Consider the following 288,358-nt stretch of genomic DNA (forward strand, 5'->3'; position numbering starts at 1 on the left):
TTTGGAGTGAACGGTGGAATTGAGTGGCAGGGTGGTTGGTCATCTGTTTGAGACTGAAGTAGAGTAGTGTGGTGTACATCCATTGTACTTCATAAAGCTGCTTCTTATCGAAGGTTCACTCGTAGAGAGGGAGCTTGTTTGGGCCTGGTGTTAGTCTTTTTTATTGATTACGAGGTGGTAGACTTGTATGGCAAGAGCCTAGGTTTGACTAAGGGGGTTATGAACAGTGATACTCCTTTGGAGGACCTGCATGGCATAGCGACAAAGGGGTGGATTAACAAGGAATAGGGTACATACTGTACCGTCATGTCTGAACCCATACTATGCCTGAATAGGAGTGCCGGGGGAGGGATATTGGGAGGGGGGGTTGGGGGGTTGAGTTGGGAATAGTGTAACAGGTTGAAAATAGGAAAAGGCAACATGAGCGAGTACGGTACAACTGATGTATTTCAATGGGATGTAAGACAAGTGACTGCATGTACTGTAACGATTGTGCAATTTTACTATCCTGCAAATAAACAGTTTAAAAAAAAAATAAAAAAAAAAAATCCTTTGGAGGGGCAGTGGTAGTTGTTGGCGTTAGTGGGAGCCTTCCCAGTGGGATTCTGCACGAATTCTTGCACGATTGGTCAGGTTGTGGCCCAATTAAATTGTTGAGACCAGCCAGGCAACCATCCAAAGGTCTTGCTAAGACAGTTTAAAAAAAGCAAAGTAGATTTACATGATCAGAGATGCTAAAGAAGGCTGAGCAAAAGTATAGTAGTACTAGCAAGCAAGTCTTGCTGCCACCATCTGCTTCATAGGCAGCATCAGAGATTTTAATGAGGGCTATTTTCGGCTAAGCCATGGGTGGAAACCATACTGTAATGAGCCAAGAGGGCTGTAATTGACAAGGGATGCCGAAATTGCTGGACATCTACATTCATTAGAATCCTGGAGGAGGTTGGGAAGTCGGCTATGGGTTTCTGTTGGTTTGTAGTTGTTCCCCAAGCATGGCTTTCTTAAGCTAGTAAAATCTAACGACTTGTTTTAAGGTATCTGCTTCTTTTCCTTATTACATTTCTGATTTCTGTAATTAGATATATATATATGGGACTAAGATGCCTGCACAATCTATCAGCGTGCTTGCAGGTATTGTCCGATTAAAATATTGGCTTTACAAATGACCTCCGAGGCCATGCTTCATAGTGGTTTAGGGAATAGGTGCATTTTGACAAAAGGAACGATTTGTAGGTTACATAACTGAGGGGGTCTCCTTTGACTGTGTTCATTTGAATCCAATCTCTGCTAATTAGTCATATTTCTTAGAGACACATTTAACTGTTTCTGCAACCTTATGTTTCCCCCCAAAAAAAGACTATAAAGGTCCCACTCACACAGTCTCTCTCTTCTCTCTCTCTCTCTCTCTCTCTCTCTCTCTCTCTCTCTCTCTCTCTCTCTCTCTCTCTCTCTCTCTCTCTCTCTCTCTCTCTCTCTATCCTGCTCTCTTTCAGTCAGCCTTCTTCATTCATTGATCATGCTTTCGCCTTGCGCAGCTAAAGCGTGGGATAATGGGTCAGCTCACTTGATCTATTGGTTAGTGAGAGACAGCATTCTGTCTATTCACATGTGCACATCTACCTGAAAATGTATGATTTTCAGTGCTAGGACTGGGGCACCTAGGCTCCTGAGCCGTTTATTTATTTTGACATTTTCTATATTTTTTCCAAGTTTTTTTAAATATGTTTGCTCAATAGAAATAAATAAAAAATGCAAGTTTACCACTGCTGGACTTAGTAGCTTTGCAAATACTTGTTTATTTTCTGCACCAAGCTAAGAGTTGTGCGTCTGCGCTTCTGCGTGATGCGGCTGGGTATCTTAGATGTGAAACTGTCTGTCTTTATAAAGCCCTGTCAATTTCTGCTGACTTCTCACCGAATACTATAGAATTAGTTATTTGCAAGGTACTAGCTCTGTTGACCGCAAGGTTTAGCTCTGTTGACCGGACAATTTTATAGTTGCTGTTCGTGGCCATTAGAAAAATGACTGACCTGTGCAAGAATGACATTTGTGCTAACCATTTTGTGTAAATATCATTTACATTGGTCTGACTAAGGAAAAAGTAGTGAAACTGCCCATTTACCATTGTAATGCTTTCCTAGGCACCATTGCCATGCATTTAAACTGACGTCAGCAAAGTTGCCCTTCAGAAAAAGCTAAAAAGATTTGTTGGGCACCTGAATATGAAAGTTGCTTCAAGGATGTTCTCTTAAATATACCAGTAAAAATGCAAAGCAAACATTTAAGCATAGGCATTCAAACTAGCTTCATTCTGAAGCATGAACTTCCTAATACAAGGTGGACCAGCACAAGTAGCCACTTTCAAATCTTGTTTCAGACATTGTTTTGTATTGTATATTAATTGGATTTATATAGCACCTACTACCCCTGTCAAAGCATGAAAGTGTTATTGCAAGAAGCATGCTACTTCAGAACGTAGGGTTAATTGCTAATCGATTGGTTATTGATTGTTGTTGGTTATTGATTCATGTTAGTTTTTGAGGTTAGTCTGTGGTCCCAATGAAACCATCCCATGTATTTGCTTCAGTTTCTTTGTGGTAAATTGGATTAAAGGAGTTAGGCGTGATTGTTAGTGGAAGTGATACAAGTTCTTGCAGATGACTGGTGGAATGACTAGAAGGGCTAGTAAAGATTAGGCATTGTTAGATTACATGGATGTAGTTTCAAAGAAGGGAAGGTTGTTGTCTATGAAACGAGGTATAGACAATTTTCAGGAATACAATAAAGGACATAAAGGGAACAAACACACGACCATGAATAGGCTATACTTAGAGAGAGGAGGTATTCATGATGGTGGCAAGGAAGTGGGTATTCTAAAGAAATAAAAGGGAACAAATGAAAGTGTTACATGCAGGGATTTAGTACATAGTGGGACTAGGCTTTTTGAGAAGGCATGCAATGTGAGGTTATAAAACTGTAGAAAGGAACTATGGAGAGAATATAAAACTATTTGAATTTAAGATAGTGCTTTAAGTAATTAGATAGGAACTAGAATCAGTTAAACTGTCTGTCCACTGCCGAATTGATTTCTGTTTTGACTGTAATGTCAGTGGCGGTGCGTCCATTGGGGGCGTTGGGGCGTTGCCCCACTAGCCTGGACGACCGCCGACTGAACTAGTGCCAACATGTTATAATAAAAGAAATATAATTGAATCCAATTAAAAAAGTGAATCGCGGTGAGCGCACTAATGCCCCGGGAGAAGCCCGACAGGATCGGGCATTCATAAGGAAGTGGGTCGGGCCGGCCCGTGGGGGGCGGGGCTGGCGCTGCGACAGGCAGGCAGCGCACAGGCCAGTGGGTGACGTGACAGTCTGTGAGTGCGCAAGCAAAAGGCCGGAGTAGTCCTGATTTTGACTGGCCCACGCATGCGCACACTTTAGACTCCCCCCCCCCCCTCCCCTCTAGCACCATGGATATACTAGGCATGGACCCGGGCCCCGGGTCTCAAAAAGGACAGATTTCAGTCTGCTCGTAAGCCAATCCTGGCGCAGTGGCGCTGCTTACTCTGCGCCAGGATTGGCTGCTGCAGCAGGATGGTGCCGCGCCTGGGTGTTCGTCGGTGATTGGCCATTCATTGTCCCTCGTCACTACGCGGCGTGGTGGAATCATGATGCCAGGCAGATGCCCAGTCTGTGGACTCGACCGCCTGCTGCCAGTGCCACCCACCACGTAAGTTATAACTTTACTTTTACTATACTTAAGATGATCATGTCATGATGACCAATCTGCTGTTTTGTTTCGTTATTATTTATATGTCCGTCTGTCTCTCGACTCTCGCATGATAACTTTCTCGTGCTCCCCATGTTCCGCTCTCTCTTATTCTTTATTTTTGATCCTCGCTCAGTCGCTTCGTTTCTTCTTCTGCCTGGCTGCCACTCCTTATTTCTCTCTCACCCCAGTATCAGCCTCGGCTCCGGCTCTGCTCCTCCTGTGCTGCTCAATAATAGTATTATTTGCGCAAGGTCACTGGTTTGGGATTGGGACTAGGCCTAATTGGGACAGAGAAATAAAATGACCAGTGAGCAGGCAGAGCGCCTGCTGCTGTGCCTGTCTTTCCTTCCTCCCTCCCTCCCCACCTCCTGGGTCCGACTGGGACAGAATTAGAAAGCAAGCCCTTTGCACCAAAATAAAAGTACCCCCGGCCGTTAGCGGATAGGATAGCTAAACAGTGGCCCCATGGTGGGCCATGTGTGCAAATCGGGCAGTTGGGAACTTTTAAAGACTGCACGCCATATAACTGTTTAATTTGTCATGCAAATACAACCTACAAATATTGTTTACCAGTTTAAAAAGAGCTGACTAGCTCATCTCTGGCCAAAATACACGAAGAAATGTGCAAATCTCAGCTGACAAACACCCCAAATCACTGTGCTAAAATAAAGTTATTTACGGTGAGGAGAAAGGCGTCAGTGATAAGTACCATGTGGCAAATCAAGGGACGAAGAAGCATGGTTTGGGAGGGTGAAAAATTCAGTACCTCAAGGGCTGTGTATCTTTCATGCCCCCCGAGGCAGCACTTTTTACCAGCTTATACAACACAGACGTGGGCACAGTCAGTGTGAATGTTAAGTATAACATAGAACTACGACCCTTTGACCGACACAGCCTAGGCTGTCACCAAGCTCTACAGACAGGTACCGTCATTCAAGACGATTGGCCTGCCACATGCGATAAAAATACAGACATAATCAGGCAGGCGCGCTGTCTTCACCAAGTTGTTTGGAAACGTTTTTAAATTGATTAATTGCGATTATCATTCCCTTTCTATCCCGGAAGTGCAGAGAAAGAATCGGGAGCTCGGCCTTCCTGCAGGCTATCAAGTTGCTACTGTCCAAACGAATTTCCAACCACAATTGCCCTAGTATTTCCTTCACAGGTCTGATAAGATGACCGGCTGCTTCCAAACGCAGGACAGGCCATTTATTTTCATTTCGGAAATGCAGAGTTAGAAAATAAAAGTATAATCCCGAGACCATAAAACTAGCGCTAATGCAATACTTATGCTCGGTTTGAAAGAATCCAGACTGAGTCAAGGGGCATTTCGATTTAGTTCTCAGAGGAATGTACTCGAGGCCCCTTTTTTCGTATTCAAGATATATTGTCAGTCAGCCGTTTCCTCACACAGCACTGTTGTGTACCATCGTGCAACCTTAATTAGCCCCAGGCCTTCGCTCCACAAAGGGGATAAAGTTTAAAACACACTGGGTGCAGATTCTTGGACTATACTCTTGAACTAATGACTGGAGAAAACATCAAAGAATAAAGTAATTTGACCAGTCGTGATGCTGTGATTGCTCACTGTTATATAATCCTTACATGTTAATTTTAAATATAACTACATAACCATGTGAATTAAAATGTGATATGTATCCTTCCAAACCCTATTTGTCATTTCTCTGCCCTTTACATTAGACCATGGCGCAAACTCCTACTGGCAATGCATGAGATCCCTAGCTCCCTACTGCTACCTGGCCATCATATTTCCGGTTTGTTGGTGGCCTTGAGTTGAATTTGGGACATGGGAAAATGCTCCTCGTTCCTCTTCTAGAGGCTGAGCCCCAAAGATGTTTTTTTTGGTTTATCTTTCTTGACAATAATTGTTGATTTCAAGCATTACTTTTCACCAGCCTTCGCCAAACACGAGCGAAGCCCATATCACAAACATTTGGGGCTATCAAGCAAAGCACGTCCACTGAGTGACACTGGAAATTAAACAGAACATTTCAACTTACACATTCGTAAAAGAAAAGCAAAATCTTCAGTCCTATCCTTCAAGGTCTGCAGGTTCAATGCACTCGAAATGTAAGCCGAGGGTCGGATCCTGAAAATCCCTTTCAAATGTTCTCTCATCTTACATCATTTTGGAACTCATGATGAGCCTGACACTCAAATACGTAATATGAGGCTGCGAGTTTAAAATGACTGCACAAGGTTTACGAGCCTTCCAGTAGCGGGCATGGCTCTGCAGGCAGGTTAGACAGGATAAAGGAAATGAGTAATTTCACGTTACTCAGTGATAATAAGAAATAGGATCTCACAGCTTCCAAGCTGGTTGTTGGCCAACCTCTCGACATTATAGGGATTCATGGGTGCTAGTAAAGGATTCCTATTTCTCTCTCAAATATGATAGTGACTCAAGCGCTGAAGAATGCCTTTGTGGTATTTCTTTAAAAAAACTCACTTCCGCATATTTTACAGTGTTTCAAATTTCCGCCTAATATCCATTCTGCTGTATTCTCATGAAGCTACTGCTGCAGGAGAGACACTGAGCAGACATAACACATTATTTACCATACAACATCACGGGTAAAGCCAATAGCTTGGCAGTCGCTCTTTAAAGGCATCATTAGCTTTGCAATGTCACTCCTTCACCTATGTGCCCAGGTCCAAAACCAAGAATATAGGGCTGCCTTGATAGTTCGATTACTGTAAAGGTCTTGCATATTCAAACTATAATTGGCAGCCTCCATAGCATGTTCTCAGTACCAACGGACAATTCCCTGCTTGCACTGATCCGCAAGATCTCACAGCACAGTTAAAGCAGGCAGGGAAACAAAAAGATAAATAAAAGAGTGTGGGAGGAGCCCACTTCAAAAGAAAAAAAACAGGTGTGCGGAAGGGAGGGAGAATGGGGGCCGTAAGAAAAATAAGAAGACACAGTAGGCGTGTCTTGGAAGCAGATTAATTATTAATTTCCAGTTCTTGTCCACCACCATGAAAGTCAAATGAAAAGCATCCTTGTTGGAATCCCCCCCCCCCCAAAAAAAACAAATGTTGCAGGGAAGAGCGGTGCAAAGAAAAGCGTGCTTACTGCGTGCAAATCACCGACTCGAAGCACACATCAGGTCGTTTTTCGTGGATTACCACTTTTCACCATTTTTATTCGTTTCAGGCAAGTAGGTTGAGGACTGCCATCAACTCCAGAGTACCAATTGGTCTTCAGTAGTACATATACGAAAAGCAACTTCTTAGCACATGCAGCTACTACAAACCACCTGACCTAACCCAAGCCTCCCTCTCACAAAAGTACAAAATAACGAGAAAAAAGGCAAAACACCTTCTCTGTATCACCGTCCAGTGTACGAACTTAAGAATTCATTCCCCACCAAAATCTGATAAAGAAAGCAGACTGACTCTTTTGCTCCAAAAACGGATCTACCTAAATGGATCTATCACTGTACCTAGTACCTACTCATTTATGGTAGAAATCCCTTAAACAAAACCCGTGTCCTGGAGAGGACGAAACTTGTGTGTACGCATGCCTATAATGCTGCGTTGCCAAACTTGCCATGCCAATGCCATCTGTCCATAACCCTTCGGCAAACACCATCTGCCCATAAAGCACACTGTCCACTCCCCACTGCCGTCCCTACTTGTGTACACGTTTCTTGGTTAGGTTGGTTGGTTACTGTTTTTGCTGTACAGGACATATAATGTACCTTGCTTAAGCTATAAATGATTTAATATTAACTCCCAATAAAAACATAAGGATATTTATTAAGGGAAGTAAGGAAATCACGCAGGCTTTCTATAATATGCCGGAATGTAGCTAAAAGACAAATAGGTTTGCTGTAAGATGGCAAATCCGCAAATGAGATTTGAAATTGGTATTTTATTTTTAGAGAACGTCATGCAGCTGCATACATTACTTGATTTAAGACGGTCACTATGAAGGACTAGAACATTCAGGTTATTCCAGCAAATATGCCCGAAACTGACCTTCATACCTCACAAAATAGAAATGTATATAAAGCTCAGAGCGGGGCTGCACATGCTTCGTGCTCTCCCACACTCACAGCCACACGCCGCTGGCAGCCGCTCCGCCATGTGTGCCCTGCGCCCAAAACACTGCAAGGCAGTGCCTTGGGGTGACTTCACGGTCTACGCGCGGCAGACAGTGGGCTTGTGTGAAAGGCGCGAGTTGGACTCTCGCCCCATAACTAAGTGCGCAACTTTCCCTTCAGACTTTGTTTGTCCTCGCCCTCCGCCCATCGCCCCCGCTCGCGTTTGACGAAACGGCAGTACTTGATTTCATTGGTTATGTTTATTGGTTTTCCTGGCCCGGGATTCATTCAGTCTTGTTGAAACTCAACTCTATGTACAGACATTTAGCTGAGACCGGTGTCCGGATGATTGCTCTCTAAGGCTGGTGTGCTCGGACTTTCTCCACTGGCACAGGCACGTGAAAAGGGGTCACCTGGACACACCAACCCTGAAAACATCTGTTAACAGTCATTAGTTTATTTCTTTGCAGTTTGAAACCACTATTTTAGCCCTATCACTTCATAGACTTCAATTCACCCAAAAATCATGGGTTAATGCAATGGAAGTGACCTCACGTACCCCTAGAGCTCAGATGACATCACAGTGTGGAACCCTGTAACCTCAGGGGCAACAAGGACCGTGCAAGCAGCAGTGCTTTAGTTGGGCAGGTGTTAACAGGTACTCAGTACCTGCGCTCTTTTCATTCGGTAGGAGTGGTGCCTGCACAGCTCAGCCCTGCGCCAGTGCTTTTAATGGATGAGTATCTGCACTCAACCCCTGCAATGTGTCCGCCCTCATCAGCACTGCCTGCCTCTTGTGTGCAGCTGTCTCGTATTTGTACTTGGACTTGCAGCCTGAGCTCTTCCGGGCAATAACCAGAATTACTGGTTGTGATAAGGTTCTCATCCCATTAAACTTCAGCTGTTCAAACCTGCCCCAACGTAATAATTGAAAAATGCTTTCTAAGCACCGGAACATTTAGATTTAATGTGGTAAGCACCGCAATCCTCATGCTATGCCACATTTTCAGGACAAAATTCACGCAAGGCCAAACTTATCGCACCCAATAAACTGCTTCCAGCCGATCATATTTATTTTAATGCGATACATTATGCATACCTGTCTGGGTAACTCGTAATCAGGCCCAAATTAGTCGGGTCATGAGGGAGCAGCACTGACTCACATCAAAAGGCAAAATGTGGGTTTTTAATGGGGCAGCACAGTGCAAATTATCACTACTTTGCCTCCTCTTCTCCAACATTCAAATGCTTCCCTTTTTTACCTATTTTTAACATTTGCCGTCACTGGGTGAACATTTCTAGAAGTGTTAAAGTTCTCTGCCAATCTCTTTGCTGTTTATTAAATCTTTCTCAGTTGTTACAGACTAGTGCCTGAGGAATAAGGCCTGTGACTAAGCGGGTGGCCATATCATGGACTAAGTTCTGTTCCATTAACGATATTGACATGGCAAAGTTAAAATAATGGCTACTCTGGGACCCTTACCCCAATATTTCTAATCTTTCTTTCTCTGATTCTTGTTTATGTTTTATATTTTTTCATACATTGCAATAAAGCACTTCTGCTGAGGTATTTACAGGCCATTGAGTGCCTTTTCTTTATTGTTGTAGCCCCCCCCACTTGTGCTGCAGGCCTTTAATTAAGATAGAGATAATTTAACTGCAATAGTTCAATGCAGTGGGCTCTAAGAGGATTTCTGTAAAGGTTACAAGCTTTGTATGGTTGTAAACAATCACCATAAAAAGTTGCTGCCATTTTAGTTCAAACTCTGTCATATTTTGAATGCAACAGCTAGACTGTTTGTTTTATCATTCGTGAGTGCTTTGTAGGTTTAGCTAACTGTGTTGCATTCTGTCACTACTGACAGACACCTTCTTGTGTTTGATTGAACCATGTTTAGCTACTATAATATCAACTTTTTTGGGTTGTTGTTCGCTAAGTAGAGGTTTCATGAGAGTGGAATTCAGAAGAATGCAAGACCAGCTGTTGAAATCTTCATGAATCTTTTTGCATAGTGACAGCTCCTGAAATGTGTACTGTTTAGGGATAGCAGTTGTTGTAGCACCACTGGGCAGGTTTACTTTTTCTCACCTTGTCTACTAACACTACACTTCAGGTTTCATATACCTGGTTTTCCAATGGTTCTTGATTGTGCTGAGAGGAGTCAGATATAGGGGACCCAATGTAGTTATCCAGTGAGGACCAGGAATTGGAAAATTGACCTACAAACTAGTAATTAGATTCATATATATAATCCTCAACACTATGCAATACAGATACAGAATTATCACATCTAGACCAAATCTCTTTAAGAAATTCACTCGGTCTAAAATCATACAAACCAATAACTCACTTAGAGCTATGCAGAATATTTAACATTAGAATTTGCTATTCAGAGATCTCTCTATTCAGATTCCCGGCTCTCATTAATACTCAGTTGGAATGCACAATCAATAATTGAAGATGAGACATGGATAGGCAGAAACATGATTTGAGGATGGTTTAGTTTTATCAGTACATTTTAAAAGAGTAAATACATAAATATCAGGCCTTTATTTCTCCTCGGAGTGCAGAGTAATCAAATTTAGTCTTTTCCTGTTGTCCAAAGGGGAGCGTTATGTAGGAGAGTAGGGTCTGCTTTCCTATGGTCACCCCATTTTTTTGCTTTTTGCTTTACTGGTTTACAACTTAGAAAGGCTGTGGTCCTTCTAATCAGACCCACAGCCCAGCTGTTCTCTCTCTAAATTCACACAATGTACTTTAGGTGCATTGCCAATTGGGTATTGGGTCACTCTTGTGAGTCCCTGTATAGTGTACCATAGGTACCCAGGGCATAGGTGCACCCAAGGCCTACCAGGGGCTGCAGCATGTATTATGTGCCACCCCTGGCTGGCCATTCAAATGAGCTGTTGCAGCTATATTGCTGTCCTGCACAAGATATATGTATTTGTACTGAAATTTGATATTGGTGATAGTTTGTGACCTGTTTAGTTGGTTCTTTTGTTGTTTGCAGTTTAAATCAAAAAAGTTTTTTTATTGTTTGTTGTTGTTTGCAGTTTAAATAAAAACAATCTGTGAGGTTTTCAGCATTGTATCTTAAAGTCTGTGATGAAGCTCTGTTGTTATACTGAATAAGCAGCTACCTAGTATGTTATATGACAGCTCTTTAATAATGTAATCCCTGCACTTTCACAATTGCTTTATTAACCTTCTTGCTTTCTCAGATTTGCTTGGAAATGCACCATTTTTCCACTATTTTTTCAAAATTTTCTCGGAGGGAATTCCCCCCGAACCCTCCTTAGGGGTTCCGGGATCGCTCGCTACGCTCGCTCGCTACAGTGCAGTATGAATATCAGTTTCCGCCCCACCACTTTAAAATGTCACCAGCCGCCACTGTGTAATGTCCCTATACAGACATGTAACCCTGCTCTGAGTGCCTGACTGCATGCCTATCTGGTATCCTGACTTTATTTCGGCCCTGGTATCACACTAATCTACTGTGTGCACAGAGGCCTTAACCTTACCCTGACAATGTGTTTTGTGCGGCCTGGAGTTGCTCTCTAAGCGGTCCTTCAGAGTAGACAGAGGACCACTGTCCTTGTCTTAGGTTTAACACATAAAAGCGGAGATAGCGAATCATGTTTTGTCATCCCATATAACTGACCAGACCTTTTTTATCTCTATCAGTTAGTGTACAATCTACTCTTGTATAAAGGTATGATGTTATGAGAGTACCCAGACCCTTGAGTTAATAAAATATCCTGTGTCTGTGGAGTGTGTGTAGTATGCATGTACCCCATGTGTACTAGTAGAACTCTCTGGGCATTTTTTAGTCTATATACTGAAACCAGTGGGCCCCAGTTTGGATGCCAATAGTTGATCATTACAGAAGGTGAAAGATGAGGACAGCTTCCCAGTCAGTGGTAGTGTATTGTATGCAATCCTGTGACCGGAGAGTGGCGATCCAGAAAATGAAGCCACAAGGATGGAAGCAGTACGCTTGTTAGAAATTCCATAAAGACTTTATTAGCAAGGGGCTGCTGGTTATTTCTTCCTGGGCCCTGTCTGCCTGAAGATGGCAGGGGGGAAAGGTGGGGCGGCACTGTTTGTTGTGCAAGCTGAGGAAGATTAAAATGAGGCTTGCCCAATTGTCACTCCCTGATTAATACTTATGAGGGGGAAGAAACTTCACTCACCAGCTTCAAACACTTTATTTAAAGGCTGTGTCTATAATGCTAGATGAGAATGACACTCTTAAGAGAACCACCTCAAAATATACACAATCTAAACATTTTTGGCATTGTAGAAAGCCTTTTCTCTGAGAGAATTTTAAAATAGAAAGAAAATGATAGGGAGGCTCAGACTGATGGGGCTGAATTGATAAAAAATGAAAACTAAGAAACCACATTAGAGGAAACCAAATCCTGGAAACCCAATTTTGAGGAAAGACAATATTAAGAAATACAAAAATCGAAAATTTAAGGGAACATTTTGAAGGAAAGATAATTTTAAGGAAAATCCCAAATTACATTAAACTTGGGCGGAGTTCAGGACTACAGTGTAGTTTTTGGTTTCAGGGATGGGTAATGTTTAGGGTGATGAGGGATTGTTACAGGTCAGGAATAAGTAGAGTTCGGCCATGGAAAGGTGTTTGTAGGGTTCAGAGATGGGTGGAGGGTAGAGGTGGTGAGTGGTTTTTAGGATTCACGGATGAGTGGTTTTTAGCTGTGTGGTGTTCTAAGGTTTCAGGGATGGGTGGAATGTAAAGTTGTGGAAGTGTTTTAGGGTTCATAAATGGTCAGAGTTCACGGCTGATGAGTGTTTTTAAGGTTCAGTTATGGGTAGCGGCTGGCGTGCTGAAGAGTTTAGGGTTCAGGATAGGATGGAGTTTATTGTGGTGAGGGGTTTTAAGTATTCAGTGGTGGGTGGAGTTTAGATGTAGAAAGGGCTTCTTAGGTTTCGGGGAATAGTAGTTTAGAGTAAAGAGTAGTTCGTATGGATCATCGATGGCTGGTGTTTAAGGACAATGAGGGGTTTTTGAGTTCAAGGATAGGTGGAGTTTGGGTATGCTGAGGAGTTTCAAGGTGTATGGGATCATAGAGCTTTAGGCATAAAAAGAGGTTTTAGGATTCCGAAAAGGGTGGATTTAGGGGTAGTGAGTGATTTAACCCCTTGCATGCTGATGACGGAGCGGTTCCATCATCAGCTACGGGTGAGCTGTGCTGATGACGGAACCGTTCCGTCATGACTCCGCCCACGCAAGGCGGAGTCAGCATGGGCGGGGAATTCCCGCCGCACGCAAGGGGTTAATGGTTATGGGGTGGTGCATTTTTATGGTAGAAAGGGCATTTGGGCTTCAGGGTTGAGTATAGTTTAGATGTGGTGAGTGTTTTAGGGGTCGAGAATTGATGGTGTTTAGAGGTTGTGAGGCATCACCGATGGATGATGTTTGCGGGTGATGATGGATCACAGAGTTAAAAGGATCCAAAGTAATTGTTTGACAGTGTGAATGAAATAAATATGAAATAATGTCCCCTGCAGTAAAGTACTGAAATAAATATCCCTGACAAAACTATTTTTGAACGTTAGACCCTCAACCATTGCATTTACACTTTTAGCAAATAAGCATCCAAAAGACAGTTTTGACTACAATACATTCTCTGGATTGATTTCAATGAAAAGGTAAATGGTATTCATTTTGAAAATTTCCGTTAAACAGTTTAGATGAAAAGGTTTCTTATTAATGGTATTCCATTAAATTGTTTTTCTAAGAAATCACATACAACCAACCCATACAAAGGTTGCATCCACAAAACTCTATTTTCGTTATTCAGCATGAAAAGCAGACACACTTGTTCTGAAATATGCAGCTGCTGTGATTCTAGAAACACCTGGCTGCTTAGTTCAGACTGGCGTTCCCCTCCCCCCCCCCCCCCCCCCCCCCCCCCCCAGCCTCCTTCTTCTCTTTGTTGGCGTGTGTTTGTCCTTCTGTCCCTCTTTGCAGTTAGATTATATTGCAGAAGCTACATTTTCAGACTGATGTATCAAACAAAATCAAATCTCCGAAGAGAGTTGTAATGTGTATAAATGAAACAATGTATTTTTCTCATACTGCAGCATTCATAAAGTGCTACAAAAGGGACATCCAATTGTTTCATATTTCCCCAGACTGGAGTTTAATAAACTGACAACACAAAATCTCTGTATCTACCTCCCTGAAACACAAGTTCTCTTTTTTCTGATGTTAACTGAACCTTCTTCCGTGTTCTGGTGGTGTGATAATACAGATACTCCGGGAGACACAAGGTGGACGACGTACGACTACATAGTGTGTCACTGGGAAGAGGAATTGGCTGGCAGAAAGTCCCAAGCACCAAATTTCTATCAGTAAATGGGAAGAGGATGTGCATCCTCAACTCAGCTTGAATGCTGAGCTCTAAGTGGGAGCAATGGGCTTACCCCACCCACACACACAATCTCCTACCCACATACCGACCACTACTCATGTTTTTTTATTAGTACTTGAGATGAGGCAGTTGAATAACACAAACTAACTTAACCAGCCATCTACTAATTGCACATACCACGCATTCTCCTCCTTGTGTAGGGTCACTGGGACCCAGACTTAACCCAGAGCTGCAGAGGTCTGGAGTATACGGCTCACTCGGACATATGTAATCAGCAGTGGTTGTGGCCTGGTCATTGACCATCATTATGAGTGACCAGGTAATCGGGATGTGTCTTGCAACAGAAGCTACCTGCTACATCAGCATTACAAGATGTGCTGCAAATCCAAAGAAATACTACAGTTCCAGAGTTTTTAACCTGGGCATTGTTCAAAGCAGGCAAAATGGCCAGATTAAAATTCACCTGTCAGTGGGAATGACATGTGGGAATTAGTGTAGATGCACAAGTTCCTGCATATTCATCGCCTTTTCGATACCCACAGTATTGTAATACCGGGTGTAGTAGTACCACACCACAAAACTGGTCAATTCATAATGAGGTTCACTGTGCCTTAAACTACTTAAAGTTGCCACTTCTCCAGGTTTTCACTTCTAAACTCATAGCCTCTGATGTGTTGGAATACGGCAGCGACTCCTGGATACGGAAAAAGTGCGGCAACCACATTTCTTAGCGAATAAACAACTTTTTTATACAGATATCGATCCTATGTATATTAGTATATTTCTACTGTGTAAGCCACCTTTCCAAATAAACGCTCACTTTGTGGAGCGAGACTGACCTAAAGTTCTCTCTCTGTACTTCACGGCATTGCCACAGTCCATTTAGTGGTGACTCTAAAAGCCAGCTGACAAACTGTGGAATATCGTCTTGTGTAGGCCACATCTGGTCCTTTGGCAGATTTCTTTTACACTTCTCTGAATGGGCTTACGTTTGCCAGAGGTCTTTTATGTGTGGTTAGCATACACCTGGCTTGTAAGTAAAGGCTCTTGCTTTTTGTTTTCAATTTCCATTCCGCCTCAAATGTAGTCTGATGTTCTTCCAAGTTCCTTTCCATGGCACTTATTAAAAAAACGAAGCATGCGGTTTTAGAATTAGTTTATAATGTAAGTAGCCATGTGTACTACTACTTAGCAAATTCCTGATCCAATTATACCAGTTGAGGAAAAGTGGCACACACATTCGAATATTAAACGGACATTACGTAATTTATATTAATCGTTGACTTCACTTTTTGTTGGATTTGAGTCTGAACATTCACAGCTGTTGCCCATTATGTAAAAGAAAAATCAAACCCTATGCACACACATCTGATATCCAAGTAAACGTCAGTAGTTAGACATGCAACAAGAAATACAGGTAAAGCTGCAGAAAAACAGTTGCTTCCAAAATACAAAAGGTAGTCTTCCGTTCTTAAATTTTCATGTACTTAACAGCAGCCAGCCGACACGTGTTTCATCGCTTGCGCGAATCTTCAGGGCTCAAAAATGACTGCGTATATGCCGAAAGTCGCTCTGCCAGTGATACTTCCGACCCGGTGGGGCCCTTGACCAGTTCAAATAAGAATATGGAAGTAGAGACGGACACTGTCGTAGACGTGTAATCTGACAGAAATCCCAGGAGTTTTTCAAATGACCAGTAGTGGAGCGGATAACCCCAATCTACCATCCGAGTCGATGGTCCACAACTAGGAACACAGTGACCCGGGAGCTACACCATCGGCGCGCACATCGCGTTTTAGATCGCACGAAATATAAAAAGGTATTGAGAGCTATTTTCTCTCCACCCTTCCCTCCGCTTCATATTTACCGACTCGGATGGTAGATTGGGGTTATCCGCTCCACTGCTGGTCATTTGAAAAAGCTCCTGGGATTTCTGTCAGATTACACGTCTACGGCAGTGTCCGTCTCTACTTCCATATTCTCACTTGAACTGGTCAAGGGCCCCACCGGGTCGGAAGTATCACCAACAGAGCGACCTTCGGCATATACGCAGTCATTTTTTAGCCCTGAAGATTCGTGCAAGCGATGAAACACGTGTCGGCTGGCTGCTGTTAAGTACATGAAAATTAAAGAACGGAAGACTACCTTTTGTATTTTGGAAATGACTGTTTCCATTTGGTTCCATCTGTGTATTTGTATTTTATGATAGTTTTCTCTTGTATGTATGAATATATCTTTTTTATGTGCCCATCCCTCTTTGTACTATTAAAGCAGTGTTGTTATTAGCAACTTTCCGCCTTAGTGGGCAGGGTTAAGATGGGGCTGAGGTGTGTTATGTTTGATAAGATGCAGATGGAGAGGCTGCCCCTGATTTTGAAAACAGATAAGTAAATTTAGCATAACCTCTAGGTTCCTTTTTTCATTAGTATCATATGTATATAGTCTAAACATGCAAAAACAGCAGCTCTGAAGAACTAAGGATGACTGACACCAGTTCACTGAATGTACCATCCCCCAGTGCAGCAGCAGGTTCTTCCTGAATTAATCTGAGTTAACTAAATGATGCTTCCTTATTTCAGTTCTGGCACTTGGAGTCCTGGTTGCCTGAATGGCTTCATCTGGATAGAAGGGACACAAATTGTAGGCAGAATGGTTGTCTTAAAGATTCTTTGAGCATTGCTAAATGGGCAGTATTATGGAAAGAGCCACAGGGCCGCAATGGGCATGTGCACTCGTTTTGCGTTGCCTGGGCCTTTGTTATTACAGAAAGGGATGTAGATGCTTGATCATCCCTTTCTGTAATACAGATTGTGATCCAGCGCTATCACCAGAGGGTGTTTCCTCATTTGCATGGGGGGCGTGGCCCCATGCAACTAGGGGAATCCCTTTGCCTCTGTGCCCGTGCCTATTTTTAGACGCGGGTGCAGAGGCAAAGAAGATGTCAGGAGGTGTGCTGACAGTGCGCCACCAAGAGTATGATTTGACAAGATGAAATAGTTTGTTTTTCTGGGTTATGACAGTGCTGCTGTCAAGCAAACCTATTGTTTCTATTATAATTACACTTTGCTTTGGCTGGTCTCCTTCATCTATTACCTTTTTTTTATCATCCTCTTTTAGTGATTGGCTTGATACTTAATCAATCTAGCCTTAGCTCAGCCTTTAAAGTATTTCTCTCTGACTCGAATGTTGTACAACGTCTGAGCATTTATTTCCCCTCCTGCCTACCATTCAGCCCTCTTCCTCCTTTCTATTACTCCATCCAGCGACGGCTCGTGGAGGGAGTTACGGTGGGGCAGGAGGGTGGGGAGGGGCAGGGTGGAGGTTGCTAAAAACCGGCATATGGATAATTGCAGGTAAGTAAACAATTTAATTAATAAAACGAATTTCGTAGTGCGCCTTGCATCGCAAAATGCAATGCAGTGAGAGCTACGAAATTCGTTTTATTAATTAAATTGTTTACTTACCTGCAATTATCCATATGCCGGTTTTTAGCAACCTCCACCCTGCCCCTCCCCCTCCCCACCCTCCTGCCCCACCGTAACTCCCTCCACGAGCCGTCGCTGACTCCATCCTCCTGCCTTTACCACCTTGTGGCTTCTCAACTATAACATAGAGAAAAAGCAGTCCGTAATGAAGGCTATTTATTTATTTAGAAAGTTTTATATAGCGCGAACAAGATCTTTGCAGATATCAGAGCGCTTTACAATAACAAGGGGTAAGAACACAAGAGAGTGATTAACAGACTTTTGAGCAAAGAATAGTTGTAGGTAATAAATGAGTAGCAAAAAAAGGGTAGGTACATGAGGGAGCATAGTCAATCAGCTAAAACAATAATACAAATAGACAATCAGATAAACGAATAGTACAAATAGGTGCAGAGTATCTATCTAGCCTTCATTACAGACCGGTATAACTAACGTTAACTTAATGCTAACTTTCAAATGGAAATAAAAACAGGACTCCAATGAAGACTGTCTTGCCTTCATTGTAGTCTTGTTTATTTCTATTTGGAATGAAGGTCATTAGGCAAGTTAACCTTCATATGGTCCTTCTTTTCTTTCAGATCGGTTATAATCATGGATCTATTGTCGTTAAAACTTCAAATTTCATTTTACTTAGAAATAAAAATAGGACTGTAATGCAGGAAACGTTTTCTTCAAAATAGACAGTTTTTTGCTAGTTAGGTTTACTTTGTTTTACTCGCTTAATGAGCTGTCTGTGAGTTAGCACAATCACATATCTACTTGCTTTTCCAGTGCTTGCTTTTTGTATTTTTAGGTGGTAGTTTCCTTTAACTCCTGGGAGAATTTAGTTTTTAACGGTTAAGAATTGACAGATGTTCCCTACAAGTAGCTGGCTTTCATTCATAATCAGAATGGATAATGTTGAACTATTGAATCATTGATTATAAATTGCAATATGTTTGTGGATGTGCAGAGTTAGCTATAGAAATATTATGCCTCTGGCGTTGGCATACACATCTATGCTCGCTCTCACTAAATATGCCTTCCTGCATTCTTTTTCATTACATGTGCCAGAAAACTTTTGCTTATTCAAGAAACCACAAGTTTACAAAATGTTTTACTGTGCTTGCAGATGTAGTTGCCATTTGAAGGTCTGTGTTGAAGGGGAAATTGCAAAAGGGTGTTTCAAGTTGTGTTTATGTTTACATTCCTAACGACAAACCTCAAAACGTAGTTTTTGACTATAGAAGTTAAATAAGTTGCTAACATGGGTATTGTATCATTTATCCATGATTTTCATGCAGGTGTTAAAATAAATTCTCTAATTGCGCAATGAATGTAAAAACGCTTCCAGGAATTAAGCATGGAGGGTAGCCCTCAAATTTATTTCTACTCAAACAAACCTTTCTTAGCAACTTCAGGATAGAAAGATAGGAATAAACATTACTTTCTAACCTGTCCATGCAGGTTGTATACATCTCTTAGATGGCAGTTCATAGCGCACTGTGCTAAATTATGAATGTAACTTATGAACAGCACAGTAACAAAAGAATCTCTGTGACAAAAGCAGTAGCCCATTGAGCTATCCACATAAAATATTGTTCTTTGATATGCATGGCACACTTTCTTTGCAGCAGGCATATTAACCCTCTGCGCTACCTTTGATAAGTGAAAACTGCCACTAGACAAAACCCCCATCTCTCTCCAGCACATACATTAATAAACCACCAGAGTTAACTTGACACTTTTATTGTTGCATTAAAACTGCTAAATATATAGGAAACTTTGCAGTACTTTTAAATCTGCTGCAATGCTACATAACTGACCTGCACACACAACACCTGCCCCACCCTTCCATCCTCCCTGGGAAACATCGGCCCGTCGTCCATTTCGGCCATTCAGTCCTTGGTGGTGTTCGAAACAGTCTTGTTGGCCCCTTACACCAACACTCACTGACAGGCGTGCGCATGCTGTGGCTACACGGATGCATTGTTTGACATAAAACAATGGCAATTGATTGTTATTCACATTACCTAAATGATGACTAGGCAGCTAGAAGGGTTGACCCTGAAATGTGTGCTCTTTAACAATAATTTCTGAAGCTTTGCAGGGCATTTGAAAATCTTGTGTGTGTCAACTCCAAAAGCAGATAATCTTATTTCACTTTAACTGTTGCTTCTGTTAGCAGTTTGCCTATGGCCTACAGCTCACAAGAGTCACAAAGACTGGCACCACCACAAGGGAGTCGGAGAGTTGAGACTTCAATCGAGGCGATGTGACGACCCAGTCAGTCTCACTCTCACACAACCTCACATGCCCTGCGGCCCGCACGTGGTCTGAGCGTCCGAATTAAGAGAGTGACAATTAAATCAAGCAAGTGACTCATGGCCTGGATTCAAGCTTACATTGATTCTAGTCAGTCCCTCTGGAGTCTTGTCACCCATGCGACCGGCACATGCCCCACTCAACACCAACGCTGCAGCCGTGACAGCGTGGTCTTTACAGCGTGCAGGTGTTGGCCAATCATTTTTACACTAAAAAAAGTGGGGAGAAGGAGGTACACGGTTAGATTCACCCTCTGAGGTACATTAAGTACAAAAACAAACCCGTAGATATCAGGTCCAAAAAAACCTAACCAAGGGGATTCCGCTGAATTTGCGAAAAGAAAAACCCCTATCCTAAGAAAAGAAAGCTACTTTCTTGAGTCCCCACACTCACCCAGGGTTGCCCTTAGGAGACATGCTTCATCATTGGGGCCATCCCAAACAGCTGCTGTTTGGGGCGTGCTGCCACTTTGTGGAAAATGTATAGTGCAGTGTTAGTGAAGTGGTGGAAGTGATGCTAAAAATACCTAGCTAGTGAGCTAATCTTTTATTCTTGCTCCTAGTTGTTATGGATAAAAAGGGGTTGATAGCAGGAAAAATATATAACTGTTATGTGTATGTAGTCCCTAATATTTGGTCGACATGTTTCAAGGTATCCTATATACCTCTTCTTCAGGACCACATGGAGACCAGCCCCATGCGTGCCACTCCTTGTGAAAACCTGTGGTAAGGAGACATAATGCACACCTAATGTGTGAGCACTTAGTTAAAATACATACGGTTTGTTCTTCAACTCGTAGTATTCATGTTTTGGCAATACTATGCCTCATGGCCTGCCGGGGTAGAGGGGCTTGTAGTCACACCTTCGTCAAAGCCCACTTCCATACGGATGGCCCCAATGATGAAGCATGTCACCTAGGGGCAACCCTGGGTGAGTGAGGGGACTCAAGAAACGAACTTTCTTCTCCTAGGAGGTTTTTCTTTTCGCACATTCAGCGGAATCCCCATTGCCTTGGTGAGGCCAATAATTGTTGCCAGGATCGTGCTACCAGATTGAGGGCCATGGGCCGCTGTTAGCAGTCCCAAACATGGTGGTACACTTACCCCACCAGGCACTACGTCCTTAGTAGAGTAGGGTGTATCAGGTGCGCACTTGCACTTACACAAAGCATAGCTGTAGCAACCGTCCAGTCATGCCCAGCCATGCTGCATGTGCTTCATGTTCATTCGATTAGCTTTCTGGCACAAGCAAATGGCAGATGCATACAATCTATCACATGAAGGACTCTGCCAGCCAGCCCTGCCAAGGTTCACCATAGCGACGAGTGAGGCGAGTTCTTTTCCCCACCTTGGCCCAGCTTGCAGCCTTCTGTCTCTGCAGGCAGAGCTATTGCACCGTAGCGCAATCAAGGACTGCTAACACTGCAGCTGTTTTTATGCCACCAGAGCGCTTCCAAGGCTGACAAACAGCCAGGGGTTGCACGCAAGATGGCAGGGGTCGCAACGCTTGGCTTAGGAGTCTCCGTTGCGATACCTTGGCGACTTCTAATTGACTTTGGTATTGCTTCTCAAAGTGGAAGGAGGCTTCCTCTTCCGAGGTCCTTGCTCAGAGCTGCAAGCCAGATCTTAAATGGAGATAAAGTCAAAGTGGCCTAGAGGAGAAGTAGTGTAGTATGTTGTGGGGGCCCTTACAGGGAGTGAACCGAAAATAATTCTAAAAGAAAGGAGTGCAAGATTTGTAATGATTTCTCCATTTTCTTCTTTTGAATAGGTCTATGGAAATGCAGGACTTATCAAGTCCTCATACTCATGTAGTGGGTAGTGACACGCCTGGTGCTTCCAAACTAGATAAAGCAAATCTCAGCAGCACTTCAGCTACAACCAATGGCACAGGAGGTAAGCTTAAAGTCTACAACTCAAATTTTGCCTACATTTTCATATTGCGATTATACTTAGTTCTGGAAATTTAATGCTAAAATATGTATATATTCTTACCTACAAATGTCCTGTGTGCCTTATCAGGTGCAGTATGGCACTGTTACATAAAGAGTAATATCGACAGTACATACTGTATATTCAGCAACCTTTTGACTCTTCATAATTTATTTTTAAACTCGCTTGAAAGCATTTGCTTTCGCCTTATGTGCGTGCTGTCCCAAGCCATTGTTTGAAATCCAGTCTACCCTGTGTATAGCTCATATGATTGGAGAAAGCGCTTGTTCTAATGCTTGACCTGAACATCACTCCCCTTCTCAGGAGAGAACATGACGGTGTTAAACACTGCCGACTGGCTGCTGAGTTGCAGCACCCCATCTTCTGCAAGTATGCAAGGCGATGGTACCGTGCATGCGCGTGACTGCGTGCTTCTTGGATTGCTGTGCCTTGCGTCTCTGGTTTGCACTTCCTCCCATTTCTTCTCGTTTCAATCTTTTGCGTGTGTTCTTCTATCCTACCTAAGATTTCTAACAAGCAACCGAAACGTTGCGGGTACATTGCGGTGGAGGGCATATTTAAGGTGGCGGGTATATTGAGGCAGCGGGTATACCGAGGCAGCAGGTATATAGGCTAAAGATTATTGTTTATAGGCTTGATCATTTGCTTGGCCGCAAGGTAGATAGAACCTCGTCAAACGGTTTGATTGGTTGTTACTATCGTCTCGGAACGTCATCAGAGCAACTCAACTGGCATTTCCCTTTCCACTGATTTTGCAGCGAGGGTTGAATTCTAGAAGTTCATTATTCTTCTAAGATGTATTATGACATTGTGAACAACAAGCTGCAAGTTCATAACACCCTGCACTAGAAAGCTGAAAGGTGGTAGGTACCCTTTTCTGGAAAGGAGTGTCTGGCACTGCTCACACTGAAAGGCCTTCATTATGGGAAAAGCCAAGGCAAAATAAGCTTCAAAAATACCCTCTTCCAGTTTTTAGAAAGCGAACAGTTGTTCTGAAAGCGTCCAGTTGGGTTGTATACAAAGATGTGATAAGAGTTTCATGTTGAAATGCCCATTATGTGTCCACATTTTTGTGTATTGTGAATGGCCGATTTAGGCCCAGTATAGAACTTTTTAAGCGTCATAGGTTATTTCGCCTGTCAAAAATGAAAGAAGCAACTAAACTACAGCTGTGCTTTTTGAGTCTCTTCTTCCTAGTATTTGAACATTGTTTGTTGATTATAATGACAAATTCTATTTACTTTCTAATGCATTACAGTTTTTTGTCACTTTTAAGTGTACTTCATTTAATTTTAAGTATATGTTCAGAACGTTTTGTGGACCGAACAATCAGCCTTACAAAATCAAGGAAGAATGATTAGCAAAAACGTTATTTCAACCAGTCAGTAAAATATATTGAAGGTTAAATGGCATCGGCATTTAACATCAATTTATTGTGTGATTAACTGCCCTTTTTTTTACCCAAAATACATTACATTGGAAATGATCAAAGGTCAGAGTGTCATAATGTTCTTTTAAATCAGTTTTGGACCCCTGGCGAAATTAAATGTTGTTTTCATAACCTTCTGATTTTCTTTTCCAATGTGCTTAATTTCATTCGCATTTATGCATTCAGTGGTTAGGGATCATAATAGCGCTTAATTAGTTAAAAAATAGTGCCACCAACGATTTCTCAGAAACCACCTACTGCTACTGCCGAATGCCAAGCTGGCCGAACAGCAAGCCTGCCTAGTTTGGTTTCATATCATTCAGCTTTTTTTCCACTACACTGCACTATTGCATAGTGGAGGGTTAGTTCAGCCCATATGAATCTGTTTTAGTTGGGAAGAAGAATATTTCAGAATAGCTTCCCAACCAGCATGTCAGGGGAGGACTAACTAAAAAAGAAAAGGGCAGGATTCCTGGCATCTGGCATCGAAGACGGGCTTGCCTTAGGCGTGCCTGCAGCTGCTTAAATGCGGCTACCTATCAGAAGCCCAAAAAACTAGACTGCCGACCTGCCCAATGTTGGCACTAAAACATTTTTTTTAGCATTAGCGAGAAAGGCCCTAAGAGCATACTAGCGACTAAGACCTCATGTTGCTAACTCATCTTAGAGCGTGTGTGTGTGTGTGTGTGAGAGAGATATCAAGTTGTCACTTTCTGACATGCAATAAAGTCTTTATTCGAATTCCATGTTGCCGGTACCTGCTTTGGGAGAACAAGTGCAGGAATGTTATTGATATATATATAAAAATGCACAAAAATACAAAAGAGATCATGAAGGAAAAGTACATTTCCGCCTTGTGGGGAGTAGTCAGAAAAAACTTGCATTACCTCAAATAGCCAACACGTTTTGCAACTTTATTTTTTATTTTTTTTTAATGTTGTTTCTTCAGGGCTGACAATGATTTCTTGTTGAAGGGTCCACCCACAGACGATATATAAGGGCACACATATGAAAACATGAACATTTTAGTATCAAGACTGTGCAGATCTACTATTGTTTAAGCTGCTTTACTAGAAATCCCTTCTTTTTTAACCCCTTACCTGTCAAGCCGCACTGCTATTGGCCAAGCAGTCTTGACTGACCGCATTTAGAATCACTCTAAAAAGAATCCAATTTCCGTTTTTATCCACATTTAAAAATAAACATAGGCAAAAAATGGTTTTCTGTCTGCATATATATGTAAAAATCAGTAAAAACAGAAAACAGGGAACCTTACTCATAATCTGAGATCCCTTCCACATTTTTCATGAAATAGTGTTGCAGATCCTCTCCAGTTTTATTTGGGGTTCTTTGGGCAAGGTAAAATGTCGACTTTTGATTTCCATAACTTCACTTGTGGTGTTTTCTTAAATGAGTTTATTTTGAACATAACACTCGCATGATCAGAGATTTCGAATAGTTCACTTTTCATGTGATTGGTTTTCGGTAGGAGATCACAATTTAACAATAGATAATCGATGTTAAAATATTATTCATGAGTTAAGGAGGAAAAGCAGAAATGGAGAGAAGTACTCCTTGTACGCATACCTTGATATATTTAACTGTCTTTCTGTCTATCCAGTAGATCTGCAGTTAAAATAGTAAAACTATACTTGCCTACATATCCTTACCTTTACTATATTGTGAATGTCAATATCATGGAGTCGCATTTTGAATAGGCGATATTTATATCTCGATGCTGTGGTAGAACACTAAAGCAGTGAAATAGGGTTTACTCTTAATTGGATTTACCTTTGGATTTGTTGTCCTTTCAGTGTTCTCTATTCATACCATTGAACGGTTTCTTTATTAAACTTTAGTTAAGTTCTCTTCTTTTTCTTTGCCTATAACATTTGCTAGCAGGATGCAGACACAGTCTCTGATAACCGAATCGGCTCTATCAGTAGTTTTCCTGAATTGGTCTTCGGTGTGTGCAGAAGGTTAATTCTAAGTTTAATACAACATTGTGCTCCAAGCACTCTACGGAGTGGCTTCTTCATATTCCCATGTGTCCTCTCATTCTTGTCATATATTTAGGTCTGTATGTTTGCCTGAGTTGCCTTGAGTCGCTCCAGAGTTCAATAGTGTAGGAATTTTGGGCCACCAGGAAGGACCATAAGCCCCCTGAATGTATTCTAGTAGGTTACGCCAGTGTGAATTATGAGGTGTCTGACAGGAATCCCTGTTGGTATCCATGGGTGATCCAGTGGGAGGAGGAAGGGACCTGCATCTTGGATGGAGACTCAATGATGCCCATCCTGGAATGTCAGGGCTTCTGCACCTGCTTTTCCCATTACCTACTGGAAGTGTGAGATGCAAGGGCAACGAGCTGCGGGACCAAGGTTATTATTTCAGTCTCAAGTCTGTTGTGTAGATTGTTGTTCATTAACCCCTTCGCTGCGGGGGTTAATCCCCCGCTGTGCTGGGGGGGAGGGGGCGCGCACAGCGCCCCCATGCTCATGATGAGCTGAGCTCGTCATGAGCTACGGCGCTCCTGTGCTCATGACGAGCTCAGCTCGTCACAGGTGTATTGCCTCCCGTGGAACGCTCAGCACAGCGGGGGAATTCTCCCCGCACCTGAGCGTTCCACGGGCCATGACAAGCACCGGAGCGCCGTGGCTCATGTCGAGCTCAGCTTGTCATGAGCGTCCAAGGAGTTAAAACCAAATTGTTTTGCATTACCGAAAGAGTTGCATTGCCTAAAGGATGTGCTTCTCCGCTGAAATCTTCAAATAGTTGATTGGTTGTGTCTTTGGACTTAAAAGGACCGAGATGAGACAGGCGATGAGAAGAAAATGTTCTGTTTACTTACCAGTAGTCCAGTTGATCAGATTTTCTGCTGTGTTCCTTGCCTTTCTGAAGCTTTGTATTGAGAGCTTGGATACCTTGCTCTGAGGCAGTTGCTGCCTTTTATGAGTCTTGGCAAAGGGAGAAGTTTTAGCAAGTTTTTTTAAGGTATTTTCTTCAGTGGAGTAGCTAGGTGGTTGGACTCACTTCCGATTACCAGTTTAGACTCATAACATTATGTGCTTTGACTCTAGAGTACCATGTACTTGTATAATCATGTGCACTTTATTTTAGGACCGAACAATACAAACCTATCCATTTTCTTTTTGGCTTCCTGGTAATCAATGGTGTTTTCTTTCCTTGCTCTCCCTGTGCCAGTTGGAACAAGGTAGCATGTTTCACAAGAGTTCAGTGAAGCATGGTGAGCCTTTATCACATGCCCTTTGATAGTTCTCTATCGTTGCCTTTACACACTTATGTTTTTCAGCATTTTTCTGTACCCTAGCACTGATGGTCTGCGACCACAGTTTAACACTTTACAGAGTAAATTCAAGTGCGGCCAGTTTGTTCTGATAATGATATTTCACTGATGTGAGCGAAATTCAAACTGTGGATTATATGGTTCCCCAAAACCAAGCAAACGTTTGAATATACAAGTAAATGATTACACAAAATGTACATAAAATTAGCGGCTTACCTAACACGAGGCAGCTTTAGTTTGTTGACTGCAGATTGCTGTCTAAACCATGCCCACATTTGTGCACATGGTGTATTTTTAAGCGCCAAGCGTGTTGAATTGGGTATATCAATACATTGGCTAAAAGGGGATCTATAAAGTTATTGTTTTTTCTATTTTTGGTTGTCCGTCAGTAATGTTTGAAAGTATTTTATAAATGAACAATCCTCTTCCCGAAAATGTTCATGCAGACCACACTCCATTGCCAAGTGTCATCGAGCTGTCCAAGAGTAATGGCAGTTTAAACGGAATTAAGAAGTGCTCGTGGTGGGGGGGGGGGGCCCGTCTGTGTGGTCCTCGGCATGGTGGCCGGACTGTCTGGGCCCTACTCCTGCGCCGTGTCAACAGGCGAAAAACCTCGGGGTACTACTTGACTCCGATCTGTCATTTGCTCCCCAGGTTAATCGGGTAGTGGGAATGTGCTTCGGGATACTCAAGACCTTACGTAAGGTCCTTGACATGCTCCCTGTTGGTGACAGACATACCCTTGTGCATGCCTTGGTCACATCGAGACTCGATTATGCCAATCTCCTATACCTGGGCATTACGGCCAGAAGTCTCAACCGTCTCCAAGTATTGCAAAATGCTACAGCCCGGCTGGTGCTAAGGCTCCCTAGGCGAACGTCCTCAAAAGTTGCTCTAAAGTCCCTTCACTGGCTGCCGATCCGTGAAAGGATTAAATTCAAAGCTCTATGCATATGCCATCGCATCTTTGGAGGTAGAGCACCCGCCCCCCTCAACTGTCTCATCACCCCTTATAGATCAGAGCGGATGCTTAGATCCTATGGCACTGGTCTGGCCGCTGTCCCCAAAATCCGTAGAGCTCGTATGGGGGCAGATCCTTCAGACTCCTTGCAGCCAAGAATTGGAACCTGCTACCTACTGAACTACGCCTTGAACCCTCTGAGGCCAAATTCCGCAGAGCCCTCAAAACCCACCTATTTCGCCTAGCACTCCCTTAACTTGCCACCCTCCCACATGCTCACTCTCAGCGCAGGGACACGCCGGAGAGCGTAACTAAGCGCTTTATAAAATTCCAAATTAAATAAATAAATAAGAAAATCGGATGAACTGTAGTAAAGATAGAAACATTTTCAGATTTGGCGTTACATAAATAAATAAATAAATACAGTTGGTATAACTTAAGGGCTGCACCCAGAAGCCCCACTGGAGCACCATAATTAGGATATGACTGTGTGAGGTTTGAAAAGCAGTGCCGCTGTTCTCCCTCATTATATGTTAGAAAATCTGAATAGTACAGCCACAGTCCATGAGCAAATGTTACCTTTAGTCTATGATCTAACTTGACAATCTTGCATCCAAAAGAATTCCTAAGTTCAGCATTCTTTTTCTACCCCAGTGTTCTGTTGTCTATGTACCAGGTCTCTGTTAATACCAATGTAACAAAAAATGATGTTTATTTAACTTTTATGGGTGCAACATCTGATCACAGAATCCTGTTGTTAGAGCATCCCCTCTATGGTATAATCCCACAGGATGGTATTGATGTAGAGAGTAGTGCCCTCGCCCAAGAATAAGTGAAAATGTACTCTTAAGGTGTTAGTATCTGTTGTAAGTAGGACATATAAACAACAATGAAGTGGGCAAACTACTCTAATTTACTCAGAGGGCGCAATCTACATAATTATCTGAACTGTAGTGAATTTGCTTTTTTTTCATGGTCAGCCTGAATTTTTCACCTTTTTCTGGACCCTACACATTTGCTGGTATTCGGACTGTGTGCCCAGTGACCATGCTAATTAGTGACACTCTGTGTTTTATCTGGCCTAAAATTAGTATTGATAAAATAGTTAATCACCAATTGATTCATTTAAGTTTCCTGGAAAGCCGCACTAGATGGTACAAATAATGTACCAGTGGCATGAGCCAATAGTGTACCAGAGGCATGGGAGTTAAATGCCATATGTGGGCTCCATTGTGTATTTTCCCCACACCATATATTACAAATATATGTCTGTCAAGAGCACCACTGTGTGCTGGCTGGGCTGCAGTTTAAATTGACTGTGGTAACCCAGGGCAAGGACTAATATGTTTTGCCATGTAGGAAAACCTATTTTCATTTATTAATAAGTCATCCTTAAAGTGTACCTTATACGTGAAAAAGGCAGTGCGTCTAAGCGTACTCTCACAGTGACTGAAAGCCTCAAAGCTATTCCCTGTATAGGCCCAGCTATAATTTCCACAGTACTCACATAGGTGTGTGTAAAATATTTAATTTCATATCTCCACTTGCTAAATGCCAGCAAATCCCTTCAAAGTTGCTTCGTACCTAATGTTCAAATCAGATTTAAAGGAAAAGTAACTTTATAAAAATGTGCTTTAAGCGCGCTGAGCCAGAATTGGCTTTAAAATGTTTTGGCCTCTATTACACCTCTAGAGCTGGAATACTGTTTCTTGGCAGAGTATAGTTACCCACCCTGGCTCAGTAAAAAAATGGCCCGCCTCTGAGATCAGGTGTGACAGGGGGTTGGTTAACTGCTACAGTGTAGCATAAATTGGCTAATTAGCCAGGCTCTAGTCAAGGGGGAAGAGCCTGTTTATATCCTGTTAGTCAGAGATGAGCTCATTTAAATAGGAGAGTGATCAAAAAGCTAAAGACATTCCAACCTGGTGGCAGAAGAGTTTTGCTCTATTGAAAAAGGGCCTCTTGTTTAATTTTACAGTAAGGCAAAGAGGAAGTGCTGCAAGAGGATGTAAGACGACTGTATGGAGGATTGGGTGGTAGAATTTCTTCAGTCATGGGCTACTACCTAGGATAGATCTAGCATCTCAACCCCTTCTCAGAACACTCCTTGACTTTGGTAGACTCCATCAGAAGAAGAAGGACCTGCTGGAAGAAGAGATCTGTTGGAAGAAAATAACCCACAAGGGGATTTAAGAACTCATTGTCCTTCTGGCACCCAGAGACTGCAACTGCTCTTCAAGGGTCAAGTGGTTGATATTGTGTTTTCCTCCTTCAAGGTCACAAAAAGTAAATTAACTGCTGCCTCTAAGGGGGTCCAGCTTACCATAGAGGACTGGACTCCATGGACGTGCCTGGAGAGAGACCAGGGTCCTAGACGTCTGTCCTGAGGAGCTAGTAGCTACATCGCAAATTTGAAGGAACTTTCCCTGCAGTTCTAGAATAGTTCCCGCTGACATGGGCTACTAACTAAACTAATTTGATTATGTTGGAAATTGAGCTTTTTTGGTCTAACCAAGCAATCTTTAGGAACAGGTTGTTCTGTATTTCAGTTTCTTTTGAAAGTTATTAAGTTGTAAAGGTTGGAATCTTGGGCCTGGGCAAAACTGTGAATATGCCAGTGAAATGCATTGGAACACAACCACGCCAGTGATAGAATCTAAAAACAAAATCAAATATTTAGGGATAGAGTTTTAAAAAATATTGATGAAATTCCCCAGGTAAGGGGCTGATTAGGATGGAGGATTTTCCGCATCCTCTGGGCCGGCGGAAGCCACCGCCAGCCCGGAGGATATGGAAAATCCTCTGCCGACGCACCAAGACCCACCGCCACATTAGGATGGCTGGTGGGTCCTGGTTTCCGTCCGCAGCTTTTCCTCCGCGGTTGGCTTACAACCGCGGCGGAAAAGCACTAATATGGTGACGGTGTCTCTCAGACACCGTCAGCCAGATTAGGATGTGCTTGGAAACATGCTTTTCCGCTGCGGCTTTTCCGCCCTGGAAAAGCATGTGTAACTTCACTGCGGGGGCCCCTAGGTGAAGGGGGAGGGTGGGGGGGGGCACCTATGGTACCCCCCTGCATTTGTATGCAGAAAGCGGCAGGCACCGGGCGGTGCCTGCCACTTTCTACATACAAATGCAATGTGTGCATTTTTAACATTGCTGCGGGTGCAGCTTGAAGCTCCACCCGCCGCAATGTTAAAAATAGAGGATGTGACCGCCAGGGTGGCGGTCACATCCTAATCTGCACAGCCCATGCGGACGTTCCCTCCTACTCAGGGGTCGCGGACGGACTCAAGTCCGTCCGCTATCCTAATGACCCCCTTTGGATTTAAAAGCTAAAGAGATGAGGAAGCTATTGAAATCATAGAGCTGTTTATCCCTTACTTTCATGGGGAGAGCCAACATTATCAAAATGGCTATTCTACCAAAGTTTACTTTTCTATTCAACGCTATCCCTTTGGAGTTTAAATCACACTGGATAAAAAAGATTCAGAGCGAAATAAACACCTTTATTTGGGCCTCTAGAGAAGTAAAGATAGCCTGGAAAAAGCTCTGCCAAACGAAAAATCGAGGGGGATAGCCAGCCCAGACCTCATGATGTACTATATAGCCTTCCATTTTAAGAATTTCAGGAATCTTTTTCAACTGCATGAACTTTACTCCACCTATTGGAAAGCAGTAACCGAACATGATCACTGTCTCTATAAGTTTGGCCAACCTAAGTATTTAAAAAAAAATTAGACTAAAGGTACTGAGATCAGCTTAAAAGTTATGGTACGAGATAAGGAAAATATGGAAGTCCCCGTACTACAGTCCGCGAGCACCAATATGGAATTCTCCGGTAACACCTGAATGCTTGAAAGACTCCCTAGCAAGCTGTAGTAATGGACTCTAGACTGGACTCCAGTTGGCTAGCTGGTCTAAAGAACAAGTGACAATCTCAGATCACATTCAGAAGCTAGAGGAAGAAATACAAAAAGACGGAGATTGAAAAGAAATCTCAAAATGGTACTGGTACCTGACTCAGAGGAATGAGGTTGAATTTAACACACCAGACGTCATATGGAAGAATACCTTTCCGGCTCAAGACCTGCAACAACTTTGGCAAGTATCCTGCACTTTTCTATGGTATATTATAGTTTCTGCACCCCTTAGGAAAAATAATCTTTTGACTTTGCACAGATCCTACTGGACACCTGAAAGACTAACACTAATGTTCTGATTTGTTACCTTTGCCTCAAATTCTGATATCCTTCGGGATCAAGTTTGCGCTATATAAAACTTTATAAATAAAAAAATAAAAAATACACAATATTATATACCTTTTTTCAAGTTTCAGTACATTTTACAATTTATAGATGGCAACTTTTACAACAGAATTTGCTCAAGTACTAACTGTATTGGCATGCCTTCTACTACAACAGCGAGGCACTTCAACTTCTCAAATTCATCCCCACTTTTTCCTAAAACTTTTGGGATTAGCTTGTCTTTATAGTTAACTCATGCTGTCTCTGTTTTCCTTGCCTTTAGAACCTTGTAAAACGCTAACATCACTGGAGCCTCTTTTGTCTTTATGATGAAGCACCTCCTTGTACTTCAACATTCTTTCAATTCTTTCACAATCTGAATTGCTCTATCCACATATTGTTCCTACACACTAAACAGTTTTTCTTGAATCCTCATGTTATATGTTTTGTTCACTTGTTTATCCCTTATAATTTCTTCATGCAAGTTTCTAAATCTACAAGTCAACGCTAATAAACGTAAACTATTCCTCAACTGCTTCCCCTCACAGTTGTTCAAATGAGAAGAATCTGTGCCATTCAACAACTACTTACATTTTAGCCTCATACCGTTCCTCTAATGCTAGCATAACATTGGCAAATTCATCATATTCCTCTTGTAACTCCATGTCATGATTTCCCAGTGCCTCACTTTCCGGCACAAGTAGCTATTTGATAATCTTCCAAGGGCGGCTCCTTCGCTATGGTGGAGGAGCTCCCCCCCCCCCCGCAAGCAGCAGCTTCAAAACTTGAAATATAAAACGATAAAGCATGTTTATTATAGTTTTATTTTTCTCCTACTGTGGAGTCTTACGGCCGGGCCAGACGATGAAAGGCAGTGAGGGGAAGTGGTAGGAACTGTTATCGGTGCATATCATGGTTTTGGGCTGGCCGTCTTAGGCCGGCCAAACTTCCAAGCTCACTGAAGCTGTCTATAACCCGAGCTGCTTTGCCGGGTTGGAGACAGCAGACACATTTCCCAGTCTCTCTGGGAGCGCAAATCAAGGGTACTTGGGCCAATCCTGACGCAGCTCTCATGCTGTAAGAGCAGTGTCTGGATTGGCTGCAGGGCAGTCTGGTAGCCTGTGCCTGTAGTGGAGCCAGAAGAGCGGCGAAGCTATGGGATTCTGGTACGTTTATTGTTTATTGTTTATTTGTTTTGTTACCCCCTTCCTCCCCCCGCCACCGTGCCACAACACGAGCCACGATTGCTACCCTCTCTACACCAAGATTATGCATTAGAAAAGCTATTTTACATGTAGGCAAAACACCTCTTATTCAGTACATCCTAAATATGTTTCAAAGGTACCTCGACAATGATACTAGGACCTTGTCAGATTGGCAGGGCATAGGAGAAACGCAGTGGTGCCTACTTGTGATTCCTTTATAATTAGAATGCACTGTAACACTAACACTAACACTAACACTATACAAAATATAAAATAATATTCTACGTTGTCTGAGCATGATGCTATGATGATGGAAGCATCAGCAGCAGTCTTTAGCACCCAGCGTGAAATAATTATCAGTACTCACGAGGTCCTTCCAGTATGGCTTCCACTAACGTGCAGCATTGTTTGACCCTCTTACCAGCAACACTGCAGCACTGAAAGCATCTCTCAATGTACAATAGGGCGTTATCTTCAGGAAGGTAAAATGTAGGTCTTGGTGTTAAAATGTAGGCAGTGAACACATGTCTCTACTAATCAGTTTTCTCCACTCGTCCTCATAATTGTAAGGTTCATTAAGTCGAAGCCTGCGTTGCAGCGCATGCGCTGCTGCAGGCGAGAGTTCTTGTACACAAGAAGGGGCATGAAACCACGCCCCTTCTGCCATTGGCCGGCCTCGCGAAATGGAGGCCTGCCATTGGACAATGCCCCTGTTTTGATGATTTGTCCGCTATACTCCCTCCTTTTTAGGACTCCGTGACCTGACTTCTGGTGTCGCAAGCCGATTTCCAGAACCGTTGCTATGGCAACCAGGAAGCAGGTCACGGAGTCCTGGAGGGGAGGGATTCAGTAGCTGTTTCCGCCCCCTTTTTTTTTTTGTGCGTGTGCTTGTCCGTCATTGTTACCTCGTCTTTTCAGCAGCACACGCAGCAGTTTGCAGCTCAGGGCAGACAATCGCCCCTTTTATTTATCTTATGGCAAAACGTAACTATTTCCCAACACATCAAGGCTCACTGGTGGGGGGACAGACCCACATGCCAATTCAAATTGACCTCGGCAGGGAAAATGTTCTTCGGAGCAGGGAGAGCAATAACGCCGGGCCTGTGCACCAAATAGCTTTTAATTTAGGGATTAAGCAAATCGGGCTATTACGGAAGCGCGGTGGGGGGCGGAGGAGGCAGCGCTTCGGTGCAACGACGTGAGGTGGTGGGTTTAATTTGCTTGTCGTTGTCACCGAGGAAGTGAGGTTGGGAATTGGGCACTGTGCCCCCCTCCCTCCCGCCACCCCCCATCGCTTGCACCTAGGCTTTGTTTTCCCCAGGTCCGGCCCAACGCGGCCAATAAGCCGAGATATTGCTTGTTTTACTTTGTCAGCAGCAGCCTAGCAGCCATGCTGTGACCTGTACATTCTGCTGAAGTTGCAGGAGGCAGCCAGAAAGGATTACAGTTCAGCCAGGATTTGTGTTAATTAAATGGAAGGAAAGTATGGTTGTGTTGCAGGAGGCGCTAGGCACGACGGTCGACCTGCACAGGAGCTGGCGAGGAGCACACAGCGAGGTAGCCATGCATGGGAGCTGGCGAGGAGTGAAAGCGATCACGCACAGGAGCGGTCGAGGAGCACACGGCGAGGGTGACCATGCACAGGAGCTGTCGTGGAGCACACCGAAAGGAGGTGGCCCCGCTTGTTTTGTGATGTGACTGTGCCGGTGGCTGGGCTGTTATAAAACTTCACTAGCTGCATCGTAAAAAAGTAAACCTCTGATACCGACTCTGAGCTCTGCAAGAGCCTTCATCTGTGGGTAAGGGACGGGCAGGGAGCGCTGTGCTGAGGTCGGGTCAGACGGGTAGAGGGACAGGGGGCACCTCTCCTGGCATACAAATTTACCGGGCAGTCAGATACGCTCCAGTCTTCAGCTCTTGTGTACAACTACTGTCAAACAGTATGTTTAGATGATGGAGCTTCTATTGACAGTACTTGTACACAGGAGCAGACCCCCCTAGGTGGCTTATTTTCACGTTGCAACTAGTGACGTATTATAACGGCCAAGCCACTGGCGCAGTCACTAAACCACTTCATGGGGGAGCATTATTTGTATCGTACAAGTATAGCATAACATAAAAGGTGTGGGTTCAAGCCACCTTACAAGGAAATAAATCACTTGATAATGGAACATACCATGTTGCTTTCGGGTGAACGACTTAACGGGGGTCACATCATCAAAACCTAATAGGGGCATCAGACAAATTATTGCACCTTAATCGTTTGTCTTATTTTGTATTTGTTTATTGTGACAGCAACACATGTTGGCAATAAATGATGTGTACCACACATAGCATCCGGTGAGGGCGCAAAATATTTTACAAAGGCACTTTGTAATAACTGAATGTTTTACAGCGATGCGCATTGTAACATTTTAGAGGGGCGCAGAATGTCAGATGCACAAATATTTACTATCATGCATAGACTCAGAACGTCTTAATGGAGCGCAGATATGCCAATTTAAAAAGGAAAACAATAGAATATTGGCGTTGATAGCCTGCCGTTTTACCTGGATCTCTTACTGGTGCAACGATTAAATATGCAGCCCCTGGCACGCAAGTATACATTTAACTAGTCACCTGATACAAGCATGCAAGCTGCAGAAACTTTAACTACAGAACACACGTGGGAACTTCCTGGGACTCCGCGTATTTCAGAAGGGTGCAGGCGTATTATAGCATCTTGCAAGAGCACATCATTCCCTACAGAGACACATGCTTCGCATATTGCCGTGATACAGAACGTCTTAAGGACGCAGACCTTCTTCTGCATTACAAAAACAGAGACTGGCATGCACATTTCCCCAAAGTGTATACTTGCAGGGAAACAGATCCTCTTGTAGAGGCTCATTAATTGCCTTTCATAGAATTGAGTTTTCGCCAGGACGGAGGACATAGCATTTAGCCGACCATGGTATTTTAAAGGGGCACATACTTTGCTTGGGCAAATGTGTATTATCGGGAGCATACATATCACCGTACAGTAGATTAAAGCATGTTAAGAGTTCATGTACATGCTGCCCAACAAGGGGGCCAATTAGGATTGCGGTGATTTTGCATCCTCTGGGCCGGCGGAAGCCACCGCCGGCCCGGAGGATGCGGAATCGCCGCAGCAGTGCCTCCAAAGACCCCCCGCCAGATTAGGATGGCTGGGGGGTCATCGGCGGACGGGAAAACCGTCCACCGCTTTTCCGCCTCGGTCGCCTTCTGACCGTGGCGGAAAAGCTCTAATATGGTGGCGGTGTCTATCAGACACCGCCAGCCATATTAGGATGGGGCAAGAAACATGCTTTTCCACAGCGGCTTTTCCGCCGTGGAAAAGCATGTGGTCATTTCAGTTTTGGGGCCCGTTGCGGGCCCCCAGGGTGTCAAGGGGTAGGGGGTGCACATGGGGGGTACCTATGGTACCCCCCTGCATTTACATGAACAAAGCGGCAGACACCGCGCGGTCCCGGCTGCTTTGTGCATGTAAATGCAATACATGCATTTTTAACCTTGCGGCGGGTGCTGCTTCAAGCAGCACCCGCCGCAAGGTTAAAGATACGGGATGTGACCGCAAGGGTGGCGGTCACATCCTAATTTGCATGGAGGAACCGCCGCTGCCCATGCAGTTGGTCCCTCTACCTCGGGGGTGGCGGACGGACGCAGGTCCGTCCGCCATCCTAATGACCCCCATAGTTACAGACTCTCTTGAAGGGTCACATACAAAGCATTTTAATGGAGTCTGGAACGACTCGCGTGTAGCCTCCCATAGGAGCACTAAACAACGTATTTGCTCACAGAATTGCCCTTTGAGCTCAGTATGTAGACCTGTCATTTTAAAGGAACCAGTTTTTTTACAGAATAAACCTATTTGCAGTTACAGCCCTTTTCTCTTTTCCAGTGATCCTCTCGTGCAAACTGTGCAGCAGTGTCTTTTACTTGCGACTGTAACGGTGTGTATTCTTCCTGCTTAGCCGGTCTGCTATTGGGGTGCCGTTTTTGCCCTGGGGATCAAAGCCGATGTCATGCTTGTTTTGTTGCCACATTTTTCAGAAAGGGTCCTTATAACTTGCCTTAGCACATGCACCCCGGTGATATTTCTTTCTTCATCTGTTCATCTGATTGGTTACATTTCAAGTTTGATCACAGTTCACAATATTCCAAGAATCTGAAAGCCAACGAGTCCCGCTCAATGCATTTTCCATAGAGAAAGATAAGTTAAAGGCTAACCAAGAAGCTTTCCGCTGTGGTCTCAACTTATTGATTCAAGCAGCCGCGGCTCTTCCATTCACAGCACATCTTTTACTCTAGTCAAAGAAGATAAAAGGCTTCCTTTTCTGCCCTTACACCCAACGAGGCTCTCCTTGTTATAAAAATGAGCTCACCTGATTTGTCAGAATTTCCCACCCCCTTGTATGCACTGGTCTACTGACAGTATCTATGTTGTGAATCCCCGTCGACCCTCAGCATGGATTATTAGTCAAGGTACGTAGTAAAACCATTATCAAAAGTTGAAATCTGCTTCTCGAATTCAGAATGACTTCTAAAAACAAGCATTGCAATGCAATACGTCTCGCATTTCCGCGAGTTTGAGCTATTGACATTGCAAATAACAATGCCTTTTATTTTTGTTTTCGTTTTAAAAACATAAATAAAAGGCATTGTCATTTACAATGCCAATCGCATAAACTTGTGTAACTGCGAGACCTCTTGCATTGCAAATGCTTGTTTTTCTGCAGAGCCCAGCTAGTGCACATCAGTCAACAGCAGCTGCCGTCTGTCCCTCTGAACCCAACCCTCCTTCTTTTCAATTCCATTTTCAACCAGTGGATCCCGGGCAATAACCTGATCTCTAAGTCTTCTATACTTAATTTAATTTGTGGCTTTGTTCTATTTACCTCTGCAATGTGTTGGCAAGTGTCGTTGATCTTGACTAACTGTTAACTGCAATAAAGAAAAGCATTGTGTCCGTCCACCAAATGTCAAGTCCAGTTTATGCTGAGACATTTAATGGCCTCTTAACTTGTGGTGGAAAAGCTAACCCATTGTGAGGCAGTGCCAACCCAAAGATTTACTTTAACTCCAAAGCCAAAGCTAAACCAAACAAGTTTCAAAATACAGAGACGATACAAGGATCCAAGTAGCATATTGAGGGCACAGGACATTGTATAGATTTCTGCCACTGCCGTTGGTACACAGCTATTAGTTAAATAAATATATACCTACTTGGTTAGTTTGTTGTGGACCTATCCTATTAATCAAATGGAAAAATAAGACTTCACTGATAAATGGAAGTGGAAACTGATTTTGTAGTTACCAATACTGTTCATCTCACGAGACATCCATGTCCCTGTGTAGTTTTGCAACATGGTAAAGTAAGATCATCTGAATCAGGATAAGAGAATGTCATTAAAGAGGGGAGAAGAAGTAAGTAACCTAGAACAGTATTAGGCCAAGGTTTTTTATGAGCCTTAAACTTAATCGTAGAGAAGAAATATCATACTTTTAAAATCTGGATGAAATGAACAGTAAAGTAATTACTAGGCGAGTTATGTAGTCTGCAGTTTTCTCCAAAAGAGATCATTAACTTGCCACAACCATATTTGAAGAAGGAAAAATACAGAACTCTTTCCCTAAATATGTGTAATATGTAACATATGGGCAGCATGCCAAAGACCTGTCATTGCAAAAAACTTTACTCTAATGTATTTCTCAATGAAATAGCCAGAATGAATGAGCTCGACTGGAGAAATGTTTATTCATAAGCTGCTTTGACAGATTGAGGGGCTCATTGCTCCCGTCACATTAAAGTTAATATAGGATTGCTACTATGCCGCTACGCGCTAATGAAAACACTCAAGAATGTTGGCTAGCTCTAGTAAAAGTTCCACAAAATGGCCTGCAGGCACGTTGAGCAATTGGCAAGTAGCGTTAACCACCGTGTTTGCAACATAGCACTACATTTCTTTTCTTTTTTTTTTTTTTTAAGAAAAGTGGGCGGTTTTATATTGTAAATCCCATAAAAGGAAATCTGCCTACATAATTTTAATTTAGCAGTTAGAGGGCTTTTAACAAATTGTTTAAGACGCTTTAAAAAAAAAATACTTTTTATTGGTATTTTCACATTTACAACATATGACACTTAACATGTATAGTCTCTTCGCGTTTGTTCTCGTGGGGGCCATTGTCGTTGAGTTTTGGCTGTCAGTACCTAATTAAACTCTGATGCCCTGAAACCATGTCATATTGATGCAAAATAAATTTAAGAAAAGCAAAAAACTGAACGTATTCTGAACATATAGGGCCAGATGTAGGTAAATCCGATTTACCTACTTTTAAATACCGAGTCATACCGATTCGGTATTTAAAAGCCGGTAAATTGGAAGGAGGCAGATGTAGGTAAAAAATTACAGAATCTGTGAGAGTCGGTATTTACCGATTCTGTAAATACCGAATCTGTATTTCCCATTGATTCCTATGGGCCTTGAAGCCCATAGGAATCAATGTGAAATACAGATTCGGTATTTACAGAATCGGTAAATATCGAATCCTGCAAGGGTGCAGGGGGTGTCACTTTGACACCCTCTAGCACCCCAATTCCGGACTTGTGTGCCATGTGGCACACATACATGCCCTAAGGGCATGTCTGTGTGTCACATTGAACAGGTGTGCATGCACAGATGTACATGCACACCTGAATTCGGTATTTTACCACCCAATAGGATTGGGTGGTAAAATACCGATTTTTAAGGGCCTGTGGCACTCTTAGGAGTGCCACCTACATGTGGTTTTTCCGAATCGTTAAATATACCGATTCGGTATTTTACCGATTCTGTAAATTTACCGATTCGGTAACTTTACAGAATCGGTTAAATATAGGCCCCCTACATCTGGAACCCCTAATTCGGCCGTTACCGACCGGTATTAGGGCTCCTACATCTGGCCCATAGTGCCTCCACTCTTTTTCTAGCCTCTTAAGGGTCTAAGAATGTCACAAAACATTGCATGAAGTTACATATATTAAACACAATGGGCCAGATGTAGGTAAATTTTATTTTCCGACCTCTTAAATACCGAGTCGACCGTATTTCAGAGGTCGGAAAATAAAAGTACCGAGATGTAGGTAAATGCAGATGTGCAATTACCGAATCGGAAACAGTCGGTATTTTCCGATGCGGGAAATACCGACCAGTTAATGCCCATTCATTCCTATGGGCTTTGAAGCCCATAGGATTGATTGGGCATTTACCGGTCGGTATTTACCACATCGGAAAATACCGACTGTCACAAGGGTGCAGGGGGTGTCACTTTGACACCCTCTGGCACCCCCAAAAGAGGCTCGGGTGCCATGTGGCAGGCATACCTGCCCTAAGGGCAGGTCTGCCTGTCATGTGGCATAGGTGTGAATGCACACATGTGCATGCACACCAGAAACGGTATTTTACCATCAAGTAGTATTTGATGGTAAAATACCGATTTTGTACTGCTTGTGGGACTCAGAAGAGTCCCACCTACATACCAATTTACCGGAATCCGTAATGATACCGACTCGGTATTTTACATACTCGGTAAATTTACTTATCGGTAAATTTACTGAGTCTGTAAAATACAGGGACCTACATGTCAAATTGCTCTTACCGGTCTGTAACGGCCGAATTCGGCCGTTACCACCCGGTAAACGCCTACCTACATCTGGCCCAATATGTTATAGAAATTGCTTTCTGTCCCATTATTGAAAATCTTATATTCCAATAATTTTATTTGCATTTAGTGCGTGACTTTCAATTGCGTTTCATAATTGCTACACTTTGCTTGTCATTATACTTCCTCTAGCTAAGATGTCGCTGTCGTCTGATGTTTGTAATAAATAAGCTCACATTTCATATTAAAATTTCACAAGTAAAAATCCTTCGGACGACCACATAGGTTTTAACTCTGACCTAAGGCAGTGTCGGGTTAGCAGGAGGAGTGCAGCACCCTGTAACCCCTGCAACGTGATGACGTTGCAGGGGTTACGCGCATACTCCTTCAGCCCCGCAGAAGCTTCGTGGCATACAATTCCGAGAAGTAGGGATTGAGACCTCCATTTGGATGCATAGCCTGTAATCCACAGTTTTAAATATCGTTGCTGGTAACATTATGCTTTGTTGCAGCTTTGGTCGAGTTTTCATCATCTGCTGCAAGTTGTCCTTTATTGCAATATAAGAAATCTTTTTTTTAAACACGTAATCGGTCCACATTCCAATCAGAGATCAATAAATCTGCATACTTGGCAACATCCAGAGCAGGAGATAAAGGGGCATATTAGCAAGCAATAGCGATAATTAGCGCTATTGCTTGGTTAGAGACAAAAATTTACCGCTGAGCTGCGGCGATATTTATCGCAGATAAACCTTGGTATTACCAAGGATTATCGCAAATGCGATAAAAATCGGCCACAATGCATGAATATCTCTGAAAAGTCTGCGATATTCATGCATTACCGAGCTAATGCTCTTAGCCATGTTATCCACCTCTCATTGGATAACATGGCTAAGAACTGCTCAGGGCAGGTGTTAACTTTTGGAGATATTCGCGCTTAGCGCGAATATCTCCAAAAGTTGGTAATAGGAGATATCGATGTTATCGACTACTGTTTTCAGTCGCTAACATCTTGGCACGCCCACTTTGCATGTCATTAGTGATAAATATCACTGACATGCAAAGCGGGGCCCAAGGTGGTCGCTATCTCCTACTAGCTGTCGCTAACTGGTGTTAGCGACAGCTAGGTAATAGGGAGATAATTTTATCTCCGCTTTCTTGGCTTTTAAAGCCAAAAAAGCGCAGATAAACCCCCTTGATAATATGCCCCATAGTATTGCATACATTGGGGAAGGATCGCCGAAGTAGCACTAGTAGTGTCAATTAATTTTCTATCTCGCCCTCGCTTTTGTCCCCTCACCCAGCTAAATCCTATATTTCTCCCATGGGTTCCACATTTTCTCCCATATTTGGGGGGCAACCTCTGATTTGAAATACAGCGTTTGCTGCCAATCGGCACCAGTCCAGGTCCTGTGTCCAGCTGGAGAGCTTCGGTGGTTCCCGTGCCCCCCACAGCCTTGCTATATTTTGCTTTGCCACCCCTGAGGCTAACATGAGGCAGGTTTTCGTGTGTATGGGCCACCTGGTCTCTCCCGTGACACCCAGTAAGTGCCAGCGAGCTTTTATTGCATTATAAAACAATTCCTCATGTTTGGTGCTGGCCACGGTGTAATTACCAACAAAGTTGTTGCTGAGCACCCTCCCCCCTTCGCTCTCAAACATAAAACTCGAGTCTGTGCCAGATCTCCACCCCAAACATCTGCTTTCCCTGCTTACAAGCACTGCTCTCAATATATATAAAGAGATACACAAAACAAAGTCACTTCGGAGATCTCTGCTCTGATAAATCCATCAAATTAACAGCATCAGGGCCAGCGCATAGGCTTCACTCTTGCTGAAAGGTGTCAGTGACTGGTTTATGCTTCGGGTAGTTTTGTGGCTGCACCTCAATCAGAGAACCCTGCATTAATCTCCTATTCGATCGTCCGAGCAGCATTAGGAGTGTGTTTTTGTTTAGCCTGAAAAATGGATATTCTTAATGGGGGATCTCTCGCTTGGAAAATATGCCACAACTCTTGTAGAAATATTGGAAGTAAAAACTTTTTCTTAGAGAAAATGTACATGAACATTGCCGATATCAGGCCTATTTTGATTTGTGATCAGAATTCATTTTTAATATGGAGTGCAGAATCGTTCTATAACTTTCAAATGCAATTTTGGCATCCTATGAATTACTCTCCTCCTTACCAATCTACAATAAAGTTCCAAAAGAATTTCCTTTCTTTTCTCTGAATTTTTAGGGCCACGTGTATGACAGGTATAATCAGTCGCAACCGGTGAATCGGGCCATTTGTGACCGCTAAAAAGCCATTTGCTGTGTACTAACCCTATTTTACGGGTCTGTAACCTATTACTGACTCTCAAAATAGGGTTTGAGAGTCGGGAATAGGAAGGGGTGGGTCAAGAACATCCCTTCCTAATAGCGAGTTGCAGGTGAATGTAAGAATATTTTGCGACCAGAATGCGTTCGCAAGGATTCGCAGTTTACCACCTACTTCAAGTAGGCGGTAAGCCAGTCGCAAACAGGCAGGGGTCGCCTCGGGACCACTTCCCCTTTGTGAGTGGCAGCCATAAAGTTTTTTAAGAGCAGGCAGAGAGCCCAGGGACCACTGCCTACACTTAAAAAAATGTAACTGAAACTTTAAATTTTTCTTTATGAAACACATTCCATTTTCCTTTCAGGAAAATAGGCTGCATTTAAACATTTTTTTAAAAGGTGGTTTATTTAAAAGCAATCAAAGACATGGTGTACTGATGTACAAACACTATTGAAATTTTGAAAGCAAATCTCCAGTGCCTGTTCTTAGATTATTTGATGGCTTCTTAATGTACGCTAGACAATCTGGAAGTGTGTTCTGAAATGATTCGCTTTTGTGAACTGTGACTCTTGATTCCTTTGTGTGGATCGAGTACATGTTGTACTGGTTGCTTGTGTCTGCGTGGGGAAGCATACAGCACTTCTATTGGCTCTTTAACTGTTGTTCGTTACCGATCCTGCACAGCCAATGCTGTGCCTGCTTTCTATGTTTGTAAACCATGGTGTGCACTTTTCATTATCCAAACGCAATGATGATTGGCAAATCCAAAAGGAGAGGGCAGGATGCAAGGGGGTGCAGGCTTCTCTTGCAGATATGGAGCAGGACTAGCGTAGGCACCAGAAAGTAAACATACACTCACACATGCACTAGAAAGTTAACTTTTCTTGAGAGAGAACATTCAGTTGTTTGCATTTCTAGCATCCCCAGGTCGTGGCTCAAGCCTGAGGCAAAGCTGCTGTTAGACCAGTAGAGGGACCTTTCAGACAGGAGCCTCTGAGGGTAGCTGAAGGCCACTTGGTACTCTGCCATGGTGACACAAGGGGGACTTTGGACTTAGAGGACAGCCATAGTGTTCAGTGGTTGGAGCAGAGTCAACAAAGGACTCTCATGCCACAGAAGTTCGTATTTTAAGAACATTTCTCACCAGCACCAACGTACATCGGTCACCAGGGTCTGCAGCTGCTTCCGACATGGCGCCTGCCAACTGCGACAAAGTGGTAGATACAGTTACACAGTGAAGAGCTTGCACCTCTTGTGTTGTCTCTGAAGATGAATGGGGTGCTTTTGGATCTGGAGAAGGGTAATGGGGACCATGGAAAGTTGACAAATACAGGGAAGAGGGCAGGTTTTTAGTCATCACTTGAGTGGTGCTCTGTGGAGTGTCCTGTGCATTTGTTCCAGCAAAGAAATGTAAGTTCACCTAAAGCAAATCACTGCAGTGCACTGCACTGCGAACCAGGCCTACTTGGCAGAAGGACACGAGTTGTCGGGAATCAGATCCTTGCCTACAGCCCCTCTGGTCAATGCTGCTACTCATGCCAGCCCTATTACGTCTCCAATTATTGCAGTCTGAATGAAAGGGTATAATGGCTCATATTTTTTTTTTTGCCACAGTAATAATATGGAATTTGGTGGGCAAATAATCTTTTACCCCTTGCATGCTGATGACGGCCCCCAGCCATCATGCACTACGGTGCTCGTGTGCTGATGGCGGCTGGGGGCCGTCATAAACCCGCCCACTCGCGATTCTGCCGCACAGGCGCAGAATCGCGGTGTGTTCTAACTGATTTTAATTAGCGTCTGAAAGATAACCTTGTTGACAAACACAGCGTGAAATAATGATTCCTATAAGGGTGATTTTTCCCCACTCACATGTAATCTTATGAAGTCATTCTTTTATGACTCTACATTTTATGAGCCTAATAGTATACAAAGCTACTCAGACTGTTAGGAAAGTTATACTTTAATAATTATTTGTGTAATACCTTACCTGAGTGGATTGCTATTATATTAAGGGCTGCTGCTATTGTACCCTTTAATGCACAATCACTTTATGAATTATTTAGACAGAAGTGTACCTCTTCCATACACACACAATTTTTATGAACTTCTTCTTTTAATGATTGTATATTTATGAGCATAATGGTGCCCAAGGTGACTCAGGTGAATAGACAAGTTATGTTTTAATCCTGCTTTATTTGGTACCCGCGTAGTATGAGGAAATAATGGAGTGTTGCTTTTGTACCCATATGCACAGTTATCCCATGAATTCCCTGTATTCATTTCTGTAAAGTATTATTGATTTGTTTTAATAATTGTTGTGTTGTGTTCTTTTATGGTTTTAGCAACTCTAATAAAGATTATTGTTGCAGATGATGCTGCTTCCCTCTCACTAGACTGTTCTGAGCGACTTTTTAATCTCCATTAGGTAGTTCTCCCCCACCCTCCCAACCTCTTATTGATCATTTAGATTCTCACAAGGTGGTCTGTTGGGGACACTTTGCATTCTAGAGACACTACAGAGTTATGCTTTTCGCAAAAGGAATTATTCATCTGGTTTGAAACATAAATTCACATGTGCTTGGCTGAGAGATGTCTATTCCCCTCCTTCATTGCCATGAGCAGTTTATTGTTGGGACTGTGCCACATAATTTGTTCTTTCCACTTTTTGTTAGGGTTTGACTTCTGTCATTTTCGTTGTAAAAAGTCAAATAAAATCCCTACACCATTCACAGCAAGTTTTTCACTTTTGTGCAAGGAGCATCCGTTTGATCCACATAGTGATGCACTATTTGCCACTTCCTATATCTGTATTTTATATCAATATATTGATTTAAGGTGGCCTAGTGTTCTGTGTAGTTATAACTGTCAAACTTTCTACCTTGACTGTTCACTTCCAAAACAGCTTGTGATCATTTTTATTGGTACTTTAATCATTACAAAATTTGGGCCAATGTGGAACCGTTGTTGCCTGTTATGCTTAAGAGACCAGCAGCACATAGACCGATCCTGAAAGATAGAAAGAATGTTTTGAAAATTGTTTTTGAGATGTTGGCTTAACGCAATGATCATTCTAAATTAAGTATTATGTGAATTCTAATGAATTCTGCTGCATGTTAACCATCTTATAGCATTTGCTAGAAGTATATTTTTCAGTGTGATCAAAAGAAAATGTTCTCCTAAGTTCGATTGCGGTGCCCTCTAGTAAATGATGGTGTCATTTTGCCGATATCCTTCGAAAGGGAAAGTAGTAAGGCTGAGTTGTTTTTATAAGATCAGACGAGATTTTAAGTTATGTTATAAGATTGAATGAATATTGCCTGAGTTTGAACTGTCTAGTCACCATAATGTTACATTAGAAAGTGCAGAATCTGATGTGCTTGGTCTGATGGGTGTTTACAATGTCAGAACTTTTACAGCTGTGCAAGATTCCTGCCCAAAGCTTTTGGAAGAGTTGTAATACGTAAATGAGAAATCTGAAAGAGACTTCTAGGTGCAGATTTGTTACCATAGAATTATCCCCAGCGTCAAACTGGATCCGTAAATGTTTTGTGAGCAGTACCTCTGTGTGTCAGTAGGTGGCGTTGTTTGTCTCCGCTTGGAGTTGTTGCCATTGTCTGCACCAGAAGTGATGTTCGCAGTGCCTAATAATCGGTGCCACATAGGCGGGCTGACATAATTTCTTTTCTTTCTGCTCCAGCCAGCGCAGATCTAGTAAGAGCTACCCCTTAGTCATTTTTTGGACTTGCAGGATGCACACTTCCACAATCCCATCCTGTCTGCCCACAGGCATTACCTGTATTTCACAGCGAGCCACAAGCATTTTCAGCTCGCTGCTCTCCCTTTTAGCTTCACCAGCCCCCCTTGGGTTGTTAAACGGTAAAAAATTGTATCTTGTTAAATTAGCCTCTGCTCTCTGCCATTTTGTACACCAGCCCCCATTTTGTGTTTCTGCGGGGGCTTTGATGAAATTAGAAGTTATGTGTTCACTGAAAGCTGGTTGTATTGATAAGGCTCGCGTGTCAGAGTCAGCAGTGCTGCCCTGCCGAAGGGCCTACGTGCACAGATGTCTAATCATTTTGCCCACCAATGCCTGTAACCTCCCTTGCCTATCTACAAAAATGACGTGTGTGGGGGTTTATCAGGATTCTACAGTACAGCATGTAGGCGTTGTGTAAGGGGTTGTGTAAGCGTTATGTAAAAATATCATAAGATGGTTATGTAAAATGTGATGTAACCATGACTAAGAGGTTTTCTGGTGAACTCTTATGGTACATGTATAAAAGGGAGACCCTCAACCGTTCTAGTTTATTCCTTCTCAGGCACTTGTAGTGTCTGTATGACGGAGCCATCTCATGAGATATAATAAACTTGTGTTTTGTCCCACTCCAGTGTTGATCCTCATTTATTGAACCCGTAGACAAGAGGGTGTCCCTGCACCAGTGGGACTGTTAAGAATCTCGCTTCTACAGGGTGTTCACCAAGGTGATGGCGGTGGTTGCTGCTCTTCTGCGGAGATCAGGGATGCCAGTCTTCCCCTATCTCGACAACTCGCGGACAGCGGGCTCGCCCCAGACTGCTATCTCCTACCTCCAGACTCCGGAAAACCTTCTGCATTCGTTGGGGTTCACTATCAACTTGCTGAAGTCAGACCTGACTCCCTCTCAGACGCTCCCTTTCATCAGAGCTGTTTTGGACACAGTGCTATTTTTGGCCTATCCTCCCGAAAGGCGAGTCCAGGATATTCAGGCTATGATACCGATGTTTCAACCTCTGTCTTGGATTTCGGTGAGACTGAGGCTGCTAAGTCTCATGACCTCCTGAATCCTGCTTGTGACACAAATGCCTGTTGGCATATAAGGCTCTACAGAGTGACCTGATGTTCCAGTGGGCAAAGTATCAGGGGAATCTCTCTAACATGGTCCATATCTTGGAGGGAACTGCAAAGGACCTGCATTGGGGGCTTACGAACTGCGATTGGGTCAGTGGGAGACCCCTCTCTCTTCCCCAACCCGATCTGACCTTGGTGACAAATGTGTCATTCCTGGGATGGGACGGCCTTCTGAGAGAGGTGAAGATCAGAGGACTCTGGTTACCGGCAAAATTCAGACGCCACATCAATCTGTTTGAGCTCCGAGCAATCTGATTGGCATTGAAAGCCTTTCTGCCCTCTATCCGGGGACGGCTAGTGCAAGTGTTCACAGATAACCCCACTGCCATGTGGTACTGCAACAGACGTGGTAGGGTGTACTTGTGGACCTTTTGTGAACGCCCACCATATTCCTGGTGGTTCAGCACCTGGCTGGCTGTCTGAACGCCAAAGCGGTCAAACTCAGCCGAGGATGCTTTGTGGATCACAAATGGCATCTCCATCTGGAGAGGGTGCAAGGTTTCGTTCAGCAGTGGGGGGAGCTTTGGTTAGATCTGTTCACCATCGCCGAGAACTCGCAATGTCCCCATCTCTGCACATGGGAGTTTCCAAAGTGGCTCTCGCTCAGAGACGTTATTCATCTTGGGTGAAACGCCTTACCGCCTATACCCCTCCTACCCAGAGTTCTCAAGAAGATCAGGAATGACTGGACCCAAGTCATCCTTGTGGCTCTGGATTGGGCATGGAGAGTTTGGTATCCCAAGCTGCTGAGCATGGCCATTGGTTCTCCGATCAGGCTGTACCTTCTGGAGCATCTACTTTTGTAGCAGCAGTGGAAGGTTCTCCAACCGAACCTGTCAACAGTCATCTTTCATGTGTGGAGATTATGCGGCCACAGTTGACAGCTTTCGACTTTCAGCCCGAAGTCTGCAATGTTAGATTGGCAGCCAGTTGTTCCATCACCAAGACTGTATATTCCTGCGCTGGGACAAATTTGTTTCATATTGTACAGAAAGAATCATTGATCCCCTTTCTGGCCCCTTTTTTCAGGTGCTCCTGTTCGTTCTTTCCCTAACCAGGTAGGACTCTGCTCTGGACACCATTAAAGGATACCTATTTACAATCTCTGCTTTTCTTCAATTGCCTGACCAACCTTCACTTTTCCAATCCCTTCTTGTACATAGGTTTTTGAAAGGATTGCAACATATGTTCCCTCGCACTCCTTTCGTTATGCCTCTGTAGAATTTCAATCTTGCCCTTACCATGCTTGTGTGCACTCCCTTTGAGCCTCTGCACAATTGTCAACTCTGGCTCCTTACCATCAAGACAGCCTTTCTTGTGGCGATAAATTCCGCCCAGAGGTTCAATGAGCGTCAGGACTTGTCATCCAACCCTCCTCATCTAAACATCTACCCAGACAAACAGGTGCTTCGTACAAGGGCTTCCTTTCTTCCAAAAGTGGTCACTCCATTTCACGTTGGCCAAACCATGTCTGCATACTTTTTAATCTCCTCCACATCCCTCTAAAGAAGAGCAGCGACTCCACCATCTGGCTCCAAAAAGAGCGTTGTTCTTCCTGGACTGCAAGCAAGAGTTCCGGGTGGAGTACCAACTCTTCGTGGGGTATGTTGGAGCGAAGAAGGGACGGGCCATGCAAAAGTTCACCATCTCCAGATGGCTCGTGCTCTGTATTAAAAACTGTTACGCATTGGCTAAGAATAAACCCCCGATGGTTTGGTGCTCATTCCACTAGAGCCAAGGCTGCAGCCACTGCTTTCTCATGCAAAGGTCCCGTCCTAGATATCGGCCAGGCTGCAATGTGGCCCTCGTTGCGCACGTTTACTTAACATTTCTGCCTGGACAGTCAGCTCAGTAAAATTGGGCCTTTTGCCAAATCGGTCCTGCAGGACTTCCTCATGTGAAATTGGTCTGCAGACCCATCTCTGGGGAGGTTTTGCATGGGTATCCATTCAAAGGAAAGGCATCTGCAGCTAGAAGTCTTTATCAGATGAACACGTTTCTTGCCTTCGGTAACGCAGTATCTGGAAGAGACTCTGTCTAGCCGCAGATTCCTTATTCCTATACTCCCCGATCTGCAAAATAATTTCTTGGGACTGGGCTTTCCCCTGTCCGGGCCCTAGATCTCCACACCAGTGGTCAATGTACTGTGTGACTCTGCGCTTCTGGTGTGGATTGTCGCAAAGAGTAACTGACATCAGCGCACCTAGGTGGTGCCTGTATGGGGCACGTAGAACGTCACATCCAGCGCAGATTACGCCAACGATGCCACGTGAAGCCGAACAACTCCACCTACCGGCACTCAAGGGTACTGCTCACAAAAAAGTTCTGGATCCAGTTTGACACCAGGGGATAATTCTAAGGTAAGGGTTCTGCACCCAGATAGAGTCTCTAGCAGGCAAGGCATTACAGAAGGTAAGTAACTTGTTATTTAGGAAACTAGCAATATTTGAAGTTAAAGTATTTGAGCTACAAGAAGCAGTACGTGAAATCAGCAGTATTCTGCCTAAGAGTTTAATACCACACGGATTGTTACTAACGGTCCAAAATTCAAGGTTGCTTATTTATCAAAATATCTATGAGATTTAGATCTTAGGTTAGAATCTAAAGGTTATATACGACATACCAAATCTTCTTTACGTTTATTGGTAAGAGGAGACTAATGCTAGACATCTGAACATTTTGCAAGGATTTTCCTAAAATACATATTTTGTTAGACTTGACAGTCCTCATTATCATCGCAAACATTGTGAATTTTTCAAAACTATCCGCTGTTGCTGGTAGTGTGGGAGCTTAAGGTCGATGCTAGTAAAGTAACTATAGTGAGATCATACAGGACTTTATTGGAAAAAGTGAGCAGATGAAAAACCCTCTGTAGTATTTCTGACAGTCAGAGGAGTGATCTTGTTATCTCAAACTTATCATGAACAGCAGGGTAAAGCAACATGTCTTGTGTTACATTCTGTTCTCAGTACGTAATTCTGTGGATGCAACCCCTACCAGTAGGAGTGTATTCAATGCAGTTCCTAAATAGTTCATAGTGTATCTTCCCATTTAAGGCAGGAGCCCTTGTATATGTTACATTTCATTTAATGGGAACACTCGAGAAAGAAAATGTCGAGGGCTCTGTAAAATATGGCCTAAAAGAGTTACACGGTATGCTTCAAACAATATTTCTGACAAGATTCTGGCCCTCATTGTCAGGGAACATCCTGGATGTATTTGTAAAGACATTGAAGACATGGCTTGAAGAGACCTCAAGTCCTACCCATATATTGAGCTTCTACCAACGATACTACAGCTTTCTTTGTTGCCTAGCGACTAGCTTCAGCCAAGGATGCCACTGTTTCTCCTCAGGTTTCTTCACTGTTCATACATCCATGCCAATTAGGATAATCATAATATTAAAATCTATGTGGTATAGGTCCTTAACCCTGAAAGCACAGAACTGTATCCTAAGGACGATTCTATTTACCTTTCTTCTAGTCCTTAAGAATTGTCCAGGAGACAAATCTTCCTCTGTAAATATACAGGCTCCCAGCACAAAACGCAACCCTGAGGTTTAGTAGAAAAGTTGCTCCACTACTGTGGTAGCCATAGCATTCCTTACTAAACTATACGTTCCAAAAGGTAAATGATTATGAAATCTCATTTGATAACGGTGAGTGCTGCAAGTGGATAGGAGTGACTTTGCTACTTCTTACGCAGCCTCCCCAAATAAGGATGCTAAAGTTTGCATTGTCCAAGAGTAGGAAATCTACCAAAACAGCGGACTTCAAACAACCATTCAGATTCTTTTATGGTTCTATCCAGATATGGTATTTTCTTTGAATGTGAGAAGGAGAACCTCCCATCCCTTCCTGGAGAAGTACAGAAATGTTGGTATTTTCATCTCCACATTTTGAATGTAACACCTTTGTAAAGGACTGACGGACTCTGAAACTAGAAGTAAATAGGAATATGCACATTGTTAAATTTGATTTTTTTGTGGAATATTCTGAAATTACTGGATCTCCCACTACTATGTGATTTGATGTTAAAAAGTATATCCTTCTCTCTATACAACATTTCCTGCTCTCAATGTCCTAGGGCGGGAAAATAAGGAGCAGAAAATAACAATTGATAAGATGCATCCTTCCGCAAATATCAATATGTGTCGGGCATGGTATCAGCTGAGGCAGCTTGCTGTAGGAGCTAGGCCATAAAAGATGCTGACTTCTGGAAGGGGTGCAGGCTGTTGGGCCAAGTGGGACTCCTGTGTAAGATAGTATGGACTCTGGTCAGGAAACCGTGTGGACAGTTGCCGAGCAACACCGTTCCTTCCATTGCCCTAGGGCCCCTAACTGAGTTTCCAGCTACTTCAAAGGGCTACCAACACTGCCGCTCATTTATTGTTTTTTACATTACGGCACTAAGGACTGTATGCTCTTTGCATAGCTTACTGTAGTTTAAATAAAAATATGTGAGTTACGAGCAGTCAAGCATTGCATCTTCGTCCACCCATAGAGGTAAATTACTTAAATTGTGTTGACTATTGGTTAAATCAATCAAAAGGAATCCTAGTTGGTAAGTATGTTGTTGTCTTGTTCTTCTGTAAAGGAATACTCTATATCTTGTCTTAGCAGTGGCGGCTGGTGACTTTGGAAAGTGGTAGGGCGTAAAATGAGCCCCTCTACAAATAAAATGGAGTATGACAAGGTCAGGGCCAACAGTCTCCCAGCTTCAAAAGTGAGTGAAAAAGCTGAGAAGCTTCAAGTTTAAAAGCAGACCTAGAACTGAAGGACAGCCTGTCAGGCTTAAGAGTGCTGGCAGTGAAATTAGACGAGAGCTGTTCAACTAGCCTGTAAACTGCATCGCAGCTGTGGTGGGAGAGACTAAAACAGGTAAGAATGCATGTTTGTCATGCAAGGCTTGGAGACTCCCACACAGACAGCACCCAGGCTCGTAAAGCGGCCTCTTCAAAGCAGGTGCCTTGAGTGAAATGAGGCCTCAGCCTCGGGCATCCTTCGTCTTTAGCCTCGCAGTCTGCGAGGCTAAATTGTGCTTCATTCTCCTAGGTCTGTTTTATGATATGTTGGTTCAGGCTTATAGTAAATAAAAGAACATTTCTAATAGAACGAACAATGCCTCTAAGTGTTTTTACCAGTTTGCCACAAAAACATCTTCTCTCCGTGCCCTCCAAGACCTGTTAGAGATCGATGGAAGGTGATTCTTGACTGGCACACACTGGCTCATGGGATAAGTGTGGATCGGCCATTCCTTAAGCATAACATTACTGGTTGGGTCAGCAGTTTGAGTCCAGTCCCGCGAGGCCGGCTACGAATGTAGCAGCTTTTCAAGTCTGACTCGCAGCCAGAACAGACGTCTGTAAGGCGATAACACGCTATTGCATATGAGTGAGGGCCAGAGCGATAATCCCTTGCCTCATAATAATAAAAATAAAAGTAAAAAAACGTACCTTGGCTTGGCTTCCCGCTCTGGCTCGAGTCCTGTCCCATGGCCGAGACTGCAGACTCCCGCGCGCCATCCTGGAAATTTTTGAAATGCCTCGTCACCAGAGTCGTCAGACTCGTCACTGAAGGCTGCAGGCAGCCTCCCTCCCCTCCATGGCAGCCGGCGCTGATTGGTTCGGCCGGCTGCCCTAAATACGTCATCTCTCCTAGTCTGCATGCTGCAGAACGGAGAGTGGGAGGAGGCTTGGGGGAGCGGCTTGCCCACTGTTGCTAATACTGTCTGTTTGGACAGCCTCTCAGGCTGTCCAAACAGTCCGTATTCACAACAGTGGGCAAGCCACTCCCCCAAGCCACTCCCCCCTGCCCTGAGGCTCGAGTGAACAGGAAGTTTGTTGCTGACTGCTTTCTCGGCGTGCGAGAAGGGCAGGCAGAAACAAATGGTAGTTATAAATAAATAACTACCATTTGTTTCTGCCTTCTTCTCGCACGGCGAGAAAACAGGGGGGGCGGCGCCCAAACGCCCCCATGGTAAAACCGCCACTGTGTCTTAGGCATTTAAATTATCCAGCTGGATTCTTCTCTTAGGCAAGAAGTATTTTGGGACTGCTTCATAAAGCATTTTCACGCCTAGCAGAATCAAGACATGCAAAAAGTGGAATCTCCTAAATCCCCCGATTGATTTAAAGATTTATGATTCAAGGATTTTGTGAACCATCATTTTCACTTATGGCTAGGGGCTTGTGAACAGCTGAGATGCTGAAGGACTTCGGGTGATTTTTAGCATTTCTGTTGTTTTTGCATCTAATATTGAATGTTCTCAAACAGTGGCGGTTTCTCCGTGGGGGCGTTTGGGCGCCGCCCCCCCTGCTTTTTTGCCGTGCGAGAAGGCAGAACAAATGCTAGTTATTATATTATATAACTACCATTGTTTCTGTTTCTGCCTTCTCACAAGGCAGGAAAGGAGAACTTCCGTGTTTACAGTACTCGAGGGCAGGGGGAGTGGCTTGGGGGAGTGGCTTGCCCACTGTTGCTAATACTGACTGTTTGGGCAGCCGGAGGCCGCCCAAACAGACAGTATTTACAACAGTGGGAAAGCCACTCCCCCAAGCCACTCCCCCTGCCCTCGAGTAACTCTCCCTTTTCTCTCTGTATGCTGCAGCAGCAGCATACAGAGAGAAAATGACGTAGGTGGGGCAGCCGGCCGCACCAATTAAAAACGAGGCAGTGGAGAGGGAGGCTGCCTGCTGCGCCGCCTTCCTGATGACGTGCTTCAGGACAGGACTTGAAAGTGAGGACGGCGGGAATCGGGACGGCCGACGGAGTCTCTGGACAGTAAGTAAGTTTATACTATTCTGTTCCCAAATTAACTTTTTTTGCCACTTTGAATGTAATTGAATAGCGTTTTTTTCCCCATTTCCTGCCTTATTTTCTATCGCTTGGCGTTGCTGAAATGAAAAAAAAAGCGCGTGATACTGTGTTATTTATTTGCTGCCTTTCCTAATTGAAGTGGAACACTGCGGGCCTCTCGTCTCAGTCGCTTCTTGTTGGCCCGTGGGAAAACTAGTTGATGCCTCGTAAAAAAGTGTAGCCTGCTCCCTTTATTACACACATGTTGAACAGAGAATTTGAGACATTTCCCAAGGAACCATTGGAATTACCTATCCTGTCAAAGAGAGAGAACACTTACTGATCAGTTTTGGGGTGCTGGATCCCTAATTTTTGGCTGATTTTGAGTTCGTTATTAATCAGTCACAGTAGAAGCGAGTGCAGCATTTGACCCTTTCAAGACCTGTATTGTGTGACTTTGTCATTCATTCTACTGAATGCGTAGCATTAATGCTTTGATGCAGCATGGACGAAACGAAAGGGAAAGACGAAGAACAGGTGAGAGATGGAGTAGGAGGCAGGGTGAGGGAGAGAGAAAGAAAGCCGATGTGAGAGAAATAGGGGGCAAGAGAGCATGATAGGAGTAGATAGAAACATGGTGAGACTGTGCATGAACGAGATGGAAATAGTATAAGGCATTGCACCTGTGAATTATTAATGCTGAGCCGACCTAGCAGATGATGGAAGCAGTGACAGGAGACAGGCTGTTTTAAAAAGATAGTGACAGGCACACAAACTCTTGAAATGGAAAGCCTGTAAATGGCTAAAGAGCAAAACTATTATTACATTCAAAGAACGCATGTGTTAGTGTGGGCGTGCAAAACATTCTACTGACAGAAACTGGACATATTGAGTCTTTTCCTGGCACATAACTGGGCATACAGAGTATATGGTCTGTCAGTCAATCAGTATGCACGCAGTATGACCTGAAAAGTGATAGGACTGCAACATACATTTGCAGGCTTAAAGTTAAAATCACTAATATTTAAGGAAACACACTGTGACCAATCATTTGACACCTCTATGGTCATAATTACTCATAACTGCCACCTATTAAGTTGGGGAACTTTTTCCATCTTGGAAACATGCACTAAGGACTTCTACTAAAGAGAATATCCCTCATTCTAGTTTAGCGTTAATATGTGCTGGCCCCTAATCCATGTACTGTTGTAGAACCTATTGCGCCTTTTAGCTTTTTCGTGATAACTGTACAGGAAAATGCATGATTTTGCCTTATTTTTTCTAAAGAAGAAAATTTACTGAGGGATAACTGCCGTCACACCACCCTGGAGTATGTCAATGAAATTCGGTCCAGGTATTACGCCCCACCTTTTTCAAATATCACCAGCCGCCACTGTTCTCAAATGTTTTTAATGCGCTGGGATTTGTATTTGCTGTCTCACTTTTCTTTATCATGACTTTGTCACTTGCAAAATTGAAACATTTTATACATTTTGTTATGCTGAAAATATTTCCTCTCTTTCTGACTTGATTTTGCTTGGACTTCCTCCTTCACATGCATTAGCCTGTTGATTTGGACTACCAAAAACATATACATTACTCGCTGATTTCGCCTAAGAGGAGCCTATGAATTGAATTCTACCTGTGTTATCCTATATTTTAAGCAAATCGTGCTTGTATTTTTAAACATTAGTCTGTACATGCTCCTGTTTTACTTATAGTGCCCTGCATTGTAATGGTGGTGATCTCAGTTGAGATGTTTTCATAAATGAAAAGCAGAAACCATTGCATTTAATTGTTGCCTCGCTGATTCTAATGGAGTTACAAAAGTCACTAATTATGCTCACTCTCAGTGTGAGATGGGCCAATTAGAATGTGCTGCAAGTTTTAGATCTGTTAAATGCAGAACCTTGCATAATCTGTATTTGCTAGGCATCAAATTAAGCCCGGCATTGTGTCTGACCAGGAATGAGTGCCAAAATGCACAGTCTGTTAGATGTGGCTTTTGGCGAGCCATTGGCACACACTTACAGCTAGCTGGTTGGGTGGGGAGCCTCACCAAGGTGGTCTATACTTTATTAAATGGTATAATATGAGGTCTTGATCAGGACTGGAGGAGGTAAAAATGCATGTCTATTTTACTCTCTATCAACACTATTCTCTTTGAGTTTCTAAACTTTTCAGATGCATGCACATTAAATCAGGAATATCCTAAGTGAAACTGGCATGAGGTCTTATTTGGAAATTTAGATACAAAACAATCTCATGACTACTTATTCTTCTGTGTAGTGTCTCTTCTTGCAGTCAAAACAGAGCCACTGAACAGCAGCGAAACCGCAGCTACAACTGGAGATGGATCCCTTGACACTTTTACGGGGTCAGGTAAAGCCACACTCATTATTTCCACACAAAGACTTGGAATATTTTTTAGAAGCAAAGCTCTCCAGGCAGAGTTCTCCAGCTAGCTCCTAGAAACAGGTGTTAACTGATTCCAGTACGGTAGAGTTTAGGAGCTACCAGATTTTCAAATAGTATCCCAGATTGTGGCATACTGGCTGGGAGGCATATATAATGCCTCAAGTCACCTTGCACGTGCTTGGTGAATCCACTGAAGTTTACGACACATTTCTTGATATTGAAGCTCAAAATAAAATGCACACAACACTAAGGTGATGCAAACATTGAATTATTGAGATCACCGGCAAGTGTTTTGCTCTGAATATGTAGCCTGAAAACTATTTGCTTTAAAAAAGATAGTTGTTTTGTTGTTGCTGAGTGCAAGGTAACTTGAATTTTTTTTTCACTTATATGAAAACACCGGTGTAAACATAATAGTAATTAGAACATTGGAATGTTGGGAGCTCCACTGAAAACAATGGAGTGCTCTGGTCTTATAATGGCTGGTATAAGCCTGGAGCTCCAACATTCCAATGTTTCTTTGTTCACAGCTCTGGCTGTGAACAAATACTTCAGGGAACCTGAGATGATTCCAATCCCCTCACGCTCCCAAAAGGCTTTGTTTTTTTTGTTAGAACATTCTGTCCTCTAGTGACAGAATGTTCTAATAGCCTTATAGCCCTTCGTAGATGGGCTATACCGCTATTAAAGTCCCTCTCCCTTGTTAAAGGCCTTCGGCTCGGGGTCTTTAAAGCTAGAGAGGGCCTTTAATAGCCGGTATAGCCCTCTACGGCGGGCTATAAGGCTATAATAGTGCAAATTGACATTATATTGTAAATTTTGTTTGCATCTTCCAAGCACATACTTTTGTTGTTAGCTCAGGGGCTTATTTACAAGCCCTTGCGCTGCTGGTACGTCACCTTTAATATGGGAAAACGTGACGTACCGGCGGTGCAAGGGGCTTGTAAATAAGCCCCTCAGTATTTTATATTGACAGGCAAACACTTTATAAACATAGGGTCAGTATTCTTTCAAACCGAAGTTATTCTTTATTGTATGATGTTAACTCTGATGTTGGGTAAAAGCCCTATCGCTGAAAGAAAGTATGGTTCGATAGATCTTTAAACCTGAGTGCCACATTTAATTTCTTCATATAGGAAAAACAGTGGTTCCTGTGAAATGATACATTATGAGGTTATGATATATAAGCACAATCGAAATATAGAGGGTTAGATAATGGCAGAGCGCAATGGAACTACTTACACACAACGATTCCAGTGTAGTGTATTTTATGGATTTTTTTTAAACAATAAAGTTAGGAGTAAACATTATACATCAAAACAACATTTGTGCATAGTGTCCCAAGGTGGAACAGCGTTTACAACGCAACTTTTACCACGCAGTACCTTTACCACGCAACTTTTACAAAGCAAGTTGTTACAACGACTTGCGCTGGGGGGCGCTGTAGGATAGGGAATAGATTAATTTACTATCCAAAACCTTCCCTACTATCCACGGGGACTGGAGTTGGAATGGTAAATTAAACTATTCACTATCCAGCGCCCCCCAACGCAAGTCGTTATAACGACTTGAGTTGTAAAACCTGCGTGGTAAAGGCATGCGTTGTAAAAGCATGCGTAGTAACGACATACATCCGTCCCAAGTGACAAAGGGAACCTAAACCTAAGTGACAAACTTCTACTGAGAGACACTCCCAGTGCATTGTCACTGTTAATCCACAAAGGGATTCTACAACGCTACGGCTGTGGTGTCAAATTAATTGAGCCCCTCTACACTGGAATCGGTCTGTTAGTAGTTCCTTCGTTCTCTACCATTATCTAACCCTCTATATTACGATTGTGCTTATGTATCACAACCTCATAATAAATCATTCCACAGGAACCACTGTTTATCCTATACAACAATTACCCTGGTTCCTTAGTGTGTAGGGTTCCCCTGTTTCTCTCGAACATTTCATTTCTTCAGCACAAGTTCATTCAACAGCTTTGTGTGCTCACCAAAGTTTGTAGGACGTGAACAGCTAAACTTTTCAGCAGGTCTCTTCTGTAATGGAAGAGTTTGAATAAATACTCGTGTGTGATGGGTCCTCAAGCACAAACCCTTCATGAATAATTCATAATGCATGCTGTTGGCTTGGCCGTTGTTGAAACACGCCTACTTCATGCCACAGGATGATCGTTTATAAAGTTGTGAGTGAAGCACCAGGGATCTGTCTGTAAAGGGACATAAGGTTTTGTGTATATTCCGAATATTAAGGTTTTCTCTTGTAAATCTGATAGGGCTAGGATGGTTTTTTCCAAGTATTCCGTTTGAGCGAATCCCACATTCTGGTTAGCTCATCTTTTTTGCTGTTGATTTGGCACTGTTTATGTAGAATGTGTATTTGGCACAAATTAGTTTCTCTGGTCCTTCTATTCCAGCCTTCAGTGGTTGTTACGTATCCTGGGATTAGCAGGAGAATTATTAGCGATGGAGTAACCCTTTTACAAAAGAAAATGATTCTTTATGGCTTAAGGAGTATTTTTAAACAACAAATAAAGGAATATTTAATGGGAGCTCTAAAGAAAATCTTATTTACCCAAGGATTATGAAAAGAGGGCACTGTTATTATACATAGAATACATTCCTTGTATCGAAACAATCATTATGACACATAAAACAATAATATCTATGCTAAGTGGAAGAATGGCTCCTTGTTCAGTGCAACAACTTAAGAACTATGTACAAAAAGAATAATTTAAACAGAACAACTTAAGAACCACTTTGAAAGTGTGAGTTACCATGATGTAGAGGCGTACACGACCCAGAACAAGAATTTCAGTTAGACTACAAATAACTATAGCACTAGCAGTAATGTCAGCGTTTCAACCCAGTAAACAATTCATAGGGTCATTATCAGGATATAGATTGTTTTAAAAGCAACTGCTCAGCAAGGAATTCCTGGGCTGAGTTGATCCCAATCTTAAGTAAGAGACAAAACTGCATTAAGAGTAGAGAATACTTTCATTTATGATCCAAGTTATGTAGTTTAAACTGACAAAGCGTCAAAAAAGTCCATGGAATACTGACTCTAAGTAGGCAATTATATGCAAATCCTCGCCAGCCGGTCAAGAAGCATCTGTTAGATTAATCCAAGAAATAATAGTCCTTTCTCTCCCTAGTAACTGGGGGACCTTTGAGACTATGTCAAATAGATTGAACATATTCATAATTACAAAAATATATATTAATAAGAAAGTATTGTATGAATTCAATGTAGCTACATCAAGTACTCAAGAAAGTACATGCAACATGAATTCAGTTTATGAAACCTATCCTGTCTTGTACATCTCTTGTGTGTCCGGTCCTGTGCTAATGCTATCACTAAATGTCCTTAGTCGCATTTTTTGTATTATTGAGCAATCAGGGCAAATAAAGTTCGATAAGTTAAAAATACGAATGATGTAGCAATCACTGGTGCTTGATAGCTGTGTTTGGGATACAATTAGGTTATGTTATTTTCACACTGCACAACACAAGAACCAAGTGAATACACAGATATTAATTATCAAACATATCATTATAACTGGTAAGTAACTTGCCATGTTCTTCGAAAGTGTGTTGTACAATATAGAAGAAACCAACCACATAGTTCCAATTCCTAACTTTAAACTGTTTATAAACTGTTTTTATTCAATAATTTGATACATTTCTAGCTCATACAAATGGTTTTCTTACAAAGGCTTGTTCCTAAAAAGTTTACATTTAAGAATACCCAGGTTACTTTTTGCATACTGAAATAGTTCTTACTAATCACCAGATTATGTTTTACTGATTGTTAATAATGTTAGTGCACTCTCTGTGTTCATTGTGCTTATCATGAACCTCTGGGTAGTTATAACACATGTGCTTGCTAGCAGCCACCTCATAAAATGACACCTAAGTTATATCCGCTTTTACCTTTGGCTTTGTTTACCAAATCCATTAATCTATAGCATTACATTCCTATTAACTGTACTTATTTCGTTTCAATGAAGGGAACTGTTTTTTTAATTAAACTTGATCCACTCTGTCTCTCTCGTATAAAACTTTGTGTTTGAAAGAGGAGACTATGAATTGTATTCTACCTACGTTAAAGGACTAACCTGTCACTTTCAAAGTTATAGCTTTCATCTGTTAACCCCTTGCGTGCTCATGACGGAACCGTTCCGTCACAAGCCTCGGGTGGGCTGTGCTGGTGACGGAACGGTTCCATCACGGCCTGTTTGCCACGCCTGCGCGGCGCGAATTCCGCGCCTGCGCTGAGCGTTCTATTAGGCGGGCGGGGCCGTGATGGAACCGTTCCGTCACAAGCACAGCCCACCTGAGGCTCGTGACGGAGCGTTTCCGTCACGAGTACGGGAGCGCCGCGCGGCCCCCCCCCTCCCCCTTAGCACTGCGGCGGAATAGCCGCCGCAGCTAAGGGGTTAAAGGGCGGGGTTCTGATTTTTTGGGAGAGGGGTGGGGGTGGGGGTGGCGGATGGGGGTACCGCGTGAGATTATCCTTGCTTCCTAAAATTTCAGACACTGGGACAACAGTAACTCGGGGGTATAGAAAATTGTTGGAAATACTACAGATTATGGGTTTTTGAGGAACAGTATGCAGGAATGAGTCTTTCCTGCCGATTCCATCATGTTTTGCTCTTGTGTTTCACCCGGAGACTTTGAATTCTTTCAATAGCCGGTGTTCTCAGGTGAGAAACTCAAATACTTGTAATTGTAGTGGAGGCCAGTAATGTGAGTTATTAACACCATACAGAATCAGATATTTACACGGAGTCCTATTTTGATAAGTGATTAGACAAATATAGTGTAAATGCTCTTTCATATCTATGCAGTTTAACATTAGCTCTTAACAGTTACTGAAAGCTACATTTTTTTTTACATTTCTAGCTGTTGGCGCAGGTTTCTCACTTTATCATCTGGGAAAAATTAAATTGCTTTCACTTTGCATACATCCCACTCACAAAAGCACCCCCACGGATTTGTTTTCTATAAGTACATAAAGTAGTACTGTAAGAAACTGGGTTACTAGTTGAGAGGGGGAGAGCCCCACTTAAGTAATAAACACAATCCTTGTCAGGGAGGACCTCAAAAGTGTCTAAATAATTGTGTTTAACCCTTAGGTAGCTTGGCAGAAAATGCTTAATTTGGAAGCAGTAGTAATGTTAAAACACAACGCAAGAAACATCCCAAATCAATTTAGGAAAATAGAGAATATGTTAATAAATAAAATGACACCAACAAAACAATTATTCAACCAGTTGTAATGGATATATATGTATTTTTTTTAAGTGTATTCTAGGTAAAAACAGGGCCAAGAAGCACAAGGCACCGATCGTAGTTATCTGGTGTTAGACCTGGCATCTTTTGGCTTGTTTCCTCTGTCTTTTTGCGTCCTTTCCTCCTGTTTTTAACGGTACGTTGGACTTCCTTTTGCTGGTTTAGTGCCTCTGTGCACTTTATCACTGCTGTTCATTGTTAAAGTGCAAGTGCTCTTACTGTTAATTGTGTTTATGGATAGATTTTTTCATTTTTGGCTTATTTGATTTACTACTAAGTCCCTAATAAAGTGCACTGTGTGTGCCCAGGACCTGTAAATCAAATGCTGCTGATTGTGCCACCCACACACATTGTTGCAGACCTGCCTCTGCAGTGTTTTGTGCACAGTTTTTGCTGCCATGTCGACGAGGCAAGTATCCCCAATTGCCAGGCCCTAACTTTCCCTTTTCTTACATGTAAGGCATCCCTCAGGTAGGCCCAAGGTACCCCCAAGGGCTGGGTGCAGTGTATGGGAAAAGTAGGACATGTCCTGGTGTGTATGACATGTGTGATAGTACTGCTGATTTCGTCTTTCACTATTGACAGGCTATATGCCCCATAGGCTATCATGGGAGTTGCATTATAATGTCTTACATACCTAACTTTCCATTGGGACAAGATAGGGAAATAGAGTTTAGTATGCCTGAACTCAGGATTTAAAAATACATATTTTAGTAAAGATGATTCTTATATTATGTGTTTGAAAATACCACTTTTAGAAAGTGGGTATTTTCTTTACTACCCATTCTGTGTGCCTCTGTTGGTTTGTGTATTGACTGTCTGATTTTGAAGTGACAGAGGCTGGGGTGTACATTCACTTTAGACAACCCCAAGGAGGTCTGAGGTGTGTCCCGCCTTTCCTGGGTGACTCATAGTTGGGCTGAATAGGCCTGGTCTGCAGTTAGAGTGGTGGGGATAGTTTTCACTATCACCTGAATATGCAGTGTCTCCTCTGCACAATGCTGTCTCCACCTCCTGGAGTGAAGTTGGGCCAGAGAGGGCAGAACTCGTTTGGACTGGGCTCAAAGACCCTTGCCACAAAGAGAACAAAGAGTAAATGTGGTATAAATATTGGGGCCCTGACCCCAGGACTTTAGAAATCTTTTGGATCAAGGAACCTGCCAAGAAGAAGACCTGGACAAGCTGTGAGGAGGAACTACCACTTTGCTGTGTGTTTTGCTGTCTTGGCCTGCAGTGGCTGCTTCTATACTGGGCAAAGAAAGGACTGGACTAAACTTTCTGCACCTTGTTGGTTTGAGTTTCTCTAATGATTTGAGGTAGAGCGTGCCCCCTGTCCAAGAAGTCTCAAGAACAGCAAAGACTTGAAGTTCATTAGCTACCAGCACTGGGAACTGCGTGTTTTGTGCTGCAACAGAAGATTAAGCAACCCGACGCTGTCAATGACACCACTGCGGGCTCTGTGTCCTGAAGGCACTGCCGCACTTTGCACCGCAACCCTGGTCTAACTGGGGACGACGCCCGATGTCAGCACTGAGCCGCTGCTTGCAACGTGACCTGTGGGCTCTGCACTTGCACCACCCTGGTATCCCCGACGACACTGCTCCACGCCAACTATGACGTCGCTGCTTGCACTGTTGTTTTGAGGGCACCACTCGTTAGTTACACGACGCACCACCCCGCCCCACACCTCAGCCTTGGCCTGCTGGTGCTACTGACTCCGGTTCATCAGCTGACGACAGCCCTTCTGCAACGACGATGCCGCTGCCTGCACCGTGACCTGCTAGCACCGCAACGAGCACTGCCCCACTTTGCTTGCAGCCCTGGTCTCAAAGACCCTGCTGGATGGCATCACCGAGCCGCTGCCTGCACCATGACATGAGGTCATAGCAAGCCATACTGCTGCACTTCGCACCATAGCCCCGGTGCCCGCTGGTGCCAGCTCTCCTGACTTACACTGCACGGAGCTCGATCTGCAATGCGTGTGACTTCAAGGGCCCGACGACATGTGCAAAGGCTTTACACACTGCCTCTGAGATAAGCCTGACTGTTTGTGCCAAGCTACCATAGGGGTTAGCAGGGGTTATTTTATAAGTGTATCCCCGTATCCTGACTAGGAAGAAGGGTCCCTACTTGGACAGGTTAACATCCTGCCAACTAGAGACCCCCCATTTCTAACATCTGGTCACACTGGACTGGGTGAATGTCAAAGTTCTGACCAACCACAATGGAGCACAAGTCGGCTACAGGGACCAGGTCTGTCTTGGTGGAAAGGTTACCTACTAACTTAGGCCAATTTTCACGCCAGAAACATTTGTCGTGGTTGTCGGTGGTCATGCTGCTAGCTAGGTTTGGAGAGGGTCTCGTTGACGGTGAGTTGCTAAAGTTTCAGGCCTTGGTCAGAACTTCGCATTGGTAGTCTGGTTGTTAACAGCGTGAAGATCTAGTCAACAATCGGCACTTCGCGCTGTCTGAAAACACAGGGAAATTGTTGTAGATGTGAAGAGCTCTGAGCAGTGAAGTCTGCATTCTGTTTTCGGAAAGGTCGCATCAGCAGTTGGATGCAGGTCTCACATTAGTCTTAGTAAAGTCTGTTCGCTTTCACAATGAAACCAGGGATAGTTCTTTTCTATGTGAAGAGCCCAGAACTTCTGATTTTTCACCAGAGGTCCAGTTTGTGGCGTTTTGGGGTTGGAGGAGTACACTCTTAACACCAGCTAAGGGTCCAAGTTTAGAGTCACTCCAGAAGAGACCAGCAGCATGGTTTGAGCAGGTCCAGGTTGCTATAGTCAGCTGGGCAGTTGCAGGAAAGGTCTCTGGAAGCTTGCAGTGTCCATATAACTCAAACAGGCCAGGCAGCTGACCCTTGGAGTCATTTCTGGGGTCCCGGATTCAAGGAAAGCAGTTTCAGTCTTCCTTCAGGCTTTAGACAGCTGGTAAGTCCTTTGTCTGAGTCTCCACACGTCCATGAGTGTTCTGATGAGAGGTTCTGAGGGAGCCACTTTTATACCCAGTGGCAGTCTGTGTGTGTGTGTGTGTGTGTGTGTGGTGGTGGGGGGGGGGGGGGGGGGGGGGGTTACACATTTGTCTAACTTTAAACTGTCTCTGATCAGTTCTACCCTTTTGTCTGAGTTTAACTCCAGTCTGTCCAGGGTGACAAAAGGCTGGTAGTCCGAAGTGTGAGCTGCATTTTCCAGTGACCTTCGGGAAGTCAGGAAGGGACTGGGTACCCTTTGAGGCTCAGGAAGGGCTAAGTACACTGCTCAGGCCATCTTGCTCAGAAGAGGAAGACCCTTCCCCATACACCTGGCCTTTTTGTTTCCTGTCTGAAAGGAATATCCATCGCACCACAGGAGAGACATTAGCAGTTATGTGACCCTCAACCCTGGCAATTAAGGCACATTTGGTTTAGGCAGAAAAATTGCAACTTTCTAAAGGTGGCATTTTCAGGATAGTAATTTGAAATCCGACTTCACCGTACCATTAAAGAGGATTTTAAATTTCAGTGTCTGGGTGGGCGAGAGGGGAGCGCTACGGCCATGTTTCTGTGCACCTGAACATGGTATTGAAACACCCCTACACCATGAGAGGCTACCAGGGGGTTCTGAACTGCTCCTCTACCTGCCCAGCGGAATGTATTACACTGATTCCACACACCCTCCTGCTGCGCCTACTGCACACACGCTTACAGGATGCAGTGGCGGCTGGTGACATTTGAAAGTGGCAGGGCGTAAAAGTTGGGGATGAAAGTTGCACAGAAGAGCGCGCAAGGCTCGAAAAAAGCCCGACCATCATAAGGAGGGTTCGAGGGTTCTGCCCCTGAAGAATTTTGAAAAAATAGTTAGCAAATAGTGCATTTTAAAGCAAATTTGATAAAGCAAGGTTTATGAAGCACAGTGATAGTGACGACTCAAACTATTTAAACATGTTGCCCTTAACAATGCCACTAGTACATATATATTAATTTACATTGGCTTTATAAGAACCCGTCTGACATTTTCTTAATACAGTTTTGTTATGACATGTAATATGTTAATGATGGAGCTGCTCTGTAACAGCAGAGTATTTTGAATCATATATCTAAAACTAAACAGGTCTTTCCTTTTCCTAAAGACTGTATGAAAACCTAAAGTTTAAGTGAGTAAAAATGTCATGCAAAACCCTCACGGTGGCATTCAAACTACGCAATGCTGCGTCATAAATTTACCAGTGGGCTATCACATTTTTTTTTTGCAAAGTCAAGCGCAACGCTGAAAACTGCACAATAATTTGCAGGGCTTCCCAATTATATATTTAATTGCAGCGTGTTTAAACGAGCATGCCCATAAACCCGCTGCAGGCAAAAACATACCCCAATAGCTACGCTTATAGTAAATGATTGAAGACAAGGTTATTTTAAAATTAATTTAAACATAATTCACAACTGCACTATAACCACTGCTGGCATGTCCCACAGTACCCTCGCCATGTTAAGTGTAGTGCTCCCTGTGGCTTGGCTGCGGCCCGGCCTCCCTCACCTTGTCCCCTGCTCTCTCAGGTGCAGTTGGGTTGGTGCTTGCTTGGCGTGGAATACTCCATGAAAAACCACACAGTGCCCCACAGATTACAGAACTGCAGGGCACACTGTGTTAATGGTACACTTGAATGTTTCCAACAAAATACATATTTGTTCCTGATCCATAAATGCATTCCATTCTCGTGGGCTTAATGGAATTTAGGAAGGAAAACATTTGCATTTGGTGACAGAGGTAAGGCATTAGTCATGTTTAGTTTAAAGGTGCCTGGGTGAAAAATAACATGTCTGAATAATTATGCATCCTTCCCCGCGTTTGAATTGCCTGCGCGTTATTGTCCTGTGCCTGGAACCTGCGCCCCTACTGTTTGGGGAGCCGGCGGCAGAAGGTGTGGTAGTTGGGCAAATGGATTGCTGATGACACCTTACGACCCACTGTTCTCTCGTTGTGGCGTGCACGCGAGTTGAAAGGAATCCGGACATGCGGTTTGCTTTTCAATCGCCTTTAGTGACTTAAAACCTGCTGTTCAGCTCGCGACGCACGTGGCGTAACGGAAAATGTTGAGGCCCTGCTGCAGAATGTGCTGAGGGGCCCCCGAGACTCGCACAGTTTACAGAAATTCATTTAACATGAACTGAATGGGCATTGGGGGCCCCTTGAAGGATTGCTTACCTTGGCTTCCCGACTCTAGTCCCGAGACTGCTCCCGCCGTCCTGGACTTTGAATGCCGCCTCTTTCGTCACTGAAGGCTGCCTCCCTCCCCTCCATGGCAGCCGGCGCTGATTGGTTCGGCCGGCTGCCCTAACTTCGTCATTTCTCCGAGTCTGCATCCTGCAGAACGGAGAGTGGGAGGAGGCTTGGGGGAGCGGCTTGCCCACTGTTGCTAATACTGTCTGTTTGGACAGCCTCTCAGGCTGTCCAAACAGTCCGTATTCACAACAGTGGGCAAGCCACTCCCCCAAGCCACTCCCCCCTGCCCTGAGGCTCGACTCGAGTAACCAGGAAGCAGTTCTAATCTGTTGACTGCTTTCTCGCCGTGCGAGAAGGGCAGGCAGAAACAAATGGTAGTTATAAATAAATAACTACCATTTGTTTCTGCCTTCTTCTCGCACGGCGAGAAAGCAGGGGGGGCGGCGCCCAAACGCCCCCATGTAGAAACCGCCACTGATAAGATGCTACCTTTTCTTGCCAGGTTACGCGTTATGGTTTTACGTTTACTTGGGTTTATTGTTACAATCCACACAGGTTTGGACGGAGGCGCTGGCACCCATCATGGCTGGCGCTGAAATTATATTGCATGCTGTGACCCTGGGATGAGATATCTCTGCTCTTTGCCTGATTGCAGACCTGGGAGGGGGTGGTCGGGAATGCATGTACATTCTTGATCGTTGTATATGCATTATGGGCGTGCCAGCCCTGAGCCACCACTGTACTAAAAGAAATGTGTTTTACTTGATAGGAAAGAGATTGCTAGTTAGAGCAACAATGCCACTATCTGTGAATATCTATATTTACTGTTACATTAGAACTTGCTGTCAAAAATTCAATAAACAAATTTAAATAAAAATTAGATCTTAAATTACAGTTCAAATGAGCGGAAGAAGTATTTCTCTAGCAGGTCTAAAATCGTAGTTATCACTTATTAAATGCTATAAAGGTAATCCCATGTTAGGCCATAGTTTAGATAGCCTTGCTACAGTGAAAAACAATTTTGAGGATTTTTTCACTAACAGGACATGTAAAATTTATGTACACATGTCCTTCTTTTAAAATACGAAACACCCTGCCCTATGAGCCTTTTAGGTTCTACCACAGGGAAGGTGTATAAGCATTAAAAGGGAAGGGTTAGGCTCGGCAAAAGGTTTATTTTGCCACGTCAAAATGACGTTTACAACTGCACTGCAGACTGCATTTTTCGCATTCAACTTACAGGCCTTAGGTACGTGTAGTACATTCATTAAATGTGCTAATTAGATGTATACACCTCTTACCATGTTTGGAAGGTGGAGCATAAGCACTTTACTAATAGTAAGCAGGGGTAAAGTGTGCAGAGCCCTAATGCCAACTGTAAAGAGCTCAGCAAAAATAGGGACAGAAAGGCCAACATCATATCAGGGGGATACGAGGCAAAAGACGCTCCATTCCAACACTCTTCATGTACCATTTAGAAGTACATTTTTCTAGTTGATGTAATGAGGTATTAGATCAACTTCTGTGGAAAAAGCCTAAGCTGTCCTTTTACCTGAACCCCTACATTTACTATAAGCGCGAAGGATGGATTTAATAGAACTGGTTAAAGGAACACAGGAGTACATAGTTTGTGATGTATTGAGCTGTATAATTCTAAATATTTCTGACAAAAGTTGGCGATTTTAAGCTTGTCAACTTTGTTCACAACACAAGGCACTTGGTATCACGAAATGCCATTTTGTTTTTTGCTGAGTACCAGGTAAGCCAGATGTGATCTGGAAAGAAAGTTTTTTTTTGCCAGAGACGGGCAGTGACCTGCCATAGGGTGGCTGCAAAAGGGATCACTGCTGGAGGTAGTGAAGCGCTATGAATATTTGGCCCTATATTTAGCTCTATTTGTGTGAGGCTCACTCTCTATTCCGAAAGGGTAAATTCATTTGTACCATGAGAGGTTTGTTGACCTTGTATACATCAGTCGATAGCAGGGATGTTCAGTGCTTAATTTGTGCCGGTGCTTTCCGGTGCTTAGCACCGGCACTTATTTCTCAGGGCCGGGTCTACCCTCCACATGGGTCTTTCTGGTGAATGTCGTAAAATATTTGAAATTGGATGCCCCATGCCCTATGACTTATTAGCACATTCCGCATCTCTGGAGAGAGCAGTCCGCACACACAGAGCAGTGCCCAGCAGCAGCACAGTTAGTTAACAGTTAAAGATCTTCTTTCAGACTCAGTGCTGCTGCTGCTACAAATGTTACAATCTGCCCTGCAGTCGTTGCGTTCAGGCCGTGGCGCCGTGAGCGGGAAGATCCGATCGGATGTGACCTCACGTCGACAGTGGAACAAGAAGGAAGTGAGGTAGAAGCAGCGCGGTGCCGAGGACTTGACTGGATTTGTCGTCGATCCACGTGGCATCCTTCTCAGCATAGTCTGAGAGACTGAGTGCACTGCTGCCTACTTAATGCTACCGTACCGGCATTGGACCGGCGGGGGATGGCACAGCATCGATGACCGGCACGCAGCATCATCAAGGCATCGGGCGCTGCGGGGAGACTGCAGGCAATGATGCACAGCTGTGCACCCGTGGCCCCGTGCGGTGCTGTGGCTCATTGAGCCCGCCGCTGCTACTCGCACCTCTATCTGTTGTGCAAAAGTAATGCCGCTCGAGTCCGGACCAGGCCCAGCTGCTGACGAGAGCTTGGTGCCTGCAGAGACTCATGAGGCTGGCCCGTAGCATGGATCGCTCTCTCTGCTTCCGTTTCAGGTATTTTCATTTATTCTGAAATAGTTAATTATTTTAATGCATTATGATGTCACTGCAGCGCTGACTGACTCTGAGCCTGCTCCAACTCTGCTGACTGCTCAGGCGAGGCTGCGCTGGGGTCGGTGCCCTGACGGGTTTAGCTGGAGGGATGAGGAAGAGATCACTGCAATCTGCACTACAGTTTGTTTGATTTGAAAGGACAGACCACGCAATTGAGAGCTTTGACAGTGCACACATTTCCAAAGCTCATATGTTCCTTTAAAAAATGTTTGTAAGCGCTGACAGTGACTGTGCTTTATTTGACCTGTGCTGCCCTCTATCGTGCCCAGGGGTCGAAAAGGTCACTTGTTTATCTGGAAAAGAAGTGGCTGGAGTTTGTGCAGACATTAGACCATCATTTATTGTACTAAAAAATCGAGAAGAGGCTCTCTGACTTCCACCCGCCTCTCCTCTTCCTGCCCCTGACATCACTCTTAATAGTGGCAAAAGGATATTTTCTTTTCTAGATGGTCTGGAGCAGTATATACCGTAATACCATTTGGAAATTAATAATACAGTGGTTCCCGACCTGTTCCTCCCGAAACTTCTCTGCCACTTATTTCTAAAACGCAGACACGCTTTTGGACTCGGAAACCCTGGTATAGTCAGAGAAACTAGCCCTGTCTCTCTTTGGCTCCAGGGGTCTGTCTGTCTTTGAGACTGGCCTTCATGGTTTCTTTCACTTTCAACAAAACGTGAGTGCTGTTTTTGGACTAGAGGCCTGTTGTGTGTCTGAAGTGCAGTATGGGAATGCGGTCTAGTCGTGGGCATAGGGAATGTTCTCGAAGACAGGTGCAGGAGCAGTAATTGAAAATGTGGCCCTGAGAGCCTGTAAGTTTGTGATTGAATTCAATCTGTTTACGCGTTAATAGTTCTAGGCAGTCCTTCTTCGTGGTTATTGTGTGTGTGAGGCAGGAGAGTGTGAAAAACTGGGACTTTGAGAGACTTTGAATTCCAAAGGCGACATGAATTCAAAGTGACATCTATTCACAGAGGGGAAGTCACTTCAAAGCAGATTGGCTGACATATATAAATATTTGCTTGGGTTTAAATTGTTCTGAACCCCACATATATGGTGTCACCTTGTTGTCTGTTGCTTCACAGCGGAGTACGTTTAAAGCATAGTTACCTTGATGAACATCTCCTAGGAGGGCAGCATGAAAAAAAGAGTCCCCTTTGGAGGGGCAAGCCAATTGCGATGGGTTGTGTAGCCTGGCTCACTCACAGAATGTGACAAAGGGGCCCTGAGACTCCCATATTAGGGGCGTAGCTTCCGTTGGTGCAGCGGGCCCAGAGGCACGAGGGGACACCTCACTTTAATGAATTGATGTATTTAAAAATTCGAAGAGCAGCCAGAGGCCCATTTCCTTCTTTGCACTAGGGCCCACAACACACTGGCTACACTCCTCTTCCTATCTCACAAATATTCATTGGTCTTCGATTTCATGGGAGGCTTGCGTAGAGTTGCCTTATCTCAACTGCTCCCCCCCCCATGCCCTTGCATGTACGGGTGCAGACTGAATTTGGGATGGAACACGATGTTTTTCATTAGATTAATAAAGTGTAATGCTGCCATACTGGGTGGGTGATGTTGGTGTTGGTTTTGACGTCGTAGTTGTGTTTCTTTACCATTCTATTCTGCCCTGCATTAACTATGGGGGTTCTATGCTTTTGTTACCAGAGTAAAGCAAGTTTACTGTTGAGGTGCATTAGCAGAGGAGCTGGGTGTCGGTGCAATGTTTTGCTGCTGGACACGATTGAAGTGCATTGTGCTCAAGGCTTGTCTTGTAAACTATTAAGTACAGGGGTCTCAAGGATTTCTGGAACCTGTCGGCGCAGCCCAATAGCAAGGTTGCTTAATTTCCCTTACTCCTCTATCTGCACCTCGCTCCACTTCTGTTCATATTTCTCGCTCTTGCAGGTGCTCTATTCTTCATAGTCCTTTTTCCAATCATCTCTCCCCCATTATTTCTCCCTATTCTGACCGTCTCTTGCTATTTCCGAGGCCAGCAATGCCCCTTACTCAGTGAAATAAATATTCCTTTACTTGATCTGAATTTCTAATTCTGGAAGGTTAAATATGAACTTGTTTACAGTCCTCTCCCTGTCTCACCTTTTTAACAAGTCTGTTTTGTATTTATTGTGTTACTAATCATTTATGGATAGATGAGGCAGGTCTAAAACAGATTTGAATTGTATTATTCCTGTATATATATATATATATATATATATATATATATATTCTTTTTAAGTCTATGTTACAAAAGGGAAAACAACGGTTTTGGATGATTTCCTTTCTATTTTTATTTACCTCAAAATGAAAATCCCAACCATGCCTGTAAAAAATAAAAAATTGCCCACAAGAGCACCACAACTGTGTTTAATACGGCAGAATACATGAAAATAGTCTCAATTGTATAACTTTAATGAGTGAGATGGTATGTAGTTTTGCTGGAACTGTCATTGGCAGCACTAGCATGAGCAATGTGTGGTGCAACTGTTGTGATCTCCCGAAAGGGCCCGGGCACTTATTTTTTCTACAAATTAAGCACTGGCAGTGGAGCAACTAGAGTGAGTCGGTGGAACTATTGGTCGAAGTGGGTGGAGCCAAGGGAAGTGGGGGTGGCCTCCTAGAAATGTTTGAGCACCTGCACTTCATTTTTTACAAATTAAGCACTGGGGATGTTAAACCTTTGAGGATGGTATATGAAACCAAATTTTGCTCCATGGCATTGAATGGTGCAGGAGGCATTTTACGGCGATTTGCTATATCTGAACTCCTTACAAGGCCAGGCTTAAGAGATTCCCAGCCATACAGGAGACATTTGATTGCAGTGAGGTCGGCTTATATTACTTACATAGGTTTCTTCAACTATTGGTGCCTCCAGAGGGTTCTCTGCTCTATCTGATTTTTAGGAAACTAAAAAAATGTCAAGATGCAAATCTTGGCTATTACTTGCTTTGTGGGTTGCGCTCCGAGGAAGGTGGAGTTCAGTGTGCTGGAGGTATGTAATGGCATTCTGTTGATTTTTGTGAAAAGAATACTAAACGCAGCTATTGCAGAAGGAAGCGGTGAGGCTGAGCTCTTGCACTGTCATTAGAGTAAATGTTTTTCTCTAGGGGTCTGAGGAAAGGTAAGAAATATTTTCTTTGGATCTTGGCGATAACCTGGAGACAAAAGTTCACTACTTTTATTAGGCATGGCGTTAGGCAAGACCTTTTGATTTCATTGAGATTATATGAATACTCTATTTACACATCGGGGCTTTCAGTAATCCATGTTCACGTGTTGGTCTGTTTTTGTGTTGGTCACAATTTCCTTTCCCAAACAACATGGGGCAGTGAGTCAGCCCACTTCTGCCATTGCCTAACTTCCCTGTGACTGACAGTATCCTTTCTTTTCGGAAGGAGCACATCCACTCATAAAGTAGTGCCATTCAGTTTAAGGCCCTACAATGGCAATGTGTACTTTTTGAGACCAATTATTATTTGCTTTTAGCCATTTTTTTTTTATCGACAACGACCCCGCAGCTTCACCAATAGTAAAGTTTTGCTAAAATGCATGCCAAAACAAGCAGTGATAAACCTAAAAGACTGACAGAGTCAACACCAGACCCACTGGTTTAGCCACTGTCTGTATTAATATGAAATATGTCGACTTGCCTTTGGCTGATGATAGGGCACCGCTGACAAGAGATTATGCATAGAAAAGCCTGTGCTGCAATTATTGATCTCAAGATCTCTCTAATGTTGTATCTCTATGTTCATTTTTGTGCTTTCTAAAACATAAATATATCAAACCAATGTTTTTAGAAAAGCGAAATATAGCAGTGCAAGCTGCCCAGCCCATTCTTTATTTTCCACAAACAGTGAATGTAGGTTTTATAGTCATTGCAAGTATATTGATCATTTTGATCTGTGTTCTTCTTGTGGCCTAATGTCTTTGGAGGTTTATGTTCACTTTTTAATGGTATTTGTTTTGATTTAATTACATTTTTGAGTTTCAGTCTTTATAAAAATCAGAACACGACTGGCTGAGAAATATTAAAAATGATAAGAGAGAGACTACCTGCCGATTACCGTCATTTGGTCTCCGATATAGATCAGCATTTTGTGTGATTTCTCCCTGATTTTTTAGTCTAGGCTGAGGGTTTAACGTGCATAGAGCAATGCTGCTTTCTCATGTATTTTATTAGCCCCTTCACCATAAACATTCAGGAGTATATACTTTTTTCGTTGCTTTTTGTGTGGACAGTTATGCGAGTCTCGGATGTCATTTCGTGGGAATAGACTGCCCCCATGTGGCAGGAATAAGAAATTATCAGATTGAATAAAGTAGTGAGTGGCCTGCCAGCTCTAACATCTTATTATTTATTGTAAACTGCAAACTGTTAACCATTTATGGCATCTGCTCTTGTTTTTTTGGCCCTTGTCCTGTCCTTTAGCAAGCAATAATTTTATGTCCGTTATTTATTTCTTTAAATCTGTTTTATTCTCACTCCATATGCTCGTTGAAACGCTACAACTTCAAATTAGATGCCTTCTTAATCTATGTCTTTTTAATCGCCAGTAATTCGATCACGGAAAGAAAAGCGCCAAATACTGCGAACACATCGCATGTTGCGCCCAAGAGGTGACTTTTAAGGGTGCCGAGGTGAATGTGCATTTCTTTGGTGAGCAGTCTTTTCCATTTACGAAGGTTAACACTTCGGAGGCCTGTCTGTACATTGCGTGAATTACATTGTGCAGCGCCAGCTAAACAGGGTCTTATTGCCCAGCAATCCTCCTGTGCTATCACTGGGACAAAACCAATAGGTGTTTAGTGAGACTTATCATGTCATGACACCTGCGCACCCTATGGTGTGATGTCATTGACCCAATGCATTGACTTAGAGATGGCGTGCAATCGAACCAGAGTTATGATTTTTTTTTAATAAACTGAAATGTAGGGCTTCAATGCATAAAGCGCCAACTGGGGCTATCTTGTCATGCTAGACCACGTCAAGTCCAAAAAGTTCACGCCAACCGCAATGGAGCGTCAGTCAGAAACAGGGGACAGGCTTGGCCTGTTGCAAAGTACCTTGTTTGTGTCAACATCAAGGATCAAATGCGAGCAACAGAGAAAGTGAATCATTGACGAAGGCGAGATGCGAGGTGCAGAAGAGGCGATGCATTGTTGAAGGTCCACACAGGTAGGTGATGTGCGGTTTCCGAGTCACTGGATTGGCACCACTTACAGGGCAAACTCACAGATGGCGCAATCCAGGTGCTGTAGCTAGTGAGGTGGAAGTTTTTTTATGTCCCAAATACTTAAATTAGGAGGCAAGCCCTTGGAGTTACTCTGGTTCTGGGTTGAAGAGCAGATCCAGTCCTTTTACTCCTAGGCAAGAGAGCAGCATGGCAAAGCAGGGGACCAACAGAGGAGCAGTCCAGCAGACCTTGTAGCAGCACAGCAGTCCTTCCTAGCAGAGTATCCGCAGGTCCAGAAGTGTACTGAAGTGGTGGTGGAGGTGCCTGCAGTCCAGTACTTCTACCCAGTTGTGCCTTTGAAGTGGGGGAGACTTCAAATAGAGGCATCTGAAGTGCACAGAGTCCCTTCCCTTCCTTCCCTGGCTCCAGACTCACTACAGTATGCAGGGGTATGCAGCCCTTTACGTGGGGACAGGACACTCCCTATTCAGATATAAGTGTGATGCTGTGTCCAGGCCCTCCGTCCCATCCTGCCCACAATGGCCCGTCAGGATGTGGATGGCACATCAAGACACACTTAAGTCACACTTAAGCTCCTTTTGTGTGTGACTGTCTAGATGGAATGCAAAAACCCCAGCTGTCACCCTCCCCAGATGTGTATTCAGGGACAGGCAGCAGGCACCAAATGGCTAAAGTAAGGAAATGCCAACTTTCTAAAAGGAACATTTTTAGAATTAACATTTTTGATCAGACTTCACCTTTTTAAATTGTGATTCCACAGACACCAAATGTGGGTCCAATCTCTTACCAATTGTAAATTACACTTATAAAGTATAATAAGGTAATCTCAATGTTATCCTATGGGAGAGATAGGCCTTGCAGTAGTGAAAAAATTAATTTGAGTTTTTTACGACCAGGACATGTAAAACTTAAAAATATATTTCCTACTTTTTAAATACACTGCACCCTGCCCATGGCCTGTCAAGTCCTTACCTTAGGGGTGATATATATGTATTGACATGCATTTGCAATGCAATAGGTTTTGTATTTATGAAAGTTAGAGTTGGTGTTGAAATTAACAATTGTTTTTTATTTTTTATTTGCTGTGGAGTGCGCTATGCCATGACTATGACCTTGTGGGGCTGGAGAACCAGAAAATGGAAAATATGTTATAAGGGAGTGGAGACCAGAGTAATATGCTGGCTGGAAAAAAAAAAGTATCAACATCTTGGAACAAGCCCCTAGATTTGGTAGACCCTCTTTGGATTGATATGAACCCAGTATTTGAAGAGGCTGCATCCTGAGTGCGGAGACCAGGTAATGAGCAGTGGCCCCAATAATAAAGGTCCGGAAGTGGAACGTACTGCTCAATTTGGCTTCAAACACTCATAAATAATGCAAAGGGAAAGTGCTACAACGGAGCGCTTGTGTTACTTCAAATAGAGTATGTATTAAAGATTTGGGGGATGGAGAAGTGCTGCACAGGAATGGTAGTTAGGAATACTGCCATATAAAATAAAAGTAACATGTGCATACTTCGGGGCAGGAGGTGGTGTTGGGGGAAGGCACGTGGAGAGTAAGTGAAGTGGAAGCACTGCCGTGGCAAGGAAAGGGCAGAAAGAAAAACTAACATGCTTAAGAGCAATGCTTTTATTTAATAATTAATTAGCTTAGATGTAACTGGTTCCCTTTATACCCCGAATTGGACACGCCAGTGGACATTTCTCAATGACATGCACACTCTGGGGCGGGAGGTGGTGTAGGGGCAAGGGAGTGGAGATTATACGAAGTGGAAACGGGGCCGAAAGTTGTTTCACTCTTTTTTCTTTGCATCTGTAATGGACCGGTGTTTTCCCTTTTCAACTTGGTAATTCTTGCTCATGCTTTCAAAAAGTAAATGTTTTTATACTGAGTACTTTCCGCCTTAGAGTGTTTATTTTATTACTGGCTCTGACACTATAGAAACATGTCAAACGGGAAATATCATTTATGCCACCCCAAAGCACCCTGTGTGACAGCTCAGCTGAAGAGCAGTGCTCATATTTAATTTGTAATCTAATTAGCTGTAGCTGCCGCCCTTTAGAAAAAGAGCTGGAAACGGCTGCAGCTATTTTACAATGATATAAACAGTCCGGGGCGGGAAGTGTTGTTGGGGGAAGGTACACGGAGATTAACCCTTTAATTGCTGCCGTCGGCCAACGGTCATCACGAGCGCTACCTCCCCAGTGCTGCGCACGACCGTTGGCCGACGGGCCAGCATTCGTTCTCCGAATGTTCAGCACTGGGCGCTGAACGTTCGACGCTGGGAACGGGTTAAGTGAAGTGGATGCACTGCCGTATGCTGCAGCTAGGAAAGGGCAGAAAGGAAAACAAACATGCTGGAAAGCCGTGCTCCTATTTAATTGGTAACTCAGTTACTTGCTGCATGTAGCTGCCGCCCTTTACACAGACAGCTTGACGTGGCTGCTGCAATCTCAAATTGACATGCACTCTCCAGGGCGGGAAGTGTTGGTGGGAGAAGGCACAGAGAGATTAAATGAAGTTGAAACAACCCCACTGAAAGGTCCATGCTTTAAAATGAAGTGTGGCGTTGATCCTTTGACAAACCAAAAGAATGCAGAGTTCAAGATGATGGTAAAAAAGGAGCTGCCTGAGCAGTGCTCTTATTTAATAAGTAATTTAATTAGCAGTAGCTGCCGCCCTTTACAATTAGAGCGGGAAGCGCCTGCGGCTACTTCACAATGATGTGCAGAGTCGGGGTTGGGAAGTGTTGTTGGGAGAAGCCGGGGAGAATAAGTGAAGTGCAAGCACTGTGGTACGCTGGGGAGAATAAGTGAAGTGCAAGCACTGTGGTATGCTGGGGAGAATAAGTGAAGTGCAAGCAGTGTGGTACGCTGCGATGATGAGAGGGCAGAAAGGAAAACAAACATGCCGAAAAGCAGTACTTAAAGTCTGTAGCTGTCATGCCTGTAACAGCATCTACGAAAAAGTGATTAACGAAAGTATGCTCCCAAATTGTAAATAAAACAGGCAGAGCAACATCACATGTAACAGGGGCAGTCCTTAAGGGAGGTAACAACAATTGAAAAGGAGGGGCTAAGGTGTGACTAATGAACAAATTAACAAAAGAAACAAAAGCATTTCCAAAATACAGTCAAAGTAGGCAATTGAAAACGTTGGCAGGAAATGGATAACAAAATAATGCTCACAAATTGTAAATAAAACTATCAGAGCAGCATCATTTGTAACAGGGGCGGTCCTTATGGGAGGTAACAACAGTAGAAAAGGAGAGACTAAGGCGGAACTAATAAACAAATTAACAAAAAAAGAAAAAGCATTTCCAAAATACAGTCAAAGGTGCCAATTGAAAAAGTGGGCAGGAAATGGGCAGAGCTTAAAACCCGTATTTTGAACACAACAAGTCTAGAAGATGCAGTGTAAGCGCTGCCTAGGCCAGACCTAAAAAGGAAGGTTTGGGCCTTGCAAAAGGCTTAACTTGCCAGGTCGACATGGCAGGTACAAACTGGGCACACAGGCTCTGCAGTAGCAGGACTGAGAAATGTTATAAGGGCTACTTAAGTGGGTGGCACAATCAGTGCTACAGGCCCACTAGTAGCATTTAATTTACAGGTCATGTGCACATGTAGTGCACTATACTAGAGACTTATATGTAAATTAAATATAACAATTGTGGATAATTCAATGTTGCCATGTTTTAAATAGAGAGCACATGCACTGAGCACTGGTTAGCAGTGGTAAAGTGCCTGGAGTCCTAAAGCCAACAAAAACAAATTAAGCAAAGAGGGGAAGAGGAAGGCAAAAAGTGTGGGGTTCACCCTTCAGAAAGGGCCCGTTCCAAAAGTTAGTCTGTGGCTTAATCCGTCGTAAGAGTATCCAACTTATTACTTCAGAACAAGCATAGCAAACACAAAAGAAAGACGTCAGGTAGCCCAGAAGAATACCCTTCCTCATTGAAACAGAAACACGCCTCGGCTCGAGTGTGATACTCTCTAGACTCAAGAGCAATAAGTAACATAGCGAAGTGTAACCCCCGCTGCTTCTACCTCTCTGCTCTCTGATGATCATGCATTTTTTCAACATTGACTCGAACGGTTGAGTCTTTTCACGTATTTCCCTCACACTTTTAAATGGCTGCGTCAAGTACTTGTTGTTAAGTACCGAGCTCTCCTTCACTTGCTTCATCCCCTTACTCATAAAAAGGCCCACCCTTGTGATCGTTTAACAGGTTGCCTTTTGTGGTCACCTGTAACCTCTTTCAACATCCTTCTATACCACCCGTAAGTCTGTAAGTAAAACCATAACCAGGAAACTTAGCTACCGGTCTCTTTAGCAAATGCCTCTATTTCCTAATGGAAGCCACTAAACGCTAAATGCTTGCTGCCCTTCTCTTTTTTTTTTAAAGAAAGCCTATGGCAGAACTATGCACACCCTCTCCTGCATCACCCAACGCACCCATCTGGCTATGGTCGGGAATGAGACTCCCCTGTACTTCTCTCGTAACGCAATGAACAGTTGTCTTTCACCCGGAGGGTGAGTCTCTTCAGTCAATTCCTCATTGTAAAGCGCTCTGATATCCTTCGGGATCTTGTTTGCGCTATATAAAACTTTATAAATAAATAAATGATTGTACCTCAGTATCTTCCTTCACCTTGTGGATGAATACAATAGGTAGACACAGTGTACTTTGAAAGGGATACACAAGTTATACAGGAATGTGGACTTAATATAGTCTTTCAATAGCTGTTCAGATCTTCCTGCTCAGTTCAACCTCTTTTGATAATAGACGCTCCAAAACAACCGATATACCAGAATATTAGGCAGGTTTTCAAAAAGAGGGACCCACATCAAAGAAGTCTCTGGCTTGCACGTCCCACATCAGTCTCCTTGCTTAAACAAGTGCTCACAGAGAGGCTCCTGAGAATTGAAAAAAGAAAATAAGGGCAGATGCCAAATTGGAGAAGCTGGCAGAAGCAGGGTTTAATCTAGAGCAGAGAAAGAATAGATGAACCGGAAGGATCCTCCAGAAACTGAAATCTTTGCAAACCGATTCAGTAATTCCAGAAAGAAAGAGCTAGAGCCAGGCTTTATAAAGGAGAATAAACAATTAGCAGCAATTCAGTTGAGAACAGATTGTGATTACATTCAATTATTGGCACAGTGCTGGCTTGTAGATCACCTAGATCCTGCTCACTGAAGACTGAGCTAGGAGTGAGGAGCTGTCATCGCATGAAACTCAGAGAAGGGGGCTCATGAATGGGAGGTGGGAGAGAAGTGATCGTGATGTTGAAGACATTTTGGGGAACACCAATCAAGGCTAACTCTTACTAATTGTTCCTGGACTTTTGTTTAGAAATTTAGAAACAGCCACTTTCACCTCAAATCTAAACTGTATTGAGGAAAATATCAGTCACACACTTTTCTGTCTGACCTTTAGTGACCAAATTTTTCTGGCACAGCTTGGCCATGGCACTAAATACAAGCACTGAACAAGAAGCTGCTCTGATCTGGAATGAAAGGGACTTATTGGAGGATTAGCAGCACTAAGAAAACACAATAGAGGCATGCATTAAGACAAAAGTGAAGAGAAGCCAGGAGAATGTGTTTAACTGAGGTGAAATGAGTACCAATGAGGAGGGTAACATCAATTTTCTATTAGTTGCACCGATGTACCTCCTTGGGATACACAAGTAGACAGAGGAAAATAGATGGCTGTGGGGCCCGTCCTCATGGTGCTCGATGGATTTCAAGGTTGGAATAGACAGTAGCAACGATGCAAAGGATGGGAAGGAGATGCCAACCTACACAAAGTTCAGTGGTAATAGGAAACGAAAATCAAAAATTGGAGGCTAAGTTGGACTGAGATGGGAATAATGAACAAAAATTCTAAACACTGAAATTCATCAAAAAGAAACTGGAAATAATCCGCCATGATAAATGTACCGGAAGATAATGCCGTTGAGGAAAACAAATGGAATACTAATTAGACAGCGTTCCTAACGCGACTCAAAGCCAATCGCAAGCAAAGTTTTTAACTTTCACAATTTTGTCTTAATTAGAATGTGATGTGGATGACGTCAAATAGGATAATTCGCATTTTTGTTAAATCTGCATTGTGTATCTTCTCCTGTGTAAGGGGTAGAAAGCATAAACACTCCTGGAAAAAATATATATTTCATTTGTAGTTTATTTACATACTTCTTTTTTTATTGACCTATGTAACAGGCATTGAGATTTTGTACATTTTTAATTGTTAGATTACACGAGTGCCATGTTGATCTCCTAAAAAGGGAACTTTAACATTTTTCTAAAAGCATGCTTATTGCTTTGTAAATTCTCCTTGTAAACTACAAACCAGTTATACTTCATTTTCTTCATGAACATGTCTACTTTGCTCACATTTAATACATAGGGTAGAATGAACAAGAAGAGTGGAGTATTACCTAAAATGAATGTCTTACCTCTCAGCATCTTTTACTTGATTTGAGGAGTATCAATTAATCAATCAGCATTTGTAGAGCGCTGCACTGTCACCCCTGGGGGTATCTGGGTGCTGGGGTGCGGGTCTTCGTCGAAAAGCCAGATCTTGAGGCCATGGCAGGAGGAGGGAAGGCAACAGCAGAAAAATGAGAGAGCAGAAAAGGCAAAACAGGACAGGAAAACAAGCAAAAAATGAATGAATGAATGACTACACATTTGTATAGCGCATGGTTACCCGGCGGCATCCCAGCGCTTAAGTGATCCATTCATCTCCGATGTATTAGAGAAACAGAAATGTTTTCAACATCTTCCTAAACCTGAGGTGGTTCTCCTCCAGACGAATAGCATCAGGGAGGTTTTTCCAGAGTTTTGCAGCCTGTAAAGCAAAACGCCTACCGCACATACGGATTCTCCTTATCCTTGGGATTACCAGTAGATTCTTATTACTAGATCTTAGGGTCGTGCCAGTTTGATAGGCGCGGAACAAAGGTTGGATGAGGTCTGGTCCTGAATTGGTCAGGGCTTTATGAACAATAGTCATGGCCTTGAATTCAATCCTTTGCTGTACTGGCAGCCAGTGGAGTTGCCGAAGCGCTGGTTTGGCTGAGGCTCTTCGTGGAATGTCAAATAACATCCGGGCTGCACAGTTCTGGACAGTCTGTAGGATCTTAAGTGTCCCCTGTGGGGCCCCTAGGTAGACTGCGTTGGAGTAGTCCAGGCGTGATAAAATCAACACCTTTACTAGTATCCGCCTGGCCTCAAACGGAAGTAGCCCCATGATTTTCATAAGTGATCTGATCAGGGCATAGCAGGTCCCTGCTACCTTCCGAGCTTGTACAAGAAAATTGAGAGCTGGGTCCAGCCAGACTCCCAGACTCTTAATTTGCTCTTTTGGGAGCGGGGGCTGGCCCAGAATATCCGGCCACCATCCCTCTACAGGGGAAGGTGCATTATGCCCAAGCATCATGACCTCCGTTTTAGCTCCATTTAGTTTCAGGAAAGACTCATTCATCCACTCATGGACTCTGCTGAGACAGGAGGAAAGGTTGTTATAGGTCGACTCCTGCCAGACAGAGTGATGAGTATCATCAGCATAGTTCACCAGTTGCACCCCCCAGGGTAACACCACCTCAGCCAGTGGTTTCATATAAATGTTAAATAAAGTCGGGCTGAGGGATGAACTCTGGGGAACGCCGCATTGTAGATGCATTGGGAGAGGAAGGACTGAAGCCACCTCAGTGCGGTCCCAGTGATACCTAAATTACTCAATCTTTGAGTCAGGATGGTATGATTAACAGTATCAAAGGCTGCACTGAGGTCTAATAGCAGTATGGCAGCACAGCTCCCTCCATCTACAATCTTCCTTGTTTCCTCCACTACTGCGATAAGGGCAGTTTCCGTGCCCTGTTTGCACCTAAACCCAGTCTGGGTGGGATGTAGCAGGTTGTTACTTTCGATAAAGGTGGATAACAAGGAGTTAACATATTTTTCGGCAAGCTTACTAATAGTAGGCAACAAGGAGATAGGGCGGTAGTTGGCCCAATCATCAGGGTTAAGATTGGGTTTCTTTAGCAGCGCCCTTACTCTTGCCTGTTTCCACGCAGGTGGAACTAACCCAGCTGCCAAGGAGGTATTAATCACATCCTGAATCACCGGGGCCACCGTGTCTGAAACCAAATTAAGGACAGTTGGTGGTGCTACATCGACTGGTGAGCCTGATTTCAGATTCCCCAAGAGCGATTGAACCTTCGCACAGTCGAGGGGAATGAATTCCTCGAGCAGGATCAGGTCTTGGGCAGGAGGAAGGAGTGGACCTACGGGGGTCACCTGAAATGACGAATAAATGGTTGCTACCTTTGAAGCAAAGCATTTTGCTAACTCCCTGCAGCGAGTGTGGGCAAGAAGCGGGTCGTTGATGGGGTAGGGGGGGTGACTAGGGACTTAAAAATTTAAAAAATTTCCCTAGAGGAGCTAGTGGCGGAAGTAATTTTCTCTTGATAGTAGTTGGACTGGGTAACTTTAATAGCCCATTTATAGTTGCGTAATGCTAACCTATAGTTCTTTTTACTACCTTCGCAGTAGTCTTTCCTCCACATCCTCTCCTTCTGCTTACATAGCTGTTTAAGGGCTCTAAGCTCTGGGGTGTACCAAGCTTTTTTATTCACCCGCCTGCAATGAGAGAGTTCGACTTTAGGGAGGGCCAGATCTAATGATACCTCCAACCAATGATTACAGCGAGCATTCGCTTCTAGGGGATCATTGCTAGCTTCAGGCAGAGTTTTCCTAAGATTAGAAATCCATTTATCCGTTGGCAGTTTGGACCAAACTCGACTTATTTTTTTTTTAGAAAGGTTAGGCTGACCTAGCTGTTCCTGGAGAGTAAGGGAGAAGGACAAGAGGGTGTGGTCAGACCAAGGGACCAACGCAGAGTTTTCAAACTTCAGCGTGCTTAGGTTAGTATAACAGTGATTAAGGGGCTGATTAGGATGGAGGATTTTCCGCATCCTCCGGGCCGGCGGAGGCCACCGCTGGCCCGGAGGATGCAGAAAATCCTCTGCGGACTCACCAAAGACCAACCGCCACATTAGGATGGCTGGTGGGTCCTGGTTTCAGTGCGCCGCTTTTCCGCCGCGATTGTTCAACCGCGGCGGAAAAGCTGTAACGTGGCTGGCGGTGTCTATCAAACACCGCCAGCCATATTAGGATAGAGTAAAAGAGATGCTTTTCCACGGTGGCTTTTCCGCCGTGGAAAAGCATACAGAATTTGACTTCGGGGGCCCGTTGCGGGCCGCCGATGTGGGGGTGCACATGGGGGGTACCCATGGTACCACCCTGCATTTGTATGCAGAAATCGGCAGGCACCGCGCGGTGCCTGCCGCTTTCTGCATACAAATGCAATGTATGCATTTCTAACATTGCGGCGGGTGCAGCTTGAAGCTGCACCCGCCGCAATGTTAAAGATAGAGGATGTGACCGCCACCCTGGCGGTCACATCCTAATCTGCATGGAGGGAACGCCGCTGCCCATGCGGATGTTCCCTCCTACTCTGGGGTCGCGGACGGACTCAAGTCCGTCCGCGATCCTAATGAGCCCCATAGTGTGTGTCCCGCTTTATGTGTGGGGCCTTTATTGATTTGTTTGAATTGGACCACCTCTAGCGCTGTCGTCAGACTCTGACATGCCGGGGTGTCAGATTCATCTAAGTGTATATTAAAGTCTCCCAACATAGTAAAGTTGGGAGCAGTGCAGGAGAGATTAATAGCACAGCTCAACAGCTCTTCGCAAAATTGCCCAAGTGCCCCCGGAGGCCTATAGACCAAGAGCCCAGAGCACGTGCACGTTGGGGACAGTGTAATTGAAAATGTCATACTCTCCGAGCCTGCGATGGTGACCTTCTCACATCTACAAACCAAGGAGTTTTTGTATACTATGGCAATCCCCCGCCCATCTGTTGTGTCATAATTGCATAATTTGAAGGCAGGGCTCGTACAACATTGGGGTCTGAGCTGTCGTTGGTCCATGTTTCAGTAAGGAAGAGTACCTCTAGGTCTCTTTCCTCCAGGAGCAGGGAGATCTCCAGCGCGTGCTTATGTAGCGATCTACAGTGAGCAGTGCTAGTGAGTACGGGCGCGCATCAGGGACTCCCGTATCAGGGATGAATTCATAATCACACCCTGTGCATAGCTTATGGCCCTTCTGATGAGTTGATAGCAAATTACAGTTAGGGCCCATCCCATCTCTTAGTTTCAAGAGTTGATCCCTGTTGTACCATATCATGGGTCTATCTGATCCAGTAGGTGCAGGGGAACTGGCCCCTGGGCCCGTTCTGGCCCGGACGGGCCCAGATGGGCTTGCCTTCGGCGCGCCGCCGGCACGCCCGCTGCGCGGACGGAAACCAGCATCCATTTTATGGGGTGGAAGGGAGCGGGAGGCAGCCCAACAACTGGTGCGCTCACCTCGTTTCCCCCCCAAAATGTCTGCCAGCCCTGTCTCAGACCGCGTCAGAACCTTGATCGCTCTGAGCGGGGAGCAGGGTTCAAGGGGCAGACAGGTTCCTTATTAAAAATTTAACCAAACAAAATAGTAATCAGGCGCAACTAAATTCACAAAGGTATTTTAAATTTGCAAGCAGCCTAACCCCCGGCTTCCGCCTCAGGGGAGATGAAACACGACACACTAATCTGTGCCGGCGCGTCACAGCGCGCTTTAAGTACTGAGGGCGGGATGCAGCCCAACAACTGATGCGCTCACCTTGTTTCCCCCCCAAAATGTCTGCCAGCCCTGCCTCAGACCGCGTCAGAACCTTGATCGCTCTGAGCTGGGAGCAGGGTTCAAGTACTACAAGGGGCAGATAGGTTCCTTATTAAAAATTTAACAAAACAAAATAGTAATAAGGCGCAACTAAATTCACAAAGGTATTTTAAAATTTGCAAGCAGCCTAACCCCCGGCTTCCGCCTCAGGGGAGATGAAACACAACACACTAATCTGTGCCGGCGCGTCACAGCGCGCTTTAAGTACTGAGGGCAGGAGGCAGCCCAACAACTGGTGCGCTCACCTTGTTTCCCCCCCCAAAATGTTTGCCAGCCCTGTCTCAGACCACGTCAGAACCTTGATTGCTCTGAGCGGGGAGCAGGGTTCAAGTACTACAAGGGGCAGATAGGTTCCTTATTAAAAATTTAACAAAACAAAATAGTAATGAGGCGCAACTAAATTCACAAAGGTATTTTAAAATTTGCAAGTAGCCTAACCCCCGGCTTCCGCCTCAGGGGAGATGAAACACGACACACTAAAAAAGGCAAAAGATTGGGCAGGAAAACTAGCAGAAGAGACAAAACAAATGGCAGAAAAGGGCAAAACAGGACGGAAAACGAGCACAAAAAGGCAAAACAGTGCAGAATAACAAGCAGAAAAGGAAAACCAGGAAACAAGGAGAGGAGGCACACACAGAGGGCAGCAGGTAGACAGGCAGCAGAGGGTATCGGACTGCAGCAAGCTGAAAAAGAGAACTGCTAAGGGGGAGCTGCACGAGGACTTGCTAAATTGGGGTTGTGCTGTGGCCTCCACTATGTAGGTCCTGAGTGGAGGGCAGGGCAGTGGGTGGCGGGAGGAGGGAATAGGTAGGAGGAGAGAAGAAACAAGCAGATAAAGGCAAAACAGAGGGCAGAAAAACTGGCAGAAAAGACAAAACAGAGGGCAGAAAAATTAGCAAAAGGCAAAACAGAGCAGAAGAGGGAAAAACAGAAAGCAGAAAAACCAGCAGAAAAGGCAAAATAGTGAGCAGAAAAACAAGCAGAAAAAGGCAAAACAGAGGGCAGAAAAATGAGCAAGGAAGTCAAAACTGAGGGCTGAAAAATGAGAGAAAAATCAAAACATCATAAGAGGGCAATGCAGGGTAGAAAAATTAGCAGAAAAGTCAAAACGGAGGACAGAAAAACAAGCAAAAAAGGCAAAACAGAGCAAAAAACTAGCAGAGGAGGCACAAACAATGGACAGCAGAGGGTAGCGGACTGCGGGCAAGCTGGACAGGAGAATTGTCGCAGGGGGAGCTGTTAGGAATCGAACTGCAACACTGTTAGCCAAACATGGTATTTCAAATTGTAAAACTAGTCGGTAATTTGGTGGACCCACTCTTCGAACTGGACTTAAATTAATCGGATTCCCCATACCACATTTTTTCTCAGTGTAATCCAAAGTCTGAGCCTGGGATATACTTTCTACGAAACGAGCTACACCAGTGATGTGCAGCATGAAATTCAATAGTGTGCCTCCTTTGGGCAACTTTCCTGAGCTTTCTCTGTCTCTGCTCCCTGTATCTTCCCTTGTCACCATACCAAATCTCAAAGGAAGCCCTGTGCTGAAAACCTCCTGTTAGGCTTGGTGTTCTTCCCCTGCCCTACAACTTGAAGGGAAAGAAGGCTGCAGGACCTAGTCAGATGTAGAGTGCCCGACAACACCTGAGCTTGAGAAGAATATAGTTCTCATTCCCAAACTAGTTTGAAAGGCTTATATTGTATGTAAATTTTAATTTTACACATGACAGTTTAGAACATATAACCTGCATGCCCTGAATTTGCTGGAATCTGTTTTGCAGTACGGCGGCCCAAAACGTGCCGTTGCTCGACTCCTACGCTCCCATATCTGCACTCTGTGTATCTAATTTGCTGCAGTGAATATGACGAGTTAGAGGATTGTTCTTTTTAAAAGAGCACATGGCTTTCAGGTATTGCAGTGGTCAAGAACAGGTGATATCCAGAGTGAAAGCATGGAGGGAACATAGCAAACAGACAGATTTTCATTCAAGCAGAGTTACAGACAAGATGTGCCTTCCAGTTATTGTTGAAAACAAGAACTCCAGATACACAGAATGATCATTAAGACTGTAAAATTGGTTTGCCAGGTGTGCTTTTGTGTAGCAAAAGTGAATTTATTGAAGCTAGGTCTGTGGTGTAGGTTGGTTGTCTTCCAATTGTAGATTTATAGTAGCAGTTGTTAGTGGTCTTGGAGTTGTGTAAGGCATCTATTAGACCAAGCGGTACGTTGTGGATATTTTTGTGTGATGCTCAGGTCAATCCCATACGTGACCAATGAAGACGAGTGAGCGACTGGACTATCAACCTCCCGCCCGCCCCGCCCCGCCCTGCTTACCTGCGCCCGCTGCTGCTGCGTGTAATGTGGAGATGGGCTACATCTGTAGATTTTTTGTATCACTATGATACTCTGATTGCTGTGATCCAGTTCACTAGCGTTGTAGCAATCAATGAGATTTGCTGTTACAGTGTCCGCCATGGTAGTATATCGCTTATGTTGTTGACCATTGCTTTGCTTTCAGTATGTTTACCAGGGTGACAAAAGACACAACTGAAGCAAACACCAATTAACCCATGGATCCTGACTAGCTTTATGGAAGAGGGGTTGGTTTCAGTGCTTTTGGCCATTAAATCATTTTTGACAGGAGCTCATATTTGTTTTTAACTCGCGGATGCAACACTCCTTTTCTTTTATCCTACTTTCAGCTTGTTGGAGAGAGTGTAGTTTACTATTCTATGCAGTCTTTATTTCACAAGAGGACGCAGCAAGGTTATCTGTAGAGTAATTTCTGAACATTACTTAGATAGATACCTTGCTGTACTTCATTTTAAATGGTAAGAGACTTCTGGAAGTCATTTGTCTCTAAAAACTCAAGCGTTACACAGGTGAAGTGTCATTTAAAATGTGATCATTGTAAAGGAGTGTGTTTCACTCAGTGACATGTAATGTCTTCTCGTCCATTACATCTCTGTGTACGAGAAGGACCCTTACATTCACATGTCTTGTAATAAGGAATGCCATTGATCATAGTTAACCGTTGAGAGCTGTTCCACCAATTATTCATCTAGCTTGGACTGTGAGGGAAAACCACTGAATGACTATTGTGGCCCATGGCCCACACTCCCGGCCACACTTTTTACACCCTCTGCCAAGATGTATATATCTCAACCACACACTTACGAACCATCAGCCACATTCCATTAAGCCGTATCCACTTTCCACAAACTCAGCTGTGTTCTCCAATACCTCCATTGTATTCCCCACTCTTACTCTCTGCACACTCGCGTCTGTGACACCTTTACCCTTACATAGTATATATGAATCTCCATCATGCTCTGCACTTCCATATTCACCCTCAGCCACATTTTGTGGGCTATCAGCCAGATTCCAGATACCTTCACCCACAGTATAAAAATAATCTGTTAATTTCTGCAATCCATCAACCACAGCCCATACACCTTCATTTCTGCTCTCCACGCCATAGATTGTTCCCTCAATATTCTTATTGAAACCTAGAAATGTTATCAGTACCCTAAGGCATGCTCGCGCAAGGTCTCCACATCCTTATCTGTGGTGTCTGCACAAACTTGGGAGCAATATGTACACTCTCAAACACCACGCACACCTTTGTGTGTCATCAACCTCACATTTTCCATTTTTAATCTCTTCGCATAGTGTACGTTTACTCATGTGTAATGTGCCACTGAAGGGCAGTTGCGCTTTCTGTATTTTTTGTTTCTTTCCATGGGGAAAATGTTTCTCCTTTGGAGAAACCCTTCCCTGTATTCCCTTCAATTTTGGGAAAGGAGAGATCTTTTTTCAAGTTCCGACGTGAATACAGATTTTGTTCTACCCATTACAGGAGAAACTCTTCGATTATCGCCAAGGTGGGAATGTGCTTTGCAAAAGTTTACAAATTCACAAGTTTGTAGGTGTTTACCAGCTTTTCAAAGTATTCCTCCCTAAACCACCTACATCCAGCACTTAGAACAGAAGAAATCCCACATAATATTTCAGCACATTTGTGTAATGTTATGTTGGGGTAAAGCCATTTAATTGAGCAACTCATCTGCTTTGGGACTACATACAATAATATCTTCTGCAGCAGTGGTCCAGCAACTAGCCATGTCAAAGATTCAGGAGTGGGCATGAGAAGGAGCACGGCCCAGAGAAATGCATAATTGCTAATTAAATAAATAAGTGCAAGGATCCAAAGTTTTACTTCGGATACCACCACAAAGCCCCTCCAATTGTGGGCTTGAAGAATGCAAGGCTGCCATGTGTTGATTTAACTTCATGCCTCTTTCTTCCATCACTCTGGACTTTCTGTACCGTATTACAAATTATTTTTTACCCTTGTTTCACTGTTTGTCCCTTGATGTTTTTTTGTCTTCGTCCTCTTTTGTCCCTGTTCTGCCTTTCTCGTGCTCACAATAAAACTCTGAGTATGAAAAAACATAAGACCCCCTCAACCCCCCCTAAATATGAGACTGGCAACCTCAGTCTACTATCCCCTGCACAGATTAAGTACTACTCCTGTAAAGGTTTGAGGGCAATTACTGGGGTGAAAAATGCAGAATAAATGGAAACGAGTGTCAGTGTAGCCTCCTTGTACTGAATCAGCCACATCCCTCTTTGTTGTGATGACGAATGAACAGAAGTACAGTCAAGCTGTTTTTTTTAGCAGTTTTAGCAGTGTTATGCAGATATTTTGGTTGTAGGGGTTTGCAACATAATCTAACCCGATTATTTCAGTCTGATCCCTTTTTAGTTTAGTGTAAAATAAAAATGTTTTATTTGCCGAAAATGTTTTCTTGCTTCTCTTATCAGTGGCCTAAGGCCTGTTAAAGTAAAAGAGCTATAAATCATGCTGTATTCTGAAATAATACGGAAGACAAAAATTAGAATAAAGTTTGAGGGAGAACATCTTGTTTTAAAAATAGCTGTGAAAAATAAAAATGGCAGAAACCACCCACGCAGTAAATGTCACGACTTTACAAAAAAAGTAGAAAATAAAACTATGGTCCTCATTATTTTGTCTAGTATGGAGTATTGGTTGGAGAGACCTAGGCATCAGCAGGTTGTTATTATATTAAGTCCGGTTTTGTCGTGTTGAGCTAAACTATTCCTATCCCAAGACTAAAATCGATTTGTTTTGGTTTAATATGGACTGCTTTGCAGTATATGTACAACCTCTCCCACTGTACTTCAAGTTATGTCTGCAGCTTTTCTGGCATGGGGTGGGGTGGGAGGGGCAGATGGGGTGGTAGTTCCTCTGAAGATTAGTTCTGCAGACACTGAGAATGTAACTGTATCAGAATTGTATTTTTTTGGGATGCAGTTCTGAGGTAGGGTGGCAGAGTTTCATTTTTGTCTCTCTTCAGTACACTTTTTGGTAACTAATACCCTAAAAGTAAAAACAATAGGCACTATTTGAAGGACATAATTTCATTACATTTCGGGAAACCTGCACGTTAGTGTCACCGCATTACAGCTGAGCGCAGAAATTATGATTGATGACGCTGCAGACAAATCGGTGCAGTCGCGCGAAGGCTTTCATCTTTTCCAAACGGCTGTAAGCAGCAGATGGCTCAATAAAGACCCTGTACGCCTGCCCAGTATAGATCTGCTCCAAAGGGGTTGGCTCAGCTCTTTCAGAACATATATTTGGAATACATCTGCCTGAGCCCAGACAGATGGTAAAGTGTTATTGACATTTCCAAACTCTCTGGAAGTTGGCCACATAGTCACTGTCACTGCCGTCGGATCATCCCTTTAATTGGATTATCCCTTTAATTGGATTTTGCTTTTCTTCTGCATGCATGTTCCGCCAGAAAGACTCGGATTGCCACTAGTGTGGGGCTCGAGGCCTAGAGGGCGCTACTGCTTCTGACTAACCATGTATTGAATATACACAATCCCGAGCTCTTGAGTTGTGACGCACCACGCATTTATGGAATGTTGCAAGTGTTTGATTATTTAATTTTTCTAACACCAGTAACGCCCTTTGAAAGGCTGCTGTTGACCCCCTACTTGTCGCCTAACTTCCGGCATGTCTAACGGTCACTGAATGTGTTTGATTGCCACGTGATGAAAGAGGCGCCAAGCCTTTCCTCAAAGACAAGGACACGTGGGCGCGTGATGCATGACGTATTCTCTTTTGGAGGTCAGGAAGATGTGGGGTTCGTTTCTGAGCGGCAATGGTCATTATTTTTGCATTTGACGTCAGTCATTTGTTTATGATTGTAACGCACATACAGTTTTTCATGCTTGTGGGTTGAAACTGATAGTCGTGTGAACATATCTTTGTGGTACTAAGGTTTGTGAGCGTGTTTTGTGTTTTGCAGTAATTACAAGCAGCGGCTACAGTCCCAGATCGGCACATCAGTACTCGCCCCAGTTGTACCCTACCAAGTAAGTGAACGCCAACCTGCACCTCGCCTAAAGTCATGCAGAATGTGAGGATATAAACGTGTTTGATGTTTTATGCTGCAAAGGTTTCACTTCCTGTTTATGTGACCATTGCCATTTTACACTCATACGTGCACAGTCAATTAACTGTGTCAGGGTCTGTTTTATTGACTAGCAACTTGCCCTCCCAACATTAGCAAATAGGGAAGCAGAGGTGTAAGGAGATGAAGTGGTTTCACACAATTTGTTCTAATGATAAAACAGTAATAACTACGTGTGATTGTGATAACATATTTCCTGCCCCCCCCCCACACGTACAACCTGGACTCGTATACATCTATTGCACTGTCCTAGGGTGGCAGGTTATGCCCCAAGATCGTAAGGTATGGTGCCTGTGATTAGTACTTTGTTTATTAAGAATTAAGAACACAGATTCAACCCATATGTCTGGGATGTTATCTGACTACATTTCATCAGTGGCATCCTTTCACTAATAACCTAGTGGAACCAGTGGTACTATTTGACGCCTTGTGGCATAACAGGAAAGTCACAGAAACCTTAACCCCAGTTGTGTGGTTGGGGTTCACACTGATTTGTGATGGGCACAACTAGCCCGCTACTAAAACTAGCAAAAGCTAAAGGGTAACTTACCTTTACATCATCCATTACCTTTACACCACAGATCGTTCGGACACACTACATATAGAACTACTTACCTCTAATTACCTTAAACAGATGCCTCAGATTGGTTTCGGATCCTTAGCTAATATTTTATTAATTCCAACTTTGAGATGTCACCACACCGGCAGTCACTTGTTTCCGGATAACTCCATTAATCTCCCTGTTCATTAAATTGTACATATGCACAAACCGGCTGTACGTGCTACTGTCTATTACGCTCAGCTGTCTTTAAAACGCTTCACCTCCTGTTTCTAAACTGATTTAGGTGGGATCCAATTCCACATATAATACTGTTCTAGGTATAAACCAATGTGTTTGTGATTGCTCTGCTGCGGCAGCATTGGTAATGCCAATAGTTTTGACTTTTTATGGAGTGAAAATCAAAGAGCAGTGAACCCGCAGGGTCAAAAAGAGGAGATGGTGCTCAAAAAGCAACAGCGCTGTATTATTTGGCCAAATGTATCATGTAGAAAAAGAAGAGTGAATTAATGAGAATAATACCGCCTTGAAAAGATGGAGCGGTTGATGTGTAAGGAGAGGCGTATGAAGGAAGAGGAGCTTTGAAAATGAATAGAGAGGGAGAATTGTGTTTAAGGATTCCTAAAGAGGAGGAAGATGTCGTGAGGGAGAGGCTGGCAGAGGATTGGGCGCCTAGTAAGGAGTGACTAAGAGTTAAGAAAGCGGTGCCATGGGGGAAACTGTAGAAAACAGCCAGCTTCGTAAGTACTTATACTACCACACACCCCCACATTGACCAATAGCCAGGGAATGATTGTTTGGCTTGCAGACCAGGGGTTGGTAATCTGTTCTCATCATTGGTATCGTTAACAATTTACATGAAGGTCCCCAAGCATTTAAGGACTGCTAAAACGCTCAACATTAATGAGCATCTGTAGGCTAAAATCCTTAACATTTACAGACATTTCTGTACAATATCAAGTTGTGAACATATGTAACATTCGTCCAGACAGTCCTTTAAATGCAGATAAAACACCCCCCAACTTAAAAATAGTAAAGTAGTTTAATAGTCCCTTACACCCTAAAGATCTCCCCTGCCAACCCTCTTTTTCTTCAAACTGGACCTCACATCTCAACTGCTCAACAACTACTTCGACTCGTGCACAAGCCGATCTACGTTTCCCAAAGATCCAACCCACATTGACAGGCTCCATCAAGACAGAATAAAGAAGGAAAGAGCCAGGTGACCGACCTGACTCTTTCCTTCGTTATTCCGTCTCCAACTACATTACCTTAATACTGCATTGTTATATACTTTTTGGACTATTTTGACCACCGTAATGCTGTATTGTTCTATACTTTTTTTCTCTCACTCGTTTGACCCCATATAAATCCCCCAAATACTTCTAGTAAACATATTCACATAACCTGAAAATCACTCTGATACCTTCGGGAATGGCTTATATTAAACTCAAAAATAGTAATAATAAATAATACCTATTAGTGTCCCTCCCACAGTAATGCATGGTCATTCTTAACAGGACTAAAACATGACTCTAACTTTGCAGTCACCATATACAACCTATTCACACTAAAGCAAAAAGCAATACATGGTATATCCCCCAGTTACTTGTCTGATACCTCTCTGTTAAACGTAATCATAAAACTAAAATATGCTAGCCACGATAGACTTACTGAACGTGGCCACCCTGGGCCCCTTCAGGTTCAGTGTCCTCTAATATGTTAGGACCTCTATACTAACACTCTATGCAACCAGGAATGTTTGCAAGCCCCATCCTCCAGTAGTCCCCCAAAGCATTTAAATGATACATCTTCCTGCAACAAAGACACACATGATTACTGATACCCTAATCCCTATAAGTATGTATATATGCCTGTATCTCCCATTAGCCACAAATGTGTTGCTTCCACAAATGTTATCCACCCATTTGGTGCAAATAATGTGCACCGCAGCCAATCTGTATGGTTCAATGTCATCCACGTTGTGGTACCCCTATTTTTCTATGTACAAATCTTTTTTTAATGATGTTTTGTTTGAAATGTACAGCGCCTACATAAATATTCCAGTAAAGAATGTCAGTTTTCCCAGGCAATAATGGTGCCATGCAGCTGGGCATAACACTGGCCCCTAGCAGAAAAGAGCCTTAGCAGCCTCGTTTTGACCTACAGGTTTTCATGGCAGTAATGAACTTGAATGGAACCAAACAGTTATGAGCCTCTATGCTCTGATGCAGTTAAGTGCATCAGGGGCCCCAGACTGTGAGGAAATCCCACGCAAGAAAAAACCTCGGGAGCTCACACAGTAATGAGCATCCGTTGCACGAGCAGTAATAAGTCCCAATGCCCCAACAATAATGAGTATAAATAGTCCCAAGCTGAAAAGAACATCACAGACTCTAGGGTGAAAAGATCATCAATGCCCCCTGGTATTAATGTGTAATAGAGCCCCCTGGCAGTATTAATCCTGAATGAAGCTAAGTGGCTGTAAGCATTAATCAGTGTCAGTGGATCCAGAAGAGGGTAAGAAAACAGAGGCTGAAGATGTTCTGTTTGTATGTGTGGATAAGATTCCAGGGAAGCTCTTTGAAATGTGTGGAGGGTCTTGGAGGTTGTGACATTTGTGGGAGGTTGGTTGGGATCAGTGGACTCTTCCCGTATGGCTAGGTTGTGTATCCTCTTTGCAGAAAAACCAGCAGTCCAGTCAACCCACCTCTCATTTGGAGAGTCATTGTAAACCTGCAGCAGAATAGACAACGCTACACTTATTTGTTGTTCTGTGAGGTTTTTATTGTTTTGATGGCATGCTAGTGAAACTTAAACATGAATGCCAACTGTGAAGATGCTGAAGGTGAGCATAACTAAGATGGAAGGTGCTGGATAGTGAGAACAGAATCATGTTTATGTTTATGTGTTTGTATAGCGCTCGATTGCCGAGGCGTCTTGGCGCTGTGACGCATGGGCAGGAAGGACCGTTGTGATTCAAGCCTATGTGGCTGTAAACAGCCAAGTTTTGAGAGTCCTCCTGAAAAGCTGGAGGTTAGGTTGACGCTTCAAGGAGAGCGGCAGTATGTTCCAGAGCTTTGCCGTGCAGTGTGTGATTGCTCTGCCCCCCCATCTCACCCACCTGATTTTTGTGGTTTTAATAAGGCCTAGATTGGCCGATCTAGGATCGCGGGAGGAAACATATGGTGAGAAAAGATTTTGAAGATCCTCGGCACCACCCCCATATACTGCCTTGTGCACGAGAGTTAAGGTTTTAAATTCGATACGTTGTTTAATGGGTAGCCAATGAAGTGATTTAATGCCGGCCAAAGTTGACTGTCCTCTAGGAATGCCCAGTAGGAGCCTCGCTGCAGCATTTTGTAAAGATTGCAGTTTTTGCAGCTGTCGTTTGTCAATTCCCCAAAATAGAGTGTTACAATAATTCAGTTTGGATAAAAAAGGGCAACCAACATTGGCCAGAGGGGTGACATAGAGATTGAACAAGGTTGTGGAAAGAGCGTACCCCTGTGGAATGCCACATGGAAGGTGGAAACTGTCCGATTTAATATCGTCCCAAAACAACCTCTGCTCTCTTGCCTCTAGGAAGGAGGACAGGACGGCCAGAGCGGCCCTCCCTACCCCTATGTCCCCCAGCCGATGCACCAAAATAGTATGGTTCATGGTGTCAAACACGGCAGAGAGATCAAGGAGCAGAGGACCGCTCTCCCCCCCTCGTCCACCGCCCTGCGGATCTTTTCAGCGGCAAGGATTAAGGCAGATTTGGTGGAGTAGCGTGGGCGGAAGCCGTGTTGAGAAATATCTAACAAGTTGTTAACATCTAGATATTCAGTCAACCCTGTATTCAGATGTTTCTCTAGGACTTTGGCCCACGATTGGCAGACCGGCAATAGGTCGGTAGTTGTTAGGGTTATTTGGGTCCAGGCTGGGTTTCTTTAAAAGGGGAGTGATGGATGCTGTTTTCCACATTTTTGGATAGCAGCTATATGCCATAACTTGGTTCAGGACTGGTGTAAGGTGTTCACAAATCTTGTGGGCAGCCTGATGCATAATGAGAGGTGGTCAGGGATCAGTGGGTGCGCCTGATTTTATGGAAAGTAAGAGTTTTTGCGTTTATTCATTGTTTATAGGCTAAAAACAGGTCAGTCTGCAGGGGGGCCCGCCACCGATATTGTCATATCTTGAGAGGCTGGAGCCCTTGGGAAATCGTTATAGATTCCTTGCACCTTCTGTTGAAAATTTTCGGCTAGTCAGTTACAGAAGGCTTGGTCGGGCTTGAAAGCACTGTCTTGTTGAGGTTTAATTAGCATTTTAACAGACTTAAACAATTCCTTTGTGGAATTAATTTTAGTTGTAAAGAACTGTTTTTTTTGCAGCAGTGATTGCCTCCTTATATTGAGAGAAGGTACAATTGTATATACATTTCTTTTGGCTGTCCTAGTCATGCCTCCAGAGACGCTCAGCCCTTCTACAGTGTACCCTCCTGGTACGGCAGTGTTCCAGTCTGGCGTTGAGGTATTGTCTGTCCAGGTTTCAGTTATAAAGATAAGATCAGGGATAGAGAGTTGGATTAACTCCTCTAGCTCGTGTTTATGTTTATGTTTGGCTACCGAGCGGGCATTGAGCAACATGCATTTGATGTGCTCCAAAGATGTGGTCTTGGAGACCCTGTTTGTCCCTTGTAGAACCCTGCCTCTGCCTCCATTTTCATCACTTCCATTAGTGGCAGTCTCTATATCATCCCACCCTTCGCTCGGTATGTTTGTGGATCTAGGGGTCATCGCTGATTATTGCTTCATGCTTCAAACAGGTCACTCTCAAGAGCTGCTGTAGCACTGCCAGCTGGGAAGAAAGTCTGCTGATGTACTCTTGGCATTCCAAATCTAGCTTTTGTGCATTATCATGAAGTTTGGATCCTTGCTTTTTTTTTTACTTCTACAAGTGCTAGTGCATCCTTTTTCATGGAGATTTAATCTAATGTGAGATCCTTGTGTCATGGTGTGCCGAGCTGAATGAAACAGTGATGTGCACTTTCGGCATTGAAGAAACCAGTGTGTAACCAAATTGTCCATTGAATAACGCAGTTGTTTTGGTTTGTAAGTCCCAGTGTGTGACAGAGATGCGGATAGTACTGTTCTGCACAATAGAGCACCAAAGTGGGAAATGGATGTTTTGAAGATACTGTATTTCTGATGGCTGATTCAAGGCCACTAAAACCTAATTACTAGTCCTAGAACATGTCCTTAAAGGTGAAGAGTTGACAGCTAACCAAATATGATGTTTGCCCCAAATTATTTAACAGAAATCGCATAAATGCATTAATTTCTTCTATTAAGACCAAGGCTAGTCAACAATGTTAAACGCTTGGGAAGTGATAGTGAAATGTATGACCATGTGCTTAAAGGGGAGGCAGTTATCTAAATCCGATGCATGCCTTATTCATTCAAGGGAAATTGCATTCATTTGTCGATTAATTATCGAGATGAATGTGAGTTTCATGAACTGGTCAGCAATGGAAAAGGTGATTGTTGCAAAGAAGGGAACCAGTGTTTGGGCGGAGCAATCAAAAAGTGTTTTGAAGTAAGTCTGGACCTTGATCAAGGAACAAGGGCTGTTGTGCTTTATGGAGAAATTGAGTTAAGAGTCATTTCAAGATACCTCAAGTTATCTTTGCACTCTGGTGATAATTTGGGACACTTAAGAAAATACTCTAAAGATTTTTCCTAATGTTTGGTGCTTAAACGAGGCTAGCTGTGCTCATAGTTGCTATAGTGAAATTAAAATGTATGTCAAAGAAGATGCTTGGGGAAGGAATAAGAGAGAAGGTGTGTGGCTTTAACAGTTATGGAACAAGTATGTGTAGAGTACGTTAGTATTTCTGTTGCTGCCCACCCCTTTCTCAGAATCAACAAATTGGCAAGTAGGATGGAGGGGCCTGTGAAGTCCTCCAGTCTTTATGAAATCAAGTTAGCTCCAGAGATGAGACACCTAACCACCTTCTTTATCAGGCGTGATTGTATGTAGTTTAGAAGTGCATGTTTGTATGATGTCTGTTGGGCGGTGTAGTGTGTATTTTGAGCTGTGCTTTTTCATGTGGTAGGTGTCACTAGTGTGCCGGGGATGGGGTATTCTAGAGATCGTTGGATTGTTATGTGGTTTGTTTTTTTGGTAGTTTGTGTTTCTTGCAATGTATAGCCCAATAAGTTTTACTTGGTTGGAATCCTTATTGTCTTTGTGATAAAGAAGTGAGATCTCATACTTTTGCTACTGATGGGATCAGAGAGGAGTTGAATAAATTGCAGGATTACTGACACTTGGTTGAAAAATACCTAGGCAGCTAAACAGATGATGGATGTAAATACTCAAATCCATCTAAGCGGTTGGGAATTGCTGTAAACTCATTCAATACCATCGCTCATGTGCGCCCTCCCAGAAGGACATCAACCTCATTGAAATCAACACTGGTCCTGCTCCAGGAGGAACAATCCAGCCCAGGGTGAAAACTACTGCAGGTGTATCATTTTCATACCAGTGTAGATGAGCAAAATGTAGTCTTTTTCTCCACTGTCTAGTTTTGGTTTACGGGTTACATGAGAGCCAGTGAATTTTTTATAGCAATATTGAGAGGGTGTTTTTACGGTTTATACAGCTGCCTGAGGTGCAGAAAGTTTTGTGTTAGAAAGGGAAATACATGTTGTTGCATTGTTTCATTACAGAGAGTTTAAGATAGTACAGATTGCTTCACAAGCTTATTAGGACAGTAGATACGGCGGATATATAATTGAAGTAAAAATGTAACTGACTTTTCATAATAGACGGTGTAAAAATTTATGAAAAATGTGTTTTATGAATGTGGACTAGCGGACAGCAATACATTCTCTGGGAGCATCAGTGCATTTGATTTAATGAAAATATGTAAGCTGGGTGGTAAAATAAATCCTTAACAGATTAAAAGAAGGGTTCGAGTTACAAAGAATAGCTGATTGAGGTCAGGAATATGATAAGATTCTAGCAGGAAGGGAACATAGCTTGGAGCTTCCAGGAAGGCTACACCGCTTGGAGTGACCAGGAAGGGTACACCATTTGGAGTGACCAGGAAGTGTACACCACTTGGAAACTAAGGCCCTCTTAGAGTTGGTAGAGAACTTTACATTTTCCCATTTCTGGAGGTAACTCGAAAAACGGAGGATAATTTCCTCCATATCATCATCCCATTGGTAGAGGAAATTTAGCAGGAGGTTTTTAATCCCAAAATAGTTTTCGTATCTATAAATCGGATTAGAACATTGAAATTTTGGGAGCTCCATCGAAGACAATGAATTGGCTCAGGACTAATAATGGCTTATACAAGCCCTGCGCTCCAGTATTCCAATATTTGTCTTTCTATTTCTCTCTTTTTAGTTTTTCTGCTCTCAGTGTGTAGAATGGTCTAATAAGCCTTGTAGCCCTTTTGCCTTAGGCTGTATTTGTTTTTAAAGGCCCCTCTCCCTCGTTATAGGCCCTCTACTATAGCCGAGCCTATACGTTTTACAGCCTTTTAACAACTGGTATAGTCCTCAGCAGTGGGCTATAAGGCTATATTACATTCATCTTTGATTCTCCTTTCTTTATAGATTGTACAAGACTTCAGGATCAATTCAATTTACGCCTGTATTTCTGAACTCTATTAATGCCATTTACTTTCTCTATGCCTTGTATTCTGCTTAGCCTGATGACATTTTTGACATCTGTTTTAAATTTATAAATGTATTTACCTTCCCATCTGGTATAAACAGACATGTTTCTGTGTTGTTTTTTTTAGCAGTAATATAATCTCACTGCACCTTGTCATAGCCGTGCAATTTTCCAGTGCAATGTTTTTCTGTAAAATCTGAAGTGAGTGTGATGACACTGCAATACCGCAGCTCATACATTCTTTTCTCTCCTGATGGGGGCAGCTTTCAGTGTTCTGTCACAGCAGTAAGGGCATCTTCAGTGGGATTTGTGTGTGCAAGGAGAGATCTGACAGTGGTGTCACTGGCCATTTCATTTCAACGTTGTCTCCCACATTGAGGTTCTTGTGATCCTATTGCATTCATACCCTGGCTGTCATAAGTAATGCAGTGCGTACAGATCAACTTCACCTGTAGAGTGCCTAAAGCAGCCACTCACTCACACAATGCAGTATATGTAAAGGGAACTGCAAGCAGTGACAGCATGTGAAATGTAAAACTGGTGGGCCGTAATCGCTTATATCAAAGGCCACAGAGCAAGTGCACCGAGTTTTCCAAGCAGGGCTTCTAGGGTGGGGAACTTGAAAAAGGTAGAGAAAAATACAGCAATTAGACATCACAACTTAAAACCTGTAACTTTAAATAGATGCATCTTCATTGCATCAGCTTTTGTACCCCTCTATGACAAGGGAGAATGGTGTAAATTGGCCTTGTGAGTCCCCCAAGCCAGTAGACATTTGGAGAATAAACTCTAAAACTGTATTGCATTCACTTTCTAATCTCAGCTTCCCCATTGAATCAAGTGGCTGATCCCCAGAAAATCAGTTTATCACCCTGTGCTTTTGTTTTATTTTCTGATGCAATTAGGAATATTCGGATACAAATGAAACACATGTGTGCAAGGTTACCAGTGTGAGAATTGCAATTCCAACAAGTCGGGTTTTTGCTAAGTTTGAGTTTGTAAATTTCTTTCGGGTGGCCAGCATGTTCTATTTATTAGCATAAGTTTGGTTTGCGATAGTATTGGCGATATCGTATCCATCCAGTTAAAAAGGAGTGTTGTAACAACATCTTCGAGGGTGATCCTATATTGTATTGTATCATTTACTGCCTTCACGTCTGCATAAATATAATGGCATATCTGCTCATTGCATTTGTACTTTACACTGTATTGTGCAGGCCTGACCTCTCCATGGCGTCCTGTGCATGTTCATCTAACCATATGTCACTTTGATCTCACTGCCCCATATCTAGACACCTGAACAACTTATATTTTCTTATATTTTTTCTTTGTTTATTCATTTACTTACTTATTTATTTTTCTACTTATCTATTTAATTTGTACTTCTTAGATCTCTCACTTTGGTTGCCACCATTCTTACCATTTTTGTCATTTTGTATGACTATCTGCACCTACCATTGTCACTGATATGATTTTTCTATTTATTTGTATTTTGTTTGCTTCTTTAAACTTTATAACAACGACTTGAACAAAAAAACGAAAAAAACAAATGAAACACATGCAGAAAGTGCATTGTAAACACAAAACAAATAAGCATGTGTGATTTATTTCAAGGTGATGACTTACACTCCTTGGTTAATTTGAGCCAAGCAAGGCTGTGACTTAGCTTCTTTAAAAAGTTCCCAATATCCTGGCTTGTAAAAGTGTGGCATTGCTCTGTGCTATAGAAGTGGCTGAAGGAGTAGCAGCCTCCTGGTCCGGCTGCCCTCTACTGTCTAAACCGAAAGTGATTAAGTTTTTATGTACTCATCTTACTTCTGTCTGTTCTGGGGAGACTGTCATTTGTATGAAGATTGAGGGGATAATGTCAACTTGTTCTGAGTGATTTGTAATTAGTGTCCACTCGTCCTGCCACAAGAACCCTAATGTAGTTCTTTACTTACAGATACAGTACATATAACTCAAATGCAGATTATGGTTGCACATAATTGGGTTTGCCATTAGCTGTACCCGAGTTTCTCTATTTTGACAGTACACAGCGATGCCACAATCCTCTACACCTCTGTGGGTACACGAAAAGCGATACATGTGCTGGTGCTGCACTCCCGTTTCATGGCGAGTCAGTAGCTCCTGCGGATCAAACCCACCACACCACACCCCAACGCTACATCTACATTTAAAGAATCTCTTCAAATCGTCCAACTATAGCTCGGAAAGCATGTTTTACTGTTTAATTTTTCAGGATAAAGCGAATGCGGAGATACTCAACAGCCACAACGGGTCCTCTGAGCGCACAAGTCAACGAGATGCACTGAACTTCTGCTCCCCATGGCCCGAGGACTGGTGCATGTGTAGCGCCAAGGCCCGGCCCGCCAGAGGACCAGCCCAACTGGGGCTTGAGACTGGGCTTAGGACCTACTTTAATTGTCTTTTGCTTTAGTTCGAGCTGCATTCAGAGCTCCCATTTATGACTGAAAAACAGTGTCCACTACACTTTCGGTTTTACATGTTTTCCTAAGCATATTATGTGATAGGAAAAACAGTGATGCACGGTTTTTTGGTCATTAATAAGAAGTTTTGGCCCGCCGCACAGCTCAGTCTAATAAAAGGCAAAACAACGGAGAATGGCGCTTGTTCTGTAATTGCAAGCCGTGATCGCAACAACTTATACACTGTAATTAACATGCTGTGAAGGCTGCGGAGGTCGCCGGCGCTCGACATTCCTTGAACGAACTAAGCAGACTGAAGGCAAGTGTGGGGAATCCGCCCCTCAGGACTCAACAGTCACAAAAAGCCACCCGAGCAGTGGACAAGGCGGAAACTGCATTTCCATGATAGACGGCCCACTCCACAACCTCCCCCTGGGTCTGCCCCACCCTCCCCATTATATGAATGGAGCTCTTCTGACCCAGTCCCGGGTCAGAACAGAAAAAAGCCCAAAATAAAACGTACGGTATGCCTCTCTAATAACATAACACCTACTGCCAGGGCTTTAAGTGGGATGACAAAACTGGGGGGGGGGGGGGGGGGGGGGTCTATAAACGGGGCGTGGATAATGTAATTAAGGGCGTGGCTTAAAAACACGTAAGCTAAAAATGTGTGCTTAGCATAGTGTGCCACGCGACTTGTATTTTGCTGTTTCTGTCTTTGCATCCAGATATACAATACATCAAGGAACATCATACCTACAACAAGTCAGGACTATTGGCTTTCTCAATGGTTGTTAGTTGCATTAGACAAATAAGCAACAACTATGGCTTATATATATTATTGGAAAAGCTTCCTCGTAAAGCCCTGGTGACACCACAGCAATGTTGCTGCTCCTGAGTTTCTAAAAGAGAAGGGAAATCCAGAGAGAAAATGACTCTCTTTAAAGGATTTACCTTCCCCTACAACGCTCACCTGGCATGACGTTATGCCGTAACTTCTCCACTAGTGAGAAGGTAGCAGTGTGAGCAGCGGACATCGATATGCATGCGGTCACTGCTGTCCGGAACAAAATAGACCGCCTGTGCCAGGACACAAAACAGAGCCTGATAGAGACCCGTTTTGAGGGCCCTTTAAAAAAAACTGCTGGTGCTCAGCACTGGTGAAACCTGGCCCACTTAAAACCCTGCCTACTGCCCTGGTTTGTGCCTTCAGAGCGAGAACCACACTCACCTGGCACATGTGCAGGAACACGCCCCTTTCCAACAACCCAAAAAATAAATAAATCCTGGATCACAGAGTTGAGTTGATCTGCTATTTGGTCCCTTCCCCTATTATGGAATGGCGATGTCCCGCATGCACATTAAACCCCCCCCCCCCCTCCGTGGGTGCAAGCATGATGCTGTTAGAGTTGCAGCACTTCATGCACTGCAGTGCAGCCCACTCCCAGTGGCTCGGCTTCATCCGCTCACTCGCTCTCTGACCTCTGTCTGCACAATGGTTGTTCCTTGGAAATCCATTGCTGCTCTGGGTGGGGTGCATGAAGAATGCACACTGAGAACCCAAGCATGATGCCCAGGACAGGATTTTATACATACAACTGATCTACAATTGCATTTAAATTTGCAGAATGAACAGTGGGTATGTGAGTACATTAAAATATAACCTGAAACAATGTCTGACAGACGTGGATGTCGGTTAGCTGAAGTGCATGTCTGCTATGAGTCTAATTCAATAAAAACAATTGATGGACAGAATCTAGAACAATGCAGTACAGAGATCTAGGCCTAAATCCATTGTTTTTTTGCTCACCATGCCTTCTATAGCAAAGTTACATTGTAATGGCCCCTTTCAGGAAGAAATACAAATGACTCTTTCACTGTCCTTTTCCTTTCTTTGAATTTAATTTAGTTTGTGGTTGTGCAGGTTTTTTTTCACTGTTTATATTTTTATACTGGTGAGAGCTATTTCCCTTCCGACGGGGTTTTATCAGTTATTATAGGTTTAAACCTAAAACCAGATAGCCTAGGTGTATTTCGTTCCATAAATTGGACTTCAGTGTACCTGCTTCAGCCTTATTTGGACTGGCGAGACTAATTTGGTAATTTAAATATCATCCTGGCCACTCTTGGGACAGTACTGTCTAAAGTAACAGCGTCTCTTCCCTTCAGGCACTCACTCTCATAAGTGATTGATGGGAAGAGTTTTGCTTGTCAAACTTGTAGCAGTGGGATAAGACTGGGGCCAGCAGTTTTATGTTTGATCGATTTAATAGCTACCGCAATAGAGTTGCCTCTTCTTTTAATTGCCTCTTTTTGTGAGTTGAAAGTCCCTTTTATTATCCATCATCACACCTAAGTACTTTTATTGGTCGACTACTTCAATCGATGAGTCTGCCATATGCCCGCGGTATTTGGAGGTTCCCTTCTTTGGATGTATCCTCATAACCTTTGTTTTGTCTTTGGTGATGGTTAACCTGTTGGATGCTGAATATCGACTAGTTGTATCTAGTAAATGTTGGAGGCCGATAGGCTGACCAATACGAGGTTGTCTGCATACAGGAGGTTGGAGAGTGGTAACCCTCCCATCTTTGGCGCATGAGAATTGCAAATGTCCAATTCTGATGAAAGGTCAGACATAAACAGGTTGAAAAGCGTTGGCACCAAGACGCACCCCTGTTTGAGCCCCATGGTTGTTGGGATTTTCCTGGACAGGTACTTTCCATCTCGTAGCTTGACTTGGACCCATGTGTTTGTATGTAGCAATATTAACTGGTTTAGGAGAGCAGATGGTATTTTCTTTTCCATAAGTTTGTGCCAGAGCTTGATCCTGTTGATTTTATCAAAAGCTGACGAGTAGTCAATAAAACACATGAATAGGGGTTGTTTTGCTAGTTTCGCCCCGTCTATCAGCAGGGACAGTGCAAGTATATTTGTAGTTGTCACCATGCCCTTGCAGAAGCCCGTTTGTTTGATTGGTATAATTGAGTGATCTTCGGCCCAGGTAGTAAGGTCTTCCAGAAGGAGGCCAGCATAATATTTCGCCTTGATGTCAATTAAGGCCACAAGCCTGTAACTTTCTGCTGAGTTCTTATCCCCTTTCCTGTATATTGGGGATATGATTGACCCCCTCCTGGAGTCCAGGATGATAATGACTCCTGTGATTTGGCCATACAGTGGTAGTAGCACAGAAGACCAATACGCAGGGTCCATTTTAAATAGAATTGGTGGGATCCCGTTGGTGCCCGGGATGTCCTCCCTCTTGCCTTTGGCAATCCTGTTCTTAATCTGAAGAGTTGTAAATGAAACATGGCCGTTTCTGGATAGGACATTAAAATAGAGAGGGGTTGCCTCAGGTATATTTCGGGAGGTCTGCCTCCATGGTGCATTGAAGTGATGGCGCAGATGCTCTGTCAGGTGGGAATTTATTCTTTGAACATTCTGGTTGGCTAAGCTATTCATTGTGCACCAACATTTTGTGCTGTTGTTTGACTTTGAGTCCTACAATAGCCCCGCCCACAGGTTTACGTCCGATTCCCTATTTGACTACCAGATTTATTTTTTCTTTTTTTCTTTTAGTTGCAATAGCTCCCTTTGTAAAATAGGATCCTGCCCTGTGCACCGAAGATCACTTATTGTTTTATTTATTGCTTTCTTGAGCATTCAAAGGTTTGGAGCTTTGAAATTGGAGATGTGGTTCTCCTTGTGGACTAATGAACGGGTTGTCGTAGAAGCAGGGCAAGCATTTATCGTATTTACTGCTCCTAGTGATTTAGTTAGGAGTTCCCAGTGTGCTATCCCATTCACTCCAGTCTCTTCCTGTTGCTCCCATAATAACTTGGCTAAGGCTAGTAGTTCCTCTGGGTGATTAGTCTTAATTTTAATCTGCCTGAAGTTGTCCGTATGAATGGACTCAGGGTCCTCGACTGACTTATCTAGTTTTGGTCTAAATATTCTTGTAGAAATTTCTTGTGGCAGATGATCACTTTGATCTTGGGCCCCTATCTGGAAGCCTGTGATCCTGCTGAAGAATGATTAGGATACAAACGTGTAGTCAATCAGCTTACTTGAGGTTGCGCTGTGAAATGTTGCCGCAAATGGCTCGACTGGAAACAAGCATCCTAGGACCGGTGTTGGGCTTTCAGCCCTCATCAGCCAGGATAGCTTGACTCCAGTGGCATGGCGCACACAGGACCCACGCCTGGGCATACCAGTCCAACTCAGGGTGACAAATGCAAAAAGAACAATTGGTGGACAGAATGCGAGACAATGTCATACAATCACCCTAGTACAGACATCCTGGCCTAAATCCATTGTTTTTTTTGCTCACCATGCCATTCCAGTTTGGACCCAGCCAAATGCAAATCAGTCTTGACCCTGCGCCCAATGGGAACAGTCCAGCCCGAACTGCCAGGCCCTCCCAGGACTGGAAACAAGTATCCTAGGACCAGTTTCGGGCTTTCAGCCCTCATCAGCTAGGATAGCTTGACTCCAGTGGCATGGAGAGCACGGGACCCACGTCTGGGAATACCCGTCCCACTCTGGGTGACAAATGCAAAAAGAACAATCGATGTACAGAATGCAGAATAATGTCATACATTCACCCCATTACAGAGATCTGGGCCTAACTCCATCGTTTTTTTGCTCACCACGGCATTCCAGTTTGGACCCAGCCAGATGCAAATCAGTCTTCACCCTGCGGACAATGGGACCAGTCCATCATGAACTGCCAGGACAGGTCCTCCCTGGACTGTAAACAAGCATTCTAGGACCGGTTTCAAGCTAGCCTGGCTGATAAACGGGGTTACCCAGAAACCAGTCCCGGGATGCTTGTTTCCAGTTCAGAGAAGAACTGTCTCTGCAGTTCGGGTTGGACTGTTCCCATGAGGCATAGGGTCAAGACTGATTTGTATATAGCAGGGTCTGAACTGACGTGGGGAAGTGAGCTAAAGAATGATGATGGATTCAACCCAGATCTGTGGCTTGGGGTGAGTGTCTGAAAAGTTTCAGCGCTCCGTCCATCATCTCCTTGTGTTTGCTTTGTTCGTCCTAAATTGGCTAGGTATGTCCAGACATGGGTCCCGTGCTCACTTTGCCACTGGATTCAAGCTAGCCTGGCTGATGAAGTGTGTTACGAAGAAACCGGTCCTAGGATGCTTGTTTCCGGTTGAGGGAAGACCTTGCTTGGCAGTTTGGGCTGGACTGTTCCCACGAGGCACAGGGTCAAGACTGATTTGCATATAGCTGGGTCTGAACTGAGGTGGCAAAGTGAGCTAAAGAATCATGATGGATTAAACCCAGATCTGTGACTGGGGGTGTGTCTGAAAAGTTTCAGTACTCTTTCCATCATCTCCTTGTTTTTGCTTTGTTCGCCCTAAGTTGGCAGGGTATGTCCTGACGTGGGCTCCTTGCTCACTTTGCCACTGGATTCAAGCTAGCCTGGCTGATGATGGGTGCTTCCCAGAAACCAGTGCCAGGATGCTTTTTTCCGGTTCAGGGAAGACCTGGCTTGACAGTTTGGGCTGGACTGTTCCCATGAGGCACAGGGTCAAGACTGATTTGCATATAGCTGGCTCTGAACTGAGGTGGCAAAGTAAGCTAAAGAATGATGATGGATTCAATCCAGATCTATGACTAGGGTGAGTGTCTGAAAAGTTTCAATCAATCAAGCATTTGTTAAGCGCAACTACTCACCCTTAAGGGTCTCAAGGTGCTGGGGGTGGCGGGGGGTGCCGGTTCCAGTCCTTCATGGCGGGGGTCCACCAAAGAGCCAGGTCTTGAAATCTCTTCCGAAGATGTGAAGGGATGTTGTCTGTCTGAGGTGAGCGGAAGGGTGTTCCAGGCTTTGGCCGCGAGGGTAAGGAGCGGCCTCCCGATCTGTTTTTCTGGTGCGAGGGACTACTGTGTAGGGGAGCTGGGCTGATCGTAGGGTCCTTTGGGGTGCGTGGAATTTAAGTTGGCTAGTCCGGTGTCGTGGAGGGCCTTGTGTACGTGGGTGAGCATCTTGAAGGTGACTCTTGCCTCGATGGGGAGACAGTGGAGGGTGTGCAGGTGCAGGGAGATGTAGCAGTGTTTTCGCAGGTTGAAAGCCACTCTTGCGGCGGTGTTCTGGATGTTCTGTAGCTTGCGGTTGAGGTTTTTGTTTTTTCCGGCGTAGAGTGTATTGCCGTATTCGAGTCTGCTGGTGACCAGGGCATGAGTGATGGTCTTTCTGTGTTCCAGGGGATCCATTTGAAGGTTTTACGTAGGAGACGGAGGGTGTGGAAGCAGGAGAACGAGACTGAGTTGATCTGGTGGTTCATTTTGAGCTCTGAGTCCAGGATGATTCCCAGTTTGTGGGTGTTGTCCATGGGGGTGGGCGGGTTTCCGAGGGCGGGGGGCCGCCAGGTGTCATTCCAGACATCTGGGTTTGGGCCCATGATGAGTACTTTACCCTTGTTGGTGTTTAGTTGTAGCCAGCTATTTTTCATCCATTTGCGACGGCTTCCATGCCTTCTCAAAAGTTGTGTCTGGTGCTGTTGGGTTTGTTGGATAGGGAGAGGATGAGTTGGGCGTCATCTGCGTATGACACAATGTTGAGTCCGTAGGTTTTGACGATGGGGCGAGCGGAGCCATGTAGACGTTAAAGAGCGTCGGGCTGAGGGAGAACCCCTGAGGGACTCCACAGGTGGTTGGTGTAGGGTCCGAGAGGCAACGGAGGAGTCTGACCCGCTGCGTTCTGCCGGAGAGGAAGGAGCTTTTCCAGTTGAGGGCCTTGTCTTGGATCCCCGCTTCGTGAGGTCTGCGTGTTAGGGTGTGGTGGGAGTCTGTGTCGAATGCCGCTGAGAGGTCGAGGAGGAATGGGCTACTGTTTCTCCTTTGTCCAGTAGGGTGCAGATGTTGTATGTTGCGGCAAGGCGGGCGATTTCCGTACTCAGTTTTTCCTGAAGCCGGATTGGGAGGAGTGGAGGTTGTTGTGCTCTTCAATGAATGTGGCGATATGGTTGTTGATGGCTTTCTCGATAACTTTCGCAGCGAATGGGAGCAGGGAAATGGGTCTGTAGTTTTTGAGGTCGGTGGGGTCAGCCAAGGGTTTCTTCAAGAGGGGGTTTCCCTCGGCCTGTTTACATTCGTCAGGGAACGAGGAGGCCGTCAGGGAACGGTTGATGGTGTGGCGAAGCATGGGTGCGATGTTGTCGGCTGCTCTGTTGAAGATGTGGTGGGGGCAGAGTCTGTGGGGGCCCCGGACTGGATTGACCTCATTGTCTTCAGTGTGTCTTTCAGTGCTCCGTTCGTCATTTCCTTGTGTTTGCTATGAGTCCAAGTCTTGCAGCACACCCAAATTTGCTTAAGCAACGTCTGGCAGGGCCTACCCCCAAAAATAGATATGGAAAAGAAAGTCCCAGATTTAGAGAATTCAGAATAATCACAAGTATTACGTCAAAAAAATAAGTACTTAATATTTCTTCTTAGTATATCCCAGAAGTGACATTGATGGTTTTCCAGAGGAAGCTTCCTTCGTTACAAAAAACGGTATACAGTCAAAATATTGAGTTTTTAATATCGAGTTACATTAATATTGAGTTAAAAATATAGAATGGACACAATATCGAATGGACACAATATAGACTACAAAAATATCGAAAAGAATAGCATAAATATTGAATCAAAAATATAGAATGGACAAAATATTGAATGGACAGAATATAGACAACAAAAATATAGAATGACAGAATACAACAAAAATATAGAATGGACAGAATATAGACAACAAAAATATTGAATTTGAGGTAAGTAAGTTAATATTACATTTTTAAAGTATTTTTTATGTTAGTATATGTGTGAGAAGTGTATATTTATTTTATAATTTATTTTAATTAATTAATTTTACGGTATTTAATTTTTGCTTGATATAATTCTGTAGCGGGTTGTGGGTTTATAGGGGAATAGAGTGGGAAGTAATTTAATTATAATTAATTAAGTATGTGAATTTATTTATTGGTATTTATTTTGAATTAATTGTTAATTAATAAATAATTGGTAATTAATTAAAATATAATTGTTAATTATTTTAATTAATTGAGTAATTGATAATTATGTTAATTTTATTAATGTATTTTCTGTAGCGGGTTGTGGGTTTATAGGGGAATAGGGTGGGAAGTAATTTAAATATAATTATTTAAATGTTTAACTGTATTTATTGGTATTTATTTTGAATTAATTGATATTTAAATTTTTAATGGGTAATTAATTCAAATATAATTGGTAATTAATTTTAATTAATAGTTTAATTGTTAATTATGTTAATATTATTAATTTATTTTCTGTAGCGGGTTGTGAGTTTATAGGGAAATAGGGTGGGAAGTAATTTAATTGTAAATAAACAAATATTGTTATTTATTTAGCGGTTTTGTTTTGTTGTAATTTTGAATAATGTATGAATTGTTAAATAATTAATTGTTAATTGGTAAATAATTTGTATTAATAGGTAATATATGTAATATTATTTTTATTTTTTATTTTTTACTTGATTAATTAATATATTATATAAAATTGTTAATTACTTTTAATTAATTTGTATTCGCTATTAATATTTAATTTATTTTTATTCATATATGAAGTATTTACTTTCCGTACTGTTGCACTCTCTGGAGTGGGAATAGTAATTTTTACCCCTATGCTATTCAACGCTTTCCCTACTGTTGCACTCACTGGAGTGGGAATAGTAATTTTTCCCCTGCGCTATCAAATGCTTTCCCTACTGTTGCACTCTTTGGAGTGGGAATAGTAATTTTAACTCTCCCGCTATCCAACGCTTTCCCTACTGTTGCACTTTCTGGAGTGGGAATAGTAATTTTAACCCCTAGCGCTAACCAATGTTTTCTCTACTGTTGCACGCACTGGAGTGGGAATAGTAATTTTTATTTCTACTCTATCCAACGCTTTCCCTACTGTTGCAGTCTTTGGAGTGGGAATAGTAATTTTTACTCCTAAGCTATCCAACGCTTTCCCTACTGTTGCACTCACTGGAGTGGGAATATTAATTTTTACCCCTTCGCTATCCAACACTTTCCTTACTGTTGCACTCTCTGGAGTGGGAATAGTAATTTTAACCCTCCCGCTATCCAACGCTTTACTTACTGTTGCACTTTCTGGAGTGGGAATAGTAATTTTTACCCCTACGCTATCCAATGCTTTCCCTACTGTTGCACTCTCTGGAATGGGAATAGTAATTTTTACCCCTACGCTATCCAACGCTTTCCCTACTGTTGCACTCTCTGGAATGGGAATAGTAATTTTTACCCCTACGCTATCCAATGCTTTCTCTATTGTTGCACTCTCTAGAGTGGCAATAGTAATTTTTACCCCTACGCTATCCAACGCTTTCCCTACTGTTGCACTCTCTGGAGTGGGAATAGTAATTTTAACCCTCCCGCTATCCAACGCTTTCCCTACTGTTGCATTTTCTGGAGTTGGAATAGTAATTTTTACTCCTACGCTATCCAATGCTTTCCCTACTGTTGCACTTTTTGGAGTGGGAATAGTAATTTTTACCCCTACGCTATTCAACACTTTCCCTACTGTTGCACTCTGTGGAGTGGGAATAGTAATTTTTACCCCTACGTTATCCAACGTTTTCCCTACTGTTGCACTCTCTGGAGTGGGAATAGTAATTTTTACCCCTACGCTATTCAACGCTTTCTCTACTGTTGCACTCTTCGGAGTGGGAATAGTAATTTTTACCCCTACGCTATCCAACGCTTTCTCTACTGTTGCACTCTCAAGTGGGAATAGTAATTTTTACCCCTATGCTATCCGACGCTTTCCCTACTGTTGCACTCCCTGGAGTTGGAATAGTAATTTTTACCCGTACGCTATCCAACGCTTTCCCTACTGTTGCACTCTTCGGAGTGGGAATAGTAATTTTTACCCCTACGCTATCCAACGCTTTCTCTACTGTTGCACTCTCAAGTGGGAATAGTAATTTTTACCCCTATGCTATCCGACGCTTTCCCTACTGTTGCACTCCCTGGAGTTGGAATAGTAATTTTTACCCCTACGCTATCCAACGCTTTCCCTACTGTTGCACTCACTGGAGTGTTTATAGTAAATTTTGCACTTTCCGCTATTCTACGGTAAAAAATTTTGTAAATATTTTATGAATATTACGTTTATATATATGTATTAACAAATTACTTTGTTGTTTTTTTTAACTTACATTAATTATTTATTCATTTTAAGGTTATTTAAGTATTTTAAGTATGTTTAAGTTAATTATATTTATTATTTCATTCATTTCTAATTAATTTAAAGCATTTTAAAAAATTTGATATTTTGACTAACTATATTTTTTACATCGATATTTTTGATTCAATATTTTTGTACTTACCTGTCTGGAGATAGGAGGTCGATATTTTGGTATTCTATATTTTTACCTCGATATTTTTGTAACTCGATATTCTTGACCTCGATATTGTTTCAGTGATCCCCAAAAAACAGTTATTACACCGTTTGAAATACAAGTATACCTATACATCTATTTTGAAAATTGCGCTACCAATCAAATTTACAAAAGATCTTTAACATATGAGTGACAATTGGCATGAAGCGCTGCAAGTAGAGGATTGTTTTAGAAAGACAAAATATTAAGGGGCCGATTAGGATCGCGGACGGACTTGCGTCCGTCCGCGACCTCAGAGCAGGAGGGAACCTCCGCATGCGGAGTTCCCTCCTGTGCAATTAGGATGTGACCGCTACCCTGGCGGTCACATCCTCTATTTTTAACATTGCCGCGGGTGCAGCTTCAAGCTGCACCCGCGGCAATGTTAAAAATGCACGCATTGCATTTGCATGCAGAAAGAGGCAGGCACCGCGCGGTGCCTGCCGCTTTCTGCATGCAAATGCAGGGGGGTACCATAGGTACCCCCCATGTGCACCCCCCACCCCCCCTTCACCTAGGGGGCCTGCAACGGGCCCCCGCAGTGAAGTTCCGTATGCTTTTCCGCCGCGGAAAACCCGCCGCGGAAAACCATACTTTATTGGCCATCCTAATATGGTGGACGGTGTCTGGAAGACACCGTCACCATATTGGAGCTTTTCCGCCGCGGTTGTAATCCGACCGCGGCGGAAAAGCTGCGGACGGAAACCAGGACCCACCAGCCATCCTAATCTGGCGGTGGGTCTTTGGTCAGTCCGCTGCGGATTTTCCGCATCCACGGGGCCGGCGGTGGCTTCCGCCGGCCCCGAGGAGGCGGAAAATCCGCTATCATAATGACCCCCTAATTGTGGTGTCACTTTCTGAACACCCCCACTCTGCTGATAGCATTCCACTAGCACTAACCCAAAACTAAAAATGTTTCTGTAAAGAAGGTTGATTCTTCTTGGAGTTAGGTCCGAGCTAAGTCAAAAGACTTTATAACACGGGGTTGACTATAAAAAAATGTAAGTGGGAGAGCTGACCAGTCTCTGCACGGAGCTCTATAGTTGTTTATTTGTATATATTGACTGTCACTCTGGGTCAAAGGGTTTCTCTTTATGTGCTGTTTTCTTTTGAAGTGTAAGGGAGTTAAATTAACGGAGGTGTCTGTTACATCAGCTGACACCAGCTTCCTACTAAACCTTTTAACTTGACAACATGCATCTTTGGCATCACGAGTCAGCATTGTCCACGGAAGCTTTAGCTCATAGTCCAGTAGTGAATGCTTTTACATTGTATATTTAGAATTGAATCACTGCTGTCAAAAACAACGTGAATGTTAGTTTTTTTTTTAAATAGTTTTTATCCTGCACCAGAATAATTCAAAGTGAGTTAATATTGTCAATGAGAAGCTGATTCTCTTTACATTGGCTTCCTTCCTCCTTCTGTTTTTTATGGTTTGCTTCTTTCCATTTTTTTTTTGGTTTAAATGCCACTATAAACTGAAGTTCTCTTGCAGTGGGGGTTGTCAGTTCAGTTTTTTAAAAATTATTTTCTTATCCCTGGGTTGTTTTTTAGATTGAACCAAGTTTTCACACTCTTGTGATCTTGAAGAAAGCGCTGGTTACAAGCGAGCTGCGGCTTCTTGCAGAGGAAGTATTTGTTCTTGGAAGAAGCCACACCAAAGTATTCTAGTTATGTTAAATTATGTTATGTTAAGTGGGAATTTGTAAAGTTCCCTTGTTTAATCCCACCTCAAGCTTTCTCAAGCTAACAGTTATTTTGCCATTTGTTGCAAGCCATCAAGATGGGATTGAAAGATGGTTTCTGGGAAGCAAAAAAAAAAAGGTGACTGTACCTTCTTTGTGTATTTTATTTTTGGTAATGGTAGCGATGGAGAATGCAGCCTTCTTTCCCCTCCATTCCATAACAGTTTTACTGTCAACGATCTGCTCAGCCCCTGTTAACTAGATGAATAGAAGGAATTTGGCCTTGAACCAGAGGGTGACATGAAGGGGAATACCATATGCTTAATAGCGTGGTATATATATATATATATATATATATATATATATATATATATATATATATATATATATATATATATATATATATATATATATATATATATATATATATATATATATATATATATATATATATATATATATATATATATATATATATATATATATATATATATATATATATATATATATATATATATATATATATATATATATATATATATATATATATATATATATATATATATATATATATATATACACACTTGCTACAGAGGATGAGAGGGCTGAAGAAGTGTAATATGCCAAAGGCGAAATGTTTCATGGAGAACAAATGATGCACATTTAGATTACTTCAAAACACTTTCCTGAGTAAAATGGAGACTGGTTCAAAAATTTAAAGGGGATGTGGATGTTTTGTTAGGACATCTCTCTCAATCAAGGAGCAGGCGCTTATAGAAAACATTTGCTTGGTAGCACAACACGATTGCTACCCACTCCTTATGCAAATGACTACTTTGTGTGGGTTTCCACTTTGTTCTTGACCGAATCAAGTTACCAGCAGCCTGCTTACAATAATATATTGGTCCCAGTTTCAAAGTCAGGTGGATTGTTAATTTAACCTAACCATATCTTACCCATGGGCTCCGCGTGGGTGAGCAAGGAACCCTTCTCTTAAACGTGATCTGCGAGTTCGGTGCAGGAGGATACGCTGGAGATCTTCCTGCATGGAGAGAGCAAGGAAGAGTCGGAGTGTGTCACAAAGAAAATAAAGAGAAGCATTCTTAGTCCCGTTGTAAAACTAAATCAGGCACAAGCAATGTTGCATCCAATTTTAGATTCCAAGTTGAAGAGCTACTGCCCTTGTACCTCTTTTTTTCTGCATGCAAATTTCTCAAAGTATTACCTAGGGAAATTTGCCTGGGGAAACTAGTCTGAAAAGTGGGGAAAATGCAGGTTTCCTGTTCGATAAAACAAAAAAGCACTTTGTTTCCCTTTCTGACCTTGAAATTGACACATTTGTTCCTGACTATCTAAAACCTTGTATCTTGTTTGTTCACTGACCTCTGGCCTCTGGTTTATGGTAAGAACACAAGCGCGGAGATACCCCTTCGGGGGTCGAATTCCTGCGCTATATAAGAAACTAAATAAATAAATAAATAAATAAATCTCAGAAATGAGTGCAAAATCTGGTTTAAGTAAAATCGCAATCGGGCTGCAGTGGTCTTTCTGCCATGCGGTTTATACTGTGAAACTCCGAATGACTACTACGTCTCCTGAGATTTCTGCTGTGTTTCCTGTACGTTCTTTAAGCGGTGCGCCTCTCCTTTAATGCTACTAACCTTGAACATGGCTTAACTTGACCAACTTATATGAACAATTGGGTATATCGTCCTAACACTAGAAATAGTCTTAGGCTGTCTGAGGCAAAAGGGTTACATGGTCATCTATGTGGATAGGACGAATTAGCATTAAACATGGGTGTAACTTGCAGAGTTTCACCCCTTGGAGTTACAACCCCCCCACCCCTGAGATTTAGCAGAGTTCCTTGAGAAGCGGGGTTTGACACGTCATGCTGCTCATGCTGATTTTTAGCACTGGAGTTTGTTCCGTGTTGTAAAATCAGCAAGAACAGCAACACGCCAAAGGGTGCTGCTTTTTGTGCCACTCTAGTAGATTTTCTACTCGAGCGACAGCTTTCTCAACGCGAATGGTAGCAACCTGCCACGACCGCCCGCATTGAGAAATCTAGCCGGGAGGCATTCTAGCGCTCGATTTTCTCACTCGCTAACTTAATGTTGGCGAATCGCGCACAAGAAAAAACTCAGGCACGCAGTGGTTGATGGAGTTGTTCCAGAACTCAGCGCACCAAACAGAGTGTGGAGTGGGTTAAAACTCTGTGACCTCCGGCAGTGAAGCAGAGTATATAGCTCACCCAATTATCATGAAAACAGTAGTCACATGTAATATTGTTACTTTACTTTAGAGAAAAAAGGTATGAGCTATTTCCGTAGAAAGAGCTAAGCATTTGAAAAAAATAAAACTTCGGCTGGTGGAAAGGCAGCTCACATGTCATCTTTGTTGCAGTTATTAATTTAAGCACCACATTTGCAATATTCGTTTTAAAAATGTATCTTTTTAATATTATAAGCATTTGTTTTGTTTAAATATATTCGCCTAATTGAAAACAAGAACTGAAAAATGAATTCGGTACTTACCAAGTATTATTAGTGTCCCAAAAAAGTTCTCAAGCCAGTAGAACACCACAATCAAATATACATACATAATGCATATGAATATAAAATTCAGCTCTTTTCTGTTTTTGTGATTTGTTGTCTTAGGGTTCATTTGAAAATTACATTTATGCTGATTCAGTCGTGATTCTTTGATATGCAGAAGTTTTTTTTTCTTAAAGCGGGCGTGACGCTGTGCATGCCAATTAACTAAGGTGCTTGATGGTCAAGCTGAAGCATCTGCAAATGTTAAGACTGTTGTGCAGGTGGACCTAAGCCGGCATACACCAGTGAACACATACTGCTGTTTATGAAAATAAAAAATAAAGCACTTTGATATCAGCTTATAGTTAAACACAAGGTTGCTCCAACTTACTTGCTACATAGTTGTCAACAAAGTTATGAAGGCTGTACAATTAAAAACAATATAGGGTTGTGAAATTGAAAGCTTTTTGTTCAACTAATGGTATCTTTCCTAACATTTAGGCCATACCCACACATCCTTTCTACTCCAGCAGCGCAGACAATGTCGGCCTATGCTGGTCAAACGCAGTATTCCGGAATGCAGCAACCAGCAGTGTACACAGCCTATTCCCAGACCGGGCAACCATACAGCTTACCCACTTATGGTATTATGTTTATCTTTTTTTAACAATTCAGTCATTTTAAATGTAATAATGTGTACTGATTTATTTTTTTGATAGTGGTTCTCAAGTTTGTCTAAAAAAAGGGAGAACTATATTTGCTTGTTTCTTTCACAGATCTTGGCGTGATGTTACCAGGCATCAAGACAGAAAGTGGACTTTCCCAAACACAGTCTCCCTTACAGAGTGGGTGCCTCAGTTACAGTCCAGGTTTCTCAACACCCCAACCCGGCCAAACACCTTACTCATATCAAATGCCAGGTTTGTAGCCACTACTGTGATTTCAGTTTTATAGTTAATTTGTTTAAATACATTTGATGATCAAATGGCTCAGATTGGTGTACATCAGTCCTCTTTAAACAATGAGTTTAACACATTTTGGTGGTATGGCACTGTATCATAGGTGGCCCCAGGCCCATTGTGGTACACTAGTCCTGCAACAAAGAAACACAGAGCTCAGCAGCCTTTTTTATTCTCTAACATGGATCGGGAGCCAGTACAACTGCTAGTAAAGAAAAACTCTTTAAAGAAGCTAGTCCTATGTAATGAAAGTGATAACTTCATCACCCTTGTGTATTAAGATTGTTTCAGGCTTCTTTATAAGGTCATCTGTGCTTGTCCGGAGGAAATGATCTCCAGCAGACTGCTGAAATATGTCTTCCAGGTTTGGAGCTTGGGGAGGGGAGACACAGATAAGTTGCAGAAAAAGCTTAAATGATGTAAAATTAGGTTCAGTTGTGCAAAACAGGGAAACTCAGACCTCTGGAAGTCTGTAAGGCTGTGGAAGAGTTAGTCATATTCTGTACTACCAGAACTACCATCCTTTTAGCAGTACCCCTCTGCTGTGTAGTCATTAGAGAGGGTGCGTTAACAGCGAAGCAGGAGTTGCAGGAGATGTGGGAAAGGAACAAGAGTTGGTTATTCACAGGCGAAAAGGGCAGTGATGGTAAAGAATATGTTGACAGGAGACAACGGGAGGTATGCGTTACTTTCAGAGAATAAGTGAGGAAAGGTGACATGAATGGCACAGGACAGAGTTAGAAAGGGAGGGTCACATAGTAGAGGTTTGCCATGACAGGAGAATCTAGCAGGGACATTAGCAGTAGAGACTTGGAAGTAACAGAGGACAGGGGATATCACTGCTCACCCCCTCCCTGTTGGAGGGGGTCAGCAGTGATATTAAAGTTGGATGGGAGGTGGGCATTAAGAAAAGAGTAGTTCAGTGGCATAAGTTGTTAGTAGTCATGAAGAAGGTGAGGAGTGACATGAAAAGTGGACACTGAAAGGAGAGGTGAACACCCAGAATGGGGTGCAGCTGTGGGCAGTGATAAAAGTGACAGAAGTGGGTGGATCATGATGGGAGAAAGGGCAGTGTCAACAGAGGTGAATACTTCTGGGAAAATAGACCCTTACAAGAAAGGGGCCAGTAGTGGAACAGGTGGACAGTGATGAAAAAGGTGGGCACTGGTATGTGCAGTGCATACTTAAGGGAGACAATAACCATTATGGTAGTAGTGGACAGTGACAGATGAGAGGGGCTGTTTGGAATATCTGAGCTGTGATATAGGTAGTGACATAAATGTTTTGCTATGACTCTTAACGGGGCTGTGACAGAAGACAGGCATTGAGTATCATGAACAAGAAAGCGAGAGGATAATGAAAAGCAAATAAATAAAACATAAGAGTAGAGGGTAAGGGCTCAATCATGTATCGTTAGTGCCCAGCACCATCTCCACACGGCCAGTATTTTAACATGCTTTTGACACCGCTTCGTCTTCTGCCCTTATTATCGGCTAAAGTTTGAGAAGGGCCTCAATATAACATTATTTTGAGAGAATCACTCAGACTGACAAAGGCTGTAGAGCAATGATGTGCTCTAATTCTCTGTGCTCATGGGTTCATCGCATTGTTCTGAAATAGGTATTAAGCGTTTGTTAGTTTTGGAGACGTATGGAAGATCTTGGCTTTTATAGAACTTGGATCTCCGAAAGTCTTATTAAAAAAAAGGCTGAAAACTTATATTGGTACTGTGACTAATCACTTACTTGTGTTGCAGCATGAAGCAGAGCGTACAATTTAATTGTTTGCTTACTCAGCTTACTACCCTAACCTTACTGGGCCCTCTACGATTAGGCAGTGTGAGGCATTTCGATTACGACAGAGGCAATGATCCTCTAATGAATCTTTGTCCAATCTCCACTTTAGCTGTTGAATGAGGACTATTAATTTACAGCCAACTCGCAAGTTAGAAATCAAGTTCAGATACACCTCTCTCAGTACCATGATGTAGACATAAAGAATGGCAACTGGAAGACCCAACCTCCTGAAGAAGTTATGTTCAACCTGCTGAAGAAGTTAAGTCCAGTGAGAATTATGCAAACCAAAATCTCTGCAATTGCGACACAAAACCAGAGAAATAAAACCTGATGTTCTGATAGTGCTCGCCGATTCTCCTCAACAACAGATTTAAAACATTAGCCACAGTCTAAATGGAAGATCAACAGGACTCAATAAATACACTCAAATACGATTTAAATGAATTTGGTTATTGTATTAAAACATCTAAATTAATTAATATATGCACTTTCTTGAGGACTTCAGTCAAGAATATTACAGCTTGCTTTAAAGCACCAAACATGTAAGCAATCTTTAGAAAATGGTTATTAAAATGTTGTCCCACTACCCTTTAATGCAGAAGGATAGTTCAAAATTCTAAGAGCTCAGGTCCTATGAAAATGGGGAAAATTCAGACTAAAAGTCCATTAGGGGGATTCCATCAGCATAGTGCTACAGTTATAATGGAAAATTTGAAAAATTTAAATGGTTTAACAAAGAAGTTCTCAGTCCATCTGCTACCGATTGTAGCATGGACAAACAGTCCAAGGTAAAAGATTGATTAGCATAGCATCTGGATCCTAAGTAGGAAAATCCATTGCATTTGGTGCCCCTCCTTTGAGGTTTGTTCTTTATAGAATTTTAATTAAGTCCAGAGGCTTAGTATCACACCTCCATCGAAAGACTATTATATGTCCCTGTTCACATCATGTCAACTGAAATTATTGAAACATCTAGCTAATTTCCCATGCTGTTCATGAGAAATGAACGTTTGTGAATCCACACAAGCCTAACATTGGTAGAAAAGATATACAAAGGTGTGACTTAAAGCCATATCTGAAATTCTATTCCCACAGGAATATTTCACTGTGAACGTTGAAAAAAAATTGACGATTGTCAGGGTGTAGTCATGTCCAAGACAAAACAAGGAACATTTTCATTGCAAAGAACGAACCATTGTATTAAATCAAGGGAAAGGTCAGTATTAGAGAAAAGCATATCAGGAAAGCCTTTAAGTTAGCATCACATGTTTAAATGAAATGAGCTTAGACTCTAATTAAAATATGATCAGAATAAATCCCTTCAAGTAAAGAATGTATATAGATTTAAAGAACTTTCCCAAAATATTATTATACAGAGATGGCTAATGTTAGAAATACCCTACTACCACAAAATGTTATAACCTTCATATAAATGCACATTTTTCAAATTTCATTCCACTAAAATCGTTTCTAATCTATACTAATATTATAAAGAGAGAGCCCAAACCTTTGAGGCGGGTAATCTCAGGAACCACAGCACCAATCACAACACCCAATACAGCATTGGAAAGGACAGTTGCAGCAGATGGACATAGGCTATACAGGGGGGGCGTGGCTTGGATGCCGAGGAGGTAGGCAGCGTGAGCCCGGAGCTCCGCGCCCGATCCCGAATATCATCCTGATTATCCGTGCGGATTCCAGTAAAACTGGGATAATCCATAATCTGAAGTCATCGCGGAAGCTACGGCGTTCAGAGTGGACGACCTGGAGCTGTTCCTTGTCCTGAAATTTGACTTTGAAGACCAGCACCGGGTGTGATGCTGTCGATCTAAGATGGCGCCCTGAGGCCTGGACAAAGCAACGACGGGGGTACGAGGCCTGATTCTCCTGCTGATCTATTACTGGCAGTGTTTACTAAACTGGAGGGCCCCTCTTGACCTTCTCGGAGGGCACGGGTGTTCTTTCCTCACGCTGGTGCGAGCTGTTTGGAAACGCGACCACAATTACGTTCGCCGACGAGTCCTAAAATGGCGGCGGCTTTGTGACGACGGTCCCGATTATCCGAGCACAATCTGGCACCTTGAGGCTCAGCGGCAGCAGTGGACCCCCGGGAACTGAACCATCTAGTGCGATCGGAGCAGAGTCCAATGCCCTGAGGACATCCTAGGTCCCTGATCCTATTGCCCGGGGAGTTATCCAGTGGCGGAGCTCTGCAGCGCGGAGACAGTGAGGGGGACAAAGGGACCCTAGGGGCCGCTAACAGCTGCAGCCAAGATGGTGAAACCAAAAGGGAAGGGGGACGGGGCGACTGACACAGAGGGGGCGGATGGAGCGGATCGCGACCAGTCTGCTCTCCAGCGCATGCAGGATCGTATACTGGAGGCCATCGCGACCACGAAAGATGCCCTGCAGCAGGACATTGCCCAGGTGGCGACGGGCTTGGGTCTCCTGAAAGCGGATCATGATCAACTTAGGAACAGAGTCAAGTCTGTGGAGATCACTGTTCAGGAATTGGCCCCGGACCACGCAGCTGTGAAAGCGCAGATGGCGGATGCGCTAGATAGGCTGAAGGTGTTGGAGAGGAGGGCCGAGGATGCGGAAAACAGGAGTAGGCGCAATAATGTTCGCCTCGTGGGCCTACCGGAAAAAATTGAGGGCGACGATATGGTGGGCTACCTCGACAACTGGCTACGCACTGAGGTGGCCCCAGAAGGACTATCTCCTTTCTTCTCCCTGGAACGGGCCCACAGGGTTCCGGCTCGACCTCCGGCCCCGGGCCTGCCACCTCGCCCGGTGGTGTTCAAGTTGCTCCATTACAGGGACCGGGACTGGCTACTACAGAGGGCGAGGGAAGCGGGACCCTTTCAAGTTGACAACAACAGAGTCACCATGTTCCCGGACTACACTTTTGAGACCCAAAGACTCAGGGCCGACTTCTTGTCCCTCAAGCGTGAGCTCCGTGGAGAGGGCATAAAATACTCCCTGCTCTTCCCAGCGAAGCTGAGAGCTGTGGTGGACGAAAAGTCGCTTTTTTTCACGACCTCGGCGGATGCTTGGGCCTGGTGAGACACCTATAAAGCTGGAACGGACGGAGCTAAGGCCAGGGCGGAGGAGGCTAGAGAGACACAGCCGATCAGGAAGTCGCAACGGATTAGTAAAAATCGCCGGAGAACTGGAAAACCATCCGTGTCACAGACAGAGACAGAGAGGAAGGCGGCCCTACAGGCGGTTGTGGACCTATCTAGCCCGACTAGAAGCCAGTCCGGGAAGGGCACGGACTCTGATGAGCAGGGCACGGGGTCGGAGACGGGGCGCTCAGAATTTGGTGGAGCCAAAGGCCCTATAGTGACACCGCAGACATCTGGGGAGATAGTCGAGGCATGAACCGCTGGACTGGAGGAGCGGCCTACTGGTCAGACACTAGGGCGCTGTGCCCGTGAGCGCAGTTTACTGTTGTATGGGATATCGTGAGTGTATCATGGGGGGATCATGGGGCGGGAAATGCGGGATTGATTTGCTTCAACGAACTCTCTGGGCATCGGTCCGCGCCCTACTGGCCCTTACGGTCATCGCAGTGGAGACTGCAAATAATAGTGCCTTCCTTTGAGGGGATAGTTGGTTGTGATAGTTTGGATGGGTTTGCTTCCAATTGCGGGGGGGCCTGTCCTGGGGGGGTGGGAACCGAGAGTAGTTGGGGACGCTCAGGTTGTTTTTGGGGGGTTGGGGGGTTCACTTGTTTGGAGTGGGAGGGGGGGGCAGCTCGTTGTGGGCAAAAGCGCATGGTCGATGGCTTTTATTGTTCTGTCTGTATATGCAAGAGGACATGGCTAGTACGGGGGCTTTGAAATGTGTGACCTGGAATGTGCGGGGTCTCCATACTATGGTGCGTAGACACAATGTTCACGCGTATCTAAAGCGTAGGGGTGTGCATATAGCTTTCCTACAAGAGACGCATCTCACCAAGCAGGAGGGAATTGCGCTGCAAAGAAGGTGGAGGGGGCAGCTGTTCAACACGACATATTCGGCCTTTGCGAGGGGGACATTGATTTGGATACGGGCGGGGGTCCCTTTCCAGGTCACTAAGACGGTGGTGGACCCAGAGGGTAGGTTTGTGGCGGTGGAGGGGAGACTCAGGGGCCGGGTGGTATCTCTCTGCAGTGTGTATGCCGCAAATGTAGATTTGCCCGCTTTTCTAACGACACTCTCGGGCAAACTGGCGAGTTATTTGGCAGGGCCGATGCTCATGGGGGGGGATTTTAACTCGGTGGTGGATATTGATTTGGATAGATCTCATCCCCCGCTGCACACATCCCCAGTACACAGGGTAGCGAAGCGCAGACTGGAATGGCAGGAGAGTTGGGACCTGGGGGACGCCTGGAGAACACTACACCCCACCACGAGGGACTATTCCTTTCATTCACATTTACATGACCTGCATGTTAGACTGGATGCGTTTCTGTGCTCGTCACATATGCTCTCAACAGTGGGTAGCGCGGAGTATTTGGCTCGCACGATGTCGGACCACAACCCTTTATTGTTGTCCCTGAACTGGATGGTGGAAATCAACTGTGTACCAACATGGCGGCTGCAGCCTGATACCTTGGATGACTTGCTCTTTAGGGAGGCCTTGGGGGAGCGAATAGCGCGTTACTTTGAGGAGAATAGTGGCTCCGCCTATACTAGAGCTGTGGAGTGGGACACGTTTAAGGTGGTGGTCAGGGGTCACTGTATTGGGAACACTGCAGGGGCTCGTAAAACTTTGCTAGATGATCTCGAGAAGGCGGAGAGACGATTGAGGGAGAAGGAGAGGGAACGCCCGAATCACCCCGAGCTTCAGGAGGGGATTAGGGGTGCCAGGGAAGCGCTAGCGGTGGAGTTGGAGCGGCTGCGTAGCTTCGACCATAAGGCGTATATGACAAAGGCGCATGCGGAAGGTGAGAAGGCGGGGTCGATGCTGGCGTGGCTTGCCAACCCGATCAGGCGGGGCGCGCTGTTCATGGCGATTCAGGTGGAGGGGGGCGGGGGGGGCTTTGCCACACCCAAGCTGGGATTCTGGATAGGTTTAGGGCGTACTACGAGGGCTTGTATGAGAGCGGACAGACGGGCGGGGCGGACGAGCTGGGCACCTTTCTCGAAGGGTTGCAGCTGCCACGATTGGAGGACTCGGAAGCAGAGGAGCTGGGTCGGCCTATAACGATTGGGGAGATAGGGAGTGCAGTGAAGCAGATGGCTAGAAATAAGACTCCGGGGCTTGACGGTCTCCCAATAGAGTTCTATAGCAAATACTTGGAGTATCTGGCTCCGCAACTGCAATTGGTTTATAATGAAGCGCAATCACGAGGCAGGCTCCCGAGCTCCATGTGCGAGGCCCTAATGATCCCACTGTTAAAGCCTGGCAGAGAGGGCGCTGCCCTTTCATCCTACCGTCCATTGTCCATGCTCACGACGGATTACAAGATCCTGAGCAAAATCCTGGCAAATAGATTATTGACCCACATGACCGGTCTGATTCATAAGGATCAATGCGGCTTTATCCCGACACGTAACACTACCCACAATATCCGCAGGCTTACAAGGCTGATGGGGGCCCTGTGGTCGGAAGCCTCTACTCCATTCGTGCTCTCTATAGATATCGAGAAGGCCTTCGATAGTCTTGAATGGGACTATCTGTATGAGGTGATGAGGCGTTTCGGGCTGGGGGACGGGTATATCAACTGGACCAAAGTCCTATATACGGAAGCCACAGCCAGAGTCAGAGTGGGTTCATTGATCTCGAAGCAGTATCCGGTACGACGAGGCACTAGGCAGGGGTGCTCCCTTTCTCCCCTCTTGTTCGCTTTGGCAATGGAACCTTTTGCAGCGGAAGCCAGGTCTGGCCGCCATTATACGGGGCTGATATACAGGGACAGGCCGCATGTCATCTCCTTGTATGCGGACGACCTACTAATGTACTTGGCTGATGCGGAAGCAGAGTTACTGGGGGCGAGACGTTTGTTGGAGCTGTTCGGGCGGCTGTCGGGCTTGAGGGTCAATTGGCCCAAATCTTGTCTATACCCTCTGAGACAGGGAGAGCCGTGCCCTCTCACGGCGCAGGAACTCCGATAGGAACCGCATTGTCTGCACTATCTCGGCGTTTACATCTACCATACCCCAACGGATATGCTGGATGGCAATATTAATCGCTGTATTACTGCCCTGAGAGGGTGTATGGATTTCTGGGCCACTCTTCCACTCTCACTGGCTGGTCGGGTCTCCCTACTTAAGATGGTGGCTTTGCCCAGGCTGTTGTATTACTTTAGGACTCTTCTGGTATGGATTCCGGGCTCCGTCTTTCGACGCCTGAGGTCATTGACCATAGCGTTTCTCTGGGGCACGGGCAGGCGGCGAATCACGCTGGATACCCTCTTGCGACCCAAGGATGAGGGAGGCATGGCGGTGCCCGATTTCGAAGGCTATTATCTGGCGGCTCAGCTGCAGACTTTCACTCAGGAGGTCGCGGAGGGTTTATCGAGGCCCAAAGCATTCTAGAGATGAGGGCACCCCGCGGCATGTGCTGGCGTACATCACGCTGCATCAGAAGCTCTTGGTTAGAGATTTGACAGTGGAGGAACAGACGTTCCGACTTTGCTGGAACCGGGCGCGCAAACAAGCAGGTGTCCGCCATATGTATGCTCCGGAAATTCCGCTGGGAATGGTTACAGCCCTGCCTCATGGTGGGGACTGGTCGCGATTACTAGGCTGGGAAGAGGCTGGGGTTCAAATGCTGGGCGACTTGTATGAGGATGGTGCGTTGCTTCCGTTTCAGGAGTTGCAGGAGCGGTTCGACCTCCCGCGAGGAGATTACTTGTTACATGCGGCGGTAACAGGCGCCATGCAAGACCACTGGGGAGAGGGTTTGCAGGAACCTGCGACATCCATGGCGTGCCAATATACGGTGATGGCAGCCGGGACCTTTAAGGCGGTAACCTGCCTGTACTCCAGAATGTTGCGGGAGGCCTTGCAGCCGCTCGCAGCTTTGAAAGCTAAATGGGAGTTGGACCTCCAACTGGAGATCCCTGATGCAACTTGGGGTCAATTGCTGCGAAGGGCGCGGAAAAGCTCAAGGAACGCTAGGTTCCAGCTCATACACTTTTATATTATTCATCGGGCATACCTCACGCCTGGTAAAATACGGCAATACTTTGGGGTGGAACAGGCGGCCTGTCCCAGGTGTAACACAGTTGGAGCAGATCTGGGGCACATGCTGTGGGACTGCCCTGCCTTGGGGGAATACTGGCAGGAAGTTGGGAGGGCCCTGAATAGTGCCACAGATAGGGAAATACAGTGCAACAAAGCAGTGAGGGTCCTACATTGGTTTCCACACACGTCAAAAAATAAAAATACCAGCCGATTTATAGATTTGGGGCTGATCCTGGCAAAGAGGGAAATAACGAGGAATTGGAAGTCAAAAGTGGGACCCACGTATAAACGGTGGTATGGTGAATGTCTGCGGTGGGCAGCCTGTGAAAGCACTTTGAGGTACCAGATGGCTAGGAGGACTGATGATGAGAAAGCCATGGAGAGGGCAACAGCGTGGGAAATGATGGTGCAGGCGCTCCGGGATGATAATGATGAGGAGGAAGGAGAGGAGGAGGACTCGCTAGCAGCTGACCCCACCAACACACCTAGGAACACACCTTAGTGAATGTATAGGACCTCCTTGCACACACCAGACCTTAATCTGACTGGGATTATCACACAGCGCTGCCACGGGGGGGGGGAGTTCGGGACTGTAAGAAGTTGGGGAGAGGGTGGTTGATGGGGGTGGGGGAGGGGCGAAAATTACAAAAGCAGTCCACTTCTTCCTGTGAATGTGACCACGGACATTGAACCATGCAGCAGGGAATGGACTCAACACGATGGCCGCTTAGTCTTCTTTCTGGAGACGTGCCTGGTATGGTGGGGGGAGAGAATTGATAATGTGCCTTCCTGCTATGTTTAATGGATATGCCATAAAAAGATATTGTCTGTACAATTATTTTGGTGCTGCAATAAAAACGATGTTACAAAAAAAATGGACATAGGCTATACAGCTGGCCACCATATACATTCGAATGGTAAAAGAACCTTAGGGGCAAAGTAGTCCCTTGTGGGCGTGGGCGTTCTGCTAGGGGCGTGGGCGTTGTGCTGGGGGCGTGGCCATACAGCGATGGTCGCGGCATTCGCTACGTGTTAGTACTTCCTTGTGGCTGTGTGCGTTGTGCTGGGGGCGGAAATCAGGTAAAAAAAGCGTTTACAGAGCTGCGTTGTGGGCATGTGGGGGCGTGGCCAACGCTACGCGTTAGTACTTCCTTGTGGCCGTGTGCGTTGTGCTGGGAGCGGAAATCTAGGGGCAAAAATCAGGTAAAACAAGCGTGTGCGTTGTGCTGGGGGCTGAAATCTGGGGACGGAAATCAGGTAAAACAAGCCTTTACAGGACTCCGTTGTGGGCATGTGGGGGCGTGGTCATACAGCAATCGGCGCGGCATTCAACGGGCATACGGCAAAAAGGGGGCGCGGAAATCGTGCAAAACAAGCGTTCACAGGACTCCGTTGTGGGCGTGTGTATACCCGGACAACGTCAGGAAGGGCTGCTAGTATTTCATAAACTGTAAAGTCTACAGTATCAATTTGCTAAATCTCAAGCCTGTACTTCATTACTAAACCCTTTTGTACAACTTTTCCAACTGGTGCATTCTCATAAAAAAACATAAAAATCACTAGACCACTTCACATCACATCAACATTTTAATTATTATATGTCTATAAGCAACATATGCATAAAAAGTTCATTGGCGCAGGTTGTTTATGTGTATTGATGTTACCATATAAATGTATTTTTTTTAATCTCATGTTTAAAGCATGCTTTTACTATGCATCTACTAAACTTGTCTCTGGTTCATGCATCACTGTGTCTAACGTGTGCAACATGTACTTTCAGTTTTTCGTGACTTCGGTAAATAACATGTCGTGTGGAGTTGCATAAATGCACACTTCCTATTTTATTAGATTATTGCTGAATTGAGATAGCTTTCAATTCAATTGTACTCGAGAGAGTCATGTCAGGTGGATTTGGGTTATGAAAGGGACTGTGCTCTCATGATGTCTCAGTTCTGAAAGGGACTGTGCTCTCATGATGTCTCAGTTCTGCATTTAGAAGCTTGTAAGGGCCTGCGGCACTAGAGGTATTAAGGATTTTCTATGAATGTCACTATTCTAAAAATGCCATTCCTAGGTCAAATAGTGCACAAGTCCTCATATTCTACGGTGTAGGCACAGTTAGGAAACCTGGTGAAAGGGTAAAAAAAGTGCACAATATGCAAGGCATTCTTAGTAAGCATTTTCACTGAAGAATATTGGCACTCTTGGTATTGTGACAAAGCTTCCACTCACCTAAATGTACTATATTGTATCAGTGGCATGTTTTACAAGAGGCTCTACACAGGGTTGTATACAAATGTACACTGTGTGTCCCCGTTGAACATCAAGACATCCCTATCAACATTATTTGTGCTATGTAAACATAAATTCCCGGGTGACTGTCTCAGATGACCATTGTTTACATTGAGGGCATTATTTTTCAAAGTGAGGCTCTTCTTTTGTATCTGGCCTATTGTCATTTACCTTTATTTCTCAGTAGAAACATCTAAATATCAGACCTTGTGGCATTGTATTTGTTGTAAAGTTTGTTAGCCCCAAGATCCTTAAGCAACTTCGAAAATTCTTCAATCTTGTTGGTGCTACCAGTCATGATCCTCCACCTTGGGCTGTGTCATGGGGCACAGCTTTAAAGGAAGTGCCTAACTAGTACTCTTAAAGTGCTTTTCAAATGTAACCACAGCAAAATGAAATTAATAACCACAAACCAGAAAAGGTTTGCTATTCATTGTTTTGAGTTCTTTTTACTTAAAGTATAACAAAGCATGACAGAAAGATAGTTCCTACATTTTTTTCTATATTTTAGGAAGAATGGGTCCTTCCTTTGTAGCATATGCCTGCCACCACATATATTGGTGCCCAATCCACAAAGCTTATGATATGAATAGGTGTATCTTGCTTCAGGCTTAGTTGTGAGTAACACTTGAATACTTTGGCCTGTCCTACAAAGCATTTTTCAGTCACTGGGAGTGTCTTATCCTGGATTAGTTGTGACTTCCAGATTATTTTCCAGAAATAGGACTTGTTTACTTAAATGTCTGTGGTTAACTATGTCTTACTCATGGAAACTACTCACAGAAAAAACATGGTTAGAATATGCCTCTTATTTTCTTGTCATGTGCTTTGCACTGCAACCAGGTTCCATAAAAATGCGAGCAGAGCAGGAATATTCTCTATATGACTCGAAACAACCATAGTGGATATTTGCACATTTAGAAGATATACCCCCAGATGCATCAAAGTTATGTTTTGCGAGTCCATAATAGCGAATTTTAAGGAATCGCTATTAAAGACTCGCAAAGTGGGATGCATGTAGGAATCGCAATGTTATTTGCGATTCCTACTGATTCCTTATTTGCGATTCGCTAATTGCTAATCGCAAATAAGGAATGGCTTTCCCATTCATTCCTATGGGCCTAATAGCAATTAGCGAATCGCAAATGTGCCGCAATTTCAAGGGTGCCAGGGTGTCTGTTGCACCCCTGAAATGGTAATGTTCCCTGGTGTTGCGCACACACATGTCCCAAGGACATGTGTGTGTGTAATATACAACTTAGAAAAATGCACTAAAGTGCATATTTCTAAGTTTTTGCTATTTACCACATAGTTTGGATTCGCGGTAAATAGCGACCCCCAGATTGCGAATTCGCAATCTTGGAATGGTTCATGCATTGCATTTAAGGAATCGCAAATTACGATTCCTTAAATGCAATCGCAATTTGAGAACTCGCAATTATTTGCAAATTCTTAAATTGCGAGTGCATGAACCCTTGATGCATCTCAAATGCCATTTTTACAGGCGCAAACGGCCGAATTTTGCGATTTGCACAGTTTGCGCTTGCAAAAATGCTTGATGCATCTACCTGATAGATCCATCATGGCACTTGTTTTACTTACTCTATCTTCCCTCTGGAATGTCAAGATTACATTCAGAACATCATCCCCTAAATGATAGTGATAGGCCTAAAATATTATGTACATCTAACCGCAGATTCCTCACCTTTGCTCTAGACGCCTAGCTGGATCTGGCAGTGCTCGTGTGCATTGTAAACAATGTTGTGCAGCTCTGTACTGATTCTGTTTTTCCTCCGGAATTGCCAACGTAGAGCTGTCTACAAGCGCCACTGCTGTACACTGGCATTGGTTCCTTTCATTCTGCACAGTCTCACTGATTTGGTGCACCGCTCTCAACTATGTCGGTCTTCGGAAAATTTTGAAGCATATGCCAGGGACCTGTGTACTGGAAAAATGACAGACCTCAGCCAAAGCGGGGATTGCCACAAGCAAAGTTCCTTCAAGGCCGGTGTCTCTGTTGCGTGGCCTCTGATCACAACTCTCGAAGTTGAATGGCTACTGTATCCTAATGCATCTAAAGGAAATCTCCAACCAGAAGGCGAAGCTGTACATCTCCAAGCATAGGAAAAGTTGTAGACATTGCATTCCTGGTCCAAGTCACAGGACCTGTCGCAATCTGGATCGCAAAGCCATTCCGGCAAGCACTCCACCTATCACTCAAAATTATTTAAGTTGAAGTCAGAGTCCAAACATGAGCACAAGAAAGGAGAATAGGAATCAACCCCATCCTACCACTGTGGCTCTAAAGTGAAGGTGCAGGGGCATGAAGATCAAAGTCACACCCGAGGTCTTTGGCTAAGGAACAGATTTATCAATGGGCCCCAACATGCCCCAGTTTTCTGGGCTGTTACCAACCCTGCAGAAGATAGAGGCCTTCAAAGAAGCTATGCTGAAAATATTTAGTGTGCTTTCGACTCCTTCTGGTGCACCTTCAGGCACTACGTAGTCACAGGTGCCTGCAGTTGTATCACCATCAGTGTGTGTGTTTCCCAATGGCATTTGCCCCTATTGGACCTGTTACTGGGCCAGTACCGATGTCAGTAGAAGCTTCCACTCCAGGCCCATGGTCCACTCCGTTTCCAGCACACCAATGCGGTTGCATGCTCCACCGCCACCAGTCGATGATCCAGTGCTGGCGCCCATGTCAAACGCTGAACTGGCATTGCCTCAACTCACCCAATGTTGCACTACGAAATAACTAAGGTGTAACCAGTTGTCATGCTATCTAATTCTAATCCAATGCCTCTCCCACAACACCACTATCAGCAGAGACTCCTCTTTTCTTGGCTTTGAACGTGATCTCGTTCCAGCTCAGGGGGCATCTGATCATGATGGGGAGGGGAGGGTAGCTTGCTTACTCCTCATTATACTGGTGATGTGTTATACCTGGACTTACAAAATGCCAGGGGGCTCGAAGCCTCCCCCTCCCCAAAACAGACAATGGAGGAAAGTGCCTCATTTGAGGTCAACTGAGGCACCAAAATCGCAATTGCCCTCCATTGAGACAAAGGCAAAGTTTCTGACATAGACTCTCCAAGCTGGCCCTGTTACATTGAAGCCTTTACTACCATTCAATGATGCCCTAGAGCTTTGTAGTCAAAATCATCTTTTGGCCACTTGTTAATTTAATCCTTACTCATTTCCAACCGCTTTCTCACATAAAAAATCCATATGCATTTGTTTTTGGCAAACTGAAGTTTTCTTCTGCCAAATTGGCACTGCGATTCGTAAACCTCGCCTGCCTGTAGGACCGAAATAGGTATGCCTTGTGGAACATGGCCAGTGAGAACCTGCTGGTGGTCCTGGAAGACTTAGAAAATCCATGATGGTCAGGATGCAGTGAAATACGTTATCTGCTCAGGCCTGCTTCCTACCAATTTCCTGGACTAGGCTGTTGGCTATAGTGTTGCGCTTTGATACACAAATGGACACGGTTGATTGGATTTCCTGGAATTGTGCAGGCATACCCAATAGAAATGTCCTTTGACAGCACGCACATCTGGTTCCTGCTAGTGAAGCAGTTTATTCACCAATTCAAGAAACGTAGTTGCTATTCCAGGAGCCAATCCTCACAGACGTGGTACCGCAAGACAATGCAGCTTGGCAGCAGGGTCAACAGTCATCCAACTCGCCCTCCCCTGCTGCAGAAGCGACCAGGCTGCTTTTTTTGTCCTTAACAGCTCATGTCAAGCTGATGCGAGGCAGCGTTCGCCATTTCTTTCCCAGCTGGAGGTCCATTATGTCAGACAAGAAAAGTCTTACAGATTCTTCAGAGGGCCATGCCAGATACTTAATTTCTGCCCTGTCCTATCTCTCTCTTGGCAAACACAAGGAGATGATGGATGGAGCGCCAGAACGAATTTTGGAGGAACACTTGACAGTTCTAATGCAAAAGATACATATTTTTCTCCCAAAGGGTGCCATGGAATGGGTAATAGACCCAAAGAAAGAGAGGAGGAACGATATTCATGCTACTTCATTCTCCCGAAAAAGGATGGGCCTATTGTGGATCTCTGCTCGTTGAGCACCTTCTGCAGCAGTTCAAATGCAAAAAACAAAATAGTTGGCTCATATCCTCTCTGCTCAGGACCCAAGATACTGGATAGAGTCCTTGGTGCTACAGGACACTTACCTGTCCTTCAGTCCCACTGACATTACCTGCGGTTCAAGGTGGGCCAGGAACACCTTCAATTTGCGTTACTTCTTTGCACTCTTCCTTCGGCCTCTGAGGTGTTCACGAATATGATGGCTGTGGTCACAGTACATCTGCAGTTGTCTTATTGCTGTAATTAAATGACTAGCTGCTAAAGGCAGTTTCCTTGCAGTCATTTGTGGACCTCATCCGGGTGATGGACAAATACCTGGCATCATTGAGGTTCACCATCAGTGAATGAATTTCCACCTGCGCCACCACAAAGACTCCCATCCATTGGGGTGATTCTTGGCACCGTGGCAATTCAGGTTTTTCCTGTACGGCTACAAATCTGGGTCATCTAGGATATGATTCAGAAGTTTCAGGTTCAGTCCTGGATCTCAGTAAGGATGGTCTGTGTTTTCTTGGCCTTGTGCATCCTCCTAGTCAACAACTCCAGATTGACAAGGCCTGGCAGTGGAACCTGAAATTCCAGTTTTTAAGATGGAGACCGCTGTGGTGGGTGACCGATCCCAATTTGTCCTGCAGCACACCACTCTACCTTCCCCATACAGAGCTTACAGTGGTGATGAATGATGCAGCACTAGTGAGTTGGGGGAAGGTAATTTAGGAGAGGTGGAGATTAGAAGACTCTGATCTCTAGTAGACAGCTGGCTCCTGGACAGTCTCCTGGAGTAGAAGACCATTCATTTGCCCCGAAGGCTTTTCAGTTGATTTTCAATGGGAGACTGGTGCAGGTCTCATCAACAACACAGCTGTCATGTGATACTGCAACAAGCAGGATGGAATTTGGTCTTGGGTCCTGTGCCAAGGAGCTGGCCTGGCAGTTGAGCTTCCTTCTAGTAGCCAACAACCTGGTGAGGACCCAGAATGTCAGAGCTGACAAATTGAGCAGATGTCATTTGGCTGACTAAGAGCAATGTGTACACGAAGAAGGTGGCACAGAGCATATTCAAACAGTGGGGAGAGCCCTGGCCCGGTCTGGTTGCAAAACCCGAGAACATGAGTTAGCAGTTTGGAGGTTCCTTGTTAGGATTCGTTAAGAGATACATAATGTCTGGAATGGAACAAAAGATTCCTGAATTTATTCCCGCTGATAATGCTCCTGCCCCAAGTTCTGAAGAAGATGAAGAATGACTGAGCCAAAGTCATCCTAATCTCCTTGGACTGGGCCTGACGTGTGGGGTACCTGGAACCCCGGGGCATGAGCATAGTTCTTCCAACCAAGCCACCTCTTCAAGATGACCTCCTGACTCAGCAACAGTGAAGGGTCCTCCATTCGAAACTCCTCTACTTACACCTTCATGCATGGAGATTGAGCAGCAATAATTGACTACATTTGAATTGCTAACCGAAATAGTAATGTTGTCCTCGCTGCTAGATGCCCTTCCACAAAATCCATCAAAGCTGGGTGCTGGCCATCTATGGTGCCTGGTATAGTGTGTGAGACCCTGTCCCATTACAACTTAAGCTCTCAGATATTTTGTTGTTTGTTCTATCTTTAGCCCAACGTGACCTTGCAAGTTGCACTGTAGAAGGTTATTTGTCAGCCTGTTCAGCCTTTCTGCTTTGGCGGGACCTAGTCATCAATGTTTTAATCTCTAGTTGTGGTTCCCAGACGGTTTGTGATGCCCTGTGGGACCTTAATCTGGCCCTGAAATTTCCTATGTGTGAACGCTTTGAGCCTATGCATAGTAGCTTGCTATTTTCCTGATCCTGAACACTCTCTTTCTCATTGCGATGATGTCAGCTCGACACATGAATGTACTACAGGCATTTTCAGACTCCTGTGTGCTAACAGCGTTCTACTCTTCGCAGATTCTGCGCAAGCTTATCATGGCTACACCCTAACTTTCCCAGCAGATTAAACCTGTATTGCGGACTCTACCCATGATTCAGTCTTTTATGGGGATGACTTTATCTTGATTCTTTATCAACATGACTTCCAAAATGCTTGTACCTTCTTTTTTGATCTGAGCCTTGAGAAAGTCCAGGGGACGAAACATGTGTCCGCTGTTTTGGATTGGACAAACATTGTTGGCTGTTTTGGATTGGAATAACATTGTTGGCTGTGTCGGCGGGATGATCACTGGTAACATTTTGATCTTCGAAGAAAAACGGTGTGGAAGAACTTGACTCCTGCGGATTGGATCTGATCATTTCTTCTTTCAGAACTCTATTAAGAATGGAGTAAATGCTAGAGACTGGATTGTGTGTGCTGAAGTGCAATTTTACTTTCAGTACACCCATCCTACACCACCTACTTTCCAGACAAACTGTGTTAAGTACTTGGGCAGTCTTCTTAACACAGGTACGTTTTTGTATTAGCCCATTGAATGGGAATCCGTTTGTGGCTCTTTCCTTTCTTCTCTCCCTTCCTGGAGTAAAGAAAGGGGAAGGCAGCGCAGAAGAGGATCCTGTGAGTTGGGTAGTCATTTACACGAAAAGCAACTCTGAGACGCTGAGAGCCCATTCCACCACAGCCAAGGCAACTACACCAGCATTGGCACATGCAGTGCCTGGCCTAGATAGCTGTGAACATGCAAATTTAGAGGCATTGACTACTTTATGAAGTACTTACTGACTTGACAGCCAGATCCAGCAGAAGGTACGCCTCGCCCGCTCTGTTTTTGACTTTTTGATCTGGACTTGCTCTTTAGACCTTCCACCTTTGGCCGCTACTGCTTTGGTATCTGTTGTGAAGATGAGGACTTTGTGGTATAAGTATCCATCAGAAGAACAAGTTCCTCACTTACGGTATGTTCTATCTGGTGGGTACCTCACTGTGCTCCCACCTCCCCTTTCAGTGGAGTCGCCACTTCAACATCTAATTAAAAGGTCCCAAGTTAGAGATCAGCAGACTGTCACCAACAATTGTTGTATGCCCTATAATCTGATGGCATGGAAAAGCAGAAGCTAATAAATTGATGTTAGTTCGTATGGATAGTGGTTATATGCAGCTCCTCTCCATTATTGTCTGGGCCTTAGGGAGCCTGCACTAAGCAGCATGATGCCACCTACTAGAGCACAGGAGCACTGCTGAAAATTTCGATGGATCCAGTCAGGCGGCAGGTGGATAACCAAAAGGGAAGCAATTTTTTTCTACTGCACTGTGACCAGATAGTCATACATTATCTGACCTTGAAGTGTGACACATGTATGAAAAGCATTAACAGATGAATGCAGATTATACTTGATAATTCGGTGGATAAGGGATTGTGTACTACAAACATGGGGCGAACGGTTACCGGTAGCAATGAGGAGTGAGATAAAAAGTAATGAGCCAAAATCTCCTTGGGTATCTTGATAACAGCATAGCAGGTCCCATTGTGTGCGCGGCCTCCAGTTGAGGGCTGAGGGGGTACCTATGGTGCCCCCTGTTAATCCCTGCCATTGGGTGCAGGGTTTAGCACCTTCTCCCATTTCCCTATGGGAGCATGTTTTACGGCCACTTTACGGCTGTAAGACATGCTCCCTTAGGGAAATGTCTGAATGCAACAGAACAATGTTCGGTCTCATCCTAATGAGGCAGGTGTGACCGCCGACCGCAGACATGTCGAGACCGCAGACGAGATGGTGTCGGGCAGACGCAAGTCTGCCCAATATCATAACCGGCCCATTTGTGTTGTTTCAAACTGTAGCCTTATTGTTGACTTCATGCATTTTTTGTGGTGCAGGCAATCTAGTGTTTTTGATATTTAGAAACACGTTATTTATAATGCCCAAGTTTGTATGTGTTAAGATACTGTATCAAGAAATAATTTTTGCAAATAGATCTGTGCAGCAGCTGAATGCCTTCTCAAAGCATAGAATATAAGGCTTGATGTACAAAACTTTTTAACTCTCCGACTCGATACACCAGAGGATCTGGGGCTTTTAATCAGTTGTAAACCATTTTTGTACTTAGTAAAAACAGTAACTGATGGGAAAACTTGTTTCGGAATTGGTAAATGGGTTTAGAAATGGGTTACGAATAGCTATTTAGAAGCAGCATGTTGTCCGTATCCTTTCATACTGTGATTTCGCACTCTGATATATCAGTGGTTTGTGATCATAATTCTGATCGCAAACCAATGATTCCAAGTTGGATGGGTAAGTGATTCACAAAGGTGAAGGAGTTCCCTTTGGACCAATTTCCCTTTATAAATATTGGAAAAAGTTCCAGGGAGAGTAGGCAGTGGACCATGAAGCGTGTTTTTTAACCCAGATCTATTAGCTTTAAAGAAAACAAGATGCATTAAAAAAACATGTTTTCTTTATTTAAGCACAATGACACACATTGTGGTGGTCTGCTGGCCCCTGCATGTCACTATCCTTGCAATTGTGGCCAATCATATGGGGTCGCAAATTAGTACATGCCTAATAAATATTAATTAGGAAGGCTTTTATTCGAACCCCTGCGATTCTATATTTTGTGAACTAACCTAATTGTGTCCAGGTAGGTTCGCAAAATAAGATTCCTTCCACAGAAAGTCAGTAAACAAGTTGCAACCAGTTTTTGCTTATATAATCTTTGTACATAGTACTTGTCTATGCATATGCAACTTAATTAAAGTATAGCCTGGTTAGTTTGCTGAATAGTACCTTTATTGACAACGAGAATTTAAAAGTTAAGAAGCAACAGTAATGTTAAGAGGGCAGAAAGTAAAAATGTAATTTACTGAAAAGGCAAATTTCGCCAAAAATGACTTAGTAAATGTTATCTACACACGTTGCAAACTGGATTATTTCGAACAAAACAAATACATCCTTTATAATGTGTTTCTCGTGCGAAAACTGTGGGAATACACCCACAACTTCCATGTGTGTGCCGCTGGTTTGTCATTAAGTGTAAAATTATTATCATAGCAGCCTATGGGGGTGTGTCCTGATAGTTAGTGCGCAACATTATACTATTAAAGTAGGAATGTTCACCCAGGGTTCTCAAAAAGGTTTTTGGTCTTAGAAAATAGATATACGCCAGGAAATATGTGACAACATATGCCTGCAGTGAATACACACTTTCCACAAATACATAGTACAGCTCATTCATTAATTCCAGACACCTATAGCCTATATAAATTAATACTAAAAGCGGCAAAGGGTGCATATCAAAGAGAGCCACAATGGCAAATAAAAGCAATGCAAAATGGTTAAGTCATACAAAGTGGCACATTTTGGGCGGACAAATATTTACGAACATACATGCTGCACACATCCAAGAAACTTAATCTGGTCTCAACTGGGCCGTGTGTAGGTTGTGTACAAAGTGGAGCCTGGGAAAAGGGAAGTATGGCATGCATGACAAAATGTTTCATTTAAGAACAACATAGAAACGTTTATACCATTTGGACATTTCATATCATTCCTTACCTTAAGCACATGTAAAGTAAGAGAAACAAGTCCATTGCAGATTAATATAATTTCTATGTAAGTGTACATCTCATCCATGTATTTACTATATGCACAAGTCGCTTATATATGTAAATTGGCAGAAAATGGTAAGCTGTGCAAATGTACAAGCTTAATTTTAGCTTTGTGTAATTTTCACTTGTTTGGTCAACTCTGTGACTGGGCCTCTCAGAAATTACTGTAGGCCAATTAGTCTAACCAAAAATGATTCTGTCCTTTGTTGCTGGTGTTAGCAACCAACCCCCGAAATGTAATTGAATTACTGTAAGAATAATTTCCTGCTCCAGTGTATGACTGTACATTTTTACATGTGTGTACTGGTAGTTTTGGCACATAACCAGCATTTTTTTCCCAACAGGTTCTAGTTTTACACCAGCGTCTGGTATCTACGCAAACAACTCGAATTCAACAAACTTCACTGGTTCGCAACAGGTACATTTAGCAGAATGCAGCATCGGTAACAAAGATCTTTTTGTTTTAAGTTTATCTGTGTTTAATTATTAAATAGGGAGTATCAGGAAAAACCTTTCCTGAAATTAACACTGCCAGATGCGACCTTTATACAAGAACTTAGACGTAGTTTTTTGCACAATTGGGCACCGTAACATCCTATAATGATTGTTCCCGCCAATACTAGAAAAGTGAAGGATCCATCAGCAATTACTAAACTGGATCCGGTACCCGGCCCCAGTGAAATGTATCCCTGTACAGTTTGCTAACACTGGAACACATTCCGCAGCATCCGCACTTTTTTTTTTTACTCTAAAGCAGCCGCTTGCAGTGATGAAGAACTTTCTTAGTAGAAGTTCCAGGTGGGTTAACCAAAATGCCTTACTTACAGGGCCATCAGCACTTCTTTTAATCCTGTCCTGCTCTTCCTAGCTGGCAGCTAGCCAGAGGCTTACACCTTGGTGGCAATGCCCCAGCAATAAAGACACCCAGCTTGGGTCATTTCACAAGTGCTTAACAGATGAAACATGATTTTGAGGCAGGGTGTTGACTTTTCAAAGCCATATACACAAGAAGTATGCGTATGTTGTAAGAATATTCGATGCATTGGTTTATAGGAGTACTTACACATTTAACCATCTATGTAAAACATACTAATACATGTTTATTACCACCAAGAGCATCCATTTTTAGAACCTTAGAATGTGGAAAGATTGAGGAAAAAAACTGTTACATTTTAAACTTGTGCCTTGCAGTTTGCATGTAGTTCCTTGATGCCAGTTCAGTTCATACTAAGGTATATAATGACGAATTGTAACTGTTACCTTTAGGCAACACATGGATTGCTGTAACTAAAGTAGTAATACACTGAGTTCCCTACATCAAATGTGAATCTTTGACCCGCATTTAATGTATGTCATGCTTTGCAGCAGGCACATTAACACACTACACTAATTTATGATGACTCAAACCGGTAACTCGTCTGAAAACTGATCTCTCCAACAAGCTCCTAACCATTACAGCAATCTTACTGCTATGATACCCTGGAAACTGCTAGGTCCACAAAGACCTTACAGCAGGTGCCTTAATCTTGTGAGGTATTTTATAATGTAGAAATTGGCTGATAAAGTCCACTTCTCCTAACTCCTCTCCTTTTCTGCTGCCAGTTCTTTACCCCCAATTAATGGGATTCCAGATTCCATTTCCAGCACTAGTTATTAATTTATAAAGCTGCAGTTCTGTATTAAATGAAAACTGATTTCTAAATGCAGTCAGTATACTCTTTGAATTTTTTCTAGTATACATTTTTCAAAACTAATAAAGTAGTGACATCAAAAGCCCTTTAGTACATAAAGCGCTATTCAAGTGCTATTACAAACGTAAGGAAAAAACTGAAAAGGGCAAAACTGCACTAAAGAAGCAATGATGAAAAACATTTGTGGAATGGGCAATATGTAGTTAAGATGTTTGTTCTCACAGTTTTTTTTAACCACATTAATTTCAGTCTATTTTTGTTAAACAAAACTACCTCCCACAGTATAGCACAACAGGCAACATGTACACATGTTTTTTGCGGGCGCAGATGGGTGTTACTCATTTGAACCCTAAAAAATACCATGGCCCATGTACTAATCCTATTTTGCAACTCACAAATCAATTTGCGACTCGCAAAATAGGATTAGCAACTTGCTTTTAGGAATGGGCCTTCCAAGGGAGTCCCTTCCTAATAGTGACTCCTTAAGCTATGTAAGAATGTTTTGCAACCACAATTGCGTGTGCAAAACACGCGCAGTTTGCCCCCCATCCGCACTCTATGGTCTACTGCCACCATTTTTCAACATCCATAGATGGAAATTATTTTTAAAAAGCATTTCACTAAAAGAGATTCCTAATTTTTTATATCATTAAGGTCTCTATTATCCCAGCTGCAACTTCCTAGTTAATTTTATCGCATAGTTGCAACCACAATCTATTTTAGAATGCAATTGCAATGAAAGGTAATAGTACTGTTAGGCCACGCCATTAGATTAATTTGTTTTCATCAGTACGTGAATAATCAATCATTTCATGAATAATCTTGCTATTTTAATCGATTAATACGTGTTATAACTATTCAGAAATTTATTTTCTCCTTTTCTAACTATTTCAGCACACTCTTAAGTGCTCTTACTGCACTTGTTTCTATTGTATCTCTTTGTGTATTTTGAGCAATGTGCACATTCAGGTGTTTTGTGTCCAAATCAATAAAGTATTTTGTAATGTGGTTTTGAAATATTTAGTTTCATTATGTCATCAACAATGTTGGTGTCAGTGATGAGAGGTTTGGTAGAGAGATTAAAGTAGACAGGGAGGTATTTGGATTTAGAAATGCAAATGGACCAGATGATTTGAGAGGTGAGAGGAGAAATCCTAAAGGGCAGAATTTCCAAGGCTTAGCACAGTTAAAACTGGCTGCAAGGTCATATTCCTGAAAGTGCCAATGACTGCAGAAAGTATGAGATAGGACTGTGAATGTCCGATGGACATAGCTAATAAAATTAGAGAATTGGGGCTTAGCTACCTTTGTGAAGTGGAGTGTGTGAAAGTCAAATTGGAGATGGTTAAGAATGTTGGAGGAAAAATAGGATGTGAGCAGATGGAAATATGTTGGTGCTTGTTCATCTTTGAGAAGAATGGACTTGAGCTAAGAATTTAGTTTAATGGAGAGAAGCAGTGGGCTTCACCTTTCTTAATACAGTCATTACTTTGAAGCATTTGGGTTAGCTTTGAAGTGGTTTGGAAGGAATTATTAACCTAGATATACAAGCATGGACAACGGAGACGGGGGAGAGACAATGGAATTGAGTGTGTGAGACAGTCAACAAGTGTGATTTTGAGTGATATTTTAATTTTGTTACTGTTATATTGTCAGAGGCTCCAATTAAGTTATTTAGAGTTTTCGGGTTTCTACATTTGTATAAGTCTGGGCACATTGTCTTGAAGAAAGTAAACAGCAGCTGATATCCATGGTTAGGGGCAAGGATTTCCAGTGCTGAAAGTGCATAGGGGTTATTGAGAGTTGGTTGGGGGGAGGGGGTGGATTGGAGGTGTTTGGAAAGAGAGATATTGATAGTCCTGTTTATGAAGGTGGGGTTGTAATGGAAGGTATCGGAGAATGCAACCAGTACTGTTTAGTATGATTATTTAAGCAATACTCCTTCTTCACATTTGGCTATGAGAAGAATGGGTGAAAATTGCATGACTGTTGTGAAGGACAGCAGGCGTCATTTTGTCATTAAGGTTCAGCCCTTTCTCAGTGATTTCAGTAAAGGGACGAAGCATAGTGTGGGTGTTTTTAGGTGATCTATGAAAAAGGAACTTTATTAAAAATAGATCATGCCACGGGTTGATTTACATGGTGTGAAGGACTGGTCATTGACTGATGTAATTTAATGTCATTGCTGAAACGGTCAAATAAGGTTGTAACAAAGACATTCATTTGAGTGATGGTAGAGTGTTAAGAATGGTGCGAATATGGAAATATTGGTTAGTACGAACTGGTTAAAGCATGAATGTCCCTGTAGGAAAGTGACCATTGGCAGAGTGAAGAAAAAGTTGAGAATGAGGGTCTTGGTTCGGGGGGGGGGGGCATATTATCAGTAGGAAATAGAAGTGCAAGATGGGTCAAAGTGGATGCAGGATTTTCGTGTACAATAGTAGCTAATAGGGTAATGATCACTCGAAGTACAGTTCACAGTAGAAATCAGTGATACAGTAGACACTTGAAGCACCGACCACTTCATCAATAGTTCATAGCAGGTGCAGATAAATGGCATTGGCAAAACATGCAGAATAGGGTGGTGAGGAAGGGACCCTTAGGTGTTGGGGAATGGAGGAGGGGTCCAGGAAGATGTTTCAGGCTTTAGGACTGAAAAAGCCAAACAGCCCATAATGCGTGGTGGGCTAACCTGTAGAATGAATCTTCTTTGCTTTACTAGCGAGAGTTCATTTTTGTTAGTTAGTTCTTTTTTTAAATGTGGTATTACATTTCTAACAACATTGCTGGACTTGTAGAGCTGCTGCATATGCTTTTGAGAATTGTTCTTGTGAATTGTAGTGGTTTTCTGCCCATCACTCGTGATAAGCATGTAAGGTTAGGGAGAGGAACTCACACAAACAAGATGAAATATTGTGGATTCAGATGTCTGAATGGGATTTCATACAGTAAGATCAGCATGGAACTGAAGTCGCTTCACATTTAAGTGGGACTTGCCGTTTCTGTTTTTTATTAAATGGTGTCCAGACAAGCAATATGCACGATCCAGTTGCGTGCATAAGGTTTACAGTCAATTCTTGTTACATAAAACAGGGATGTGCAAAATATGCATAATTTCATTTGGCATAATTACACAAAAGTCTGGAAACATTAGGCAAAATTATGCATAATGCAAAAGTGTGGCATTCTGCTCTGTATAATTTTTAAAGTGAATCGCATAGTCCTGTACAAAACTGATGCAAGCACTCGCAGTGCCCTGAAGAAATGATGCAAAAAACAGAAGTGGAGTTAACAAAAGCCAACAGAATTTGTTTTACCCAAAAGAACTACATTGATGCCATGTGGTAATAGCATAATGTTGCATGAACACATAATGCAAAATGCCAGAAATTATGCAACTCATGCCAGCCCAGTTAAAATGATGCCTGTCCCCACAAATTGCTACAATTTTCAATTGCATATAAATATGCAGGCTGAAGCTTTTACAGCGTTTAAGGTAGGAAGTTCAAAATTAGGGGTGATCAAAATAATTAAAATCTTTTTGGTGCAAAAGAATTGCAATCCTTACGAACAGTGAAATTGATTTTGTTTGAGTTGTAGCTTTGTAAAGACTCATCAACAATTCTAGAACAGTGGTTCTTAACCTGTTGTCTGGGGATCTCTGGTGTCCGCGACTGGTTAGAAAATCAAATAATATTAACAGATTAATAAAGTGTATATAAATATAGGAGCAAAATGTAAAATTAAACATTTTCAAACATTCTATAAATGTGAGGAATTTGAAAATGGAGGCTATAAATTAAGTTAATATCCTCTGATTGATTCGTGGGAGCAGTGCAAGTGCATCTAACTGGATTTAGTATGGACAATGAGCAGCCTCAGCTGAATTTAAAAAACATCCAACACTCCCATTAAAATAAAAATAAAAAATTATGTTCGTTCTTGATTTAAATGAAATATTTCATAATTTGTGTATTTGTATGATGAATGATTGTTTCTGTATTTTTTGTGTAATGTTGTGAAGTTCATAACATCAAATATGAATATGCTTGGGCCCTGCGGTTTCAGTCATGATTACGTGGGGTTACACAGAAGTTAAAAGATTAAGAACCACTGCTCTAGAACAGTCTGAAATTGGTGTGGAAGATTTTTGTGGCGTGGCATAGGTGCTCTCACTTCAGAGCACGTGGGTATGCAAAGTGCATTCTTTGCTTCTTGCCTTTTAGAATGGACGCTGGAGTCCTTGGGCGGGGAGACTCAACTCATGCAGTTTTGCACCATGGAGAGAACAGCTCATGTTTATAAACAGTGGTCCTTCGTAAGTAGTTTAGTATTTTTTTATTGTTCAGTGGGGCATCATTTACATTCTCAATGTCAACGTAGAGCCCTCCTCTAGCATCCATTCTGTATTACCTCATGATGTATAGTTTCTCGTTTTTACAGATTACAGTTTTCTCATCTGTGTTTGTTATGCTAGCTTACGTATTGTTGTAAACTTGACCTCACCTCGTTCACTCATACTTTTTAGTCCATTTAGTTTTTTGTGCCACCCACACCCAACAGTTCCCCTCTCATATTTTCATCATTGTTTCTGACCTCTCACCAGCATTTACCGATTCATATTTTGGTCTGATAAAAAACAAGAATTACGCTCTGTACCTCACATAACAAGTTTCCTTTACTATTTTAGGATTATCCTTCTTACACAACGTTTGGCCAAAATCAGTACGCACAGTATTACTCCGCATCAACGTATGGAACATATATGACCTCAAATAGCACAACAGATGGAACCTCATCCTCCTCCTCAACGTATCAGCTACAGGAGTCTCTCACAGGGCTGAATAGTCAATCAACACCAGACCTTCATCCAGGTAAAGAGTTTATGTTGTTATTTGTAGCATTATCATACTTTCTTAATGACTAGAAACATATTTGGAAGGTATATATAAGTATTATGCATTTAACAAAAAGTGAAACTTCCGCACATATTATTGATAACTTGTTGTCAGCAGAACAAAATGATGTTTGATTGGCACAGGCGTGTTTGAAATATGTCAAATTTTAAAAATCTACTTTTTTTATTACTCCTCTCTTTGAGTCCACTTTTATTTATTTATTTATTTATAACATTTATAAAGCGCCTGAATCACCCCTCAGTCAGGACGTATCTATCAGTTTTGTCTAATGTGAATGTCTTTCCATCATTTCTTGTATACTGTGCCTCTGCGATGGTTTGACATTGCTTAGAAAGTTTAACACAGAACACCAAAATGAACAAAGATAGATAACACATTGCTTTGTTGCATGAAATGTTATTTAAAATATATTTATTGTCTTATATTTTATTTAATAATATTAATAATAAAACTGCAGCCGATCTAATAACAGTTGAAATACATCAAACCTGGAGAATGCTGAAACAATGTTCGAGACCAGCCAAGGGACATAGTAAGATGTGTCTTTTTGGTGGAAAGGAAGCAGCAAGGAATAAGGGTACTAAGAGACAAATATAAAAAGCACTGTCAATATATATGAGATCAATATATAGGGCCGATTTATAGCTTGGCGTCCGGGTTACTCCATCACGTTTGTGACTGAGTAACCCTCTCTGCCAAACTCTAAATCAGGCCCAGAGTCAAAACAACAAGTATAATTATGCCAGATGGTATACAATCTTGTATAATATACCTTAACGATAATGAAAAGCATTTTTATAATTCTAGCTAATCTTGTTAAATCTTTCAGCTAAGTTTCTACTGACTGACTGTTCCTAGGTTTCCCCAAAAATATATATATATATTTGTTTTGTGCAATAACTAATGAACAAAAGCAAATGTGCATTCATGTGATCGCAGCGAAGTAAAAGCGTTTCAACAATGTAACTGAGCTATTAAGAGAGATCCTTTAGTGTCTCAGTCAATCAAATAGCTCAGACAAATACATCCTCCAGCAGTCCCAAGTCTGACCACACAACCAAGGTATATGATAAAGAGAACTAAATGCACAGCTGCTGCCCGCACATATAATCCTTTCTAGAACACCCCATTTGTACAGAACAATGGAGTGTAACTTTTATGGAGTCTGACTTTTGCTTAGTTTTTAAAAAAAAAGGCATAATATCACAGGAATCAATGACATTAGCACTAATCTGTCCTTTAAAATCCTAGGTCTCCAGACCGGGCCACACAGATTTGTACAAAATGTTTGTTACGCCAAAGTAATCTTGTGTTATTCCAGAGTTTTATGCTATGTGAAAAGTGCAACATTTGCACCCTTCTGTGCCATGTTCCATGCTTTCTACAAGCAGAGAATGGTTGGAGTAGAAATTGCCTCAATATGAGACGTGTTCCCCTCAAACAAGTCCAGTGCCAGTCTCTATTGTGCTTTTTTGTGAGATGTATGCTTTCATGGGGAAAAAGTTACTTGAGATACTGGCGGAATATATTTCACATAAATGCATGCAAAAGTAGGTGTATTTATACAAAAAGTTTTAAAATGTGGCACACCCCTATCCATAATACTTGGAAAATGTAATCATAGTTTATTGGTTATTGGAAAGCAGTGGCTTTTACCTATAGATGGTTATTTTATCACTGCCTAATAATTGTTGAGCAGAACTCTATAATTGTGGCCAGTGTCCTTTTTTACATTAATTTAAATGTATGCTGTAGCTCCCGTTGTAGGAGAGTAGTGCTGTTTTTGATGTACCATGGATGTTCATGCTGCTCTAAAAGAAAGTCAGGCACCGAAGTACTACAGTTGTAGCACAAGTCAATGCTGACTTGTGCACTTCTAAAATAGACTTGTGCACTTAAAATAGAAGGCATGCTTTGCATTCCCTTTGACAGCTGCTGATTCAGAATTCAAGATTAGCTTAATGAATTAAATATGGATTCAGTTCTCCAGCATATGGAAGATAAAGCACTGGGCTATTAGAGAAGGGCTTTTGTACTGATGGGTTAATACAATTACTACATGTTCAGCTGTTTTATACTAAATTATCTGAGTTTTCCCTAATTCGACCAGCATGTCTTTCCAGGGGTTTCTAAGTAATCTAATTATTCATAAAATACCCGTTAGAGTATGTGGTTGACATGTATACATTAATTGTATATCATTGCCCAATTCCATTGAACCATGGACACCCTGATAAATTCATAAGATTCTGCTTCTTTTTTTTAATGTAAATCTCCAAGCATAGGGACAAGGGGAAAACAGCATCTGTAATTCAAAGAACCTCCTAATGGTCAGACTGTGATGATATCAAAAGAGGTAGTCTTTTTGAATGATGGTTTGCTGTCACCACTTTAAATTCTCAGCATTTTCAAACTTCAGGGCTCATTTATAGTTTGATGTTTGTCAAATTTGAAGTTGGATGCTATTGTTGTAGAGTTTGTTAACTCAAAATGGATCCTCACTGTATAGCATGATTCGCATAGTGGGAGGAAAAACTGCATCAACAGGTTGGCCATGCTATCGTCGTTTTGGTGAGACCTAGACATAAATCTCTAGCATGGAAGATTGTTTTGAACACCCACATAAATATCCCTCCCATTGCAGGGCAGACATTTACACGTTTGTGCATAATTTTGATCGCAGACAGACGGCATCCAACCTTACATGGCATCCAAAGGGCTACAATAAATTGAGTTGTCTGACCAATGCCTTTTCTGACTGCGTTGGGTTAAATAATCTGTGTCTCAGCGCATCACTTCTTTTACTAATGCTTAAAGATTGTACCTTACACACAGTTGAAAATATACAATCTTAAACAAAATGTATTAAAATATAATATGATTTAAAACCATTTAAAACACATGAAATTCATAATACCTATGCACTTGGCTCAAAGTGAGCCTGTTGTTGAAGTGTTCTTATTCTCTCCTCACTGTTGATTACGTACTCTTGCCTTTCATTGAATATCCAGTAACATAAAAATGTTTGGACTTCATCTTCATTCGTGGTTTTTTTGTGTGTATGCTTTTACTTTTCTCCTTCTGTGGATATACTCAGGCCTCAAATTCATTGTGGCAGCTACTTTATTGAGAGTCATGGATTCCATTTGTCCCTCAGGAGGAAGATAAATCTTGCCGTAATGTTATACTGATTAAAGACTAATAACGGCATTATCTCCTCTCTTTTCGCAATGCCTGAATCTTTCATGGGCTCAAGTAGTTTCCTTTTTCATATTTAACTATGTAGGAGACTCTTGACAATTATATATTCTAGTAATTCCCTTATTTTTAAATAACAGGAGCATGTGTCAGTTGCATTGATACTGCTCTTTTTTAGGTTTCGCCTGCACAGCGCTTGTGCTGTGCTTGTGAAATCTATTGTATTTACTAGAAATCTTAAAAGGGGCTTACTTTTTGTTTGGTTGTATGCCTGCCACTAAGTTTTCTTCTATTTCTATTGGTTGTAGCATACTATTTCTTGTTGCTCTTCGTGTGCTGTTTCTAATCAATATTCATTGTCCAAGTACTCATTTCCATCCGCTTTTGTGGAACTTTTTTTTAAAGTTTTGCCTGCGCAGCAATTGCACTGTGCTTCTTCTGTTTGTCCTCCACCCTTTACCTAATCTCATTTTGGCTGCACGCCTTTCAAGTGTGTTTGTTGAGTTCAGTTGTTGCAAAGGGTATTAATCGGGTACCGTCGCGTCCCTCCTGCATCTTGTTTATTAGCGTCACATATGGCTGCCCACAACTGTGTTAAAGCGGCCTGTAAGCTTCTCTCAAAAGCCCTTTCTCATATCCGGACACACCAAGTAGAATTGCGGCTGGAAAGGTGAGTTGCCTGAAAGCAGCAGCTGGAGCAGCGCCTCTCCTTCCCTCTCCTCACGCGGGCTTTACAAGCTCCCAGTGATGCTTGTCACAAACCCAGCTTCTTTCTCTTTCTTGCTTCTTGCCACATCCTCCTTCATCCCCTGCAGACCCCCTCCTCACTTGTTTCTATCATATCCACAGACAGTGAAAGTAAGTCCAATTTGTTCACCCAGCCTTTATTGGCCTTAAAACCTAGCTCCTTAAATGGTTGTAAGGCACTTTTTAGGCCTATAATAATAAATTAATGTAACCAGTTTGAATTTTTTTCACACTCCATTAGAGTGCATGTGTTTGCAGGCCCTCGCTGCCGCTCCCTGTATCTCCCACACCTTTCTTGTTTTCTTTTTACACTGTTTTTAGTGATTGTCAGTGCAGCCTCAGCATCGCACTGTAGAACGAGAGTGGCCTTCTACAATCACTTCTGCTTTCAGATAATGTTTTTTTGATGGCTTAAAAGCCTATAATCTTCCATTAAACAAGGCGAGGTTTTATGTATCTAAAAGCCCCTCACGACTTCTTGTTGACTCTGCCTTTGTGCACTACTACTACATTTAGGGAATCAAGAATTGCATTTCCCAACTGGACAGCAGCAGCCTTATCCCACCCATCTGGCGTGTTTTTTGTTGCACTTTGTTGTTCTAGCAATATTCATACAAAATCTATGATGCATTCAGTAGATATGTTTTCTGCTGTGTCTTGATAGAATCACGCAAAGATGTGAACATGTGTTTTATTACATACTGCGTATTACTTTACAGGGCATTGTACTTTGTGAAATTGCACAACTGCACTTTCATATGCCTCACCGGGGAATGCTGCTTTTTTAAATCGTTTTCTTGATGAAAACTGAGTAGCCTGTTACTTGCCGTGATCTTTCTTGCTGGGAGATGGTGTCTCATGTGCGTCTGCTTGTGGAATTTACAGTGTTCTGTCAAATGTGCCATGGGGCTCCTCAGCCTTCACTTATATGCTGCATGCACATTCATTCTAAGGAGCCGCTCTGAAAGATACTGGACTGGGCAATTTGAATAGCAGTGCTGTAAATAGATTAGGCTTTAGGTAGCCGTGATATGATGTCTGATGTGGTACACAAAACATGGGCTAGAACATAGTGTCTCTTACATAAGGAGCCTGAATGAGAGAAAGGATGTGGTGTTACTGGAAGATCTGCCCGACTGTGGTGCTGGGGAACCATGTTTATGTCAAGGCGTTGGCTCAACATCTGGGAAAATCACTCAATCTCCACCGTGCTTATTAATTAATTAATTAATTGTGGGTTTCTAACGCGCTAGAATCGACTCCCGAAGGAGTATCTCTGCGCAATAGACCGCTGGGGAACCTGTCCTGGCTTTCCCTGTGAGATGGTCCCTCCTGGGTATCTCCAAGGTGAAACCAGGCATCCCCGGCGTCTGTGGGGGGCCGTTGTAGAGATGAGGCAAGCTAATGCCCAGAGTGGCCGAGTGTGATCCCTGGTTAGAGTAGGCACCGAGGTGAGAATTATCGAGTCCGCTGACCCTGGTCCACGTCCCTGCCGCGTCGGGAATTGAACCCTGGTCCCAGGCCGTCCTCTGCTCCCGGGTCTGCCGCCTCTAACCAGTGAGCCACACCACTCCAAATTAATATGTCCTTGTGTAATGTAACTGCTGCTCATGTAAAGTACTCAATTACCTTCAAGTCGAGTTTGCACTATATAAAACTTGCAAAAAATGTGAAATCTATATATCCTTGAAATGTATGAAGGTGGTGCTGATTTCCAAAACACTGGAGTTCTCTCATGGAGAGATACGTTCAGATTCTGCTTCTTAATTCTAGAACTTCTTTCATTTCTGAGCGCTGTAAATGTGCTATTGTCCCTCACTTTAATGGTACCCATAATCCCAGCATACTTTTATGCAAATAAATATCCATTTCAAATGTACATCGCCTTTTATGAGTGAAGGTTCTATTTTAGGGAACAGAAACTCTATTCTTGTGTTTATGGTTTATGCTTCATCACATCTGTTCTGTTGCATGCATGTCATGAATGCGCCACATGTAGCCACTCTTACTGTGTGGCTGTCAGCTGTAATGGGCGGATTCATCCTCTGATATGTTTCATGCTGAGGGTCACCTGAAAAATATTTAAAGTGCACAAGGAACTTAAATAACGTAGGGCTAAATTTGATAGCCTTCATTTTCGCGCCCTCTAACCCCTGCGCACTTCCTGTCAGGCATGTTTAGGTCTCACTGGAGACAGCGCATGCACTGTCGCTTCAAGATCTTTTGTTCATTTAACAGAAAAAAAGGCCTAAGAGCCGACCATTAGTTACGCATTTAAATATTTCTCTGATATTTTTACACATTCCAACATATATTCTGTGCGTTTTGTGTGTTTGGCAGAAGACACAGATATGTCCCATACCATACAGATATATCCCACGCCACACACACTCACCAAACATTGCCACACAGCCATGGACACACGGACACAAATGCGCACAGATAGACACAGACACAGATGCCTACCACATAGAAAGATCTAAGCATACACATCCGCAGATACTTACAGGAACACAGCACATGCTCACAATATAACATAAGACACACACACACACACACACACACGTTACGAACCATACAGAAAAACCATGCAGGAACATCCCACATAAAACACTCTCCAAACATGTCTAAAAATATTGACAAACTCAAAAGGTCTCACCTAGGAGAAAACTTATGGTCACTACGGGGTGCATGCCAATTCGGCGAATGGACACGTGAGGTGATGGTGGTCCCGGACGGGTTTAAATACCTCAGCCTGCTTCATGGGAAAATAATCTAGCCCCACTATGGATACAGATTAAGGAGCAGGTGCGCTCCTGATCGCACCTACCGCTTTTCCTATTTGGCAGATCTGCCATTTTTAAGACGGGCTCCCTGCCCCGCCTTCTTTATTAACTTCATAACCACCCCAATCCAATATCGCCCGTCTGGTTTTGACACCTGAATGCAGGTGCCATGGCGAGAGCCGCCATCGAAAGGGGTAGCGCTTGGGTTCTAGTCGTAGTCTCAGCGACACGGGGGAGTGGTCGGAGAGGCCCTTAGGTAAGATTTCTGCTGTCTCCAGTCTATGAATGTGGGGTGCAGATATTAAAATGTAGTCAAGGCAGGAAAATGACTCATGGACGCCGGAGAAATATGTGAATTCTTGGTCAGTTGGGTCAAGTCTCCTCCAAGTGTCCAACCACCCCTTCCTTTGTATCAGCGACTGCAACCTAGACTCCTGCGTGCCTGCCGGCCTCCCTATACTGCACCATCTATCACTATGGTAGCACAAAACACCAATCCAGTCCCCTCCAACGATCGTTAGACCCGAAGGGATCTCTGTCCACAGTGTTTTTAAGTGTTCCGCCAGGCTCCAGGATAAAGGTGGGGGCTTGGTGCAAACACTACCCAGAATGAGTTGCTCACCGTATAGTGTATCTGATGCTATAATGTAACTACCCTGGGGATCATACCACATCTTGTCATGCATGTTGAGGACTCTGCAGTGGATCAAAATCGACATAGCCTGGGAACCTCTAGTAAACCCTTAATGAAAAATGTGGGTGTAGCCAAATCGAGCCAAGCACAGTGTCTTATTACCCAGCAGATGGGTTTCTTGTAAAAGCGGGATATCCGCTTTGTATCGTTTAACCTGGCGCAGTGTGGCCCTTGGTTGATCCCATCTAAAAGACCATAGATATTCCAACTAACAATGTGGAATCCCCTCCCAGAAGCATCTCTCATGACAGGTGGCATGTTTGGCGGTGCTGTATATGGATGTGAGATGACATATGGATTGCATTGTCCGATGGGGCATTGAATGTGTAATATGGGAACATGGCACTGGAAACAAACAATAACTTCCCCTCAATCCCCCACCCCTCCCGACCACCATAATACCTCATGAGCATTGAAGCATCTGCCGCGACACAGTAAGATTCCCAACCCCAACAGGGGGCATAGAAAAACATCCCTTGTGCATACAAGTGGCTATCAAGTCAGGGGAAAATGAATATAGAATTAGCCCAAATATTATTGCTGTTGGGCGTTATAGACTACATATATCACTGCAGAGGTTAATTAGGATGTTGTTGACTCTAGCTGGTCTCCTGCCAATCGCATACGGGGCTTACCACGAGTCTTGGAGCGCCTCTTGGAGCGCCTCTTGGAGCACGATTTACGGCGCTGCTTGTCGGTGACTTAGGAATGACTGTGGCTGGGGCCCCCGGAAAAAGAATCAGAGTCCATCCTTGGTGGAGTATGGGGTTTGAGTTTTACAGTTACATCTGTCCAGTTGAACACCTCCTCTGGTGTTTTGAAGAAGTGTGTCCGCGATTGATAGGACAGTCTCAGATGGGCCGGGTACAACAGGGAATACTGGATTTTAAGATTCCGCAAGTGGACTTTGGCTTCCACAAAGGATTGCCGGCGTTGTTGAACCAGCCTAGGGTAATCTGGAAAGATCATTATATGATGCGAGGTGTAAGTAAGGGCATCCCTAAGTCTGGCTTGGTGTAGGATAACATCTCTATCCTTGTAGTTTAGAAATCAAGCAATAATTGGCCTGGGACGGACTCCATGGTGGTTTCTGTAAGAGAGCCCGATGTGCACGCTCGATTATGAAGCAGGAGGACATTGTATTGGGTGGAATCCAGTCCATCAGCCATTTGATAAGGAAGTCCTCCATGTTGCCGCCCTCGCATCCCTAAGGGAATCCCATGAAGCATAGGATATTGCTGCAGCCTGTCCCTCTCCATCCTGCACTCGTGTTGCCAGACCCTTTGAAAGTGTCTCTGAGGTGGATGCTTTCTTTTGAAGAGTGTTCACTGTATATTCCCTCGTCAAGATTCTGATCTCTGATTCAGTAATACCTTGCACTGCATTATGGAGATCTTGTTTGAGCAGCATGAAATCAGAGCCAGCTGCTCCAATTTTGGCCTCCAGCATATCCCTAGATTGCGTGTTAGCTGCTAATTTAGCGGCATTATCTGGCATATTTGCTACTGGGGCTCCCAGATTAGTTGCCTGAGCTGCAGCACCAGTGTATTTGTCCATAGTGCTTTGTTTTGTGTTGGCACTGGGCAGTTAACCCTTAGTCATTTTATGTAGACTGGTAGGGGGGGGGCTGCCGCTAGGCGCACGCCTGGTCGTAGATCAATACACAAGGCCGCGATGGAGCAGATAAATCCAGCTGGACTAGATAAGTGGGGTGACAAAAAGTGGTATTAGAGTGGAGGGGGCACCACACCCACAAGCTGCACCAAGGCCTAGCCTTGCTGCTTCCGGAAGTAGGCACACCCGGCCCCTCAGCAGGTATCCTGACGTCCCTGGCGCCTCAGCATGATGATGAATGTATCTGGGACGCGGAGACCACAATTCCCAGTCTCTGTCGGTTGGGGAGCACCCAGCTGGCCGCCCCAGTAGATTAGGCAATGTACAGTCAGGGCGCATGGTTGTTTAAACCATTAGTTGGTTTCCATGGCAAGCGGTCTTTGCTACCTTCTGGTGCTGGTCCGACCTGTTGTACGACCATGGAGAGCCTATATAATGCAGTGGTGGCCTCGTTAAATTAGACTGTGGAGGGCTGTACAGCGCATACAGTCAACTTGCTGCTATGGCCTGGGGCAGGCTGTGTCAGTCACTCTTCAATTATCAATCACTTCTCCCAAGTCCGTGAAATTAAAGCACCATATTGCAGGGGAGGCAAAGTATCTCCAAGTCTGCCACAGCCGCCAGCAGGCATCCCTCAAATCAACTGGGTTCCGCGCTGCGAAGACCGGAGCCACCCCACTTCCCTGAATGTATCCTAGGCACGGCCTGGTCCGAGCAAGAGAGGAACAAAAGTGAAAGAGGGAAGGGGGCACTTACCAGTATAGTTTTCGGCCCAATCTGGCCATATCTATCAGCTTGTGCCAATCCACAAATCTTGCACGTTGGGGATCACACCACGGGTGAGTCCTCATCAGGATAACCACGGCCAGGTAACAACCCTGGCCGCACGCAGTGATGCAAGCCACGCAGTAACTGCGCCACAGCCTGATATGGCTGCTGAGTTTCAGGTGCTGGGCGTCGCTCAAACTAATTACAGATCCTGCCTCAGGCCCAATCGCCTGCAGTCTATGACAGGCACAGGATCTTGCTCATCGGGGACCGCGAGGCGATAAGCCCCCAGCCGGAGGCTAGAAATTGAAGCACCACCACAGCTCTCCCAGCAACGGGAGCCCGAGTCAGCCACTCCGTGGCTCGATAAGGCCACCGAGGTCTGAGAGCAAGACACCAGGCAAGGCACTGGCTGCCCACTTCCCCAGTCCAACCAGCTGCACGTTACCTCTGCAGGACGTCGCTCTTCGCCGGCGAAACCCAGCAGCATCGCTGCTGGGTGTCGCCGGCATATGCTGCAGCCCCTTCTTAGCCGCTCTCTGCCCACTCCAGCACACCCTCTCCTTGGGGATCAGGTATCTCCAGACCCCGGTGTTGCCTAAGCTGCGGGCCGCTTCACTCACCCCCACAGGCGACCTCAGGGGGACCCCAGGTGGCAACTGGACAGGGCCAATAACTGCAGGGTCGGAAGAGCAAATTTAGAAGTTGATGCAACAGTATAAACAATGAATTTCTATAGGGCTGTGGGAGCCTTGATAATATTTCTAGACACCTGACTGGATTCATAAAGATTTCTCCATAGGAATACTCCCATGCACCAACAAGTAGTGCTGTGCAACTTTGCTGACGACACACTACCTTTGGAATGACGGAACAAAGCCACATATAAGAGCCACCCCTGCATGCTGATGTCAGTCCCTTTCTTTCCACGCCTACTGATGTGGATCCCAAGCTCAGAGCTGTAACTGGGCCGGGTCTCACTGGTGCTTAGCATCAGCAGTTTTTAAAGGAGGCCTCGAAATTGGTCTCTATTGGGCTCTGTTTTGTGCCCTGGCACAGGCGGTGCGCTATTTTTCCGGACAGCAGGGACATGATGGCGCTTGCTCACACTGCTCACTTCTCATTAGTGGATAAGTTACGGCATGACGTCATGCCAAGTGAGCATTGTAGAGGAAGGGAAATCCTTTAAAGAGAGTCATTTTCTCTCTAGATTTCCATTCTCTTGTTGAAACTCAGGAGCAGCAACCTTGTCGTAATATCACCAGGGCTGTAAGTGGAGGCTATTTCAATATTATATACAAGCCATAGTTGCTGCTTATTTATCTTAGGCAACTAACAACCATTGACAAAGCCAATAGTCCTGAATTTTTGTTGGTATGATGTTACTTGTATCATATATCTGGATGCAATGACAGAAACAGCACGATACAAGTTGGGCGGTACACTATGCTAAGCACAGATTTTTCGCTTAGGTGTTTTAAGCCACACCCTTAATTACATTGTCCACCCCCCTTTGAGAGCCCCCCCCCCCCGTTTTTTTTCATCCCACTTAAAGCCCTGCCCAAGCTCCACTCCAAACTTTGTCAGTTTTTCAGACTGCTTCTCAAACTATTTAACCAGTGTGCTAGGGAAATATGTCCCAACCAAAACAACCTGTATCAATCCATGACACAACTACAGGAAGCAGATGTCAGTCACTGACCTGCAAAAGATATGTTGTTGATGTCTATGGTCTGACCATGATTGTAAGTCATGTGATGTGTGACGTCATGTACCCGAAGGCAAACCAAGATGAGAGGCGAAGGTGAATGTCGCTGACACAAGAAGTTGCTGCCTTCATGGGAGTCCTATTCCGAATCCAAGTTGTGGGTGCAGACTCAGTCCTAAGGAAGTTCCTTTAAACACTCAACTTCAGCTTGAGATCCTACGGTGAGTCCAAGCTTAAGAAAATGAAGCATCACTTAACCCAATGCTCCCTATAGCACGCTACTCACCCGCTAGGGTCCCAACGCGCTGGGGGGAGGGGTCTGTTACTGCTCGAAAAGCCAGGTCTTGAGTTGCTTCCTGAAGGAGAGATGGTCCTGGTTCAGCGGTAGTTGGATGGGGAGGGAGTTCCATGTCCTGGCCGCCAGGTAGGAGAAGGATCTTCCTCCGGCGGTGGCTCTGCGAATGCATGGTACGGTGGCGAGGGCGAGGCTGGTCGATCGCAGCTGGCGAGTGGGCGTTGTTGAGGTATTTGGGGCCCATGTCATGGAGAGCCTTGTGTTGAGTGGGTGAGGAGCCTGAGCGTGATCCTCTTGCTTACGGGGAGCCAGTGCAGGTCTCTCAGATGTGCGGAGATGTGGTTGTGGCAGGGGATGTCCAGGACGAGTCGTGAGGAGGCGTTCTGTATGCGCTGGAGTCTTTTCTGTAGTTTGGCTGTGGTTCCAGCATAGAGGGTGTTCCCGTAGTCCAGTCGGCTGGTGAGGAGGGCCTGGGTGACCGTCTTCCTGGTTTCAGTGGGGATCCATCGAAAGATCTTTCGGAGCATGCGCAGGGTGTTGAAACAGGATGACGAGACGGCGTTGACTTGTTTGGTCATCGAGAGGGAGGAGTCCAGGATGAAGCCCAGGTTTCGTGCGTGGTCCGTTGGCTTGGGGGTGGTGCTCAGGGCAGGGGGACACCAGGAGTCGTCCCAGGCGGAGGGGGATGATCCCAGGAGGAGGACTTCCGTCTTGTCTGAGTTCAGTTTCAGGTGGCTGTTCTTCATCCACTAAGCGACGTCTTTCATTCCTTCATGTAGGCTGGCTCTGGCGGTGGCGGGGTCGTTGGTGAGGGAGAGGATCAGCTGGGTGTCGTCGGCGTAGGAAATGAAGTTAAGGTTGTGTTGTCGTGCGATGGCTGCGAGGGGGCTCATGTAGACGTTGAAGAGGGTGGGGCTAAGCGAGGATCCTTGAGGTACGCCGCAGATGACTTCGTGTTGCTGAGGCGCTGTATAAGTGTGCAGTGGCAAACTGTGTCGAACGCTGCTGAGAGGTCCAGGAGGATGAGGGCAGCTGTTTCCCCGTTGTCGAGCAGGGATCTGATGTCGTCGGTGGCTGCGATGAGGGCGGTCTCTGTGCTGTGGTTGGCTCGGAAACGGGACTGTGAGAGGTCGAGGGATTCGTTCGTCTCGAGGAAGGCGGCGAGCTGTTTGTTGACGGTCTTCTCGATGACTTTGGCAGGAAAAGGGAGGAGCGAGATAGGGCGGAAGTTCTTGAGGTCGGTGGGGTCAGCTGTCGGTTTCTTCAGGAGGGCGCTGAGCTCGGCATGCTTCCAGCTCTCCGGGAAGGTGGCGGTGGTGAAGGAGATGTTGATGATATCCCGGAGTTGTGGTGCGATGAAGGGGTCGGCCTTGTTGAAGACGTGGTGGGAGCAGGGGTCGTTTGGGGATCCGGAGTGGATGGTGTTCATCGTGCGGTTGGTGTCTTCGGTGCTGACCGGGGTCCAGTTGCAGAGGGTGGTGGGGGAGGGGCGTTGGTTTGGTGGTTGGGTGCGTGGTCTGTGCGCTGAAGCTGTTGTGTATGTCGGCGATCTTGCGGTGGAAGAATGAGGCAAGCGAGTCGCAGAGGTCTTGCGAGGGTGTGATGTCGTTGTTTCTGGCGCTGGGGTTGGAGAGCTCTTTGATGATGCTGAAGAGTTCCTTGCTGTTGTGGGTGTTGTTGTCCAGTCGTTCTTTGAATGTGCGGATCAGCTGGTGGTGTGTGCGGGTGGCGTTCTTGAGGGCTGTCATGTTTCCTGTGGTCTGGTCGTGGCACCAGACTTTTTCGATGGTGCAGCAGTTTTTCTTGGAGGTTTTGAGTTTGTTGGTGAACCACGAGGCTTTCTTGCTGCTGGGTGGGTTCTTCAGAGGTGCGAGGTTATCAGCGCAGTTGGTGAGGCACTGTGTGAAGTTGCGGGCTGCTTCGTTGGGGTCCATTGTGTTGGCGGGAGGGTTCTGGCTGAGGGAGGTGGTGAGCTGGTCGGTGGTGATCTTGCTCCAGCTCCTGCGGGGAACCTGTTGCGAGTGGTGGTGGGTCGTGGTTCTCCTGAAGTTGAAGTGGACGCAGCTGTGATCAGTCCAATGAAGTCCGGTGGAGTGGCTGAAGGAGATGTGCTTGCTGGAGGAGAAGACGGGGTCAAGCGTGTGGCCGGCGTAGTGGGTGGGGGTGTTCACCAGTTGCTTGAGTCCGAGGTTGGCGAGGTTGTCCAGCAGGGCGGTGGTGTTGCTGTCATTGTTGTTCTCCAGGTGGAAGTTGAGGTCCCCTAGGAGGATGTAGTCTGAGGAGGTGAGGGCGTGCGGGCTGATGAAGCCTGCGATGGCTTCGCTAAATTGTGTGCGTGGTCCCGGGGGTCTGTAGATGAGAGTGCCTCTAAGGGTGGTCTTGGGGTCGGTGTGTATCTGGAATTGAAGGTGCTCTGCGGCGGTGAGGGTGTCGTCGGAGTTGGTCGTGATGCGGATGGTGTTTCTGTGGATGATGGCGATGCCTCCTCCGGTCTGGTTGACGCGGTCCCTCTGGGTGATCTTGTATCCGTCCGGGATGGCTATTGCGATGTCGGGCGCTGAGGAGGCGTTCATCCAGGTTTCCGTGAGGAAGGCGACGTCTGGTGAGGTTGTGTCGAGCAGGTTCCAGAGTTCGACGGCGTGTCTGTGGACGGTGCGGGTTTTGAGCAGGATGCACTTGAGGTGGTTGTTGCTGGAGCCTGGCCTTTCGGGTGCGGTGCAGGTCCGGAGGCAGGTGAAATTGCAGGCTTGGCAGGTGAAGGGTCCATGGGTGCGTTTGGGGGTGGCTCAGTAGCAGGAGGGGTTCTGACCGGGTTTGAGTGCGTTGAGGGTGGCGGCGTTGTAGGTCCGTCGTGTAGGCTGGCAGCGTCGGGGGCCAGGGGTCCTGGCGCTGGGCGCGGTCCAGGCGCGGACTGGCGCAGACAGGCTTGCCGTTGGTGCGCCTTCGGCGCACCCGCTGCACGTACGCGCGGTTCCCGCCATATATGGCGAAGTGGGAGGGAGGAGCAGCTGGGAGGCGGGAGTGGGGTGGCGAATGGGGACCGGGGAGAAGGAAGGGGGCGGGGCTGCAGAGGAGCGGCAGCGGTGAGCGGGGGGGACAAGGGCAGGAAAGAAGCAGTCACGGAGGGATTGGCGGGAAAAACAGACACAGGAAGTGGCGAGGGGGCAAGCCTGAGGGCGGGAGCCCAGGCAGCAGGAGGCAGCGGCGAGAAGGCAGCAGCGGTGACCAGGGCACACGGGGGCCATGCGGTGAGTGGGGTGACCGGGTTAAGGGTCACAGCTCACTGTCGCGCGGTCCCTGTCATATATGGCCAAGTGGGAGGGAGGAGCAGCTGGGAGGTGGGAGCGGGGTGGCGAATGGGGACCGGTGAGAAGGAAGCGGGCGGGGCCGCAGAGGAGCGGCGGCGGTGAGCAGGGGGGGACAAGGGCGGGAAAAAAGCAGTCACAGAGAGATCGGCGGGAAAAACAGGCACAGGAAGCGGGGAGGGGGCAAGCCTGAGGGTGGGAGCCCAGGCAGCAGGAGGCAGCGGCGAGAAGGCAGCAGCGGTGACCAGGGCACACGGGGCCGTGTGGTGAGTGGGGTGACCGGGTTAAGGGTCACAGTTCACTGCCGCGCGGTCCCCGCCATATATGGCCAAGTGGAAGAGAGGAGCAGCTGGGAGGCGGGAGCGAGGTGGCGAATGGGGACCGGGGAGAAGGAAGCGGGCGGGCCGCAGAGGGGCGGTGAGTGGGGGGGGACAAGGGCGGGGAAAAAGCAGTCACTGAGGGATCGCCGGGAAAAACAGGCACAGGAAGCGGCGAGGGGGCAAGCCTGAGGGCGGGAGCCCAGGCAGCAGGAGGCAGCGGCGAGAAGGCAGCAGCGGTGACCAGGGCACACGGGGGCTGTGCGGTGAGTGGGGTGGCCGGGTTAAGGGTCACAGCTCACTGCAGCGCGGTCCCCGCCATATATGGCCAAGTGGGAGGGAGGAGCAGCTGGGAGGCGGGAGCGGGGTGGCGAATGGGGACAAGGAAGAAAGAAGGGGGCTGGGCCGCAGAGGAGCGACAGAGGTGAGCGGGGGGGACAAGGGCGGGAAAAAAGCAGTCATTGAGGGATCGGCGGGGAAACCAGGCACAGGAAGCGGCGAGGGGGCAAGCCTGAGGGCGGGAACCCAGGCAGCAGGAGGCAGCGGCAAGAAGGAAGCAGCGGTGACCAGGGCACACGGGGGCTGTGCGGTGAGTGGGGTAACCGGGTTAAGGATAAAGTTGTCACAATGTCAGTTGCACCCTTTTGAAGTCTTCGTCCACAGACCTAATTCTTCAGCTGGCCTCTACCCGTCCCGAATTTCCTGGGCCTGACCCCCCTGCAAATCGAGGCCTTCAAGAAGGCCAAGGTGCATGTTTATGATGCGATTCTGCTTCCCTCTGATGAAACTACGGGCTCCTAGAAGCTCCAGAGCCTCAGTCGGTGGGTCCATTCCCAGTGCCATCTACCCCTTTAATCCCATGAAAGATTTGGGGACACCTAAAAATGTAGATGATGGTAGGGCGTACCTCCATCACTATGATGGGGATACCTTATCCACGGATTAACACAATGTCATTAGGCTTCACACTCTGCCTGAGACAGAGCTTCACTTGCCACCTGGGCCACCAATGGAAGAGAGGACCTCATTTGTGGTGTTGATCTGGAGAGCAGTTGAAGCACTCTAGTACTGCTACACTCCATTGAAACCAACATAAATGTTCTAAAGATTTACAGGAGATTTTATAGCCTAGGCCATCTGCTTTTGAGCCCATCCACATCAGTCTGCTGGCTCTGAAGGCCTACTTGCCACCTATCAAAGGTATGCTGATGCAGGTTCTCGCAGACAACACCGCTGCTATATGGTACTGCAATAAGCAGGGTGGAGTGAGGTTGTCTGTTAGAAGTACTTCCGTCTCTGGAAGTGGTTACCCCTGCAGGGCATTTTCCCTGATTGTAAACCACCTGGCAGGGTCCCTGAACGCCATAGAGAATGAACTAAACAGGAGGCATCTGGCAGATCCCCAGTGGCGTCTGTACTTTGAGGTGGTGCATCATCTCTTTCATCTGCATTCATGTTTATAAATCTGTTTTAGTTTTTTTCTAAATGTCCCTGTTATAAGTTCAGAAATTCAAGCTCCATTTTTCCTGAAATTCCAGCTGAAGCTGCTGCTGCTGCTCTAATACTATCTCTGTGGCCGCCTGGCTACAATTTTGGTGTAAGGGTTGTGTACAGAGAGGACATTTTGCAGAGCATTCCTTTTGGTCACCCCCAAACTTTCGGACCCTATCCTCTCCTTTTTGCTGAATTCGTTTTTGCTGGCCTTAGGACTTTACCACTGCTAACCAGTACTAAAGTGCTTTTGCTTGCTCCTTAAAACATGATAGTATTGGCTTATCTCCAACTGGCAAATTTACTTTTAAGTCCCTAATGAAGTGTCATTACAGGTGCACAGGGCCTGTAAATAAAATGCTACTGATTCTGCCACTCACTTACATAGCCCTTGTAAACATCTCTCGGGTCCACCAGTGCAGCTTGTTTGTGCAGTTTTAAACTGCCATTTCGCCCTGGCAAATTAACCTTTTTCCAGATCCAAACTTTCCTTTTTCATACATAATAAGTTACCTCTAGGGTAGGCCCTGGACATCCCAGAGGCAGGATGCATAGTATTTAAAAAGTGGACATGTACTTTAAAGTTTGGCTTTGTTAATGAAAAACTCTTGCCAGAGCCAGTCTGCCAGCTATATAGAGTGGGACTTTGCTCCAGACATCTACTCGCTCCTCCAGCAAAATTCGTTTTTGACTTCTGCAAGGCTTATATCTCCCATAGGATAACATCTCCATTTTGGTGTTTCTGAAATGGGAATTTAAAATCCTAACTTATGGTTAAGTCAGATTTTAAATAACAATTTTGAAAGTGTTTTAGGAAGTTGACCTCTTCCTGCCGTAGCCATTTAGTGCCTCTAGCCTGTACCTGGGTCATGACTGGGTGTAGCTGACAGTTGAGTTGTGTGTATTCCTCATTGACAGCCACACACAATAAGGAGTTGAGGTGGGCCTCAATGAGCCATCACTGGCAGGATGGGAGGGAAGAGCTGGGCACAGCCCTACTTACACTTTAATAGGCTGTGTCCTGCCTCCACACATGGGGCTGCCTACCCCCTATAGTTAGTCTGGAGCCAGGTAAGGGGAGGCAGGATACCTTTGCCTGGGGACTTTAAAGGGAAACCTCCAGAAGCTTCTCCCCCACTTGAAGACACAACTGTAAATAAATACTGGAACTCTGACACCAACTCTTCAGTACACTTCTGGACCAGTCTGTGGGTGCTCTGTTCGGAAGAAGGACTACCAAGTTGCTACAAGGAATGGTGGATTGCTGCTCTGAAGGAACTGCTGCCCTACTGTGCTGACCTACATCCCTCTTGTCTAGGGAAGAACTGGACCTGCAACTTCATCTTGAACCCAGGACCTTGGAGTCACTCCAAGGGCTAGACTTCTGATATCCTGATCTGAGCCCTAGGGACATAAAAGGCTCATAAACCAGCCCCTGACCTAGCTGCTGCGAGTACTTGACCCGCAGGTGGTCCTTCTCAGGTCCTGGACCCTTGGTGTGGCTCACAGGCATTGATTTCAAGCTTTTGGGCTCTTTGCGACCGCAAATGGGCCTGTTCGCACCAAGAATTCACCGCTCACACTGAAAATCAACTCTGAACGCCACCATTCTGTCTCTTTGCACTGCATCATCGACAGCTCATTGGGGACTGTCAACGCGAAGTTCCTGTCCATGTGCGGCGCTAGGCCTGCTCTTCATGCCACGCCGACGACCTCCTGCGAAGCTCTCCTTGCTCCTCGAACCCCCTTAAAATGCGAACAAGGCTCTTGGTACAAAACTTGAGAGGGTAAAAAAAACATCAGCGTGACTAATCTAGGACTGTGACCTACCTGCTTTCCATCGCAGTTGGCCTGATCTTTTAATTTGGTGTGAGATCATTTTGTGTGGTGATTTCCCTGATTTACTGTTTGGAGTTTTATACAAATACTTTACGCATTGCCTCCAAGCTAAGCCTGACTCCTCTGTGTTTGGCTATCAAGGGGTAGAGCACAGTTTAATTTGGGGTTTGCTTGTGTCTTCCCCTGACAAGGATTGCGGTTGCTGTGTGACCAGGACTCACACCCCAGTGAAGCAGTAACCCATTCGCTCACAGCGCCCAAATCAACATGGCAGCATAGTCTGTGAATTATCTTGGTTTGCATGAATGCTTCATGATCTAGTGTATTGTTTCTAGGACCCCATACTATAGATATGTCATAGGCATTCATTTTATTGGAATTGCTGTGGTGAGTACTTTATATCAGTGGGATTTCTAATGTTATATAGTCTGAGATGGAATCATGATGTACCCATTTAAGCCGCTTTCTATTAGTTGATAATTCAGATCTGAGCTCTTTGAGCCACTTTTAAAAATGCGTTAATTTTACAGGAGAGTTTGATACAGTTCAAAGTCCATCAACACCAATCAAAGATCTTGATGATAGGACGTGTAGGACGCCTGCATCAAAATCTCGAGGGAGGGGCAGAAAAAATAATCCATCACCCCCGCCGGATAGCGACTTAGAGGTAATTCTCATTTTGAATAATGATTAGGTTGTATATTGCTTTATTTACAATTACTAGAAGAATTCATAACATTGTCTGTGTGTGTCGGGTATTATAATTATGCATAAGGGAATGAAGATCCCTTATCACATTCATTTTGAATTTCTGTTAATATGTATTTTTTTTCTCATTAATTTTTAGAAAGCCCAGAATTAATTTTCACTTTAAATTGTCGTGCAAACATGCATTTCGTCTCTTCACTCTATGGATGTAAACATGTTGTGTAAGATTAGCATTGGATGTCATGCTGTACAGTATGAGTTTGAGAGATGCCCTAGCAATTGTGCTCATAGTTGTTATGTTATTTTATATTTATAAAACACATCACATGCCATTTGCCACTTCCTTAATCTATACAGCCAATAATTATATTGTGAGCATCTTTGCAGCAGAAGGTATTAAATACAAAAAGTAAAACATCAAGAGCTCTTCTGAAGCCAAAGTGGACTTTATTCGGTCTTACATAAACAGGGAGCTTGTTTCAATGTGTCCCTGAAACATAGGTACTACATTTAGTCATTAACTGAAATAGAGCTGGCCACAGGTTCTCAGTATTCCCTCTCTGTACAGAAGAAGTCATAATGGAAACAGAATTGTCCTTTCCCCTCACCCGATAGTTTCTGTTGGTAAAAGTATGTTCTTCCATCTGAAGATTCTCACTGACATTTTCCAGTTGCTGAGACTTCAGGGTCTTGTATTGCCATTCCTTGCATTGGCATGTTCCAAACTGCTTATGGCATCAGTGTGATCCTCAGGGTACCAGAGTGCCTTATCCGCTGTTTTCTGCGTCGGCATAGTCCAGACGTTCGAGTGCTTTTTCATCTTCAGCATTGGAGCCATATCTCCCATACTTCACTATCCCTCGCAGCAAGCAGAGTAGAATGCAAGACACTGTGCACAATGCATAAAACATTATATCAGTGAGTACCATAATCCTTTTGGCATCCCACTAATCAGCAATCACCCTGATTCTTCCATCTTTATGTAGAACCACTCGTATCAAAAGCCTTATTTAAAAAAGCATTCATTACATACTACCATTTTAAGACCTGACGGTACTTCACCATGTTAACTCAGGACTGAGTGTGCTCGTTTGCAACTCCTCATAGGCACTTGTGCTACCACTGCTGCATTTGCCCCCGTTTTAGACAGGTTTTCACTAAAGAGAACCATCTATATATTAATGATCCATTCATATATCTTAAGGTGTCTTTTGTTATCTGTTCTGTGGCAAACCACAGAGAGTAGGATCTACTTAATAATGAAATGCATTGAGACTGTTAATCTCAATATAACTCACTGAATTTAATAGCAGAATCCACTGCTAAAAGTGTGAAAGATGGTTGTCTGACACTTGAAATCTTGAACGTTGACCGTGCTGTAGAGTTAAGACTTAAAGACTATGGTATGAAACCCAGCGTGGTGTGTAAAATCATCGTGATGCAGACAGAAATGCACTGCAGTGAATGATAATATCTCTATCAAGTCTGCCCAGTTCCCTGGCTGATCGACCCTCAAGAAGTCTTGTCTTGATTATCCTGTATCAACTGATTCCTATTACAGATAGAATTCTAACATGAAGTAAACAATGTGCATTTGTGCCTAAGAACTCTAAATTCTGAGACCAGTCTTGTGTGATAAATGTCTGCCGGCCTCAAGTACTTCATCCCACCAGGGCAAAGCCCAGTGGAATAAAAGATCTGTCCGGCTCTGGGGGTGGGTCAATAGTCAGCAGAGTTGAATGGAGGAATCACAATTTGTGTCTATATCTTATTTGTTATGTTGTGTTTTGTAATTGAGGTTTGTAAAAGCGCAAAGCTACTCAAAGAGTGTCCCGGCGCGAGCCCAAGAGAGGAAGAGTAGGGAAAAGGCTCAGCAAGAAAGGAGAGAGAGTCAGTTAAAGAGAAAAGTTTTGAGTCCCTTGCATCGCACAAACCCAGCCAAAAGGCTCCGGAACACAGCACAGGGTCAAAGGGAAGAATATAGGGAGGAGAGGTAGTTTGTTTCTGGAAGCAGATCCATTCATGTATATTAAGTTGTTTTTGTTATGTTTTTTGTGGCAAATCAAAGAGAATAGCATCTACTTATCAATGAAATGTGTATACATGATCATTCCTCTCTCTAGACAGGCAGACAGGCAGAAAGACAGACAGACAGACGGATAGACAGACAGACAGAGAGACAGACAGATAGATAGACAGATAGACAGATAGATAGATAGATAGATAGATAGATAGATAGATAGATAGATAGATAGATAGATAGATAGATAGATAGATAGATAGATAGATAGATAGATAGATAGATAGATAGATAGATAGATAGATAGAAAGATAGATAGATAGATAGATAGATAGATAGATAGATAGATAGATAGATAGATAGATAGATAGATAGATAGATAGATAGATAGATAGATAGATAGATAGATAGATAGATAGATAGATAGATAGATAGATAGATAGCAATCCTCGCTGCTTTCTCTACTCGGGTGTTGGGCTTAAGTTATAAGAGCCTTGAAAAACAAAGAAGGTTCAATTCGACCTTACTGTTGTTGGTGTAATGGCTGGGAAGAAAGGTGCGTGCCTTCCTGTTCTCAATATAATTCATCTTCGTGCATTTTTACTCCATGCATAATATAATGTTGTAGTCAAACTGAACAATTAACATTAACATATTTGGTATTTTATGTTTGATTTAGAGTTTTGCTTTCTAACTTGCTAATTCCTTCAATTTTAGCGAGTGTTTGTGTGGGATTTAGACGAAACAATCATCATTTTCCATTCGTTGCTCACGGGATCTTATGCACAGAAGTATGGCAAGGTAGGCAAGTTGCATTTAAAATATTTTGCCTATGTGTAAATATTGGATGTTCAATAGAAGTACTTTTATTAAATGAAAATGTAATTTAGATATATGTAAATGTAAGGTATGGATAATTTGAAATAGCAACCCCCAATTATAAATATTCATCAAACTTTGGAGATGTTGAAAACTACAGCAACTATTTTTAAATGATTTCACGCATATCAGTGCAACCATTTGGTATGTGGAAATGATACATGATAGCAGCATAAGTTGTAAGTAAGACATGCCCTCCTCCATCTCGGGTGCCAACACTCATTCACTTTTAACTGATTATGTGGTACTTTTGCAACAGGTTGAGGGGTTTTGTTATTCACGTTTTTCTTTATCCATAAAAATGTTGTCAACAATCAATCCTTTGTTACTGTCTAAGCTGCCCAAACAGAGTATTTTTACTTTTCTAAAGTTCTCAGGTAACTGGAGAGTAGTGTGCGAAGCATTATGGCCCACATGCATCATCCCGGGATTTTGCGAGTTCTAAAGTGCGAAAAATAGCGATTCGCATTTTAGAATTCGCAAAACGGGATGCATGAATATTTTCGCAAATTATTTGCGATTCGGTAGAAATCGCAATTTCTACCAAATCGCAAATATTATGCGATTTTCAAAGTGCGAATTCGCAATTCACATTCATCCTATGGGCCAAAAGGCCCATAGGGATCAATGGGAATTGCGAATTCGCACTTTGAAAATCGCAAATCCTGATTGCATTTCAAGGGTGGTGAGGGGGGTTCAAATGCACTCCCCTGCACCCATGAAAAGTTGTTTTCGCATCATGTTGCACACACACATGTCCTAAGGACATGTGTGTCCGTAACATGAATGTTTAAAAAATGCATTTGCTGCGTTTTTAACACTTTTTGCAAATTTACCCAGTGGTTCAGCCACTCGGTAAATTTGACACCCTAATTGCGAATTCGCAATTTTAAAACTAATCATGCATTGCTTTTAAGAAATCGCAAATTTGCGATTTCTTGAAAGCAATCACATTTTTAGAAATCACAAAAATGTTGCGATTCCTGAAAATGTATGATGCATTCAAAAAAGATTTTGGAATCGCAAACGGCCGATTTTAAGGAATCGCACCGTTTGCGACTCCAAAAACCCTTGATGCATGTGGGCCTATATGTAATATTTGATAACAAAATGGTAAACCTACTTTTAATTTTCATGAATAAATTATCGCTTACAATTTAAAGTTCAATAACACGTACACTGTGTTGCACTATGGAACAGAATGGTAAAGCCTTTTAAGGCAGATAACAACTATGCCTCTAGGCTTGGCACAAAAAGCTCATGTGCATGTATTTTGTTCTAGTTGTCTCTTTAGTCACTTCTAATAGGTGACTACCAAAAACACCTTAATGTTTGAAAACCTAGAAATCTGAAGATCTATTGAAACATTATTAGTATTCCTAAGACCCTTTTACTCCTGGAAATGCCCCATCTTTTTTAGCTATTTGCTTTGTCAATGCCTTTTGCAGACGCTCCTCAGCATCAGCAAAAAAATAACAAGGATGAAAGGAGTTCACATGTGTTATGTGCTATAACAGCTCAGCGTGATGGTGTATATGCACGGACAGCATGACGCGGTGGGATTTTATGTTTTATCTTTTTATTTACCATTACAAGATGGCATATGCCACTTAAAGAGATAAATTTAAACGTGTGTGAGCTCATTAAGAAAATGGTGCTGCCTTAGAGAAAATGCCATTAAAAAGACCTCAGAAAAAAATGGACAATATGTTTTTTTAAACCACGATAGGAAGAGTAGAGATAAAGTTAGTACGGGAGTAGCAACAGCAAGTGTGCAAAGGTGTAACGGAGGAGCTTGAGGCAGACAGGAATTTAAAAAAACATAAAAATGCAGAGTTTGAAGAAGCAGTAAACTAGTTGGAGGTGGGGGCAGGGAAAGCAACACAGAGTAAGTGGGGACGGTTATTTGAGTGGGATAGCAACGCACAAACGAGAGATCAAGAAAACATGTGTAATCTTGTCCATTGCTGACGGGAAAAAAGTAGTTACATTAATATGATCACGTGATACTAGTCATCCAGTCAAAAAAGTGGTAAAGAAGCTCTGCTCCAGGGGAGGGACCAACACAAGAAGAGGAAGGAAATTCATAGAATAAGAAGCAAGCAAGAGAAAGAAGAAAGTTAACTAATGGTGAGCGATGGGCTGGCACAAAGTCCACTGTAAGTTTTGGTATGGTGCACGGTAGTGTTTTTCAACAAGAGATAGTATAAAAGCGGTGTGTAGATGAGACCTACATATTAAGTAGGAATTATATGTTTTAAAAGTAGGAATGAAGTGAACTGTTGTCTCATAGTAAACAGTCTATATAACTATAATATTTAATAGAAAGCAAATACATTACATTTTAATATTTTCTCTTTAACAAAAGAACATCTAGCTCAAGTAGGTATGTACCATGAGGAATCTTACTCATCCATGCACCTTTGTGTGATTTTTCTTTAAACTGAATTATAAATGTATTTGTGCTTTAAATAGTGCTTCTCCGCCTTGAATGTTTTCAGTGCACTTTACACAAAAGAGAACATCTGGTTTCCGAGACACATCAATTACAAGTAAAGAATTCTCAAAAAAGGAAGGAGGGAAAATTGTGGGAAGGGCATGTCAGTGGCAGAAGAGAGAGGCTCAAAAGGAGATATTTGGAATTGAAGAAACCAATCATCACAGAGGGAAAAGTTTTTGGGAAGGATGTAAGAAAATTACACTGTCTACTTGTAAGAAGCTGAGGAAGGGGATTCTTTTTATTATTTCTTGCAGAAAGAAACATGACTCAAACTGTAGCACCTGTTACTTCTAGCTATTAAATATCTGAACTAGTATAGTTCAAGAGATGACAAAAGTGGGCCCCCATTGCCGCCCTTAGAAGAGGCTCAATGTTCGTGAGTGCTTACTTCTTTGTTACTGGAGTTATTGGTAAGGTCATCCGGTGGCCCTGTATTTTCTTTTCAAACCTTAGTTCTACAAATCTTAGGATGCCTATATTAATATTCAGAATTGAATATTGTGCATTTAGACCTAACTATATTTTACACAACTGTTGATGAAAATGGTTAATGTCTGTTTTTAAATTGTTAGCTCATATATATTTTACTGTATTTTGCATTAATGCGAATAAAATATACCTGTCGTGAACGTAGACTGAATACGTAAGATTTTTTTTAATGGCAAATGGTTCTCTGCATTTCAGTTGTTGCAAATTACTGAAAACGTTTTAATTGTAGATAAAGAGTAAATTAAAAAAATGACGTCGTACAAGCTGATTTTATTTTATTGAATTATATGTATTGGAGAGGGTGTATTAAATGTTTAGATCAGACTGTAGTTGACTGAAACATATTTGTAAGATTTCCGAAACGTAAACATTGCCCATTACATCTTTTATTTATCCACAGTCCAGCAAATATTAGTCACTGTGCCCACATTTCGCTTTTAGAAAAACTTTTGCCCAGAATACAGTCTTGTAACAAAGACTATTGGGTTAATTTGAGAAGCATGTTCACACTTTGAGAGTGCAGCCACTTTGGACTTTATTTCGAGTTTTACGAAATGGATATTCCGTCATAATGCAATGGCTATCCTGTCCATTGGTTTATAAATGTTTTAGACTATTACACGCGTAATACAGTGGACGGGACATCCACCGCATTTGTGACAGAGTATCCCATCTACCAAACTCTAAATGAGACCCTTTGTACTGTGTGTATCTTTGAGACTACACCATCCGCCTACTCAACATGAGTGAGGCATGATACACCTGATGTAATGATATGGGTATCGTGTTTGGATAAAGGTATGAGTTTTCGCCATCATGTGCAGCTGTAGGCAGGACTTCATACAGTGGAGCAATGATATAAGATTGATTAGCAAAGATAATGTCATATATTTGTTTTGATACTTATCGTCAATAAGACCTTTAAACTTGAGGGTGGGAGAAGTCCTTCTGCATTTAAAATCCTAAACAGATGTCAGTTCTACCATGTATCGCAAACATGAGGGCTGGAAAACATTTGTGACCTTAAATGGCTGCTGATGCTACCAGTGCTTAATTTGTGTTTTAAAAATCGAGCACAGAAGTCAACGGTTATTCCTTGGAAGACTCCACCACGCCAGCATTATCAGAATTGCGAAGACCAACATTGCCTAATTTTAATTCCTCTTTAATGTGCCATCTTACAGTTCCAGTCTCTTTATCTCTCTCCTACAAGGTCATCACTGCTATCCCCATGTATAACTTTCTATCTTTATCTTCTTTCTTCCTTTTCTCTTGTTCTGGTTTAAATTCTGATCAAGAGCAATTAGCATGACCCCTGAAAATGAAAGCAGATGCTCACCACCAGCACTAATTAAGTGATTGATGATACCAGCACATATCTTAGACTGCATGATGAGATACTGTTGAAGTACCAAACAACCAAATGTTACCAGTCATACGATGAGCCATATTTATTTTATCAATGAAAGCCGGCAATCACAAAACAGTTTTCCTAATGGATCATTGCAATGTATTTCTTTTTGTATGTCCATCACTCCTCTATCATCCAGTGCGGTAAATCAACACCCAGGATTGAGACCAGAGTTAGTGCAGGTTGTTTCTGAGTGTCTAACAGCATTTGTTATTGTTGGTGCTGTTGGTTGCACAGATAATTTGTTATTGTCGTTAAGTTTCCTTTTAGAACACTGCTGACATAAAGTAATCACTCTCCAAGAAATCAAAATATTCACAAGTTCTAGTTGCTAAGTTGTGAATTTGTGAGCCCCCCCTTGAATTGGATTTGAAAAGTATTTGTTTGCATCACAAAATACATGCTCATACTACCGAAAGGGTTGTCAAACACTGTTGAATGTGTTAAGAAAAAATATCTACAGGGACCCAAGTGTTTATTTAGGAGATATTGGCACTAACAAACGCCGGGATTGCAAGCCAAAGTTAGTGGTTTTGATTCAACCTCCTGTCTCCTTTTTCTACAACCATACTTTTACTGTCTCTTTGTAGGTTTGTTTTACTCCTTGCTTTCTTTACTGGCCACTGCTTTCATACCTTTCTCTTCTTTTTTTTTCCTCTCTTTTCCATCCATAATTCTCTTGCTCCCTGATGATGATAAATCATTCTGAGTCCCTAAAAAAAATGAGTGCTGATGCCCTCCCCAACAGCCACGACACAAATTAACCCCTTCAGCGCGGCGCAAATTTTCGCGCTGTGCAGAAGGTTCTAATGAGCCTATCGGCTCATGACGGAACGGTTCCGTCATGAGCACAGCTCAACCGACGCTCATGACGGAACCGTTCCGTCATGAGCATGGAAGGGGTTAAGCACTGGTTTCCAGGACAACCTACGGGGTATTTCCGTCATAAACAAAAATATATATAATTTAAATATTTTCCATTGTCAATTATGAAAAGACTACAGTGGGACAACCCTAGGCATACAGGGTTAAATTGTAGCACTTTGTCCTGAAAACAATTTGAACTCCTTGTATACATTCTAGCAGGATATTGTTATTGAAGTCGGGATGCAGCTGTAGAATAATTGTTGAATGATTCAGCCTATTTTGTGTAAATCATTTATCGATTCATGACAAGTTTTTACAACTTATTTTTAAGGACCCACCAATGGCAGTGACTCTTGGACTTCGGATGGAAGAAATGATTTTCAACCTTGCAGATACGCACTTATTTTTTAACGATTTAGAGGTAAGCAAACTCATCTAGCCTATTACATTTTCAATAGACAGCCTGATGGGCGAAGGTGACTGGCGACAACATGTTCTTCAGATGCAAAGTGAAGTACCAGCACTTTAGCCAATTTTACTTTGATTCACAGAATATTGTTCCTCACAGTGTGTTAATCCACTTTTAGTTTGCTCAGTGACCATTTGATTCTCATAGCAGTCCAGTGAAGCGTAAATCCCCCCTACACTCACAGAATTTTTTTTCTAGCATAAAAATTAGGCCTCCCATTAAATTAAATCATAAATCGAGAAGCCTAAAGAAACTCTATTCCCTAGCTGGATAGAATAATGTTGTATGTTTTCAGGTAGCTCAGGCCAATTTCCCGCAAGTGTCCTTTGATGTCCAGTGGTTTGGGTCCTAGGGGAAGCATACAGCCAGCCTGATTCAGAGTTCGGTGTAACAACAAACCTTTTTTTTTCCGGAGGAGATGGTAAATACAGAGAAGCCATTAGCTGGATTTCCTCTGTCATAAGGCTAGTAGGGTGTAGGAAATTAAGCCGGTGGAATTTAGTATAGATTTCCTCAAGAAATTGGAGGCTTTTCAGTTACCACCAAACTCTGAATCAGGCACTGAGGGTCTGATGTACGAAGCTCTTTTGCGGTTGCAGCCACTGCAATTCGCAAACCTACAGGACCTGCAACTGCAAAGGAGCTTTTCTTAATGTGCAAAAATCATTTTACAAGTATAAAACCGCCTTTAAAGTCGTAAAGGGGCTTAGGCGATACTTTTCAAATCACAAGTAGAACGCATTATAGGTGACTCACCCTCCTATTTGAGGTTAAGAGAGGAATATATCAATTGTTTGTTACCGCAGTTGCAAACCATGTGTTACCTACCCATAATCTGGAGCAGTAACTTATTTACAATTTGGAAGGAACATGGGCTGGTTAAAAAAAAAAATCCCATTTGGGACTGACAGCCAGGGAACGTGGTCTGCTGTTCTTGCAGGCCACCATCCTAGTGTTAGCAGCCAGTCACAGGGGGTCTCAAATATCAACATGCCTAAGGATTAATTTGCTAGGTTGTCCAGTGACTAGAGGTTTTGTGATGCAACCTGTTAGTACTTATATCGTATTGCAAAATTAAAGACGGGTCTCATAAATTCAATGCACAATTTGCAATCTTTGTTCATCCTGAATTTTAAGTCCCAGAGATCACGGGGGAGTTCATTCCAGAATTTAAAAGCTAGTTAGGTAAAGGAGCGTCCACCTACCTGCAAGCAAGCAAACTGATATCTTCATCAGTTTCGCTCCAGAAGATCTCAAGGGATCAGAATCTACGTATCCTTGAAATTGCCTTTGAAGATGGAAAGGGCCCTTTTGCTTGATAGCTATGTAAGTGATGCCTTGAACTTGATTCTTTTGTTGATTAGTAGCCAGTGTAATATTTTAAAATGGGTAGAAAAGGGTTTCCTATGAGCAAGCTTGAGAATACGTTTTGCTTCAGAGTTTTTGATATTTTAGTGTCTCTTTGTTAGATTCTTGTGAAGCCCTGGGTATAACGAGTAACAGTATTCTAGTGTTACTGTTGTTGAGGCATTGATCACAGTTTTTCTTGTGGAAGTTGGAAGAACCTCCAGTGTTTTGCCGAGTGCTCTCACTAAAGTAAGTGATTTTAACTTCTATGAGGGATTTGAGAGATAAATTCTGAAAATAATACAGACATTTAAAGCTGATTTAGTAGGAGTATGGGGCAATTTAAATTCAGATGGCTGCCACAGTGCATGACACATAGAGATGGGCAGTCCAAAAATGTGGATTTGTGTTTTCTCTGCTTTCATTTTAAGGCACTTGTCCTTTATCCCCTTCCGACTGCATTCAAGCAGTTTTTGAATCTATCTAGGGTCATGGTGGTGTTCTTCGAAATGAAGACTACTAACTGGGTGTTGTGAGCATAAGAGGTTATGCAGAAGCTGAAAGGGTTTAATAAGGTCATCATCAGGGCCGTGTAGTTATTAAAAATATAGGGCGCAAAGATGATCCATGGGAAACTCTATATTTGTGCTGTGTGGGGGAAGATTTATGAGGAGGCACAAATATTTTATCAAGAACGGTTAGACAAAAAAGAGGGGAATTATTTTAGGACTGAACCATTGATGCGTATTGTAGGAAATCTGAGTTTTCTGTGTGATCTCCCTGGATGTTTTTTTACCTTGGGCTGGACCCTACTTTTTGTTTGCTTTAGAATTCTGTTCGCTTACCCCACTATCCAGTAGTAAAATGTTGTGCTCGCCTTTTTAATATGGTTGAATTGGCGTATTCCTAATTGGTATATTTAACTCACCAATGAGTCTCTAGTTTATGGAACAATGTGTATCCAGGGTCTGGTTATTAAATGCCACTGAAGGACTGCAGCACCTATTGTGCCATCCAGTAGAGTGGAAATCAGATGTGGCTTCAGGCCTACCACTCTAGCCTTACTGTAACAGTGCAAAGCGTGCACTGCATGCTGTCAAAGTAAACCTTTTTGACAGGTAAAAACGTCCTTTTAAGAATCAATAAGTCACCCATATGGTAGGCCTTATAGTCCACAAGACAGGGTGCAAGGTATTCAAAGGTAGGACATGAAAAAAATGTAAAGTTAGTCCTTACAATGACAAGCACACAAAAGATTTTTGACTGTAGGAAGCCTGGCTGTCCCATGGAGAAACATTGAGAAGCAATGTTAAATACTAATACAGTATGTCAGGAAATTGACCAGATGGAAAAAAAATGAAACCACAAATTGTAATAGTTATTAAAAATCCCATTCAATATTAAAGTAAAAATGTTAATAAAGATTAAGGAAAGGTAAGGTAACTTTTAGAAAGTTTCCTTTTCCCTGCCCCAGGTTTCTGGTGGCTAATGTGGCTCTTTCAACCAATAATTTGCCTTCAATAATTGTGAAATGCCTCACAGAATTAGGCAATAGGAAGGCCAAATTGTGCAGACGTGACACCTCTGAACTCAACCGAATATGTGGGGGCCAGTGGACATCCTCTTTGACACTACAGTGACAAATCCTGCTTGACTGGTCTGCTAAACTCACATATAACACTTGGGTTACACTTGAAAAGGGAGCAACCATGATGCTACAACAGGTCTTGTGGATCCGCTGTGTGGTTGCTGGCACTTCCAAGCACACACTTCAGAACATTCCTGGACCTGCGGAAGATCAGAAGAGGTCTGGACCTGCTGTTTAGGACCCAAGAAGAGCCCTGAAGGACTGGACCTGTGCCCTCTTGTACCCAGGAAAAGAAGTGAACTCTAGTAGTTATAAGGTTGGCCTCCTGTTCAGGCTGTAGGAATACACCAAGCTACAAGAGGCGTTTTTCTGGAAGTACCCAGCTTAACAATGGTAACTTGACCTGGACTGAACCCTCGTGTTTGCCTCTGCCTGACACTCTGTGAGTCTCTAATTGCCTCCCCTTAAGTCCTGCGGGCTATAGAAACTTTAGAAACATACTTCTGTCATGTATTTGGACTTTAAGGACTAAGTCAGAAGATCTGGACATACCTGGTTGGTGTATCTGACCTGCACTCCATCATGGTCAGCCTCAAATTGTGTCTATGTCCCTGTCTACAGAGTCTAGTGACTGTCACTGGGGAATTGTACTTTTTGGTACCATTTCTACTCAAAACTTTGAAAATTCATTTCTCTGGTTTACCTTTTTGAATGTTTTGTCATTTTGGTCTCATTTTCTTTATTACATTTTACTCTATTTTGGGGCCCACCGGGGAGGCAGCACCGACCACAGACTCGTTTTATGGTGTGTCAAAGGCCGCTTTATTGGAAGCAGGTGCTCCTTACACGTACAAAAAACCCTTGGCCTGTGCCGTACAAAACTAAACCTCACTAAATATATAATTTTCCTAACAACCCCCCACCCCCTCCCCTAAGACGGTTCCCCCCGAAGAACAAACATGAATTCAATTTGCAAACTTCAACTTGCCTCTCTACCTAGCTAAATAACTTGTTGTACTTAACCCCCCCCCCCGATAACCAACCCAGACTTCCTAAAAATCCCCCAGAACTTAGAAAGAACCACCCCAAACGACTCAACAACACACCAGCACCTGTTCCAGCGACAAAAACAAACACAGGGAAGGAGGGAAAATGAATTGCACCCCACCGAAAATCTCCCGCCCGGCTGCTGTGTCACTGCCACCGAAATGGTGGCTTGTGACCTAAAATGACCGGTTTGAAATCTGACCAGCCCAAAAGACACCCAACCACAGCCCAATACCAGCCCAAAACTACTACAAGCCCACAAACCAGCCCTCTTACTGGCGCTGGCCAATCCCCCCCTCCTCCCCTGCCCCCCCCCTCCCCCGCCGTTCGACCCCCCCTCCCCCCCCCCCCAGCCCTATTCTCCTTCAATACACGATTTTTATTGTTTTGCATTTTAACTTTATTACTGTTTGATTGTGCATAAATACTTTACACATTGCTCTAAGGTAAGCCTGTCTCCTCTGTACCATAGCTATTAGGGGACTAAAGTCAGGATAATTGAGTGACTTTAAGAGTTCACCCTGACAAGGTTTATGATTTGTTCCTTTATGTGGTTAGCCACCCACCCTCAAATAATAATCAGATTTCTTGCACCTATGTTAAAAAGTCAGGCAATCATAATTGGGTGAGAAATCATTATGAAAACTGCAGATAAGTCCCAGATCGTCAATTCAGCAGAGTCACCTTTATCTAGGATATTACTCGTGTGTTCTGAGACTGCTAAAAGAGCATGCTGGGTATTTTGTTGTGGTGTAAAGCCAGATTGAGTTATATTCAACAAGTAGTTTGTTTTCCTAGTAATCATACATTTGTGCATTAATAGCTTTTCTAGTATGTTTTGAAACTATGGGAAGCAAAGCGATTGATCTACAGTTGGCTAGCACAGAAAGATCCACTGTTTTTTTTTTTTGTTTTTGTTTTTTTTTAGTAAGGGAACTCCCCTGAGCTGGTTTCCAAATAACAGTTACAATGGTAGTGGAAAGAAAGCATTGAACAATTTGCATGAATACTGGTCCAATTAGATCTAGGTCGGTGACACAATGTAAGTGGCACATGAATCTGAAGTAGAACTTGTAGTCGGGTCTCGCGCCAAAAATAGCATACAAGTTAAACAGATCTACAGATAGAAGTAGGAGACCGTGACTCAAGGGAGGGAATGGTATTCATGGAAGGTTGTTTGTGGTGGTAGTTCCTATTCAAAGAGATTTTGACACAAAAGAAAGTAGAAATAACCCTCACAAAGAGCTTTAGGGAAGAGGATTTTCTGGGCTTCAGCTAGAGGCAGTAGAAAGGTTTAACGATGGAGAACATTTTTCTTGGGTCATTATTAGCAGAATTGATTTTGCTCGCGGAGTATGTGGCAGCCGATTCCCAAAGGAGGCATTGCTGTGTGGCAGTCTTCAGAAGTTCTGAGATCCAGGGGACAGTAAGTGACAGTTGATATGTGCCTACAAAGAGTTATTGGTAATGGGCTCAGATCTTCAGCAAGCTTGGAATTGGTGATTTTATACCAGTCCATCAAGAGTGTATCTCTTGGGCCTTTGGGAAAATGGACCTTACTTAAAATAAGCTGGAATGGAACCACAGAATGGCCCGAGCAGAGTAGTGGTAAAGGGGAGGAAACAGAGAGATTGGGTATGTTAGAGAAAATAAGGCCCAGAGCATGACCAGGTGGAGTTGCTAGTAGTTGGGAGAGGTTAGGAGACCTAAAGGTATCTGTTAACATCTGCAGCACTGTTCTCCTGAATAGTAAAATCACCTAGGCTGAGGAAAATAGTGTTATGTAAGACAAAAGGAGCCAGAGTGTCTGCACTAGTATTGATAAGGTACCAGGTTGAGGTTATTGATTACTAAACTGGTAAAGTTGGATCAGGAAATGATAGCCAAACCACCACCCGAGTAAAGAGGGTGGTCCTGATGATTAAGAGTGTAAGCAATGGGGATAATGCATACAACATCTTGAGTAGATGTTTCTTTAAGCTAGGTTTCCATAAGAAACAAAGCATCTAGGTTATATGAAGCAAAATATGTACGGCTCAAAATCTACAGAAAAAACTATTTAATATTGTGCATAGCCTCTCTAAAACGTGTATAATTAATCAGCCTCTGATGCACTCACAAGAAAATTGTATTGAAATAAATGTATTTTATATTTAAAAAACCTAAGACCATCAAAGATGCTATACTTAATAGTCCTTATGGGGACTGGGACTGGTTGGAACGGGAGGAGAATAGTCTTAAGTTAGATAAGTTTGACACACTGCCGATGACTTTAGGTGATAATGTTCAACGCCTCCTAATTAAAGTAAATTTAGAGCTCCATGTGATTTTTGCCCTCCTAGAGTGCTGTGTTGCCTGCCTCACTCCATCATAAATCCTCTCACTAACTTATTACATGCATCTATGAGGAAAGGTAGTTACTGCTTACTTAAAAAAAGCCACTGAATTCCCTATCATAGAAACGTCTGGTGATAATCCAAAAATCCTAAATAACTTGTGACCAATTTCTTTATTGCCCTATTGCATTAAACTTTTGGAAGTTCATATAGTGCAGGAATTGAGTCACTCACTGCACCCGCCTGCAAGGGGATCTCAAATCCCCCTTAGAAGTGCAGGTGGTCTGCTGCCAACACAGTGAAACACTTAGCGGCTTTGAAGCAGCTGCTCTGTATTTCACTTGAATGCACTGCCCCCGAGTTTGCGGCAGCCCTGGGGGCAGCTCATTCAATGTAAAACAACGCACTCTCCTCGTTAGCGCTGAGAGCACCTTTTGCGTTAACCAGGGAAATGCATTGCATTACAGCAAATTACATTTTAAATTTGTTGCCGTTTTCAAAACCCTAAAGGGAGTGGCCCCAGATTTTTTAAGAGCTCGACTTCTTAAATATGCCTGTGGGAGAACTCTTCGATTGCTTTTGCCAATTATTTGGTGGTACCCAGCTTCTAGAAAACAAGGGCGTAGATTCTCTACATTGACTCCAACGTGGATACGCGCATGGACAGAACTGGCCCCATTCAGGAAAGCTAAAGACTAGGGGCCAGATGTAGGTGAAATAGATTTACCGATTTTAAATTACCGAATTTTACCGATTCGGTAATTGAAAATCGGTAAATCTATGGTGTCGACATGTAGGTATTCCAGATGTGCTGGAATACCGAATCGGTAATGCCCATTCATTCCTATGGGCTTTGAAGCCCATAGGAATGAATGGGCATTACCGATTCGGTATTTACCGAATCGGTAAATACCGATTTTCACAAGGGTGCAGGGGGTGTCACTTTGACACCCTCTGGCACCCCCTAAACAGGCTCAGGTGCCATGTGGCAGGCATACATGCCCTAAGGGCAGGTCTGCCTGTCGCATGGCATAGGTGTGCATGCACACATGTGCATGCACACCGGAATCGGTATTTTACCATCAAATTGGATTTGGGGCCATATGTAGGTGGGAAAATACCGGTCGGTAACGGCCGATTTCGGCCGTTACCGACTGGTATTCGTAATTCCAGATGTAGGGGGCCTGAAAATTACCGATTCTGTATATTTACTGAATCGGTAATTTTACCGAATCGGTAAAGTACCGATTCGGTAAATGTACAGAATCGGAATTTTGGGATGTAGGTGGCACTGGAAACAGTGCCACAGGCCCTTAGAAATTCGTTATTTACCATGAAATACAATGGCATGGTAAATAACGAATTTCTGTGTACATGCACATCTGTGCATGTACACCTGTGCCATGTGGCACACATACATGCCCTAAGGGCATGCATGTGTGTCACATTGCACACAAGCCAAAATCAGGGGTGCTACAGGGTGTCAAAGTGACACCCTGTCCCCCTTGACAAATCGGTAAAATTACCGAATCGGTATTTACCGATTCGGTAATTGCCATTGATTCCTATGGGCCTCAAGGCCCATAGGAATCAATGGCAATTACCGAATCGGTAAATACCGATTCGGTAATTACCGCATATTACCGATTCGGTAATATTTACAGAATAATTACCTACATGGCATTTACCGAATTGTAAATACCGAATCGGTAAAATTCGGTATTTACGATTCGGTAAATGCCATTTACCTACATATGGCCCTCGATGGTAAAATACCGATTCGGTAAGGCTCCTGGGACTCTGAAGAGTCCCACCTACATATGGGTGGCTGAGAATCGGTAAATTTACCGATTTTTTATTTTACCGATTCGGTAAAATAATGCCCCCTACATGCCTATCACCTATTTACCGATCGGTAACGGCCGAAAATACCGATTTTCGGCCGTTAACGACCGACCTACATCGGGCCCTAGGTTTTTTAAACAGGCTTTTGCTAATTAGACTAATTTTTTCAACTTCACTGCTACCTCCATCATTTGATAGCCCAAAGATACTCTCAGATGAATGTTGCACTTTATAAATGCTCCATAACATAACATGATTCAATAAACTTGAATATCTCAAAGTTATATTTAGGTAACAAATGTGCATAAATGACGAAAATATGAGGCAGTTTCTGCAGGTTGATGTCCTCCAATGCGTGAAAATGAGAGACACTTTACATAGGTGACAGTTAGTCGGACCTCTTAGACATAGGGTAACCAACTGTCCGTAAATGCCACTGTCCCTCCGTTAGTTTAGCATGTTGTCCCTAATCATTCCTTTTACGGACACTATTTGTCCGTAATTTTGGGGATTCCTGCAATCTGTGCTGTTTCCCTGGAGAAGCCCTAATAAAAGTTTAAATGCTATTGCTCTTGGGCCAGCTCACACTTCTCAAACTGTAGAGGCGGCTGCCAGCCCCTCCCCGACTACACACAGACTGAAGAATAGCCATTATCATTCTGACTTCGGCTGATTGTCACATACAGAATGACAATGGGCTCTTGGTTAGTTACAGCAGGGGGTATGCCTTCTCCCACATCTGCCTAGGGCACAGCATTGTGCTTTTGTCGAGCAGCCATGCTGGAAGCATCAGCAAAAATTCGAATGAATGTAGACCAAGTTGGTCATGAACTCCTGAGAGTCATAAGGTGAAGGTATTTGATTAATCTCGATGTTTACGTTGCATAATTTTCCACCTAGTACCATTTAATTTTTTTTTCATGTTATTAGTCATCCAATAGAAAAACCTGACTAACACTTTGTTCATTATAATAAATCCCTTCCAGATGTGCGCTATACAGTGGACCCTTCCTCTCTATCTGAATTTTGTCCTTCTGTCCTGAATTTTGACCCTTTGTCCTGAATTTTTACACTCACTGTCCTGAATTAACACCCATGCCAGTGGGTCAGCCTACTAAGGCAGTGAGCTGGAAAAGTACACTGGCATTTACCTGAGGGACGGCTGTGCACGTGATCTGGCCCTGCAGACCTGAGACCATGGTGCTTGGAGCCCTGCATTGGGCACCCCTGCTGCGCGGCACCCTGCTGCGTCTTTCTTAAAGTCTGCCATGTTGTGTGGGCCAGGCCTCTTCATCTAGAGCGCATGGCTCTCTGGCACAGGGTTGCTGATCGTAAAGTAAAAATTGGGTGGGGGGCCGGGGCGGTGGCGGTAAAACTAAAATCAAAACTACGGTAGAGCAGCTCCTATGCCTTAAGGCAATCTCCCTTGCCTGTGACAGTGCTAAGGAAATATAACAATATTAAAAGAAGCATGGGAAAATAAAACCACCGATGTAAAAGAAAGATTATCTCAGCCAGTCCAGCAGCGGTGGAAGCCAGACACCTGTCAGAAGATACAAGGGGAGAAGCCCATGTGGTCCCCAGGTCAGGAGCCTAGTGGTTGCTCTCAGCTGTAAAATTGCTTAATTTGTTCAATTTATTTAAAGAGACACACAGCCATGTCTTTCTTAAATGGTGACGTGTTGAGGGGGCGTGGCCTGCTTAACAACTAGAGCCCGTCGCCCTCTGGCACAGTTGAGCCTATGATAAACTAACAACTGGGGCAGCTACTGTTCGGCAACTACTGGTTAGTCTGGAGCCTGATTTCCATCATCTTCAGGTACCTACAATGATTAATATTTTACTGTAATGTTTTTATTGTTTGGTGGTAAGAACTGTGTACCTGCTTTCATTTTCTGTGTTCTCAAGAAACACTTTTCTTCTAACTAACAAAAAATCAATAGCTGTATGATAACTGTTGTTTCCCAGTGTCTCCAACTTTCTCATCCAGGGTCGAACATGCACCTGGGCTTTAGGAAGGTTACAGTAGGAGTTTAATAAAAACATTATTAACCTTGGTCTACACAAAAGCATTCAGTGTTGCAAGGCTTGGCTATTATCCACACAAATGGGTGACATGTTTCCCATTTATGCAAGAAAAAACGCAACTGGCTGATGGCAGATTTTTGGACTAGATTGAGCCCTCCTCACAGGTGACTAAGGGGTTTTTCGAGTCACTCGTGTGCAGGGCTTTAAGTGGGCCGGGTCCTGCTGTTGGTCAGAGCACCAGCAGTTCTTAAGAACAGGTGCTGAAACGGGTCCCTTTCATTGCTGTTATTTTCGCCCTCGCTTTCGGTGGGAAAAAAAACTTACCTCTGCAGCAGTACCACCCTTCACTGCCTGCGATGATTTTATGATGACTGTCTCATGATTTTAGAGCCGAAACGTTTCTTTTTTTAATCTGATGCAACTAACAACCATTGACAAAGCCATTAGTCCTGGTTTGTTGCAGGTGTAATGTCACTTGTAATATATATCTGGATGCAATGACGGGCACAAAAAAGAGGAACGGAGTTTCTCCGCATCCCATGACTTAGCAGACACAGAAAAATAACAGTCAGTATGCTAAGCACAGATTTTCAGCTTCAGCGTTTTTAAGACACGCCCTTAAGTGCATCGACCACGCCCCTTTCAGAGATCCTCTCCCCTCTTAGTTTTTTCATCCCACTTGAGCCCTGCTCTTGTGTCTTGCTAGAGGTTCTGCCTGGGAGGAATGGGGAACATAACCTTGACTGGCTAGCATCTCCAGCTTGCTGCAGATCCTGAGTCTGCTATCACTGTGCCCACCAAGTTTCAGAGTTTCACTTTAAGATAATTCTGGTCGTTAATGTACCCACTGGAGAGATCTGCATCTTGTCTAGTTACAGTATTGGCTCATCACAAAGTAGCATACAGGGTGTAAGTTACAATCCTTCTGATATAGCACAGTGAGCCATGAACCAGCATCCAGGAGCTACATGCACAATTGTAATGCCTACTAGTATGGATGAAATGTAACTCCACCTTTTAACCCTCAAAGTCTTATGTAACATTCCATGTAAATTTATTTACACACTTCATGGTCTCTGTATAATGTGTGTGTGATATAAAGTGCTCCGACTCCCTACCCTCATCCTGGGGTGATAAACCACTCAACAAAAATAAAAGGAAATAGTGAATTAGAAAATAGTGTGCACAATTTAATTTACTAACAATTACTCATACAAAGAGATACATCTGACATTCCTACAGTTCATGCCCTTACATGTGGGTGCTGAAGTCATAAACACACCTCCAAATTATGTTTTCTCTTAAGCACTTGTGCAATAACACGCTGAGTGCCTTTGTTTCCCTCCATTGCATATGTCTGAGTCAGGGTGCGAGCCGAAAAACAGGAGAGCTGGTGGCCCTTTGAGTGAGGCCTACGTGTTGGACTCCGCTGGAAGTGAAACTAAAAAAAACCTGTATCTTTTGTAGGTTGCTGCTCTAAAATTAAAGCTGAATGTGTCTCAGTGACAACAAATTACACCACGACTAATTCAGTGCATTTCACCAATGCTGGCCCAGATCAACCTCATATCATGCACTGTTGAAAGGGAATACATAACAACCATTTACAATGCAATCGGTCTCGCCTTTGGGACCTTAGATGTATTTGCTGTGCAGCGCATTAGCCTGGGTGCTGAAACATCTACTGTTCTTTAACATGGAGGGAAAGTAAGCACCAAACTGTGTGACACGCTAGGTATGGGAACACATGGAGAGAAATATTGTCTTTCAGTTGGAAATGGTAAAGTCCAAAGCTCTGTGTTTAATATAAAATCAGGGCCTGTGGTGGTCATATCACTGAAAATGCAAGATTTGGAGAAAAAAAATTCTACAGGTGCTCGTGGAAGACAATTTCTATGAACTTGCATCTAGAGAATGAAAAAGTGATTCTGGTATTTTACTGTCCTCGGCTGGTCGTTTTCTATCAAGAAAGTTAAATAGAGGCAGTTGCCAGAAAAATAAAAAATAAGTCCCTCAGCAGAAAGCAATTCTGGAATTTTACTGACCTCTTGTGGTCGTTTTCTATCAAGATAGTTAAATAGAGGCAGTTGAACAGAGCCCACAAAGTATATACTAAAGTATATATACTAAAATGTATATACTAAACTATATACTAGAGGTTTCGAATGCTTGACCTAAAAAGGATAGCTTGAAATGCTTATCATGAAGAAGAAAAGTATGCAAGATACACAAATAGAAGATTTCAGAAAGATGTGGGGAAGAAAAGGGTCCCATAGCTCTAGCCTGTCCTTACTTGTATCAGCATGGGAAAATAGCTGGTTACAAGGACAGAACTTTATTTTACAATTGGCAAGTATGTTGGCATCAGTCTGTGTACTCTGCAGAGAGAGCAAGGATTAATTGTGCATATGGTGTGCACACCTTAATGACCCACTAGCAGGCACTCAGAGAAACACGTACTGCTTTCAGCCTCTGGTGCTCTCAATCATGACCTGTCATAAACACCCACCACATGAGCTCACCCAGATAACTAGGGGTGACTCAGTTCACTATATGCACTATACAAGGGTCACATGTTGCATGAAAATAAAATTACAGAAACGCATCTTGAAAAAGCAGGCTCTCTTAGATAACCAAGGATGAAGAAAAATATATGAAATACAGAGAGGGACGGCTTACCTGACAGGGTGGATTTGCAGTAGTTATTGAGAAATCAATGACTGGTTTTGCCTTCAAGGTAAAGGCCAGAAATATAGGCCCATAGGGACCAAATTCATAGTCTCTTTTAAGACCTGCCCCACTAAAAGCCCTGGATGAGTGATGGGTGTAAAGGGGCTGCATGACCCAGTAAGATTGCAGTGGTGAGCGGTGGTATTAGAGTGGGACAGTGCTAATGATGTAGTGGACCAGAGTAGGACGGAACTAGAGGGGTGATTTCATTGTCGGCATATTTGAGGGACCGCTAATGTTTAGATGCCTGGGGCGGGGTATCTCCTAAACTGTAGGGGGAAAAAATGCTCTTTTTCCTTTCTGCTCCAATAGCCTTGCTTGCATTTAGACCTCTATTGAACCCATCTGCTCCTTGCCAATACTGGTAACTTTAGTCTTTGCTGCAACACAAAGATAATGATGTATGTCCTGTATACCTTCTAGTGTGAAAGTTGGCAGTCATAGTGAAGGACTATGAAAGGCAAAGTGACTATCTCCTTTCTGAACTTTGTACATTTTAACTGAAGGTTGTGGGCCTCACGTCTTACTGTGACAATTCTCGCAATTTGCCTAACAAGTCTAGGTGAAAGTGGTTTAAACCCAGGAATGGATTCTTCTTAAGTGTATAATTGTGATTTAATCCTGTAAGAGCAGTTAAATTTACTTGTTAGGAAAGTAAATTCTTCTACATAGTAAGAAACATGTGCCCCTGCCCGAGTGCCCAATTGTACTGTTGTCTGGATCCCTAATGCTGATTTTGTTTTTGTCATAGGCAAACATGGATCTTGCGTTTGTTACATAGCCTAACTCACGGATTGTGGTCTTGTTGAACTGGGTGGGGCACCCAAAGCGCTCCCCTCATAGTGGGAGAAGGCTACTGCCTTCACATAGAGTTAAGCAGGACGAGCTCAGTGGTGGGAGCATGCCGTGGAATGAGGTTTACAGCTCACTCACCTTTTTAAAGTTCCACTGCTCTGTGCTTAACTCACCCTTGACCAACATCAGGTAGATTTGGAGTGCTGCACAGCACAGGAGTAGTGACTCTGTTCTACTTGTATGTGTGGCTGAGAAGGGTACAGTGCAAGATTGGAGCAGTACTGTGCCAAGTATGTGTGGTTAGTACATGTGCTGTGTGTATGTATGCCTGGGAGGAATACCTTACATGAGAGATGTAGTGCTGTGCAGTGTGTGTGCAGGGTCCACATGTGCTGAGGATTTGTGTGCCTGTGTGAAGTACAATACATGAAGGGTGGAGTGTTGTGCAGCGCACGAGCCTGTGTGCTGGCAGTGCATCTGTTTTAACATAACTCACACTGGTTAAAGATGGGAACGCTTCAGTCCTGAACAATGCGCACAGATTGAGTGAATGTGCTGGAAGCATACAATGCATAGAGGTATTCGTGCTGAACACTGAGTGAGTGTGTCTGCAATGATATGTTGTATTGAGGACACTGAGTTCCATTCTGGGAAGCCCAGGCCTGCAAACTAAAGACATGAGGAGGAAAGAAATACCCACAGAACTATTTCTGGATAGCTAAATTCCTGTGAGCTAGGTGGGGACCCACTGGAGGAAAGAGTCTCTCATTACATTTCAAAGATTGCTCTTCGATTCAGTGATAGATCACAAGCAAGGGGCCTGGACACATCTCAGGAAGAGAGATGGAATCTTTTTTTGCAAAATCGTTTTTATTGGCATTTCTTATTTTCACACCGTACATACTTTGAGTTTATTTCAGGACAAAACATTTTGCAAATCGTACTTCGGGCAAGTGTTAGATGGATACTCTACATCTCCATGCGTCACTGTCAATCTAAGGAAGTATACATGTTTGAAGCATGCGTCTGTTAATGATCGTCTATCGTGTAGGAAGGGAGATGGGACTTATAAGAGAATAATAAAGAGTAGGACTGGAGTTCTGAGATTAACACTTTTGACAGCACATATCACTGTGGCTGACATACAGGTGTAAACTTTGGTCACTCTCATGAATTATGTTGGGAACGATCAGGTTAGGAACCGTGCCTGTTGTGACAGACCGCTTTCATGAAGGAAAATGGAAAGGGAAAGTGCCCACTTTAAAAGAAATAAGCAGAACCCCAACATTAAACTTCAATGACCCAGACCTTAAATCACATTTGGGGTCTGCAAAAGGATTATAAGAAGGGGATGTTGAGTGTCTAAAAATGTGTCATCTGCCAAGCAGCCAGACTGGCTGTGTGAGGAGGGAAAGCTATGTAAGACTTACACATGACCACGACTATGGGCCGAGGCCCGCTAATGTCCCTGCAGGGTGAGCAGGCATCACCCAGGGAAACCAAGACCTGGATCGTGGAACACAATCACCTGCCTGCCTTGTGAATAAGAGGAGAGTTAAAGGGAACGAGGTCCAATGGGGAGCTCTGTGAGGAGGAATGCCAGAGCAAGGTTTGAGGAGAGTGGCTGCCCAACAATCGGGTTGTTGTCCTTGTGTTAAAACATTCCGGCAACCCCTGTATGCTAGAAGGGGGACCAGCGTCATCTCAGCCATGTGAAGTGCGCAAGGCCGTATGCCAGAAGGGGCCACGTGAACTTACCTGGGCCAGAGCATGAGACTTGTCTAGGGCAACCATCCTGAAGAGTGTGCACCTGATAGCGAGCCATGTGCAACCCCGTATGCCAGAAGGGCCTGCCAGTACCTCTGTGGTCAACTGTTCAGGTAATGTCCAAGATGAGAGGATTACTGCAGTGACCAGCGGATATACCCTACTAACTGCACCTGACTGTTTCTCAGAGGATCCTGTGATGTCATTGAGGATGTGGCACCCTTGGTGGAGCTCCAGTTGGGAGCTCGAGACTCTTCTTCAAATGAGTATTTATTAATATTAAAAAATGATTTCGGAACTGTATAGGTGCCCATTAAACCTTCTTCCACTATACACACAGTAATGCAAATTAGAAACATGCTTAAAATGTTTCATGAAGGCTATTTTTTCATAATATGAGAGGTGCACATTTGGGCTGGATTAGGGCTGATATTGGTGGCCTTTGGGCTGAAGTTGGGCTTGCACTTGGACAGCTTTGTGCTTGGGACGGGTATTAAATCTGGCAATACTGAAAGCATTTCTATGTATATAAAATTCGATGGCACCAATATATTTTATTGCTTCCTTTAAGAGTCCCACCACATATATGTGCATCTTATGAGACTGTCAGTAATATCCATAGTTTTTCACTCCTCTGCTCGAGTTCAGAGTATAATGCAGATTTCTTTGCAAATTCGTGTTGCAAGCATGGGTGAACATTTTGCGCTGCATTAAAACTTTGCAAACACTGTACTCTACTGTTGTTTGAATTTTATTTAAAAAAAATCTATGATGTCCCTTCAGTCCAAAGCAAACTGCACTTATTAGCTGTCATTTCGGTGAGTTGACCATTTACTCGCAAACTAGTGTTCATTATTTTCTCATTACTTTGCTTGACCACACCATCCAGCTAATATTCTGTAATGCACATAATGTGTTTTTGCATCCAGGTGTTATCGTTTGTTGTGCTAATAAGAGAGAATGTTCTGTTAGTCCTTCTCGCCTAATGATTTCCAATTCATGAGCTCTTGGTTACTCTTACTAATGAGTGGCCACTATCCTTTTGATATGAAACCAGAGAACAGAAGTCTGGATCACAACTAGCATCACTCTAAGATTACCAAAATGCCACTACCTAAACTCCTCAATTTTCATTTTTTTGTAACTAGACCTATCCAGGGCATGCCATAAAATGCTGAGAATTTTTTTTTCATGTTTGCTGTCTTTTTCCACACAATATAATTGTAGTTTTTGCAAAAGCAAATTTCCATCTTATTTTCTTCTCTTAGGAATGCGATCAAGTGCACATAGATGACGTATCCTCTGATGATAATGGGCAGGATTTAAGGTAAGTGTGATCTGCTGACATTCAGGAACAGGTTAACTGTCATTCACATTTCAAAATCAGTAGCAATGGTGAAGTGAATTCTCCAACGCATGCTCTGGCCTTTCTCTTAGTACCTACAGTTTTGCAACAGATGGATTCCATGCAGCAGCGAGCAGTGCAAATCTGTGTTTGCCAACGGGTGTACGAGGTGGCGTTGACTGGATGCGGAAATTGGCATTCCGGTATCGACGAGTAAAAGAGTTATACAATACGTACAAGAACAATGTCGGAGGTACGCTTCAAAATAAGGATGTTTGCTTTGAAGCTTCACCACTTTAAAAATATTGCATGCTATATTTATTTGGTGAATTATTGCATGCATTCTTAAAAGAGTGTAGTTCAAAAATTTCTAGTTGTAAATATGCTACAAACATTAGTAGAGAGAAATTGAATACATAAATATTGTGATGGAAAATTTATTTAAGTACTGTACTTTATTCAACCAGTATACCTTGGTGATATATACATACGGTACATATATATCTCTCATTAAAGCATGTAGATATTGAGTTAAGAATAGTAAATCTAAACTTACCTAGATATCCTTATCTTCATAATATTTTTGTAGCATGATATTTTTGTGCTCGTTACTCTGACATACAAACAGACTATGTCACAAGATCTCAGCAACCTCATTGCTTAGGCCCGTCAGCCTTACCGGTCTGTTACAGTTAGAATGGAAATCCAGAAACTTAAATCAGATGGTTGTGTATTTGCTGTTTTGCTACATGAATCCTTTTCTGGATTCTCATGCTGTGAGTTATTCCGCCGTCTAGTGGTTGGGCCTGGAATTATCTTCTTTTTTTTTCCGGGTGTTATTGACCACCATTTGGTGATATGTCCATCCCTGTGGCACTCTGGATGTTCCTGTGGGTAGTGGCCATGTTCATATTCTTTTTTCCGCAACAGAGGAGCTCCTAAAGATTTTACAAAAAATGTATTTGTTTGAGGAAAATCTATTGAATCGCCGATGACAGTAAGAGCGATGACAAAGAGAGAGATGGGGGCCTTGTCTTTTTCTCCAGAGGCTAGACCTCACTGGTACCAGCCATGTGGTAGAAGAATGAAGGCAGGTAGTGGTCATGGAAAAGACCCATTCAAATTCTTTCTCAACTGAAACCACAGGTCCACACAGAGAGACTACACAAGGTCTGTATTCTTTGTCTCCCGAAGGTTCATTGAGACGAGGTCTGTGAGGCCTGCACAGGATTCTTACTCAAGACACTAAAGATACGTCGATGACAGAGGCTGGAACTCTACACCACTATTTTCAGTACTCAGAAGATGCAGGTATCACTGAAAGATTCCAGCATATCCAACGATAACAGCAACAAGGTCAAGGAAGCCGAAACAGTTCATGTCGAAATGCTGGACTTCGAGATCTATGTGGCCGATGCAGAGAAGAAACAAGCTGTGAAGGAAGCCGAAAAGAAGAAATGCAAGATAATCAAGTCACCAAAAAGCCATGAGCCAAAAGCACCGGGTGCTAAGTCCCAAAAAGCAGCACCGACACAGAAGCACTCGTCGACTGAAGGCCAGCCGAAATCAAAAGAACCGCACAGGTCTTGACCGAGGGATACCGATGCAAGCACAAGGCTGAATTGGCCTCACTCTTGCAAAGGAAGAAGGAGTTTGACAACTCCTTGAAGGATTTTCGAATTCTAACACCTGCCTGAAAGGGGCAACTAAGCAGCCTAGGCACTGGGGGCTCTACAATTCATAGGGTTCTTTAGAATAGGAGAAAACACATCCCTGAGGTCCACTGGCTGAGCTTCACTCACTTTGAGGCAGCAAAAGCAGTCGCCACAGGGCAGATCACACTATCAGCAATGGAAACTTCTTGCTAGGCAGCCCTTTTGTGGGAGAGGCCAAGCTCCCTGAGGGGGAAGAGCCACAGGTGTGGAAAAAATCACCTCAGTCAGTTGGATTTTGAATGATACGTCAATGATACTTCCTACCCAAGATAGTGACTCATTTTTATGTCCATCAAAGCATTAAGTTACTAGCCTCCTTCAAATAAGCAAAAATACAAACAGAAAGAGCACTAAACATTGAATGTAAAGAGGACTTTAACGTACTATTTTGAAAAGGAAACCAGTTGTTGATTTCCTTTGCCAAAGCAACCAAGGGTTTACCAGTAATTAAAGTAACAATCTCAAGATGTATTGTGGAAACAATACAGACTTACTATTCTAGGGTGGGGATAACACTGCCCACACGCCCAAGAGCCCACTCACCAAGGAAGAAGGGTGCAACACTAGTGTTGTTAGCAAACGTACACATGGACGCAGTTTGTGCAGCAGAAACATGGGCATCACCCCACACCTTTGTAAAACATTATTGTGTGGACATTCAAATGAACAAGGAGGCACAGGTGAAACAAATGGTACCACAACACCTGTTTGCTAACACTCCCTCTTTTCATCCCACCCACCCCACCGGAAGGGACACTGCTGCATAATCTAATGCACATCAGGTGAACCCAGAAAAGGATTCATGCTGCAAAACGAAGTGGTTACTTGCCAGTATGAGTAGTTTTGCGGCTTGAAGAATTTTCTGGATTCACATGCAACCTACCTGCCTCCCAGGAATGGATGATGCTGCAACCAGATGGGGAAGAAAATAACAAGAAGAAAGTATAGTACCTGAAAAGAAAGAAAAAAAATCCCAAGATGGCAACTATGTACAGGGACAATCGGGAGCCATCTGACATCACACAGGGGAAGAACATACAAACAAAAGGTGGTCGATGACGCCCAAAAAGAAAAAACAAAAAGACAGTTCCAGACCCAAACACTAGATGGTGGTGTAATGCACATCATCTATATCCAGAAAACTCTTCAAGCTGTAAAACTACTCCTACTGTTACGCAACCGTTTAGTTTTTCTCAGTCGTTTAATAATGCATTCTCATTTCCCCTTGTAGAACTTAATTGACTCCAGTGGGATGTTTGTAATGCATAACATCTAGTTAATGTCTGTGTATGTGTAGCTTGGGTTACAGATGTGGATCAGACTGCAAATTAAACTGCAATTTTTTACTTTTACTCTAAAATCTTACTTATTATTATAAAACTAGGTTGGGATTTATACAGCGGCAGCCTAGTATACTTGTTTGGTTACTTTTTGGTGGTGGGCAACAGCTTTGATTTTTTTAAATTCCCCCCGATTGTTTTTACTACCTTGTTTTACGCATTGCACTTTTTGTTTTAACATCTCACGCCAAAACTATGGAATATTGGTTACTATGATTTACTTGGAATGAGTTTGAAGAAATAGCTGTATGTTCCTAGAACCACCCCATAAAAGTACACTTAGCTGCAAAGAAGCCCAGAATTCACAATGCCTGACATATAGACCTTAGACCGCCATCACGGCGGACCGGTGACCGCCTGACAGGTTGGCAGCGGTCCAACCTCCCAATTACGATTTGACTGCTGTGTAGGCAGTCAGAAAAAAGTGCTCTCAAACACTGTGGCTTGTGTTGCGGGCCAGGAAAAGGGTTGCAGCACAAGACACGATGTTGGAGAGTGCTTTGTGCATGGACGTTTTGGGGGGCACTACATGTGCCCCCTGGGTCACTTTGTAGTGGCCCATGAGGGACGGGACCCTATTTGGGACCCCCAAAGTCCCTTTCTGACAGCTTTTTTGTGGCTGTGAGACCTCCTAGAAAAAGCTGTGGGAAATGGACATCGTAATCTCAACAACAGTGACTGCCTCAGCACTGCCGCCATTCTAGGGATACAAGTCCAACCAATGCCCGACTGGAACATAGATCGTGTCAGAGGCGGCGGTCATCCCCCGAGATGATTTCAGTCTGGCCGGCCGCATCATAATGCGCTGGTCAGACTGAAAGGCTGTGTGTCTGTGGGACCGCCACCGACAGCCTGTCAGTGGCAGTCTCACCAACATCATAATTAGCTCCAAAGTTTTTCTGGTTCATTTCGATCGGACTTGTGCCATTAAACAGGAGTGGAAGGAAAAGAGTATCCTTTTCAAAAGCAAAAAAGTCTCTGGATGGTAACTTGCATGTCTTTAGTATCTCCAATATGGCATCCTCTTTCATGACTTAGGTAACTGTCATGGGGGCACAGGGTGCCCTCATAGAACCAGTGCTACTACTACTAACAATGCACACTGGAATGAATGTGAATAAGGGGCACAGGCAGAACATCTTCGCTGATGACTATAGCAAGTAGTCATGAATCCAAGCTTAGACTGGTTCCTTTGAAAATAAATGTTGCTTAAGCTTTTGCACTGCAGCCTCCATACCTTTTCTCAGACATGCGCACACATGCACTTGCACACAAACACCATTGTTCCGGATGCTTTCCTGTAACTAGCCTATGCAGATTCCAACTTCATATTTACAAATGGACTGGAGACAACTAAGGAAATGTGCCTATTTCACAGTATGCTGAAGAACACTTGGACACCTCTCACTGGTACCAACGGAGGAACAAATTCACTTCTGAAATCACTTTATTGTCTAAAACATTGGGAGAGATCCTGCCTCTGGCAGAGATGGCTTTGTTGTGGAGTTTTGTAAAGAATATTCGGAGGAAGTAGTACCGATTCTAAAAGCGATCTTTAGCAAGGCCTCTGAATGTGCTGACCCCCCTAATACTTAGGAAAGCAGTTGTGATTAACCTCCTTAAATCTTGAAAACCACCACATGTATGTATCTTTTTGTCCTCTGTCACTAATGAATGTAGATAACAGAATACTGTCTGCAATCATTGCTAACAGGTGCCTCCCCCTACTTCCCTGTCTAGTCTGCCAGGATCAGTCAGGCTTTATTCCAGGTAGAGCTACTGGTGATAATCTCTGCACGTTATTCACTGTTGCCCATCAAATTGATCACGACCTCACTGTGACCATGGACTTTTTAGACACGACCTAAGCACTCTGTTACATTAAATGGCCTTTTATTCAAAAAGTGCTACAATGGATTTCCCTTCTCAATGCTAAAGTGCAGGACAGAATTAAAGTTTACTTGCTTTCCCTCCCAATTCCAATTGGTAGACAAACTAGCATTGACGCCCCTCTCACCTATTTGTTTTGCCCTGGCAATAGAACCGTTGACCTGTATCCTTAGGGAGTTACATTATCTTATGGGTGTTCAATTTGGAACATGTAGAATAATCTTATCAATGCATACAGATGTTATCTTGATAGTTAAAGACCCGTAACAATGTCTTACTCCACTTATAAATGAAATAGTAACATTTGGTAAATGGTCGAGCCTGCTGATTAATTGGAAAAAAATCCATCTGGATGCCTCTAACCAGCTGAACGAAAGAACCTTCACTGAAGTTTCTGCTTAAATGACAGATGCAAATTATTTAATATTGAAGACTTAAATACCACTGGGATCTAACCACTATGATCAGAGATAACTATGGGGTCTGCATAACTAATTTCATGAAGCAAATAGATGGTTCAATTAAACCACTGTAATGTTACTGTCAGAATGTCCCTTATGACAATAGTGGTCCTACACAAGCTTCTGTAACTGTTCCAGAATATTCGGATACCACCTACCACAGCATTTTTAACAGATCTGATCCCTAATAATATGATTTGAATAGGAAGGCCGGCAGCCTACGCTAGCGTGTTCCCAAATGCAGTAGCCATATAAACAGGGAGGCTTTGCAGCACCTCGGTTTGAGATATATTACCTGATGGCCAAAGGTCAGTTTGCAAACTACTGGCTCCTTGATACTAGACAATCCCCACACTACAATCTAGAAGCATGATTGGTTGCCCCACTCTGTTACCCAACACCATGGTATTAAACTTATCATACTGCCATGCTGAGATACCTTTGATCAAGTCTACAAGGAGGGCTTGGGCTAGATTCTCCACACTCAATCTAACTGGGAAATTAGTCTTTGCATCTCCCTTTCATCCAAAACCCACACCTAAAGATGACGGGGTGATTCGATAACTACATTCCAGAGAACTACAGTCTGTTGGAGACCTCTTTGTTAATGGGCGCTTCCAATACTTTGCAGATTATTTGGGCAACGCGCCTGCAAATCCTATTAACTCACTAACATACCAATGTCGCCACAATTCCCTGGAGGAACTGTTTCCCACACTACCGTACGAACCTCCTGAAGGGTAACTCTTAACCATGTTGCTTCCGACCTTAACTCATCTAAATTAATCACACACTTGTACAATTGCACTGTCAATGATTTGCGAGTAAAAGACCTAAATATGAAGATTGGGTGGGAGCGTGACCTGGGCAATGAGATAGCCGATGAACAGTGAATGTATTATTGCAAGCAGATAAAAGCATCCCCTCCAGAGGTAGATTTGAACTCATACAGCTAAAATGTATCCACAGGCAATATTATACTTTTTTTTCTATGTCCCAATACGGTCTCAACACAGAACAGACCAGCTGGAGATGTGACTCCCTCAATGTAGATTCCCATCATATGGCTTGGTCTTGTCCCCACGTATATTAGTTTTGGAAGAGAAAGTGGAGAAAGCTGCAGTTGATGCTTGCCTCTGATTTGGTTGCTAAGCCAGTGATAGCATTACTGGGATATGTTAAAGGAACTGCAAAACCTTATTGTAAATTTGTTGCATTGGCCCTCCGGTTAGGCAAAAGAGTAGTTTCTGTGCACTAGAAGGGGAAAGTTACTTCTAAATATGCATAGTGGTTTAGAAATCCGACCACTGGCTCCGAGCATGAAACTTACTGTAACCTGTTACCTCACACTGTTCGTCCCCGACAAATATAAGAGTCACTTTGTGCATATCTTGTCAACCTTAATCACTATTTATGTCTCCCTATGCTACATTCTAATCTAGATTACAATATACCTGCAGTACATTGCTGCTACAACCTCTACGTTGCTCTGGTGGGTCAAGCCAGTCAGAACTGCATATTTATAGTTCCTATCTGATGTACCACCTATGTAGTGTTTGTATGTGATAATGAGATGCTGCTGTTCTACTTTACAACTGCTGCCACTGCTGTATACTGTTAAAATAGAAATTTTTAGAAAAATGTGAGCGGTCATCAGAAATCTTTACAAATAAGGATGTCAATGTTGTTCTGGTCATAGTACGCACCCACCAGAAAGATCTCAAATAAAAAATGCCTTCATGGATCCAAATGCAAAACAGCGGCTTACATTGTTATTTAATGGCGGTTTTGCAGCTTTAGGAATCACAAGAGTATGTTTTGAGTGCTTTATATTACTGCTGGAAAAGACATCATGTAAAACCAACTTTGGCAAAGCCAATAGGTCTTCGTTTTACGATGAGACTGCTATGTTATTGGATTTGCCATTGCTTGTTTGTCAAACATTGTTAAAAAAAATTAATTAGTGGAGCAAATGTAAACGCATCATAATGTATCTTAAAACTGAACAGTGACTTCATAATGGCATAGTGTTTCTCTTCCAAATGCAGTTCACTCGGGAAACTAAACCTTATTTAAAAATTGCAATTTAAAGCTAAACGCTAGGACTCGAACTAAAAGATGCTCCAGCTATTTGTGTCTTTGCAGTATATAAAGGTTCATTGGGGGTGTGAGTGGGTGTGTTAGAGGTTCTGTGGATGATGTCATCAGTGATGTCTCTGACATTGTCATGAGTGATGTAATATGTGAGGTCATAAGCAGTGCATTGTAGGGGCATGAGGTATGGTTAGCTCAGGTAACTATAACTGCTGAATTTCACTGGTTTTGTATAAGTGAAATCTGAGCCTAACTATAACATCTCTGTAACTTTTGGTTTGTCAGTGAATTTCTAAGCTTTGTTTAATTCTATTTCCTAACTATAACGTCACCGGAACCTTTGTTTTTTGCAGTGAATTTCTATGTTTTTACAAATTCCATTTCTTAACTATAATGTCCTTGTAACCTTTGGTTTTTTAAGAGAATTTCTAAGGTTTAAAAAAAAAAAATTCTAAGTGAAACCTGTAACCTATGAGACTGAGGGCCAAATGTAGGTCGCCTAATACCGGTCGGTAACGGACGAAATCACCGAATATTGGGAATTTTGTGATGTAGGAGGCCAAAAAATACAGATTCGGTAAATACGAATCAGTAAATACCGAATCGGATGTTACCGATTCGGTTTTTACTGATTCGGTATTAGATGATATGTAGCAAGCACAATTAAGAGTGCTTATGTGCACTAAGGATTCGGTATTTACCACCAACTAATAGTTGGTGGTAAATGTCGAAAACCTTAAAAAAAGCTATTTTGTGCTTTTTTCAACTGTGCCATGTGGCAGACATACATGCATGTATGTCTGCCACATGTGCACCTATGCACTATACAGGGGTGCAACAGAGTGTCAATGTGACACCCTGCCACCCTTGTAGGTCTACCCCCTATTACCAATTCGGTATTTACCGAATCGGTAATTCTCATTCATTACTAGGGGCCTCCAGGCCCATAGGAATGAATGGGGAATATTGAATCATGTAAATACCGAATCGGTATTTACCAAATTTTACCGATTCGGTATAATTTACTGAATCATTAGCTACATTTCATTTACCGATTCTAAAATACCCAATCGGTAAAATTCTGTATTTTAGAATCGGTAAATAATATTTACCTACATCTGGCCCTGAGTGTTTGAGTGAGTGTGTGGGTGTGTGAATGTCTTAGTGGACCTAAGAGTGGCTCCATAAGTGTCTCATTGGGTGCATGAGTGGGTACATGAGTCTCTGAGTAGGTATGAGAGTATTTGAGTGGGTTTGCAAGTGCCTCCATGAGTGTATGTCAATCTGTAAGAGAGTGCATGAGTGTCTGAGTGGGTATGTTAGTGTCTGAGTGGGTGTCTGACTGGGTGCGTATGTGTCTGAGCGGGCCTGTCAGTGAGTGCACAAGTGTCTGAATAGATCTGTAAGTATATGTGCTAGTGTTTTAGTGGGTCTATGAGTGTGTGTGTGAGTGTACGAGTGGGTTTGTGAGTGGATGCATGAATCTCTGAGTAGGTCTGTGAGTGGGTTTATGAGTGTCTCATTGAGTCTGTAAGTGGGTTTATGAGTGTCTGAATGCTCTGTTTTGCCCTTTTCTACTCCGTTTTGCCTTTCCTGCTTGTTTTTCTCCCCTCTGTTTTACCTCCTACTGCTCTGTTTTGCCTTTCCTGCTTGTTTTTCTCCCCTTTGTTTTGTCTTTCCTGTTCGTTCTGCTGCTGCCTTCTCTTTGGTCTTTCCTGCTCGTTATTCTGCACTCATTTTGCCCACTAAAAAGCCCCGGAGGCCACCACCTCCCCAGAGCTTTCCTGATATTAAGGAGGGGGACTGCGGAGACCCGCAACATTTAGCTCCAAAACCCCTGGAGCCGCCACCTCCCCTGGGGCTTTCATATGGGGCTTCCATATGCCCCAGGGACCACCACCTCCCCGGGACTAACATAAAGAATTATGCGGGCCACACGAACTCCCCCTTCCGCCTCCTGGCCCAAATAATTTCTTTAAAGTTGGAAAGGGGCCGCCCCCACCTGGCCAATTTGAGCCCAGTCCCCCATTCCTGAGGACTGGCCACAAACAAAAGGGGGAGGGGGACAACTCGCCCCCTTGTCAATTTCAGCCCCAGAGACCCCATCCTGCGGGCCCTGCCTCTTCATCGTGGGTGTCCAGGAGCCCACTCAGTCACCACGGTTGGGGACTGCCGGGGAGCCTAAGGGCACCCAGAGTCCCTGCCGGCTCCCCGTCTTCTGTGGGAGTTGGCATTGCTCTGATAGACAGCGGGCTGCTAAACATGCATGTCTGTGAGAGCAATCCTTTTGTCTGCTACCCTGCCATCCTGACAGCCACAGGGAAAAAGATGGAAACACAGCTCTCAGCAAGCAAGAGCGGTTTCACAGCTTTCACTTTCTGAGAGCACCGTTAGTGTTTGCTCTGACTCGACGGGAGCTGTCAAAGCTTCCTCCAAGTCAGAGCAAACAGCTATGCCCCGGAGGTGGGCACCCCGGGACATAGCAGGAGCCGGCCCTGTGGGGGATGGAGGTTCCCAGAGCCATGTATGGCTCCAGGAGGGGGCCGTGCAGACCCCTCCTTCTCAGATCAAGGCCTGACCCCAGGGAGGTGGCAGTCCTTGGGGCCATATATAGCCGAGAAGAGAGGCCGCCGGCCCCCCTCCCGGTATTATTTAGGCCCAGAGGAGGTAGTAGTCCCCGAGATCCGGGGGCGGTCTGTGTGGCTCCCTCTAATTCATTTTATTGCCCAGGCAGGTAGTGGTCTGGGGAAGAGGTGGTCCCCAGGGCTTTAAGAGCATTAGAAGGGGATCCCCGTGTGTCCCCTTGTTTTTAAAACAAATATGCCCACAGGACCTGGCCAGCGCTTTTTTTTTGCCACAAATTTGTGGATTTATTGCAATTTTACTTTTTTAAAATGTTTTTTTGCCTTGCCGGGGCTGCTTCAGACCACGACTTGGGGATCAGGGTATTCCTCCCCTTCCCCCTGCCCACTTTTCTTTATTTCTTTTTTTTTTTTACGTCTATTTTGGGGGGGTTGGGGAGAGCACTTGGCTGAAACCGTGTCCTATTAGGACTGTTAGCAATTCCTGGTTGAAATTTTAGCAGTCAATCAGAGCTCTACAGATCTCTGCACAAGCTCATTATTATTCACTAATTAGCCCGATTGCTGATATCTTAATTTGGATTTCCTTTAATTTCTCACAAACTACTGAACGGATTTACACCAAATAACTGGAAGTGTGATCTCCGTATCAAAATCTACCTTTCTGCTAAATTCAGTGTGATTCTATCCAGTGGTTTGGGCTGTAGTGTTTTCAAAGCTCCTATGGGAAATAACATGGAAAACGCACCTTTCTTTGACCCCCACTTCCCACTGCTTGACGAATCACCCCCAAACGATCCATGCACAACAGGACCTAACTTTACAGTTTTCGGGGAGAGTTTTGTGAAGATTCATCAAATGCCGCCAAAGATATAGCCAAGTCAAAAAAACGCTTTTCCCCCGGAAACATGGTCCTAACTATAACTGCCTACTGGGTCCCACAGAAACATGGTCCTAACTATAACTGTCTATTGGCGAATGCCAGTAGGTTTTATATATGTGTGTGTGTGTGTGTGTGTGTGTGTATATATATATATATATATATATATATATATATATATATATATATATATATATATATATATATATATATATATATATATATATATATATACATATACATATATATATATATACATATACATATATATATATATATACATACATACTTAAATACATAAACACAGAGTTATAAGATTGAATAATAAATAACGCCTGGTACTTATTTTGTATGCTACATGTTTATTTGAGATAATTAGTTCACAAAGCTGTTTTCTTCAAAATGCAACAAAAATGTGCTACTGGAATTAGAATGTTTGGGATTGGTTTACCTTCAAACAGTGGGTAATGATGGCAGTCAGTAGATTTGGATGATTCTGTGACTGCAGCATTTACCACATTTTTATGGATTTACTGCTTTTGCCGCATAATGTCCAAAATTTTAAATTGCACCACAAATGTTGCTTCTATCTTAGGTGTATAAAAGTATTATTGACAGATAATGTTCCACATTGTTTTTTTGTGCATTATTTAGATAACCTTTCCTCCTGATTTGGTCCTGTGCCGTATAATCCTTGTAGTCCTAACAATGTTAAAGCTCTGTAAAGTGATTGGGGGCTGTCATTATGATGATGAAATCATATTTCATAGACAGCCATGAATTATTTAATATATTTCATAGTTCCCACTTTATCTTTTGCAATAAAAGCACCAAAACATGCTACTTATGTGCATTTGTGTAGATTGAGCTATGTGTTCTTGTCCTATTAATCAACCTGACAGTGTTTCATCCTGCATTTTTCCCATGGACTATTTTTCCATTCTTATTCGTTTTTTCTTTGAAGGGCTCCTTGGTCCAGCTAAAAGGGATGCCTGGCTGCAGCTACGAGCTGAGATTGAAGCCCTGACGGACTCGTGGCTATCGAATGCACTAAAATCATTATCAATTATTAGTACAAGGTAGGTTTGTGGTGCATGAGCTGAGGTCTATCAAAGTAGTTACAAGCCATGTTGATTTCAATGTATGCCTGGTGCTGGATAATAAACGCCATGAAGTGCCTACTGTTATATTTTGGGGTTGGGTTTGCTCACCATTTCATTGCCTCATTTACGACCATTGGTATCCTTTACCTATTCTGACAAATACTTTTTTCATTAATTGTATGCTTTAATTCTTCAATCTATTGTTTGCTACCAACCCAATTTCATTTGGCAAAAAATATCTTCCTCGAAGCATATATTTTAAAACTGTATATGTAACTAAACAATTCATTTGATCTAGAATAAACTACTACCTTTAGAAACTCTTTACTGGATGGGCACAGGCTCCATCCTTTGGGGTTGCCAGGAAGAGAATAACAATTCTTGTTAAATACTTGTGATATTTGATATACACAGCTTTGCTCACTTTTGTTTGTCCCAGCTGACCCACTATACAAGGGATCGATAAGGAGTGAATAGGGGTTTGATGCTACTTCCTCCCAGCATGGGTCTGTGTATTAGCTGTACTGCCAGATAACATTTTCCCAGCTCTGCTACGATACAGTGGAATTTTAGCAATGTGTGAGAGTAATGCATTCAATGCACATTTAGGGGCAGCTGTTGCGGCGCCTGTTTTTCTATATTAGACATCAGTGTATTATGTCAGAGATATTCATAGAGTACCAGTTCTCTTGTCTTTATTTGCAGGTTCTGGAGGTGAGTCCAGGCTAAATCTGCTCCCATAGCACTCCCAGTGTGAGGAAAGGATTAGCCTGCATCCTTCATGCCTTGTGTATATCTCCATTGTAGAGGGGATGTATGAAGATTGACAGATCTAAGTGTATTGTTGCAGTGCTAGAGTAACCTTTTGTAAAGGTCTGTGGTTGATTTACTCTTGAACAAGGGAATTGCAATATACAGGAACACAGTCCTCAAGAAACAATTGTAAGTTTCTTTACACTCCTCACACACACCTATCACATGCAATACCTTCTTTTGAGATTTTTCCTTCAATACATAACTGATCTTTTTACATTCTTACAGCATCTGATGAAGGAAGGTTTGGGTCTCTTGACAAACTAAATAAGGTAAAAATGATGGGTGTTAGACATGGCATCCTTGGTGTGGTTTCCCCAAATTTCTTGCCTTCAGACCTCCTTTTTTTGCCGACTTCGTTTTTGCTGGCCTCAGGACCCAGTGCACCTTACCACTGCTAACCAGTGCTAAAGTGCTTGTGCTCTTTACCTAAAAAATTGTAACATTGGTTCATACCCAATTGGCATATTTAATTTACTTATAAGTCCCCAGTAAAGTACACTACCTGGGTTCAGGGCTAGTAAAATAAATGCTATTAGTGGACCTGGAGCCCCGATTGTGCCACCCACTTAAGTAGCACAAAGTAAAAATGTCTCAGGCTTGCGATTGCAGAGCCTGTGTGTGCCATGTCAACCAGGCAAAGTAAACCTTTTGCGAGGCCCAACCCATCTTTTTTAAAATATGTAAGTCACCCCTAGTGTAGACCTTGGACAGCCCAGAGGACAGGGTGCAAGGTAGTTAAAAAGCAGGACATGTACTTTAAAGTTTTACATGTCCTGGTAGTGAAAAACTCTTAAATTCAGATTTCACCACTGTAAGGCCTGTATCTCCCATTAGATAACTATAAAATTGCCTTATTCATGTTATAAGCATAATTTCCAAATGGAAAGATAGGACTTCAAGTGTGGTGTCTCTCAAATCCTAATTTAAAATCCTAACTTATGGTGAAGTCAGATTTTAAATTGCAATTCTGAAAATGCCACTTTTAGAACAGTGACATTTTCTTGCCTGAGTCATTTGGCGCCTGCAGACTGTCTCTGGTCTGATGGCTTGTTGTAGTTGGCAGTTGGGCTTTTTATATTCCTCCTAGACAGCCACACACTGAGTGGGCCATCCATTACTGGCAGGATGTGAGGGAGGAGCTGGTCTCTGCCTCACTTACATCTGAATAGGCTGTGTCCTGTCCCCACAAAAAGGGCTGCAATACCCCCTGTAGTTAGTCTGGAGCCAGGGTAGGGTAGGCAAGGCATCTGTGCACTTGAAAAGCATGCCTCTAGAAGCATTTCCACACTTCAGACGCACAAATGTGTATAAAAGAAGGATCTCATACACCACCACTTCAGTACACTTCTGGACCTGTGGATACTCTGCCAGGTAGAAGTACTGCTGTGCTGCTGGAGGAAGGGGTGAGATCGACTAAACCTGCATCTCTTGAACCCAGAAATCAGGGTAACTCCAAGAGCTAGTTGTCTGACCTCCTAATCGGAAGCCTCAGGGATATAACATACTTCCAACCTCCTGCACCTGGACTCAGCCATCTGTGAGTCTACCCTGCCAGTCCTGTCCCTTGGAAGTGGACCTAAGGTGCTTGCCAGCAGAACCAGCGCATCCCCAGCAGAGCTGATGCATCTCCTTGGCTGAGACGGTGCTTCCCCGGGCAGAATCGCTGCTGCGTTGTTTGGACCCATCACCAAGAACCATATCCTAGCCCCGCAAGTCTTCGGAACCCACACATCACCCGACGGCGCGACGCATTCACAGTCCAGGTCCTTACATCTCTTGTCGACGGCAGTCTCGAGGACGGACTATGCATTGCAGCCTCGCAGCTCTTCAGAACCAAAACATTACCACCTGCGAAATGCATCCCGATGCCGGACTTTGTTTCACAAGCCTCATCAGCGGGACCCTGGACGGTGATGCAGCTGGACCTCACACCGCAGCCTCGCCACATCTTGGAACAATTCATTGCTTTAGCTGCACAGGGCATCTTTGACACAGATCCACACAATTCTGCCCAAGCAGGATTTAAGGTGCTTTGTTCAGCGGGCATAGCTGGGTCCCTGTAGCCGGCCCGCACTCCATCGCAGTCAGCCTGAACTTGTGATGGTGCCCTGGTCTGGCGTGACCAGATTTCCCCAATAGTGCTTTGTGCTTCTTGCCTCTATTTTCACTATAAACTTTGAAATTTAGTGTCTCCCGTTATACTAATTGGATTTTTGTCATTTTGGTCTTGTTTTATCAATTAAAATAAGCTCTATTTTTCTAACCCGATGTGGTGTGTCCATTTTGTGTGGTGTTTTTACTGTTTTACTGTTTGAAGTGTTGCACAAAAACTTTACACATTGCCTCTAAGGGAAGCCTGACTGCTCTGCGCCAAGCTACCAGGGGGCGAGCAGAGCATAATTTGGGGTTTGCTTGTGCTGTACCCTGACTAGGATTGCTGTTGCTGCTTGGCAAGGGCTCACACCCCAGTCAATCACTGACCTTATTTCTAACAACGGGGTTTTAGACCTGATATCCATGGTTTGGTATTCCCCCCAAACCTTTTGCCTTCACCCCTCTTGTTACCTAGATGGGGCACTAGGACTCAGTGCACTTTACCATTGTTAACCAGTGATAAAGCGCTGGTGCTCTCTCCCTAAAACATGGTAAAATGTCCTTCATCTGATTGACACATTTAATTTACTTGTAAATCCCTAGTGTATGGTATTACCTGTACCCAGTGTCTGTAAATTAAATGCTACTAGTCAGCCTGCAGCACTTATTGTGTCACCGACTAAAGTAGCACTTTTAAACATGTTTCAGGCCTGCCAATGCAGCTTGTAAAACTGCGATTTCGACCTCGCAGCCATTTCTCAGGACAAAATGTTTCTTTTTAATACATATGTCACTCCTATGGTAGGCCATAGAAGCAGGGTGCCTTGTATTTAAAAAGTAATACATACGGGTTTAAGTTTTACATGTCCTGGCATTAAATAACTCCTAACGTCTATTTTCACCACTATAAGGCCTCTCTCTCCCACTGACTAACACTGGGTTACCTTATCACATTTAATACATACTAACGTTGGATTGGGCGCAGGTAGGGTTGTCCTGTTTAGACTCATATAATGTAGTTTAAAATCCTCTTTAATGATAGTCATATTTTAAGTCACTATTCTAAAAATACCACTTTTACCAAGCTGGCATTTTCCTGTCCTAACTGTTTTTCTCTTCTGCCAGTGTTATTAATCACATGACTATGAATGGCTGTGCTGTTGGGGTTTGTGTATTCCTTCCAGTCTGTGACCCAAAGGGGACTAGGTGTGGACAGGATAGGCTATCCTCACAGGATGGCTGGGGGTTGAGCTGTTTCGTGCCCAACAAACACTTCAAAGGACTTGGCTCCAGCATACCCAATGGAACCTGATGCTAGCTTTATGTCACTCTAGACTTCTTGGAGTCTTTACAAGGGAATGGAACAACTTTCCAGAACTAGATGTGGTGGTTTGACAGTGTGATCGCCCACACAAAAGGCTGGCACCCGGTATACATTTGGACCTTCAGAACTAGTCTTCAGTACACACCCAGACCTGTGGAAGACTTCAGAATGACTACCCGGACACGAAAGCAATGCCTTGCTGCTTGAAGGACTGCCTTGTTGCTTAAAGGAGACCTGGAACATATCCTTGAACCGAGGGCCACAAGAAGGGACTCCAATGTCTAGTTGGTAGGCCCCCTGTGTGCGCTACAGGGACATAACAAGCCGCTGAGACCTTGAATAGGTCGGCTGGCCTCTGCTGGAGTGGGTCCTAACCCACCACCCTGGTGCCCTCTAGGTCATGGAGGAAGCGGTGTTGGTGGTCCGACTGCTGCCAAACCCTAAAACTTGGGATTTAGAAACTTTTTTGCCACAAACCTCCAAAGGGAACTGAGAGAAGACTGGGACCTGCCTGCCAGCGGATCTGCCCATGGTGCATCTCTGGTTAGCCTCACTTCCCTGTAGCTCCCGCTACGTCCTTCTCTGCAGTAGTAGATCCTATTCAGAGGGACCTCTCAGCACCGGTATCTGGCCTTGTGGAGCCCTGTATGGCTACAGCTAGTAGCCTTGTCTCACTGGAGATGTTCAACTTCCAAAAAGTTGTCCAAGTCCGCAGATAAAAATCTTCCCCGGGCTCCCCATCCACAACGACCACTTTGGGGTAGAAATCCAGCTTTTCCCGACAACGACAAATCCTCCTTAAGCACAGCCTGCTGCCTTGCCCCGCTGAACTCTACCTTCTCATGAACTTTTCTTCAAGCCTGTGTCTGACCTGCGCTCCATCCCAGTGGGCCTTAACTTTTGACTTTGACCCGTTCTCATGCAACCAGATACCCATGGTTGGGACTTTGATCTTGTAAGTGCTAGTTTTCACCAAAATGTTAAAAATTCATAGTTTCGGTTCTACCGATTAGATTTATTTTGCTTTGGTGTCATTGTATTTATTAATGTCTACTGTATTGTTCTAAATTGATTTGGGATGTTTCTTTTGTCACGTTTTCACTTTTTTACGCTGTGTGGTGCATAAATACTTTACATATTGACTCTAAGTTAGGCCTCTCTGCTTATGTGCCAAGATACCAGAGGGTGAAGCACAGGTTAATTTGTGGTTCACTCTCGCAAGTATTGTAGTTGTTGCTTGAGTAGGGCTTCCACCCCTCAACCAATAACCCAATTTCTTGCTTGGGGTTTCTTGACAAACAATCACTGCAGTAAAACTGAAAAAGAAAACAAAAATTCCTAATTAGGTCATGTTTCAAGGGAGGAATATCAAATCAAGATGAGAAAACAATATTTCCCTAGGTCTCACCGTTTCAAATGTCTCCCTGTGCTGTGTGTTTTTTTTTGTTGTTTTTTTTTGTCCACTTCTTTCCCACCGTGCGTTCTTGCTGGACGCCTCCTTGGATTACCACACTTCTTTTGCGTCTCTGTTTGCGTTGTCTCATTGGCGAGAGTATCTATCTCGGTCGGCCCAGAGTGTATATGCATACTGTCAGTATTTCTTCTGGGAGTACCAACTCTAATTGCTTCTGTAGGTCACTGATATTGAACAAGGATGCATGTGCCTTAATCAAGGGCTTCAGTATGTCTCTGTCGCAGGTAAAATAATGAAACGGGAGTATAGGATGTATTGGTAGAAAAATCTCAGTTTACCGTCTCAAAATCCACAGGAATTACTGATTCTGCTTTCCTTGGATATTTTACTGAAATATGTAGAACCAACGCATGTTTTTCTCCTAAAAAACGGTCTGTTTTTAATGTTGTGAAGAGATTGTCATCAGGTGCCTGGACTAAAAAAAATTAGACCAACTGAGTCTCGTTACACAAGTTAATCGTTGTCCAGTTGCAAGAGTGTAGCCAGGAGAAAATTAAATGATGGATCAAAGGGAGCAATCTCAAATTTTGCTAAAAAGCCAGTGAATGTTGTTCGCTCCAGGAACATTTATAAAATATTGCATTTTACAAACATGATTTCAAAGGAATTCGGAGAAAAAAAACATTTAAACTGCATTGATTTCTTTCTTTCTTTCATTCATTCTTTCGTTTTATTCTTTTTTCATCCTGTCCCCCTTTTTTGTCCATCTTTATTTTAATGCTTTCTATTATCATGTCTTTACTTTTTTTGCATTCTTCTTTCGTTCTGTCCATCCTTCTTTCGTTCCATCACTCATTGTTTTTACGGTATCTTTCTGTCCATCTTTATATAACTTTTTTATTTATTTTCCTTCTTTCCATCCTTCTAAATCATTCATTATTTTCTTGTTCTCTCCGTTCTTATCATCCTCTTATCCTTCCTTCACTCTTTGTTCTATCCTTTATTGTATTCCTTTGATTTGTTAATACTTTCTCCTTTTTCTTCCTTCCCTTGCCCTTCTGTCTCCCATTTCTTCTTTCCGTTATTTCATTCTATTTGCCAGTTCTCTTTATTTATTTCCCTCCTTCTATTTTTCGGTTTATTTGTTCCTACCATCATCTTCCTTCCCTCTTTTTTTATTTCCTTCCAATTTTTGAGCCTATTTCCATTCTGCTTCCTTTTTATTTTCCATCTTTCACTCCTGATTTCCATTCTATTCTCCTTCCTTAATTCGCACCCTCTCACTCTATTTAGTCTCACTTACTTTTTCTTTACCTTTTAAATAATTTCTCTTTCTGTCTATCACTACTTTTTTTCGCTACTCTTGCAACCCTTGGCCCCTATCACACACCTGTATCATGGTAATTATTGCTGCAGTACCTCGAGACACAGATCAAAGATAGGATGGGCAATAAAACAATGTATTCTGCCCTACTGGCAACCCCGCTTCAGCTGATATAGCAGGTGCTTCACTACGCCCTTGTAAATTGTGTTTATGGACTAATAATATACCGTTCATCTATTGGTCTTAAGGCTGGAAATTTCTGTCTTCACGCCCATGTCAGTAATTAGTATTTCAGTGTTTTAGGAAAGGGGTAGATTTTGGGCAGGCGAAACTGGCAGACATTATAAAGATGTGTACGTTTTATAAATATCTTTCTCATTCCACCGCACTTTGAAGGACACACAAGGTATTGAGAAGGTTGTCTCTTCTCAAAGCTTGCGTTTAGAGTGAGCACAAACCTGGGAGCATAGCTGCGAATTGACCACTAATTTCAGCTGCACCTGCCCTGATGAATGTAGTCCATGTTTGCCGCATACTCATGACACTTTATTTTTGCTGTGGCTGGTGCTAGAATTTGATAGCCCGAGAACAAGTAATGAATAGCATCCTGGTAGAAAGACATGCTTGGGATAGCAGGACTACTCGGAAAGCACAGATGATTCAAGTGTTGGCCCTGAATAGCAGCGTCTTCTTTGGGGCCCGGCTCCGGAAGCATGGTGTCTGCTTTCTAAGATATGACCAGTTGGCCCTTAGGGTATTAATATAAAGTGTGGTGATTCGGAAGGGACCTAGGCTAATGATTACATTTCTTATTTATTTATTTTATTTTAAGAGTTTTATATAGCGCTGGCTAGACCCGGAGGTATCAGAGCGCTTCACATGAGGTTCCACAAAATTACAAGATTACATCAGTTTCAATTTACATCAGTTGCTAGATAAACAATTACAAGAGCATAGAGAACGAGATAAGTGAAGTGTAGAGGGGAAGGGGGTAAGGGTAAAGGGGTGGGAGGGATATACGGCAGAAAGACGAAGGAAAGTCTGCCCAAATCCGGCCGGGTAGGTGACGGTCGAGGGGAAAGTCCCAAAACCCATCTCCTCTATAGCTATCAGTTAGCTCCACCGGGCTTTGGCCAAATAGCTAGGTCTCAATGGGAAACATTTAAAGAACATGGAGTGCAAAATAATGGAGCGTAGAGGGGAGGGGACATGGAAGGTGAGAAAGGGAGGATAGGGGAAGAGACGACCTAGTGTTCGAATACTCTGCATCATTGGAATAGGACATTCTGTAATCTGTCAGTGTGCCAGGAAACGACCACTTGTTTTATGATGTTAAGTTAAAACAGTCTAGAGCTGGCAAAAAAAAAAAATTCTCATATTATATTTTTTTGCTCACAATAATCCGCAAGCTGAGATGAGGCTATAATTCTAAATGTTTTCTGAACTGTTTATTGCATTCACTTATTGATTTGTTGTTTTCTTATAGACTCAACTCGGAACCGGAATGTGTGTAAAATCCTAAAAATGAATTATAGAGTATAGAAAAAGAAAAGTACTTGATAATCGGAAAAATAAATGCAAGTGCAGCAGCAGATGATTTATTTCTATTTTCTCTTCAGGAGTAACTGTGTAAATGTCCTGGTAACCACAACACAACTCATCCCAGCGCTTGCTAAAGTGTTGCTGTACAGCTTAGGTGGGGCGTTTCCAATTGAAAATATTTACAGCGCAACTAAAATAGGTATGCAAATATAAAATGAAAACCTTGCCTGCCATTCAATGTACACTTGACAAGTGTAAGCACGCATTTGTCTTTTTGTTTTATATAACCTCCTTGATTCTTTTTTTCCAAGTTGTGCAGCAAGAGATGGTGACTTTGAAGGCTTGCTTTATTAGTAGCGGTGTTAAGAATAATGATGATGTTATAGGGATACGTGATTTTATCCAAACATTTTATCCTAAGTACGATCACACTGCACATAGAGCCTTCGGAACTTGATCCATTTTTTCCATATGCTTTGCAAAGAATGTGCCTTTTTTTCAGGAAGAAATTCTATGGGTGGCTACTTCATACCCTTTATCAGTGCCCCACTTACCCAAAGTTCACTACACATGAGTGGTCAGAGTCTGTCAGCCTTTAATACTATGATCATCAAGAGCCTTGTGTCAGCTCTTCTACAGGACATACGTTCACATATTTGTATTTATTGCTAGAGCATTCACACTGTAGCGTCCTCTGTTCTACTGCTTCGCCTTGTAAGCCTTATCACAGTCCTGCCCACTGCACATGCTGGCCAGGGCTCAGTTCTGGTTCCTCTTACTTGCGACCCTTGTGCTAAAATGAACACTAAATCACCTCTTTCCTCTCTTCTAGAAATATGTTTAAGGATATTCTCATAGCACTGTCTTGCTTATTTAGAATTTGGTGGTTATTACCCCTGCCCCTAAGCAGATAGCGGTCCCCCACCAAACTCTAAATGAGTCCCTAAGTCTTGCCTGCCATAACAATTGTATAAATATTGTAATTTCTTTTGTGTGCCCTCATCATCATCAATTCAATAAATCTTCCATTGTGTGTATGTATGCACATATTGTCGTTCAAAGTTGTGTTCAGATCATTTTCAGGAAACTATCTAGCTGTATAGTGCTTCTAGCTGTATTTCATTACCTCACAAAAATACAAAACATATTTGCAACACTCATAATAGTTGCTAAGTTCATAAACTACAAAATGTCACCCATATAAATTTGCAGAATGCTTAATACACAATGAGTTTCTTGTTGCCACATTTCCAATCGCTTCCTTTTCTGGTGGAGACTAAACACTGCAAATTTCTGTATGTTGGTATTTTCTTACAAATGTTCAGCCTATCAGTTAACTTATTCTTTTACTTGAATGACTTCTTGGAAAGATGGAGACTTTTTCAGTGCTAAGCGAATGTATGACGGAATGCCACATGCATTTTTCACACATGCCTTAGAAACAACATAATTTGATCGAATGCGTCTTTAGCACGCAAGTTGTTTTAACGACTTGCCTTAAGGGGACGCTGAATATTGGAATAGCTGATTTACCATTCCAACTCCAGTCTGCGTAACAGTAGAAAAGATGTTAGACTTTAATTCAAACACCACTCCACCATTGCGCCCCACGCCAAAGCAAGTTGTTGTAACGACTTGCTTTGGTAATTTGTTCTGTTACTGGCGCTGTGAAGTCACAACGTGATTCTGGCTACGTCCTACGGGACATTTCCCCTTAGAAAGCTTATTCTCCAATTGAACCTGAGATTGATTTTGAACTTCAAGGGGTGTTTCTTCATTTCATCTCATTAGATTAAATGTGCACGTGATATTTATGATGAGTTGGAATGTTATTTCTCTCTGTTGGCAAAAATGGTTTCAAACGTGTCAGCTCTATTAGAGTCCATCATCAATTGGATATTTGTGCATCTGAAGATTCTCATAGCATTCACTCAGGTTTTGTTCCCCCAGAGCTCCTTTAGATTAAGTTACTACATTTGAACCTAAGAAGACAGTGGTTTTAACATTTGGGATGCTTACTGGGTTTCCTGATATTGTCACACTTCCCTGGTTAAAGACAGAAGTCAGCTCTTTTGTAGAGAGATACTTAATTTTCCTCTTACAGTAGGCAATTGCCGTTGCTAAGGCTGGGCACCTTGATCAGCAGCTTCCGTTTGGCCACAATTCAGTGGACCTCCCAGCGAAATAGAAAGTTTACCCAAAGTCAGGGTTCTTAACCTGTGATCCGTGGACCACTGGTGGTCCTTGATGCCCGCTCGAGGGGTCTGCAAAGTTCAGTAAATTAAACACTATGTCCATATTTATAAAGCATGCATACACAAAAAATCAAAACAGAAACCGATAATATGCACAGAATCCAGCATGGATGATTTATGGCCTGGTATGCTCTGGAAAAAAACGTACCCATTAGCAGAAAAAAGGCAGGATTATGCTATAGTCTAACATGTCACGTTATCATTTAGAAATAAAACCACATTTTGGAAAGTTGCAACCTTTCCATTAAAATTTCGATTTATTATGTTGGTTTTTTTTTTTAGATTCAAATAATAGAAATTGCTTAGGCAGGGGACCCCGACTTTCAGTAATGATTCAGTCCGCATAACTCAAAAGGTTAAGAACCACTGCCCTAAGCCACTGCCCTAAGCGATATGCTCAAACAAAGAGGGCATTAAAGTTTCCTCATTTCTGTATCGGTTGCCTCACTATTTTTTGTATGCTAAGTGAAGTATATAGAACTTTCCGGGCAAAGAAGATTCTGAAAATCCCTTTGAACAAAATTAACTTATTTGCAAACACTATCAGCAAAGGTAATGCAAATTAAACTTCTCCAATACTGTGTAGACAATGGACACAATAGACTTATTGATTCACTTCACAGTTTACATGCAGCCACTGTGTCATCTCCTACCACAGGACAACTATTTCAAAGTTCTGGGGAACTCAACAACGTACTCTCAAGACGCATAGGGAACAGTTCGACACCTAACAGAGTGGCTGTACACAGGCATAAGGGCGCACATGTCCTCACCCCTAAACATGTTGCGGGTGAAGTGAGATGCAGATATAGGGGAACCCCTCACAGATAAAGACTGGGCGTCTATCCTTGCCTACTCAAAGGTAGTCTCCTGCAATTCACGTTTTAAATGTATACAATTACCCAGAGAGCGTACCTTACGCCGCACCGACTGCATGAAATGTTCCCTGCAGCAGTGGCAAACTGCCCCAGATGCGTGGAACAAGATGCCAACTTCATCCATATGATGTGGTCTTGCCCCGCATTATCATCATGCTGGGAACAAATAGCATCCTCACTACAGGAGGTGATGGGATACGGCAGGGAGCTCTCTGTTACGTCTTTACCCACAACCTAAGGGGTACAAAGTGCAGGCGAGGCTCTAGCCGTTTTTATCAATTGTAGAACTGATGCCCGTAATATGCTCACAAATGCACATTACCAAAACATAATGTTCTGAATACCACTGTATGCTATACTGTGCTTAAGAAACCGAACATAAATGTACTATGCCTGCTCGTATACACTCAATACTGTATTCATAATAACACTCAATAAAATCTGTTTTAATAAAAATACTGTAGTAACAAAAATAGCATAATAAATCATATGCCAGCATCAGTTCAAACTCTGGATAGTATCAACATCCAAAAATTAAAAGTACAGTTAGTTCAATTCCAAGTTGACCAAGGTAAGCAAATATGCTACGCCATCCTAATCGGCTATTACTGTGAGAACCTGGGAAGATAAATTAATGTGAAACAAAGAAGAAGCATGACAGTGAGAGAAGTTGTTATAGTGCAGAAGTGTTGCATATCTCGCACTGCACAAAAAACGTATCGCCTGATTACTGAAAACACATAGATGGATGTTATAGATTGTACTGGGGCAAATTAAGGGAGACTATCCGAATTCTCAAAAACAACCGGACGAAACCTCTGCACAAACGAGGATAACTAATGTCAAACTGGCCCTTTCCTGCTACCAAAAAGGTTCAATTCAGAGAATGAAAACATAAACTGGTATTGGTCGACAACTCCTGGATCAATTGGGGTCTTTACCACAACCTTTTTATTTAAAATATAATAAAGAGTGTGATAACGTATTGTGTGCTTGGTTTGTGTGTGACTTTTGTAAGGGTGTGGAATGCATATAATGCATATAATGGAGTTGTTGTGAGTATTACAACCCTGGTAGAGTTCCTTCAGTATCAGAGTGAGTATTGCAGTAGTTAGTGCTGAGCTTATAAGAACTGGAGCTCCAGGTTGGAATCTTTCTTCTTTATCCCAGTAGCCTGACCATGAAGGTGACCTCTGCATTGACACCTCCACCTGGACTTTCGTGATTATGAAATGTATTTGATTTGGTGATTGAAGAATAAGAGGTCCATTGTGTTTTTTCAGGCAAAGAAAGCTGTTTTGAACGTATAGTGTCCCGGTTTGGCACCAACATAACATATGTTGTGATTGGAGATGCCCGCGATGAGGAGCATGCTGCTAACCAGGTAACTGAGCGCTGAACTCTTATCTTATTTTATTTTCCAGGAAAAGAAAGTTGCTTTGAGCGAATAATGCAAAGGTTTGGCAGAAAAGTAGTATATGTTGTAATTGGGGATGGTGTAGAAGAAGAACAGGCAGCAAAGAAGGTAAAGCAAACGCACAAAACGTTGGTGTGACATTTAGCTACTAGTGCAAGCCTGTTTTTTTGTCTGCATTACCATAGCTTTGCACAGTGCCTCTTCTGGCAAATGTGTTAACCAGACTGAAGCAAAGCAGCAAGAGCATGCCTGTAGCTATGTTTTGAATTGAAAATCCCAACCATTTGGATTCCAGCATTTGTTTCTGCACTATATTTGCCAAATATCCAGAGTGGAAATGACAGTGGGTTCTAAAAATGAGTTCAGCAAACTTCAGTCAGACAGACCATTGTCTAAGAGGCGCCAGTAAAACACAAAGGTGCCAGTAACCCACAAAGATATGTGGATTCATGCAAGGAGAGTGACGTTGTGATAGATAAAAAACAAAGTATTATATCAGGAGTGGACACTGCAAACAGACCATTATGAATGCTTCTAAATGACTTCCACACGGCAATCGTCATCTTTATTGATGTTTTTTGTCACAGTGGTCCAAATTGCTGATGGCTACATTACAGCACACTGCCAATCCCTTTTATTTAGTTCTGTTTATAAGTATTTATATATAATATTTATATCATGCATAAATATGTATTTCACTGTAAATATGTATGTATTTATGTACATAAACCCACATATACTGTTTCAATATTGTGCTAAATATATTTCCTCCAAAAATAATTTATACATATATAAACTATATTTATATACACTGGAAACCGCAAAATGTAATGCAAATTTGGAATTATTACATCAACGTATTTTAAATGAAAAGTCTGTTTTCAGTGTTCATAATTTTTTTTACTTAATACCAAAATTAATCCACTTGCTTGCAAAAGTGAAGTAGATGTGGGTGTAAGTGCTTTTTCACATAAGGAATGTAAAATGCTGCTGCCAAATGGTTCCCTAATTTTTATTTACATTGTTCTTATTGAGTAAAAAATAATCTGTGGAAATGAGACAGAAATTTATGCACACTGTGCAGTAGCCACATGTTTGCTTCTCAGCCTAATAAATAAGAAGCCACAATTGGGTGTTTCATGATGCAAGAATGGCCTGCTGGGCGTTGCATTTAACCACCTAACAGAGCAGAGTATTTTTTATTTATTAGTGTGATGTTTGACCCGTTTGTACAGTTGCATGTTTCCACAGTTTGTGTGAGAATAAAACAAATATGGAGTGTATGCCATTCTCCAGGTCCTACCAAAGCTGCTACACTCCTGCTGTTTGTGCTCTACATGGTTAAGATACATCTACTTTATTGCAAACATTTGCCATTTTTATAATGTTTCAGTTGTATCATTTCTACTGGTAAATGAAATTCTCTTTTGCGAAACTGATCACTGTGGAAGTCTATCAATGATCTTTTATCAATAGTTGTCGGGTAGTTTGGTGTAGTCTCAGATTCTCATTTCCACAACATGTCTTTTACCGCTGTATAGATTATTTGTTACTGGTGATGGTAAGGAGCTCTAGTAGTTTTTTAGAAGAAGTGCTTGGGTGATGTAGTTCTTGGTTTGCATGATTTGTGTTGTGGGTTTTGTTTGCAGGCACCATGTAAAAAAATATTTGGTTTGCAAACAGATCTGAATTGAAAATATACAAATTCTCTCAATACATTTACAAAAATCTGGTTTTATTCAATGCTTGGGCCTAAGCTTCCCAATAAAAGTCGAGCTTACACCTCAGTGCCTTGATATTAATGTTTTAAAGTTCCCAAATTATGTTTTTCAGCCCTGTCTTCTAATGTAGTGGATTAGAATATGCATCCGACTCCTAAATTTAAGGTTATATCTCAGATCTGTTTCGCAAAGCTGTATCTGTATCCAAATCTTATTGTTTGACTCATTATTGGGATTTCTGCTGACTTATAATGCAGTCATTTTATTGATGTGCCACTTGCTATTTTTCCCTTCTCACAATCTCCACGATGACCACAGCACAACATGCCATTCTGGAGGATATCAAGTCATTCAGACCTCTTGGCTCTACATCAAGCACTGGAACTAGAGTATTTGTAACTGTGTTCTGTAGTTGGAGATCCTTTTTATAATTCAAGTACACTGAATTTTTATGTGTGATTCAACGCCTCTGGCTTTTTACACATATGGATTGTCTTAAAAAGGGAAGAACTCCTGTTGAATGAAGAAGAATTCAATTTGCTGAAAGAAGTAAGCATTTTAATGCTACGTAAGGAAACTCTATGGTCTTACATATGCAACATTTTACTGAACAAAAAACCATGGAGGTTGCTGGCACACACCGAACGATCCCTAGGCAGAATGACAGAATGAGAACGGCCTTTGGTACATGACTCCTGCCAGCATATCAACATTCATTTTCTGACCGACAAGGTGGTGTTCAACATTCCTCATCATGGGATTTTCTCAACACTGAGGTTTGAATCAGACTTTATCCTACCTAACCCAGAAAATATGAATTGGAATGCACTCGGACTGTGTAACGACAATCATGTCTAGACCTGTAATATGTGTAAATTATTGATGGAATAATTTACTGTGATCTTATTAGCAGCTGACTTTGGAAATGGATGCAATTTTTCCTTTTTGGGGGGGATGGGGCGGATGGGTATACATTATTGTCTTTTATAAAAGTTTGGCAATCAGAATGTGTATAATGATGTGTTGTGCCTTAAGAGAAAGAGACAGTGTTTGTGTGTTGAAATGTAATTTTGGTTAAAATATGTAGATACAAAAATCTTTCGTGATCATTTTTTGACATGACCAAATTTCATGTTCACCTATTGGTGGGAAAAGCTGCATCATTAATAATTAAGTATTTGTTGCAGTTAAGAAAATAAATAAAGGAAAATTTGTGTTTTTATTTGGAAGCTGAATAATTATTCTAGAATCAGATAGCGAACTTCAAGGTAAGCAGATGATACAAATAGATTTGCTATTGTTTGTATTAGTACCACTTGTTTTAAAAACAACAAAGCTAGGCATTTAATGTAAGACGTTTTCCATGTGTTTCTTACTATCCAGTGAACGTCTTTTTCTTTCATGTGACCATCTGTTAAGTTTGCCATTGATGATATTTTGTCAAGTCTGTGATATGTATTTAGTTGGGTTGGCCACTGGAAACGTTTTTGGTGCAGCAGGGAAGTATATAATCTTGACCCAGCATAAAATTTACGTAGCCAACTTTTTCTTCAAAAAAGAAAAGAAAATGGTAGCTTCTTGTCAAGCTTTAGAGAGCGGTTGTAAGCCTCAAAAGTGTGCGCAAATAGGGGGAAACATGTTGCAACCATTATGAAGAAACGTATTGCCATTCTATCGGAAAACAGTGAGCAGCTATAGCCTTGCAATGGATGTTGCCGTTTGGAGTAAACCACTGAAAATCCAAAGTCATGAATTTGAATATGGGACACCATTAAAGAAGACTGTATGAAAGGTTTATGTTCAGTCGTTCACAACGCACAGACTCTAATTGCCCACTGGTGAGATTGAAAGTTATGGATACTTCATGCCTCTCTTTCTATGGAATGTATTCTCTTTTCCTGACCCAGCCTCAGTGAATAGAATACTTAGCCTAGTTGTTTGTGGGTTTTGTACTTTTGATCTCAGTAGAATATTACGTATTATTCTAAATGTATAAATATGGCTCACCGCGCACAGAAACAATGATACCTTCATTATTTAACTGTATCTGCCCTTCAGATTTGCAACAAATTGGAAAGCTTTGATAGATGGAAACAGTTTAGAAGACAGATTGCTCAAATTCATGTCCACCTGGTTCATGCCTCTGAAACAATTTCAGCAAGCACATTTACATATGTATGTTATTTATAGGTTTTTAGGAAGCGTCATCATCAGTATGTCGTGCCTAAGAGATATTAAACACTGTGGGTTATCCAGCCTAAAGTAAGATTTCCTTGGTGCAGCATCTTTATAGAAATCTGTTATTGAAGGTGTTGAAAACCATATAGCTCCTTTGCTGTATTCAAATGCTTTTCCAATGCAGTCATACCTCTTCCGCATGGCAATTTCACGCCTGCTTCAGCTTCCTGTCTGTTGTTTTACTTAGTACTCAGAAGTGTTCCTTTTTCAGGGATTTCCATAATTAGCAATTGGATCCTCTGTACATTGATTTGCTACCACTTGTTATCCTATTGTGACCTCTTAGTTCGCAGGAGCCATGCCCACAATAGAATGTATATAAAGCTCATTAAAAGCAATGTTTACCGTCTGTAGCTTCTGCCAATTTCCTCTTTAAGGAGGCTCATCTTTACTGCTGAATGTGGGGAGAGTAGCAAAAAATCTTCATCCATTCTCACCATGTCACTAATAAGTGCTACTCATGGTGTAGGTTAGAAAGGTTCCAATGTGGCAGAGGGAGGTACACATGTTGAGGCAGTACTGGGCTGTATTTAGTTTTAAAGTCAGATCGTAGCCGAAAAGTCCACCAAGATACCAGTACCTGGGCCTGTGAGGATAGCCTCACCCGGAACTTGTGGTCATATTTGGCTCATGACAGCTTACCCATGATCTTTAGTTCCTATGCCCCAGCATTTCATGTATACCTTCTTTGCATATGATGTCAATTCCCTAGTTAGTTCTGAGAGCTTTAGTATGATTTGTTTTTATTTTTGTGGCTCTTAACTGTTTTGTTTCATTAATATGTGATGTCAGTTCATATTATGTCACTGGCTGCTGATGCTATTTCTGGTTATATGAGGGCCACATTATGTCACTTCCACCACTCTTGTAATGTCAGTGAATCAACATCCTTGTGCGCAAGAGATATCAATTGTCTAAGCAATATATAATGTTCTGCTTTTCTTATTGTTAGCTCTCACGCTTTGTTGTGGCAACACGTTTTCTATGGTAAACAGTTTTTCAGAAAGGTTTTGACAGGTAGGTGCATCTACAGTAAAGTGAACTTCGACCCTTCCTGCATTGAGGTTACACTGAGTTTCTTACAAGATTATCTCCTGCAGATACAAGTTCCATACTGCGGGAAATCATCTCCTTTATGCTGAAGCTCTGAACATTCATGTAAGTGGTACTGTGATTGAGAGGAGCTCTTGTTATTGAGACACATTTTCTATACATGAGCCTACTCTTTGTGATATGTTCAATAAGTGTGCAGATAACTCCCACTGGTTCCACCTCACTGAGTTATGTTACCACTCAATCCAAGTTTACTTTGTGCATAAGTCTTCATGGGTCACCTGTAAAGGTTCAATCTTGATCACGGTGTTGGTGATATTTTACTAAATCTCACATCTAGGCAGAACATAAATGCATCCTCACACACTCACCAGAGAACCAGTTTCACCAAGATGATTATTGATCGTAAGTACAACTCCACTTTTCACTCTGTTCAAATGACTCTTAAGTACCATTTCTCGAGATTGATTTAGTTAGATTTCCATCTACTTCTCATACTCGCACATGAGTGTTTTTTACAATCTCAATCCCATTTTCAGTTTCAGTCATATCCAGAAGCGGCCAGTGGTGGGAGTGCTGCGGGCGGTGAGACGGGGCGGGGGTGGAGCTGGGTGGGGGGTGGTAAACTATGGAAAACGGCCGTACAGAGGTAAGTCAACAAATAAATAAATAGAACGAATTTCATTGCGCACTGCATTGCCAAATGCGATGCAACGTACACAACGAAATTCGATTTATTTATTTATTTTTTTACTTACCTCTGTGCGGCCGTATTCCATAGTTTACTTCCCCCTACCCTGCTCCATCCCACCCCACCACCCCGCAGCACTCCCACCACCAACTGTAAAAGAGTAAAATGACAATCAGGCCTTGCTGATGTTCTCCATATTTCCTCAGTTCCCAGGTAAGTAAGTGGACCCAGATTTATTTCACCTATATTTCAGTATAACATAGACAATGGACTAAAACTTTCTTTTTTAGATGAGATTTCTCCTTTTTAGGTTGAGCAGCACCCAACGTGAACTTGCGTATGAATTTCCAAGTTCAGGAGGGTATTAGGGTGCTGCACATTTTTTTAAGATAGGGTATAAGTACCTTCAAGGGATTTTGTTAATATATATTTCTAACAGAATTACAAACAATACTTGACGGCCCTATACACATGAGACCGATAGTGAAAAGCACCAGTCAGCAAATGTTCAATATACATAAGTCACTTCAAGTGATTCAATATAGAAGAGAGGAGAAGGTGTGTATGAAAAAATATAGTATTTAATACTCAAAGATCGATTTGAGACGAGGGTACAGAATAAATAACAATGTTATAGGAAAAATATTTCAGATGTAGCAATCAAACAAAGCCTCCCTATAACAATTGTATGCGCTTATCTGCCTGTTCACAGTTGATTTGTTGATTAAGCAGACAAAGCGTATATGTCGACGTTTCGGTCTCTAATCTTGAGTTGATGAAACCATCCTCAGGACTTGTAAGTCATATCTTGAAAACCCTAAAAATTAGAGTTATAAATAAAAAACAATCTCATTCCCCTACACTGGGACAGAAAGTAACATATACATATCACACCAAACCTCTCTATAGCATAACACAGTAATTACTTGTCTAACTCAATTCAAATGTACATTTAAGACTTCAAAAATCACTTAAATCAAATTTACATTAAGGCTTCAATTGACCACTGTACAATCTGACATGATTTCAAAGACAGGCACCCATCCTGCCTGTATACACCCACCTCTGTATATAGACTAGTACATGGTATAGGCTCATTTGTGTTACCTTGCCTTTTGCAAAAATTGTCAGGATGACGGTCATTGATTATACATGTAGTGTGTAGTTCAAAATTACATTAAATGGAAGATCAATAACTGTGCCCTTGAGATGCACGCTATCCTAATTAACATCAGCTAAATGAATTCCAGTGGGTCATCAATTTATTAAGAGAAAACTGATTATGCTGTAGTATACAATTTACTAGTGTCCACAAGATGAATAGACACTCCTTTTGAAAACAATGTTCAGATATGTGAGTATTAAAATAGGGCCTTCTATAAATGATGGCCAGGATGTATATACCTAGTATGTGATGTAAATATGTGATTGTATGTACAGGTCTTTGAAATCATGTCAGATTGTACAGTGGTCAATTGAAGCCTTAATATAAATTTGATTTGAAGTCTTAAATGTACATTTGTATTGAGTTAGACATGTAATTACTGTGTTATGCTATAGAGAGGTTTGGTGTGTTATGTATATATTACTTTCTGTCCCATAGTAGGGGAATGAGATTGTTTTTTAATTATAACTCTGTGTTTTAGGGTTTTCAAGATATGACTTCATCAACTCAAGATTAGAGACCGAAACGTCGACATATACGCTTTGTCTGCTGAATCAACAAATCAACTGTGAACAGGCAGATAAGCGCATACAATTGTTATAGAGAGGCTTTGTTTGATTGCTACATCTGAAATATTCTTCCTATAACATTGTTATTTATTCTGTACCCTTGTCTCAAATCGATCTTTGAGTATTAAATACTATATTTTTTCATTCACACCTTCTCATCTCTTCTATATTGGATCACTTGAAGTGACTTATGTATATTGATTGAGCATTTGCTGACTGTTGCTTTGCACTATCGGTCTCATGTGTATAGGGCCGTCAAGTATTGTTTGTAATTCTGTTAGAAATATATAATAACAAAATCCCTTGAAGGTACTTATACCCTATCATATCTTTTTCTCAAACCCTCAAGTGTATATTGGGTTGCTCACTCTTTGGTTACTACCACATTTTTTTAAGGCCTTTCATGTCAAAATTTTGGACAACAAATGCTGTACCCATAAAGATAAGTCTATTTTCTTTGGATGTGGGGTAAAGTGATGACTGGGCTCCACACAAAAAAGGAGCTTCCTTCTTACCTCAATATTTTAAGGTTTTTTTAAACATGAAAGATCAGAATGAGTAGGTCTGTTGTGTGGGAGATGCCCCCTGATAGATACATGCAAATTCTGCCAAGGTGCAACCTATCCTCCTCACAAAGGGTCCAGAACAACACCTATTCATGTAAAGATGAGGAGGCAAAGTATAAAACAAAGGAATCAAAATATCTGGTGTAACTCGAGAAGAGGTGCCCATCCAACAAAACATTAATCATTGGCTTAAACTCTGGATAAGAGGTGCTTCATAAGGTAGTAGACCTTCCATTTTATTGTAAAAATAATCTTGTCTTTTCTGCAAATTATTTTTTAGGGCAGTGTACAGCATGGGCGCAGTCATTCTGATTCATATCTATACCTGTACTTTGTCCCAAATGGTTATTTAAAATAAATATTAAAAACTATACTACACAGATTCACTATATATCTGGCAGTTATGCAGTTTGTACTGTGATTTCCAGGTGGCTACTAGCTTCTCCTTTCTTTCTGTATGCATCCCGTCCTGACTGTCACATGGTACACAAGGAGGAGAAAATCATACAGTGCTATAAGTACCAACCTGTATCATCCGTCTGCCTCAGTAAAACAAGAAATTAATTTCCCTGGATGGGATATTTAATCCCTAAACTACAAATCGGTAATTACAGAATAAGTAATCGCACAATCAGCATTATCAGACAGAGTGATCAGATTGATCATTTCCTGTCCCACATATTGACTGAGGCTTAAGGGAAGCTTGACAGGGAGAGCCTGCCCGAAAGGCTACTTAAAGAAATGAGTGTTTCACCCAGCCACACCTCTTAAATGCTGTTATAATAACATTAATTTGATCCCAGAAAGTTGAAGGTGTCAACCAGCCCTATTCATTTTGGTGCTGAGAACTCTTGAAGACAACAACAAACTGTGACTGCCACATTGTTGCATTGTAATCCCTCATTTAGATAATAGTGCTGTGTTTTAGGTCTCCCCTGAGCCAGCGCATGCACTGCTCCTGGAGATATTTAGTAGTGGGCTTTGAAAAGTATTACCACATGCTTTTTGCTGGCATGGAGTGTGCGGTTACATGCACATCACGAGCGGAGGCGATATCGCGCATGCACCACTCGCGTCCTGTTTTTTCTGTTAGCGCACGCGCACACACAATTCCCGCTTCTCCCCCTCCCCACCACATATCGCATCACGCGGCCAATGCTTGTTGAATTTGTGAACCTTCCGTGTATTTACATCATCTTGTCTTCTTGTTGTCTCCACTGAAGGCTGTCCACCTACTTCACAGAAACGGTAACAGACTTATTCTAAATTTTCTTGCGGCCGCTCGCGCGTCCAATGCTTGTTTTTCTAACTATGCGTAAAATTTATGATCTGTGCTTTTGAATTCCCATAACGTTGGTTGTAAGGTTCTTTTCAGGTGAAATATGTTGTATTTCCATGAAGAATTGCACTGAGTGGTTAGCTATCTTGTTATGGTCAAGTTGTATTTTCATCTTGAAACTATTTTCGTGCATCCCTTGTTCTCTCAATTCTAAACCGGAGCGTACTGTCTCACAGTCAGTGAATGCCTGCTTCAGACATTGAAAGCAGTGCCGCATTATATACCATGAGATGGCTTAGAAAAGGGCTAAGCACTGACAGGTGTAAGGGTATCTTTGGGCTGCTAAAAAACACACATTTCAGAAAGACCATGGAAAAAAATGAGTGCTGGGTTCAGTCCATCTATTCCCACATTCGGACAACTCAGCTAAAGGCATTTCATTCCCAAAGGTCGGCCGTTGCAGTGTGTGGGGGCTCCCAACGCAGCCGGAGGCCACAAGTGAGTGCCGTTCCTATCTCTTTTTTCCCCCTCCATCTTTTCTTCCATCTCTCGCCCCATTTCTCCTGCTCTTTGCTGATCAGCCATCTCTCTTCCCCTTTACTGCCCTCTACTCTCTTTACATGCCTCCCGCTTCCCTGTCTTTCTCCCTCCATCACTTTCTCCTTCTCTTCACCCCTCTCTCCCAGCTCCTGCTCTCTCTCTAGCTCTTTTTCTCTGTTTATGTCTCCTCTATCACTCTCCCTTCCTACCACCCCCTTTCTCCAGCATCCTCTATGTCAGGCTCAGTCTCCTATGCTATATATTCATGGCAAACATCTGGATCCACTCACTTGAAAACTGCAGTCACCACCGGTCAGAATAAACTGGCCTCTCAAAGTTTCTACATATCAGTTGCCTTGAGTGATGTCAACTGCCCCCATAATGCATTGCGTTTCTGAGTAAAAGCCCAGTTATCGAGCACAGCGTGCTACCAACTGGCCTAGCGAGGTTAAACCATGTCAGTTTTACAGAAGAAGTTAATTATCGAACGAAAGTTACTACTATGGCTGCCCCATCACTTTCTTTTTACTGTTGTTAGGGCTGGGTTAGGGATTTTTGTTCTAGCTGCATGTCTTCACCACTCACCGGCCTGTGTTTATTAGGGCGCCATCCTTTAAGGTGACATCATATACCATCCAGATAAAAGGCAACGCATCTCACTCAATCTGCATTACTCTGCACACGGCTGTCTACGATCCCGCTGCCGACATACATCTTTAGTATATGTGCACATTCCTGTTATGATTGCATGCACACCCAGCCCGGTAAAGATATTAATGCTAATGAATGCATGCAGACCTATGCACATAACGTAGTAATGATACAAGCGTGGCAAGAATTGCTATTGAAATATGTGCACATGTTCTGCTATGTGCAGTTGCGTAGCGCCGACTTCTCATGTATAAAGCCTCGAAGGGCATTTGGATTTTTAGCCGTCCTTTGCGTTCTGATAATCGTTATTGTGAAACATAAGTAACAAGCATTAGCATAGCAAATAGGTCTCGCCTTTGGGACCTTATAAGTGTTTAGCCATGCAACAGGTGATGTTGTTGCACCAAGGATATTGTGCTGCATAACTAAATACTTATAAGGTCCCAAAAGTGAGACCTGTTGGCTATGCCAATGCTTGTTTAACATATGTGAGTAATCGGAAGGGAGAGACACGCAGTCATGGAGCTCAGTTTCTTATGGCTGTGTCATATAGTACATGGACAAATTAATTCAGAATATAAGGAAGCTTCGGCAGTGCAGACATCTCAAGTATAGTTGAACATTTGATGCCCAATATTGGAGCCCTGAAGCCCAACATCGTCAAATTGTAGGCATTCAAATGCTGTCCTTGATCACCATCTCTAAATAACTAATACATTTACCAACTGATTTTTCATAGGCCCCACTCACCCCCCCCCCAGCACCAAGGTGTAACATTGCAATACGTCACCCCAGACAAATTCAACAACTCCTATTTTATGGTGTTGCATAATATGCTACCAGGGCCAGGCAATATAATGGATCAAACTCTCAAGAACCCCAAGTATGACATGCTTGAAAGAACCAAAGCTAAACTGCTGAGTCCATCCTCGCCATACAAAGAGAAACCAAATTCCACTTTCGGTGCAAACATTTCCATGATGGAATTTGCAGTGATAAGGGAGCTGGAACAGGTAACCAAAACTAATACATACTTGATCTACTCAAACATAGGATGCATACAGAAGGACTTTAGGGAGCTATTCCATTCCCACACTAAAATGACTGTGAATGAGTAATCCGAATGACCTCTGCTCCAAACAAAGGGGCTCATTACGATGGCGTAACGATCGCCGGGCCAGCGGTAGCGATCATGACACCATCGAAATGAGAATTACCTACTGCCATCCTTGGCGGTGGGTATCGCAGCAGACACAAAGTCTGTCCGCAGCTTTTCCGCCGGTGGCAATCGTTACAATTACCTGCCAGGCTGAGCTGGGCCCCTAATATGCTAGCAGGCACTGTCTGCCATATTAGGATGAGGGTGAATGATATGCCTTTCCATGGTAGCGATGCCGACATGGAAAGGGTGGCGGGGATTGGCTTTGGGGGCCTGTTGCGGGGGGGGGGGTCGTGGGGAGAGGTGCATGGGGGGCACCCTCTGCAGTTCCCTGCATCAAATGGCAGGCACCATTTGGTGCTGGGAAATGCTGTTCATGCCCTTTTACCACTGCGGTGCGGACGGTGCTGCAGCCAGCAGCACTGTCTGCAATGGTAAAAGGCTAGCATCCTAATTGGGCTGGTTGGACCGCCGCGCGTCTGGTGGGCCTTCCCATCACCATTATGATGGAGGGCGGACATCACATAAGGAGCACCAAAGCACCCACAATACAAATACTTCAAAAAGCTGTACAATCTTAAAATGTATCTGATCAGTTTGGAGTTCTGGAACCACAGAGGTAACCTTCATGTTTTGGTCTGACAGTGTGCATAATCTATAACATGTAGTTCTGGAATACATGGATACCTATTTCCTTGTTTGGTATATGTCAAAGAGTGATAAAGGTAGAGCTCCTAGAGAGCCCTCGTACAAAATGAAAGCATCAAGTTTGCTTTTATCTTTCTACTCTGGGCTAATATTAAGCACATGAAGATTACATTGACTGATGCCTTTCAAACAAATTTGAGGCTTTTTTTAAGAGTAGCTAGTAATTTATTTCATATGTATCTTCATTGGTTTTGTGACAAAGATACCTATATACATTTTTGGATTTGCATGATTGGGTTTTACATTATTCTAAGTAAAATTTGTAATGTCAAATTTTAACAAAAAAATTATTTGTCTTGATCCCTCCTTAGTCGTAAATTTCTATAAATCCATGCATTATATTTTTCTTATCAGCATTAACCCCTTAACTGCGCCGAACGTTCCGCGCTAGTGCGGAACATTCTATTGAGAGGGCGGGCCGCGACGGCCAACGGACGTGCGCGGCACTACAAAGGTAGTGCACGATACGGCTGTTGGCCGTCAGCAGCAGCCATGAGGTTAACAAATAATACAGTGTCCTCATCGTACAGTTTCAATTTCGCTTTGTATATGTTGTAGGGAGTTCAGCCATATCGTAAAACTGGATGGAGGCAGCAACAAACTCAGTGGGTGAAATAGGGAAACTGGGATGGGTACTGCTGGAAATTGTTTTTGGCACCCACCCATATTGTTGCTGAGGCATTTGGGTATAATGGTACCAGAAGTCTCTTGAGTTAGAAAACGCCAAATTCCTGAAAAAAAGAAAAAATTCCATCTTAAAAGATTGAACACTTTATTCAAGTCGAGCATTATGACAGTGGTCAAAGTTTGTTTGGTTAGAAAAACATCTGTTGCTTCAATAACAGTTTACATTAGTTGCAAGTTAACTTTCAACAGTGAAACCTTTCTGATCAGAGTGAATAACGGAAATAGATCGGAAACCCTATTGCTAGGGCTTTTGTTAAAATCTAATAGTCTGAATAAAGCTTTGAAAGGTAGAAGGGGGCATCATTCTTGGATTTAGCTGGTTTTAAAGTAACGGACTACAACTCTTTATTGAAATTAAGCCAATGACTCCCCATCCTCTATAATAGAATTCAGAGGTCTGGCTGCCCAAATCCAATGGCTTGCACAATGGCTACTGGGGTTACACTTACCAGACACTGCTACAACTATGAAGGAATTGTACTCATTAGAAATAGCACATATTGTGCACCACTGCACTAAGTTAAGCCCTCCTGACACGCTCCTACTTGGAGTAGCACACGTCATCACAGATGCTTACAAATTACCAAACAGGTTCTCCTATACGCACCAGGACTAGCACTACTGGGCAATCCTAGGCCAATCGGATTGACGATGGCAGCGGAACTGAAGTCATGGCACGCTGCGGGAATAAGTACCTTATGCGGCTTCTACACCGAGGCCATGTTCGTTCCATATGACGTTCTAATGGAGGAGGATGGTTTGCCTCTCAGTTTCTACTCCACCAAGCACCATTGGGTACACTATGACAGCAGTGGGGGACATGGCCATTGAATCTCCAACACATCTCACAGTACAGTACTTGCAGGTGATGGACGGGGCAGACACCTGACACGCTGATTAGCTGACTCCCTGCGCCATCACCTACCCCATAATTTCTCATCCTGCGTCATCGATGGGAGACAGACCTGACCTGCCCCTGTACTGATCGGGAATGGAATGCAATATTAGAGGGTCTGCAGTGTAGTTCCTATATTCCTAATAGGCTCTGCGCATTGGAATAGTATATCCTATAGTTTAGATGTAGGACTGAGTTCGACTAGGTCTCTATCGAATATACTAAACTTAATAGTGAGTGCCAGCTAGCTCAGAGGTCACTTGAAACGTTCTCAAATACACAAGAAGGGATTAGTTTCTGACAACCTCATAAACATGACAACTTTGTTTCCCCAAGAATAAACGTATCTTCAGGGTCGTGGAAACAATGTTGTTCGTTTCAACAGAGGGGCAGAGAAATAGAGAGACGGGCGTTTTCAATAGAAAGATTTATTGAACAGTCTTCTTCCTCATGCAAGTAAAGTGAACTGCTACAATCGTAATGCAGGCTGCAAAGTATAAAGCGTACAGCGAAAATAGAATTATAAAATAATACTGCAAAAGCATTGTATGGTTTCTAAACCATATAAAGGTACATACATAAATACACAGAATAAAATACTTAACTAGTGCTGTCTAAAATACGCCTACCCCAAGGTGCCTAACCTAAGTCTACTACGCGGGAGTGAGTAAGTATTTGTGTAGCATATGTTTGATTTTCTTTGCCAAGAATCTATCCAAGATTTCTCTTAGGGTCTAATCAGCTCCATACCTTAGTTTAGAATGAAGGAGGTCTGGTATCTCTGTCTCGGTTCTCGGTTTCCCAACACCCCACGAGGGGAGCTTGGAAACACTGGAGCTGGATTCTCGCAAAGAGAAATGCAGCCTCTTGATCAGTGCGCCAGCTGGAGGGTGAGCTTCCTTCTGCACTTGCCGTAGCAAGCTGCGTCGGGCAAGTAGATAGTCGAGCTGCTCCGAACAACCGTTTCTTATTAGAGCAAGTGAAGGTGCCTAGTTTGACATAAAGTCGGGCATAATAACGTCAGTAAAGAATAGTAGTTCTTTGTAAAGTCCATGATTTCTTGGACAAATCAATATTCAAGCAAGGGGAGGTCCCTGACTGCTTAAGCCGATTTTCCAAGAAATCGTTGTGATTTTTTGGTACCGGTGGAAGTAGCCATGTCTGTATTTGGACTGCATGGGCTATGTCTAAATATGGGTATGAATGCTATGCCTATATTAGGGCAATGTGAATTGTACCTATATAAGGGCATGATTTGGGAAATTTCGCTCGGATCCTAAAACGCCTTACAACATGTTCCTGTCACATTCCACTTAACTCCTGCTTTAAGCTTATACATTTTGACATACTACATAGGGCCTACCATACCACAGCCAATATCAACAGATAACACACAACAAATGCTGCATTCCCCAGACGCTCATGTATCGATGTAGACCTCTTACATATGTTATGTGCCTGCCATCACTACACACCTACTGGAATGCCATCACAATGGCGTTAACTACGTGTACTGAGCGCCTGATCTGCATCATTGGAAGGAATGCCTACTGGGCCTTTATCACAGGTCCAAAAGACACAAGGTTAAGTCTTGCTTCCTAGATCTGAGATTTATAGTCAACAAAGGCCGTATTACAAAAAGCTGGAAATCTAGTACACCCCTGACGTTTGCTGCTTGGCGACGTTCTATTGACAAATGGGTACAAGCCAAAAGTGTAGCCCTGCAAAGGGAGGGCACATTAAGGGTGCGGAAATATCCCTTTTCTAGTTACTGGTACTCCTAGCTGTGCATGCACACGGAGAAGCAGGAAATATACCGATACCCGCTAACCCGCTTGATAACCTGTCGCATTAAGAGAAGGATCATTTAGAGTATGCCCTCCCCCTCACCTCTATGCCGATGAAGTGTGGTTCCTCCACTGCTGGCACTCTATTGTATCTCCTCCTTTCCTCCTCCCCACTTACTCCCGCCTCTGATGATACGTTACTCGCAAGCACCGCTCATACATTGAGTATGGCATTTGGGTTGGTGGATGGATGTCTGTAGCATCTGGAAGCTGAGTTGCACTATGTTACTGGTTGGTTCTTCCCCCTTTCCCCTCCATTTACAGAAAAAAAAATTGTATTGTATTTTATTTATTTTTTTGCACTGGGGACTCCCTGGTTGAACAGACCTTATGGGAGCAATGCTTGCCATCCACCAATTAGGTGCACACCTTCCACGTTATGCTTCTCCTGTGTTCTGCCCTGGAGACCGAACGCATGTGTTTGAGTTCCCCATGCTATGTCTCTCATGGTGTAATAGGATGTTGATGCGTACATGTTTCTTGTACTGTGCACTTGATGAGAAAAAATTATTGTAAACAGAAATGTGATGTCTGTGAAATATATCTACAATAAACAGATTTAAACTAAAAATAGATTTCAGAGGTTTACATAACTGCTTTTAAGTTAATTATGATAGTTTTAAAGACCTCCATTGGAGACACTTTACCCCACATGTTTTACTTTCCATGAAGATATCAGTCAGATCTACATCTTTTTCTATAAATGAGTTGCTATTGTAGAAAAGTGTTTAGTTAGGAGCAGGTATCAGAAGTGGTCTCTAATGGCTATGTCTGTTTTGAACTGCTATTATAGATTATAATAATGATTCATAAACATGTTTTAACTTGTTCTGGTTCTTCAGTTACAGTAACTAAATCATGTATTTTCTCAATCGTATTCTTGCACGTTTTGTGCTTGGCAGGCCTAATAAGTAGTTTTCCGGCAAAATCCCCCTTGTCATACAATTTTTTGTCCTATAGTATTTCTATTAACAATTTCTTTCTTGTAATAAAATTCCCTCAATATTTTTCTTTCATACTGTCATTTACTCGACCTTCTTTAAGGCATGAATTAAAAACATGTTCTCTTTTGTGGGATTTTTACTTTCAGCACCAGAATTTTAATGCATTTTCCTATGATGTTTCATCAAAAGTGTCATAATGCACATTCTGTGTGTTATCTTAAATGAGCCCACTCATTGGGGAGAGCAGAGGTTCCCAAATTTGATAGAAAAGCTCTATTATGAATTGTTTTGTTCTAGCTACCCAGACTTATCAACTAAAACATTTTATCGCAATGCCATCTGGGTTGAATTTTGTCTCAAGTCTTATGATTTCATTGTACTGCTGCATAATCAGAGAAACTATTTGGGGTTATAATCACTTTGCTATTCATTATAGTTTTTCTTTTCAATAAAAGTCCACTTTTGAGGAGGATTTAAATGAGAGAATTGGCTCTACAGGTATACACCAGGTCTAACCAGTTTTTAAGTCTTTTCCTAGTCTGTCTATTTTAGGTATGCCTTGTGTTTTGTGCCCTGCTCTCTCTGGTTAAATCCATTTATGAACACTGGATATAATTAAAATCTTCACCTACAAATATTTCCTGTAGTGTATATCGAAGTCATTAAATCAGTGGTCTGGGATTGTCCTTCTTCAGGCCATAACATCTTGCAATGGTGACTACTTTGGCAATCTTAGAAACATTAACCCATAGCCATGGTGCCAAAGGGTCTGAGGTGACTGCATAACCTCTGCCTTAAGGCTCTATAGAAAAGGTGTGCTACCTTTCTGTATGACACAGACGCATAGAAGGATTCTCCCACCCAGTTAACCAAGGATTTCATTTGCTTAGTTCTTGAAAAATTAGGGCCTTATTTATAAAGGCCGTGCGCCGCCTGTGCGCCACTTTTAAAATGGGAAACAGTGACGTACTAGTGGCGCAAGGCATTCATAAATGAGTCCCTTAATGTCCTGTAGCAAAACTACAAGGCCAGTATGATAATTTAATGTAACTAAAATAGTCTTTCTTTTTTGTATGTTATTTAGCCCATTGTACAATATCACTCTCAGATGTCCCATTTATTATTTTATAACAGTTGTGAATAATGGTGTTTTCTCTGGTAGGATATTCAAACTTCTTCGATTTAAAACATGAACCATGGTTTTCTTTTTATCCTGATTCCTTCCACCGAATTGACATAGTTCATCACAAGTGCATTAACCCAACAAATCTGAAAGAGACAGGTTAGTGATAGATTCCCTACCTTAGAATATCCCCAGGCGTCAGGCTGGATTCGGAACGTTTTTCTGCTTAGCAGTACCTCTGCATGCCAGTAGGGGGCGTCCTGTGGCACCGTGTCCATCACTGGTGTCGTAGGCACTGAGATGACGTCAAGGAGAGTACTTAGGCGCCACCCATGCGCGCTGACGTCAGTTAATTCTTTTTCCGCGCCGAAAGCGCAGATCCGGATGGAGCACGTACCTCTGTCATTTTTGGGCCACTTTTTGAGACCTTTTTGTCTCCTCGAATTGTCTCCTGGTGCACATAGGGTTGCCCGGCTTTAAGTCTTGTGGGTCGTGCCGCCGTAATATGTCAGTGGCGGACCCGCATGATGTCTGCCTCTACTGCCTGGAGACCGACCATGACTCCTGGGGCTGTCAAGACTGTCGAGCCATGGCCCGAAGGCCTTGCAAGAGCGGTGCCAGAAGCTGTTGGAGGCCCGGCACTCCTCTCATCGCTGCTCGGGGTCTAGAGGCCGTTTGCGGGACCGCTCCTGGGACCGGAACCGCTGCTTCTCGAACTTCAAGTCTTCACCTTCAGATTCCGGTAAGCGACGCCATAAAAAGAAGTCGAAGAATCGTGTTTGCTCTCCAACATCCCCCCGTCGCTGTCAGAGGTGGAGGAGGGGGACAGAGGCTCCACCCCTGCCGCTCCTCCGGAGCCTGGGAGTCCCACTGCCTACCCGCCCTACCATGGTCCGTCAGTAACTCCAGAGAAGATGCAAGAGAATCTTGCTGCCATGGACCGCCTTTTTAGGGCTCGGGCTCCGGCTCCTGCCTGCGGGCCCTGCGGTCCCATGTCCAGATCCTGTTGGCCTGGTGGCACCACCTCTGGCACGGCACCGGAGCCACTGGATCCAGCACCCTTGGCTCCGGTCACGGCGCCATAAGGTGCAGCATCTCTGGCTCCGACCCCTGCACTGCCCTTGGCTCTGGCCCCTACACCGCCACAGGCGCCGCATTGGGTGCCGTTTATCCTGCCCCTGCCCCGGTTCCCGGATCATTTTGTTCCGGCCTGGGATCCACACTGGGAAGCGGCCCCGGCTGGCACCGCTCCCGGCGCCGCTGACCCCCTCTAATGCTCCGGTCCTGCCGCCGCTGCCGGCTCCTTCTACCCCGGAGCCAGACCAGGATGGGACAGCTTCGAGGACCTACTTGCGCCGCAATGTGACTCTGAGCAGGATTGGGTGGATGACCTTCAAGATGCGGGTGAACGTGATGTGTCTTCTGACCCGGGGTTTGCCTCCCCGCCATCTACTATGGAGGAGGGCGCGTCCTACTCCATGGGGTTGCGTCGGGCCGCGGAGGGTCTCCATCTCGACCTTCCTACGGTGGCCCTTAAGACCAACCTCCTTATGGAGGTGCTCCAGACGGCGTCTATGTCGTCGGAGCCGCTGCTTCCTTCAATGATGCCCTCACAGAAGTCCTCTTGGGCACTTGGTTGCAGCCGGCATCGGGAGCGCCGGTGGATAAGAACGTCACTAGGCGTCATCGCCCATCGCCTGGTGATCCTGCCTTCTTGACCACTCACCCCACGCCTGAGAGCCTGGTTATTCAGGCCTCGACGTCACAGAGTGGCTTTCACACGGCTCCGCCAGATAAGGACTCTTAAGAGGCTAGACCAATATGGCAAAAGGTTTTTCTCCTCAGCCAGCTTGGGGATGCGGTCGGTTAACACTGCCTGCTTGTTGGGCTGCTACTCACACGCGGTGTGGGATTCGGTGGCTGAGGTCTTGCCTCAGTGTTCTGAAGAGGTCCAGGCTGTCCTTTCCCAAGCGGTTGGGAAGGGCAAGTATGCGGCGAAGTTTGCCATCAGGTGTGGTCTGGATACCCCTGATTCGTCGGGCAGGGCGATTTCCACGACTGTGGCGTTGCGGCACCATGCCTGGTTACGATCTTCCAGATTTTCGCCTGATGTCCAGAGTTTGCTCATGGACATGCCCTTTGGTGGCTCCCGCCTCTTTGGTGACAAAGCTGACAGTGCCCTGGAGCGCTTTAAAGACTCGTGGGCCAGGGCCAAGTCTTTGGGTCTGTCCACTAAGGGCCCTGCCACGTCTGAGTTTCGTTCCTTTCGTGTAGGAACACCCAAGCACGCTCCTCCACTAAGCCTGTGCAGAACCAGCCCCAGCGCGGCCGTGGCTTCCGCAAGGGTGGGTGTGGTAACCAGCAAGAGGGTCAGTCCACTTCCACCCCCGCTGCTTCCTCCTCTAAGCCTTCCTAATTCGAGCTTCAGGGAGCACCCCACGCCGGTAGGTGGGCGAGAACGTCACCACCTCCACCAATGGCGCGAAATTACCTCGGACAAGTGGGTGCTGCAGATAATCTGCCACAGTTATTCGCTCCCCTTTCTCTTCCCCCCTCCAGCCATGCCATCTCGGTTCCACCGGCTGTCGGGGGATCATTTGGCTCTTCTCCGTCAGTAAGTCATGGCCCTTCTGGCCAAGGGGGCCATCAAGTGCGTTCCCAATCAGGAAGTAAGGAGTGGTTGTTATTCCCACTACTTCTGTAGTAGGGGATCTCTGTGTATAGTCATAATCTAGTGAATAGTCCCGCTCATGTGCGTGGACCCCGGAGCAATCAAAAATAATCTCTTACAGTGTCAAAAAATGCAGAAATGCACAGACACTTAAGAGAGAATTTAAAGACATATAATGCAGCCCCAAACAGGCTACACTGTCCAGTACTTCAGCTAGAAATTCCACCAAAAAAATCCACAAAACAGCAAAGCCTGTCCAGATTTTCATTTTCTTCAGTACAAACCCCTCTAGGAGATAGAGAGGAATACCTGGACAGACAAGCCCCATAGGCTGCCATTATGTGTCTCAGAATAGGGTACTGTGCCTTTAAGAGAACTTTCCAGAACTTCACAGTATCCCAGAATGCCTTGCAGGTCTCTCTTACTTTCAGTTCTTTTTTCCGGCTCCTGCAAGCAGCACCCTGGAGCATTGAGCTCTCCCTGTTCAAGGGTTTTTGTTGGTGTTTTTGCACTAAAATCGTTTTTTGTGTACTTTATCTGTACCTTAAAGCTTTCTTCTTGGCTTGTGGCACCCCTTGGTCGAAATAATGCCTGCATTATTTGATAAATGCCCGGAGTGCTCCAGGAAGAAGGCCAAGACAGATCCCCATGAGGTCTGTATCCTCTGCCTTCCCTCTTCCCACATCCCACATCCCTGAGGAGTGTGAGATCTGCCAGGGTTTCTCTGGCAGGACCCTGAAAGACAGACAGAAAATCAGGCTTCAGGGACTAGAGGAAAGGAGACAGAAGACGCAAGGTGGGTCTGGAGGGGCTTCTTCTGCCCATGCTGAGGCCCCTGGGGGGCTCCCCGGGGGCAGGAAGCCCAGCACACGTCCCCATTCTCCGTCTGGGTCGGTGGCACCCTCCAAGACGTCGAGAGGGAAGTCCAAGGCCAGCTCCCCTTCTCCCCAGGGCTCTGGGTCGAGAAAACGTCGACCGTCGACGTCGAGGGACCTACACAGGCCGCCGTCGGACGTAGAGACGGTGTCATCGTCGCTGTCTTCGGCGTCGACGTCGAGCGATCGGCATCGACAGGAACGGTGTCGACAGGACCGGCGTCGACGAACGCCGCCGAGGCAATACCGTCGATCGCCTTCAAGACACAAGGCTTCATTGTCGTCGAGGGGATCCTCGTCGTCGAGCCCGCCGTCGACGCAGAAGCACTCGCCGGCGAGACGGAGGCGTGCCCCGTCGAGGCGAAGAAGAAGATCGTCGTCAAGGTCGACGTCGAGACGCCCCAAGGCGACGGCGAGACGGTTGCAGTCAAGACGCAAGCGGTCGCCGTCAAGGCACAGGAGATAGTCTTCGAGATGGTCCGGGTCAACATCGAGACACGCGAGTCGCTCGACGCCGAAGAGAAAGAGACGGTCGACGCCGAAGGGCCGCTCGACGTCGAGGGACCGGCGGTCGACTCCTGAACACCGGTCAACGGTGCCGGATGCCCGTACTAAGCGCCCTGAGGCTGTGGGGGGCTCCCTTCAGCCCAGGAAGGATGGTGGATCACCGGGATCGGTGCACTCGGAGGTTTATACGCCAAAGAAGTCCGTTCCACCTCCTCCTCCGTTGCCTAGAGGGCCGCGTCCGAGGATGGCTACACCTCCCCCGTTGCCTCCTCTGCCAGAGAAGCCTCCGCCGGTTCCACCAAGGTCGGCCTCGTTGCCTCACTTTCCGACCCCTCCCAAGAAGACTCCTAAGTCTAAAGAACCGCGTAAGCCCAGGACGGCTACCCCGGATAGGCTGGTGGACCGGCCGAAGCCCAGGAGGTCGAAGTCGCGCTCCAGACGGAGAGAACGATCGAGGAGCAGGCGCAGGTCCTCCACTCGTTCCAGACGACGCCATAGGAGGCGTAGATCCAGGACGGATACATCTTCCAGGACTCGCTCCTATTCCCCTACTCTGTCCGATTCCCCGGACACTAGGGTGTCTCCTATCGATGACATCGGTACATTCCAGGATGTTCTCCTGAGGGGGGCCGCGAAGTTGGGTATCACGGTGACGGCGCCTACACCTACGACGTCCGTGATATTCGAGACTTTGCACAAGAAGCACCTGTCTCGCCCTCTTTTGCCCTTGGTTCCGGGACTGGTTGAACCGGCACAAGAACTATTTCTTACACCTGCGGTGGTTAGGGCCGCCCCTTCTAGGCTTTTGAAGAAATACAGGGCACCGGACTCTGACCCGGCCTTCCTGAGGGTGGACCCAGTCCCCGACTCAGTGATTGTTACGGCAGCCAGAAAACAACACTCTACCTCCCCGTCCTCCACTGTGCCTCCGGACAAGGAGAGCCGCTGGATTGATTCGGCGGGAAGGAAAGCATGCAGGACTTCCTCCACCACGATGAAGGCTTCCAGCGACTCGGCATTACTGGGACGATATGACCGGGCGCTTTGGGATTCCATGGAACAGTTTGCGGACCTTGTGCCGCACGACAGGAAGGAGGACTTTATGGAAATCGTCAAGGAGGGGATGCTGGTTTCGAACCAGGCCATCAGTGCCACGGCGGATATTTCCTTGTTGGCGGCACATGGCTACTGCCACGGTATCAACCAGCGCCGCCATGCATGGCTCAGGCTTACGTCTCTCAAGCCCGAGGCGCAACAGTGGGGGGCCAACCTGCCGTTTTCCGGGGACACGCTCTTCGGAAAACACGCGGATGACGAGATGGCCCGGATGAAGGCCGAGGCGGAAACCCTGACGGCAGTGGGCTTGGAAAAGCCCAAGGACAAGAAGCCATACCGCCAGTTCCAACGGCGGTTCGGTTCGCAAGGGAAAGGAAGAGGACAGTCTTCGGGACAACAGCAGCAGCAACAGCAGCAGCAGTTCCGAAGACCTTTCCAAAAACGTCAGAGGGGTAGAGGTGGACAGCAGACCTCTACCGCGAACAAGGGCCCGGCCGGGTCTCGACCCTGAGCGGTTACTTCCCCGTCATCCGTTACCCACTCCGGTGGGGGGAAGCGTTCAATTTTTCCTGGCAGAGTGGAGAAAAATTACTCAGGACAAGTGGGTGCTGAATATTGTTTGCAATGGATACAGTCTTCGGTTCATCAGCCCTCCTCCAGCGATCCCTCCGGTCAGCTCGCAGTATCAGCTGCGCGAGCTCCAGGCGGAGGTCGATATCCTGTTGAGGAAAAGGGCGATAGAAGACGTACCTCTGTCTCAAAGAGGAAGAGGTCTGTACTCCCGGTTCTTTCTGGTTCGCAAAAAGGACAAGAACGAGTTCAGGCCCATTCTGGACTTGCGGCAGGCAAACAAGTGGATTCGCAGAGAAAAGTTTTGCATGCTGTCGTTGCATCAGATTTATCCTCAGTTGCAACAGGGGGACTGGCTTTGTGCCATAGACCTACAAGATGCGTACTTCCACGTGCCCATCGCGCACAAGCACAGGAAGTTTCTGCGATTTCAAGTCGGCACCAATCATTACCAATACACGGTGCTGCCTTTCGGACTGAAATCTGCACCCAGGACATTCTCGAAGTGCATGGCAGTGGTAGCGGCACACCTCAGGAAAGGCAAGGTGTTTGTCTACCCGTACCTGGACGATTGGTTGATCAAGGCCTCCTCCTTCTCAGAAGCTCAGGCAGACTTCCAGAAGACGTGCGTTCTCTTGAACAAGCTGGGGTTGCACGTCAAAATGTCCAAGTCTGTCCCGATCCCGGTCCAGTGCATTCAGTACTTGGGGGCCTCTATCAATACGCTGTCAGCAAGCGTGTCTCCTTCGGAGGAGCGACGGAGATCGATCCTTCGGAAGGCTCAGGCTCTTATGACCGCTCCATCTACAACAGTGAGGACGGTGTCTTCTCTACTGGGGTCGATGGCCTCTTGTATCTTCCTCACTCCTCATGCACGGCTACACATGAGACCTCTGCAGGAGTGCTTGGAGGACCAATGGGACCAGAGGAGAGGATCTTGGGACGACAAGATACGGCTATCTCTGCATGCTCTTCAGTCTCTGAAGTGGTGGTGTTCGGCGGAGAATCTCCTCAGAGGGGTTCCCTTCCACAAGGACATTCCTACTCAGACGATCGTGACGGATGCTTCTCTCCAAGGCTGGGGAGCGCATTCGGGGGACTTACAGATCCAAGGCACGTGGTCTCAGACCGAGTCCACGTATCACATCAATTTCCTGGAACTCAGAGCTGTTCACTTGGCGCTGAAGGCCTTTCATCCGTCCTTCCAGACCAGCTCTCTGCTTGTACAGACGGACAATACGACCACGATGTATTACCTCAACAAGCAGGGGGGGTCGAGATCGCGCACCCTGTCTCGGGAGGCGCAGACGATCTGGCACTGGCTTCTGGCAAGAGGATTGACGATAACGGCTACCCACCTGCCAGGTGTGCAGAATGTTCAGGCGGACGCACTGAGCAGGCTGATTCAGGAAAACCACGAGTGGGTCATAAACGACGATGTACTAGGAGAAGTCTTCGCAAGGTGGGGGACTCCAGACGTAGATCTGTTCGCCACCGCCGAAAACAGCAAATGCCGAGACTTCGCCTCCAGGTACTACCAGCAAGGGACGCTGGGGAATGCACTCTGGATCAACTGGTCGAACAGCTTTGTTTACGCTTTTCCGCCCATTCCCCGGATTCCAGCGGTGCTCATCAAGCTGTCCCGGTCCAGGGCACGGATGATCCTGATTGCCCCGGAATGGCCCAGACAGTGGTGGTTCACGGACCTTCTGCACCGGTCCCTCCTTCCGCACATTCGGTTGCCGTGCAGGCCGGACCTTCTCACGAAGTTCGGGGGGCAGATGGTACACCCCAACCTCTCGTCCTTGAGTTTGGCGGCATGGCTCCTGAGGTAGTGCAATATGGACATTTGAATCTACCTGAAGATTGTATGGACATACTGAAGGAGTCTAAGAGGCCCTCCACTCGAACGTCCTACGCTTACAAGTGGAAGAGGTTTTGTATCTGGTGTGTGTCCAGGAACTTGGATCCTACAACGTGCAAGGAAGATGTCATACTTCCCTACCTTCTACATTTGGCGCGATCTGGCCTTAATGTTCACTCTATTAGGGTTCATCTCGCTGCATTGACTGCCTACAGGAAAAGCCCTTCACAGACTTCCTTCTTTCAGATCCCTGTGATCAAAGACTTTTTGGAAGGCTTGAAGAAAGTGTTCCCTCCTGTCAGGCTTCCATCGCCTTCATGGGAATTGAATGTGGTGCTGTCCAGTTTGATGAAGGAGCCTTTTGAACCCATTCATAAGGCTTCGTTGCAGCACCTGTCCTGGAAGGCGGCGTTCCTTGTGGCCATTACATCGGCCCGCAGGGTGAGTGAAATTCAGGCATTGTGTTGTAATGAACCTTATACTGTGTTTCATGCTGGTAAGGTTGTTATGCGGACTCGTATTATCATGGGGGTGGGGGGAGGCAGAGTGAGAATCCTTTCAGTCTCCGTCGATAACTTTATAATCAGAAGGGGGAAAGGATCACTGGTCCTGCTTAAACCTTGGGCTCACAAGTCAAGGACCTGGTTTTTCTCCCAAATTAAATGACTCTCATACACGTGTATGTTGGTAGTGATGGTTTCCCGTTTGCGGTATATACTGTATCCCCGCTTTTCTACACGTGCGTGCGTAATCATTGAGTCATTTTTTTGTCTTGTGCACCCTCCACCAGGAGGTTTTGCCTTAGGGTTTAAGGCAGTAGTGATCGTGGAAGTGAGGGGGTAGTGGTGTGGAAACTAAAAAGTCGGAAGGCCAGACAAGTGTTCTTTATTAAGTCTGGGTTCGGACTGCGGTTAAAAAATTACGGATGCACTTTGTGAATTGGTAAGGGGTTCTAGTGCATTATAGTGGAAATTTGACCTCTTTTTAAATTTGTCTGGCCTTCCGACTTTTTAGTTTCCACACGACTACCCCCTCACTTCCACGATCACTACTGCCTTAAACCCTAAGGCAAAACCTCCTGGTGGAGGGTGCACAAGACAAAAAAATGACTCAATGATTACGCACGCACGTGTAGAAAAGCGGGGATACAGTATATACCGCAAACGGGAAACCATCACTACCAACATACACGTGTATGAGAGTCATTTAATTTGGGAGAAAAACCAGGTCCTTGACTTGTGAGCCCAAGGTTTAAGCAGGACCAGTGATCCTTTCCCCCTTCTGATTATAATGTTATGCGGACTCACCCTAAATTTCTTCCCAAGGTTGTTTCTGACTTTCATGTCAATCAAACCATTACTTTGCCTACGTTTTTTCAGGATCCTTCATCTCCAGCGGAAAGATCTTTACATTCCCTGGATGTTAGGAGGGTGTTGAAATTTTACCTGGATAAGACTAAAGGTATTCGTAGGTCAGACCAATTGTTTATCAATTATGGATCGGTCAGGACGGGTCTTGCGACCTCTAAGCAATCCATCTCTAGGTGGATTGTGTCCTGCATACAACTGTGTTACCAGAAAGCTAATAAGACCTTAGGAGGTAAGCCTAAGGCTCATTCCACCAGGGGCAAAGCTGCCACGACAGCCTTGCTCCGTAATGTGCCGCTTGCAGAAATTTGCAAGGCCGCCACTTGGAAGTCAGTTCATACCTTTACTAAGCATTACTGTCTGGATGCTGATGCTAGGGCAGATGCTCAGGTTGGACAGGCTTCGCTGCGGAATTTGTTCGCACAATAGTGGTGTTGGTTCTCTTTTCTCCACCGCCGCTTTGGTGTGGGGATGGGCTTGCCATTCTATTCACTAGATTATGACTATACACAGAGATCCCCTACTACAGAAGGAGTAGTTTCTTTTCTGTAACTCCAGTTCTGTAGTAGGGGTATCTCTGTTATAGTCATAAGCGCCCGCCCTCCTCCCCGGTGGAGAGAGATATTCATGAGAGAAATGCTACAGGTCTGGCGTTTTTACGCCTTCAAAAAGAACTGAAAGTAAGAGAGACCTGCAAGGCATTCTGGGATACTGTGAAGTTCTGGAAAGTTCTCTTAAAGGCACAGTACCCTATTCTGAGACACATAATGGCAGCCTATGGGGCTTGTCTGTCCAGGTCTTCCTCTCTATCTCCTAGAGGGGTTTGTACTGAAGAAAATGAAAATCTGGACAGGCTTTGCTGTTTTGTGGATTTTTTTGGTGGAATTTCTAGCTGAAGTACTGGACAGTGTAGCCTGTTTGGGGCTGCATTATATGTCTTTAAATTCTCTCTTAAGTGTCTGTGCATTTCTGCATTTTTTGACACTGTAAGAGATTATTTTTGATTGCTCCGCGGTCCACGCACATGAGCGGGACTATTCACTAGATTATGACTATAACAGAGATACCCCTACTACAGAACTGGAGTTACAGAAAAGTCCCGGCTCCATATCAATCTTTTGGAGCTTCGGGCAATTTGACTTCCACTGAAGGCATTCCTTCCCTCTGTCCGGGGAAGTGTAGTGCAGGTGTTCACAGACAACACCACCGCCATGTGGTGTTGCAACAAATAGAGCGGGGTGGGGTCCTGGACACTATATCAGTAGGCTCTGCACCTCTGGAAATGGCTGGAACATCAAGGCATTACCTTGGTGGTTCAACACATGGCAGGTTCTCTGAACGCCAGGGCAGACAAACTCAGCCGCCTGTGCTTGATGGATCACTAATGTCGTCTGAACTATGACATGGCGCATGGTCTCTTTCAGCAGTGGGGAGAGCCTTGGTTAGATCTATTCGCCACTGAAGAGAACGCGCAATGTCATCAGTTCTGCGCGTTGGCATTTCAAAGGCTGCACTCGCTCGGCGACACTTTTCTTCGCGAGTGGAGTTGCGGTCTATTGTACCCCTTTTTCACCTATACCACTTCTGCCCAGAGTGCTGAAGAAGATTCTGTGCGACCGGGCCCAAGTCATCCTTGTGGCTCTGGATTGGGCACGAAGATACTGGTATCCCGAGCTACTCAGCATGGCGATCGATCCCCCGATCTGACTGCCTCTTCGGGAGGATCTTCTGTCACAGTAGAAGGGTACGGTCCTCCACTGAACCTGTCCAGCCTCCACCTCCATGCGTGGAGATTGAGGGGCAACAGTTGACGGCTTTCGATCTTCCTCCTGAAGCCAGGCATCCCTCTACTAAAACGGTATACGTCTGCAGGTGGAACAAGTTTGTGACATGGTGCACAGCTAAGTCTGTGGATCCCCTTTCTGCCCCTCTTTCTGAAGTCTTCTGTTCCTTCTTTCTTTGGCCCAGCAGGGCTCAGCTCTGGGTACTATCAAAGGTTATCTTTCTGCCATCTCCACCTTTCTACGGCTTCCAGATCAGCCTTCTCTTTTTAAGTCTCCAGTTGTTAACCGTTTCCTGGGTGAACACCCATCACAACAAAGTGATCACTTCGCGAGGACGTTACAACGCAATTAGAATATTGCAGTAACCTTTACATCGTTAGGCCCAGAAACGCTTAAATGTTTACATCGTAAGGCAAACCAACGTAAGCCAGAACTACACATCTTTACGATGTAAACGCAACTGTGCGATGTAAACGTTAATGCGATGTTCACATTGACTGCATTGTAAGCAGTGTTCCTCTACAACTGTCCGGCACAGTCACGCAGATGTTATTATGATGTTAAAATAGTATGCACAGACGAGAAAGTAGACGATGTAAACGTTAACAAATTGCGCCGTACAGTTATAGAGGAACAGTGCTTACAATGCAGTCAATTTGTTAACGTTTACATCGCCTACTTTCCCGTCTGTGCCTGCTATTATAACATCATAATAACATCTGCATGACTGTGCTGGACAGTTGTAGAGGAACAGTGCTTACAATGCAGTCAGTCACGCAGATGTTATTATGATGTTATAGCATTCAAGGACGAGAAAGTAGACGATGTAAACATTAATGCGAAACAAAAGTATAGAAATAAATTAATATAGTCACGCCAGGTGTTATAATAGCATGCACAGACGGGAAAGTAAATTAATACAGTACAAAAGTAAATTAATACAGTCACGCGAGATGTTATAATAACATGCACAGACGGGAAGGTAAATTAATACAGTCACGCGATGTTATTATGATATTATAGGGTGGATGGATGGAAGGGTGCATGGATGAATGATAGGTGGATGGATGAATGATGGGTGGATGGATGGATGAAAGGGTGGATGGATGGATGTGTGAAAAGGTGGGTGGATGAATGATGGGTGCATGGATGAATGATGGATAGATGAAAGAGTGGATGGATGAAGGATGGGTGGATGGATTGACGAAAGGGTGGGTGGATGGAAGGGTGGATGGATGAATGATGGGTGGATGGATGGATGAAAGGGTGGGTCACTGTTGAGCTCCGCCTCCCGTAAAGGGTGCACTCCAGGGTGGAAATACATGTACAGTAGCCAAGGGAGCAATACAGCAAACAGAACCTCGTGCAAGAAATCATTTTAAAAAGCTGGAGAAAATTCTTTCAGCTGTGGACGCTATATTTAAGAAGGTAAGTCTCCTTCGTAGCATTTGCTGTGTCGGTTGAAGGCTTCAATGAAAAACTCTGGGTCCTGCCATCTTCTAAATAAATTAAGCACTACTGTCACCACTGTGCTGGGAAAGTGACGTGGACAGCAGAATAAGAATTGGGGAGATGTGGCCAGAGATGAGAGACCGGGTGAGGGTACACCCAAAACCTAGAAGGCCTTGCCATCATGTGGAAAATGGCATCCTTCAAAATATGAAAAAGGACAGGAACATACGTGACAAAAACAAATAATTCCTACATTTCTAATCTATTCCATACAACTAGGTTCATTTATCTTTATATTCACTGTCACAGAAAACAGGAGTACACAGTATTCAACACAACGGAGCGGGTAGGGCCAGCCCACAATTGTGGACGCTTCCCAGAGGTATTTTTCGAGTTTGTTGGTGCTTTGTGCTCTGTGGTTTGCAAGGCTCCATCTGCACGCTTGATGGTAAGGTTTGGAAGGAAACCGGTTTTCTCTCCTTCACAGGACGATCTGATGTGAGGATCTGACAAACACTGAACACATTTGCACTGCGTGTCACGTGCCCAAAGGTATTAAATTTTCAGCGCAGTTCAATCAGTTCCTTGCCCAAACAAAAAAAGTGGAGAGAAGACTGCGGCGCATGGCAACCTCGCATAAAATCTTGTACATATATGTCCGTGGATGTCAATGTCTGAGATCACAAGTTAGGCTAAACATTTTCTCCGGTATGTTATTCCAAGAAGCTAGATTTGTGTCCTATCCTGCCATCAAATTATTCGAACTTGGCAAAACAAGACGACAAATATTTAGTCGGTGGGGGCCAGGGGTTAGAGGCGGGATCACGCATTGGGCCAAAAGAATGCAAAAACTGTGGTAGTACACGAAGAACGCGTTGTGATGACGTGCGATTTCGTAGTCTGCGATGTTATGTACTTGCCAATAGCAATCACTGCATTGGCGTTGCAACAACGTGCAATGTTAAAATTGACGATGTTGTGTACTTTGCGATGTATTTAATGCATGGTATCAAATACATCTGTTTCCTGAAAGGCATTACGCACATGTTTCCTCCCTTGCCGTTCATTATGCCTCAATGGGACTTAAATGAAAGGGTTGCACTCTCAACACTGAGAGATGTCCTCTGGGTTCCAGCAAAGTCCTTGTATAAAGGTTTCATAAAGGATTATAACTTTACTCGAAAAATAGTTGTTTGAATATTTATTCAAATATATTCATTGCTTGTTATATTCACAAGTGTATTCTATTATTCATGTTCCGTTATCACTTTTTTGCACTCATATGATCCCAATGCATTTCGGCATTCCCATTATGCCTTCATCTGGGGATATATTTCTGTAAACGAAGAAATGCTTATATTTTACATAGAGAAAAAACTGTTCATAGGCTAACTAGTGCATGTTAACCAACAATGGTATTATTATGCCTAAACGTGCTCAGAGGGCGTGATTGCTTAAACTGAGAAAAAACTAAGAAAAAACATGCAGCGGTCAGATCAGAAGTGCAGCATGATTGAAGGTGATATAACGTAGACGGAGAAAATTATTAGTGAAATAGCAAAGTATGGAGCGCTTGGTGAAAAGCGTGTGTTTCGCGCTAAAGTTTTAGTGAAGTTCATGCTTTGAAATCAACGGGTGCATTTCGAATCCTTCAGTGAAGAGAGTACTTAACATTAACAAATAGTGAGATGACGTGGATTCAAGCGCGTAGTGAAAAGCGTGCATATTGCGCTAAAGATTTCGAAAAGCTCTTGTTTTAAATTAACACATTGGTGCCTTACAAATCATACGGCGAAAATAGTGCTTACCGTGAAGGTGCAAAACACGTCCGTAGACGCCGACAGTCTAAGCTATGACCGGGTTCGGGAGAGGTTGTAACCCGGAAGTAAATATAAGTAAAAGGTGACGTTGGGGCACAGCCTCCAAGGGAACGTGTGCAAAGTGTAATACTAAGCATGGGCGAATTTTGCGAATCTCGCGTTCGCGAATTTTGCGGATTTGCGAACTCGCAATCCGCAAAATCCGCGAATTCTCGCGAATTTGCGGATTTTTTTTTTTGTGTTTGCGCGGGTTTCTGCCAGTTCGCGGGGGTTTTGTACAATTTAGCAAATTGCGAACTTACCTGTCGGGTCGCAAGTTTCGCGAACTTGTTGTTTCTACGTGTCCAGCCTGTTTGGGACACTCTTCTTCATCACTGCCACTCTCTGTCACCACTGCCACTCTCTGACTACTCATGCCACCCTCTGGCCCACCCATGCCACCCTCTGTTTCATCACAGCACCCTCTGGTTGTCCAGTCAATGTACATTATTGTGGCAACGCAAGCACACCTTCCCTGCCTCAAGTTACCTGAATTAATTTGGGGCTGATTAATGTGTCACAGAATATTTTTTTAGCTGGCACCTGCTTCCTTAGTGCTTCCTGATTAGTGATCTTTTGCACTTGCTAAGTGCTTTCATTGTTGCAAAATTAGTTACAACACCTGTCCTACCCCAACTGACAATAATGAATTAGGGGCTGATTAATGGATTTGAACTTCCAGCCTGGCTCCTGCTTGTCTCCCTTAGCTGTAATTCAGGACCTTTGTGGCATATGTGTAACTATTCTGAGGTTCAGAGCAGGGTCACATAATAGTTGCAACTGGCAACTGAACTCTGGAGGGGCCCCTCAGGAAGCACTACAGGAAATGGCTACTAATGATGAGCCTGAACTTTTGAACCTGGTAAGTAGTTTCAGTTTTGCTAAGATCGTATTTCTGCAATTTTGCACTTATTCGCGGGGCGCGAAGTTGTACTGGGAAGCCGCGAACTCACACGAACAGTGCGAGCAGTGCGAGCAAAATCCGCTGCTCGCGGATTTGCGGATTTTGCGGGAGATTCGCGAATCTCGCGGATTGCGAATTTACCGAAAATCCGCAAAATCCGCGAGCGAAACGGATTTTCCGCCCATGCCTATGTAATACCCGAGGGTAAAAGAAGATTAGAATGATTAGAAAACGGTGAGGGGTAGTAAGAAAATAGTGAAATGTGACATGCAGTTGGCAAAGATAAGACTGTAATAAAGATATCGTGATACATTCAAGATCATACTTCTTGAGATAAAAACGATAAGAATCATGTTATAACATGCAGTATATATACATTAGCCTATGAGGGAAAAACATAAATTGCATTAAGTAAAAATATCAAGCTGTAAATGGTATAGCGAATTAACCACTCTGCGGTTCTAAGGAGTCATTGGCTGGAGCCCCAGCTGTTCAAAGATAACATAGATATTCCACTCGGTCATTTAGGCCGAACGGTTTCATGCTGCTTAATGTAAAAATCCAGTAGTTTTCTCTTCTCAATAGTTCTAGGTGATTGTCTTTGCCCTCTTGTTGTTTGACTGTTTCCAAAACACAATATCGTAGCTGGCTAATGCCATGGCCTGCTTCCAAAAAATGTTGTGCTACTGTAGATTTGAGTTGTTTATTGCTTATGTTAGATTTATGCTCGTTGAGCCTTATTTTTAGTTTCCTTTGGGTTTGTCCAACGTAAATTTTGCCGCATGGGCATTTCAACATGTAGACTGCGTTGCTGGTGTCGCAAGTTGCTGTAGCTCTGACTTTGATTTTGTTGCCCTTCATTGGGTGGTTAACTGTAATCCCTTGGATGACATTATTGCAGTGGTTGCAGTTTCTGCATGGGATTGTTCCTTTGTGTACAATATTAATTGGAGGTGTTTTCAAAAGTTCTCCTAAGTTTCTTGCTCTGGTAAATGCGAAGGTGGGTTGAGTATCAAAAATGTTGTTAAAGTCAGGCTCTATCCTTAGGATTTCCCAATGCTTTCTGATTATTTGTTTGAATTTGTAGCTTGATGTTGAGTATTTGGAAACTACGATGATTGAATCCTTATCAGATGTCGGAGTGTTGGACAGTAGTTGACTTCTGGTTTTGGTTTCAGATCGTTGTATGGCCTGATCGAGGACGTGGTGTGGGTACCCTCGGGCTTTGAATCTCTGTAGAGTGGTTTGCATCTCTTCTTGGAATTGGTGGTTTTCCGAAGTAATTCTTTTGGCTCTGATGATTTGGCTGTATGGTAAATGGTCTTTCAATGGTTGTGGGTGGAAGCTGGAATAGTGTAATGTGTTGTTTCTATCTGTTTTTTTCCGAAATAGACTGGTGGTAAATCCTGTGGGAGTGTTGGTGATTTTGACATCCAGAAAAGTTATGGATTCAGTGTGAACTTCATATGTAAATTGGATACGTTGATCCATGGTATTGAGTAGTGCCAGTTGTTGTTGCAAAATATTCTTGGGGCCTTGCCATATCAAGAAAATGTCATCTATGAATCTTACAAATATTTTTAGATGATCCGTCCATTGAGTTTTGTTAAGAATGTGATCTTCTTCAAATCTGTGCATAAAAATATTTGCATAGGCCGGTGCTGTAGAATTGCCCATAGATGTTCCTGTTAATTGTTGGTACCAATCCTCTTTCCATGTGAAATAGCTGAAAAACAGTGTGAATTGTAGAAGTTCCATTAGAAAGAGTTTTAAGTGGTTGTCCAAGTCACTTCTCAATAAACAGTATTCAATGGCTTCAATCCCCATTGAGTGTGGGATAGATGTATATAGAGATGATACATCAACTGTGCACAAAAGTATTTGACCATGGTCATCAATTTGCACTTGGTTCAGTTTATTGATGAAATCTGTGGTGTCACGAATAAATGTTGGAAGAGAGACAACGATAGGTTGGAAATATTTGTCTAGAAATTTTCCCACAGGATCGTGGATGCAGCCACATGTGGATACAATAGGCCTGCAGGGAGGCGTTTGTGGATCCTTGTGTATCTTGGGGACCAAGAAGAATTTAGGACTTTTGGGATGCTTGGTAGTGAGATACTTGATGGTTTTCTCAGAGATTACATTACTCTCAAAAGCTTTATTTAGTATTTTATCAAGTCTTTCCTTGAATTGGATGGTGGGGTTATTGGGTAATTTCAAATAGGTATTGGTGTCCGAGAGGTGAACCATCGCTTGTTGATCATAGTAAGATGTGTTAAGAATTACTATGGCGCCACCCTTGTCAGCTTTAACACAGGTGACTTGGTTGTTGTTGGCAATAGATTTGATGGTACTAATCTCCTTAACGGTGAAATTTTTGTTTTTGGATTGTCGATTGCAGTTGAGTTTGGATAAGTCGTTTCTGACTAAAGTCTCATACGTGTCAAGTGTCTTATGTGAGACTGGTGCAAGAAAGTTACTTTTAGGACGTAGGCCCTTAAGTTGATCTTCCTGAGGGTCTATAGATGCTTGTACAATGTTTTGAAAGAAATGTTTTAAGAGAAGTTTCCTCATGAGTTTGTAAAACGAAATTTCCAACTCAAGTTTATTGGTTCGGGCAGTTGGTATAAATGAAGTGCCTTTTTGTAAAATTTTCATTTGAATTTTACTGAAATGATAATCCGAGATGTTAATTACCAGGTTGTCGGTTACTTCGCCTTGGTTTTCTTGGTGGTTACTGTTCTGGTTTGTGGAGGTTCTTTTGTTTTTTCTTGTTCTTTTTGACCTCCTGGGTCTTCGCGTTGATCCTGGCCTACCTCTAAAAAAGGCTCGACAGATGTTGAGGGTACTTCCAAGGTGATTGCACTGCCTAGAAGATTGGATGTTGGTTTCTGAGGTGGAGGTCGGGTTCGTCTTCCTTGTAAGTTCGTGGTGTCATCTTCAGAAGAAGAGGTTTCGGTGTTGGCTGTGTAAGGTTTGTTTTGTCGTCGTTTAGCGTAAATATCCGCCCATGTATACACCTCGCCCATTTTATAATCTATAGTATCCCTTTTTAGTTTGCGAATCTTGCGTTCTGTAACTTCAGCAGTGTGTTTGGTCAGTTGAGCGTTGATATCTTCCATGATTTTATTAAGTTCTTCTGTTGTGTAGCTGCTTTCCAATTCTGTCTTCACATGAGAGATTTCTGTTGCGAGTTCTTCCAAAATGGTTGATAGTTCTTCGATAATCAACAGTATTAGGTCAAGGCTGCACTTATTAAGGATGGCGTACCATCTATCCTTAAATCTTTGAACATTTTTGCATAAGGATGGTTTTAATGGTATTCTTAAGCCTCTCGGTATTCTCTGTGCCTTGTGGTACTTAACCATGGTGCTCGCGTGCAAGCGTTGGTTGATTATTTTCTTTGACAGGTATAACAATTGTTTGATGTTTTGCTCCTTACTGCGGTTCGTGGTTAATTCGGTAGTTTCTTCGCTAATGAGTGCGTATATTCTGTTGACTTCCTCGTTAGAATACGCAAAAGTTTCTGCTCTTGCATCCGTGAGATTAAATATTTCATCCATGTTATGTGCGTGCTGTCCAGCAGTTAGGCAGACTGATTTATTGCTGGGCGCACAGCGTCTTTTAAACGTTTTTACAGTTTGTGTGGATCTCCAGAGTATCGCCTTCTGTCTGGAGGCGTAGTGAACTGAAATGAAAGGGTTGCACTCTCAACACTGAGAGATGTCCTCTAACATAAATCGAGCATAAATCTAACATAAGGAATAAACAACTCAAATCTACAGTAGCACAACATTTTTTGGAAGCAGACCATGGCATTAGCCAGCTACGATATTGTGTTTTGGAAACAGTCAAACAACAAGAGGGCAAAGACAATCACCTAGAACTATTGAGAAGAGAAAACTACTGGATTTTTACATTAAGCAGCATGAAACCGTTCGGCCTAAATGACCGAGTGGAATATCTATGTTATCTTTGAACAGCTGGGGCTCCAGCCAATGACTCCTTAGAACCGCAGAGTGGTTAATTCGCTATACCATTTACAGCTTGATATTTTTACTTAGAGCAATTTATGTTTTTCCCTCATAGGCTAATGTATATATACTGCATGTTATAACATGATTCTTATCGTTTTTATCTCAAGAAGTATGATCTTGAATGTATCACGATATCTTTATTACAGTCTTATCTTTGCCAACTGCATGTCACATTTCACTATTTTCTTACTACCCCTCACCGTTTTCTAATCATTCTAATCTTCTTTTACCCTCGGGTATTACACTTTGCACACGTTCCCTTGGAGGCTGTGCCCCAACGTCACCTTTTACTTATATTTACTTCCGGGTTACAACCTCTCCCGAACCCGGTCATAGCTTAGACTGTCGGCGTCTACGGACGTGTTTTGCACCTTCACGGTAAGCACTATCTTCGCCGTATGATTTGTAAGGCACCAATGTGTTAATTTAAAACAAGAGCTTTTCGAAATCTTTAGCGCAATATGCGCGCTTTTCACTACGCGCTTGAATCCACGTCATCTCACTATTTGTTAATGTTAAGTACTCTCTTCACTGAAGGATTCGAAATGCACCCGTTGATTTCAAAGCATGAACTTCACAAAAACTTTAGCGCGAAACACACGCTTTTCACCAAGCGCTCCATACTTTGCTATTTCACTAATAATTTTCTCCGTCTACGTTATATCACCTTCAATCATGCTGCACTTATGATCTGACCGCTGCATGTTTTTTCTTAGTTTTTTCTCAGTTTAAGCAATCACGCCCTCTGAGCACGTTTAGGCATAATAATACCATTGTTGGTTAACATGCACTAGTTAGCCTATGAACAGTTTTTTCTCTATGTAAAATATAAGCATTTCTTCGTTTACAGAAATATATCCCCAGATGAAGGCATAATGGGAATGCCGAAATGCATTGGGATCATATGAGTGCAAAAAAGTGATAACGGAACATGAATAATAGAATACACTTGTGAATATAACAAGCAATGAATATATTTGAATAAATATTCAAACAACTATTTTTCGAGTAAAGTTATAATCCTTTATGAAACCTTTATACAAGGACTTTGCTGGAACCCAGAGGACATCTCTCAGTGTTGAGAGTGCAACCCTTTCATTTCAGTTCACTACGCCTCCAGACAGAAGGCGATACTCTGGAGATCCACACAAACTGTAAAAACGTTTAAAAGACGCTGTGCGCCCAGCAATAAATCCTTCTTTTATATCTATCAATGGGACTTAAACCTTGTCTTAAGATATCTAATGTGCGCTCCCTTTGAGCCCCTTCATAACTGTCCTTTGCGTCTTCTCACTCTCAAGACAGCTTTCCTGGTGGCTATCACCTGTGCCAGACACGAGTGAGTGAACTCCAGGCTCTTTCTTCCAAACCTTCTTTCCTTTCTGTTCATCTGGACAAGGTGGTTTTAAGGACCCTTCCTTCTTTCTTGTCAAAGATTGTCAGGCCATTCCACATCGGGCAGACCATCACTTTGCCCACCCTCTTTCCGCCTCCTCATCCTTCAAAAGAGGAAGAGAGGCTCCACCTTCTGGACCCAAAACCTGCGCTCTTGTTCTATCTGTAACGCACAGTTCTGGGTGGATGACCAGCTCTTTGTTGGCTACGTGGGCACCAAAAAAGGTCGAGCATGCACAAATGGACCATCTCTCGGTGGGTCGTTCTGTGCATCATAGCTTGTTACTTGTTGTTTAAGAAGGAGCCTCCTGTGGGGCTGTGTGCCCATTCTACCAGGGCACCGACAGCCACTACTGCCTTGGGACGCGGCGTTCCCTTGCAGGACATTTGTCAGGCAGCTACGTGGGCCTTGCTGCACACGTTTACCAAGCATTACTGCCTTGACAGTCAAGTCCGGAGAGACAGCTTCTTTGGCCGTTCTGTTTTCCGTGAATTTCTGCTGTAATCTTGTTTGCAGACCCACCTCCGGGGTCGGTATTGCTGGGGTATCCTAAGGTTTTTTTGGGGGTTTTTTAAACATATTTTTATTAGAAGGTTATGACATTGTACATCGTTGGTTGAAACAATCCACATGTTCTTGTCTCATTGGAGCAAGTCCTGTCATGACAATCATAATTACACAACATTTATCACGACTTAACAGCTTTTTTTCTGGAGCACACCCAGCATTTCTGTTGATCACTTTTGGTTTCATTTCAAAAGGAAAGCATTCCCTCCCATCCATATCTAAAGTACATGCAGCTGTGACATTGCCAATCCTGGAACCTGTTGTCACACCCAGTAGTTACTGCATCAAATGTTATCTGTAAATGAGAATCTGAAACAAGAAAAAACAACATCTTACCAACTTCCCCTCCCATTTCCTCCCCCCGTAGGCTCAACAATGATAAATTACATAATCATATACTCAGTCCAGTACTGCAAAATTCCATTTTGGTACATACAGACGTTATCCTGCCGGTCTTCAGCAACCCCCCAGTTCAAGTCCCAGAGTTCTAGCCCTAATGCTTTGCTTCTCAAGTCAAGCCTCCCTAGAACATACACTAGGTACAGTATTCTAGTATGTCCAAAGAGCCAAGCTCCTCCATCAGCAAGTTCCATTCCATTGATATAGGCGTCCTACGCAATCCGCGTTGTTCATCCCTTTTCAATTCCACCCCCTCTGCCCTGCCCCATTTCAATAACTCATCATACCAGGTTTTCAATGCTGGTGGCCTAGCTGCCTTCCATTGCATTGTAATGTTACGTTTAGCCAGAATTAGCGCCAAGTTATTGAACTTAGTTACCGGACTACCCTTCTTCCCTTTAGGACCCAGCCCCACCAGACAGTATTCCAAGCTATCATTATTCCGCACTGGAGCTATCTCTGACAAAATCTCACAGACTGCCCCCCAGTACCGTCGTAGTCATGGGCAGTTCCACAGCATGTGTATCAAATCTGCAGCCTGTAGTTGGCAGCGCGGGCATTCATCCGATGCATCTGGGTACATGGTCTTCAGCCTGCACGGTGTCAGATAGTATCTACGCAATAGCATGATTTGGATGAATTTGAATTTCGGGTTTCTCAACACTTTCCTAGGGTATTCCACCAACCCATTCCATTCTCTGTCACTAAACGCCCTCCCTATATCCGTTTCCCACTTGTCCCGTAGGGGACGGAGGGACACTGCTGCCACCGTGCGAATGCCTCTGTATATCCACCTAGCAAGGTGACCTCCGTTACCCATCAAATCTTGCCTTGTGACCAGTGCATTCGTGGCCGGTTCCACCCCCTCAGGTGCCCATGTAGTGCGAATGTAATGAAACAGACTTGCATTTAGAAGAAACAGTGTATTTGGCACTGCATGCTCTCGCATGAATCAATCATGCAGCATCATAGTACCCTCCTTAAAGAAATCACCCAATGTGGACTCGCCCGCTGGTTCCCACGCTTCTAACCTTCTCAGTGTGATTCTGCCTACCTGTGTGGGGATCCCTAGCCGGGGTATAGTAGGGGCATACGAGGACACCGCCTTGGTGTATCGAAGGGAATGCCTCCAGTATAATAGTGCAATTTTCAAAAGGTGTGGTGCAGACAGTGGGATCTTAGTGTTAGGCAACATGAGTGTATGTGCTGCGCCCCTCTGCCAGTCTAAATGTGTCATGTCTATTTCCTGCAAATTCCGCCCTGCCAGCCAATATGCCAGCCATTGCAGCTGGCTCGCGTAGCAGTAGGCTTTCAGATCAGGGACCCCCATTCCCTCATGTTTAGTATCGAGGTACAGTTTTGTGATCCCTATGCGCCGCCTGCTCTTGCCCCATATCATTTCAATCAGCATAGTGGTGAGCAACGAGAACGTCTTTAAAGGTATCATTACAGGCAGGTTGGTAAAGAAATACAGCAATCTAGGGAGCACCACCATTTTGGCTATTGCTACTTTTCCTGCCACAGATAGAGGCAAAGTGACCCAGAGCCTTATTTGGGATCTAAGCGAGGTGATAACCCTATCCAGATTACCCTCCAGAAGATCCATCTTATCTCTGTAGATATTAATTCCTAGATACCTGAAAGTGTCAGCGCAATGTGGAACGACCAGTCCCCAAACCCCATCGTTCCAGGACGTGTTGTATCCGCAAAATAATAGACGTAGGATTTGTTTTCATTTATCAACAGTCCAAGCAACCGTTGGAATGCAGCAAAAATCGAAGGCACAGGTTCACAATCAGCGTCTAGGTCCCTGAGATACAGTATTAGATTTTCTGCGTATGCAGATACAATATGTGTGGTGGAGCCAATTACTATGACATGCAGTAGTGCGCAACTTCAGTTGCAGGGGTTCTAGCGCCAGGATAAACAGCAGAGGCGACAACGGGCACCTCTGCCTGGTGCCTCTTGCAACTGTATAGTGTTTTGATATATGCCTACCCGTTCTTGCCCGGGCCGTAGGATCTGTATATAATAGTATCACCCACTTTATGAATTCTTCAGGGATACCGTACCTGGCTAGAGCATAAAACATATATTCCTATTGTATAGAATCAAAGGCTTGTCGCAAGTATAAGAAATTACAACCCACGGCATCAGCTCGCTGGAGGGTATGGGTCATTACCTAATGTAATCGCCGAATATTCAGGGCAGTACTTCTGCCCGGTACAAACCCACACTGGTCGATGTGTATTAATTGCTGTATGTGTTGACAAATCCAGTTCGCCAGTATTTTACTCAGTATCTTATAATCCACATTTAGTAACGAGAGAGGCCTGTACCATGCCATGTCTGTGCTATCCCGCCCAGGTTTTAACAGTGAAATTACTGTGGCCTGCAGTGTGGTAAGCGGAAGGGTGCCGGCCTCCAAGGATGAGGTATTAGCCTTTGCAAGTGACTACCAGTCTTAGGTCCTCTAATAGTTCAGCATAACGTATATGGGCTTCTTGTAGCTGTACCCTATGTGTTTCGTCCAGTGTAGCTCGTTGTTCCAGTTCTCCTATTATTTTTTCTATGTCAGTGATCTGAGTGACTAGAGTGTGCCTCAGTCCCACCCGTTTGCTAATCGCCACCCCCCTCAACACAGTCTTAAATGCATTCCATTCAATCTTCCTGGAACAAGCAGTATTTGCATTTTCGGAAAAATAATTGTCTATAGCAGAAGCCAGAGCTGTCTTGAAAACGGAGTCTTCTAGCAATTGTGGTTGTATTCTCCACGTCGGCACTAAGGTTGAGATCTTGCCCCATTGCAGTGTGATCTCTACTGGACTATGATCCGATAATGTTTCCCTAAATGACTGGAGTCCCTGACTGCATCCATCAAAGTGGCCGAACAAAATATCCTGTCAATGCGGGTATGTAACTTGTGCAGTGGGGAGTAGAATGAGTATTCCCTGATATCCCGGTGTTTTTCCCTCCATGCATCCATTATTCCCCAACCGTACGCCCAGTGTCTCAGTACCTCCGCCAATTTCTTACTGGGTGCGTTATGCAGTAGCGGATGAGACCTGTCTCGCCCGATGTCTAGTACTGCATTAAAATCCCCCCCAATCACCCACGGGTATCCCTCCCAGTCAGCCAGCAGTGTGTTTAAAATCTCCCAAAACTTTTCCTGTCCTGTGTTTGGAGTGTAAACACTACCCAGTACAATATGCTCCTCGTCAAGTAACCCATGTATCAACAAATATCGCCCTTCCTTATCAATCTTTTGCTCTAGTAATTTAAAGGGTGTGCCATTTCTCAGCCATATCGCATCACCCCTAGCGAAGACCGAATATGACGTGAAGAAGAACTGACCCCTCCACTTCTTATTCAACTTCATCACCTCATCCTGACTTAAGTGAGTCTCTTGCAGAAACGCCACAGTCACCTTCCGCCTATTCAATTGGGCTAACAGCCTATGTCTTTTCTGGATGGAGTCAAGGCCCCGGACATTCCAGGAGTGGCATATATAAGTATCAGGGTTTGCCATTAGACCTTACGCAGAATGGTCCCTTAGGATCACAAGAAACACTGAGCCTGGACTGTATCATATTAACTAACGTTGAGCCCACAAACACAATAAGCCACCCCAATACTCGGGTCCCCTTATGAACAACTGAGGACCAAACCATATAACCATACTGTTACTGAAATTGCACTACTGTGCAGTTGCCAAGGGGGGGAGGCAACCACCATAGTACTACTTGGCATTTACTTCACACATGTATCATCATTACATCACGCCATCACAAACCCTTTACAGTTCTATGCATTGATAGATAAAGCTTATTACATCAACAACAGAACAGGCCGCTAGGCCGTACAGTATACGAAACCACTCCTGTCCGAGCACCTCCTCCAGTTCAGTAATTATCCGCCATCTGGGCAGTCACTAAAGGGAACAATGTCAGGCTAGATTCCGACTCAGAACGGGCCGTGGCCTCCTCCGATGAGCGAGCAGAAACAGCACGTGAGCTGGCATAATGTTCCGCCAGTGCCGCCGCCGTCAGCAAACCGTCCCTCTGGCTGCTGGTAATCTGTTCCGTCGCCGGAGACATCCCAGTGTCCGTCCCCCTGCAACCCATATCCGTCAAGGTCGATGGCACCTCCCGCCGTAGTGGAGAAGACCTCGCGCCACTTTGTGGTAAAGAGTCCTGCGTGTCTGGGGCGAAGGAAGTAATGTCGAGCCAGTCCACAGCCTCCTCCCGATCCTTGTAATTCAGAATACGGGCAATTAGTGGCCTTGGGGGCCCCCCAGGTAGAGGAGGCGTGGCCGGCACCCTATGTGCTCTGTCCACGCTGTACATCGCTGACAGACCCTCCTTCGCCACATGTTGTCTTAACCAACTCTCCACAAACTGTGTGGGGTTGCGCCCCTCACTTTTCTCTGGTATTCCTAGGATACGCAAATTGTTCCTGCGGGACCTCCCTTCTGCGTCATCCACCCTGTCCTGGAGCCCCTTTAGCTGGCACCGAACCTGCTCCATTTGTCTGGATTGTTCTGTGTGTTGAGGGATCAAGTCGTCAATGGCTATTTTATTGCACTTTACCTTCTCGGACAGGTTCTTGTGGTCCGCCTTCAACAAGTTGAAGCTAGTAGAGAGGGATCTCAGCTGCGCCTCCATTGCTAAACGCAAGTCCCTTATTTCTTTCAGTATTAGGTCTAGTTTATCCACAGGTTGTACTTCAGCTGCGGGCGGGATCACTTCCATGTCCGAGTCCTGCGTCTGGCCACTCAGTACCACTGTATCCGTACTGTCTGCAGCCTGTGCGTCCTGCTTATTTGCCCTAGTGCGCCCCATGTCACCTGGTGCCGATCGCGTTACTGAGCTCTGTGTCGCTGGGCCCCAAGGGTAAGTGGGAGCACCAGTATTTCAGCCACAAAAGTGGGAGTAGAGAACTCCGAAATAATTCCACTTCTCTATTTCCTCCAAGTCCTGTGTGGAATCGTAGGCGGGCCCTCACTCTGTCCACCGGCCCCTTTCAACTACCACCTGCTGCAGCACATCATCCACCTATGTTATCAGCAAAGTACCCATCCAGCTGGGGGAACAGATCAGAGCACCCCCAACCCCAGCAGCACTCCAAACATCCAACGCCCAGATCAGCAGGGCCGTAGTCTGCACTGGGACGCGCGCCTCCAACCCTACATGCGTCCGGGTCACGTTATCACCAGGAAGGGGAGAAGGGGGGGCTGTATCACTCCCAGTATATCACGTCCCTCAGCCTGCACAGCGCCTCATCGAGTATGCCTGTGGTATCAGTAGACTGTCACATCCACCTCCACCAGACTGGTGCGTCCCCTCGATTTCTCAGTCCCACTATTTTTCAATCTCCACTGCATTATACATGACCCCGAGGCTTTGGAGCCCCTTCGCCTGTTTGTCTAATTCCAGGAAGCCACTGATCCCAGCATCTGGCTCTCCGCAACTTATAGTGCAGTACCAGCAATCCGGTGCAAGCCTCGCCCGTCCGCCGCCTTGTCCTGCACCGCTCCTGAGACTCAAAAATCTGCACAATGGTGTAAGTGCGGAGGTCTCATTCCGTGCTTCTGCTCTGTGCCTGCAGCCCGATTCCTTGTCCCTCACCTGCCACTGCGGTCAGACCCCCGCTCTCTCACCTTCCGTGCTCTCCGGGCCGCGAGCTCAGGATTTACTGTCCGCGTCACCACTTTCCGACAGTATCGTCTTTACTGCCTACGCCGGCACCATCTTGGGGCTCCGTTGCCCGGCAGCGCCAGCGAGCTCCGTTCAGCGCATGGGGACCACAGTAAGTTGCTGTGTGCATCCCACCTCGTCCCCTTCAGGCACCCAGATCCCGCAGGCGGCAGGGAAGTGGAGAATGCCCTCTGTGTCTGTCGCTCGAAGTCTTCCTCGTGGCCGCGCTCCAGTGCTTCTGTCTGCCCTGGCACTCCAGACTCGCCACTTCCCAGCGGCCGTTCAGCACGTAGTGGGTCCTCAAATGCGCTTCGCTCGTTCTACAGTCGCTCCGCTGCCTCTTGCAGGTATTTCTATTTCAAGTAGGGCCCATACCATCAGGATTATTAAGGCTAGTGTTGGGTTTGGTACGGAGCCTTTTCAACCCACAGCCACCATTCTTGGCAGTTAGCCCCCCGACCCCTGGGCCCCCCCCCTGGTATCTATTCTAAGGTAAGGAATCTATCACTAAGATGTCTCTTTCAGATGCACAAGTTACTACTTGTGTTACGATATATCTGTAAGAGACATTAGTTAGTAATAGATTCCTTACCGCCCCACCCATCCTCCCTGTTCTGCCAACTGATTTCTAGGGTTACGGTAATCCCTTTTAGGGCCCTAATTTCATGGCACCAGTGGTCAGTTTCTTGCATGGCTTTGCGTTCCTGGCACAGAAAGTTGTGTACAGAACTGACGTCAGTGTGAATGAGTGGCGCCTAAGTAGTCTCCGTGAGGTCATCTCGGCGCATACAATGCCAGTGAGGGACGCGGAGCCGCATGACGCCACCAATTGACGCGCGGAGGTACTGCTAGTGAAAACTTTCCGGATCTAGTCTGACGCCTGGAGATATTCTAAGGTAAGGAATCTATCACTAACTAATGTCTCTTACAGATATATTGTTACACAAGTAGTAACTTGTGTGTCCAGTTGTTCGTCAGGAAGAGCATGTTGAATGCTAAGTGTGGGGTGCATGTCGTGTCCTGATTAGATGAGTTTTTCTATCGACATGTGGTACTTTGGGGATCACAAGCCCTCAGCCAAATGCGTTTCATTGTATCCAGTTTCCTCAGACCAGTTTGTACTGCAACTATCTGTGGGATCTATCAGGGTTTTCCCTGGGCATGTGTTTGTCTTTAGGTTAAGAGAGACCTCACCTGTGACCTGGTATTCGATAGGCGTGGTTGTGGGTCGTAGAACTTAACTAACAACGTATCTCTGACTTGGGGTTGATAGGCAGGTCAACTTGAATAAATCCAACTGCAATGATACAAGTTCATTGGAACTACTGAAAATAATATGGCAGTCACTGGTATCATTTTTATTGACATCCTTACCATTGTGCATACAGTTGTCATAGCATACATTGACATTGGGCCTCATTACGATGCCGGTTGGACCTACCATCCAATCGATGTCTTAGGGAGCCCTATCTAGCCCTGAGGCATGGGAGCTTCCCCGCAGCCATATTACGAGGCAACTGCTGCTACTGCGGCAGTTGCAGCTACAGCAGAGCACATATCCCTGAATTTGTTGCTACAAATGTGTACAAAACTCACAAAAAAACATGTGATATGTACACACAAGCATTACATGTGGGGATATGCCTTGTGCACCACATACCCAGTTGCTGGATTGTGGCAGAATGTGCACAATCCAGTCAATGGGATACATACCACGGAAGGACTTAGCTGGATTCTGCCGCCCATAGGATCGTTGTCATCAGGGTTTAGCTTCTAATGTGTATGGGGGGTTTGAAGAATGGATCCACAGTGGAGACTGCTGGAGAAAAGCGAATTGGGTTGAGTATGCACCACAAATCCTTTGTTTTCTATGAATCGAGGCAGCCGGTCGGACCGCTACAGTCGGGTTGTCAAAAACCCTCATCATATTCTGGATGGCGGTCAGAGATCACTGTTCAGCTCCATAGATGGATGCCATCTCAGCGATTGGAGAAAAGTTGTCGGAGTCAGCAGTCTTTTAGCAGTCGGTCCAAGTACACAATGCATGCATCGTAATCTTGCGTTCAGACCAACTGCTTCCGAAGAGACCTTCGACAGTACGACTGGACTGCGGAAGCCCCCTAGTTCTTACTTGTATTGATTCGGTTGGGTTTACTTAAGTAACAACGTACATCGAAATTGTTGTTACTAGTAACAGTATTGTCATTTGAACATGGAGTATACAATACATTGATATTGTCATTGCTGGTGTCGGCGCTACTATGCGGGTGCAGGTTATGGAATACGTTGGTATTCCATTTATTGGTATTTCATTTGTCGGGCCTGCACACTTCACGGTAATCAGTGACATCGTATTCACCCATTCCAATATTGCCTCCTCTAGTTGATTCTTCAACAACTCTATCGTCCTTATATATAATGACAGTTATGTTATTACAAAGTGTGGGTTATTTTTTCCCTAGCTAAGTGCATGCTACCTAATTTGAGGATGGCATTTTTACAGCAGGAAACCCCCACTTGTAGGAAACCACATAACAGAAGTAAAGCAATGAGAAATGGCATACAAAATGAGAATAGTTTGGATACCCATAAGGGGATCCACGAAAAGATGCTACACAACCAGTCCTGCTCTGGGGTACCTCCGTCCTTCATGTCGGCTTGCCGATAGTGCAGTTCTTGGGTGGCATGGGCTAATGTCCCGTTGTCCATATTGTTTCTGGGAATAAAAGTACCACAGGAAGCACCAATCGTGGCATACATCCCACCCTCCATAGCAGTCATCAAGTCCAACACGTAGTGATGTTGCATCACCATGAGGTGAATGTTTCTCAATTCCTCCTTGATAGCTTTTAGGCTGACCTCAGTACTGTCGATCATCTTCTTCATTTCCCAACTGGTTATTTGTAACCAGTGGGTGTTTTTTGTTTTTTTTGCAGGGTGAAAAAGGGTATTGACCCTCCTGCGTTTACTGGATCCTTGGTGAACAGTCTGAATTCTTCTGGAATGTCCTTGACTGAACCCACCCAAAATACTCAGCAGATCTTTTCCTTCGAGCCTGATGGAACAGAGTTATTTTCTTCTGTTACGGATGTTGAGACAACTCAGACAGATCTTCTCCAGGGTTAACCAGGGTTGTGGTGTGTATGGTCACGAGGGTGCAGAGGCCCACCATCAGGGGACGAGCTGGATGTAGGCAAGGTCCCCACATTGCCAGTAGTAATCCATCAACGTGGAGGTGCCCCATTGTAGGTCCGGTATATGCATTATCATGCTGCTGTTCTCTCTGTTGCCCATTGGTATGTTTCCATTGCCTCTGAAATCTAAAGAGTACAACATAAGTTTCCGAACAATTAGGGGTTGCCTCTTCTCTTCCAACCAATCAATTTAGATATCCCAGATTTCCGGGCACAGGGTGTCTATGCTGGCATTTGACTCCCCCCCCCCCCATGATTGAGATGAGCTGCTGTGCAAAGGAAATCAATGTCTGGGGTCCCCTTGTTATAGAAGGTGGCCCTGAAGATGTTAAGGGCTGTCCTGGGACTACAGACAGAGGCAGGAGCAGACATGTTTGTGCATTGGTGCGGTGATTTTGCTACCTCCAGGATTCTCTCTACTGCAAACTCCCAGAACCAAACAGTGTCCTCCCCTATGTTGCCCTTTCTTCGCATCCTGTCTACTTTGGATTGGGTATCGCTTGGCTCGGTGAAAAGATATAGTGCAGTAGGGTTTGTTTCATACAAGGTGATGTTTACTACTGTCCTATGTGGTTCTACTCTATTGGTTTTGGGGTTTTGCCCTGATTCTGCATAGATACAAATTCCAATAAGTTGAGGGAGCGACTCAAATTCAACAAGAAATATCAAAAGGTTCACAGATGTGCACTCCCAAAATGTTCTTTATTGATATTATTTCAACAGAGATGATGGCGATCAGTCAGTAGTACATCTTCGTTGTTCATTATTCAATACACATGTCAACAGTCGACGCGTTCAGTCCAAACATGGACATCATCAGGGCTGTTATACCAAAAGACAAAATCAAAAGATATAGATTAATTTTCTATACTGCTTTGTATGTAGAACGAATTAAAAACACTTTTTAAAAAAAATTCCTTTTATAATCTGTCTTGAACAATCTTGGACACCTGCCTATTTAACAAGCTACAAAATAAAAAGTGCATGACCCAAAATTTGTTAGCACAGAGCGCTTATTCACCCTTCCTAGAACTCATCACAAGATTAAGTAAGTATTGTAATCAGCATACCTCTTCTTTATATGCACTTTGAATAAGCAAAATTCTGTTTCATCACTCGTAAAGTCAGATAATTTGACAGCAGTACAACCTAATTAGAAATCGTCTGTAAACATAATAAATGAAATTGAAAATGCAGTCATAATCTAAGTGCATATATCATCACATGGTAAGACAACCCGTCTGTAAAATCCTATTGGACCATGTCTAATTGAACTTGCTAAGTGAATTATATACTGGATGCAACACATTATCCAAAGTGATACAGTTCATAGTTATTTGACATAATATCACATACTAATTTGTTCCGTCATCTATTTTGATAGAAAGAGCTCTCCAACTGAAAATGTAGCCCCTTGGTATGGCCAAGGTCACCATATCAAGCACACCGGGTATTACCTCACTAGGGGCCATTCCCTGCCAATACATATTGTGGACCCAGTGTACAGAAGTTGGTTCCTCACCTTCTTTAATGCAGTTCCATTATTGTCTAATAGAGCTTCAGGAGGTCTTTTAATCTGGCTCAGGTTGGCTCTCTTCCCAAGAATCAAACTAGTACCTCTAACAGTAAGGATCTGTTAGCCTGCAAGTAACAATGAATACACCACAGGGAGTGAGACAATTTCATACTGTAAATATATATATTAGATCAGCCCTGCCAAATTCAGTTTATCCAGTAGTAGACCAGCTTAGAGATATGCAGACTCACTATAATCAAAGAGCCTTGAAAAATATTGCTGGGGGTTGTAATAATAGAATTTCCTGTGATGGGATCAATATGGAAAGAGTAAAAGGGCCTGCGGATTTAACATCTTCATATGGAGTAGGGGATCAAGTAGTATCATAACAAATGGCTGTTGTCTCTCAATTAGAAGACCTGATTGTGGAATTTGACCTGATGATTGTTTATGGTAATACCCGCTAAAATCTTCGCCCATGCCCAACTTTAAAAAAAGGTGTTTTAACCAGTTATATTGATTATATTTTTCATGATCAGGAATCCTGGCAGATATGGTTATCATTCTTTAAGGGTAGAACAAGGGGAAGTATTGGAAATAAACTACCTGGCTGGTTTGGCAAAGTTTGTAACCAGGATAGGAACACCCTTATAGAAATACTAAAAAAATGGCAGACAACCAGAGATATCTATGGCCAGGAAAAAGTACAAGTCTACACTGATGGCAGAAAAAAGAGATGGGAGTGAGGACAATGGGCTAACCTTACTGATGCACTTGATAGTGAACGTTTTAAGTTATTTTGGAAGTTAGTGGCAGAAGGTACGCATACTATCGATGATCACCTAGAGGTAGTAGTTCAGCCCGATAAATGGGTTAGCCACTTTATGACTCTGTACGAGGAGGATCATGGTGAGTTGACTGATGGATCCGAGGAGGTTGGGGATTCGCCAGAAGTTTCTCAACTTACCACCTCTGCAATGAGTGAAGTCTTTCTACCATGGGACTCCTCTTGTTTTACCTTAAGTGAAACAGAGTATGCTCTTAAACATTTTAAGAAAGGAAAGGCTCTAACAGTAGACGTTATTCCAGGAGATCTGTTTCTATCTAAACCAGAAGTCTGGGTTCCCTACCTTAATCACCTTGGTAATGCTATTATGAAGGGTAGCAATCTTGGCAGGGTGCTACCATTATACCGATGTATAAAAAGGGAGTTTGGATCAACACTCAAACTATAGGCCCATCAGCCTATTGGATAATAGCCATAAAATTATCTGTAGACAGGTACTATCAAGGTTGCAAATTTGGAAGATGCCCTGGCACGGTGCAGGAACAAAATAAGCACTATTTATCAGCCCTTTCATTTTTAATGTACTGTGCTGGAAATATGTTACTCTAAGGAAAGAACGCCTACATGTGGCTTTTACTGACTTCTGCCAGCTTTTGATTTGGTCCCTAGGGATAGGCTGTTGAGGGTGCTGTTAAATTACAGACCATTGGAGGATTTCCTCAGGATTCTCAGAGTATTGCTCACTGACACTTGAGCACAAGTGAGGTGGAACAATGTTGGAGACCTTAGAGAAAAGATCCCTATCAAAAGGGGTGTAAAACAGGGCAGTGTAGTTGCCCAAACTTCATTTAGAATGTATATTAACAGGGCAGTGAATTGGGTCTCTGTAATCGAACATGATGTACCAAAAAATTGCTGCTACCTCGGTCCCGATCCTAATGGTTGCCTTCAACACCTTACTTATTCAAGAACACTGTTGGACTTGGCCCTTATTGTCCTAAATATTTTCTCTTTTCCCCTAGCCTTTTTACTGACATGGTGTGTCTTAACTGAAAATAATAAATGTTGTGCAATGGTGTACACACCTTTATTTCCACCATTGTAAAAATGCAACTTTGTAAAATGTCACTTTTAAAATGGACACCATTTATGTCTGCTTGTGCCGCCTGCCTGAGGTGGGTTGGCGGTCTAGTGTTTGAAGCGACCAGGTGCTCTACACTTCCCCCACAGTGACAGTTGAGGCTGGAACTGCCAGGGACCTTCTAGAAGCTTCCAGCCCTTTCTGGTAGGTGGGAGGAGGGGTGTATATGTAGAGCAGTACAGATGCCATGTGCTCAGACTGAGGGGGGACTTGATTGAGAGGGGACACTCTGCCAAGAGGTACAGCCGCAAGGGCCTGTGTGCTGGCCCCTGAGCCCATCTGTACCCCTCTGCTGTCCACAGGGCCAGTGAGAGCCTTTACTGGAGTGAAGACTGCTATGTCAGGAGGAGTGCAACTTTATGGGAGATGACTCCTTCTTGGAGTTGCTGTCCTGTACTGATGAGTGCCCACTGTCTGCTGATCTTGCCCAGCCTTGTCTGCCTGCTCTGCTGCCCTAGCGCCTCGTGAACGCTATACTTTAACTGCCTGTATTCCAAGGAGGTGAGGAGTATGGGCACTACTTCCTTGCGTGGGACTCTGGATCTTCGCCAGCCCCCTAGCGCCTTGTGAGGGCTGCAGTTTAATTTGGTGGTACCTGCTGCGCATGCTTCCAGGGAGAGCTGGTTATTATCAATACAGCGCTGTGCTGCTAAAGCACTATATATGCAATTCCCTGCATTTTTGCTGCAGATTGATTCTGTGGGACCCTGACGGCATTCCTGGGAACTAGCGCCTCGTGGGCACTACTGTCTTGTGTGGGACTCGGGATCCTCACCAGCTCCCTAGCGCCTTGAAGGCACTATTTTCTTGGTTGCCAGAGGAGGAGCTGACACCTGTAGCGCTGTGCTGCCAGAGAGCTACTTTATTCTGGGGTACCCTCGGACTGTGAGCCATCTAGCGCCTCGTAAGCGCCGCCTCCAGCCCATGCCCAGGAGAAGAAGGTGCGTGGGTCCTGCAGCGCTGTGCTGCCAGAGTGCTATATTTGATTTCACTGTGCTCTGCTTGCTGTCTAGCGCCTCGTGAAGTGCTACAACTGTTTTCCAGCCCCTAGGACTCTTTGTCCTGCATCCCACAGACAGTGCTGCATTTATTTTCCCAGCTGCCCCGCTTAGCAGTGGCCAGCTGCAAAGGATTGGGCAATTTCTATGGTCAGAGTCCCAGAAAGGGGGCTCCCCAGGCGCAATGGTGCCAAGAGCTAACCTGCACATTGTTGGGGGTCACTAAGTGCGCCCTGCTGATTTGGTATGCCTTATGCTCCTCTCTTACTCAGGCTTTTACCCTAATGCATATGGTTGTGCCTAATGTTATGCAGAATATGCTCACCCGTTTATGCCTGTACATGTCTATGCCTAGTTAGATGCCTCATGTTGCATGTATATGTATGGCTATGCCTAATCTAATGGTTTCTTTTCCCCTAAGGCGTTGGTGTTATGCCCAATGACACAGCATGTATGCAAATGTGTGGATGCCTAATGATAATGCTTCATGTGTTAAGCTCCACTCTAATAGGACTATGCCTGATGTCCTTACACTGAGGGTCTTTGTGTATAACACGCCCCTATGCTCATACGTTCCTGCCTGATCCAATGATATTGATGCGCATGATTTCTGTCAAATGTGTTTTCATGCCTAAGGTCAGGTTATGATGTGCAGAGGCTAGGCCCACGCTATTGTGTTCTTGTTAATGTTTTTAGGCCTAATGCTCACATGATTTAGGCCTACTGTGCCTAATGCAAAAGTTATGCCTCTATGTTCATATGCTTTATGCCTATGAGGTATAATGAGTTTATATGCCTACGCTGTTGCTCATACTTTTGCTTACGCTGTTGGGGTTTGGCCTCATGATTTACGCCTGACCACTGTTTGTTTAACACCTAATGTTACTGATGATGTTCTCCCCCGCAGGCCTACATCGTTGGAGCTCTGTCTAATGTTGCATCAAGGCTTATGATTATACCAATGCTACTGTGCTACGATGCATGTTTAATGTGATGTTTACAGGTCTTTGCCTACTGCAGATGTCCTAAGGCTCTGTTAAGGATAATGTTTTGCCCTAAGGCTGACTACTGATGGTTTTGCATTCCACGTTAATGCTTTCTTTCCCCAAGGCCTGACTACGTTTTTATGCCTAAGGTGAGTATTTCCTTTCAGGCTTAATGCCAATGTGTTCTAATGCTGATGGACTTCACATTTATTCTAGTTATGATGGCGATGGTTCTGGCAGCGGCCCGGTTGGCGCAGTGCAGAGGTTACTGTGATTATCCTGTGTTTTACATAATACAAAAGTTATTCTTACATAACCTTGTGTAGCGTCTCTTTGTAGTGTGCCTTGTTTGTCGCCTGTGTGTGCTGCACAGATGCTTTACACCTTTCCTCCGGAGTTTGGCCCACCTGCTCTACACCACGCTACCCATTTCTAACAAACACCGATGAGCCTTTTTGTAAAAACGTAGGTTTGGAAATAAACCCAGTAAAAATGTATGGGGATTAAGCCTCATAGGTCCTTTCGAGGAAAAATTAAAATTGATGGCTTCCTGATAGAGCACAACGTATATTTTAGTTATCTGGGTTTAAGGATGTCAGACTCTCTAAAATGGGGAATGCAGATAGATCAGAGTAAGGTAGCATTAAATCAGTATGCACTTGTAATTCGAAGGAAACACCAGTCCACTGCTGGAGGAGCTGTGTCACCGGCATTAAAAATCTACCAAGCCACTACAGTGTCTTGCGCCCTTTATGTGGCAGAGATTTGGGACTATACTGATTCATCCCTTGTTAACAATAGAGGAAAATGCATTTATCAGAGTTCTCCTCAATGTGCCTCAAAGCACCCCACTAGTTCCATTGAGATTTGATCGAGCTCTTAACCCCATCCATTTGGCATCTCTCGTAAAACCATTGCTATATTGGATGAGCGTATGGTTTACCCTGGAATTAACTCCTTAAAGAGAAACACTTACGGACATGATTACCTGTGATAATCTCCTCTTTACCCCATGGTTGAACTATGTTAAAAGCAGTTTGAACTGCTCAACCTGGGAAGTTTGTGGGACACTTCTGAAGAAGTTACCAAAGGTGTTAAGCAGCAGTATTTAAATAAAACCTACTGGGAATGGGCATTAACTAGAACATGGGCTGAGCACAGATAGGGGTCTCTTACAGGGCAATTCCTGCTTCATAAATGTTCGCCTAGATTTGAAATCCATATGGACAAGATTTAGCCCCCTGGGGATAAACGCCTGTATATCTGGTTCAGAACTAGTACCCTACCTGTAAGATCCTTTGCTCTGAGACGGCATAAAATGGAGTGTGTTTCAGAGTTGCCTCTTTTGCACCTTGATAAAGGAAACAGAGGAGCACTTTTTTTGTCCCAGATACTTTTTTAAAATGTAATAAATGGATAATTGCACTGTGTAAGTTGGAAAGTGTAAGACACTACTGGAAGGCATTGCGAATATTGAAAAGTGTTCAAAATAGTTAGTATCTTTGTGGTCTCACGCTTCTTCCAGAGGGCTTGGACAATACTAATGAAAAGTAGGAACAGCTGGGAATTTGTAATTGTTACTGTTGTTATTCACGTAAGGGGTATGTTTCCTACAAATTCAGCAAGAACAGTCCAGATTGATTTTATTGTCTGATCTTATTTCTGTCACTTTTTAATATTTATCTTATGTGACTTTTAATTATTGAATAGCAGGATCCCAGTATTTAATATCTATGAGTCATAAGAGAAGGATATTTTTTTAGTTTGGTGTGGCTGGGGTACTCAACATGATGGACCCCTTTTTAGCTTAGTCTTTAGGTTTCTATGGAGGTTTATATTATTTAGTGGCATTTGCTTCTCCAGAGGACTTTCCCCATGCTTAATTGACTGTTTATTGTTGATCAAAATGATTATACATCATACTTGTCAGTTTTATGTAGTATATTGTATTTTTTGTATTTGCACTTTTATAGTCACTTGACCATAATAAAGTACTTTAATGATACTAATTTTCCACTACTAACATGGAGAGGGTAATCAATTTGTGTGCACAATGAGCAATTGCAAAAAGTCTCAAACAGTACATCACTACAAACACATGTAAGGCGCTCAAACTTCCCGTGGCTCACCGTCAAAGCCACTAGAAAACAAAATTTAAACACCAATGGAAGGAGCGTCAAAGTGTATAATAATATCAAGCATCATAAAGTCATGCAGTTTCTATAGATTCAAGAAAAGTCCATGCAGCCTTCCTTCAGAATTTTTTTTCTCATTTCTTTTTTTGTAGTATTTAATTTCATGTAATGAAGACATCCACCTTGAGCAAGTTCATAGGATTTAACAAAAAAGTATCATACAGCCTACGCGTTTCGCCCCCTCCGGGACATCATCAGGGCTCTAGTAATAATCCTACTCGATGGAGTAATGGGCTTTTAATCACCGTCTCTTGATTAAGCATGATTCCAATAATCAATAAGATGATATCTATTTAAAGAATATATATATAGGAAATGTGTATTATGTTCCAAAGCCCATACACAGAAATACCAACTTCTAAAAGTGGAATTTCTCCACCAGTCACCGTAAATCTGCGCACAACATTGTGCAGCATTTATCCTTACGAGTTCATACATACTAAACTCGCCCCACAGTAGTTCACAAAGTTAATCAAAATAATGTCTTTGGTGGCACCTTTAAGAGGATTAAATGGAGTACCAAAAGCAAGAGTACAAGTTGGATAACCTTTAAAGCAGGGAACCACAAATCTGTTACTTAATTTTGCCACTTACCTTAAGGGGCTGGTGCCATCTACATAATGTTCAAGTATACCAAAGAAAGAAAGGTTACAATTATGCGGACTGATCTCAAGAGCTTTCTGTTGGGTTTTAGTATTAGCTTATTCTTTGTTTGACCCCTCCCATTTTCGTGACGGAACCGTTCCGTCACGAGCCTCGGGTGGGCTGTGCTGGTGACGGAACGGTTCCGTCACGGCCCGCTCGCCGTGCCTGGGCTGCCGTTCTGAAGAGCGGGAGGGGCCGTGGCGGAACCGTTCCGTCACAAGCACAGCTCACCCGCGGGCCATGACGGAGCGGTTCCGTCATGAGCACAGAAACGCCGCTCGGCCCGCCTCCCCTTAGCGCTGCGGTGGAATAGCCGCCGCAGCGAAGGGGTTAAAGGAGTCAATCATAAATGAGATTAATGATGAGGATTCTTTAAATCTTACAACTTTTGTTCTGACTCCATAATTGTGTTGAAGAATGCATTACATTTTTTGTTATTTTTTTCGGTTTTGACATTCATTAGGGAAGTTATTGCTTCTTGAGTTATTCCATTGTTTACTTCATTTAAGATGTATTCTAAGGTTCCAATTAGAAACATTGGAGCTTCCGGTGATATTATAATGTGGCTAGATTTGAGGATTGCCTACTATTCATATCGCTCGAGAGTCCTAGTGTAACATCTGACGTGAATAGTTTAACTGCGATAAGAAATTCTGTTTTATATCTTGTGTTGTTTTGTGCTTCAATGAGGGTTTCTATAGGAACTGAGAAGTGTTTTCAGAGACTGAATCCAAATTTTCTTGTTTATTGATTAACCCTAATAAAGATGCCTCATGTTGTCCTTTTTGAGTATTTAATAACGTCAGTTGATCTGAGAGTTTATTCAATTTGGATGTCTTTGCCCGAGTTCAGTGTTAGGAATATGCCATCATCTGAAGTACTTGACAAATTAGTATCCCTGCTCATTTCTTTTAGTCTTATGACAAGAGAAACTCACTATGCTGTTGATTTAAGAATAATAGAAAAAAGCATTGTCAGACAAAGTTCATTTTCTCTAGATTGAATGATGCACTTTTTGTCGTAGGAGACTACATTGAAGATAATATGTCTGAAGTGTTTGGTAGAGTCCACCTTGATCATGGATCAATTTGTGATTCATTCAGTCATGGATACAGGTGCATGTTGCTCATTTGGATTGTTACTGAGTCTGAAAATAGCATTGAGGATTCTGCAGCAGCCCCAGCTTGATCGCTGCTTGTGTCAAACAGAGCTAAAGGTTGCTTAGCCTCTGCATACTCTGTAGAATTCTAGTAAGTTAAGCCCTCAGGGAAACATTTAAGTCCCTGTACTTATAGTCTTTTTTCATATTTGTTCAGCAAATCACTTGACAATGTAAATGTTTTTTGCCAAAAGTGTATGATTTCTGCTCCTTTTCCCCTTCCGCTCTGTCTCTTTTTTCCTTATTTTCAAATATGTGACTAAGAACTAGTAGAAAGAAAGCCCCAAATGTCAATCAAACAGAGGGTCATGAAATCAAGGTAAATTGTTTTACATTTTGTCAAGCTGGAATTCACACTCTGCTGAATTATAGATTCTCATTGGGAGCTGACAGACAAAGAGACGGTTCTAGTGTATAGTGAGCTTCCATAGCCTTCTGCCGAGACTTGAACAAAGGAAGCAGAGCTGCCCTGATGTATAACTCTGGCACAAGCACACCCCCACATGTCTTGTGTGGTATTGCTCTCTGAAACTGTATGACTCGGCTGAAAATCATAGAGAAGCTATTCAGGACTCCAGTGTTCCACACCGTCTCACATTACCATTGTAATGAGAAATAGAGGTACAGGCACAGTGAGTCATATTCTCAGAAGCTGCCCATTTTGGACCAGCAGAATTTACCATACTCCACAAAAAGTTCCTTACTGTAGCATTGTTAGGGGTGGAGAAATATGTGCTTTACTGCACATCATGACCTGGGAGTGAAATTTCTCGATTCACAAGGACTTCCCGCGCTTCATACTCAAGTAAGTTAAAAGAATTATGAGAGTTCCTATGTATAAGACCATTTAAAAGTGAAAGCATCTGCACAGAAGCGGGAGAACGGCTCACATCTTTTTTTTAAAGATTTCAGAAGGATTCTTGATGATTGTTCTAATCGATACCACCACATGTTAATCAACATTGGCCTTTACATCCTTGCCCGGCTTTGGGATGACGCTAATGGCCGCTTCGGACATAGAGGGGGTCACCCTCCCAGTCTCTAAAAACAAATTAAACAGTCTAGTTAGAAGGGGAGCCAGCTCCACACAAAAGGCCTTGTAAAAGGAGGCTGAATAGCCATCGAGGCCAGGCGATTTGGCCACCTTCTATCGAGAAATAGCCAAAATCACCTCTTTTATTCTGATATCTGCTTCAAGACCTTCGGCCGCGGACCTTGTTGTAGGTGTAACATTGCAAGTGGCTAGGTAAGCTCAGGGAACGCAAGTGGGCGTGTCCCGACCGGTATACAAGGCCCTATAAAACTGGGTAAAGGCATCAACTATATCTTCATTCCCGCGTGCTCCACCCCCTTGTGATCACGAATCGCCGAAATACGCGAGGCTTGAGTTTTGTCCCGAAGTCAATTACCTAGCATCTTGCTGCATTTGTCGCTGCTCAGGAAGAATTTATGACGCAAGCGTATAAGAGCATATTCGGCCCTATCTAGGTCTAGGTGCTTTAACATGCGCCTCCTATTGTCTAACTGCTTCCAGATTCTCAGAGAACCAGTGCGCATACAGATCGCTCAAAGTTCTAGGACATCTTTCTCAAGCTTCTCACGTTGCTCTTTGCAGAGCGCATTGTGCATGGCTAAAATAGCAATAAATTCTCCTCGTATGACTAGTTTCAGCGCCTCCCAGACGGAGGACAGGGGTGTAGCGTCAGTATTGTGCGTTAAATAATCTGCAATTGCCGCTCTAATATGCTGCGCCGTCTCCTCAGAATGCAGTTGGGACTCCCATAGAAGCCAGCTCGGAGGGGAGTTACGCAGGCGCTGCGCCAGGATATGGACAGAGAGGGGCGCGTGATCGGACACAGAGCGGGTTTCTATGACGGACGAGTGCAACAGAGGGAGCAGAGGGCTAGAGGCCAAGTAGTGATCTGATCTTGCGTACGTCTTGTGGGCCGATGAATAGTAGGTATAATTCCGCTCCCCGGGGTACTGCTCATGCCAAACATCATGCAAACCGTTATCTCTTAGCCATTCCCGCCCTTTAGCAGAAAGCTCTCTCGCCTGACCTGTGCGGGGCCCTGACCTATCCATATCTGCATGCATGACCAGGTTCAAATTCCCTCCCACCAGAATGGCTGCGTCAGATGTAGAAAGAATGTCAGTAGGTGCGGAGAGGAGGAAGGGTTCCTGCTGTGTATTAGGGGCGTATAAGGAAGCAATAGTGAAATAAGTTCCCTCCCATAGTACCCTGATCACTAAAAGGCTGCCTTTTATTTCAGCTATTGTCGCCACCACCTTCCCGGAGAAGCGGGCTCCTAGCATAATGGCCACCCCATTCCTCTTAGATGGCCCTGCAGACCAGACCTGTTGGGGAAAGCGTTGATTGCGCATTCGCGTAGTATCTCTGGAAAGGAGATGGGTCTCCTGCAGGAGACGGATGTCGCCCTCAAGGCTTGCCAAGAAGGACAGCACTGCTCTTCTGTGGGTTATTGAGGCCTTTAACATTCAGACTCACTACTTTAAGGTCCCTTCCCATCGTAACCGTGTGGGGCCCTGGAGGTGGGCCGGGTAAGAAAACTGCATTGTATGACTACATGGCGAAGGCTGTGACAGAACACAGTTACAGAGGCAATATAAATAAACCAACCGGTGCAGAAGCCCCAAAAGAAAACCACACCGACCCACCCAACAAACAAACCCAACAATATGGAGCAATAGCCCCAAAACAGCAACGACAAAAGGAAGGAGAGCCCACTGGGGCATGGCAAGGGTACAAGGTGGGCTATCAAAGTCCAGCCAAAAACCCATCCGCCAACGGCTTGGAAGCCAGAGAACAACAGGTCTGTGCACTACGTCCCCCGATACCACATTCAAACCCCCTCCCAAGGCCCATTCTGGGTATCTCAGAAAAGACTCCTCCGTTCCCTTAAGGCGCCCGCCAGAGCCTTGCAGGAGCTACCTCAGGTGTCATCTGGCTGTTCTATGACTTGAGCAAGTTCAGTGATCACCGCTGCCCTCTCCTTGTTCATCTCCGCAATATCAGGTTTCTGGACCGCTCCACGTCTGCCCTCTTTCTGCCACTCAGTTGCATGGCGAGGTGTTGATTTCAGTTGTGGGGTTGCAGAATCCTTAGCCTTGTCTGCGCCAAGCTCAAGCAAGTTCAAAGCCTCTGTCAGCGAGCGGATTTGATGTAGCTTCCCGTTGAGCTTAAAAATTATTCGGAAGGGGTGGCCCCATGAGTAGGGATGCCACGCTCTCGCAGGTGTGAGGTAACTGCCCGAAAATCTCCCCACTTGATGAGCGTGGAAGCCGTTAGGTCTTGATAAATCGCTGTAGTAAGCCCACGAATGTTCAGGGGTTGCAATTCTCGCGCTTTGCGGATGATACACTCTTTTAGTTGCAAATCGTGGACGCACACAAGAATGTCTGGTGGCGATGAGCTACCCCCCTCTCCGAAGGCCCACCCTGTGAACCAGATCCATCTGAATGTCCACTGACTGTGGTTCACCCAGCACCTGTTGAAAGAGCGCATCCACAGACGCTCGTAAGTCATCCCTTTCTCCTTCCACGGCACACCTCGGATTTGCACGTTGTTACGCCGAGACCAGTTTTCTAGGTCTTCGGCATGAGCTTGCAGGTCCAGATGCTGTTCTTGGAGGCGCAGCATATCTTGCTGCAGCTGGAGGAGTGCCTCTCCCTGTCCAAGGTCATGCTCCTCCAGAGTGGCCACCCTCTCCCCCCGATCATACACATCTCTCCGCACTTCTCTGAGGCCTGCTGCCAACTGACCCCTGAGCTCCTGAATGTCCTCCTTGATAGCAGCGAAAGCTCCAACATGAATGCTTTGGTGACCGGCGTGTCATCTCCATCCTCAGGCCCCTGACTCTTCTCACCAGTAGATGCAGAGGAACCCTGTTGCCTCATAAGCATTTCTTTCTTTTCATTTTTTTTCCCTCCTAGCGCGGGAAGTGGCCTTAGCTGATCCGTCGCGGCGGGGTCCCACGCCGCAGTCACCAAACTGCCGTTCTGACTATAGCGTCTCAAGGGGACCAACTTCTAGCCACCGCAAAGACGGCCAGGCCCAGCCAAGCCGCTCCACCAGTCACCGGATATACAGAGCTGTGTAAGGCAACGCTGCCCCTGCAAGCGTCAGGGACAAGGACCTACAGTGGACTCCAGCTGCTCACTTCAGGGAACCCTCGCAGGCGTCACCACCTCTGGAGCCCGACCCAAGGTCACAGCGGGCTGCAGGCACTCATGTAAATTGCACTCGGCCTCACAAAGTGGTGGTCGCCCCTGCCGCTCCTCATCCGTCAGTTGCACCCTGATGGTCCCCAGTTCCACATGGTCACTCCACTATATGGCTCACAGCCTCCACTCGGCCTTAGGAGCAGCTGCAGAATGCGTTACTCTGGCCCAGCACCAGGCATTAAGCCTACTCCCTAGCTGACGACCTTGGGCTGCCCTGCCAATTGTAATACTCAGGCCCAGACAGTGGATTCTCACCAGGCCCCAAGCACTGCTACACCCGCAAACACAGTCTCAAGGCCACAAGTGATAGGCAAACCCACAGTTGATATAGACAGCCACCGAAGGGATGCAGCATATGTTTCTGTCACTTCAGCCTTTGAAGGGCCAGTGGTGGCTGGTGACATTTGAAAGTGGTGAGGCGTAAACCTTCTGTCGGATTGCACTGTGGCGAGCGCAGCGAGTGAGCCCGAACAAGGGGGAACATTTTGAAAAAAGAGTGGGTAAATGGTGCATTTCAAGCAAATTTGAGAAGCAAGAAGGTTAATAAAGCAATTGTGTAAGTGCAGTTATTACATTATTAAAGGGATGTCATATAACAACAAATTGTAGATAGAAATGTTTCTAAAGCTAGGTCCTGCCAGTGCTACGCACCTGAGATCAATATACTCTAATGGCGGGTGTGCTTGTGAAGTTCACTCACTAAGCCCTCACATACACTCTGTGACCCATACACTGTCAGTCAGGGGACACGCCACAAAGACATGGTGTGAGCTTCCACAGTGAGCTCAGGACACAGCCTACTAACCTGCACTAATGGAATTTTGTACTTGAAGATCATATGGTAGGTTTCTTGAGGAAAGTTTTCCGGTCACATATCCACAGAAAGGCAAGCCTCACCCCCCTACTCTGAGAAAAGATTTGGCCTTGAATGTCAAAACACCTACCAAACTCACCTATCACACCTACAGCATGGACAAGATGACAGTCCAGCAAAGCTATCTAATGCACCTCTAAACACAGCCAAATGAGCTTTGCCGTGTGTTTTTGCAAGGTCACTGATAGACTGGGTACATATACGGTAAACGTCTTTTGATAGAAAACATGACTTTTCGCTAGAAAGCGCAGATAATAAAATGAAAAAGAGCCATCGCTACTAACTTCTAGAGAGGGAGCTGTGCAGCGCGCCAGCCTCTTGGGTACCACTGGTAGGAGAGCAGTATGAGATCTTCTCAATGTCAACAACAGCTTAAGACACCCTTTCATTTGCCAAGGGTAGCACCTGCGACTGACTACAAACACTGCCATTTGAGGTGGCAAGTGGGTCCCGCTAAAAATAAACAAACACTGACAATATTTGACCCTTTTATATTATTCACTCTGAGATTGAATGTTCTCATTTTCATCCCAAATCACCCAAATGAGAGCAGATTAATGTTTTAGTAATGCGCTAACGATCACAGCACAGTGGAGGCAGACATTCATAAAAATACGAGATGCATACTGTCAATTGCAATTGAATTCTACTTGAGCCTTCAACTGAAGCACACATCAAGTTTAAAAATCCAAGTTAATATGAATGTGTTTTACCTTGTTCTTCTAAAATCCCATTTGACATCTTTTTGTCACCACAAGTAACAACAGCCTTCCGTTGCTTTTGGAACCTAAACGAAAGCTAGGACACTCGTGGGGGGGCGGGGAATAAAATATAATTATAAAACAGAAAACTTACCTCAGAGCCGGTCCGCGCCACCTCTGCTCCCCTTGGCGCCTTCTCGAACGGCACTGGAGTGGACTGGCAACCCCTCTCAGCCAATCCTGGAGCTGCCAACAGCGCCAGGATTGGCTTAGGGCATGGTTACTCTGGTTCGCCCGCCGCCTGCCAATTAGGAGACCGAGCGGCTCCCTATGAGCATGCGCAAGCCAATGCAAACACAAGTGCGCATGACTGGGCACGAGTGACAAATTTGCTTACCTTCCCCACTCATGGGCACTTGTGCTGCTGCCTGTTGCCCCTGGTCGGACAATCATGTCAGTCAACATGACGCCGGACCACCCACCCCCTTCAGTCTATGAAGGGGGTGGCGGTCCGACGTCATGCTGACTGACATGATTGTCAGTTCTCCCTCGGCGTCTTTGAACTTAAGTAAACTGATTCAGTTTACTTAAGTTCAGAAACGCTGAGGGAGCTGCGGGCGGGGGGGGCTACGCCCCAACGCCCCAATAGACACACAGCACCTGCGCATGATGTTAACATATTACCACTCTACGTATTTACAAACTGTAGCAGGTAACTGCAATGTTCTTGGAATTAAACGTCAGCAGCGCCAAGATTGGCTTAGGGCGCGGTTACTCTTCGCCCGCCGCCTGCCCTCCCCTAATGGGCATGCCCAAGCCAGTGCAAACACAAGTGCGCATGATTGAGCACGGGCGAAAAATTCGCTCAGCTTCCCCACTCATGCGCACTTGTGCTGCTGCCTGTTGCCCCATGTCTGACAATCATGTCAATCAACATGACGCCGAACCCCCCACCCCCTTCAGTCTCTGAATTGGGTGGGCAGTCCGACGTCATGCTGACTGACTTGATTGTCAGTTCTCTCTCGGCGTCTTTGAACATAAGTAAACTGATTCAAAAACGCTGAGGGAGCTGCGGGCGGGGTGCTACGCCCCAATGGACGCACCGCGCCTGCGCATGATGTTAACATATTACCACTCTACATATTTAAAAATGTAGCAGGTAACTGCAATGTTCTTAGAATTAAACGTGCAATTTAACTATGCACTTGTTTTTCTAATAAAATACATATTTGAATAATGGGGAATTTGTCCCACTCTCCCTTATGTTGTCTGAGTTATCACCCTATTGTCTGCGTTACCCTGCTTCCAGCCTCCCTCCTGCTGTTGATGTTGCCTTGCTCCCACCTGTTATTACAAAAATATCAAAATTCTTCCCCCTTCCGCTGCCCATGTTGCTCCTCCCATCTGCCCACTCTCCCCCATTGTCTGTATTGCCCCCACCCGCTATAGCAAAACAAGCATTTGCAATGCAATAAGTTTTGCAATTACGCGATTGGCATTGTAAATGACAATGCCTTTTAAAAATAAAAAACACAAATAAAAGGCATTGTCATTTACAATGCCAATAGCTTAAACTCGCATAAATGCGTGACCTATTGCATTGCTAATACTGGTACTATCACCCACTGATGCCGCGATGAAGGCAGGATCCCACATGCAGCGGCATTTGAGTGCAGTGTCAGCAGGGGGGTCCACAGGTCAATAAATGATTAATACAGATAACTAAGGCCCCCATTGGTGCCAGGAGTTGTCTGATTGAAGGGCTAAGATAGCTTTTTTAACCTCCTCCCACCGAAATGTAAGCACCATGTCTGCCTGAGTGCAAGAGGTCGGGGTTTTCATCATTGTAAATGGTCTTGAAGTTGTAGGTCCATGCCTGTGCAGTAATAGTCGTAGGAGGATTGACAACTGCTGTGGACAGACTAGAGGGTGATTCACTGCACTCCAGAAGGCCCCATTCTCGCGCAAAGTACTAGCAGCAAGTACATTCTTCCAGGCTTCCCTCTTCAGGGAAATCTTTTGTTCTTCATAGGCCGAGCTATATATATCCTTTGCCTTTCTCACCTCTTCCTGAAATGTTGGAAAAAACTCCTAAAACACTAACATCAGAGGCATCAATATAAAGACAAGTTAAAAAACAGCTTGACAAGTGGCAACCAGATTGGAGAAGTCGTCAGCGGGGTAATTTTTGCCCATGTAGTCCTGTGACTCTGATCAAACGTTTTTACAGGCTTTTTAAATGGATATGCCACCTCCACTGGTGACTCAACCCAAAACAAAGCTGCCTGATGAGGGGTTGTGAATGCAAACATCCCAATGTACTTTAATGTTTGCAAGGGAGAGAAAAAAATAGTCAGAAGCAAAAATGTAATCAATATAAGTGTTAAGGCCATCCTCTTGAACGTGGGTGTCCATTCTTCAGCTCTGGATTCCCCCAGTTCAACAAATTAATCTTATTTATCCATGTTATAATCTGAGACCAGATTATTTGTCAAGTCACCTTGACTAGTGTGGCATATTTTGCAAGGGTGCAGATAAAACATCACCTGGCAACAAAATCATCGTAAATCAGTTCAAGCCACATTAACAAGTGTCCTTAAACCTCCCCTTGATCTACCATGGGTGGAGGGAATGACAGAGGCAGAGAATATAACATTACCATCCAAGTACGAACACACTTAAGCGTCCCAGGTCCCATGAAGACAAATGATACCATAGTTACACAACATCTTAACCCATCTCTCATCAGAAGCTTTACCACGAACCCCACCAATGATCCAGCTTAGCACCTTTAAAACACTACAAAAAATGATTACACCAAAATGCCCACCTTTGGGGTTGAAACCAGTCAGTCTGGATCGTTTAGTTGCTCCAAAGGCTCAACTCTATTGTTGAGTCACAAGCTGGAACTCTTACCCTGATGAGAGCCTCTGTACTTCAGTGGAATCCCACCCCACAAGGGCCTGACTAAGTGGGTCAGATAAAAAAAGCCTAAAGGGAATACTTAAATTCTACTACTTGGCACAACACTTTTCCTGAAGTTAAATAGTATATGCCCCGCCCTCGCAGCATTACGAAACTTTATAATAATGCAATCGCCAGGGCATGTTTTATTGGAGTTCCCTATCCAGCCCACTCTACGTACTATAATAATCTCTTCATATAATGATTGTTATAAATTAACCCTTTTAGCGAGCCAATGATTAACTTTGTTCTTGAGCTGCTGGAGATTTTGTGTTTTCTTGCCCTTAGGAGGGAGGCCATTGGTCTTTACCTGTACATAGGGAGTGGGAGCAGGGGGCGAATGAATAACCACCTCACATGGAGTCTCACCTGGAAAAGCCTTCAGGGATCGAAGATGAGAGCAATCATCACTTGGGTGATCCGGAACTATGCACCCAGTACTATTTGGGAGGGGATTACTACTAGATTAACTCAGATGGCTCGCCTGTGGTGCTAACTGGATGTTATGGGGTGGGGTATCATTTGGGTCAAGTTCTTCGGGGTATAGCCAAAGGGCCATGGTCCCTTGAGTGACGCAAATAGCCCAGGTGGAAGAGGAAGCCTAGGCCGACACTAGGTGGGGGGGGGGGGGGGGGGGGTTGGGAGTCTTAGAAACAGCATGTGTAATATTAGAATGGAAAGCAGTCCTACACAGAAAGCTCTCAACTTTCTCTACATGTTTACAAATATGGCCCAACTTGTGAAGGACTCACATCATTCACAACTAATAATCCAATTGTTTAGAATGAGTTATAACCAGACCTTTCTTCTGTGCCAGGTTACAATGCAGTCTACGGACCCAATTTATGTAAAAATTCTGATTTGTATGTAAACCCAGACCTTGTGCTGACATTCCATGTGCATGTTGAATGCATGTATGTATAATACATGTTACACGTGTGGTAGTAGGACTTTTTGTGGTGAGAGTCTTAGTACTAGGACAAGTGGGATCCATTTTAAATGACCCCAGGTTTAGCATGGCACAAGATCGAATATGGGTACAGCTTCCTCTGACAGTGGAACTGATTGCTACATTCCTGTAGCTCTTGAGTAGAGACTCAGACACTGAAGTGAGGAAGGATATAGACAGAGCTGCTGGATGGAGAGTGGGAGTTTCAGTAGGTGCACTGCTGGCATGCTATCCTTGACAAATGCATGACTACCAGGGCATACCCTGCTTGTGAAATTAGTGGATACCGTAGTTGGGAGTCAAAACGCAAAATGCTGCATTTTTGACGAGTAATAACTCATTATGCATGCATGAGTGTGTTCCATGTTTTGTATGTCTTGTTAAGTTTCTGTAATAATAACCTGGGCAGTGTTTATGTCCTGACAAAAGCCCTGGACCCGAGACGTCTTAGACACTGGGGATGAAACATGTCGACTAGTTATTAGGGTAGCAGGACCATTATATCTTTACCCCCTAAGTAGAACCTATTTACCAATACCCGACCAACCACAATTAAACAGATACCTTGGCTGTTTGAGGCCTTTTTATTCTATGAAGATCCCTTCTTTAAAAATATCCAAAGTGCTACCCAGAATACGGTTGAGCCATCCTAGTTTTTAGGGACCAAGTTGAGGGCTGATAATGAAGCATGCCACTGCTAGAGTGGGTGAGGGTCTGACAGTGTTTTCTTTTTCAGGGTGATAACCAGAGGACATAGTATTTCCTCAGAGTAATCTAGTTAGGTATGGGATACTATTTGTAGAGTGTATAGATAGAGCAACTTAGTTATTCAATGAGGGCATTGTTAGCAAAGAGACACTGATTAGATCTTCCTGAGTACTTCCATTTTGGAGATGGTAAAGTTGAGGGGTGGGTTTGCAGTTTCTGTTGCTCCAGTCGAGGAAGTTTCTAGGCAGGACCTGTCCTTTTGTCTGTCTCTGATTACTGCTTCTGGAAGGCTGATTACGGGTATGCCGTGCAAAAAGTTTCCCACTCTTTGCAAGTCACTAAACTCCAAATATGACTAATATCTAACACAGAAAATTAATGTGCACTTTGCACTTAAGTCCTATGTGTCTTTATGATTCTTGCACACATCACACTTGATACTGTGGATGCAGAGAGTCTTTACTTAAATATTTAGTTCTCACATAGAATGTTTACTAATGTCAAGATATATGTTGTTGATGAGTAACATAGGATCTGTCTCAGATAATAAAAGATGTATTTCAATAAATAATTTTGATAATAAAGTGTCTGACATGTATTACTACATCTTATATGGTATGTTTCAACTAAAAGAATCGACATGAAATAACGCATATTATACTAAATAATGAGACGTTTTAGGTCGAGTTTACTCGAACCTATTGCTGTCCATCCAAAAGCTGACTTTTTACGATCCGGATTTGGCCTCAGGCATTCACCTCAGCAGCATTTCTCCTCCCCTTACCATTTGCTCCTGCCTCCGAGAGCTTCAAAGGGATCTGCTTCACACTTCACGGCCGCCGTGACTCACATTTCTCCTTCCTTCGTGCCCAGCCCCCCTCCCAGCACTGCCTTGTTTTTCACGCTCCAATCCTTCACCATGCTTTGGCCTGTCTTTCGTTCTTGTTTCTTTTCTTCATCTTTTTGGAGATTCGGGCAACTGCATTTACTGACGGGCGCTCTGCTAAACGAAAAGCTCTTACATATACTTTTTGTTTAATTGTTTAATTATTTGCCGATCTATTTTGTGCCAGTCATGTTAGTAAATAAACTTAGTTCCAAATTTCGCAGCTCTGGTTGATAAGCCACATACTCTCCCTTTATTGGCCCCATGTGGCTTCCATCAGTAGTTAATGTGAATCAATCCGTGGTCAAACATAGGGCCTCACAGACTACAAGGCAGATGAGCCCGCTTTTCCAGACAAATGTCTCGCCTCAGTGTACCCATTATGTGTGATATCCTGTCGGTCTCAGCAAATCCAAATGTGACCCCTCCCTCTTTTGCATTCAGAGAGCCCAGGCTTGTGCTTTATTAGGCAAGGGGTCGATGCCACTGTTCCAAAGTACGTGCTCTTTCCACTTACTTGATATGCATGGCTCCCTTTGTAGTGCAAATGTTTGAATGTCTGCATGTGTGTATATCTGCCTGAATCATGGCGATTGCATCTGTGAAAGGCATTTGCCATAATGCTCTTCAATCTCTCCCACTTTATGGCATATAAACTGTCTCTTAAGTGCTTCTGCGTTACGTACTGTTTCATGGGTGCCTGGAAAACACGACTCCTCCTTTGAATGTGTGTTACCGATGCTTGTCTATCTTGTTGAACCTTCCGGCAGTTTGCGCTTTGTTTAAACTGCGCGCTCTTCTCCCGACCGTTTGTTGACTCCTCATGTTTACATAAATAAACTTTGGTAAAACCAACTCCTCGAGCTTGGCGTTCCTTGCTTAACGCCATTCTCTGAAGGACAGTCAAGCCTACAGTGTCTTCTACCTTCCTGGCCAGACTCTGCCCCTGTAATGCCCCAGAAAAAGAGCAGCCGGGCCGAACACTGACACTTTAACACAAGCACCGACACCCCCTCATTAAAAGCACACACACACACACAAACATACAGATATCAAACACTCGTAACTGTCAAAAACACGAACCCAAAATCATACTCAGACACAAAATAAACTAGCAGACACACACCATCAACAAACACAAAACTTCTTGGAGTGGCAAGTTCGCACAGGGATCTCGGAGATGGTCTCTTCTCCAAACCTATAGCAGAAATACACTGGCAGCAAAGATACTTTGCAAGGAGAAGAGGCACATTTGCTCCAACCACCGTGACCCCTACAACATGAAAAAATGATAGCATCGGAGATAAGCCTTTCATATTAGCGGGGATATACCGCCACCATCCTAGTATGCTAAATCTAATATTTTTATTTATACATATTGTTTAATGTTTTAAAAACATGAACCATGATTATATAATTAATTATTGATTGACTAGCAACGTAAAAATGTTAATTAATCGGAAGGTAGATCTATAGAATCAGAATTCATGTGGCATCTAATTACGAAATTCTGCAGATACTGACAAATGAATAATGTCCAAGCTAAGGCATCTATTAAAAAGTTTAAACATTTAAAGTTGCAACAGAACCTGCACAGAGATTTAGTTTCATTATGGCCCAACCTGCACACACTTTCGAGTTTGGCTAATCCCTCCCAGGCTCCCGTGCTTGTTACTAGGTGCGTGGTAACACACAGTGAAATCACCTCCGGCTCACAGGCTCTGCCAGGTCCGAACCCGACCCCTCGCCCTCTTACACCACGTGGGAAGGCGAAGATGCGCCCCGTCCACCAAGGAGTCAGCCGTGCCCACCGCTACACCCCCGCACTCCTCCACCCCCCCCCCCCCCCCCCCCCCCAGTCAAGTCATGGACTGTGGGGATGAGAGTGAAATTAACAATCTTGTTTTATTATGGATTGAACTCAAATCACAAACGTGCCTTCATGGTATTTCATGCTGCTGAAGTCGATAAGATGGTAGGGTGACCAGGCCTACAGATTTCGATCGGCTGCTGCAGCATTTTCTACTTCTGCCCAGATAACCAAAAAAAAGGAAATACTTGTGCCTGTCCAGGTTTTTAGATAGGGGCAAGTAAAAAATGTTGGGAGTGTTTTTTAGGCTTTTAGCAAACACACAGACACTTAGCAGTTGTTTCCAAATTTAAACTAATTTACATGCAAATTAAACTGATTTACTTAACAGGCATGATTCTGTGTTTGAAAAAAGCATTTTACGTCTGTTTTGCCTGCTCTTTTATTCTTTCATAAGGAGCACAGCCCGTCTGTGCGCTCTATTTCAATACAGCTCAGTGCAGCACTGCACTTTCCTCTCTTAACATCTAATTTACACATCACTGCGAACCTACCTTTAGATGTCTAACTCTTAATCAGCTCTCTGCCCCTATCTTCTTCTCAAATCTCACTCTTACTCTCCCTCTTACTCAGCATCTCCCTCAATCTCTTTCCTTCATTCTCTTTTCCTCCCTCCCCTGTCTCCCCTCTCCCCTCCCAACCTCCTCTCCCCTCTCTCTCCTCTCTCACCCTCCTCTCTATTCTCTCTCCCTTCTCTCCTCTCTCCCCTCTCTCTCCTCTCCCCACTCTCCACTCTCCTCACCCTCCCCTCACAGCTCACTCTCCCCTCTCCCTTCCCCTCTCACTCTCCCCTCTCTCCCCTCACCTCTTCCATCTCCTCACTCTCCTCTCTCTCCTCACT

General features: G+C 43.8%; 1 protein-coding gene across 5 annotated transcripts; it reads left to right on the forward strand.

Annotated features, from left to right (window-relative positions):
• The first annotated feature begins 21,813 nt into the window (after nt 1–21,813).
• On the forward strand, nt 21,814–219,797 carry LOC147666718 (protein phosphatase EYA4-like). Of its 5 annotated transcripts, none has more exons than XM_086948935.1 (16): nt 21,814–21,934; nt 22,295–22,360; nt 92,875–92,941; nt 118,842–118,984; nt 119,117–119,260; nt 140,529–140,602; nt 146,566–146,749; nt 166,087–166,223; nt 169,002–169,085; nt 174,762–174,851; nt 191,651–191,709; nt 191,820–191,980; nt 203,654–203,768; nt 212,384–212,505; nt 216,864–216,964; nt 218,896–219,797. In XM_086948935.1, exons 1-16 carry the CDS (start codon nt 21,814–21,816, stop codon nt 218,974–218,976), a joined length of 1,749 nt encoding a protein of 582 aa, XP_086805061.1. In that variant the 3' UTR covers nt 218,977–219,797. The 5 variants fall into 5 exon arrangements, with proteins under 5 accessions (XP_086805061.1, XP_086805060.1, XP_086805059.1 ...); XM_086948934.1 differs by lacking the exons at nt 22,295–22,360; nt 216,864–216,964 and adding exons at nt 57,098–57,190; nt 216,723–216,823; XM_086948933.1 differs by lacking the exon at nt 22,295–22,360 and adding an exon at nt 57,098–57,190.
• Nucleotides 219,798–288,358: the final 68,561 nt, after the last annotated feature.

This window comes from Lissotriton vulgaris, unplaced genomic scaffold, assembly GCF_964263255.1.
Source record: "Lissotriton vulgaris unplaced genomic scaffold, aLisVul1.2 SCAFFOLD_1801, whole genome shotgun sequence".
Lineage (NCBI taxonomy): Eukaryota > Metazoa > Chordata > Amphibia > Caudata > Salamandridae > Lissotriton > Lissotriton vulgaris.

Coding starts and splice junctions, on each gene's coding strand:
- LOC147666718 (XM_086948934.1), top strand. CDS start 21,814: ATGGAAATGCAGGACTTATCAAGTCCTCATACTCATGTAGTGGGTAGT. Junction 118,985..119,116: donor ATACAGCTTACCCACTTATG/GTATTATGTTTA, acceptor TTTCTTTCACAG/ATCTTGGCGTGATGTTACCA. Junction 119,261..140,528: donor TTACTCATATCAAATGCCAG/GTTTGTAGCCAC, acceptor TTTTCCCAACAG/GTTCTAGTTTTACACCAGCG.